Source organism: Cyanistes caeruleus, chromosome 20 (genome assembly GCF_971803275.1).
Source record: "Cyanistes caeruleus chromosome 20, bCyaCae1.hap1.1, whole genome shotgun sequence".
Taxonomy (NCBI): domain Eukaryota; kingdom Metazoa; phylum Chordata; class Aves; order Passeriformes; family Paridae; genus Cyanistes; species Cyanistes caeruleus.
The window spans coordinates 5848826-6078670 of NC_141720.1; the positions used below are offsets into that span (position 1 = coordinate 5848826).

At 47.7% G+C, this 229845-nt stretch overlaps 7 protein-coding genes, 2 long non-coding RNA genes and 1 other non-coding gene across 42 annotated transcripts; 6 read left to right on the top strand and 4 right to left on the bottom strand.

The window, feature by feature from the left end:
• Nucleotides 1-5713: 5713 nt before the first annotated feature.
• On the bottom strand, nucleotides 5714-18589 carry FAM78A (family with sequence similarity 78 member A). The gene is made up of 2 exons (XM_023938213.2): nucleotides 17461-18589; nucleotides 5714-10174 (listed from the first exon to the last, which is right to left on the bottom strand). Exons 1-2 carry the CDS (start codon nucleotides 17721-17723, stop codon nucleotides 9646-9648), a joined length of 792 nt encoding a protein of 263 aa, XP_023793981.1. The 5' UTR covers nucleotides 17724-18589; the 3' UTR covers nucleotides 5714-9645.
• Nucleotides 18590-24325: 5736 nt separating this feature from the next.
• On the top strand, nucleotides 24326-37699 carry PLPP7 (phospholipid phosphatase 7 (inactive)). The gene is made up of 2 exons (XM_023938214.2): nucleotides 24326-24997; nucleotides 36862-37699. The coding sequence occupies exons 1-2, from the start codon at nucleotides 24547-24549 to the stop codon at nucleotides 37224-37226; spliced, it is 816 nt and encodes a 271-aa protein (XP_023793982.1). The 5' UTR covers nucleotides 24326-24546; the 3' UTR covers nucleotides 37227-37699.
• Nucleotides 25950-52913, bottom strand: LOC147649706 (uncharacterized). Of its 2 annotated transcripts, none has more exons than XR_015278115.1 (3): nucleotides 52755-52913; nucleotides 50589-50765; nucleotides 25950-29144 (listed from the first exon to the last, which is right to left on the bottom strand). It is a non-coding gene; the product is annotated as an uncharacterized LOC147649706 (long non-coding RNA). The 2 variants fall into 2 exon arrangements; XR_015278116.1 differs by lacking the exon at nucleotides 52755-52913 and adding an exon at nucleotides 52229-52503.
• PRRC2B (proline rich coiled-coil 2B) lies at nucleotides 52353-98885 on the top strand. Of its 20 annotated transcripts, none has more exons than XM_086857838.1 (33): nucleotides 52364-52559; nucleotides 53767-53878; nucleotides 65884-66051; nucleotides 66965-67142; nucleotides 67364-67466; nucleotides 68109-68181; nucleotides 70849-70992; nucleotides 71631-71872; nucleotides 72225-72346; nucleotides 72819-72961; nucleotides 73552-73642; nucleotides 74028-74220; nucleotides 74596-74911; nucleotides 75522-75712; nucleotides 78100-78304; nucleotides 79025-79244; nucleotides 79881-81932; nucleotides 82062-82261; nucleotides 82929-83074; nucleotides 83507-83648; nucleotides 84250-84329; nucleotides 85031-85219; nucleotides 85359-85553; nucleotides 85977-86063; nucleotides 86983-87087; nucleotides 87671-87863; nucleotides 89045-89142; nucleotides 89788-89915; nucleotides 90521-90758; nucleotides 92154-92330; nucleotides 93004-93095; nucleotides 93616-93736; nucleotides 94139-98885. In XM_086857838.1, the coding sequence occupies exons 3-33, from the start codon at nucleotides 65937-65939 to the stop codon at nucleotides 94277-94279; spliced, it is 6720 nt and encodes a 2239-aa protein (XP_086713964.1). In that variant the 5' UTR covers nucleotides 52364-52559; nucleotides 53767-53878; nucleotides 65884-65936; the 3' UTR covers nucleotides 94280-98885. The 20 variants fall into 20 exon arrangements, with proteins under 20 accessions (XP_086713956.1, XP_086713966.1, XP_086713961.1 ...); XM_086857848.1 differs by having other exon boundaries at nucleotides 93655-93736; XM_086857833.1 differs by having other exon boundaries at nucleotides 52394-52559; nucleotides 85028-85219.
• LOC111937169 (small nucleolar RNA SNORD62) lies at nucleotides 88099-88179 on the top strand. The gene has a single exon (XR_002868473.1). It is a non-coding gene; the product is annotated as a small nucleolar RNA SNORD62 (small nucleolar RNA).
• Nucleotides 98886-99225: 340 nt separating the features above from the next.
• POMT1 (protein O-mannosyltransferase 1) lies at nucleotides 99226-111697 on the top strand. 5 transcript variants are annotated; one of them, XM_086857857.1, is made up of 20 exons: nucleotides 99226-99258; nucleotides 99904-100020; nucleotides 100608-100751; nucleotides 101409-101515; nucleotides 102097-102147; nucleotides 102485-102631; nucleotides 103589-103700; nucleotides 104148-104213; nucleotides 104341-104434; nucleotides 104868-105023; nucleotides 105547-105677; nucleotides 105895-105990; nucleotides 107330-107422; nucleotides 108414-108510; nucleotides 108591-108683; nucleotides 109184-109304; nucleotides 109538-109635; nucleotides 110159-110272; nucleotides 110755-110881; nucleotides 110966-111697. In XM_086857857.1, the coding sequence occupies exons 3-20, from the start codon at nucleotides 100630-100632 to the stop codon at nucleotides 111163-111165; spliced, it is 2025 nt and encodes a 674-aa protein (XP_086713983.1). In that variant the 5' UTR covers nucleotides 99226-99258; nucleotides 99904-100020; nucleotides 100608-100629; the 3' UTR covers nucleotides 111166-111697. The 5 variants fall into 5 exon arrangements, with proteins under 5 accessions (XP_086713983.1, XP_086713984.1, XP_086713985.1 ...); XM_086857858.1 differs by lacking the exon at nucleotides 99226-99258 and adding an exon at nucleotides 99268-99518; XM_086857859.1 differs by lacking the exon at nucleotides 99226-99258 and adding an exon at nucleotides 99371-99419.
• On the bottom strand, nucleotides 111572-118900 carry UCK1 (uridine-cytidine kinase 1). Of its 2 annotated transcripts, XM_086857861.1 has the most exons (8): nucleotides 118324-118900; nucleotides 117936-118103; nucleotides 117517-117676; nucleotides 116662-116758; nucleotides 116397-116539; nucleotides 116223-116317; nucleotides 115095-115143; nucleotides 111572-114767 (listed from the first exon to the last, which is right to left on the bottom strand). In XM_086857861.1, exons 1-8 carry the CDS (start codon nucleotides 118618-118620, stop codon nucleotides 114580-114582), a joined length of 1197 nt encoding a protein of 398 aa, XP_086713987.1. In that variant the 5' UTR covers nucleotides 118621-118900; the 3' UTR covers nucleotides 111572-114579. The 2 variants fall into 2 exon arrangements, with proteins under 2 accessions (XP_086713987.1, XP_086713988.1); XM_086857862.1 differs by lacking the exon at nucleotides 118324-118900 and having other exon boundaries at nucleotides 117936-118097.
• Nucleotides 118901-119083: 183 nt separating this feature from the next.
• On the top strand, nucleotides 119084-120622 carry PRRT1B (proline rich transmembrane protein 1B). Of its 2 annotated transcripts, none has more exons than XM_086857863.1 (3): nucleotides 119084-119582; nucleotides 119729-119848; nucleotides 120014-120622. In XM_086857863.1, the coding sequence occupies exons 1-3, from the start codon at nucleotides 119196-119198 to the stop codon at nucleotides 120491-120493; spliced, it is 987 nt and encodes a 328-aa protein (XP_086713989.1). In that variant the 5' UTR covers nucleotides 119084-119195; the 3' UTR covers nucleotides 120494-120622. The 2 variants fall into 2 exon arrangements, with proteins under 2 accessions (XP_086713989.1, XP_023793995.2); XM_023938227.2 differs by having other exon boundaries at nucleotides 119107-119582; nucleotides 119934-120622.
• Nucleotides 120623-121308: 686 nt separating this feature from the next.
• Nucleotides 121309-205456, bottom strand: RAPGEF1 (Rap guanine nucleotide exchange factor 1). Of its 7 annotated transcripts, XM_086857850.1 has the most exons (26): nucleotides 205254-205427; nucleotides 173746-173885; nucleotides 169313-169491; nucleotides 166483-166639; nucleotides 162104-162192; nucleotides 161568-161720; nucleotides 160066-160189; nucleotides 158599-158782; nucleotides 157519-158034; nucleotides 151023-151225; nucleotides 148402-148557; nucleotides 139081-139359; nucleotides 137751-137843; nucleotides 136074-136162; nucleotides 134723-134834; nucleotides 133060-133135; nucleotides 130017-130101; nucleotides 128534-128626; nucleotides 127959-128144; nucleotides 127732-127816; nucleotides 127420-127514; nucleotides 126893-126971; nucleotides 126676-126777; nucleotides 126136-126233; nucleotides 125623-125751; nucleotides 121309-125119 (listed from the first exon to the last, which is right to left on the bottom strand). In XM_086857850.1, the coding sequence occupies exons 1-26, from the start codon at nucleotides 205276-205278 to the stop codon at nucleotides 124969-124971; spliced, it is 3678 nt and encodes a 1225-aa protein (XP_086713976.1). In that variant the 5' UTR covers nucleotides 205279-205427; the 3' UTR covers nucleotides 121309-124968. The 7 variants fall into 7 exon arrangements, 6 of the variants coding, with proteins under 6 accessions (XP_086713976.1, XP_086713979.1, XP_086713978.1 ...); XR_015278112.1 differs by lacking the exons at nucleotides 137751-137843; nucleotides 139081-139359; nucleotides 148402-148557 and having other exon boundaries at nucleotides 121309-121895; nucleotides 121999-125119; nucleotides 205254-205456; XM_086857853.1 differs by lacking the exons at nucleotides 139081-139359; nucleotides 148402-148557 and having other exon boundaries at nucleotides 205254-205451.
• Nucleotides 173288-173718, top strand: LOC111937014 (uncharacterized). The gene is made up of 2 exons (XR_002868386.2): nucleotides 173288-173454; nucleotides 173613-173718. It is a non-coding gene; the product is annotated as an uncharacterized LOC111937014 (long non-coding RNA).
• Nucleotides 205457-229845: the final 24389 nt, after the last annotated feature.

Genomic DNA, 229845 nt, shown 5'->3' on the forward strand with positions numbered 1-229845 from the left:
CCAGAGGCTTAGTGGAGAAATAGGAAATTATCTGGGAAGAAGCTGGCAGTGTGCAGAGCACGTTCCCATGGCAGTAACATTCAGCAAAGAGGTGGGAAGTAAAAGCTCTCCTATTTTTACCTTTCTGTACATCTTACAGAACGCAGAAAATGGAACTCAGGTTCTGGGGAAAACTTCTGGCCCTGCAAGCCAGACATGTGACCTCCATCCAGAGGCATTAGTGATTTTGCTTTTTTTGGCTTTGGCTGTTGGATTCTACTGTTGGATCCTTTTTTTTTTTTTCAAACAGGGATGAGAGTGTGCTTTTTCCCTGTAGCTTTTGGCTTTAGTTGATGTCATTTGTAAAATTTTCGTGTTTATACTTGAACATACTAAACAAATGTTTTAAATAATGCCACAAAGGCTTCTGGCCAAACACTTTTGGTGTTTGATGTATCTGACCTCCATGAAACCTCCAAATGATGCAATCAGGTTTTGTTGCTCTGTGGATAACACATTTGAAATAGTAGCTCCTGTGTTAGCTGAGTCCATGCAGATTGGATGGGGTTCTCCTCTTTTTCTGTTTCCAGCAGAAACATTCTAATGTTCCTTTTTCTCTTGTTTTTTTACTATCACATGATACAATGATAGGTGACATTTTCTGCTTTGGTCAGCATGTGATCATTTTTGGGAATTGTAAATAATTGATAACTTCTTGTTTTCATATCCATTATAAACTACTTATATTTGTCAACAGTTCCTGAAGGAATTGCTTTTTTCAAATCAGCCTAAAAATGTTTTCCTAATTCCTGTCCTTGCTGAGCCAGGAGTCCTTCCTGCACCTGGGATTAATGTTAGGCAGGTTTCCTTTAAAAATTGAGAAATGTGGGACATTCAGTGTACAAGGAGGGTTTGTTTTAAGTTGTGGAGAGGCTTTGCAAAGCCATGGGCTCCAAAGCTTTTCCATCTGCCCCAGATTTCTGCATCCTGGTGTGCCATGGGTCACATTAGAGGCAGCACTTTGGGGATTTGGGTGTAACCTCACAGTCCCTTTGGGGGAAGAGGGAGAGTTCTGGCAATCCAGGGACCACAGCACTGGGACAGAGAGAACACTCCCAAACTGGCTGGTCTGCAGGTGAAGAAAAGCTGAAGATGGATTGAAGCGTGCCCCTCCCAGTGTGTTCTCCTTGACAAGACAACATTTCTTATGGCCTAGAGGTGACACTGCTGTTGTGCTTTCCTTCCTCTTTCCTATATAAATAGCAGCTGGCCCAAACCACTGACCCTAAATTCTTTGCATTAATCTCCCCTCACTGTGGCATGTGACACCTCCTCAGAGGCCATATCAACTGTGCTCCCCCAGATAGCTCAGAAGCCTCTTACTGTGGAGAAGATTGGCTTGGTAAGAACGTGGCATGCTGAGCCATTTAAAGTTTCTCTTTTGGAATGATGGGAGCAGTTGGGAGTGTCCCTGCTCTGCTGCTTGCTACCTGCTTAACTCCTGGTGAGTGAAGTGCCTTTAGAATTACCCCAGACCTTGACTGAACGTGTATTTTCTTGCAATTGTTCCCAAATCCTGTCTGAAACAGCCCAACCCCCTGAACTATCTGCCCTTGACAAACAGGTGCTGCTCCCTGTTTCCATAGTAGCTGCTGGAGGAGCTGAGCAGCTCAGAGAGGCTGATCGTGACCACAAGCCCACAGGAATATGCACAAAACCCAGCAGAGTCGGCTTGGGAAAATCTGCATTTTCATTAGATGACTCAAGGAGCTGGCAAGTGCGTGTGGAGTGGCTTGGTGGCTGCCACAGGCTGCCATGGGCTGTGTCACCTGTGCCAAGTGGCTTTGGATCATGAGGCCTCTGTCCAGTGCTCTGTGGGTGGACATCCACCACAGAGTAAAGCTGCTAATGCTAAAAAAAACCCAGTCTTGGTAGTCCTGGGGGAAGGATTTAAGGACTAACCAGGCTTGGAGTCTCCTTCAGTAGTTTGTCCGTGCTGGTTTATCCTTGGATAACCAACAGCCCTCACTCCACTGTTCTGGAGGAGCTTTGCCCTCTGTGCCTCTTTTTTCCTGCTCTTTCAGTAGGAGCAGAAATCTTCCAAGGCTTTTATCAAAGACAAAGTCTTAATTATTTCTAATGAAAGCACACACTCATTTTCCCCTCCCCTGAGACCATGCTGTGGCCTCAAGGCAGTGGGAAGCCAAGTGCTGGAAGTGCTCTGCTGTGACAGAGCACAGGGATGGTGTCACTGTGCTGGGCAAGGGGGAGCCTCAGGCACAAAAAGGATCTCCCCAAACCTGTAGGGAGACCAAAATAGGGATTTATGCTTCCTTGAAGACTTAAAGAGCAATAAAGAAAAGAGCTTTTTTCTGGAAAAATAAAGCAAAACCATAGCTTTGTCACAGAGGTAGAAAAATAATTACTTAAATCTCATATTCAAAAGGCTTTTGCTGTTTAATGCTTGGTATTTCAAAATGGCCATATCCCTGTGGCTGGTTCTATCTCCTGGGAAGGGAAGGACATCATTCCTTCTGTGCCACAGCATGGAGGTGACCAGAGGACACATGCCAGTGGCATTCTTCTGATGGCAGGGCTGGAGTGCATCCCTCGGCTCGCCTGTCCCTCACGGCCACCCTGCTGCCAGGGGCAGAGCTGACATGTGCCTGGTCAAAATCCTGGCAGTGCTCTGGGGAAGAAACCAGACCATGCTCCTGACACAACTGTCCTGGGCAGGAAGGGCTGCTCAGCCCCAACAGGGAGCTGTCAGCTCTGTTCAGGTGTGGGCTGAGTCTCACAGGGATCCCTGTGAGATGGTGGAGGTAGGAAAAGTGCTGCAGAACGTTCCCTTGCTCCAGACACTGGGAGCAGGGGCTGAGGAAAGGTGAAGGCAGGTGCTTGGCACTACCTCTCCTGCCACCCCTTTGCCCAGGAATCAGGGCACTGCTCTCTGTCCCTGCCAGCATTCTGGAGCAGAGCTCCCTTCTCCCCTCAGCCGTGTACATATCCAGGCTTGGAGGCTGAAATGGCATTTTATTTATCCCTTCTTAGTTTTCATGCGTCCCTCGTGCCTTGCTTCCAGCATTGCTTACAAGGAAAAACAATCCTGCATGAGGCTTTGGCATGAGTGAGTCTGGGAGTGCCAGGGAAGGTTTTGTTCCTACATAAATGTCGTGTGGAGCCCCAGGGGCTGGGAAGAGGTGGCTGTGGCTCACAGGAATGAGCAGCCCTGGATCAGCAGTGAGTCCATCCCTGTCATTCCTCTCACAGCCATGAGGCTCTGGGGTCTGGAGAACAGGCACTCAGTGCTCTGGTTTAATTGACATGAGTGTGTTTGGTCAAACTCTGTGACTTTGGGGGTGTTTTCCAACCTTTGGGACTCCTCTCCCAGGGATGGGCTTGGATGTGTCAACACATCTTCCAGCTGCACACACCTACATGAGTCTGTGGGCTCAACTCCCCAGGGGCTCTGTGGTCACACTCAGCGTGTTCCTCACCTCTCCTCATCCCCACCTCCTCTGCCTGCAGCTCCCAGTAGGTCACAAAGCTCCTCTGCCAGTGTGTGTCTGCCCCACTGCAGAGCTGCCCTTGTCTCCTGCAGGCTCCGTGCTGCCAGCGCCTGTGTTGGGACTCGTGTGTTCCCTGCTCTGGGATAAACTCAACTGCTGGGGCTCCACAGCTGCTGCTCCAGCCTGGGCTGCAGTTCTGCCTCCTTGCAGACCCATCCCAGCATGGACAGAGGCAGTGAGCCCCCCTACACCACCGTCTCTCCAAGCAGGGTGCTGCAGTCACTGCCACTCAGGGCTCCTCACAGAACCTCTCTGCAGATGCAGAGGTGAAAGGGAAGTGTGGGACAACCCCAAATTTATGAATCATGGAGAGTCACACCTGACTCTCCAGTGTTGCTCTCCTGTATTTGGGTTCTTCAGAATCATGGAATGGTTTGGGAGGGAAGGGATCTTAAAGCCCATCTGATTCCATCTCCTTCCACACCTCCCACTATCCCAGGCTGCTCCAAGCCCCATCCAATGTGGCCTTGGGCACTTCCAGGGATGGGGCAGCCACAGCTTCTCTGGGCACCCTGTGCCAGGGCCTCACCATCCTCTCAGGGAAATCCTTTTTTTCCAGGACTCTACAATCAAAAGTTTTGTGGGAACCAATTTACAGAAGTTACTAAAGGTAGCCCTGAGAATCTCAGTGCAGGTTGTTTCAGGAGCTGTTACAATCAGGTGTCAATTCACGGCACTGTATTTTTATTTTATTTCTAATAGGTGCTTCAAGGTTCCTCAGGGCATTGTTAAAAATATTTTGCTTTAAAATTTGAAAACATAAAGAAATGAAAGGAGTATTTGCAGCTGCTGCATGCGAAGAGTTTAAGGAGATTTGAGAGAAGAAATAGGGAACGAAACCTGATTAGCATCAGCAGAGGAAAGTCCCGGCAGAGTTTCAAGCAGGAACTGTGGGGGTCAGAAGTCATTCTTCAAATGAAGGAACCGTTGCCTCAGTCTGCTTAAAACTGAGACTAGAAAACCACAAAGGCAAGGGACAAAACCTGTGCACCGGTGAACTTTGAGATGTGCGGCAGTCAGGGATTGGTGTTACCTGAAGCACCAGAACGGGGCTCCAGCATCACCCGGACTGTGCTGGGCTCATCACCTTCCCTCTGCCCTCCTCATCCCTCACTGGGGCTTTTCCAGTGTCCCTGGGCAGGGAGAAGTGACCGGCTGGCTCTGTCTTTTCCAGGATCTCACCAAAGCAGCTGTGAATTGGCTGGTGTCCCCTCCCCACCCCTCCCTCCCTCCCTCCAAAACTGGGACATCTAAATTTAACCTGCTATCAACAGATGAGGCTGGAGTGTTTCCACTGTAGAAAGGAATCCCACTCAAAATCTGTCCTCTCCCCTGCTCGAGCTCCATCCCTGCACATTCCTCTTCTCAAGCTGGGAGTTTCCTTCCTCCTCTTCCCCTCCTGCACTTGTTTGTGTCACTGCCACAGCACTGATACCACAGCAGACCGAGCAGGGCTTTGCTCTGGTGCTTTTTAGAGAAGCTTTGATGCTGCTTTGCCAGCTGGATCAGAGACCAGCAAAACTTCTCAAAAAACCGAAAAAAATGTAAAAAAAAAAAAAAGAGGAACCTGTATCTTGCTTGGGCAGAGCCGGTGGGAAGGGAGCCTGCAGTGGGGTCAGGCTGTGGCAGCAGGAGCTGGAGCACAGAGCTGGAAGGTGCCAGTGGGACCCCGAGGATTTAAGGGATCGGCAGTGGAGCTCTGCTTGGCCAGGTACTCCCTCTCTCCAGAAGTCAGCACTTTCCTTCACTGGAAAGCAAACAAAACCTGAACGTGGAAGTTTTTGGGAGCAGGCAGGGAATAATGGAATGAATACAGGTGGTGTTTGAAAATCACGGACTGCAGCAGCTTCCACCCTCTCCTGTGCCCAGATGTGGTGATTACAGAGAACATCTGCCCGGTTTTTGCTAAATAAGCTCGTGGTGTCAGGAAATCAAAGTTCAGCCACCGCCTGCTCCGGCCGGGCCGGGATGCGCTGCAGCCTGGTGATGAAAAATGCAGGATGTTGGCTGGTGCTTTTCACCAGAAACCTCCCGGCTGTGTCTGCTGCAGTCCCAGAGCTGACACGGAGAGAGAACTGGTGGTAAATAGGGCTCTTATCGCTGCCTCGAAACGTGAGCCATTTGTTTAAAAACAGCCACCGCCCAAACGACTCCAGGCAGACGCGTTTGAAAATTTCACTTTATTTCTCTGTCTCTTATAAAAGCAGGGTTTTGTTTTTTTACATCTCTGTAAGTGTCCAGACTCGGTACATCTTGGTTTTGTTTTCACAGTATCTCTGCTAGACCAAGGATGATTCTTATTGCTGCGCCGGGAGCCAGGGCAGGAGGGACGGCGGTGCCTCCCCTTCCCTCCCCCGGGCTGGAGCCAGCCTGGCACCGGTTCCGCAGGTCTCCAGCCCTCCCAAAGGTGCTGAGGGGCTGCCCTGACTCCCCGAGGGGCTGCCCCTCTCTTCCCACGCTCATCTCGGTGTCAAGGGTAAAAAAGGAGAAGCACGAGGTCTGTGACCCACTCGGCGCCTTGGCTGTGCTGGGCAGCCCCTGGCCGGCCCTGGCTGTAGGTGAGGGTCTGGGTCAGGGCTGCTGCCCACCCTGGGAGCTGTGACAGGGATGGCCAGGCTGCACTCTGAGCCCCTGTGGGGATTTGGGTCTATAAGGAGCTGAGAGCATCACTGTTGGGAAGGGTGAGGCAGAGACAGGCTCACGTTCATCCCGTGTCGGTGCCCCAACACCTCCCCAGTGTATCCTTTGTGTATTCCTGGTTCTGCAAAAAGCTGCCAGAGAATGAGCTTGATTCACCTCTGCTCATTTACCACTCTGCCCTGGGTCCCCAGAGATTTAAGTCCCCACTGGAACCCTGTCGATCAATCCCTGTTCTAACCACATGGCCATTGACCAGCTATAGCAACAGTGATGTCTTAGAGCCCCTGTTACTTCCATCCATCCATCCATCCATCCATCCATCCATCCATCCATCCATCCATCCATCCATCCTTCCTGTTGTAGACAATCTGTCCCCATCAGTTTTGTAATGAACCAGCATTGGAAAAACATCACTTTTAATCACAATGCATGAAATCTCAAAAGAGGCAGCATCTCTCTCTGTGCCATGTCTGGTGATGCAGATGGAGGTGAAGGGGCACGTTTTGACCTAGGCACGGGATAAAGGCATTCTTTGGGAAGGGAGAAGTCCATGCAAAGCTGACCCCAACATGAAATTTGAATTTTGTATTTACTGCTTAGCTGGGTCCGTTCAGTGCAACAGGACAAATTAGCCAGGAGGTTACTCTCAGATTGCATGGATGTATCCAGTCCACCAGGTAGAGGGAATAGGAGGAACCAGATTTACTTAATGCACTGGGAGACTAAGTCCAACACAAAGCTAAGTGGAAAAGGACATAGGTGTTCCCTGAATGTGGTTTTTGGTGACTGAGAAGAAATCTTTCCTTGGAATTCCTTCATGCAGCTAATTAAGACAACTGGGTCCAATTCCTTCAACCCAGACTGACATCAGTGAGAACTGTAAGTACTCAGCACCTGGAGACAAAGTGAATACCAGACACAAATACCCCTTCTGCTCCCACCCGTGGGACTCAGCAGCAGCCAGGATGCGTGAGAGCTTGATCAGCTATTCACCCACAGCTCAGAGTTCGTCCTCTTCTGCGTGTATTGCCTTGGAGAAAATACAGACAAGTCCCAAAGGGCTGTGCCAGTGGAGCTATAGTTGGATCTGAATTCAGGAAAGAAAACAGAGTTTAATACAGAGAGTGACTGTGCAAGTCCAAGTCTCCCTATCTTCATCCTTTATAGTCCCAAAGCCGAGATTTAGGCACCCTTTGGCTTGTGGATTTGGGTTTGATCCAGTCCAGTCGTTTACAAGCCAGACTTCCCACCTCGGAGCTCTGCCCATGGAAAGGAGCAGCTCGGTGGCTGAGCATCTCTGAAAGCCAGTGGTGGAGGAGGGTGGGCTCCCCTGGAGACAGGGGAATGGCTGCAGGGCCCCAGGATCCTTGTTTGCTGGTTTGAGGCTGTCTTGGTGGAGGACACAACTTCTGGCCGTGCGTTCCCTGGGCAGGAGGTGTTCTTGAACCTGTTGCCAAAGGAGGTGGTGTGGCTGTGGAGAAGTGAGGAAGGAGAATTTCTGGCTGGTAACGTCCCATGTGGAAGATGAGGGCAGGAATAGCAGCTAATTGGTGCCTCTCTGAGGAGAGAGCCTTTTGAGCAGCGTGTGTGGGGTTGTGAGACCAGTTCAGACCAGCTCAGCAGGGCCAGGCTTGTACCTGGCATGCAGAACTCTCCTTAGTCCCAGCTCTTGAGGCAAGTTATAAATAGGAGGAAGAAATATTTTCTAGGGGAAGGAGCTGAAGAAGGAAGTGATCTGCCTCAGGCCATGTGCTGGAGCAGGGCAGATCCTCCACTCCCCATCCTGTGCCCTGGCCTCCAGGTGCCACCTCTACCACAGAACTTCCTCTGCCTTCAAACCCATCCCTCCCATTCAAAAGGTTCTTCTGCCTCATCTGCTTTGCAGAAGCGCATCTGGTTATCTCAGCAGCCATCTAGTTCTTATTAAAACCAACAGGTTTCACCTCCTCCTCCAAATGCTCCTCCCTCACTGAGGATCCACACACAAGGCTCAGGTATTGCCCTGCCTGCACCTTCTCCTGCATTACCCTTTGCTACAATGGATGTTTGGGCCATGACAGACAGGGACAGTGTCATGGTCCTGTCTGTACCTCGTTCCTGAAGGTCAGGAACGATCATGAGGTCATTGGGAATGATCTACTTAACCCAATGTGATTTGTTACCACAAGAGGAAGAGTTTTCCTCGGCTGTTGCTGCTGTGATTACTGGGAGCGGGTCCCTGTTATTTTCAGATGTGGCTGCTCCTGAACTCCAGCTCTTAGTTCTGTAAGAACTGGGTAGTTGAGTGGGTAAGATCTGTCCTCGCTGACACCTGTGTGTCTCCAGTGACTTCAGAAGGATCCTTTTGATATCCTGCTCCTTGTACAGCACCGCCATTGGGATTTCACCAGCCAACGGGGCGACAGAGCTCCACCCGGCAACAGCAGAGCCTTGGCTCTTATCCATGAGAAGGTGAGGCTGTGGGCTAGCTGGGAAAACATCTGTGTGTCCTAAAGACAAACCCAGTGGGACATCCCCCCCCCCGCCTTGATTGGTGTTGACTTCCAGGGCCACAATTCCAGCTGTGAGGTTATTCCATATTAAACTGCTAACGGGAGGCTGAGGTCACCACTGGTGAGCAGCACGAGGAGCTCCCAACCCCTCCTGCAAAGCAGGGAGGTGGCCTGGGAGCTTCCCCTTGAGAGCCATCCAACAGCAGGTTTGTTATTTGCATTGCTTTGAAACTGAGATTATTTCCGTGCTTCCTTGTTCCAGGTTTTAAAAATAGGAAGATTTTTCTTGCTTCTTCCAGTTTCGTGCTGTTTTCGTCCATCAGCTCGTGCCATGCTGACAATCTATTCCTTGTTCCAAAACTTTTTCTCCAGAATTCTGTAGAAAGGACATTCTGCCTGGTGGCATTTTTGTTGGTTTTTTTGTCAAACATAGCTTTAAGGCAAAAGTTTGGCAATGCAAAGCAAAGTCTACATAAGGCCGCATGACTTGGATTTGCAACTCAGAACCTTACAGCTTAAAAAAAAATACCTTATCTTAAATAGTCAACTTTTTGCTCCAGGAACTTGTTTCGTTCTCAACCAAAAAGAAAAAAAAAAAAAAAAATTCTTAAAATCCCAAATAAAATGTTCTTATTGTTTTGGGCAGTTCTGGACAAGCTAATGAGACTGAAGTTCAAACGGGAACTAAAGTAGGGAAGAAAAAAAAAGCTATAGGGTAGACATCAGTGTTAGTTTCTTCCCTTAGGAATCCAGTGATGAGACAGACCCAGTCCAAGGTCTCCTCTTTAGCTTTAGCACAGTGAAATCCGTCCCAATGGGAGAAGGTAGAATGGTTGCATTTGTTGAATGAATAAAAAGTGCATTTTGATTTTGCTCAGATTATACGTGTGTATCCTAATACCTAAGTGATTGTTTTGCTTCGGGTTTAGTTTTCTCCCTTTCGGTGCCGGGACGCCAGGTGTGTATTATCGATGTTTCGGGGGTATCACCACGAGTGGTGGTCCATCCTTTGGCCTCCACATGAGTACCTGAGCATCATTGGCATTGGGTTTGACAAGGGCACTGGGTGGTATTGGCTCATTCTTGCTGAGGACCTGGGGCTGCTCTTGGGCAGAGGGCTCCTGCAGCTTGGCACGCTGCCCCAGGGGCCTGCTGGGGTTCACCTCGATGCCCAGCCTCATGCGCCATTTGATAGTCTGCAAGGTCACCATCTCGTTGGTGGCCGTGTTGGTTGCCACCAGCCAGGTGGTGAAGCTCTGATCCCGGTGGATGCTTGTGAGCTTGGCCACGTTGCTGTCGCTGACGGGCACCGCCCACGTCACGCTCGGGTAGAAGTTGTCGTTCATGCTGATGTTGAACTTGGACTCCTTCTTGGTGGGACCCACGATGGTGCAGGTTTCTGTGGTGTTCCCGTACCAGGGATAGTTCACTCCGTCTGAGTCACTGATGGCCTGGATTTTACCGTCCAGTAGATCTGGAAGCTCCCAACTCGACCTGCCATAATCAATAGCAAATTATGGACAATGCATTAATTAATTAGTTTAGAAACATGCTGGACTTTAGAAAGGAGAGGGAAGAGCTGTGGATGCATTCCCTCTCCAGCTTTTACTGCAATTTGTGTCCTTCATGCCATCCTGCCACGAAAAGCATCCTTCTCATCAGGCCTGCTCTCAATCTGCTCATCCCCTAAATTTCTCTCTGGATGAGCCACTGTTCCTCCCCGCTCTCTGCCTGGTGCTGGCAGTGTAACCCATCCTCCTCCAGCCTTTGGAAGGACCCAGCCTGAGGGCTGCAGAGCGGGCTCTGGGCTGGGGATGGTGTTACAGTAATCAGAGAGCCCGAGGCCGAGCTGCTTGTAAAACTGCCTGCACCTCTCACCTGCGAGAGGGACAGAAAGGTCACTGTTTCTAGCAGGAATATAAGTGAAAACAGTCCCCTGTCGCCTGGTACTGCTGATGCACAACTTGAAGTGGGATTTTTCATTAACTTCCAGTTTATTTTTTATGATTATATTTGCCAATAGAAGCAAACTGCTGTAAATGTCTCAGAAGAAGTGTTGGATGTTTGCTCTGAGACAGCAGAACCACAGATCACTTGCTCAGTGCACACCAGCTGTTTTAAGGACAGTCTTTTACAAACCAGGCTGGCAGACGTGGCTCTCATGTACCTTCTCCCTCTTGCTCATGAATCAGCACTCCCCACCACCAGTGGGGATGATGATGGTGGCAGAAGGGACTGGGTGGCAGCAGCGGTGGCGTTTGCACCTGACCCTGCCATAGGACTGGCTGTGCTCCAGTCCCCCAAGCCTTGTGGCTCCCTGCTGCAGGCTGGGAAATGATTTATCTTGGAGAGACACAGAGGGGACGCCCTGAGGCTCGTCAGGGTCAGGGTGACTGTCCAAGCCTTTCATAAGTCTGGTGCTGCAGTTTAAAATAGCCCCTTGATTGCAGAGGAGGCTGTGGCTGGGGGTACTCGTCGGCCTGGCTGGCTCTTACACAGCTCTGGGATGAGCTGCTCTGGCCAGGACTGATGTGACCGTCTGGTAAGGTTGTTTTGACTGTTAATTAGTTAATGACCGTGAAGTGCCTCCATGTTTGTACCCGCTGGATCGTTCAGCACTTAGCTGTGTCTGGCTCTGGCTAGAGGATACCGTGGGGGATTTAAAGGTCTCATTTATCTTTTTTTCATGCGAGCAGGGGGTCCCGGCAAACACCTCCCCAGCGGGAGATGAAGTGTGAGACAGGAGGTGGGGTGCCCCGGGGGCTGCAGGGATGCTGGGAGCAGCAGGAGCAGGGGATGCTCTGAGCATCAGGACCGGGGGATGCAGGGATGCTCTGAGCATCAGGACCAGGGGTTATGCAAGCACATCATCTCCCTGCACAGATTTGCAGGCTGCTGTCAGCTCCAGCACCGCAGCTGCAGCAATCCCTTCCTCCCGAGCTCATTGCCAGCAGGCAGAGGGAGTCCTTTCCCTGGAAGAAAATTTTTAGTGAAGGCAGCCAAAAGGAGATCCCTGAGCAGTTCTGCCAGGACCCTTGTGCACTGCAGAGCTCTTCATACGCTCTGCTCTGCAAACTGGAGTCATCCTGGCTCAGCAGCCCTCACGCCCACCAGGCAGAGCTGAGCAGGGGAAGGCTCTGGGAAGGCTCTGGGAAGGCTCTGGGAAGGCTCTGGGAAGGCTCTGGGAAGGCTCTGGAGATGCTGGGTGACCCAGCCCTTGCCGATGGATGAGTGGAGGTCGAGCTCTGCTTCACAGCCCAGCTCCGAAACCCCATCTGGGGGCTCTTCTCTCCCTTTCAGCCACTGGTTTAGGATTACTTTCCATACCATGACCAGCACTCAGCTTGGCTGTCAGCCAGGGATGAGGGGTGACAGTGTCCCTGAGGTTGACTCTGAGGTGACAGGCGTGGTGCAGCCACAGCATCTCTGCAGGTACAGGGGTGCCAAACCAGGAGCTGAGATATCAGTGAGGGTGATCACCCTCCTGGGCTGCTCCAGCCTACTGAGATCAGAGCTGGTGAGAGAATGGCAGGAGAACCTGGTAGAGTATGCTCAGTAAATGCAGGTCCTCTAAGATCTGCTTGTCACTGTCTTCATTCCCAGTGCCCCAGCTCAGTTTGGAATTGCGGGAGCTTCTCAGGATTTGCCCAGGATTTAAACAAGAGCCCAAATGTGGAGCTGTGTCGGGGCCCAAGCAGGATGGTGCCTGCAGAGCCTGCAGCATCCCAGGACAAGGCTGAGCGTGGCTGGGCTGAGGGTGGCCCAGGAGGGCACCCAGCTTGAGGGAAGGCGTGGGCCAGAATGGGGAAGGAGAAACCGGCCTGTGTTTCTTCACAGAGCAGGCTGTGCCTAATTCTAGCCAGTGTGGTTAACCCCAGGGTTTCAAAACCATCATGCTTCATCTGCACAGCTTGGAATGAGCAGGAAAACGATGCCTCATGATGATCCCATGACTGGAGCAGAGCAGAGGCTGCATGGTGGTTGCTGCTGGTGGCTGCCCCTCACCAGGCGCTACAGCAAAGCCTCTGTGCCAGCCAGGCTGGCAGCCTCTGCTTGCAGAGTGTGTCCATGCTAAATAATGTGCCAACAACTGGATGATTTTGGAAAGAATGCTGTGGAATGATCTTTGGCTGCATCAGCATCTTTCTCTGGTAGTGTCGAGCCAAGGAGAGACCAGAAAGTGCCCAGTAAACACTTTGCTGACAATAGCAGGAAGGAGGCATGAAAAGAAACGAAGCTATCTGGTTTCATGGGTTCACTGATCAGCTCCAAGATCAGTAGGTTCTGGCTTATAACACTGACAAGCCTGTTTCTGCCTCTTCTGAAACCTTCAGAATCAGTGTGGGCATCGCCAGAGACTGGAGCTGCCAAGAAACCTCTCTCAGCAAATGTCTTCTTGCTACCAGAAGGAACTTTGAGCTATTTCTTGTGGCACAACCAGAGCCCTGCTGCTGACAGCCAAGGAGCTTTATGTAGGTTTTAGCTTCCCAGCCCTCATTCAGACACATTTTTTCCTATTCTGTCACACGGAATGAATCTCCCAGCTCATCCTGAGCTCCCAGGTACCTGTCCCACAGCACCCACCAGGGCAGTGACAGCAAACCCAGCACAGCAGCCTCCAGCCCTGGGCATCCAGCAGTCTGGATACATCCAGGTGACCTTTCCAGACAGGCACCAGGCACTATTGCATCCTCAGCTCTAATTGCTTAAAGCCAGCTCCTAATTAGTCACAGGCCAGATGGACTTGCACAACCTTGTGCTTTCCAACACCTTCCTCTTCCACGCTCCCTAAATAAGAGCAGCCCCTCTGGGACACAGCCCCTGCCTGGTGCATGGACCAGGGCCATGTGTGGGTGCAGTGAAACTCTGTCTCAGGCATTTCACATCCCTGCTCTTGCCTCCATCCACACTGGCCTGCACTGGGGACTCACAGAGAGAGAGAAAACCTGATAGCCAGAGCTGCTTAATTTTAAATTCTCCTTTACAGTGCCCCTCTCACCTACTCCAGCATGTCAGGCAAGTCAAGGCAGGGTTAGAGTGAAGAACAGGAAGGAAATTTAAGATGTTGTTCCTCAGCTGACAGAGCTGTGCTGCTGTGGTCCCTCTTCCTCCCACCCTCCAGCTGTGTGTTCCTGCCTCATCTCGTGAACCAGCAGCTGTGGCTGATGGCTGGGTCAGGGAGTAAAGCTAGCACAAAACTGGCATTAGGAAAAAGGGAACAATTTCTGCTGGTTTAGGGGAGCAGACTCAAGTCCAACAGGACAAAGCATGTAGCTAGGCTAAGGTGGGTGCTCACAGCACAAGTGAGATCCAGGGGCCATTGCAGGGCAGCAAAGCCTTTTCCTCAAAATCCCCGGAGGGGTAAATTCCCACAGTGAACTGACCTCCCTTCACTTTCTTTGGAAAAGATACCCTTGTGATTTTTTGATTGTGTCCTCCATCCTGGGGACTGGGGGTTTATTCTCTTGACAAGTTGAGTTCATTATGTCCCTGCTGCAGGGCATGGAAGATTTAATCTCACCAGGGAGAGATGCCTGGGAAGATGGAGTGATGATGTAAGGATGCAAGTGCCCCATCAGGTCTTTCAGGGGGAGAAACATGCACACAAAACTCCAGATTCTTAGCTGATCATATTCCAACTCCAATTTATTTATCTCTCTCTTCTGCATATCTCCATCTGCACGGCTTCTTGCACATCTCCATGGAGATGAAGAAGGCTGGATAATGCCATTCCAGCATGGCCCAGCTGCTGACACAGGTTCCACCAAGTGCAGAAACAGTCCCCACCCCAGGAGATGCCAGCAGGGACCTGGTCCAGCTGCTCCTGCCCAGGTCACAGCTCTGGCCTGATCCTGATGCCTCTCTCTGCACAGCAGCATCCTGCCCTAAGGACAAGGGTAAAATCCTGCATGGGAGGAACAGCAATACCAGCCGTGGGGTGAACAGGAGTTTGCCCCAGTCCTGCACAGAGAAGGGTCAGAGAACACATCCACATCCTCATGCTGGGGGTTTTCATGTTCCCTGCAGCCTCTACTGACTCACATGTAAAGTAATGCCAGCACTTATGTATTATCTGAGCTTTAATTCTCACCCTTTCAATTTAAAAATACTGCATTTAGCCCCCAAATTGTCAGTGCCACTTTAAATGTGCGTGTCTAAATTATCCCCTCTGTAGCTCCCATCCCTATAGCAGCATTATGCACAACTCCATCTGCTCCAGTATTTCTCAGCTGTTTCCATCCTCAATGTAATGGCCAGCTTATGCACAGCTAACAACTTCCCAGCAGAGAAGTGAAAAATTAATCCAAAGCCTGCTGTAAGTATTGGTGCTTCAGTTGGATGACTGATTTTTGATTATTTCGGGTTTTTTGTTTACTGGTCACCACAGGGGTTAAAAACATGGATGTGGCAGTAGCCTCTCCCTATCATGGAAAGTTGGGGACTCTGTTGGCATCAATTGATGCAGCTCTGTGGAGGTCAGTGGGATTACATGGAGTTACACCAGCTAAAGCTTGGCCCATCCTTTCTCTTAGGTTTGAGTCCTGTCTCTCTCTCTCTCTCTCTCTGTAAAGGTCTTCCAAGCCCATGTTTCAATGGCATTGAAGAGGCCTTTCCTCCTAAATGCTTTTATTTATAGCCTTCAGATGGCAATGAGTCTATAGAAAGAGAGTGCAGGAACAGACTAATTCCTGCTTGTGTTCGGGTAACATTTTTTTTATTATTATTGGTATCAGTTAAATGTCAATGAACCTCCTAGGGAAAAATCTTTGTTTCCACGATTTTCTAGCTAAAAGCTCTCACACATAGCTGCAGTGTTTAATTCTACCTGTTTACAGCAGCAGCTACTACTCCTTTTTTTTTTTTTTTTTCTGTCCCAAAACATTCCAGCAAGGGCAGGCTGAACCAAATCCTTGTTTTAAACACAGGGCAACTCAGGTGCAGGGAAATAAAAGGCCATACTGCCCAGAGCAGCACTGGCAGCATCACTCTACCCAGTCCTCTCTATTTCAGTGCATCTGAGCTGTATTTGTATAAAGTGGACTTTCCTATTTTCCTTTGCAGCTGGTCGCTAAAGACAGGATTCCTAAATGAGCTGGAGAATTACACATGCAAATCCCAAAGGCCTGGAATTGGGAACATCTGAGCAACAAACTGTCCTTGCTAAAGACGCTGTTGGAGCCAAAAAGCCTACAGATTTCAGGCCCGCTGTAAACACTTTTAAAATCCAAGATCAGCCTGTCTGCACTGCTGGTGTTTGCCAGGTGCCAGTTCGCTTCTCGAGGAAGTTTCTGCTTGAGCAGAGAGGGGACACGGGGACAGGAGAGGGGCAGCCTGTGGCTTCGGGCTGCTCCTCCCGTGCCCTTCCCTGGGGCCGCATCTCGCAGCCCGTCCGTGCGATGCCGAGATGCTGAGCCCGTGTCCTGAGAGGCAGGCAGGCAGGCAGGGAGGGAGGGAGGGCCGGGCTGTGCGTGCAGATGTTCAGGAAAGCGCTGCATTCAGCCAGTCCTGCTCTCCAGCCCGCCTGTCCCCCTCCTCCCGCAGCGCTCCTCATCCAGCTTTAGCTGACCCCAGGGACCCAGCCGGCATCTCCCTGACTCCGGGGCACTCGGGATGAGCAGGGAGAGGATTGCTCACACCTGACCTTCCCGTCCTTCCTCCCTCACCCCCAGAGACTGGGCAGCATCAGCACCTCCAGGCACTGACCCATCTGCCAGCGCTGGCTCTGCAGCCAGCTTCTGTCCAGCCAGACACATTTCTGCTGCACCAGGAGGCTGCACCTGGTGCTGCCCAGCACTGTGAGCTGCAGAATTGCTCTTCTGTGCAGGCATTTGGGGATCAGGTGCTGGTTTAGCTGTGGGCCAAAGCCTGCAGCGTTTGGAGAACAAGCTGGTGGGGGACTGGGGAGAGATGACTTTTCAGGGCAGGGAGGTGACATTCTGATTGACTCATTCCTATCTCACTATGACTATCTGACCAGTAACAGGGGATTCTTGGTGTGCAAACAGCCCCTGGACTCTCCCCACCTCACACACATACCTATCTATTCCCTTTCACATTACCCAGAAAGGAGGGTAACGTGAAATTTGCACCCTGCTCCAAGGTGATGCAGACAGTTTAACTACCAACGGGTTAAATGCAGCTTGTGCTTTCCCGTGGGCTGCCTGCTACTGTGGGCAAAGCAAGCAGGATTCCTCCAGTGACGTTAAATGTGCTCCCAAAGCTGGTGGGCTACCGAGCTCCCAGCCACGGCTCACTGCAGCAGCAGCAGCACAGCACAGCAGGGACGGCTCCGTGCCACAAGTGTCAGCCCTCAGCTCTCCCCGGGGCTGCTCAAGGCACAGTTTGGGGATGGGGAGGGAGGGATGCAGGCAAGAGGAGCTGGAGGTCAGGAGAAGCACTCCTGTCAAACATGTGTCAAAGCAGGGGTGCCTGTAGTGGCAGAGCTGCTCCCGGGGTTTTAGGGCTTGTGTGCAGCCCAAAAGCTGCTGTGAAATAATGCTGCTTTGGGGTTCCTACCAGAACAAGTGGGGTTTGGCTGGGGCAAATTATGGCAAATCCCCATTCGAAGAGAAGAACACCCACTGCTTTAAAAGGACAGGGACAATCTTGCCTGTATTTTAAACACATGGGGAAGTCCTGTTAAGTTTAAGAGGGGCTGGGTTTTTAAATATGGATTATAATTTTTGGCTTCACCCACTATTTCCCAACCAGGCCAAGGTCCCCTCGCTCCCTCTTCCCGCGAGGCAAACGCACCTGCACGCGCTCTTGAAAATACTTACATTCCCTGTTCCCCGTAGTGATTGTAAAATTCCATGTGGCTGCAAGCCTGGATCCAGCCCACGATCCAGGTCTCCTTCTTGGGAAGAGGGGGCACCAACACTTGCGCAGAGGCTCGGAAGTGAGGGGTCCGGTAGCGCAGGACCACGCTGGAGGACTCGTCGATGCTGGTGGGAATGGGATCAATGGAGGCTTTGACTTCAATCACTGAAATACTTTCCCGGAAAACTTTGGATTTGCAGCTAATACTCTGAATACAGCCCATGGCATACCCCGAGTACAGTCCAACGCAGCTCCTGGGGTACTCCAGCAATCCTGGGGAATATTAGGCATTGAAATTATCTGGTGCTAGATCAATTACAGATCTTCTTGGTTTTGTACTTTCAAAACTGATATCCATAGGATAGAAAATTCGTCATGTAAAGCCTTAATTTGAATATCTATCTTACAAGTACTGCTTCTATTTTTGAGGTTAGCTGCGCTTCAGAAGCAAAAGGGCCTTTAAAATTTCTTTCCCCTTTTAATGACCCATTAAATCTCTTGCTCCAACACTCTTTGGGTTAAAAAAAAAGTCTCTTGAGTTCAATAAATAAAGGTGGTGTTCTTAGCTGATATATTTAGTCCTTCCTTTGCTCAGATGCGGTCTGTCATTCACCATCAAACATAGGACTAGCCGGTATTTCCCTTTATTCTTTGGATGAAAAGCAGAATGTTGATAGACAAATCTATATAAATAATGAAATAGTTTTTAGCCCCAGCTTGTCACAACCGGTGTGGATTTCCACTTCCTGACTTGCAGTTGTTCATAACTTCCTTTCGCACAAAATTACAATAATAACAGAAAGAAACGACGGCTGGAAAATGCAAAAAGTCGCCAAATCTCCGATTCTGGAGGCTCCTCCGCCAGCGATGTCTGGGCTTTGGGGATTAATTTATTTATTTTTTTTTTTTTCCTTCTCCTTGGAAATAGCCGGTGTCAGAGGGAAGCGGCCGCGGTGCCGGTGGCGGCTCCGGGAGCGCAGCGGGGCAGGCGGCGATGGAGCCTCCCCCGCGGCCGCCGGGGCCGCGCCGCTCCGCGCCCGCTCAGCGCCGCCGAACCGCCGCCCGTGACATCCCCCGCCACGCACCGGCCCCGGGGCGCCGCTCCCCTTCCTCCTCCTCCTCCTCCTCCTCCTCCTCCTCTCGGCGAGCGGCTCTCCGCAGGGGTGTCCGACCTTCCTCCTCCTCCTCCTCCTGCCGCCGCTGCTGCCGCCGCTCCCGGGCGAGCCGGCTGTGGCTCAGCCTGCGGGGCTCATGGGCGGCCGGCGGGGCTGCCCCGCACACGCGTGGGCCCCGCAGGGCGTCAGAGCATCCCGGGGAGCCGCGGCGAGCCCCGGCCGCGCCGCCGAGCCCCGGCTCCTGCGCTGCGGGGGCGAGCAGCGGCGCGGGGCGGGGGGGAGGCTCCTTCTCTCGCTGGGTTTTTTTCCCCCTTCGCCTCTTTGCTGGCTGCCCGGGGAGGTGAGCGGAGCAGGATCGGTGCCTCCGCCTCCCGGCTGCCGCAGGCTTCCTCTCCCGCAATACATTCATGCACCCGGGGACGGCGCCGGCCCCGGCTCTGAGCCTCGCCGGGGGAGCGGGGGGGCGCGGGGGGGCTCCGGCTCCGCTCGCCGCCGCAGCATCAAAAAGGCAGCGGGGTCAAACTTTGCAGAAACTCGCTCGCAGCCCCTCGGTGCCCCCGGGCGTGCCCCGCCGGCCGGCCGGGCAGGGAGCGCCGCATGCCCGCGGCTCCGCGGCCCCAGCGGCACCGGCTGCGGCTCCCCCCGCCGCCCCGTCCTCCCTCCTTCGCCCAGTCCCATCCCTCCCCCTGTATTTCGCTTTTAAACTGCAGCTGTTGAAGCTAAACCTCCTTTGCAAAAAAACCCAGCATTTCCTCCCACATGTCCGTGAATTGTGGGTAATGTAGTTTTTTATTTTAGAAACGCCTTTTTTTTGTTAATCTTCCCCCCCCCCCCCCATCTTTTAATTTCACTGCAACGTCCTTTTTCTTGGGTTTTCGGATTAAGATCTTCTTCTCCTGGCTGGAGTCTGCCAGGTAGATTTGGTACCAACCAAAGGGCACCAGAGGGGATGATCTCCTTATCTGCAGAACCTGTAGCCCTAGGTCGAATGGGCTGTGATTCCAGCAAGGAATAATGTAAAGCTCTCCTCGGGAGCAGCTGGAACAGGCAGTGAGAAGCGTCTGAGGTAGCAGTGGCCTGTGGGAAAGTTGTAAACTTCTATCACAGGCAGTTTTAGGAGTGATGCTGCCAGCAGGTCCTGCTGGCCATCAGCTGGCCAAGGATCTGAGCACAGGGAAGGTGAAACAGTCTGGCTTTTCAGCAATAGCTAATGGACATCAGGCCTTGAGAGTGTGTCCTCTGTCACTTGTTTCTAAATAGGAAACCTGGGGAAATGAGGGGTAAAAATCTCTTTGCTGGTGCTGCTCGTGGTGTGGCACCACAACGCCTTTTAGTCCTTCCCACCCTGCGCTCTCAGCAGGCTGGATTAGCCCTTAGCAGGTAGTAGAGACAGGGAGCTACCAAGTGATCCTAACAAGTGAATGTCACAGAATGAGGGGAGGCAGATTTGCTCCTTTCCACCCACAGCAAGTGGAAAAAACACAGTTTATTGTCATGTTTTCCCTCCTCACGTGTTTCTCAAAGCATTGAGAAGTATTTATTTTAAACTTCCCAGTTGCTGTGAAAGGCACAATTTAGTCACTAGTCCTGTGACAGAAAGAAACACTAAGAACCCACTCAAGTTACAAGCCACTTACTATCATGTAGTACAAGGAAGAATGAAATTAGCATCTTCCGAATGAAATATCCAGCAGCCTCCAGAAGGTGCTGAAATCCTTTGACATTTCCAAGACTCTTTCACACTTTTCAAACAAGCTTGTCACAGTTTCCCAGAGCATCATAAGTCTGGTGAAACTGCATATTCTGCAACTCTAGTTTTACTAAAGCTTCAGCCAGGTCTTGCTTCAACTTGGCTGTCTCTGGTGCTCTGGTCAACTAGGAAATTGCATTATCTCATTCTAATTGAATCAGCTCTTCAGATGGAGTTTTTGTTGGGTTTTGGTTGTGCCTGTCTGCATCGAGCTGCTGTGAGGCATCAGCACATCACAACCCAGAGCAGCTGCTTTAAGCCACGTGCAGAAGGGCTCCTGTGCCTGAGCTCCTGCTTTTCTCTGATGGCATTGCTGGAGATGCCAGGCCAGGCTGTGACAAGTCTCAGGAGTGGCTGGTGATGCTATGAGTTGTTTCCTTCTGCTGTTCATCTGATGTACCTGATGTCTCCTCACAGCCTGGCCAAGCTCCGTTCCTGCGGCCGCTCCCCGCGGCCTGCACGGTGCCTCCGTGGCTTTCCAGCATTTTTTTCCAGGTTTATAAAGGACAGGGTCTCCTCTCACCAGCCCACCAGAGGCTGCATGCTGTAAATACTGCAGGATATTTTATTTTGCCCAAGCTTTTTAGTCCCTAGAAGAATCCCACCCAGCAACACTTGCTGGATGCACTTTGGTTTCAAGTGCTGCTTCTTTGGCCAGCTGCTGACAGAGGTTGGGATGCACCAACACTGCCAGTGAACTGCAGAGACAGGGGATGGGGCTGTCACTCCTGTCCCACCCACATTCCAGCACGGTTTGCTTGGCCATGCTGGCCGCTGACACCACATGTGGCCGTGGCTGTGCAGGGAATTGTGGCCAGCAGCCCTGGAGCCAGCAGCCCTGCCGGCAGGGTGAGTGAGACAGCAGGAGCACAGGCAGGGCTGGGCAGACTGGGCACAGGGAGAGTGCTGGATTTGTCCGTCTGGGCGTTCTCCCAGGTGCTGGATGACTCCTGTGGATCATGTGTCAGGACTGGAATAGCCCTGCTGGAGCAGGGAGCCTGTCTACAGGGATATTTATAAACCCCTGGGTTAGTGGCTGTTTTGTGGGATGGGGCTTGTCATGGCCTCAGTGGGATCAGGGATTTTCCTCTCCCAAGCTCAGTTTCTGCAGCTGGGACTGTCAGTGACAGCCCACCCGGCTGCAGGAGAGACCAGGCAGTTTTCCTTTCCCACTCCACCAGTGACAGGGGTTTTGCTGGCACTGCATCCCTCCCACGCTGCCCTTCCTGCTCAGGACTGGTGCTGGACTGCACGGCTGGAGTCTCACAAGGAGGCTGGGGCAGAGATATTCCCTCACATCAGTGTCAGCAGAAGAGACAGGCACCAGATTAAATTCAGTCCCAGGGTTTTCAAGGTATTTTTTAACCCGTGCCAGCTCCTGAGGAACACATTAAGCTGTAGCTCAGCATCCCTAGCACCAGACTGGGGAGGAGTCCCCCTGTTTCTGCAGAGTCCTGGCCACCAGAGCCTTTATCCCTGTGCCCACTGATATTTGCAGAGGCCCACAGAGCAGCAGCCTTGCACAGAGTGGGGAAATCTAGGAGGCCATGGCCTGGATGGAGGTGATGGCTGCAGCCAGGGGGAAGCAGTGCTGATGGTTCTGTGCCTGGCCAATGTCAGGTAGGCTGAGATTTTCCACATGCTGGGCAGTGGGATGAGGGCAGGCAGGTAGGGATGAGGTGCTGACTGTCCTGGAAGTGGCAGCATAGCCAGGGATTAGGCAGGAGCTGGTGAGTGTTGGTGATGTGGCAGCTCCTGTGTGATTTAAGGGCTGCCACAGCCCCACGAGGTACCTGAGCAGGAGAGGTTGTGTTTTATGGGCTGGGTAAGGGTGCCTGAGAAGGGAATGAGCTCTTCCTCCAGCTGGGATCACTGAATCACATGGTTTGGGTTGGAAGGCACCTTTAAAGGTCATTTAGTCCAACCCCCCCAGGCACTGGCAGAGACACCTTCCACGATCCCAGGCTGTTCCAAGCTTTGTCCAACCTTGCCCTTGATAACTTCCAGGGATGGGGCAGCCACAGCTTCACTCAGCAATCTGTGCCAGGGCCTCACCCTCCTCACTGTACAAAATGTCTTCCCAATATCCCATCTATCCCTGCTCTCTGGCAGTGTGAAGCCAGTCCTGTCCTCCCTTTCCAGCTCTCTTGGAGCCCCTTCAGGCCCTGGAAGGGGCTCTAGGGTCTCCCTGCTGCCTTTTCTCCTCCAGGCTGAACACCCCCAGCTCTCCCAGCCTGGCTCAAGAGCAGACTTGCTTCAGCTCCTGAAGCATCTCCATGGCCTCCTGTTGACACATTCCAACAGGTCCATGTCCTTTCTATGCTGGGGACCCCAGAGCTGGTCCAGTGCTCCAGGTGGGGTCTCACCAGAGCAGAGCAGAGAGGCAGAATCACCTCCCTTGACCAGGGATCAGTTCTGGGAGGGTATGAATCAGAAACAAATTGATGTATATTTATTTTCCCTTGAGGGGAGGAAAATACGAACAAAGCCCAGGATCTGAGACTCTTGCTTGTCCGAGCACTGCTGCCACCTGGATGTTCTATCAGCCAGGTACGGATGCACAGTTCACTGAGGGAATTTTGAGAGCTATGTATAAAAGTGCAAAGAAAATGTAAAATTTGTGTTATTATCTTTGGAAGCCAAAAAAATTGAGCTTTCATTTTAGCACTTAAACTCCCCAGTGCAGTTTGGACAAGACCTTTAAAGACACCTCGGTGCCCAATTCCCAGGGTTACCTGTGCAGCCACTGACCTCTGTAACTGGACAGTCGTGTAGGCAAATGTCACTGGCACCAAGAGATGTGGCTGCTCTGCTCCTCAATGAAATATCCATCTTCTCCAACTCTCCATCCACAGGGGATTTCCAGCCTATTTGCATAGGAATAATCCTGTTCCTGGAGCTCCTGTGGAGATCCCGTTGTCCAGGGAAGGTGATGGCAGTGCAGGTGACCTGGCTCAGCGTGTGCTGCAGCTGGGCTGTCACCCTGCAGGCAGGAGGAGGAGAGATGGATGGTGTCTCCCAGAGGTGCTGGAGGCTCAGATCCACTCAGCTGCTGTTCGGGGATGTAGCATGATCGTTCAGACCTGTGAACCGGAGCTGCAGGCTCTGGTGGGACGCTCCCAGGGGCTGCTCAGCAACGGGAGATGTCTCAGGGCCCCAGCTGCAGCGGGGAGGTGACAGCGATGGAGCACAGCGTGCGTGGCAGGAGGGACAGCAGGCATTCCCTGTCCTCCCTGGGGCCTGGCAGAGCCTTCCTCCTCCCCGTGCCGCGATGGCCATGCTGCTGGGGACACGGGCAGCGGCTGTCACCTGCGCTCAGCACGGGCTGGGTGACACCGCAGGGACACGTGCGGTATCGAGGCCACGCACGGCACCAGGGACAGGAGGATGGGAATTCATCAGCTGCTCCTTCCTGGGGAACCAGGAGGCAGGAGATGCTGCTCCTTCGTCCAGGAACGGGGTGAGTGATGGAAGGCGCTGCAGGGCGCACCCTGAGCGGGCAGGGAGGATGGGGTTTTAGTGGTGCTTGAAAGGTGTCCGTGCCAGGGGGAGGAGGGGGTATTTAGGGTGCCCAGGCAGGGGGGGGAGAAGTTGAAGAACAGATTAATCAGGAAGATTTGGGGGAGAGCTCCTTGACGGGAAGTGCCTGAGCAACACCCGGTCTTGGTGCTGCAAAGCCAGGTAGCACAGCCCCCCGGAGCCCCCCTGAGGAGGGGGATGCCATCATCTCCAGCTCTGACTCTGGTGCTGAAATGTGAATTGCAGCACAAAAAGAACTACGTTTCCCAGTTTCCCTTGCAGCCCAGGGGAATAAGCAATTGGAAGATTTAAATAGAGCAGGCCAGAAGCAACCAACCTTTGGCACAATGTTTTTCCCTCCTCTTCTTCATATCTATTGGCTGTCTAACCTTCTTCCCTGGCACTGGAGTGGCTGCCAAGCCTGGCATTAATTTTCCTTGCAAGCTTGCTAGGCCCATGAAGTAAACAGCCATGTGCATTCCTTACTCTATATTTAACAGCTGCAGTCTGTGCTGGGGGCAACGGCAACAGAGGGGAACCTTTGTAGCTTCCCAAATTCACAGCTTGTGAGGGTGGGAGTGGGGGAAGCTTTCTGCAGGGAGAAGAGGGATTTCTCTCCTTCCCAGTATTTGCAAAGCAGATTGCGTTAAAGAGAGACTGCAATGCCAGCATCCCAGCCACGGTCCAGGGCCAGAGACAGGAACAATGTCCTCAACAGGGCTGAGTTCCTCTCCCTGAATCAGCCCTTGAAGGGGAACCAGGAGAGCAGGAGCTCCAGCAGGAAGCAGAGCAGCCAGGCCGGGGCAGCCGGTGCCCAGAACACCAACCCCAAGGAGCGGAGGCAGTCGCAGCAGCTGCCCGAGGAGGACTGCATGCAGCTCAACCCCTCCTTCAAGGGAATTGCCTTCAACTCACTGCTGGCCATCGATATCTGCATGTCCAAGAGGCTGGGAGTGTGTGCCAACAGAGCCTCCTCCTGGGGAGGTGCCCGCTCCATGATCAACCTCCTGGGGATAACGGGGCACGGGATCCCCTGGATTGCAGGTACGCTCATCTGCCTGGTGAAGAGCAGCACGCTGGCAGGCCAAGAGGTCCTCATGAACCTGCTGCTAGGTGAGTGGCAAACCTCCCTCCCTGCCGGGAAAGCCCAGCCCTCCTCACAAGGGACAGCAGCACTGGGACTCCTCCTCTGGCTGCTCCCAGCAGCAGAAGTGGTTGGGAAGCGGGGAGTGACCTTTAGGGTAAATGCTGCGCTTTGGCCTCTGAGCCCCAGGCACTGTGGGTGATGGATGTCACAAGAAGGTGTCTAAGAGGGATGGATTAACTGTGGTAGCTGGGGACAGCCATGGAGCAGGGACAGGCCCCTGGTCCTGCATGGTGCAGGGCTGTCCAGTCAGACCGAGGGAGTGTCCATGCTGGGAGGAAGCAGTGATGTCTTTTATTTAATCTGTGGTTATCTGCCTTGGTGTTTGATAGGTGGGAAAGACATAAAGATATTAATCTTTAATATCTGGACCAGTTCCTGAGGATGTTATTTCCATCCCCTTGCCGCCCTCTTGACCAGACTCCACGTGATGGAGTCCTGTCACCTTCCCTGCTGCAGTTTGCTCTCACATCCTCCTTCCCTTGGGTACCTTTCTTGCTGCTGTCCCCGTTTCCATGTGCTAATTTGACCCAGAGGCTGTGTAGGCAGGCTGGAATGCCTCTGGCTCTCCTGCAAGTCTTTCCTTGAATGGTGGTGGTCAGTGTCCCTGTTTATGGAGATTGGGATGTGTTGAAGGGTTTGGCTTCTCCACTGTGCAGGGCCCATCCCACCCCAATGTCCCACCAATGACCAGGATGAGCTCTAGCTGTGATTTGCCTTAAATCCTGGCCCCAACCTGCCCAGGCCATGTATACCTGAGGACCTTCCTCTTCTTGCTCTTCTGCCTTTGGCACAGGGTCCCATTATCCTATTTTACCCTCTCCTCTGGCTGTGACATACCCTGGTGTTTCACCCTCCCTACAAACTCGGCAATCCCACTTTTGATTGATAGGAGAAATTGAAAACATTGGATTTAGACACTTTCTTCTCAGGGAGCATTTTGAGGTGCCGTAGGGACACTTTATTTCACAGGAAAAGGACTTCCTGTCTGCAGGGGCTGACTGTGACGTGATACAGCTCAGCAACATGGCCCCAGGTTTTGGGGTTATTTTCACAAGTTCATCCTTCAGAGAGGGTGAAGACTGAGCTGGACTGGCTTGAAAAGCACAGTGGTAGCTGCCTTCTCTTCCCTGTGCCTTTGGAGGAGGCTGTCCTCGTGCTGTGACATCTCATGGGGGGAGGCAGTGGCGGGGAAGGAGCCAGAATAGCACCAGCGTGATGCAGAGCCCGCCAACGTCAGCAGTTCTCGCAGGGGCTCCTCGGTGCGCGGGGTCAGCCCCTCACTGGGAAGAGAGGATCCATTCAAAAGGGCACGAGGATGAAACAGTCGGTGACTAACAGTGAGTGGCACAGTTTCCAGATGTCTCTTGACCTGAGAGCCTCTGATGGGAGCCTGGAAACTGCTGCTTTGTCTCCAAAAATTTGAGGTCTTTGCAAAGAGCTAATGCCCCCTTTGGCTTAAAAACAAGGAAGGTTTTTTCACCCTTCCATTGCCATATGAGGAGGCCAAATGCAAAACCACCTTGGGGCCATGTTCTAACTTCATGGACTGGCGGCTGGGAGAGCTCATCCCTGCATCATTACTCACATCTCCGGGTCTTCTGAGCTCCAGTGGGGTGCCCAGGGACAAGTTGGGGGTTCTGGAGTCTTGCATCCTTGCCTAGACACACTACTCCCACCCCTCCTCTTCCCCTTCCAAGAGAGGAAATAGTTAACTGGTGTTCCAGTTCCATAGGTCTGGCAGCCTCCAAAGAGCTCCACTACTCTCTCTGAAAAGACAGCACTGACTGGTGGCACTGGCCAAGGTGCCCTCAGCCTCTCTTGTCAGCTTCTGCAGCAGGACTAGTGTCACCCCACAGAGCAGATCTCTGCTGTGAGAGTGGCCTTGGGCTGATATTTAAGATTGCAGTCAGAAACTCTGAGTACCCGAGTAGCTGCTGCCATGATATCTGCACTGCTGGTGGAGAAGGAGCGTGGCTGGACCTCGACAGGTCCCAGGAACAGTGGGATTGTGTGTACACAGGAAGGTCATGGCACCACTGCTGCATCTGGCATCCTTGGTCCCTCTTGCTGCTGCTTTCCTGTGGTTCAAATCCACCAGGATGTGGTGAAAAGCCCTCCTAGATAGGCACAGGTCAAAGGGAAGGGAACCTCCTGGTGCTTCCCTGCTGGAAGAGGGAAGCTGGGAAGTTGGGGTTGCCTATAGCACCCCTTCCATACCTCCCTGGGCTCTCCTCCCTTCCCCCGGCTCACTGAGGGTTTGATACATCAAGCAGAATTTCTGATGCAGTCTCTGGGCAGGGAGCCAGCCCATCATAGAGCACTTGTTTAGGATTTGCAATCAGGCTTCCAAGGCGAGGAGACTGCTGAAATGGGACTGGGAACCTGGCAGAGCACCACTGCAGATGGAAGAGGAGCTCTCGCCAGTGGCTTTGCCAACACATGTGGGAGCATTCCGGGTGAGGGGGCTGACCCTGGGATGCTCCATCCATCCCCACTGCAGATGCTGATTAGCAACCCCAAGCAATGTTTTCCCTCCATATTTGTCATCTGTGATGGAATTTATTGATTTCCCCTTCTCACAGTAATCTTTTCCAGCAAATGCCGAACAGCCAGAGAAGCATACACAGGCTGTTACTGAAAAGATGGAAGAAACCAGATATCTGTGCCCACTGTAAAAATCTTTCTGCCAGGACACGTTTTCAGGAAGATTGTCTCAGCATCACCAGCCCTGGCTGAGCAAAAGTCAGGGAGAAGGTTCACAGTCCCTTGGCTAAATCAAGGAAAGCTTAACTCAGGAAATCCTCCAGTTGTAAAGTTCATTTAATTTGTCTGCCACTGTTGGTACTTTTAGGACCATTCAAGCTTTCCTGTGCAGTCACAAGGGTTTCATGAAAACTAAGGTGCTTAGAAAGTCATTTGAACCTTGCAATCAGACTTGCAGGGGGAAAGCAGTTACAAAACCTTCAGTAAAATGCCCAGATCTGCTTCAGAACCAGACACAAATTCCATTAAACCCTGGGGGCAGCGGTACCTCGGTTTCTGGTTCTGATCCATCTGGTGAGGATGTGGATCCAAATTTAATGATTCATTGACTGCAAAGCCAGCAAAGAACATTTGGATCATCGATCTAACCCACGGCAAAATACAGGCTGTAGCACATCCCTTAATTTATTCCTGTTCAATTTGTTAAGGGAAAAAAAACTCCAAACACTCAATCTGATGTACAGTTACAAGTGAGGGTGAACTTGTCAGAGCCATTTCTGTATTACTGCAGTGGTAGGGATTCTCACAAGTGCTTTTAGTTGGACTCTTCCCTTCATTGCGTCTCCATACCCTTCTCTCTCCAGCTGAACAGCTCTTTCAGCCAACATCTCTTCTGCCTTTCAGTGTTTTGGATAGTGCTCAAATAATTTCTTCACCTCCTATTTATTAAGCTAAACAGATTGATCTTGTTAAACTGATGGTCTTTGCAGATCGAGGCGCCTTCTCACTGCAGTGGGGATGGAATGTGGTCACTGGGGATGGGATGTGATCGCCCACCCAAAGTGGTCACTCCAGTGAGGCCCCTCTTTTGTGTTTACAGCCAAACCATCGCTGTGTTCAGCTATTTGCCATCCAAGCTGGGTGTCTTTGCTGTTGGGAGGTACCTGCCTGGGTCATCCTTGCACATAAAATTGTGTTTGTTATTGGTTTGATGTAGCAGTAACTGGTTCTGCTGTGCTCATGGCTCTCTGGAACAGATATCCAGACGAGGAGAAGAGAAAGCTTTGCTTGCTGTCTCGGTGCCACCGGTGCCAGTGCTCAGCCATCTCCAGCTGGCTCTGCATCCTGCTGGGAGGGGCAGGATGGCTCTTTGGTGCTGTCACTAAGCATTTATCCCATTAAGTACAGCACTGCCTCAGGGCGTGGATGTATCACTGAGCATGTCAGGCTGGGGGTGGGTGAATGCCACAGGAGGAGGAAAGGAGGGACCCAGGGCCACTTCTTCACTCCTGGAGGCCAGCAAGGAGGAAGTTCTTGCTCTGTCCAGCCTTCTTCCTGAGTACTGACATAGCTTTACTCTGAGCAGGAACCAAGCCATGATATTCTGAAGTGTAGTCCCTGCAGACCCCCCTAAGAAAGAAAATTATAAATACATATATATGATCAGAACTCTGTGGTCCCATCCTGGCAGCTTCCAAGCAAGACCAGATTTGTAAGAAATTCATGGATTAGGAAGGTAAGAGAGCAAGAAATGCCTTCACCAAGCCCCTCGAGACCCCAGTGACCCTGTTCTAACAATACAGACATGCTTCAGATATTGTTGTGCTTCTTTTTGGAGACTGTGTGATGAAAACCCAGACAGTACAGCCCGTTGCTGGTAGAGGTCAGAGGGTAGATGAAATGCCCAGGCAGAGCTGCTCATGTCAAGCCTCAGGGCAGCCCAGACCCAGCAGAGAGGCCAGGGGGCTGCACAGCAGGTGGATCAGTCTGTATGTGGCAGAACCTGCTCAGCCCAGAGCCCCAGAGATGGTTTGGGGCCAGATGTATCTATTTTTTCTCCTTTCATTCTTCCACTGTGGGAACAGGGATTTTCTGAGCCAGGGAGGGCAGAGGACGTTCCATCAGGGATGGGTAGAGCAGCTTGGGAGGTGGTGCCCTGTGGATCCATCCCTCCTTGGACAGCCTGGCACATGCAGGGGCTCAGCTGCTGTCCCACTCCCCTCCCTGCCCTGCCAGTGCCCACCAAGGTCTCACTGAGCCAGCAGCATGCCTGCCCACTGAGGTGGAAACATTTAAATGCCGAGTAACCCAACATGAGTGACCCACAGAAGGTGCCAGTCAGAGGGAACAATGCAGATGCCCACTCGCTGCATCCAGCATTTAGACACAGGGCCAGCCTGGCATTAAACCTTCCTCTTCATCACTCCAGGCTGATAATCTGCCTCTGTTCTGCCCAGACACAGCAGCTGAACTCCATGGTCCTTTGGTGGGGGCCGTGCTCAGCCTTCATCCCTTCACAGCTGATGAGCTCAGGCATCACTGAACAGCCAGCAATGCCCAGCTCCCCCGGCTTCCCTGCCCCCCTTCCTGCCTGCTTCCTCTACAGAAATGTGTCCTGCTCACTGCAGGGCAGCCTGGTGAGCCTGCAGTGTCCCCTGGGATAAAGGACAGTCAGTGACAGGCTGGGGCTCATCTGACTGTGGCTGGAGCAGGCACGGGGGTATTTCCAGGGACCTGCACAGTGTCTCCATCAGACCCATGGTCTGATCAGCCCCTCGGTAGCAGGCAGCACTGATTTGCTCAGGTCGTGGCCGGCTGCTGGGGATGCTGTGAGCCCTGCAGGCATCAGTGTGCAGCCCTTGGGGAATGTGCAGCGAGCTGGAATCCAACCCTTGCAGAGCAAACAGCAAAACGTTCCCCAGCCTGAATGCAGAGCAAAAGAGAAAAGAAGTGCGAGGGTTGTTGAATGGGAAGAGGGGGAATAAACATGGGAAATGAGTCATCCTTCTGTCTGTCACTCCGGGAGCAACTTCCCATTGCCCCAGCCTGCAGCTCAGAGGGGACAGTGGCTGTTTCACTCAGGCAGAGCCGGAGAGGCAGAGCCGGGCTCTGGCCTGAAGGGAGATCCCAGATCCACGGGTGAGTGTGTTTGCCTCTAACACGCCCTGACAGGAGCAGTGGTTGGGAAGAGGAAGGTGAGGGATGAGGTGAGCTGTTGGGAGGAGCAGCAGGCAGGGAGAGCCAGTTGCTCCGGGTCAGGATTGGTGGAGGATGGGGTAGGAAGGAGGGGGATCAGATGAACTCTCCTTTTTTCTTCCGCTTCGAGGAAACCTCCGTGTTTTAGCCTGGAACAGAGAACCATTTCAATCTGATGGCAGATGTACCTGGGTCCACACTGTGAGGTGTGATGGTTGGAGACCCTCTGAGCATCACACAATCAGACTTTTTTTTTTTTTCCTTGCCAGTTTGCCTCTTTGAAGAGCAGTGAGATGTAACTCCAAGCCCAGACAGCACTGAGGCTGAGCAAGGAGCCAGCATGGGCTGGGCCATGCTGCTGGTCCTCAGCCCAAGGCACTTTTCTTCCTCTGGCTCATCCCATACAGCGCTGTTGGTGCTGGTGCAAGTGGTTCTGAGATGTGCTGATGGTACCTGCACTGCTGCCGTGGGGTACAGGAACATTTCAAGCTGTCAGAGCCCTTCTGGGAGGCAGATGAGCCATCCTCGGGGCTGCTCAGCTCCTTTCACCCAGCAGCACGAGCCCTTTTCACTGTGCTCCCCCTCTTGCCTGCATCTCACCCCAGCCTGTGCAGACCCACAGTGAAGGAGCCCCACTCAGTGTCTGATGCTGAGTACAAATTTCCCAGCTCCCAGGGCGCAGTGTTTCCAAGGGGAGAACTCCAGGCAGCCTGTGTTTGCACTCAGGGCTGCTTCTAATCATCTAGAATATAGCAAATCTATTTTTAGTTGTTGTGGGTTTTTATTTTAATTAATTGCACAATTCTGCTTTCCACCATTTTTTCACCTCCCCATGACCACTTACCCCACACTGATGCTTGTTCAGCCAAAAAAATACCCCCCCTTGAACACCAGAATGCCTGATTCATTGGCTCTTCAATGTGTCATGCCATCTGTGCTTTTTGTCAGCTCTGACACCCAATAGTGCCACATTTGGGGAACAAAATGGAATGGAGGGGTTCATTTCCAGAGTGCACCTCTTCCAGCTGCCACTGACTCCGCTGGAGAGAGGGTGAAGATTCTTTTGAAACTTGCATCTTTCATTAATGTCAATGAGATAAGGCTGCAAACAGCTCATTTTCCAGGTCAGGGACCCTAATGCCTGCTGGAGATTTGGGAAGTTCAGAAGGAGTAGGAAGGGGCACAAAAGTGAAAAGAAAAATGGTGACAAAACTATGAGTTCTAATTATGGAGTTAAAGAAACTATTTCCTGGGACTGGTGGTATTTGTCCAGAGTTCAGTACTGAGTGAGGGTGGGTAATCTGGGCAATACAGGACCATCAAAGGCCCTACACATGCCCTCAGCAGCTGCAGTGGGGAGCTCATGCCACCTCCAGCATGGTGGGTTTGAAGCCCAGGCAGTGAGGCTTGGCTCTGCTCTGTGCACATCTTGCCTGAGGCACATCTGCTTCACATTGGGAGCCTCCTGAGCTCATGAAATGGGCTCACTCTTTATTCCTGGCCATTTACCTCCCTGTTTTCCCGTGTGCTCAGCCATGGTTCTTGGAGGCTGAGTCCAGCTTTTGACTGTTTCTGATCCCAACCTCACAGGCTGGGCTCTGCAGAGTAGCCTTGTTTCATCCAAGCACAGCCCCATGTGTGTGAAGTCACGTGGATCTCGGCTGCTGGAGCAGATGAGGCCACGGGCTTTTTTGGCTTTCTCCTCTTTTCCTCCCCCCCTTCCCCTAGAACTGCACCCAGGTTGTTTTTCAGCTGTGGTTTTGATAACATGTTTATATAAACATCCCAGTTGGAATCTTCCTCCATCCCTGGAGACACTGCCTAGCTCCAACCTGGAGCAGACCATGTTCTCGGGGCTGCTCACACCATCCTCAGCCTCTTCCAGCCATAAGGGATGGCAGCAGAGGTGGCACCTCAGGGACAGAAAAGGCCTTATGGTGGCAGGGGATATCCAACTGTTTCAATTCCTCTTAAATACAAGCTGTGGAGTTTGGTTGTGCTGATAATGGTTCAGGTTTGTCCTTGTGCCTGGCCTGCACAGGGCTCCTCTGCTCACCACTGCGCTCCTGATGGGCTCCTAACACTTGGTGCTAGGAGCAAGGCAGATAATTGTTTTCCTTTCCTTATTAATAGATATAAAATGCCTGCCCAGGGGCCTCACTTTCAGCTCATTTACTGTGCATCTGATGCCAGATGTTGGGTTTTTACAGTACCATGGTGATCTCTGATGCTAAAATTGTCACAGGCAAGACAAGACTTGCTCTTTGGTTTCGTGTTTTAAGGAAGTTTTAGATGTTAATGTAGGATTTGGGGATTTTGCATTGGAAATCTGAAGGATTGTTTCCCTTAACACCAGGTCAACAGGGAAATTCCTGATCTCTGACAGAAAAATGTGAAAAGAACAGGAACAGGCAAGAGCTAATCCTTCCTTCACTTTTAAATACAGCACTACCTGGGTTTTACATCCAGTGATGCCTCTGGTTTAAATCCAGTGCTACCTGGCTCTAGAGGGGAAAACATGATGAAAAAAAAGCTTCATATTAAAATTTCTTGATCCTCTCATCTCAGCCTTAGTCAGGTGGCACTCTGCCATCCCTGCTGTGCTTTTGACAGCCCCAAGGGTCTCCAGAGAGCAGCCAGAGCAGGCTGGTACATCAGCTGCAGGCTCCTTTCCGTGGGCTCTCCTGGGGCTGTGTTTGCTCCAGCCTGCAGTCAGGTCACCCTGAAGGATTTGCAGGGCTCTGTGAGGGACCAGGGAAGGACAGAGCCAAGGTGGTGGTGCTGATTTGCAGGTGGCAGGTGCAAGGCTCAGGGGCTTGGGGCTCAGCAGCAGGAACAGTCCCCAGCACAGAGACACCCACCTGCAGCCGGAGGTGATAAAGTTAACCCCTTACCTGCCTAAAGCTGTGCCCACACGAGGAGCGAGGATTTGATGTGCATTAGGGGCAGGAAGGAAGCGAGTCAAGGTCCAAGCGGGTATGTAGGTCATGGGATTGCAAAGGAATAGGGCCTGGGAGGGGGCTGCTGGGCAACAGCACTGTCTGTATCTGTTCCTGAAGGATGGGCCCTTGGCAGCACCGCTGGCAGCAGTGCTGATTCACCCTGCCAGCGCCGGCGGCAGCAGCAGCAGCAGGAGACGGAAGGAGAACAGCAGAGACCCAGCACTGGGAGAGGGCAGTGGGACCCCCCACGCCTCAGGGGTGGCTGCTGGGGCTGTTTCATAAAGAAATCTCCATGAAATGAACAGAAAGTGCAAGGGGAAGTGACAGAAAAAGCACCAGATGGAGGGATCTTTGGTGTTTTTTTTTCTTTTAATGGCAAATTAACCCCCGGTTTTAATGCTGTCATGCCTTCCGATCTTGAAATGTGGGCAAACGAGGCTTTTTGCTTTCTGTGCATCATTTGACGAAAATCAAAGCTAACAGTACTGAAGGCCCATTTTGTTCATCTTCTGAATGAAAGGATTATTAGAAGTGCTCTTTGGCTTGTTCTCCATGCCCTGAACACCTCCATGCACACATGCCTGCATCCCTCGAGTTGCCCTGACATCACCTTTGACTATAAAAATACACTGCCAGTGCAAAATACTGACAGGCAGTGCTGAACACCACACACTGTGAAAGCACATGGCACTTCTGCTACTGATCCCTGGGCAGGTTTGGTGGGGAATGGTCTCTAGGGAATCTACTGAACACTGTGGAGGAGACACTGGGATCTGTTGGGGTGCCCAGACTCATGCTGGAGCCCTGCCTGGGCTTCTCAGCAATGCAATAGGTGCTGACTTCAGCAGAGCAGCTTGGGCCAGAGTCTTCTCTTGGCAGCACTGGTGCATCATCTCTCTGATGCTTCTGGGTTCCCAAGAATTTGATGAGTCTGGGTTCCCGAGAGAGCATCGTGGAGTTTCAGTTTCACACAGCTCTCATCCAGGGTGAGAAGGGATTGGTGGGAAATGCAGTCAATGAGCTCTGAAAATAATTTCCTGAAGCCTTTTGCTGGATCAGGGCTGGAGGGGGGGGTCACTTAGTGGGGTGAGGAGTTGGGCTGGGGGTGATTTAGGAAGCCCAGCATGAGCAGAGCACTGTGTAGCAGGGCAGCCCCGTACTGGTCAGCCAGGCCTGGGCTGACAGCATTTGACCTTAACACAGAGCCAGGGTGAGTGGCTACTCCAGGGCTCCACAGACTGAGTCTGAAATCCCTCCCTCCCCTTCTCCCTCACAACCAGCCTGTCAAAAAAAAAGTCAGCACATTGCAGACAAGCACTCTGCTGAGTGTGGGGGTCCTGCTGGGCTGCAGACCTCCCCCTGCTCTCTCCCTGCCTGCCAGTCACGTCCAGCAGGAGCTGGGCAGTCCCTGGTTGTCCTTGTCCTCCTAAACCCATAGCTACTGCTACAGGCCCAGTGGTGTGACTGGCCTCCTTGCAGCCCCTTGCCACCTGCAGCCTCAACAACTTTGTTCAGGTTCCACTCATGAATCTTTGCTCTCTGTCAATCTCCTGCTTTTTGTGTCTAGCCTGGATTCCTGCTACTGTCCATGCCAGGGAGGAGCTGGTACCCAGACCTTTTCCTCTGCTCCATCTGCCCTGCACAGCTCTGAGACCCCAGGGCATGCATGACCTGTTGGGCAGAAGGTCCAGGGAGGTCCTGCTGTCCATGCAAGATGCCCTGCAGATGAGGGAGAAAAGCAGTCTTCCATAAGGAGAGGGTTTGGCCAGGGTAAATACCAGCCCCTTCCCAAAGCAGTGCTGGGGACCGGGGGTGGCACACGGGGAAGGTGGGTGAGCAGAGCTGCCGTGACAGCTCCTCACTTCCCAGCTCCTGCCAGGTGCTGAGCGGGCAGGTGGAGCTGCCTCCCTTGTGCCATCTCATTTCCCATCCCCACCACCGCTGCATTCATATCCATGCTCCTGAAACCTTGTCAGCTGTCAAGGAATGGTCTTTACCAGGGCCTGGGAACCAAACAACTGGGCCCTGGCATTCCTGCTGATGGAGCAGGCTGTGCTCATGGTGTCAGGTATGTCCTTGTCATTTCTGCGGGGAGCTGAAATTTTTCAGCTGCAGTGAAAACTCTGACTAATTAGGAGGGTTGTAAAAAGCAGATGATGGAATTAAAGAGAAATAAAATTGATGCTAGGAAATAGAAATGACAATACCTGTCGGCTGGGACTAAGCAGGTGGGCTGAAGAGGAGGGTGATATAGAGAAATGCTGATGGGTTTCACTTCTGAAGCTTTTAAGGAAGAAAGGAGGTTTGGTTTAGAGAGCTGCAGGTGCCTGTGCCATGACAGGCCTGTGTTTGCTGGGGCTGGGAGGTGTGGTACCCCCAGTGCATTTGCACAGGGAAGGGGCTGCGTGGGGTGACTTGCAGGGAGAAAGTCACAGGGAGCAAGAGGTAAGCAGAAACAAGAAATGGCTCGTGGGTGTTTGATGCTTTGGCAAAGGAAGAAGGATGGGTGGGGGACTTCTAGGAGGATGCTGCCCACCCTCCAACACACCATGGTGCTGTTTCTAACACAGGAGCACCTTTTACTTTATTGTGTGCCTTTCCCCTTGGCTCACTGGTTCCTAATACTCTTTTCTTAGTGAAATCTGTCAGCATGGTAGAAAATCTGCAAGCATGGTGTGATCCCCTGGCTGCTCTGGGCAGGAGGAGGCGGTGGGCTTGGGACAGGCCAAGGGACAACACTAGAAAGTGCTGTGGGCACCTTTCCTCCAGCAGACTGCTCACTGCAGCCTGGGCACCCTGGCACAGAGCCCCAGGCAGGAATCTTGCTGAATGAGGTTTCTAAAGCATGAGGTGGAGGCAGCAAAAGGAACATCCAGAGTGGTGGTTTGAGGGTCAAAAGAGTTTCAGTTTTAGCTTCACCAGTTGCTCTCTTCCTCCCCAGGTGGGTTGCTCGCCTCTGCAGTTTGGGGTTCTCTGTCAGAGGAAACAGTGGTGACAGTGGTATTTGCCTCCTCTGTGGGCAAACTGGGAGGGTTAATCATTTGGGTGGTGACCTGAGTTGTGTGCAGCTGCACCGTGGACATCTGGTCGGAACCAAAACCAAATTTTTATTTAAAGACAATGACAACCCTTTAACGTTACGCCTTGAAAATTGCCCTCAACTAACTCTTCTGTCTCTCACTGTTCTCTTTGTGTCTCCTGTTTTGTAGCCCTGCTCCTGGATATCATGATTGTGGCAGGATTGCAGAAGCTGGCCAAGCGGAAGGGCCCGTACGACATCAATCCTGGCCTGTTGGACTACCTGACCATGGACACCTACGCGTTTCCCGCGGGCCATGCCAGCCGGGTGGCCATGCTCTCCAAGTTCTTCCTCAACCACCTGGTCCTGGCCATCCCTCTCCGCATCCTGCTGGTCCTCTGGGCCCTCTGCGTGGGCTTGTCCCGTGTCATGATCGGACGGCACCACATCACAGATGTTCTCTCTGGCTTTGTTTTCGGCTACTTGCAGTTCAGGCTGGTGGAGTTGATATGGATGTCTTCCAACACGTGTCAGATGTTGATATCCATCTGGTGAACGCGGAGGACTTGGAAACTAGAAGATACTTTGAAAGTTCCCCTCCCAATATTTTCTACGTGTTGTTTGTTGGAAGCAGTTGTAACTTCCATGAGCAGTGGTGTTTTTTAATGTCGCTTCCCCACCTTTAAAAAAAAAGTGTCTTGTAATGGATTGGGTTTTAGCAATCGAGGGCCATACCTGTTGTTTGGCCAGATTCTCAAGCTGTGTTTGGACAGCAGCCTAATTAAGCTTTACAAGTGAGAGAAGTGAGCTCCATGTCCACCTTCTTTAGGTGGTTCACATTGGCACCTTGGTATGTCCTCAGTATGGGCAGTGCTGAGAGCTTCCTGAGAAGACATTCGTGAACTTTTCAGAGGATAAATTATTTTGGCCACAGTGCTTTTTTTCTTTTTGTAAGCCCAGCAGTTGTGTCTTGTATGGAGTCAGGACATTGCTGGTGCTTTACAGATAATAAATAATCGTAAAAATCCTGCCCTGTTTGGTTCTTATCATGAGGGAGGGGAGAAAATGAGCCCAGTGTGGCTTTGAGATATACATTCAGCATGGAGCAGGTCCTTCAGTCTTGCTGCCCAAGGGGATGCAAACTTTTGCTTTGGGTGGGGTGGGCCTAGATGGGTGCTCAGGACACTGAAGGAAAATTGTTCTGTGAGGGTGTGTGAGGAGTTTTTGGTCTGGTAAGGGACAGCAATGCCCTGATGTGGTGCTGTTTCTTCCTGCTAGTGACAAGTGGCCTCCTTGAAGCCTGGTGGATCCTTATCCAGGTGATGGCCATGTTCAATATGCTGTCTCTGAAATGGATCCCCCCTCACAACTGCCATAAGAAAATCCCACATTTTGAACAGAATGTGCCAGTTCTCTGTGGTTTAGCTGTCTCTACAAGACAAGTGGGTGATGGATACTATCAGACATAGCGCCTGTCCTGACTGGATGAATCCTGCAGAATGGAGGGATCCTGTCATCCCTGTCCTCCTGTGGATCCCAAGTGAGCAAAATACACCTGGCTTGCAAGGCCAGGGAGGAGTCAGCTGGGTCCTGTGCTGTCATCTCTCCCTGCATGTTGGGTAGCCTCTTCCTACAGGGGCTGGTGAGAAGAAGACATTCAGCTAATGACTGTTGCAAGCTGCTGACATTTGTTGCTCTTTGATGATTAATATGAAAAGAAGCTAAACAGAAAATCTATCCCTGGCATGCGTCTCCAGCTGGGATGTCAGCGCAGAGCCCTGGGAGCTGCTGGCTTCCCGCGCTGCGGCTCCGACGCTGGAGCGGGAGCGTGGTGAGGAGGGCGTCCATGTCCTTCAAACACAAGCCTCCCACAGAGCTCACAGATGAGCTGTCCTCTGGGAAGGGCTGTCACTGAGCATGTTGAGGAAAGAGGAGAGCTCAGGGTTGTCCCTGGAGGCTGGTGCAGCAGCAGGCAGAGCAGCGGGGGTGGCGGGTGCTGTCCTGCTTCTCTCCTGCTGCTGCGTGTGAGAGCAGGGATGTGCTACCCTCCCATCAGGGTTTTCCTTTGCCAGCCTCCTTCTCCTGCAAAGATTTCTGTGAAGAAGTGAGCTGTGGTGCCTTTTGTTCCTTCCAGGCATTGTTACACGTGGCAGAGTTTGTCCTCATCCCTAGCAAGGATGACAGCACGTTCCAAGCTCTGACTGTGGGTGATGCACCAATGTGTAGCTGGAGATGACAGGTTCCTGAAGGGGCAGGGGGCAGGGGATGCCTTTCCTCCCATGGCTTTGTGGGAAACTCTCACTTTGTAGCTCCAGAATTTACTGAACCTTTGCAAATAGGTTGGATGATTCTACAGCCGTGTCACCAAGTCCAGGTTTTCTTGCACTTGTGTTGTCTTCTCCTGGTATATCCAGGGTGGCAGAATGGCTTTGTAGGAGTTGCTTCTGATCTTTGCTGGTGTAATCAGGAGAGCATGGCCTGGAGAAGCTGCCACAGTGGGTTAGATCAGCTGAGCTGATCTGAACTAGAACATAGTTGCAAAGCAAGGCAGGAGAGCACAGGGGGAGGTGAGCCAGGGCGATTCCCAGTGGTAAGTTTGGATTCACAGGCTGAGACTTTCTCCCACATAGCATTTCTCCAGGGTGTCTTCCTCCTCAGCGCCCCCAGCAGTCTATGGCCCTTCTCTTCCACAGAACTTCAGTGCCCAGAGCAACAGGAGGAAGGTTTTGTGAGACCCCCCACAAGATGAGTGTGGATTTGGACACAGAGGCACCAGGAGAGGCCTGGCAGAGCCTTGCCTCACCCGTGTCTGCCTTCCCAGCAAGCCAAGACATTCTTGATCTCTCTCTCCCTGCCTGCCACACCGAAGGTACCGCTCAGAGACAACCAGCATCGCTGCGGAGAAAAGCAGCTTCTGTCTCTATAGCAACAGCAAGGGATGGTGGGTGCCCTGTCCCCTGTCCCTGTGACCTGGAGCAGGACACAGGCTGCTCAGTGCAGATCCTCACCGTGGCAATGTGGGGAGACAAAAGGCCAAGTGGTTTGAAGTCCTTCAGGATTGTCCAGGAATGTTTTGCCTGAACCTTCAGATCCCCAAATTCTGTAAGGCTTGGGAGGAGGAGTGGTCCTTCCAAGCCAAGACCTGTCCAGCCAGAAGGAATGAACAAGTACTGACCATGGCATCTTCTGCCTTTCAGTTCATCTAACACATTAATTAAGAAAATGGCCAGGAGGAGGCAGATACAGTGTGTGGGTTGGGGACTGCTGCTATCAGCACTCCATAGTGCCACTGGGAGAGTCCCAGGCTGCTGTAATGATGATTTCCTGTGTGATCCTGCAGGGGACAGTGAAGGGCCCCTCCTTCCCTCCCCCTAATGCTGATTATGCTCAGCAGCAAAAAGAGATTTTAATTTATTAAATTTAAAAAAAAAAAAAAAAAAAAAAAGGGACCAGGGCCAGGGCAACTGGCAAATCTGGATTATATCTTTGGGCATATGTGGCAATCACGCCTGGGGTGTTTAGTTCTTCTCTCCTCAGTCTAAACTGATGTTTTTTTCCTGACAAACTGTTTTGTATATTTGTGGCTGGGGCTGTGCTGAAATGAAGATGGGATAAATCCTTTCCCACATCAGGGTTATGCTGCCCTCCCTGCCATGATGGGGCTCTCTCTGTCCCCTAGGAAGGGGTGACTCGTTGTCCTTCCCAGGATGAGGCAGCTCAGTGGGAGGGACCTGTGGGAGATGGTGGAGGATGGGTTGGCAGATTTTGGGATTGAGGGGAGAATTAGAAAGGCTGTCAAGGTCTCCCAGCAGTAGCACAGGTGTGGCTCTACCCCAGGCTGGGTTTTCTTGGGCAAACACACTCCTTTTATTCAGTCAGGGTGTTTCTGAGGGGGGTGAAGGGACCCATGGCTTTATCTTGCTCCCAGGAGCTCTGTGCAGTAGCCCCAGCTCCTGTCACAGCCCTGACACTGCAGCACCAAGCCACACGGGATGTCCCTGGCAGCCACAAACTCACTGTAGAAGATCTAAGGTTTCATTCCAATTAGGAATTAGGAAAATCTGCATGGTTTTCAGTTAGGATTTTTAATTAAAGTGATAATTAACCATGTAATTTCCTGGCTAAAAGTTTAATATATTGGGCAAAGCCTAAGGAGCTGGGACGATGTCTCCCATTCACATGCATATATTCCAGAGGGTGCTGTAACACAAAAGATTGATGAACACAGATGATGCCTTTTATGTGTTTTTGGTCACCTAAACTAGAGATGAGGCCCTTGCCTCAGCACACTTCAGGCAGAGACCTGGACATAGAGGCTGCAGGGTGGGAGCAGGTGACCAGAGATGTTTTTCTCTGGTGTTGACCCAAGTGCCTGGCTGATGTTCCTATGTCTGCACACAGTGCTTGATTTAGGGGTGATGCTGGGGCTCTGCCCCCCAAGACAGGCAGGGATGGGGTTGTTTCCTTCCATGCCTCGCTGGGACTTGGAGCAGCAAAGATCTCTGTGCTCGTTCATTCCCCAGGACACAGGAGTCAAAGCGGATTAAAGGTCCCTCAGCTGATCACATTTATTTCATTATTTGAGTGAAATCCCTTGTAAATACCACCTCCCTCCCTTTTCTTTTATAAAAATAGAAGGCACGAAAGAATTGGAGATTTAGGAAAAGTTAATCACAGGAGTCACTTGAAATCCATTAACCTCACACAGCCTGAGCGAGGCTGATCCGTGCCTGAACCCTGCTCCAGAGAGGAGATGCTGAATGGCCTGGGGGGGCCCAACCTTGCCAAAGAAGAGTTTTCCCTGGAAAATACCTGGTTCTTAGCAGGCTGGGTGGTATTACAGCCTTTGTTCACAGTCTGGCCATGATGAAATGCTAATTGCAGTGTTGGAGCAAATTGGCTGAAGCTCCCAGGAGGCTCCAGAGCTCTGGGCAAGTGGGATCACTTATGGGAGCCCTGCAGCTATGGGCTCAGGGCCATTGGAAACGCCAGTGCTCTTCCCTTTACCCTCTGCTTCCTCTGATCCTCTCTGGAGGATGGGACTTGGGCTTTGCACAGAGATCTATCCCAGTTTTTCTAACAGATTTCAAACAGGTGCAGATGGTTTTCCATTCCCCAGAAACTTCCCTGAGTCCCCATCCTTCCAATATCCCTGTGCCCTTGGGACTCTCTCTGACTTCCTCTCTTCTCCCAGGACTAGCAGTTTTGTGCAAGACCATCAGTGCTGGTAAGCCAGACCCGTAGAAATTAATTAAATGAAAAGCAACGGGAACAGAAGCTGAAGGCTAAAATGATGGATGTTCATGAAACACTTGCCCAGAGCCCAAAGTGCTCTGGGCATTTAGTGATGTTTGCTTCCAGCCAAGGAACTATGCAATAGTTAAACACACTCAATGCAGTAGTGATGAAGGAATCAGCCTCTGGTATCTGGGTGTGGGTCCAGAGTTGATACCCTCTCTCCACTGGGATTTGCACCTTGGAGCTGCCAGCACTGGTTTGTCATGGATTGCTTCCCCTGGCTGTGGGGAGGTTTATTTGCTTTAAATCCTAAACCTTGAGTTGTGTATTAATAGCACAGTAATGCATCGTTTTTGTGTCCAGCACAGGGGTTATATAAAACACAGATTAATGGGAATCAGCAAAATACAGGAGCATGTGGAGGGATGCCTTGGAAGGGGAGGCAGGAGGGAGGTGGCAGGTCCAGAGGGTAGAAAGGGTGGCTGAGTGGGTTCAGAGCACTTCCTGGCAGGATTTGCTCCAGTAATTGTTCTGCAGCCCATGATTCAGGCCATTTCCTGAACCAGCATGTCTGCGATCAGGGGTCTTTTGTCCTTGGGTGATAACAAGAAGGCAGAAAGGGGATCTGGGAATTTGAGTGGAAATAGCTGCTTTTTGCCTTTTTTTTTTTTCTTCCCTAGCTGATATGCATCGTTTCTACAACTTCAAAAAAGCAAACATAGTACAGGCAGGAAGATGAATGAACATGCAGTCGTCCAAAGGAAAGGCACATCTTTCACTAGGGGTAAATGAACCTCCATTCCCAACATGGCTCATTTCTCCTCTCCCATCACAAAAAGCAAGGTGATACTTGGGCTAAGAAAGGCTGAGAATTCTCAGAAGCTCCTTTCCACTCTTGCAGTGATCAGTGGGAGATCAGTGCTGGTTTCTATGCACAACCCAGAACAGCAGTTCCTCAGTTCTGAGCAGAAAAGCTCCCCCTTGCAGAAACTCCTCAGCCCAGAAACATTCAAGATGTGCTCAAGGGGCAGCAGAGATGCTGATCCAAACCCCTCCTGATGCTATTCCTCAGAGCAGGGGCAGGGCAGGAGAGAGAAAACAACAGGTTTCTGGGCACCTGTCTCTGATACGACCTTCCCTGGGAGAGCATGACCTCGCCAGCTCTGCCCTCCCCGACGGGAAGATGCCTCCCACCCCGGGAGGAAGGCACAGCTGGACTCCAACCATCAATCACGTTCCACCGGGAAGGGCTTGTGTGGGTTGTGGGATGCCTGGTGGGGTGACTTTTTTCAAAGCCTCCTGCAATAACAGCAACCGTTGCTCAGCTTCCTTTCTAGATAACCTTTTTCCTGCTGCCCAACATGCTTATCTGCTGCAGACAGGCTGGCAAGATGAACCGGAAAGCTGATACCTTATCTCTCCCCCTCAAGGAGCCCATTTAAGCGCTGGAATGTGTTGAGATGGTTAATGATTGTTAAAATCCAAGTGAGGAACATGGACCTAAGGACAGGTCCTGCTGGGAGGGAGCACTTAGTCAAAAAGGACTTTCCAGGCTCTTCTATCTTTTATCTGCCAAAAGATGCATCACCTAAAATGTAAAATATTTATTTAAAACTAAAAAGTATAGACTGGGTTTCTGGCTAATCTGGGGGTTACCACTGCAGGCTGTTTTCAGCTCTCAATGAGGTTTGCTGTGTCCCTTGCATATGTTTTTATCTGTGTCTCAGTTTACTCACTGCAGGAAATACACTGCTGTGGGTCTGCCCTGCAAGGGATGCAGCGTGTGATTCCTTGCTCACCCTTTAATCTGGCTGCTGTGGGAAGCAACACATTCATAAAGGTAAATAGGATTGGAGTGCTATCGGGCTAATTGAACTGAACGGGGCTCAGCGGCTCAGCCAGCCTGATACAATGAAATGAGACCTCTCTGGGGACACAGGAGTCAAGCATAGCTTCAGCACTTCACTTGTTTCAGCCACTGCAAGTGGCAGCTACAGCAACAGCAATTGCAGGCGCCGGGATTTGAGCACTGTGACAGGAGAGGGGCCAGGGAACACCGGCAGGGCCAGGGTGATGTCTGTAACAGCTGCTGGGGAGGGGTGAGACAGGCTTATTTTGGTCCTGACCTGGGTGAAAAAATAGCTGTTGGAGATGTTGCCAGCCTGAAACACTCTGCCAGCAAGAGCCAGAGTGCTCTCCTTCCTGATAGATAACTGTGTTCCAGCACACCTGGGGGTTAGGGTGGAGAAAGGGGAGCAGGGCCAGGCAAACCCTCACACCAGTGGGTTGTGTGGCCCTGAGGAGCTCTGAGAGTGCCCAGCACACAGAGCACTGAGGGATGGGAGCAAGGGGTCCCTGCATCCCCTGCCCTAACAGCACCCCTGAGGGCCAGGCTCAGACCTGGGCATGGTTCTCTGCCACTCCATCTGCTCCTGGACTATGTTTGCGAGAGAAACTGTTCAGCTGCAATGCTACCATGGGCTGCTGCATCTGAAAGTTAATCTGTTCCACATCACTGATTACTTTTCCATAGTGATGCATAAGGAATCACCCCAGAGCAGAGCTCAGCCTGTCTCAGCCAAGAGCTTCAACAGAAACACAGGTGATCTTGTGCCAGCCAGGCTGGGACAATGTTCTTTCTGGGAGGTCTGATCCCATCCCAAGCTTGCTAGAGCTGCCCTATCCCCTGAGGCTTTTCATCCCCTGCAAAACTCTTGAAGTTAAACTCTGCAAAGTGCATGTTTGCAAGATCCTCCAAATGCTCTTTGCATCTTATGATGTCCTTGACACCATCCTATTGGGTAGGAGCGGGTTGCCAACCTCTGCCACAACCTTTTTGGGGTTGCAGAGAGGACCCTGCAGGGAAGCAGGAGACCTGTGGTACTCATTTTTCTCTCCATGATGTGATTTGATTACATTGAGGAGGAGCAGGGCTGTAATGGCTGCTGTGTCCTGACATAGCTGATCAATCCTGTGTGTCTTTGCTCCTGCCCCCCCTTGTTTAATTCCTTTAGGACAGCACTTGTGTTTTTGGGGTCATTGCAGCTCTAATCTTCACTGCACTGCTGGGTGCAGTGACTGTCAGGATGGGGCTGAGCTGTCCTGCAAATAGAACAAGGCCATCTTAGCAGTTGTCCCTGTCAATGTAAAAAGTAGGAATGAGGGAGATCCATCTGAGCTGCTCGGCGCCTGTCTTGTGATCCTGAAACCCAAGAGCCCCCCCTGACTCAGCAGGTTATTAATAACCCCCTGGCTGTGCTCCCACCGTAGCGCCTGCCAGCCCTGGCACCACCTGGATCTCCTCCGTTTGGAAGTGAAATGCACATCCCAGGCAAGGGCAGGAGCTCCTTCCTGCCCACCCCCACACCCCATTGCTCACCCACAGGGCTGGGCAGGAATGCTGTGAGGCTCATGGAGGGGTCTGGAGAGACCCAAGGTCTCTGCACTCCTGCAGCACAGTAGAGGCTCCTGCTGAAATCAGCCTCATTGGATCCTTGTGCCACATCCTGGTTTTTTATGTCTAAAATCAGTCCTGGTCCAGGCTGCAGGACAGGTGAGTTTGGCCTCCTGGAGTGTGGTGTCAGCAGTGCCACCTACCCCCTCCCCAGGCTGGGACACACTGGATGTCCCCAGGCTGCTGCAAACCCTGGTGGCACTTGGCCCCTGTGTCTATTTGGACAGAATGGGATCTGCCAGCCTCTGAGTTCCCATCTGTCTCTGCTGAACCTTTGCCTTTGCCTTTGCCTATGCTCCCCTTCCCAGTCTTGTGAGGGCAAAGCAGATGAGCCACAGATCCCTTGGAGATGAGCTGAGGGGAAAGAATGGCACATTCAACAAAACTGTGGTGATGATGCAATCTGACTTTGGTCTATTCCAAAGGGAGCACCCGGGCCACAGGCAGTGTCCTGAGGGTCCCTGCCAGCCCTGGTGAGCACAGACCAGAGCTGCCCAGCTCTCCTCGTGCCCAGGGTGGGCTGTAGCACATCCACATCCCCACCACATAACACAAACACCCCTGGCCCCAGGGGCTCAGCAAAGCTGTAGGGTGATTTGGTGTGGGAGTGAGTCCGGCTGTGTTCACCAGGGCTGCTACTCGCTAGCCAGGTTCATTACAACTCCCTGTGTTCTAAACAGCAAAGTGGAGGTGCCCACAGCATCAAGAAAAACCCACTCGCACATGGCAAAGCATCTACTCGACACCTCGGTCACCTCTTTGAGCACCAGCGGGGGTGTGAGCCCAGCGTACCCCGGGGACCCTGGGCAGTCCGCCCGGCACAGAGGGTGGAGATGGGGGAGCCCTTCGAGCCCCCCGACCAGCGGGGCGCGCAGCAGCCAGGACCGGGGACACCGGGGAGAGCCGGCGGCTCTAGGCTGGGTTTGTCGCTCCATCTAGTGGGGACACGGCGGGATGTCGCCGCCGCCCCGGATTGCGGCCCTGGGAGGGCAGCCCCGAGCAGCCTCGGGCACCGCGATGGCCCCGGCCCTGCGACCCCCCCGAGTCCCGGGAGCTGCGCCTTGTGCCCCCAGCACAAACCAAAGTCCCGTGGGAAGTTACACCCCGAGCCATGTGGCCCTTCTCGAAGGGAGCAGGGACACAGGGACAGAGAGGCAGGATGGAATTTTTTGGGGCTGATGCTGTGTTTTCCCTGAGCAGAGGTAGTTTTAGCATCCACTGAAATTAGGAATTGTGCTAATAATTAAAGAAGCTGAACTCAAAAGGGACCACGTGTGATCTCCTGAGACAGAAGGGACAAATCTAGTCATGAGAAAAAAACACTAGAGAGTTATTTCATTAATTCCCAAAGGAAATGCTGTAGCTGTAGAAGTGTTCCAAACAACGGTGGTGGCTTTGGGGCTGTGGAAGTTCTTCCTGCAGCCTGTTAATTGCAGTTACCATTTCTGTCTCTGCACGTGTGCAGGATTCACATACTGGCTGGGCTGTGATCATCCTGTCACTGATCAGAGCCACGCTCAGCAGGGACAGCTGGCTGTTTACAGCAGGGGCTGAAGCTCTACCAAAATCCACCCATTCTCATCAGCTCCAGCGCATCCAGAAGCAGCTGATAGTTCCCTTTGTCAGAGTGAAGCAAGATATTTTTGAACCGTGGAACAGCCGCTGTCTTGCCTTGGATGGAGGGGAGGAATCAGATTGTTGTGATGGAAGGTTGAAACTATGAACCCATTGTGTCCTTGAACTCACATCCTGATCACAACTATAGTCATTATGAGAGTTTCAAGGCAGGAAACAAAATTATTTTGTAGTTTAAATCTGGACTGATCTTCAGATTTAGAGTGAAAGAAGTTTGATATATTCATATTATGAATTGTCATAAGAGTCAGGTTGATCTAATAAAGGAATGTTTTGCCTTCCTCAGAAATATTCCTTGTGTTTTGAGATACACCTTCTAGGACCCTATGTTGAATAACTGGATCCCCTTATTTGTCTTGGATGGTTTTTTTTCAACCTCTTTGATGAAGGGGGCTTTGATAAAGCAAACAGAGGTGCTAACTGAAAAAACCCCAGGTGCTTCTATAAGTGTTTTTCTGCGTGTTTTGGAAGTGTGTTGTATTGACAAGACACCCAAATCTTTGCTTGACAAAACTTTAGTGCTTGCACTTCCATCTCCCCATTTCCCCTCTTTTCTGAATGTGCTGAAAACTCATCATGTCACCAACAATCTTTGGACTCATTTGAAGAACACAAGCTGTCACATTGTAAGAAAGGTGTGTGCTGTTTCTTGATTTTTTTTTTCTTGAACCTCCTTTTATTTAAGTAACCAAGGTTGTGTGAGGGTTTCCAAGTGGGTATAGCAAGGCTGGGCTTTAAAATCTGCCTAAAGGATAGCCTTGCTGTCTTCTGAACAGCCCAGCCAAAGGAAAAAATCACCAAGCCAGGATGAGCAGGAGCAGTAGACTTGTTTTGCAGTCATGCACAAGGAAAAACTGAAGTCATGGTCAATGAAGTGCCTCCAAAATACTTGCACTATCAGGCAACTGGTATTTGTTTTTTGTTGCAAGCAAAGCTCAGTGCTCAGGCCAGCTGAAAGCAATTCATTTCTCTTCTCATTGGAAGAATAGTTTCTTCCTTTTAATCAGCTCTGTTTTAAATGATTTCCATTTTTAGTGCCTTAAATAGTAAGTTTGGTTTGTCCTTCAGGCAGACAGCATTTTCTCATGAAGAATGGAGTGGGTCTGCAGCCTTTAAAAGGACAAACAATAGCCTGGCAAACAAACATTTCCATGGCCTCTTGTTTTCATACAGAGTCTGCAATTCCCATGGGCTGCAAAGGAATAAAAATCAACAGCCTCTACCTGATCCAGCAGCTAGTAAGTAACACAATTATTACAAGTAACCCAGTTTGGAATAAAGGCCAGGATTCCTGAGTTGTCATATTATTTTCCCATTCCCAGTATTTCATACTCTATTTCAGCTTAGACAGGTGAGAGACTCCAGCTTCCTCTCTCATCAGAATACCTCTTTCTTCTTAAAAAGCATCTCTATTGATATTAGGTCTTATTTAAGAGGGGGAAAAATCTTTTATATGTGAGACCCAATGTCCCTTTGTTCTACTTGAGGTCTGGCTTTCAAAACATTTCCTTATATTTGGATAACACAGCCTCATACGTGGGATTAGAGAGAGCTGTCAGAACTACTCATGTCTTCTCTCCCACCTCTCAAATATGACAGCTCAACTCTATTGATGTTCTTGCTGACTGGGTTTTGGGTCCTAAGGCCCTGCTCACTTAGTTGTAGGTTTCAATTTCCCAGTAGCTGTCTCAGATGAGTTAATGAAGTCAGTGCAGGCACGAGGCATTCTTGATTTAGACACAACTGAATTTGAAATGATTTTCATGCTTCAGGGCATAAACAGGTCCTACCTCATGGAATAATAAAGCATATTCTCCTGTGGACAGGTTATTCCACAACTGACCATTGAGTGTTTCTCCTGCAACAGCTGATGTTGGCTGCTGCCTGAGACAGATGGAAAACTGGAAGGACTGTGACCTGACCCTCTAAGATAAATGTGTACTTTGTGGTGCCAAATGGCCTCTGGATGTGGAACAGAGAAGGATCACTTTGCTTTTTCCAAGTGTGTTGTGGAGGTTTTGTGAATGACTGTGAGGGCAGTAAGGCCCTGTCCTGTGGAGCAGGCTGCCGTTTACAGCTGAACAAAGTGATAGCAAAATGGCACAGGAGCATTGAGCCTGTAAATCACCCTGCTCAGTGCAAGACAGGGGCAGGGATTGATGGATTCAGAGCAAATTTTTGTAGAAGCTGTAGAATATAATAGAAATTCTATTATTTCTAGGAGGCCTTATATCAGAAGACATTTTTGTAGATGTATATCCTATACTAGGGCTGTAAGTCCTCTGTAATGGGTATTTTGTGTTTGGCAGATTTCTCACTAGTGGAAGGATGAAGCACACAGCAGAATTTCTGCTCTCTCTTGTAATTAGTCCTGAAAGGAAGAAGCAGAACACTCCTGAGCTTGACTCTCATGTCCAGGGGAAAATTTGTTAAGGACTCTGAACAGGTGAAAAATCAGAGTGGGTGAGTTGTTTTTCCAGAATAGATCATGCATAGAGCTATGCACTGAATTTCATCCAGATGAAACCTGTTCTTCAGTCTCTGCCCAAACCACTTCTCATTGTTGATGCTCCTCTCTCTATGTTGTGGGTCTAATCCTACCAGCTCTCACAGCTCTCAAACCAGTTGTTTTGATTTATACATATGCTGGTGAGAGGTGGTGCAGGTCTTTTAAAGAGCACCAGAAGAAATTCCTCACTTTATGCTAAGGTCTGATCCATGGGTGTCCCCATGGACCACATGTAGTTAACCAGGATGTAAAGGAGCCACACTCTCTCCTGTGGTGGTAGAGACAAGAAATGTCCTCTGACTATCCAGATGGTGCCCAGCTTTGAACAGCGAGGGGGTGGAAAATCCAGCCCTGATGCAGTCCTGAGCCAGACTCGCAGAATTCCAGAGCTGGCTCTGGCACACTGCTGGGGACAGGTGGAAAAGCCAGGAGCTCATGGGCACTGCAGTGTACACACCCGGTAATGAATGTACAATTGTTTTTCATTTGTTTACTTTGGCCTTTTGATCGCCACAACAGTTTACATTAATTTTTTCATTAATTGCTGCGTCTATTCCCTTGGCCTTGGATCATTGCCTTGGAGATGCATGGGAGACCTTCAGAGAACTGCTTATTACAGCAGCAGGTGTGGATAGTGCTGACCTGGACAAACCTGTGTGAGTCACCTGCTGATGGTGGGGGTTGTCAGTGTCTGCATGAGTCACTGAAAGTGAGGGGATCCCACATTCCTGATCTCCCTAAGGGAAATGGTAATGCCTTTGGGTGGCTTCCTGTGACTGTGCACCTGTAGCTGCTCCCGTGGAGGACAGTGAGGTTTGCATGGGCAGAAAGCAGGTTAGAAGAGCTGCTTGTATGTGTGTGTACTTCTCTGACCAATGGAGAAAGAAAAAATTAAGTGGACCAGACTAATGTCCCAGCTGCCAGCGAGTTGGTGAGAGCAGGAGTTTGGGAATGTTGGGAAGGAGGGTGGGGTCCAGTAGGGAAAGAAGTGGAGGGCATTGGCCTCCTGTCTCTGGACAAGCAAAAAAACTCTTCTAGAAAGATGAAATGGGACACCAAGGGGGCAGGAGTGGTGTAATACCTTGATACGCAGAAAAGGACATCTGACAACCAGACGATGGCTTTCAGCAGCACTGGTGCATCTCTTGGTAGCTCAGTGCCTGGCAACTTCAATAGCAGTGTAGATCAACTGTAGGAACATCCCATATGGTCCAGAAAGCTGTTCATGCATTTCTTCCCTCTGCATTACTCTTGATGGCTGTTTGAGATCAGACATATCTCTCATGAGCAGTGATCTGGGTGCCTGGCCTTATGCTGTTCCTGTAATGTGGAGAGAGATGGGAACTGTTCCTGCTGAGGCATTGCCTGCACTGAGGAAATGTGCTGCAAAATTCCTCTAAAGCCACCTTCCCTTCATGGGCAAGGGCATGTGGGATGACAGCATATGACTGGTGACCCATGAATAAGCTAAAGAGTGCATTTGCATGACACCAGCAATTGCCCAGGTGCTTGTCCCATATATAAATATATATATATATATGTGTGTGTGAGTGAACAATTTTTCTGAACTGCTGGACAGCCCCTAAGAAATAAATGCATGTGTGTACCTCCCCTCTGGCCTTCTGTCACCAAATGTCACACTGATGGACACCTGTGTGTCTTACAGGACAGGGAAGGAGAATTAAAGGGAGGCTGCTCTGTCCTTAGATGCAAGGAGACTACATCTCCAAAACTAAAAAAGATCCACTGGGCAGAGGAACTGCAATTTGCAGTAACTTCTACAACACTATCTTTAGTACAAATTTCTTGCCAGTGCTGCTGCTCAGTTTGTGTTGACCTGAAGCTCTTTTTGTCTAAGCAGGGACTGTGTTTGCCGATGAGGCAATTGGCATTTTATGGCTCTGTTGAGTGTTTCGGGAGAGGAACGATTGCCTCACTCTACTGCATTCATTTCCATCATCCTTAGTGAGAGAACAAATTAAAAGATATTTCTGGACTGAAGTCCTTCCAAGGGGCAGCTCCTCCAGGTTGCCTTTGAACCTGCTGCCCATGGAACCACGGGGCAACAGCAGGAAGCCTTCAGTGGTGTTTTCTGGACCCCTCAGGCTGGACAGGAATCCTCATGGGCCTGTCATCACCCCATGTTCCTGTCATTGCCCTTTGGCTCTGGGGTCATAAAAATGTGAGGGAAAAAACTTCCAGTACCCCCTTGGAGACATCGTCCCTGGCACAGGGGGTTCAAGCTTGGGGTGGTTGTAGCTGTGCACCATGCAGTGACCACCCCTGCTTTATAAAATAGATGCTCCAGTGCTGCAATCATCCTTGTTGCCCTTGCCCTGGACCCACTCCAGCAGCTCCGTGTCCCTCTGAGGGGAGCTCACAGAATCACAGATTAACTGAGGTTGGAAGGGACCTCTGGAGATCAATGCAGGATCACCTGGAGCAGGTGACAAAGGAAGGTGCCCAGGTGGGTTTGGAATGTCTCCAGAGTGGGAGACTCCACGCCCTCCCTGGGCACCTGTTCCAGAGCTCTGCCACCCTCAACCTAAAGAAGTTCTTCCTCATGTTGAGGGGGAACTTTCTGTCTTTTAGTTTATGGCCATTGCTCCTCATCCTGTCACCGGGCACTGAAGAGAGTCTGACACCATCCTCAGACTCAGCGGGGAGATATTTCCATGGATTGCTGAGATCCCCCCTCAGCCTCCCCTTCTCCAGACATACCCGGCCCAGCTCCCGCAGTGTCTCCTCATCAGAGAGGTGCTGCAGCCCCCAGATCCTCCCTGTGGCCTCCGCAGGACCCTCTCCAGCAGCCCCTGTCCCTCTGAGGGAGCTCCCCCTCAGCGCCGCCCCCGCGGTGCCGGCGGCGCCCTGCAGGTGGCGCTGCGCGGCGGGGCCGGGCCGGCACGGGAGGAGGAGGAGGCAGCGAGTGCCCGGATCGGCTGCAGCTGCCGCCGCCGCCCCGCGCAATCCGCCGCCATCCGCCGCGCCCCGCGCCCATCGGTCCTCCGCACCCGGCTCCGCAGGCACCCCCGGCTCCCCACCACCACCACAGGTGGGTATCGGGGGCCGGCGGCGGCGGCGGCCGCGGATATTCGGGGCGGTGAGTGGGGCCGGGGGGGAGGAGGAAGGGGAAGGAGAGGGAAGGTGGGACGAGGCAGCGCTAAAATGGAGCCGGAGCCAGCGGCTGCGGCACCCCGCGGCCTCCCGGCTCGGGCGGGTCCCCCGGGCGGGTTGGGGGGAGACTCACCCCGATTTCGCGCTGCTGTAGCCTCCGGTGTTTATTGTGTGAACCGCCCCCCTTCTCCTTGCGGGGACGGGGCCGCCGCGGGGCCTGGCCGGGCCCATTCCCGGTGGCGCTGGCGGGGCCGCCCGGGCTCGGGGCCCCTTGTCCGGGCTCCGGCCCCTCGGGCCGAACCGCCCCCGCCCCGCTGCGCTCCCCGGCGGGTGCAGCTGGGGCGGGGGGCTCCTCGCCGCAAAGGCAGGTTGTTTTTTTTTCGTCGTCTGGAGTGTGACATAAAGATATTTTTGTCGCGCCGTGTGTGTGTGTGTCTCAGCAAAACAAGGGAGGGGGGGTGGCATCCAGAAGGCTCGGCCGGTTTGTTATTGTGCGGGAGCTACAAAAGGGCCGCTGAGGCCGAAATGCAGCTGGGGCGGGGGGGGAGCGAGGATGGAGTTTGTGCGCTGGGCGAGCTCGTTTGGTAGGTTTGGAAAGATGTTTTAAGGCTTTTTTTTTTTTTTTCTTTTTCTTTTTTTTTCTTTTTTTTTTTTCTCCGAGAAGGAGTTTCTCATTTTTGTGTGGGAGCAGCTGTGCTGCAAGCTGGGGAAACCCTAATGCGGGTCCTGGGACACGTGCTGAGCATCTTCTCCGGGGGGTGGTTTTGGTCGTGTTGGTTGTGAATTTGGAGGGTTTTATCTTTACAAAAAAACCCCTCATTTCCAAAGTGAAAGTTCCCTTAAGGGGTTTGAATGAACTCGGAATTGTGGGGTTTGTTAGGAAAGTTGTTTTGTTTGGTTTCTGTCTTCTGGGTGTGTAAAGGGTGAGATACGCACTGAATCATCTATATTGATGTTACTGGTATTTGGGGTTATAAGGTACAATAAACAGCAACGTTTAGTAATTCAGTAGTTTTCTTTCTTTCTAGGAACAGGTATAAAGTGTAAGCACGTTGCAGTGTCTGCATCATCTCCTAGGGGGGAAGGCATCCCACTCCTTCTAGCACTGAATCCAGGTTTACAGTGGAGGTTTTGGTTTTGTTAAGTCTTGTCTTACAGATTCACTTGAGACCTCCACTGGAATGAGCTCTTCCATGATGGATAAATAGCTGGTCCCTGTCTTGGAGAGCCCAAGTTTGGAGAATCAACTCCTGCTGAGTAGGTTTCTCAGATATAAACTGGCCAGGATGTTACTTTTGTACTTGCCTTTTCCATGTTCAGTGCTCACTTGGGTAGTGAAACCCCAGTGTTCCAAAAACTAGTGCTCTGAGCTAGAGACTGGGGAGTAAAGCCACCTGAAAGAGGTAGGGAGGCTAAGACCATATTCTGAAAATGGAATTTAAAGAGAGGATGGAAAGTGATTTTTCCAGGCTGATTTCTGACTGAAAATATGTGATAGTTACATGCATTTTTCACTCTCAGTGAAGCATTGTAAATGAGCCTAGGTTTTATCAGAAGCTTATCTGGTCCATGAGATCTTTGTGGGTTCATCATGGTTTCTTTTGGGTCTCTGGCTTAAGAAGTTTTTCCTAGTTAGCAGAATATTTTGAGGTTACAATAACCAACACCTCTCCCAGGATGTTTTTCTTGTTAAAATTTTAAAGTTCAGATAAAAATCATACTCAGAAAAATTGCAGATACTGTTTAGTGTTGCTGCTTTGTTGTTTTCACAAGCCAGTGTGAGTACATCTGCTGTTAGCTGTATTTTTTGAATGCCTTGAGTACAAGTTGATTCCCTTTTTTTTTTTTGTTCATTAGTCTGGTCTGCTTTTCTGCATGGTTGAGTAAACTAGGTATCACACATTTGAGAATGCTTTCAGCAGTCTCCACTGTTAAGAAAACAAATTTTTGCATGATTTGATAGATGCCTTCCTTTAAAAAAGGAGAAATTAAACCACTTATTTGGTGTGGGTTTCCAAATTTGTCACTGTGTAGCGCCTTGGTGCATTGTTTTTTCTAAATTCGGACTATTTTTTTCTTTGGTCTTACAGTGCATTTTTGGGATGCACTCTGAGATTTCTTTTTTCTGTGTGTGCATGAGAGCTTAAAAGGGCAGCTCAGCCAGCTGGCTGGAACTGGAAAAGCGAGTAAATAGTCCTTAAAGATGCTGGAAGGGACATGCAGGGTTTGAAAGTATTTTTGTTTCAATAAGTGAGTAATATTCCTAAATACTTTGTATTAGAGTTATTTCACTTTATAGTGACATCTTAATAAAACATTTTAATAAAGCTTTGAGTAAAGCCTGACTTCAAAGGCTAATTCATTTGAACAACCTCCTAAAGGTAGTGGTGGCATTAAAGGCTGTGTTTGTGTGACGCAGCTCCCCGTGGTACCTGAGTGATGGTACAGGACAGACAACCCTCAATGCTGTGTGTGTGTGGCCTCCTCTCCTGCTGGGATCACACCTGAGGTGTGGCTGAGGAAAACAAGGACCCTGAGATGTGCAGTGCAGCCTGTGAGCTGGTCCAGTACAGAATTACCTGCCTGTTCAAGAGTGCTTCCTGCTCAAGGCCTTCACTATGCTTACCTGAGTAATTGAAAGTATTTAGGGGTAAGCTGGGCTAGGTTTAAATGCTGCTGGAAGTAATAGTAAACATTTTGTATTAATTTTTTTCATTTATGATGGTAATCTACAAAGAGATTTTGATCAAGTGGCATTTCCACTTAGAATTGTGTATTTTCATTTTGGAGTAATAGAAGCAGTATGAGCAGGAGGAACTTAGTGATACAGGATGGTAACTTTAGAAGAGGGAGAGGGTTTATTCCAAGGGCTGGACATTTTGGTTCCCTATTTATTTTCACTACATTCCTCAGTTATTCTGCAGCTTGGCACTGTGTTGTTGTCTCAGTATCAGACCTTGCTCTTAAGCTCATCCTGCCTTGTTAAGTGGGTTTTGCTTTTCGAATGTCACTGATTCATTCTCCTAATAGGTCGATAATTTCACAGCTCCTTATCACTAATTTCTCATTTGGAGCAGAAGAAATACGGCCATGGTTCTGTCAGGTATCAGACAATGAGGTGAGAGCACAGAAAACAGGTAAAGGCTGGGAGCTGCAGCCTTCCCCATCACAGCCTTTTCACGGAACAGCCTTTTCTAACTTTTGAAATTAAGTTACTTCGTTACTGAAGGGAAAACACCCTCTGAGGGTGGGTTTTGCACACATCTGTGTTGGTAAGGAGTTTTTTCTTCCCCTGCAAGGATAAAATGGGGCTAAAGCAGGACATTGCATTATATTCAGCCTCACTGAAACGCAGTTTTGGCTCATGTTCTGTTAGTAACTTTTAACTAGAATTCAGGATGTTCCCTGCATGCACACTTAATTCTTGTGCAAAAGTAACAAAAGAACTGCAAAAGCAGTTGAAGCTTGGAAGCTGTTTATTTCAGAGCAAAGCTGTTCAGATACTGATCTGTATAGCTGTTAAATCCTGATCTGTTTTTTATCTGGGAGCATTTGGACAATAACTAAAGTGGACTGGAGGCTGCTTGAGTAACCCTGTGTTGTTCTGGAATTCCCTGTGGCATTGGTTGTGAAGCTGCTTGTCCTGCAGTGCTGTGGGGTGTGTGGGGACAGAAGGTGTATGTGCAGTTCTGCAGGGAGCTATTTAACTTGCAGCCAAAATACAATGCCTGTGTTTTGATTCCAGCACTTAAATTTTCAGGAGAGTGTTAGTATGCTGGAAAGGGTGAAAAGGTGAGAAGTGATGGAATTGGGGGATGAGCTCACTCTTCCTTCTTTAGGAGACTGCAGGTATTAATTTGTGGGGGACTGATGAAAAGTCATACCTTGGGTGAAAGGGAAGAGATAATGATCAGGTTTGAAATGGGCAGCTGAGCCAGGTTTTAGTGTGAAGAAATACTGGGTAAAATAACCAGGAAGAAAGTAATGACTTGCTAACAACCATCCAGGATCTGGCTAAGAGGCCCACTCTGTTGGATTGTGGTATCTCAGATGTCTGCCAGGCTTCAGTTAGCTGTTGGGAGCATCCTAAATAGCCCTTGGATTTCAGGTTCATAGCACTTAAGAGGAGTAAACTACTGAGTATTGGTGCAGTTAGCAACCTTATTCAAGAGGTTTGGTGTAGGAATCCTGCCCTGGTAGCCATTGAGACATTTAAATGGGAATTGTAGTGAGGTGCTCCACAGAATGAATAGAGACAGATTTGAAGAGCTTGCGCTGGAACTTTGCCTCCCCCAGGCACTTATTGTGTGGGAATATAGTGATTTTTTGGGAAGAGTTCTGCTGGAGGGTGAGTTCTTCAGTTCTTCCTACCTGTATGTGGGCTGGGAGACTGTACAAAAGCCTCGAGTGATCTTGTTCAGAATTGGGAGTGGGCTGTGAAGCAGGCAGGGGAGTAGGGACATGTTCAAGAGGTGCTCCTTCTTTGGCTACAATAATAACTATGGTTTTATCTTTTATTGAAATAACCAAGCTTTAAAAACTGTCATTCAGAACCAGATTCATATGATCTTGAGTGTTATTCTGGTGTTAGTGTTCTGCATCTGAGCTAAGTGTTGCCTCTAATGAGGCCTGTGATCCTACTGCAGTGAAAGCAGTGTATGGGGGGGGTTCATTTAGGAGGTGTTTGTGGCATTCCCCATCCCAGCATGCAAGGACCTGCTCCTCCCAGAGCTCCTCTGGAGCAGGGCTTCATGCTGCTGCTGGCCTCACAGCGTCAGGCAGGCATTGTGATTCAGAGGGCGGTTTTTAGCCCCAGAAAATGGGAGAGGAAGGTTCTGTTTCTTGCTCTGCCACTTAGCATAGCTGCAGAGTTCTGCGGTGTCGTTTTCCTATCTGGAAAATAGAAGTGATGATGCTTACACACCTTGTCAGTTATGCACTGCAAATATCTATGTAAATTAAAGCATCTGTGATATGTTTTCCCTTCTTGTGTGGCTCAGCCTAGTCCAGATGTCCTGGGCATAGTCCGAGTTGCTTAGTTCTCCAGAAAAGCTAAAGCTTCCTAAAGCTGTCTAAAGCTTGTTTCTTCAGAGTACTGAATCACAACACATGTAAGGTGCTTTCTTATCTCTTTGTACCTGTGTCCCTTTCCCATCACATTTCTCTTAACATCCTTGGCACTCATTTGTCCTGCAAATGGCTCCCATGAATAGGCTTCCTGTAAGGAGAGTTGCTGTGCAATGCTGCATTGCCCTAGTGCTGTTCAGATTGGGGAACCTGGAGGAAGACTTCCTTGGAAGCTTCAGCCTTTGCAGTGTTTATGAGCTGGAGGCTTGTCTGGACTGTTTGTTGTCTTATTAATGTCTTGAACCAGCTGCATCAGTCTTGATGTGGCTGTGGGAATTGGGAGGAATCTGATAAAGGGCTATTCAGCTCTTGCCAGGCCAGCTTTGTACCCTGCAGCATGTACCTGCCAGGGGAGCTCCCAGCAGTGCCTTGGGGAGGAACAAGGCCAGAGGGATCTGCTCAGCAGGGATGTAAAGGAACCTCTCCCTTGTTTGTGCAGCAAGGGATTGACATTTGCTGCCTGATGATCAATAGCATTGGGTTTTACCTCTTCATAAAGAAAACCTTCTGTGCATAACCTGAGTGGGAGCTGAGGGCCCCAAAGTCAGCAAACAACCTGAGAGAGTGGAGAGGTGTTACCAGAGTCGAGATTTTGTTGTGAGGCTCATCTGGCACAGATGACATCCACATCTCTATTCCAGTGTGATCCTTCTTGAGACTGCAGAGAAAACAGAGCAGCTTACTCAACAGCTGATGGCATTTGTGTGGAAAGAGCTGTTTCTGTTCCTGAAAAAAGGACTGTTAACCCAAAGGACTGCCAGCTTTGCTCTGATTTCATCTCTTGGAACTGTGACATCTCTGCTTTTCTCTCTGATTGTTTGCAATGAAATTTATGTTCATTTCTGAGAGATAGAGTAAGTTGCTGAGCTTGGGACCTGGTGAATGATTTGTGAAATGTTTGACAGAGAAGCATTCTCCAGTGGCCAGTGATGGCCTTGGATGGGTAGTGCTCTCCAAGATAAACTACAGCTAATGATTTGGAGCCTTATGTTTGGGTTCTGGCACTGGCAGCACAGGTATTTCACCTATGCTGGTCTTGCTGTGTCTCACCTGGTTATATGGGTATCATGGCTGTGATGACTTTTAAAAGTCTGTGTTGGTGGAAGTGTCAGGACTAAGGGACTTTCAGATGCAGTGGTGTTTATTTTTAGTGATGGAAGAGTCTTTACTTTCACCTGTCAGACCTAAGGTGTGGTGCAGTGCGTGAGAACAGTTTGTGCTTGTGTGGGTGTGTCCTGCCCTTGTGGGCTCCTCAGGAGCAGTAGGCAGGATTAGGTGCACTTTCTGTACCAGTGGACAGTCTTTTCCACTGGAAGGGAGTGTTCTGAATGTGGCAGGTGCTGCTGCAATGCATTTCCTCCTCATTTGATTCTTCTTTGCAAATTACTTCTTTTTGATGAAGAGCTGCATTTTCTCTGAGGGTCTTGGCACACAGGTTTGGGTGGCTGAAGCAGACATCTGAGTTCTGGGACTTCTTGATGTCTGCAGTCTTAGTTGATCAAACCATTCCTCTGACTTGGACTGATAGTGCCAGTCCTGTTACCCATCAGGAAATCCCCACCAGCTACTCACAGTCTGTTATTGTTGCTCAGTTACCTAAATGCCCAATTTACCTTAGAGATCAGCTGAATGTTGCCAGGAGCTTTCTGAACAAGTTTTGCCAACAGAGCAGTATGCCAGGCATTTATTTTGTATTTGGATTTATATTGCTTGCTTGTGCTCAGCCTCCTTGTTTCAGTGTTGAGGGAACAGGATGCTGTATCTGTGTGTTCCTCCTGTGAGATCTCAGAGGAACCTCAGCAGGGCAGAGTGGAAGGCAAGAATCTATGGTGGAGGCAGAGAGTCGTGTGCTTCAACTCTGACCCTTGTTGTAGGGGAGCCAGAGTGAAAGTACAACTCTTAAGGGTAAAGATTTGCACTTCAGTATGAGCCTTGTTGGGCAGGCATTTTGTGGACATCACGAGGTCACTTCCCTTTCCTCTTGTACCAGAGAGGTTGGGATTGGGATCTGTTGAGGCCACAGGTGATGCTTGTTGAACTGAGCTGCAATCTTCTCCCTGGGTTTTGCCTCTGAAATGTGTAACAGCAAAGAAATGGGCTCTTTTACTTCAATCTGTGCTGAGCCTTGTCTCCTTTAATATCTTCCAGGCCTGGATGAGAGGGTAAGGAGTGTAATGTTGGTAGCTGATGCCTCCAGATTGTTCCACATGAGACACCTTCCTGCTTCTCTGCAGGTTACGAAAGCCCTGCAGCACTTCCTCTTAGGTTGCTTATATATAAGGTTATACTTTCCTGACAAGCTGGCACCAGTGGGCCAGTTTCTTCTCTACAGCATGGTGGAGCAGAAACTGGCTGTTTCTCTCTCTGGTGGGCTGTTGTAAACAGATGCTCCTTTCTAGGAAAGAATTACCTGCACACCTTGGGTTTTCTCTTGCTTGAAAAAGAGGGCGAGTTTCATGAGCACAGGATCTCATAAGTACTTTCTGTGGGCTGTGGACCAGCCTTCTGAGTGGATTTTTTTGCTCTGTGCCATAGTCTTGCATACTCAGGATGAACTGTTTCTTTGTCTGCATCCTCAATTACTGGAGGTCAGGGCTCCTTTCCAGGGTGTGGTAATGTCCATCCAGCCTGCACAGAAAGGACCACAGAACTCATTAATGTTTTTGTGTAAATACAATTGAGCTATTCTCCAGACTCCAGTCTGCTTTATCAGTTCTACAGTAAGTTACGGTTCCAGTCTCTCTGGCTGCCTTTGCCTTGCCTGCCTTCCTAGCACTGGAAAAACTGTTTAGCAGAGAGGTGAAGCCTTCTGTATTTTAAGGCCAAACCTGACATTATGAAGACTCTAGAATTTGCAGTGATTCACTGACAGTAGTTGTGGTTCCCAGCCCATCGGTACATTCAGAAGAGGGGGGCAGCAGGTGAGCTTGGTGAAGGCCGAACTGAGAAAATGAAGTCAGGTCATGAGACAGGATATGCCCTTTCTGTTCCCTTTCCCTGCTGTAATATTTTACTGCTGTCTGTAGAGCTCCACGCTGTGGAGTTAATGATAGAAGACTGTCCAGAAGACTGCCTCTCTCTTCATAGTCCTGCTCTATGTTTCAAATCCCAGGAGGCTTGATTAGAGGTCTCAGGATGGGGCTGGACAAGCAGGCAAGGCTCCTGGGAGACAACTTCCAACGGTATTGCTTGGCTTGGCTAACAGCATACCTCTGCAACAAATCATGGCAGATATGATCCTGGTCTCCCATTCCCTGAGCCAAGGTTCATGGGAGATGGAGAGAAGCTGGAATTGTGCAGGATTAAAAGAACTGGTACCACCAAATATGCCTACTGAGCTAAGCAAGGAGGGTCCCTCTTGTGAATCAGGAGCTTGGTGATGAGGTGTGTTATCTCTTCTCTGAACTGCAGACTCCTGACTTGCTTCTCCCTGTCTGGCAGGATTTGGTGCAATTTTCTGGCACTACGTTTGATGTTACATCCAGATCCTGGCAGGGCCTTTTTCGGGTGTACCAGCAAATCTTGGCATCTCCCTCTGGAAGTAATGCAGTAGAATGACAGCAAGTTCGGTTTTCGGGTTTTTTTTTTTGTGGCTTAGACTCTTGCTACAGCCTTTTCCTGCTGCTCAGCTCTTCTGCATTAATCCCATTGACTTTGTACTTGGATGCTGATATTCTCCTGTTGCTCCCTGCCTTACTAAGCAATCTCTGCTGGGAACTGAGTGCTCATCTGTTCCCTTCCTTGCTAGGCTCGTGATCCCTGCATGGCCCAAACAGGGCTTCTGCAGGACATAAGTGCATCTGACAGCAAGTCCTGGGCAGGTGATGACATGTCTCACCAAAGCCCTCCCAAGGGCAGCCAGTGGCATCTTTCATCACTGAGGCAGGTGGTGAGTGTTTCACAAATAGGTGGTTCTTGGAGGGATGTGTTACAGAAGTAGTGGTATCTCCATGTTGACAGAAAATAAATGTTCAGCTATGGAAGTACGAGTGAAATTGACCAGTGTGTGTATTTAAAGAAGAGTGAGCATAGTTAATGTCCTGTAAAACTATAGTATGCTTTTTAAAAGGTTTCACATTGCTGGTACCATTAGGAACAACAGTGTATTTCAGTTTAACATAACTTCAGACATTTTTCTCTTCTGAAAGTACTGTTTAGCTTTCCCAACCTGTGAATTTCTGAACAACTTGTATAAAATTACATGTCAGAAATTTTTTGTGCTTTTCCCTGTTAAAAAGGGGAAAATGGAGATTCTTCCAGTTGCTTTGTTTTGTGTTAATGACTTTTGCTGTGAAATGAGCAAGGAGTGAAGATCTGCAGTAGTCAGGACTGTGCTCGCTATAGAGCTCAGTGGTGTGTGAGTAGCTGAAGTGATTCTTTCTAGTACGTGTGTTACCTTTCATAAATCTGTTTGCCCTGCTCAGCTAAGGCTGGCTGACTTCCAGATACTCAAGCTCCATTGAAGTCTTGTGAATAAAACACCAGCAGCCCAGCCTCCTTCATACATAGATTTGCAAAGAGCTTTGCAGACAATCCTGTTTATCAGGAGTCCCTCCATGTGGCTGTGTTTTCAGCTCAGGGGTTTCCAGTTGTTACCAGTGCCAGTAACTCAAGGTTTTCACGTGAGTAAATTCCTGCTGTAGCTCCAAGACTTGCATGCTTGTAAGTCTAATATCTTAAAGACATTAAAATGTCACTTTCACATTTAAAATGTTGCTTTCTAGGTTAGAGTTTACCCCTTTAAAAGGCAGTTAGTCAGGGTCAATACCCCAAAATTGGATCCAGGTGGATCCAGTATAGATAGTGTGATGTGGACATGAGTATGCCTGGACAGTGGAGCTCTCTGCTCAAGTGCTGTTGGTGCAGTTATTTGTATCCTGGGATCTCTAATGGAACTGGTCATACTGCAGTATTTTGTGATTGCTCAGATGCTCGCTACTTTGCTGTCTGGTGCTGTCCCTGAATATAGTAGGAGACATTGCAAGTCCTGAGAATGAGAAGAGCTGCCCTCCATGCTGAAGCTGATAGCAAGCCTTTCCCTGCCAGACCTCTATAAACCCAAAAATGAACCTTGCAGTAATGCTGGTGATTGATTTTTTTATGATTTCTCTGTAACAGGGGATATTGCTTTCTTCAGGGTCAGCTGTCGGGTGCAGGGACCCTGAGCACAGGTCAGAGGCTCTGCCGAGGCTGTCAGTTTTCACTTGTCAGCATCAGCATGTGCCTTCTAGTTCCAGCTATGCTAATAATGAGCATGCAGGCTGGCAGTTCAGTTCTAAATGAACCACGATTTTTATCGGAAGTGGCTTTGCTCTTCAAGACTAGAAGGCCTTTGTGATCCCTACCTGGATTTCCTGCTTAACTGTATGATGGGAAGATACTGCAGTGTTGTGCCAGCCTTGGGAGGCTCTGTGGCCTCTTTGAAGTGCTGTGGGTGAACTGGGTGCTGAGTGATTTCTCTGGCTGATACACCCTTGGAGTAGCTGGGATCTGCATCTGGCAGGAGGGATAGGCAGCAAGGTCCTGCCAGTCCAACAGCTCTGACCTGGCTTAGTGCTGCTGCAGCCTTTTTGCACAATGACTGTGGAAATTGCTTCACCTCTCCGTGGTCTTGTTTTCTCCTTTGCAGCACACACCTAACACATGAACAAAGCTGTGTTTCACATCTTCAGAGCATTGAAGGAGTTGAAAGTAAATTTCATTTATCTAAACAGCAGTTTTGTCTGTCCCAGAAAGTTTGACAAGGGGCTTTATCCCAACATATCCCCAGCTCCTCTGCTGTGGTCATTTATTCTTCCCAAATCCTTTTAATGATAGAAGATGTAATCAAGAGACAGCTGAGACCCGGTTACATAACTGTTGTCAGGGTTTTTCTTTGGTAGCACTGCCCTGTGTGCTGTTTGCACACTGGCTTTTAGGAACTCAGGGCTTTTCTGTTAACCAGATAACCCAACAACAACAAGCCACCCACCCAGATCAGGTTCAGGAGTTACTTTTAAACACCTTCTAATTTTGGCTGGTTTGAGCTTTCTAAACTTCAAAGTAGATTTTGCTGCTTTTATTGTGAGGTGGGTACAGGGTTGACATGATGTGGATAGTTAGGCCCTGAACCAGGCTCCCTCTGCAAGGCTCAGTAGACCTGTAAAAGCAGGTGGTTGTGCTCTTGCCAGCAGAGCATCCTCTACTCTTTGTTCTGCTCTGGGGCTTCCCACAACTCTGCCCCTTCAAACAGCTCATTGTTCTCAGTCCAACTTGTGCTTTCCTGCCAAGTTTATGCTAATCAGTGCGTTTTCTCCCTCTCTCTTTTATGTCTGTCCTACTAATAAAATACAGTGCAAATGGGTAAGTGAGGGAGGAGTTACTGTTTTCTTTGGCACATGGTGGCCATCTGAGCAAAGATGAGCTAGACTGGAGCCAAAGATCTGTTTGTTACTCTGCAGGAGGAGGTGCCTCAAGACTGCCAGCCAGCCCTGTTGCCTCCACAGGGCTTCTTGGGGAGCCCAGTGTTTTTCCTGATCATCTTGTGGATGCTGTTGTTGAGTGACAGAAAAAGCTTTTCTTTCTCTCTACTTGACCACCTGGCATAGAGTCCATGGCTTCTTGCTCCTGACAGGCTTGGTTTAAATCCTGCAGTGCAAGATCAAATGCTCTTGAGTGCCAGGCTTATAGGTTAGACACCTGCCCCCAGCAGCAGTCTTCAGATGGGCTTCACTGGGCCAGTTGTAGTTGGCACTGCATTCCCCATCTGGCTCTATCCAGCATGTTCACAGTCTGTGCTTTAATTTGTACATAATGTGTGGTGGACTAATCCTCTTACCTGCAAATTGTGTTTGATAAAGCATTGTTGATGGGAATTGTAGCCTTTGGTCAGATACTGTTTCTTTCAGAAAGAGTGGTTGCTGTCTCTGTTGGTAAAAGGCTTTCAGCTGGGTGAGTTTCAAAAAGTGTAAGGTGTGGGAAGATCAGAGATATGTGTATGTGTGTGTGTATATATATATACACGCACATGTATGTAGTGTTTTGTTACTCCCAACACTGAGTTGGAACCCTAGAATGGGACCTAGCAGATGGTAAAATGAAACTGCCAGCAGTTTTGGGCTTGAAGTAGAGGCTTTACAACAAGAAATCTGGAAATCTAAATTATGTGCGAAAAGGTTAGATGAAGCTCCTAGATATGAGAAAATTTAGAACACAGTGATGCTTAAAAAAAATGAAAGGTCCATTGAAAGTAAACAGAGTGTATTTTCTGACATAAAAGTTTAAGTACAGTGTGAGCATTGCTTGTTTCAACTTTATCCAAGGCTCCAAGAGCCAAAAAGTCAAAGTAAGGAGACTGGCTGCTTGATGGGTGTTACTGCATGTTGTGCCTGCAAAGATCAGGTTGAAAAATTAACAAATCACATCCATTGCAGAAAGTATATTTCAAGCTAAAAATTATGTTCAAGATGCAAGCAACAGAGGAATGTAATTTTTTGGTAATGTGTTTGGAGAATTCATAGTAGAACAGCTGAACTCACAGACTCAAGAATCTGAATCTGGTACAGTTGAACAGATTTTTTCTGATTCCTTATATCTCTTTCATGGCCAGCTGATGGGAAAAGGGGATTTGGAGAAATAGTTATGTTGGCTTCCAGCGATGCTGTCAAAGCATTAATTGCTGGTATAACTGTGGCCAGTGTGGAACCATAATCTGAACATTACAAACCCAGTGCTTCAGGGGAAATGCAGTGATAAATTCCAGTGTGGTGTAAGATACAAAGATACAGTGTTTTTCTGGCATTTATGTTTAGGAATACTTGTGTTTAGCTGTTTAATATCAGCCTTACTCTTCTAAATCAAGGACTTGTTGACCCCCCTCTCTTAGTAGTGTTCTCCTACTTAAAGAATCTCACTTCTTTCAGCACTGGATTGACAGAAAAAAAGATGCAATGAAAAATGTGTTCCTGCAGTTCTTTTCATTCAGTTTGTGATTCTTAAAGCCTAAAAGTTTCTTGTGACTAAAGAGGAGGGAGCTAAAACTTGGTGTGTGTGCTCACTGAGTATGTTCAGTTCTTGCTGTTGTGTGTGTCCTACGTTTTGCATGTCTGTAGCTGAACAATCCATTTGATGGGGTTTTCCTGGTCTTCTCTTAAAAGGCAGATCGGGAGCGGCGCAGAGAAATTTCCTTACTAGATGACATTTCATCGCAATGTCCGATCGTTTGGGGCAAATAACCAAGGGAAAGGATGGGAAAAGCAAGTACTCGACTCTCAGCCTGTTTGATAAGTATAAAGGAAAGTCAATAGAAGCTATCAGAACTACAGGTAAGAAACACCTCCAGAAAGCTCCTTTTGATGTCTTCCAACAGTACTGTTGCAGAGCTCATTCAGGTTGTTGACCCTGTGGGACACAGCTGCGCTGCAGTGTTGCTGCAGGTGTCAAAAGTCTGTGTTTCATTAAGACCTAGAGGAAAATGTCCATGGTTCTTTGTGCTGCTGTTATGGTGGAGACATAGAGGAATTACACAGGACAGCTGTGGGCACTTGGCCCTTTCATTTAGCTTATGTCCTTGCTGCAGAGTGGGCAGGTAGCAAACTTGAGTGGAAACCTTACCAGGGCCTTAGGCTGTGCCAGATCAGGGCACCTGAGCTGACTGAAGTGCCTTAAGCTGGTTAGACCTTTGTGTGATGAGAGTCAAGGACTGAAGACCACTGAGAAAGAACCTGAGTTGGTTTTGCAATGGAAATATGACCAAAAGTAGGTTCAAGAAAATGACCTTGCCTGGACTGGCTCTGGATTTGGTGTATGAATAGAAAACAAAACATTAAATACTTCCTTAATAAATGTGATCTTGATGGATAGAGCTGGAAAATTGAGATCTTGGGATTCCCAGGTTAGGTCACTTGTTTGTCTGCTACGAGGTGGTCTTGGTGGCCATTTCCTCAAGCTGTAACAGGTGGTGTTGCTTCTCCTTGGCAAAAGAGCTACCTGTGCAAATCCTCCTAAAAGACTGTGAGCACTTTGTTAGGGAGAATGATTTTTCTCTGTCCTGCTGTAGGAGCTGTTTGCCAGCTGCTGCAACAGACGGCTCCGTCTGTGGCCCTGTGGGAAACAACCTGTGTGTTGACATAGCAGCAGCACTTCTGTTGGGGCTGCACCCAGCCACAGCTTCCTAATTAAGGTTACTTATCTAGCAGGATACAGCCCTCTGACCTGCTGCTGTTGCTTTCTTGCCAGTTATTCCTAGACATGGCTTACAGAGTCTTGGGAAAGTTGCTGCTGCCCGGCGCATGCCACCTCCTGCAAATTTGCCTAGCTTGAAGTCTGAGAACAAAGGAAACGACCCCAACATCATTATAGTACCCAAGGACGGTACAGGATGGGCAAACAAGCAGGATCAGCCAGACCAAAAGAGGTGGGTAGAATCTTTGATAAGTTTTGTCAGGCAGGCAGCAGTGGTTGTGCACTGCTGTGCTTGATGTCAGACATTACAGGGATCAGTTCTCTGTTCTCTGTGCCAACTTAGAGCCAATTGGCTTGATCTTTTAGCAAGATTGCTAATATTCTGCCACATTGCCAGAAGTTGTTTGCCTGTCTTCCTTCCCTTTTGGTCTCACCTCTGCTGTCTGTTCTCAGTTCCAGTGCGACGGCTGCACAGCTGCAGGAGTCGCTGCCGCAGCAGGGTTTGCAGAAATCTGTCTCAAATTTACAGAAGCCGACACAGTCAATCAGTCAGGAGGTAGGTGCCAGCAGTATCTGACTGCCTGCTTCCCCTGTCCCCAGGCAGCTTGAGGGCTTTAATTGCCTATGTTGCCTTGCACTTTAAGGAAAAGCTCCTGTATAATCAGTTATTGTGGAAGTAACTCTCTTGAGTCCTAGCTGCTGTGCACCAGGAATGTTGTGCTGCAGTTACAGAAGTAACATACACAGTCTAGTTGCAGTCTAGGAAAAAGTGGCTGGAATGTGGGATGCCTGGTTAGCACTTCTAAACTATTCTACTTCGGTTGTAATTAATGCATGAGAAAGTAGGGTAGCCTTCAAGCTGAGGTGTAGCATGGAACAAATCTGGAAGATTAAGTAGACCATTTGGGAAAATGCAGCAGAACAAAAGGAAAGCTTGATGAGAGTATAAGTCAAGGAAATAGTTGGTGAAAATGGGGAGAAAAGACATTAGGGCAGAGCAGAGGATTTTTACTGTACCATTATAGTACACTGGAGTGGGGAACACTGACTGTAGCCCCAGCTTGAAGCTGTGGAGATGTGTGGTATCTGGGTGATCCAGAGGCCTGAACCATAGCAGGTGCCAGCCAGGAAATGAGAAACAGTCATGAATCTTTACTGATCCATGTTGGGGTTTCTTTTTGCTTTATTTTGTTTTCAGAGTACAAATTCAGTGCCAGGTGGACCAAAGTCATGGGCACAGCTGAATGGAAAGCCAGCAGGACAAGAAGGTGGTGAGTATGATAAACAGAACTGGTATGTGCCTGCTTTTCCCAGACAGGCATGAGATGGGGTGGACTCTATTTCTTCCTGCCCTCTCTGTCAGCCTGGTGCAGAATGTGAGTGAGGCCTTCTGAATCCTGTTTCCAGTCTCTGTGGTGTGTTGGCTGGAATGATGCGGCTGAATCAGTTCAGGGCTGCCAGGACAAGACATGGCTTGAACAGAATGTGTTGCATGGCCACATTGAACCAGAGCAAATCATGCTCTTGGGATGCAGCAGGGGGTTCTGGGAGGGGAAGGCTCTGAAGGAGAAAGGAAACATTTTGCCCCCATGATGAGCATCTTCAGTCAGCAGTGACTGAAGTAACAAAGGTGCAGTAAACACTGTGAGATACAGGAGGGATTGGTTTAGAAGAGAAGAATAAATGAGAAGGGACATTGGGGAGGGGAAATGTAGGCATCTCCATGGGCAGTAGCAAGGGGATCCTTACTTAACTTGGTAGCCAGAAGTGAGGCTGGAATGTTCTTGTACAGTATTGGTGATCCAAGGGAATTGTGGCAGTGGAGCTGCTGCAGGATGCACTCGCCTACACATTGGCTGAGGCCTTGCTATTAAGTCTGCCTCAGTAACTGTGCTGCTAATGGCTTCTGCTTGACTGAGAATCCTGGAGCAGTGTTAGCATGAATTGTGAGTTTAGTTGTCTTCAGATGCATCCATTTCCACACAGGAGGTGGTTTCCAGCTGCACTAAGAAGTGCCATTAAAACCATACTGAGAATAACAACTCTGTTCCACTGTTTTAATGTGAAAAGACCTGGAACCATTCAGTTGTCAAGTGAAATTGCAGAGATATGAAAGAACTGAGACAGCTGCTGATTGCAGAAACAGAGGGGACAAGTTTACCCTAAATTAAATGAGGGCCTTAATGAGAGGGTGTTTCTCAAAGGCTAAATGTTAAAGCAGAAGCTTGTACTTGCCTGAGGCTGGTGGCCAGTGCAAGGACTGTCTTGTTCCGTTAGCTGATACTTTCTTTAGTCTTGCTATATAGACCTCCTGTACAGTCATTCTGAAATCTGGTCATCTAACAATGTTCTTAATGTATTTTTTGAAAACTCATTCTAGGTCACACTTAACAGTATAGAGTTCTCAACCCAAGAAAACAGTTGTCTGTGTGGCTAAAAGCAGCTTAATTAGGTGGTAATTGAATCACAGAAGCATCAGAAATCTGTCTGAAAGGATTTATTGGGCTATCCCATGCTTGCACCTTTTCTTTAGTGGCACTGAACAATGGCTTTTCCTTCTAAGCTAATTCAGGTATTACAGACAAAGAGGAGAGTCTCTTTGCTATTTGCTCTTTTAAAGTCTTAGAGCTGTAAAATCTCTTCTGGAGGGTGTATCCTGAAGAAATGTGGTCTAATAATTATGGACTTCTCCTTGCCTGGGTTTTTGCATAAAGGACATTTGGAGGAAAAAAAGGGGCACCAAACTTTTTTTTCATTGTGATGCTACTTAGAATACAAACTGTTAATGGCTGCACATAAATAGTCCTTACATGGTGCAAGCTTGCCTGGGGGCAGATGTCTCCCATGAAAGACATCTGTGCCATTCTAGTTCGGTAAAAATCAGAATTCTTCAGCAAATCTTAGCTACTTTGCAATATATTTAGGCAATGTCCTTCTCAAGTATTTTCATCTGTCTAAAACTGAAAATGTTTCTTGTAGCTGTTGCAGTCTTTCCTGGAAATTTCACATGGGAGGTCTTGTGCAGTGTGCAAGTTCCAGAAAGTAGAAGTTACTTAAGCCAGTCTGTCTTGGCTCTTCAGGGCAAGGAAGGAGAAAGATGAGACTCTTGTCAAGTCTTCAGTACTCATTGCTGATACTTGTAATGTAATTCTTAAATGCCCCTTCTAAGAGAGCTTTAGCCAAGTAGCACTGAGAAACAGTTCTCAAAAAAAAGCAATTCTTTTAATGTGTAATAGTACAGTAATGGTTGTAATTTCCTTTTATTCAGTGTTATCTTGCCAACAGATTTAAGAGAATTGCTGTGTTTCGTGTTCCAGTCACTAGCAGATCTTTAGAATTGACAGAGAACTGTTGTTCTGGGGTGACTGATGACTCAGCAAGACAATTTACTGGTGACTAGAAATGAACCTTGCCTCATCTGGCCAGTGATCTGCATCTTGAAAATGCTGCAGCAGGAAGGAGAGCATAGATCTGTTCTTACCCGTGGTGTTTTACTGATGCATCGACAGAAATTTTAACAATAGGCTGCTCTGGCAGAGTGAGGTCTGAGCAAAAAGAGTCTGAGTAGAAGTGTCAAATACTTGATAGCAGGGTATCATTTATGAGTGATCTTGCAGAATTTATATCTCTGCCTCTGTCTGAATTCTCTACTTCACAAAAATAATTGGAAGCTGAGAAAGTTCACTGACTTTGTTGAATGTGAGAATTTAAATTAAGATCCTGAGTGTGGGAGTGCTGGGTGAGGACATGTGTTGTTGTGCTGGTGACAGTGTCTGAGAGTGTTGGGGTTGTGAAGTGAGGTGCTGGTATGATAGTAATCTGGGTTTTAATATGCCAGAGGCCCAGATTCCCAGGAAACACATTTCCAGGCTGATCTCCTAAGGGAGTTGAAACAGTGGAAATACCTTCTCTGAGTCCCACACTTATTTGTCTGACAGGTTCAAGGGCCTCAAGCCGACTGTTATCCTTCTCTCCCGAGGAATTTCCGACGCTGAAAGCAGCTGGCGAGCAGGACAAGGTTGGCAAAGAAAAGGGCGCCTTAGATCCGTCGTATGGGCCAGGACCAAGCCTCCGCCCCCAGAGTGAGTGAAGGATTGTGTCTTCCTGCCTTATCCCAGCTCAGTAACCCCATTGACTCTGTTTTGTTCAGGGGGTGCCAGTAGTTCACAGTAGTACCAAGATCTGCATCCTTACATTTCCTTTTATCTTTTGCTAGCTTACATGTGTCAGGCTGCTTAGCAGATGATCACAGATTGGCATGTGGTGCTGATGTTCTGTGGTCCAGACAGCCAAGTATGGACTATCATCTACTACACTGTTAAATAAAAATTGCTTTGTGATGTTGGAAAGCAGCCCCTTACCGAGCTGGGGGAGCCACAGTGATTAGTGTGTGGTGTAATGTGGCTTCTCTTTGAGTGTTTTTGCATCTAATTGGCCTTAATTCAGCAGAGTAAGGACTGTGGACATGGGGAGCACTCTGGTAGGAGTTCAGGTTTATTGGCAAATTAGGACACAGCTGGTGCAGCAATTACATAGTAACAGCTGATGCTGCTCCTCTCCTAAGAAAATAAACACAGTTGGAAATTTTTCTTGGTCCTTGATATTTTGCTACAACCCTGATGTAATTAGGGCTTGACCAGATAGTTGAGGTTTTGAGACTTTGTGGAAGAGTGGCTGCCGGCATTTACAAATATTTACATAATTATTACCCCTTTTGCAGATGTCACCAGTTGGAGGGAGGGCGGTGGGAGGAACGTCACCTCTGCCACATCTCTGACCGCCTCCCCTGCTGAGCTGGGCAGCAAGACCTCCAGCACTGGAGACGGGGCCCCCTCCTCAGCGAGCGCCAGCGATCCCAAGGAGCCGTCTCTCCGCCCAGCTCAGCCCGTCCGCAAAGGGGCTTCACAGTTCATGGGAAACGTCTACCAGCCACCCACGTACCATGACATGTTACCTGCTTTTGTAAGTGACCCTTTCTCCACACCTTTGTGATGCCCTTCATTCTTAATATAAGGCTGGGGTTGAAGTTAGCCGAGATGTGTTTTCTGGGATCTCTGTTGGCTGCCAGGGCTTGTTCAGGGATCCTTCTCTTGACATGTTTTTAGTTTGTGTAGTGCAGCCTTGCTGAGCCCAAGGAGAAGTTGTCCCTTTCCCTCTGGAGCTGGAGAGGGAGCCATTAGCATGTGGCCTGTTGTGAAATGTTTGCTTCCCCTTTGTGTGGGTGCAGCTACCGTGCACATGTTGAAACCTAATCTGGGTAAACCTTCCTGTGGCGAGGAGAAAAACCAGGCTGCTCTGCTTCGCCTCATTCCAGATGTGTCCACAACAGCCATCCGAGACCCCTGCATCACTGGACCGAGGGTCTTTCCCTGTTCCTCAGCTTCGGCTTGAGCCCCGGGTACCTTTCAGACAATTCCAGATGAATGACCAGGATGGGTAAGGCTGCCATCACTTTCCCACTTGAGACACATGTTCAGGATGTGACATGAACTTTAAACTGGGCAAGAATTTGGGCCAAGGATGCAGTTGCGTGTGTGAAGGGCAGGCACCAAAGGGGAAACCTGTTTTTTAGCCAAAGCAGCTTTTCTCCAGCTACAACAGCAGCTGAAATGCTGCAAGGCTTGTGAGCATTGTGTGTCTGAAGAACAGGTAGACACGGGAATTGGTGTGTGATCCTGGACTGGAGGGGTTGCAGCTCTGATCTGTAAGTTCTAGGAAGTGGTACCAGGTAGTCAAGGGGAAGAAACTGCTGGACAGGGAGAGAAAGTCTCGCAATGTATTGCAATGTATCTTGATGCATTGTATGTAAGTGCGTAGTAGAAAAGGACTGATTCAGTGTTACAAACTGAGGTCTGCATTCTTTGATTTTCTTTTTGCTGTTTCTGACTAATTCTGTGGTTAACTGCAGAAAAGAGAACAGGCTCAGCCTGTCTCGCCCAACACGGCCAGTTCGGCAGCAGATGGAGCGAGTGCCTCGGCCCACCATCATCAATGCAGAGAACCTGAAGGGGCTGGATGAGCTGGACAATGATGCAGATGATGGATGGGCAGGTAAAGTTCCTTCATGCTCGAGCTTTGTGTAGTTGTGAAGTTCCTGTTGGTGTAAATGATGACACAATGGATCCTTCTGATCCTTCCATCACATTGTGCTCAAGGAACTGGATCTGAAGACTCCTAAAATCTGAAAACACCAAGCACAGCAGGAGGGGATAGCACTGTGGGTGCCGGGAAGGAGAGTTAGTCCTGCCTTTTCAGTCACGGCATTCAGTATCCAAATGCACACAGTCTGGCTTGGTGACTGTCTCCTCATTTGCAGCCCCCACTCCCAGGCTGTTCACTGCTCCTGCTCTGGGACCAGCCCAGCTGTTCAATAGTGTGTGTCCACACTGCTCCCATCATTTCTTGAAGTTTCCCTGCTCATTGAGGGAGGTTGGTAGATGACATTTAAGATCTCTTCCAACCCAGGCTATTCTGTGATTTCCAGGACCAGTGCTGGACATTTGGCTTTGCAAGTAGTTCATGCCAAGCCTGTGTGTCCTGTAGTTTAGTGCTAAAGGGGGGGTATAAGCTTTATCGGGACAAGGGACCTGTTTCTTTCCTCTCATAAGTCCATTCTCCCTTCTACAATGCTGCATTTGTAGGCATTCACGATGAAGTGGATTACTCTGAGAAACTAAAGTTCAGTGAAGATGAAGAAGAGGAAGAAACTCTTAAAGATGGACGACAGAAGTGGTAAGAAGTTACTCTATTTGCGCCTGCAGTTGTTTCAGTAAAAGTGAGCAATACCTTTAAAAACTTGTTCTAAATGTGGAGTCTTGATCCCTCTCATTTATTCTTGTGACTTTATTGATTTTACTGGGCAGTGTTTGAGTGGTTGTAGGTCTAGCAGCTGACTGCCAGTTTGCCAGGCTTTTTTCCTCATCTTTTCTCACCTTTACCCTTCTGCACAATAATGGAGTTGTTCCTTATGCACCTTAAGAGAAGCACTTCACTTGTTCTGTTGGTTATTTGTGATCTTTCGTTTTTATTAGAATCTGTTGCCTTTGCCACTTGATGAGGCTGCAAGTGCTTTTTGAGGCAAGTAGCAAATGCAATAATGAAGCTGTTTATGTGACAGGAACAGCTGGGATCCCAGAAGGCAGCGACAGTTGTCCCTGAGCTCGGCAGACAGTGCAGATGTCAAGCACACCTTGGAGGAAGGAAAGAATTGGAATGATTCAGTTGGCTTGTCCCGACCAGTCCGGAAAGTGCAGGATTCACAGCAGCCTCCGAGGAAGCTGAATGGCTGGAGCTCTTCCTCAGAATACCAGGTAGGTTTAACTCATGTGGGTGAGCTGGAAGCCCATCACTATCCTTAAGAGTCCAATTTGACATTTTTTTGGGAGTGTGATGCTGATGAATTTTCCTGTTCTTAGTTTATATCCACCTGGAGAGAAATCTATCTGCGTAGCACTTCCACTAGGGAAAAGAAATTGAAGTTGGTCCAGAACAGTGGGGTTGTCAGTGAGAAAATGGAGTTACTGAACCAAATAGCAATAACACTTGCAAGTAACAGGGGGATTTGTGCTTGAGGATAGAGGAGAGGGAGTCAGAAGGGGTTATGATATCATCAGTACGGGATGCAAATCTCAAGATAAAGGAGCTAATTTGGTCATGCTTACGGAGAAATCTTTTTTCTCTGGCAGAAGCCTGCTCTGGGAAGTGGTCTCAGACAGCAGTCCCTTGAGGATAAAGAAGAAAAGGTGCCTGTGAGACAGAAGTTTGTGCACTCTGAGATCTCTGAGGCCGTGGAGAGAGCCAGGAGGCGACGGGAGGAAGAGGAGCGGCGAGCCAGGGAGGAGCGCCTGGCAGCCTGTGCTGCAAAGCTCAAGCAACTCGATCAGAAGTGCAAACTGGCTCAGAAGAGTGGGGAGACACAGAAGCACACAGAGAATGAAGATGTGCGACCTCCCAGCACAGAGAAAAACACTGCACAAGAGAATGGCCATGCTTTCCGTAAAGGTACAGAAACATTGCCTGCCTCACCCTGTAAAAACTGCTTTTTTTGCCATTGCGCTGATCTCTTACCTGGAGTGGGGGAGTTCCTGGGAGGGAGCATTCAGGTGCCCTTGAGAGATGAGCTGGTGCTTGTATTCTGCAGAGTATTTTGTGTTGTTGACAAAGGTTGATTACGTAAAAAAAGTTCTTAAAATAAATGCAAACTTATTTAGTTGCCTTTATCTGTGCTCAGTGAGCTGTGCTAGTAGAGGCCTTGTTGGAATGGGCCTCGTGGGCTTCTCATGATTGGATGATAATATTAAATGCTTGTGGCCACAGATCAGGAAACCAGTAAGTGCTGGCAGGTTTAAGGGCCAACAGGGGATAAGGACTTTCTCCCCAGTGCTTAAGCAGAAGGCTGATAGCAAAGGAGGATCTCAGAATTTATCATTAAAATGAGTTGGACAAAACTCTCTATAGGGCTGTCAAGATAAAGGATGTGCTGTGTATGATTGTAGTAAGGTTCAGCCATGTATTGCAGTCAGGACATGCTCACACCTGTGTATGTTGTGTGGTGGTGCTGCACTCCCAGCTCTGTCATGAACATGATCATGGCTTGTTTTCTTCTCTGCAGCAACGCCTGAGTTTCACATGCAGGATACCTCTGCTGGCTATCTGGAAGAGGAGAGTCCTGCTCCAGCATCAGCAGCTCAAAGCAGCAGTGAGGAGGAGCTCAGAGAAGCTCCCTCACCAGCACAAGAATTCAACAAATACCAGAAGTCTCTTCCCCCACGGTTCCAGAGGCAGCAGCAGCAACAGCAGCAGGTAAATGGCTCACAACCCATTTTCTGGACCCCCACTAAAACTACTGTGTTTGCTCAGTTCTCAACACCATCAGTCTTTGGACTGGGAGGAGATAAATGGGGTTTTACTCTGGCCTTTTTCAGTACTTCTGATCGTGGAACTATCCTGTGTGATTGGGTAAAAAGGCTCTGTGTGGGCTACATGAGTTTTCCTTGCAGCATGTGATGCTGGAGCTCTTGTGGATAGGGCTCAACCAGGTTTGTCACTTGCCTGGGAGAAAAATACAGTGCTGTCAGAAATGTTGACTTGTCTTGCATGGTTGTCCGAGCATCTCCTGACAATGGGAACTCTTAGGACTGTGTGGTTTGTGGCAGAACTCCAGCTTGCAAATAAGTAGGAGAAGCTGGGGATATTCCCACGTCCAAAACCGTGAGCACATCAGTGGGTGTCTTGGTGCTTTTGTAGGCCTGGCCCAGAGAAGCTTCTGTTCCTTGGGCTAGCATAGAACCTGATGAACATGTCTTGTTACTCTCTGGCACAAGATGAGCTGCTGTTCCTCAGCACTGCTGCAGTGCCTGAATACACAGGACAAGGGAAAACCCTTGGGGTTCAGCTGCTTCCATTTCACTCAGCACTTGCTGTGTCTTTACTGCTGTAGCTACGGGCAGCCATTTGCTTGCCAGGGGTTGGCAAAGTTACTGGTTGGCAAGTTGCTGGACTGCTTCTGGACTAGGAGAGAGTTCTGGAGTGGCACACTTCTTTTTCCATCTCCTGCCTTTGGAGAGGGCTGGTCCTTTGCTATCATCGAATACCTACTTGGGTTTTTTCTGCGAGGCTCTTTCAGAAGATTTTCTTTGCTCCATAAACATACTTGGTCTTAAATGTTTAATTTTTGTTGCATTGAAAACTCTTCTGGGGCACTGAGACATCAGCTGAACTGCTTTGTGCATCTTGGCTCTTGCCTGACCTTTCAGTGCTGTATGTGCCATACGTGCTGTGCAGTTCTGCCGCCAGATGCACTGAGCCTCTCTTGGGCAGCAGAGCCAAACCAGGGGACAAAGTATTAAGGCTTCAGATAATGTAAAGTTAATTGCCATTCTTCATAAAATAACCACTTGAAATGGGATATAATCAACGCTGCTGCAGATCTTAGTGAAGAGCTCACAAATTGGCTTTTGCTCAGTAATTGCTCTTTTATGGATGTTCCTTGTGCTCGTTGCTCAGCAGTTGACATTTTCATGATTCAGATGTACAGCAGCAAACGCTGCTTAATGTTACTCTTGAAAAGAGATGCTCTTAAACTAAAAAGAATTGGATGTCTTTGCTGTCACACTAATAATACCACAGGTCATTGCTGCTGGAAGAACGTGAAATTTTATTTTCTCTTATCCTCTATGATGCTAGAATGCATGAGGCAGTACATGTTTTGGCTGGCTTGTATTTGGTAGCCCCATGAAAAGAATAAAAAGGAAAAGTGTTGGTATTGTGCAGGAAATACCAAGGTATCACAGGAGTAGGTAATGTAGATATAGTTTGCATTTATCAGAGCCTTTCTTGCTGTCATGATGTGTCATATTCAGATTTAAAGGTGTCTCTTTTACTCTGCAGTTGGGGATTGGCTTTTTTAATAAACAGTTACAGTATCTGACACTGTTGTAAGCTTAGCTTAGCAAAAAATACAGTGGCACATTTGACAAGTAAGCAGAAGCATTTCATATTAATTGGAGATGTTTAGTGTTTGAAAGCTTTCTTTGGTACACAGAACTCCCTTCAAATATATATTCTTTTTGGACCATCAGCAAAAGTTAAATGTCAAATCAAATTAACATCATGACAGTCCTCAGCTACGGGAAGGTGGACTGGTCATGTGGGAGTTGAGGAAACAACCTGCAAGTGCCAGCCTGTCTCTGAAGGATGCCCAGGAAACACTAAAATATTAATATCTCTCTTAATGTGGTTTAAGGTTGTTTTTATCTATTTCGTTAAGCTAAGGGGTGGAACTCATATATATGTGTACAAACACTAAATAAATTAGAGATGTATTTCCTGAAAAATGCAGCATCTTCTAAAGTACTTGGTTCCAGTTACGAAGTGGCATTTGACAGGAAGCTGTCCTGTATTGATAGGAGTGTTGAGAAGATGCAAATTGTGGTCTTAAAGCTGATCCCACGTGTTTGGCCGCATAGCCTGGTCCACAGTGGTGTGATAGTCTGGCTGCTCTGGTATTTACAGAATAACAGCTGCCACATTCCCAGCTGGTAGTGAATTACCCCTCTCTGCTGCACCCTCCCATCTGATTAGGGATTGAGCCTTTGATGGATGACATGTGTTTCCCTTTGGCTGACCAGTGCGTCAGCATGATTCCTGGCACCACAACTATGTCCAATGGCCCATCCTCTTCCCTGCAGGAGCAGCTGTACAAGATGCAGCACTGGCAGCAGCAGGTCTATCCTCCCCCATCCCACTCCCATCCCCAGCGGACATTCTACCCACCGCACCCGCAGATGCTCGGCTTTGATCCCCGCTGGATGATGATGCCCTCCTACATGGACCCTCGCATGGCCCAGAGTCGCACCCCAGTGGATTTCTACCCTTCAGCCCTTCACCCTTCAGGTGAGATGTTGTCAGTGTTTATCTTGGCTGTTGAGTTGGTTCATATCTAGAAATTTGCTGTGTTTCTTAATCTCTGTCCAGGCTTTGCATTCTGGCTGGCATGCCTTCTCTAGGGATGAGAAAGCTGGTTGCAGTAGGAAGTGGTAGGAGTCTGGGAGGGAAGACCTGTGGACATGTCTGTCCATTCTCTACACTGCAGTGGGAGACCTTCCCTGACTGCTTTGTGACCTTAGTGACTGATCTTGCCCCTTGGAGGAAAGGGAAGAAAGGGATCTTGCCTGTTGGAGGAGAAGGATGAGTTTTGGAGTCACTGTAATCATGTGAAATCTTAATAGACCCCGTTTAGGAAATGTGATTGAGAAACCCTGTTGTTACTGAACTGTGTGCACTTTGTACTTTCCTATCTTGTTACTAATCTTCAGAGGTGTGAATGTAAACATCAGGATGCATAAATCATTCCCTGGAGTTTGTGGATTGCTTGATCCCAAGCCATTGATGCTGTATAGTGTCTGTGTGGGCTGGGCTCTGAGAACTGTGTCATCTTCTGTATCACTCCAGGTGTATTTCCCAGCTGTGCATTTTCCAAGCATAGGCTTCCCTTTACAAGGGAGATTTCCATGGCTGCAGTTGCCTGCTTCCTGAGAAGGAAGGGAAGTCAAGCTAGGAGATTGTCTGTCTGTGAAATCCTAGTGCTAACAGTATGAACTCTGTCATGAGCAGGAATTATGAAGCCCATGATTCAGCAGGACCCCATCGGTGGCAGCAGCTGTCGGTCCGAAGATCAGAACTGTCAGGCAGGGCAGGTGGAGAGGAAAACAGCTCCCTTAGATCCTGTGCCAGTGTGGGGCCAGGACAGCTACACATCCCTGCAGAACAAAGGATACTCCCTGTCACATCAAAAACAGACTGACAACATGAACATGGAGGGGCTACATGCCAGGTGAGTGCAGAATTCCTCTGTCCTCATGCATGCTGGGATGGGAGATGCTGCTGTAAGCCATCTACTGAAAAGCAGTTGTAGAGCTGGCCTAAAAGATGTCTGTGAACAAGCCCAGGTACTGATCTGGGAGCAGCACCCTTACACCCCTGAGTGTTTTAGCTGTGGAGGTGTTTACAGACTGAGCTATTCAGAAGTTTTCTGTCTGACCAGCTTGGAGCCTGTTTGGAGGGAGAGGGGGACTTGTCAGCTACATAGGAAGGTATAAAAAACAATGAGTCAAAAATTCTGATGCTTGCTAGTTTGTCTCCTACTTTCTTTGGACATTCTAAAATCAATTTCTTTGTTTTCATGTCTCCGCATCATTGGAGGTTAAATCTCCCTTCATTTCTTAGGTTTGCTGCCCATCATAGGAACTGTTTTATTCATCATGTATTGATTTAACAAACCATGCAGTACAGCCTGGGACCATAGCAGTTCTGCCCAACATTTTGGTATTTACAGGTTCATTGTCTCATGATTTAGCATAAACTTCAGTTTTCTTCTTTTCACCTCTTGTATCCAGGCTGGGCCCTTGGAGATGTGCTGTGCTCTGCATTACCTGACTTTCCTTTGTTTATTTCCTTTGTTAACTTTCAGGAATGAAAATTACTCTGCTTCTGGAAGGCCAGAGAGTCTGAGCACTCAGCGAGATCTCTTTGAGGAGAGAGGGGAGGAGTATTTGAATGCTTTTGACAAAAAGGCCCAAGCAGACTTTGACAGCTGCCTGCCTTCTCAGAGGATAGGCCAGGATCTCTTGTTCCAGCATCAGGAGAGTGTGCAGGAAGCCTGTCCTGCTGGCAGCCGCCATGCAAACCTGAGGTGTTCACCCCTTGAGCCCGATTTTATCCAAGCGGAGAAGAAGCCTGAATATAATGGTTGGGATATCAGCCACCATCAGAAACCTGTGGAGACAGCAGCAGAAGTTGCTGAAGAAGCACCCCGGGATGAGGAATCATTCAGTGCTGACCCATGGAAGAAAGAAGGAGCCAGTACCAAACAGGCCACTGAAGAGACAGCAGAGTGGGCTCCTGAGAGCCGCAACACCAGCGGGCAGCACCAGGAGCAAATGGGGAGGACACGCCGGTCGGGCCCCATTAAAAAACCAGTCCTGAAAGCCCTCAAGGTGGAAGAGAAGGAGAAGGAGATGGAGAAGGTTAAATTGGAGGGAGAGGACAGCTCACGCCCACTGAAAGAGAAGGTAGAAAATGAGTCAGATGACTCTGCTGCCTTGCTGAACTCCACGCATTACTTGCTGGATGACAAGGGTTCTTCCCAAACCAGCCTTGCAAGAGAGGCTGAGAAATCCCAAGAGGAAGAAGAGGAGGAAGACGAGGAAGAGGAGAAACCAGAAAGAACCTGGGAGAACAAACTATCCAGAGAGAGCAGCGATCTCCCTCCCACAAAAAGAAACAACTGGATCTTCATTGATGAGGAGCAAGCTTTCGGTGGGAGAGGTCAAGGGCGTGGGCGAGGGAGAGGCTTCAGAGAGTTCACTTTCAGAGGCCGAGGCACAGTTGTGAGCAGCAGGGGAGTCTACAACAACAACCAGAGGAGCAGCCGGGGCCGAGGGCTCCGGGAGTTCAATCAACCAGAGGACTTCCCCAGAGGCAAACCAAGGCGCCGGATTGCCAGTGAGACACACAGTGAAGGGTCAGAGTACGAGGAACTCCCCAAGCGTCGCCGGCAGAGGGGCTCGGAGAACAGCAATGAAGGCTCTGTGCTAGACAGGGAGGACAGTGATTTGAAAAAGGGAGACTTCAAAGAGTCTTGGAGGTCCAACAAAATCTATTCAGATGATCACAATAGCTTGGATCCTAAGATGAGGGCTCCAAGAGCCTTTGGGAGATCACTGCCGCCAAGACTGAGCAACTCTGGCTATGGGCGAAGGGGGTTCATGGGTAAGGAGCCCACCCAGTGGCAAGGCAGGAGTGGGGGAGGAGGGTGGCAGGAATACAGCCACACATCTCCATCAGACGCTTTTGGGAGCAGGCAGCAGTCTGACAGGGACTACGTTCAGGATTCTTACAAACACACGGATTCCTTCTCCAGCCGGGTTTTTGATGAGAGTCATCTGGATGACAAAAGGCACTTTTTCCAGGAGGATTACTCAGCGGATCAGGAGAACATAGAGAACAGGCCCTTCAGGAGGCGGCGTCCTCCCCGCCAGGACAAGCCCCCACGCTTCAGGCGCCTCAGGCAGGAGAGGGAATCGGTCGGGCAGTGGAACCCTGAGGAGGGAGGCCCTAATCTGCTGCCCAGCCAGTGGCCAGGCAGACCCAAGCTGAGCACTGCAGAGAAGAGCAGCATCTCGGGCAGACGCTCTCCTGAGCTCTCCTACCAGAACTCTTCGGACCATGCCAATGAGGAGTGGGAGACAGCATCTGAGAGCAGCGACTTCAGCGAGCGGCGGGAGAGGAGAGATGGAGTTCCAGAGAGTGAGGGCCAGCTGGAGGGTGGCCTCGGCACTGGGAGCATGGGAGAGAAGAGGGAACTGGCAAAGAGGAGCTTTTCAAGCCAGAGGCCACTGGTGGACAGGCAGAGCCGCAAGGCTGAGCTGGCAGGGTTTGCAGAGCAGTCTGTCAGGACTGGTGTGGGAGCAGCTTCCAGATATGAGAGCCAGCAGAATGGGACTCTGATAAAGAGCAAAAGGTAAAGTTGTTTTCTGTTCTGTGATGTATGCAGATGTTGAAAGTGTGTATGTGTACACCCTATGCATTCTTGTGACTTCTATTGGCATTCTACTGACAAAACTAAATCTTTTCCCTTCTTTCTGCATAGGTCTCCAGAAGAAGGAGGAGGTCTTGGCAACACCAGTGGTGGGAGCAGCCACTCCATTTATAGCTTGGATAGGGCATCCCACGTGAACTCAGAGAGTGCTGAGGGGCCAGGTAAAAAGCCAGAGAAGGAGCACAAATCCACTGCACAAAGAGCAAGTGAGAAAGGAGATGCCTTGTCACAGTTTGAACTGAGTTATGGAAGTGAGTGTCTTGATTCATTTGTTTCTTTAAGAGGATAAAATATTGTGGCTGACTTCAAGCCAGACTGATTCAATCCAGTGTAATTTTCAAATCAGGGGCTTTTTTCCGTTTATTTACAGAAGCAAGAAAATTCTTGTGTATCTAAATAGAAAAACATGGAAGGTAAAATTGTTGTTAAATTTTAAACACAAAATTTTCAGCCAGGTCTGACAGTGTCTCTAATGTTTCTTCTATAGAAAATTTGTGTTCAGGGAGAATATTTCTATATTTCTCACTAAGAGGCTAATGTATTTTTAGGCTTGAAATTTGTTGTGTGAAGGAAGTTGAGAGAGCATCCAGAGTGGGGAATTTGATGCCGAACTAATGTCAGGGAGGCAAGAAATGAGTATCTCTGAAAAGAAGGTTACCCGAGTTATCACACAGCTGCCATTCCCAAGCTCTCCAGCTGAAGTGTGCTCATCCTAAAACAGGAGACAGCAAAGTTCTGAAAGATAAAGTGGCTGGTAGATGTCAGATGATTTTGTTTTCATAATGTAGCTGTGACGTTGCTAGGTGAATTTATTGTGGCATAGGTCCTTTTTGGAGCACACTGTTCAAATTATTGCAGTTATAAAGCTTTATATGCACACACATGTGCACTGTATTCTCCCCTGTGTGCTTTGTTCAGGTACCATCATTGATAATCGGGTGTCAAACACAGCAGAAGAGAATGAAGTTGGTTCTGTGGCAGGGGAAGGCTTCATTGAAGTTCTTACTAAAAAGCAGCGTCGTTTGCTGGAAGAGGAGCGAAGGAAGAAGGAGCAGGCTGCTCAGGTGAGGAATGGGAGGCAGAAAAGTTGGACCTGTTACATAGTTACAGTCAGAGAAACAGGGCTCCAGAAAGTGTTTGTATGAACAGAAAAACATACACTTGACAGTGCCAAAGTGGTACAGATCCTGTTTTGGGCCCCAGAAATATATTTAGAGTTTCTGGTCTAAAAGGGAGATTTCTGACTCTCCTTGGCTTGCAGCAGAATTGTCAATTGGGAGCTAAGTTTCTAGGGTGGTCTTCATCCAAAGCAGCTTGACTCTCTAAGCCAGCTGTTGTCTGTAGTGGGTGGGATATTGGGGAGCAGGAGCAGTGGAGGACTTTGCACTCACACTGTGTTGTTGCCAGAAGATCTCACACTGCAAAAGGCAGCTCTTTCCAGTCCTGTTAGACTGAAGGAGCCTCCCAGTCTGACACCTGCGCCTTTCCTATCACAGGCACCAGCCAAGGCCCGCGTCCTTCAGTCACGCATTCCACCGCGATTTGCTAAGAAGCAGAACAGCCTGTGCTTGGAGCAGAGCGATGTAACAGTGTCTGGAAACAGCCTGGGCACAGAGATCTGGGAGAGCAACAGTCCAGGTAGGCTTGGATCCCTTTGTTCCAAAGGGTTTCACAGAGCTGGAGGCCTCTGGGGTGTGCAGCAAGGATGGGGTCCATGGTTCAGAGGAGACAGCCCTCTCCTGTCTGATGCTGGGAGTGGGAGGGGAGCTGGCAGACACGTGGAGTAGCCTCTTCTGAGCTCTACTATTCAGCCATCCTCCTCCTGTTGCTGGCCGTGTCAGTCTCCTAATCTATTTCTTGGGTCTTTGTTTCACATCAGGATCCTACTATACAGCATTTTATAGCTGGTTGGGCTGGATCTACTTCAGACTTTTTCTTATTTTGCTTTCCTACATTTTCTCATCTCTAGCCCTGAACAGCTAGTGCCTCCCTTGTTTCTTTCTGACCTTTCTTTCTCCTGTTGTTCTGTTCCCAAAGAAACCTCCTCCTTGTTCTCTACTCTCAACCCTGTGTTCTCTGCTGCATCACATCTCAGATGTCTGGGCCACACTTAACTTTTTGAAGTGATGAAAATACCCTTTCTCATGTCTAGAAATGGAAGGTTGATGGTGTAATGTGTACAGGGTGTGCTCATAGCTGTGTTTCAAGCAGCTGAACCCTGCCCTCCATTCTCTTCCAGCACTTTCTGTTCAGTCTCCTGGCAGCGATTCCTGGAGCAAGCCTGTAAATACCTTTAATGGTACTGAGTCTAGCACCGAGGTAAGTGGCACCTAAGGTGCCCTTCAGGTATTGTGTGTATAAAGTATTAATGCAAGTGGCTTTTATGCTTCTCATTGCTCCATCTGTGCTTAGTGACTCTTCAGCTCTGCTTGTGCCATTTTAAACTGTCTCTGCAGTTTTAATTTGAGCTCGACGCTGTTTAGATCTTGACCTAGAGAACCAAGCACAGCTTGGTGTTGTGTGGGTATAAATCTGGAGTAACTGTGTGATAGAGCTGTTCCAGGGTAAAGCTCATCACTGGGTGCAGACTGTGGTCAAGGAGGATGGAATGCCATAGGTCCTCTTTGTGCCTTGTGCCTGTGAGCAGCGTGTAGCTGTAGCCTTAACGCAGGGAGGGCAGAGGAGTTCCTGAATGCTTCACCTCTGGAGACCAAGAGTTCAAATTTGGTTTGGGTTATATGTGGAGTGAGTTTGGCTGTCTCAGCCTGGTTGTTCTGTGGGACACATTTCCTTACTCTGGAGCCATGGTCTGGTTGGTGTATCAGTTCACCTGTCTCACGGCTTTGTAGAGCTGAAGGAGCAGCAGAGGGGTGCTGCAGGTCAGGCCCAACTCCTTTGCAGTTAACCAGGACAGTGATTTGAAAAAGGGACATGGTCTTGCTGTTTTCTGGGATGTTTTTTCCTTGGTGGCGCTGGGTTGGAGTCCGGGGCTTTAACACATTTCGTGCTTTGCATAGCAGGGATTTAAAGGCAGCCAGGGGGATAGTGGCATTGACTTGAGCGCGGAGTCTCGGGAATCCTCCGCAACCTCCTCTCAGCGCAGTTCTCCATATGGCACCCTCAAACCAGAGGAGATGAATGGGGCTGGCCTGGTGGACCCAAAGCCTGACTGCCAGAAGGAGCAAGTGCAGAAGCAAACTGATAAAAAGGTAATCTGGATTCGCAGCCAAGCCAGAGCACAGAGTGAGAGACCTTGTGAAGTGGTTGTGTTGTTCTTGATAGCATTTTTAAGGTTTGAGATTGGATTATTTGGTCTTTGTGTCTCAGCCTCTCTGCTTTCCTGTTAAGGATTCAGATCAAGGCTCAGGACAGAACAAGGAACACAAGCCTGGACCAATCGGCAACGAACGCTCCCTGAAAAACAGAAAGGGTTCGGAGGGAACGGAACGGCTGGAAGGGAATATTCCCCCTGTTAATGGGGTGGAAATTCACGTGGATTCTGTACTTCCTGTGCCACCCATTGAATTTGGAGTAAATCCTAAAGTGAGGACTGAATTTAATTTTATCTTGGTGATTTGATCTTTTTGAGACACAAAAAGTGGTTTGAGGCAGAAGGATTATTTAGAGGAAGCTTCCACCTGTAGTTTTGCCTTAGATTTCATTACTGACACACACCGGGCACTCAGGATGTCCTGGTAACATGTAGTACCCACTTGGAAATTCTGTCCCAAGGACCATCTGTGGGTGGTAACAGAGGTGAGGGACAAAATCATGGCCAAGCTTTTCTATGCCTCTGGGGGTTGCCTGCTGCTGAATGCTGAGAAATGTTTGCTGTTTCCAGCGAGGCTTACTGGAGATCAGTCTTTAGTTTGTAGCGTCATAATTCAGGCTAGAGTCATTAACCATGAAAAGCGGAGGGGGTTGGCGCATGGACCTGGATTTAAATTTTGTGTTTTGCTTTTTCAGGACTCTGACTTCAGCTTGCCACCTGGTTCTGCCTCTGGCACTGCAGCTAACCCCGTCACCAAATTGCAGGATGCCTTGGCCAGTAATGTAAGTATTTTTTTACTTTTGAGATTGATTCATTGGAGATACTCCTTAGGTAAACCTCAGGTGCTTCCAAAGAGAGCAAGCATGTTTGCATCTGATTTCATATTTCATGGTTAGGCAGCACATGTCACTGAAATCCAAAATGGAAATCTCAAGATACCTTGGTAAAATGAGTGTCACAAACTCAAAAGTAATGTAGAGAGCAACTTCATTATCATGGTGACCTGTGTAAAGCCATCTCTGAGATGAGCAGTCTCTTCCCCCAGGACACACACGTGTTGGACATGGTCATGATGCAGATAGTGACATGTTTAGACCTTGACTGCCCAGCTTCCTCAGAAGGTTTCATCTACCACAGCAAGGCAGAGAACTGTAACATGGTGGTCAGGCCTTTTTGAAGATTTCCCAACTTATTCTATCCATCTGGGTATTTCATTATTCTGTGTGAAAGTGAGCATACTGAAAGCTCAGCTGGTAGCTTAGCTGTAGACAGCAGTGTTAGACACACACAAAGCTGCTTTTGAAATGTCTTAAGTTAGTAGGCTGTTTGGTTTTGATTTTGGAGATCAGTCTTAAAGGGTGTTTCTTTTCAGAAACAGGTTTTATCTAACACTCAGGTAGTTTTTAAGTATGGAACAGGAAGGAGAACTCTTCTACAAGTGGAAGTTACTGGATCAAACTGATAAGTTTAAGTGAAAACTGGTATAGTTCACTGTAGAGGGGTGTCTTTGCACATAACCAAAGCTTCCTTTATTGCAAGAGTAGAATGGGTTGAACACTTGGCTCCTGCAGTATGACTGGGGACTGAATTCTTTGACATGCAGTTACTGGAGCTGCCTAGCTGAACTTCTATTAGCCTTGGTGGCTCATAACATTCTCCTAAGAGTTCACAGATATTCTCCTTTTATGACTCTCCCCTCAGGCAGGGTTAACACAGTCTATTCCCATCCTGCGAAGGGATCATCACCTCCAGCGCTGCATCGGCCTGAACCCCATGTCCTTCCCCACTGCAGACCTTACTCTTAAGGTAAGGAAGCTGAAGGTGTGTGGATACCATGTCTCTGTGGGCAGAGTAATGAAGGTGGGAAGATCTTTCCCACAGTATTTTGTTAGGTATTGCTAAACTTCAGTTAGCTTTTGTGAAAGTTGTGCATATGTGCTATTTGACATGAGTGCTAGGGTGTGTGTTTTAAGTCGTGAATGCAGGAAGTCCTTGCCAATTGTAGAACCAGTGCAACAGAGCTTTCCTATTTCAGTACTGGCTAAGGTGGCTGTTCAGAGATTCTGGGAAGTCTGGTGGTGTAAAGAGAGGGGGAAACCAAACAAAACCCACTCAAGCATACAAACAACAAAACCAAATAAACCAAAACAAAAAACACCTCCAGCCCAAACCCGAGAAGCTCAGCAAATACCAAGGAGTTTGAATATTTGTGAAGCATTCTTGTCCATTACAAATTGTTGTAGAACCCCCTGACCTCAGACCTGCTGGTTTTCCACTGTGCCTAGAGTACAGTGAATTTGAGCTCATAGGACACAGAAGGGCAGCTGTAGGCTTTGGTAGTGTCCTCCCTGTTTGAACTGTGTGTAGTTATTGTTCTTTGTTTCCGTAGATGGAGTCTGCTCGTAAAGCTTGGGAAAACTCTCCAAGTTTACCAGAACAGAACTCCCCAGGAGGTGCAGGCTCAGGCATCCAGCCTCCTTCCAGTGTTGGAGCTTCCAATGGTGTCAGCTACAGCTCTTTTGGTGGAGTTTCTATGCCTCCTATGCCTGTGGCATCCGTAGCACCCTCTGCATCTATCCCAGGTACCTACAAACTGCAGCAGCATTTTCATTGTCTGATTGTTATCTGCAAGTCATCCTCTGATTCTGGTAGATGAGAGCATGGTGAGAAGAGTTTATGTGTAGAGTGATTGCTGTCTGGTGTTTGACAGATTCTTAGCAAGTCAGGCAAGACAGAACGAGGGACTGTCTCCCCACTTTGAAGAATGTGGCTGGTGAAAGCTTAATACAAGGACAGCTTTCTTTGTGTAGTGGCAAGTCTCTGATGTCTCAATAGATCTTGCTTACTCTTTACTGTGTGCCCAGTAGAATAGAAGGGAAGAGACCTATGGCTAAGAGGCTTCAGCAGTCCCAATATCACTGTAAGCCATTCCTCTGTTGTTTTGCCATTGAAGTCATAGGTTCTGAGCACTTTTTACTTAGAGCAAAACAACAACTGCCTTGCAGTGCACAGAACTCTGGGAACGGGGAGGGTGTTGCTGTCTTTTAGTTAAAGGAAAAGCTTAACTCAGTCATGTTAGTGTGTGTAATTAGGGGAGAGCATCTGGAAAGAGGAAATGTATTGAGGTTCTCTCCATGGGATGACTTCTGGGTCCCAAAGGGTTTCTCGTGTATACACTGTCTTTCTCATGTCTCAGTTCAAGAACAGAGTGAAATGTGTAGTGAGTCTGTTATTAGCTTCCACTTGGTAAACAGGTCATTCCAAGTCAGGTGGTTTCCTTCCTTACCCATCCTAAACTTGCTGTTTAATCCTTTGGTTCAGATCTGCACGAAAGCACAGGAGTGGCACAGCATTTAATAATTGGTGCCAGCCTTGGGGTGAATATGGCTTTTAGATCTCATGTGTAAAGGCCTTAAACGCCGTGTTTGCTCTTTCTGTCCCTGCAAACATGAGATGATTGCAGAGCAGATTTCTGGCATTTAGTTTTGAGTACAGGTTACCAACTTCTGAACTGCTAGTGTCTGACTCTTGTGGAGGTGGGAAACCTAGGTTTACATCTAGCCTCTTACAGAAAGGTATGATTATTTCTCCTCCTGCTACTGCAGATGTTGCTATGTGGATTTAGGAGCTTTACAGCGTCTTCTGAATGGGGTACTATGTTTATGCTAACTTGCTGAGAGATAGGAAATAGTCTTGATCTGCAGATACAGTGCCTGTATCTCCCCTGAACCTTGAATTTACACCTGCCTTTTCTGATGTCCAGGTAACCATATTCCACCCCTGTACCTGGATGGCCATGTGTTTGCAAGTCAGCCCCGCCTGGTCCCTCAGACGATACCTCAGCAGCAAAGCTACCAACAGGTAAGGGAGCAGTACAGCTTGCAAGTGGTATTTCAAGGATTCTTCAGGGTGGCATTTGAGAAACAAGGAGTAATTTTTCACTTTCATAGCCCAAAGGAACTAGATGTGGCTCCACTTAGGTTCCTTGAATGCTACTCCCCAGTGGGTGTCAGAGGTTAGTGAAACTGAAGGAAGGAAGTTGAGGAGTTCTTTCCCTTCTGTACCAGTGCCCTTGGACTGGTTTTAACTGAAGCAGATGCTGAGGCCTGTGTGAGATGAAGTGACTTACAGTAAATTCCCCAGCCAGTCAATAGTAATGAGTAACTTCAGTAGTAAAATAGTGTGTTGATAGGGCTGGGGAGAGCTCTTTCAAGGTAGAGTACAGGCAGGTGAGAGCTGGATTGTCACTGCCTTCTCTGTGTGAGGAGCATATTGGTTCCCTCATGTCTATCAAATGCCTCTTGCAGGCATCAACCTCTGGGTGCCTGTGCAGTGTCTTCCTTGGCAGTGCTGCTGTGCTGGGGAATGATGCAGGACTGGGTAAAGGCCCAGTGTAGGTAACTGTCACTGCAGATTGTCTCATGCAGGAAGCTGATGGGTTTTTAACAGCCTTGGAGAGTTTCTGGCTTCTCTTGTACTTCTCAGTTATATTAATTTCTTCTGCAGGCTGCTGCTGCTCAACAGATTCCCATTTCCCTCCACACATCCTTACAGGCCCAAGCTCAGCTTGGACTGAGGGGTGGTCTGCCTGTTTCCCAGTCCCAGGAGATGTACAGCTCCATACAGCCCTTCAGGTAACTGCTTCCTGTTTTTCTTTCCTTGGGGCTTTCTCTTTTATGTTCCTGATCTTTGTGTACATCGATCAGATACCCACACTCATCTCCCCTTTCCCCTTTGTTCAAATGCTGTTTCCTTCCCCTAATAACAGTGCCAGTGTAGGGAGCATGAGCATGAAAAATCTGAATTAATGCCTCAAAAGCCTGAACACTGAGGTTTTAAAAAAAACAAAACAACTTCTTTATTTGCTAGAGCTGTTGGAATCTTTAACTTCTGATTTTTTCCTGCTTTGCAAAACTGCTGCAGACTTTAGGTAACCTGAATCCTCCCTTAATTGTTAATCCACAGGTGGTTGTGTGGGATATTGGAACATAAACATTAGATACTACACAATGTTATGTTGAATATTCTGGCAACACAAGGACATGGTTGTAAAAGCTTTTAAGAGTGGAAGTAAAAAATCCTGGTGCCTGAAATGGAAAATGGCATCACAGCTTCTTTCTAAGCTGTCAGTTTAGTTGTCTGAGAACTGATGGCAGGCCAGATACTGTTTGGCAGGGTGTGTTTGTACAGTCTCCAAAGGTTTTGTGCATAATGACTGAAGCATGTTTTTTTCCTGCAGGTCTCAGGTGTACATGCACCCCAGTCTGTCCCAGCCCAGCACCATGGTCCTGACAGGAGGCACTGCTCTGAAGCCTCCATATTCCGCCTTCCCAGGCATGCAGCCCTTGGAGGTGGTGAAAACCCAGTCTGGGTCCCCCTATCAGCCCATGAATGGAAGCCAGGCACTGGTTTATGAGGGGCAGATAAACCAGGCTGGTATGGGAGCCTCCCAGATGATGGACTCTCAGCTCACACAGGTTAGGAGCAGGACTGGCGAGCCACTCCTTTGGTCCAGGCTAATTCACAGCCACTTGTTTCTGAGAATGGGTTGTAACATGTCTGTCTGAACTAAACTCTTTGTAAAGAGGCGGAAGATTTCCCCAAGACACTGTTCTGTGAACCATGGTTTCACATATGCAGCACCTTATTTAAAGAGATGATTGCTAATATCTTGACTGTCCCTGCTGAGATGTAATTTTGTCACTTGGAAGTCAGACCTTCCAGTGCTGCATGCATAGGAGGCCATGATGCAATGGTTGTCCTAAAAGCACCACTTCTGAGAGCCAAATCCCAGTCATCTCTCCCGTCACCTCAGCTTCCAGGGCAACTAGGAACTTGTATTAAAGGCTCATCCGTCTTCTCAGTTCATTTGTCGTCCAAGTCTCATTTACAACTTCAGCTGATCTGTTTGATAGAATCCTAACAGGAATTTCAATGTGTGAAAATGTTTTAATAAAGCATGGTTCACATAAAAACATTGAATTCTGCTGTGAGCATAGCTGTGTTTGTGGGCATGTGCTCTGATTCTCTGGAGAAATTTGATAATTTTATTAAACTCATCTTACTTTTATCTTGTGCAACTTGTTAAGGTTTATTTTTTGTTTCAGAGGGATTTTTATGTTGTGACTGACATAAAGAGTTAATCCTGAAAGTAACTTAGGTGAGGAAAATACAGAAAAAACTGGCAAACTAAATATTTGAAGAAATACTTTATCCATCATAAGCGAGTAACTTGGTTTCTTTTGCCAGCCTTAGATTGGTTTATTTATTTGTTCTAAAGTGTTGATAGAACCTCCCAAATCCAGCAATTGTGAGAAAATCAGAGGGAACAGGAGGTACGTCAGCCCCGAGCTACAATATTTTTCATAATTGCTCTTAATTATGTCCATCATTGGTTTGAAGCTCACTGTGAAACATGGAACTGAGGTCTCCATCGCTTTCTCTGGATGTCCAATCCTCAAAATGTTTTGGTATAAGAGTGTAGGAGTTTTTCAAAGGTAAAAACAAGGCACCTGACGCTGCACTGTCTGACACTGCCATTGTATGAAGGGAATGCAGACTCATGAAGTGACCGTGAGGAAGACTGGGAAACTGGGCTCTAGGAATGGAGGAAAGCCCTCATCCACGGGCAGTTAGGTTAACTTGGTGGCATGTTAAAAACACAGCTGATAAAGGGTGCTGGCAGCACTGCCAGAATATCCATTTCAGTGTCAAAGTCCCTCTGTTACAGTCATTTGCGTTTATTCCGTGCCGGACCGCACTGTTTGGGAGCTTCCTTTTGGCAAGGCTGTGCTTTCAGGGTATTGGGAGGCAGCATGTCAAGCACGAGACTGTTACTGCCATTAAGGTAACTACATGTCCTTGTCACACAGCTGACAATGCCTGTGCCTGGCTCCCAGCTGCCTCTGCCCCGCTACGGCTCTGGCCAGCAGCCCCTGCTTCTGCCACAGTCCATCCAGCTTCCTCAGGGGCAAAACCTGCCTGTAGGAGCTCCCCGAAGAATCCTCCCTCCTGGATCCCAGCCTTCTGTTCTTGCTGCCAGCAGGGAGGTAAGGATTAACTCCTGGTGCTGCTTATGGCATTCAGTAACCCCTCCTGCATTGAAGTTTTACTCCTTGCTTGTTAAAGGGGAGAATAGCTTGTTCGGGATCCTTAAATATCCAAGCCAAGGATTGCTGTTAAAATGAAGGAACCCTTTTCCCCTCATCTCCAAAGCACAAGCCAGCACTTTTCAGGTTTTGCTGCTGGTCATCATTCTGTTTCCAGGGAGCCACATCCTGCCTTGATCAGTTTGGAGTCTCCAGTTTTATTACATGTTTACACAGGTTTCCCCAGAGTGCTTGAGGGGTGGTGAGCTCCAGACACAGTTGGAATACTGCCCAGATATTTCACTCTGTTGTGAAGCTTGTCCATTTGAGTAGGTACATTAATGTCATGTCTGGTTTGATGGATTCATATCATAAGTTTGTCGTCTTATAGGGGAGAGAGAGCACAGCAGTTAACTTTCAGGTTCTGTATTTGCTTGTGCTGCTGGCTTGGTGCTTTAATAGAAACAGATTATTTCACTTACAAGCCTCACTTTCTTCACCTAAAAAATACTGCTTCTTTTAATGGGCATGATGGGGAGAAGGGCAAAGATTTGGCTTTAGTGTTTATATGAAGTAATGAGTGATTTGTGAATGCAAAGATGCTACTCTCTCTCTCACTCATTTTCCTCTGTAGTCTTCCCAGATGGAAATGAAAGGGTTTCATTTCTCCGATGGTAAACAGAGCATGTCCTCCGGAGGGTCTGTACCGTCCCCACACACGTACAGGTGAGACGTTCACAGAGCCTGGGCTCCTTAGGATGGGAGAGAAACATGTGATACATCCATCATCACTGTACAAGATACACCTGGGTTTTCATGTCTAGAACGTGCTCACTTCAGTCCAGATACTAGTATCTAAATGCATGGTCGTCATGGCTTTCATTTTGGGTGTGGGTCAGTGTGTGTATCTGACCCGGTGCTTTTTGGGAAGTGCATGAAGTTACTTGTTCACTGAATCTCAAAGACAGGTTGGAATTGGTGTGTGTTTTTGTTCCTTGTGAAGGTGGGAAATCTGAGGAACACTGAATAAATGTTTATGGTCTGACAATGGGAGTGCTCATGTCTAGACACATCAGGTCATTGAGGCTTTTGGGACACTAATTTATTTTTTTTTCTCCCAACCCATGTGCTGCCGTTTGGACTGTGGAGCTTACTGATCTGCACAGCGCAGATTTGTGCCCTGTCTATTGCTACTTTGCTGTCTTTTTTTCTTTCACACATGAATAAGGCTGTCATTCCATTGTAGAATTTACTCCATGAATGTTGTCGACTCTTCGATTTCCAGGCCTAGCTCTGCCAGCCCCAGCGGGAAGCCGTCGGGACCAGCAGTGAGCATGGGCTCTGTGCAAGGACACTATGTACAGCAGGTAGTGTACCTGAGTTCTTCATACAGCCCAAAAACACCTGCTCTTCCACACTGTTGTGCTTGTGCCTTGGGCTGCAAAGGAGAGGCAGCAAGGCAGAAAGGTCTGTGTAACTGAAGCTCCATATGGGATTTGGTATTCTTCCCCTGGGTAGGTGGGTGTTTTACTGAGTCCAGGAGTAATGCTGTGTGATTTGGAAGTCAGGAGAGATTAGTTCTACTAAGTTATACTGTGGAATTTTTATAAGTTACTCGCATTGCCAAATATGTGAGACACTGAGATTCTTTAATGTGAGGTGCTACAGGAGCAAATTTGATGTGTTTCATGAATGATGGTCACAGTTTGCTTGTTCTGCCTGCCTAGAGGTGTCTGTCCTAGCTAATGCTTTGGTTTTTGTGTCAAAAGGCAAAGCAGCGGGTGGATGATAACAAAGCCAGTCTGGGAGCAGTGAAGCTGCAAGAAACAGCCTCCACAAACCAGATGAAGCCAGTGCGCACAGGAGCGATCAAACCTCAGGCAGTCAAAGTGGAGGAGAGCAAGGCCTAGGAGCCCCTCTGATGCTGGCCCTGCTGCCTGAGAGGCACCACAGCTTAGACTGGACCCCACTGGATCTTCTGAAAGTCTCACCAGATCTATCCCCACCCCACAATGACTGACAGCAACATCATTCAAGCCCCTCTCCCAACAAAGCAGTTTGAAACAGTGGATATGACATTGACCTGCTTGCTTTAAAACAAACCAATCATGTGACTTTTAAGTGGCTTCAGCCATTTTTTTTTATTTCCCCCCTCCCCATGCCCCATTCACAGGTAGTTGTGATCGCTCACTTGGCAAAGCCCATCCTTCTCCTTCCCTCCTTCTGTCTCAGCAGAGTGGCAACTGGGGGAGAGGGGTTTAGTTTGAGATTTTTCATTTTAAAGGCAGCTGAGGTTTTTACAAAAAAAAGCTGTATCTTTGTTTATAGCAGAACTTTTATATGTTCTCTCATTCCCCTCCCCTACTTCTTTCTGCTTTCCTCATTCCTTTCAGGAAAGAATTCCCTTCAGCTAAAATGATGTTCTGACAAAACTCTGCTTAGTTTTGTATATGGTTCTGTGCTATGTTGAGAGTTGGAGTTTGTTTGGGTGTATTTCCCCAGGTGATTTAGCCTTTCAGACTGTTTGATTAAAAAAACAGGACAGTTAATGACATTTGTTACTTTTTCAGTATTTTTGTTTTAAGCTAGAAGCAGTGCTTGCATTAGCAGGAAATGTATACTAAAGACACATAGGACATCAGTGCATAAATCCTGAAACTTGCACCACTTCAACACAGCTTTGGGGTTCTTTGTGCACAACAAAATTTGGCATTTGCATTATAAGGAAAAAAAACAGATTTCTGTTCCAAGCAGATGTAGGTGTTTAATTTTTCCTTTTTATGGGTTTCAGATTTTTTTAGTGACTGCAAAACACACGCCAAAATGTAAATCATAGATTTACAAAATGTAACATTTGTTAGGAAGAAAAAAATTCTCACAGCACATGGGTCAGAAGAGTTGGCTAGAGCCAACGGGTCTGTACGGACTACTTTTTGTAGTTGTGATGCTTTCTCATGCTCCCTGCCTTGGCTGCTTGAACTCTTGTCTCCTGAGACTTGTCCTATATTGTGTTCATCCCTCGAGGCTGCTCTCCTAAGCTTTGCTCTTTTCCCTTAGTCTTGCTTTTTGTTCCTCTATTCCATTGCCTTTTGTAAAATTTGCATAGAAATGCGTTGGTAAGGGAGCCCCTCTGCAAGGCACACTTGGAACCTTCTGTTTCGGGTTGGAGGCGCGTGGTTACAGAGGCAGTTTGGAATCATCCTTCTCCTCTCCTTCCCCAGGTGAACAGCAAAAGGTTCTTTACTCTGATGCAGTTGCATATAGTGTGTGTACAGCATCGTCACCTCACCACTCCTCTCCAGTATTTGATGAGCTACACAAGGAAGATCCCAGTGGGAGAGGTTGGGTTTTATTTCTTTGGCTGTTTGGTTTTGGTTTATGTGAGTGTGCGTGTGTGTGTGCGTGTGTGTATGTAGATTTTTTAGGACAGACTTAAAAGTTTCCTGAAAGGGCTTTGAGTCCTTCACCTGATGGTAGTCTAAAGTAAAAACTACTTTCAGCTAACTTGGTTTGTGTTGTTTAGATCTTTCAAAATGTAAAGTAGGCTGGTCACTCAGAAGTGAGGGACAGAACCATTTTTGGAGATGGTAGCTTGCTCACAGGCTGTGTTGGCCTCTGCTGGGTGGCAGAAAGTCATTTGGTAGTGGTTCCAAAGAAGATATTTTGAACAAAGAATGTATTGGGGAAGGGATCTGAAAGGTGTTATTGTTTCTTCATTTGCAGTTTTTGGTTTTTTTCCCCCCCCTCCTCCCCTTTCTGGAAAAAGATCCTTTGTAACTTTGTAAGGATGCATTTGAAGTTTTAAGCTAGGCATAAATATGATTTTTATACAGTAGCTTTAAAGAGCTTAGAAACCTAAACTAACTTAGGCATAGTAATGTCCCCTCTCCACAGGTGTCCCCATGGATCATGGCAGAGAACCCGAAGGGAAAGGGATAGGATGGTACTTTAAGAAAAATAAGAGCTCTTTTTTTCTTAGGTTTTATGGATTCTAATTTCAGAGCAGAGTGTGCCAGCATCTCTCTAGCATCCTCCTTAAAGTACAGGGTTTGAGATTTAGTGACAAATATTTCCCCAACCTTCAGACATCTCCCAGATCTGCATCCTCATTTGCTAGTCCTGCTCCCAGTGTTTTCCAAAGATTGCACCTCCAGTAAGTCATCCCACCCTCATTTCTATTTTCTCCCTTGAAATACCATTAACAGCAGAATTGTCTGTTTGGGATTTTTTTATTATCCTGCCCAGCTGGCCCTAGCTAATACAAGCCTAGAATCTAACTAATGGCTAAAGAGACTTATCTGAGCCCTCTTCTCATCTCTTTCGTACTCAAGACACACTACTTCAGCTTTACAAAGACACTAACCTCCTTCCTCCCACCTGGGTGACTTCAAAACGGTCAAACATGTTGGAGAAACTGGGTTATTGCAAGATCCAAGCTACTGCAGTTCCTCTGGTGTAAATGCCATCAAAATACAAAACTTCCTGTTGAAAAAGGTCACCCTTCTTTCTCTTTTAATCCCTCCATTCCTTCCCCCAACAGAATAAAACACTAGAATTTATTTATACGTATTTGATGTTGTAGGTCTAGGTGAAAAAGTAATTGTTTCACTGCTCTATTTATATATTATGTCTGAATTATTCTGTGCAGGAAAGGCCAAGAAATGCATGTGAGCTTCATTCCATTTCTCAACTTTGCGTGACTGTCAGCTGCAGTTGGCAAGACTCTCTCTCTCTTTGTGGAGTTTTGTGTGATGGAAAGGAGTTTTAGAGCCCAAATTTCTATGGTGCAATATCCTTCTCTGGCATATATTTTTGTTTGTTTGTTTGCTTGTTTGTTTGTTTGTTTGTTTAAAGCTAGTCCAAGGTTAGTGCAGTTTTTGGTGCTCTGGAGTCAAAAGGAAAAGCCTCTGATCCTCAAAGGAGCAGAAACACCAAGGGAGCTGGAATGCTGATAAAAATCCAGAGTGGAGAGGAGGATGGAGATATACAGAACGTATCAGAGAGTCCTTCTCCTTGCTGTCTGCACTGCTGAAGGATTGATTTATTGATTAATTCCTTTGCAAGTTGCTTTTGCTTTGACTGGAAGGCAGCTACCAAATTGTAGGCTCCTTCTGCTGGGAAAGGTGCAGGGTGCAGTGGGAGAGAAAGGTGGAGCCCATCTTTCCAGCAACAGTGGGTGAAGCAGGAATGTTCAGAGGCTGACTCTGCTGCTTGTGTTGAGCAGAGGATCTCAAGCACCTGTGTGATCATTTCCCTGTCACACAGTGAGTCATGGCCAGCAGCTCCAGTCAGTGCTGCTTTCCTCACCACTTCTGCTGTTAGCTCTTAATTTAAAAACAAATCAACATTGAAGTCTGGGAAAAAAAAAAAAAAGCTAAAAAAAAGGCACTCCAGTATATTTTAAATGACAAGCAGAAGCAGCACAGTCACCAGTGACACAGGTATTACTGTTGATGTTCCATAGCTTGCTCCTGGCTGTGCCAGCTGTGCAGTGTCAGCACCTCTGGATGTGTTTGCTGCCCGTTGCACTCCTGTGTGTGTGGTGTTCATGCAGAGGCCCTCATGCCATCACCACCTTCCTTGCAGGAATGCTGCAAAGCCCCCAGCTGCCCTGTGGTTCCTGTGTATTTATAGATAGGTGTTCAAAATGAGCCGAGTGTCTTCGCTGTGTCTCACCTCCTGGCTCCTCCAGTCACCTTGCAGCCAGCACCCCTTCTGTTGCATTTTCTTAACCCTCCCTTTTGCTCCAGACTGGTTATAAGCACAGGTTAATTCCTTGTAGCACTTGTTATTTTTTATTCAGCAACCTAGTTTCTTCATAAGAAAGTTGCTTTCGTGAATAAAATGGAATTTACGACAGCCACCGGCATGCTTAGTTGTGGCCCATGGACAGAAAAAGTGCATTTTGCTGAAACAAAAGAGACAGGAGAGTCCAGTTATTTTTGTTGTTTATTTTAGTCCAAAGACCACCAGGTCTTCCAGTGGCTGTAGACACTCCCTTGGGTTTAGTGGCTTGTTCTGGCTGCTCCAATGTCCTTGAGTGTTTCCCCAGGAATCACAGCTGCAGCAGTGAGGCGCTCACCCTTTAGCATGTCTTGAGGCATTGTCCTTAGCTGGAATCCTCCCTCTGGTTCTGTATAAATTGCATTTGTTGTTTCTCAAGGGGATATTGTCCTCCTTAAAGCTTTTAACTTCATGACCTGTATAGTAAATTTTTTTTGGCCTTTCCTCTTTGTCTTTTCATGTAGACCAGATATTTGAAAGGGCAGACGATGGATAATTGTGTAATGTGCAACCTGTTTATACTTTTTGGAAACTTTTACTTGGACCGGAATTCGAATCACGGAATCAACCAGGCCAGTTGCGGCACACTCTTTATTGCCCTTCTCCTTGTTTCAGTACCTATTGTTTCTCCTTTCAAATATGTGATTGTATTAGCTCTTTCCATATGAAAGAATTCTCCTTATTTAAATAAAAAAAAAATTAAAAAAATAAAGCAGATTATGCTTTTCTCAATTTCCCAGTGCTTTGTCTGGTTATTTTAGTTAATAATAATAAAAAACCAATAAACCAACAACACTCCAAAACAAAACAAAAAAAGAAATACACAACCCAAACACACAACAGAAAAACCCCAGGTTTTTAAAGTTTGTGTGAACGTCCCAGAGTAGGGAGGGGGGAGGACACAGTGTTTGTGGTGCCCTGGCACCCTCGCTCGGGTCGGTGGTTGTGACAGTGAGCTCAGGTGGAGAGGGCTCCCTCACAGCCGCCATGGCGGCCGGGCCGGGCCCGCTCGCCACACGCGGGGTTGCCACGGTAACAAACCCGTGTTTCCTGGTTCCGCTCCCGTGTCGACGGCTGCGTCTGACGTCACATCCGGCGTCGCCAGGTAGGGGGCGGGTGGAGTGCGGCGCGCGGAGCTGCCACGCCCCCCGCCGGCGCGCGGGGGCTGTGTGGGGCGGGGGGTCCCGGTGCTCGGTCCCGGTCCCGGCTTTTGTACTGATCCTGGTCGCGATTCCCGGCTTGCTCTCGATCCAAGTCCTACTCGTGGTCCTGGTCCCGATCCTTATTCCAGTCCTAGTGCTGGTCCCGATGCTTGCCTCGGTCCCGGCTCCGCGGTGCCGCTGGTCACGGGCCGCCGTCAACCCCGTACAGCTATTGGGATGGGGGGGGCCGCGAGGCTTCGGGCGGGCTGTGGTTGATGCTTCTATGCCTCCCAAAAACACTCAAGGGGAGCTGGGTACAGGGTGGGTGGCGGGTCTTAGTGACCTTCTGATGGCGACGAGCGGGGTCAGTGGTCCTACTGCCCCCCGAGAGCTTAAATGGGGGGAGCAAGGCAGGGTGGCCCTGCTCCCTCCTCATAAAGGGTGCAGAGCCCGGCAGAGGTTTGAGGATGCCCTGAGGAGGAGCCCGAGGTGGTGTTACCCTGGGCCCAGCTGTACCGCAGGGGGTGATAGAGCTCAGGTGGGAGCTCATATCTGCCAGGGGCACCTGAAAGCCTCTGCTCCACACAGATCTGGTTTTTTGTACGCAGAGAGAAAGCAGGCCAGTGGCACCGCTCTGGATGGTGATGTGCTCACATCTCGCTTTGTTCTCCCCTGATCAAAGCCACGCAGATGGATTTGCTCTGGTAACTTTCCGTTCTCTTGAGGTGAGGAGGCACGGCACTGATGTTCTGCTATTTTCTGACCTAGGTTTTGGCACTTCTGCTTGAACAGCGCCTATACATGTGCTCCAGCTTTCTAGTGCAGAAGGTGTTTCGGGGATTTGTCCCTCCCTTCTTCACTCCCAAAGAAATACCTCAGTTTGTAAGGAAGTAACTTGTTTGAGGGTTTACCTGAGTTCCAAATAGCTCAGTTAGTGAGGTCATCTGGTGCCTGAGCCCATGGGTTGTGCATCAGTAGCATCAGAATTTGGGCTGTGAGATTTGCTTTGCACGAAAGCAAACAGGCTGGAGAATTAAGCTGCTGTGTTTCTGCAGAACCAGTGTAAAAATAAACAAGGTTCCTAGCTTACTACTGCAGGCAGAAGCAGGGCAGATGAAAAGTGTGTCAGTTCAGTAACTTTGTTTTTACAATTAGTCCTATAGAACAGAAAAACAGAAACATAAAAAGCAAGAGAATTTTTGGAAATTAATTACCATGAGCTCCTTGTTCCAGAAATTAGTCCTTATGCTTTCTGTGAAATGTTCAGCTCTGTGAACCAAAGGGTGACTGCTGTTCTCTTCTGCTCTTGAAGGTTCAGACAAACTTTTGACAGGATGTTGGGATTTCTGAAGGAGCCAGTTGTGGTCACTGCAAAGATCAATGTGAACCTTGTGGCACTGACCATGATGGGATTAATAAGTCGTCTCTGGGGACTTTGCTATCCACGGGCTGTGGTGTGAGTAATGAGTTTCTTTTCTTCCTGAAGGATACAGACTTGTTTTTCAAGCATTTGTGAGTGAGAATGCAGGAGCAGAAGAGCACAGCTTGACTGATGTCAGCCTCTGTAAATCGTAGAATCACAAAATCCCAAACTGGTTTGGATTGGAAGGGATCTTAAATCCTACCTTATTCTGCCCCCTTCCATGGGCAGGGACACCTTCCACTATCCCAGGTGCTCCAGCCCTGTTCAGCCTGGCTTTGGGCACTTCCAGGGATCCAGGGGCAGCCACAGCTTCTCTGGGCACCCTGTGCCAGGGCCTCACCACCCTCACAGGGAGGAATTTTTTCCTAAAACTTCATCTCAACCCGCTCTGTCAGTGTGAAGCCATTCCCCCTTGTCCTGTCACTCCAGGTTCTAACAGTGTCATCCCACCTTTCCTGTGGGCTCTCTACAGGTACCAGGAGGCCACAATTAGGCCACCCCTGTGAGCCTTTTCTTTGCCAGGCTGAACAATCCCAATACAGTGATAGTCCTTCCCTGAGGAGAAGGGACAAAGTCTCAGTGCTTCACTGCATTCTTAGCTTTCTGCCAACAAATCAGTGCTTGCTTTCTGAGTATCACTGCAGTATAATTACCATTAGATTTGACATATTTCTGCCTCTTGTGTTTCAGTTTTGATGAAGTTTATTATGGCCAATTTGTTTCACTCTACATGAAGAGGATCTTCTTTGTGGATGACAGTGGCCCACCCTTTGGCCACATGCTGCTGGCTTTGGGAGGTAGGATCTCCTGGAATTGGGAAGTGCCTGTTGCATTTTGCTGTGGAAGAGAGAGGTGCTGGTTAGAAAGGAATCATCAAATCCACTTGTGGGGGGAAAGCACAAGGCAGATGAGAGACTCTGATGTAGAGAGAATTGAGTTTTCTTTTATTTAGGACTGTTAGGGGGCTGTTGTGTGAGTAGTGGGGGGATGATAAAGCCATGTATCCATCACTTCACTGTTATTCAATCCTTTGGGTAAAGAGAAAGGTGAGATGAGAACTGGTAGTGACAAGAAATAGGCAGCAAGACTCAGTTCCTTTATGTAGCTGAGATACCACAACATGAAAGTGCCTGTATGGGAGGGAGGGATTAAATATACATCTGACTTTGTCACTGAGAATCTCCCATTCCTAATTGATATTCTTTGTGCCTCTGCACATTCTCAAGCATTGCTGCAGACAGAACAGGATCAAAGAGGACCCTTTTGGGAAGGAGGGCCTTCATGCAAGGAAAATCTGTGTGTTTGGGAAATGGTTCCCAATTTAGCACCAGGTTTTATACATGCTTTGAGACTGGAAAGTCTCTTGTTTATGTTGTAGGTTACTTAGGAGGATTTGATGGAAACTTCCTATGGAACAGGATTGGAGCTGGTAAGAACTGTTTTTAACTGTGTTACTCCTTAGAGAAAATAAGCTGAATTTCAGCAAGTGACAGATTCCTTTTGCCTGTCTAGTGGAAATAACACTTTAACCAACACCTTCACTTCTCTTTTAAAGTAAGTCTTCTGCAGGTCTCTAGCACAAGTTAAAAGCACTATGAATTCATAGCACAGGCTTTCTAAATCAGCTGAACAGTTTAAGCAATATAAGATGGACAAATTAGTGCAAGTAGGAGTATTCTAACAATTAAGAAATTCTGTATTGGTCTGCTCTCTCTGCAGTTAAGTCTCCAAACTGGTGGATCACTGTTTCCTGTTTTCTGTTTCAGAATACAGCATGAATGTTCCTGTGTGGTCCCTGAGACTCCTGCCAGCCCTGGCTGGTGCTCTCTGTGTGCCTTTAGCCTACCAGATTTTGGTTGAACTGCACTTGTCCCACTGTGCTGCACTTGGAGCTGCTCTTCTGATTCTCTTAGGTAGGATTGTTCAACTGAGCCCATTCTTCATACATGGAGAGAAGAGTCCCTTTTTCCCCTTAGGAATGTCTAGGGTGGAGTAGCATCTCCCCAGAAAACATTAATACCACATCAGCCCTGAGTCTGTGCTGGGCCTCCCTGGATGCCTTTATCCTTACAGCTCTGCATCCGGAGACCCTTCTGGGCTTTATAAAAGTTCATTTAAATACTAAGCAAAGTAGGCAGCCTTAACAGCCTCAGAGGAAACAATATTTCTTGTATCCAAGAAAGGCCTGTACTCCCTTCCTCAGAGATTTACAGGATGAGTTACAACATACTGGTTTCTAACAGCAGGACAACTCAACTTGCAGTCAGAGCTCATCAAATTTCTTCATCTCCAAACAGCAGCAAACCAGCTTGTGTCCGTAGCACTGTGATTTGACACTGGTCTGGTGTGTACAACTCAGCTGGTTTTGTTTTCTCTGAGGGAGTGCTGGCAGCTGCCTGAAAGGGGAAGAGCCTCTCAGGAGCTTTTTAGCAGCCTGATAAGAGAATCCTTTCCTGACTACCAGCTGCTCTGATTCTAGCTCATTGCAGCTCCCTTTCCTGCAGATCTGTTGCAGTGCTCATTGCTTGCTGTGCTCGCTGCCTGGACTCTTTGCTTTGAGAAGCACCTCTCTGGATTTCCTAGGACTGATTTGCTTTGCCTTTGCAGGAAGTACAGCAGCTTTATCTGACTCTTGATAGACTTTGCTGCTTGCCCACCTCTTTGTCTTGGAAACAGTTATGGCCATGTAATTTGCTCCTGCTGGAAGGTTTTTGTCCCTCTAAACCCAGCACTTGCCCGTTACAGCCAGTAGGAACTGTGTGTCCCTAAAAGAGCAGGTCTTTCTGCTGGATAACAATGTGATTGTCTGAGGTAGCACTTGCCTATAGGAAAGTTTCTCTAATTTTCTGTCTGTTTCTCTTTTCCAACAGAGAACTCTCTGATCACTCAATCAAGGTTCATGCTTCTGGAATCAATACTGATTTTTTTTATCCTGCTTGCAGTTTTGTCCTACCTGAAGTTCTACAATTTGCAAAAGCACAGGTAAAGCTGGATCGTCTCTTACCCTTTTGGATATTCTCATGGTGACTTTTTTTTTTGTCACAGACTGTGTTTTTCTATGCCTCTTAACCATTCTGTAACTCACTTCACCTGTCTGTAAATGCTTCAACCTCTCATACGGCTGCCCCAGAATTTTTCTCCTGAGCAGTGTTAAAGACTGTTTTTCCTGTTAGCAGGGTTGTCTTTTTTAATTTTAAAATAGAAATAAAATCCCTTGGGAGCGCTTTTTTGCCCACACAGATTTTTTACTGGAAGGATTCCTTTCTGTGCACAGAAACACATACAGGTCACTTAAAGCTCCTTTGTAACTGTCTACAGGCACTGAATTTTTTTGTTCTCTCATCCTTGCAGAGGATGAAGTAATCCTTAGTAAAGTAAAATTATCTTTAAACTGAGCCTAGCAAGTGATTTAATACATTTATCTTTAAGTGCCTTCACTGGAAGCTGGTGGTTTTGGCTCCTGCTGACTGGAGTAGCCTGTTCTTGTGCAGTTGGGTAAGTAATAATGTCTTACCTGGACTTTAATGCCTACTGTTCAAGAGAATGTTGGCATATTTATATCTTGTGTTAGGTAATTGTGTAGTTTTTAACCATGTTCATTTTTTATGCACTTTCTTCTCAGAGTGAAATATATGGGCCTGTTTACCTATATGCTGCTCTTGGCCACTGCAGGACTCCACTTCTGGCACATGATAGGAGACCAGAACTTGTCAAATGTATGTAGCACAGCATGCAGAACGTATTATTTGTCACTTTTCATTGCAGCCTTTCAAGCCCACAGATAACAATGCAGTCTGTAGCTGGCTTTTGTACTGAAATTCCTTGTCTGGAAAGCCTCCTGTCATAGCACAGTTCCCAGCTGAGTTGCTGGGGAAGATGGAATTAAGTTTAAGAAAAATATGTGTGTGTGACTGTCTATCCTGCTGTTATCCATGTCTTAGTAATGTGTGACTCAGAACATGCCCTTGTCTCACACACTCCTGCCAGCTCCACTTCAAATCCTTGCTGGAAGTTACCCAGTTGTCCCCAGAGTTACAGCTGAATGAGAGTGTTGGGGAAAACTTAGAAAAGACAAACAAAACAAGCTAAGTGCTCTGGAAATCTTAATATCTAGAACATGAAACGAGTGAGTTTTCTCTATTCTTCCAGGTTTCCTTGCTGTGCCATTTTCTAGCTCGGGGTCTGGCCCTCATCATCATCCCCATGGGGCTGTACCTCTCCTTCTTCTATGTTCATTTGGCTTTACTGTATCGCTCTGGGCCTCATGACCAGATCATGACAAGTGCTTTCCAAGCCAGCTTAGAGGTAAAGGAAATGTCATCTTGGAAGTCATTTATTAGAGAGAAGAGGGGGCATATTTTTTTCCCTTTTATGTCATTTAACTGTTTTGCTGCTGTAGTACTGCTTTAAGGTGAAGCAGTAGTGACTGAAATCCTAATAACAGATGAAAAGCTTTTCCCAGTGAACCAAGAACAGTATGTTCACTCTTCTGCTGAAGCTTTCTCCCTTCCTACAGGAAACTCCACAGAAGTTACATGAACTCTTACATGGTGACATGGTATACTATAGGAGTACTTAGCATGTCTTTTAGAACATGGCTTTAGGGATATTTCCTGAGACCCTGTAGTCTTTTAGTTTTTTAAGTCTTGGTGCATGTACTGTCTCTTGAGTATGGTGCTGCAAGACTTGATTTTGGTAGATAAAACCAAATGAGAAGGTGCTGTGTGAAGATACTGCTGTGTTGAAGTGGCATGTGACTGTCTAGAATTTCAACAGCCTCGGGGTTGTTTCTTCTTCTTTGTACTTACCCTGTCCTTACCCCTCTCAGGGTGGGCTGGCTCGAATCACTCAGGGTCAGCCCTTAGAGGTGGCCTATGGCTCTCAGATCACCCTGCGGAACGTGCTGGGCAAGCCCATGCAGTGCTGGCTCCACTCTCACACCAATACTTACCCCATCAGGTGAGGAATCTGCCTGGGTGGAAGTCAGCTCTGCTTCTTTAACTGCCAGTCCACGTGTAGCAGTTTGGGTCCTGGCAATGTCTTCATCAGTCCTTCAGAGTCCCTGTGCTCTGTAGGAATGATCAGTGATGTGGTGCTGATTTGTACTGCTGGGACTGGTGAGCACAGAGATGTACCTTTACACCTCCTCTGTGGGGTTTTGTATCTTCCTCTGCAGGTATGAAAATGGCCGAGGGAGTTCTCATCAACAGCAGGTGACCTGCTATCCCTTCAAGGATGTGAACAACTGGTGGATTGTCAAAGATCCTGGAATGTGAGTATACAAGAGATTTAAATTCAACCTATATGCTTCCAAAACCCAACCAGGGCTTGGATTGGATTGGACATAACTCTTCTCTGCTTATGGGTGCAGAAGCCTGGTGTGATCTGAGCAAGTGATTGCAGCTCTTTGCACAATCCTTCTCATATGGTAAAAGCATTACTGAGGACTCTGAAATCCTGTCTGAATTGCTCCTGCCAGAACGTGGGCTGTGCTGTGCACAAGGGGAACTTGAAAGACTCACAAGACCAGTGGAGATTCTTCAGGTGTTTTGCATGAAAGGGAAGTGCTGCTTTTTGAAGTGTGAGCCATGGTGTTAGAGTGTCTTGAAGAGTTTTATCAAAATTGAATGAGTCTCAGAAAAAGAGTAGAAAACACTTTTGAAAAATCAGTAGTTCTTTGTATTAGAAGCATGCAGTGAGCTGTAAGATCTGACATAGGCAAGGATTCCAAGTGGTGCCTGTACCTGAGAGGCCTGGTTTGTGCTGATGTGTTTTGCCATTGTCACTGTCACCGCAGAGCAGGACTCTCTGTCCTTGTTTTGCCAGTAAAAGCCTTTGAGTGACATAATTCCATACTGATCAAAAAGTTGCTTTTGTAGGTTTCTGACATTGTTCTGGGAACTGTATAAAGAGTCCTATCAGAAGGACTGTGTGCCATTACAAGTCATATCCACGTTGGGAAAGTTTGTCCATGGTGCAGGCCTTTCAAGTAGGGACTCTTAACAGAACCACGGACCTCAAATATACTCTTAAAATTCTTCAAACTCAAAAGACTCCTATAAGCATTGGAGGATATGAAGTCCTTCTATGGAACAGTGATACACGGGCATCAGTTCAGCGAACTGCAGTGTTCCCCCTTGCCATGGCCTTGTCCAGAAGCAAGGTGAGGGTTTACTCTATTTGGTGTAAAAGCCATTGATCTCTCCTATAATTCTGCCAAAGGACACCAGCTGTAGTACAGCACCCATCAGACACAGTGAAGCACTCAGTGTTTCACACAAGCCACCAAACAGCTGTGTGACGGGAATAACCTTAATTCACTCCTGACCTGGATTCAGACCACTGACCTAATGCCTGGAGTGTCAGTATCCCATTACTGATCATCTGACTCATTCTGCCCTTAACTTACCTTTGCCTTGATGAGCTTTGTTTCCATTCTGGTATAAACTATATATTGCTTTAATTTCTCATTTTCTTGCCTAAATGTCTGTCCCTGCCTGCAGCTTCTTGACCTAACAACTTGGTCATAACAAGGTTGTGTTCTATATAAAGATGCCTATAATTTAACCATTTCAAATGTAACCATTTCTTCTTGGGTGTCCCTTCACCAGGCAGCAGCTGGTGGTGAGTAACCCACCACGGCCCGTCAGGCATGGGCACATTGTGCAGCTGGTCCACGGCATCACAACTCGCTACCTCAACACGTAAGTCCTTTCCTTGTGCTCTGCTCTGCTAAGCCTGCTGGCTCATTCTGCTGGGTTGGCTCCCAGAATAACCACTTAGTGAGCTTGTATTCAGATATGCCATAAACTGCCTGTTACTTGTGGATTTTTACACCAATGAGCCTTGGAGGGGCCCTGTGTGGTTAGTTCCATATGCCATCCCTGTGGCCCAGAAGAAGGATGCTGTATGCTTATTTATATTGTCTGATTGATCTGGCAGTGTAATTTGATCTTAGTCACAAACTTCTTAATGGTTGCTTATTGCTTCCGTTCTTCCCTACTAGTGGCCTTTAGAGGATTTCACATTTGTTCACATTTCATGGTAGTTCTGCAGATTCCTAAATACAGAGTTCCCTCTGTGAGTCTTCACCTTCCCTCCTTCATTGCCCCCACTCTGGACAGGTGCAGGTATTTAGTATTTTGTGTAATTTAACCCAAATCCAACTCCACTGACTTTGATGGCATGCTCCTACCTGAAGGATGTGCTCTGGAAGTTAGGAAGATGTGCTGCAGAATCCGGTGTGCTGTGGCTCATTGCCAGAGATTCTTGCCTGTTCTGAAAGGCTGCAGTATGAAGTTGTCTCCTGACTGCTTCCCAAAGGGCATCTGCATGTACTTGAATATCACTCAGATTAGGAAGGGGCTTGTTCTGAGCTTGGGTTTTTGCTATGTCCCTTCCAAATCTAATTTGTTCATTATTGGAAACTCCAGTGAACAGCGTCTCTGTTTGTCACAATCAGTGCTTGTTCTTCAGCCTGGCATCGCAGGCATCTGCATTGGCTTCCTCTGAGCCTGTTCCTGGCAGCTCTTGATAGTGGGGAATGCTCTCTCTCAGAGTAAACAGTGCAATCTCTATAAGTGAGTTACTTTTTGCTTTATAACTGAATCCAGTCCAAGCCAATTCCATATGGGTTTGTTTTTTATATGTATTTGGGAAATGGTGGTGGAGGATATTCCTTCATTTTTCTTCTAGGCATGATGTTGCTGCTCCTCTTAGCCCCCACTCCCAAGAAGTTTCCTGCTATATTGATTATAACATCTCCATGCCAGCACAGAACCTCTGGAGAGTGGTGAGTTGTCAGAGGGAGGGGAGGAGCTGATCATGCTCCAGCAGAAACAGCATGGATCAAAAGTCATCTTTCTGTTGTAGGAAATTGTAAATCGCGAGTCTGACACTGATGTGTGGAAGACAATTCTGTCAGAAGTGAGGTTTGTTCACGTGAACACCTCTGCAGTGCTAAAGGCAAGTGGGGTTATGTTTATTTGCCTGTAGCTGTTGCTTCATGCAGTTCTTGTAATCTCAAAAACTCTGCTCCAAAATAGCTACACCACTATAATGAATAACCAAGTAAATTAAAGGAAACAATAAACTTGCTCAATGTGACAAAAGAGCAGCATGTCTTTTAGGTAGTCACACTAGTACTTCATCCCTTTCAAAGCTCCTGCTTCTCAAGAGGTTATGACCACTCTGCACAACTGGGGCTTAGAAACTGCTGCTGAATCTATGTGTCTGTGAGAGCAGCTGGAATAATTAAGGCTCTTTTTCTTTACAAAGTTTGCCAAAATCACTGATTTTATGGCTGTCTCATTTATTGAGATAGTTTTGTCTCATTTTTCACACATTTTCTGGCAGTCCCTTGCTGTCATCCAGTGCTCAGGCATAGCCTGGGAACTTCTTCCATTCTGAAGTTCAGATTGGTAGAACTTTCAGTTTAAAAGTTCACAATTGTCTTTCTCTTTTAGCTCAGTGGAGCATCTCTGCCTGAGTGGGGATACCGGCAGCTGGAGGTGGTTGGAGAGAAGCTGTCCAAAGGCTACCACCAGAGCATGGTGTGGAATGTGGAAGAGCACAGATATGGCAAAAGTATGTCTTGGCCATGTTCCTGAGGCAGGTTTCATTTCATGGTGATAGGAAGGTGGTACTGTGTGTGCAGTTGGCTCTACCATGGTGTCAGAATCCTAACAAAGTCCCTTCAAGTGCTGTTGCAGTTGGATTGGGAAGGGCTACTTGGGAGGGTGAGGAGCCTGTGTGCTCTCTCCCCTTTCTAGCTTTCTGCCTGTTATGTGGTATTTCTGAGCTTGGCTGTTTTCTTCCAGGCCAAGAGCAAAAAGAGAGGGAAGTGGAACTCCACTCTCCCACACAGATGGACATCAGTAAAAACCTCAGCTTCATGGCAAAGTTCACAGAATTGCAGGTGAGTGTCTTGTTATTCCCTTCATTTTTCCTTCTGCTGCAGAGGAGGAACCTGAGCATTTCTGCAGACTCTGAGCCTGAGGATTGCACTGTTTAATCCTTGCTGATTGATAGTTTAGCTTCCTCACTGTAAAAAAATGTTTCTGAATGCACTTATAAGGGCATTATAGACCTGGGCTTTCCAGTAATGAATACCCAAGTGATTGTGTAACAGAAAAGGGGGAGGAAAATTGGTTGGGCACCCAGAAGCTGCCTGAAACAGAACTGTAATGTGTGGAATATGCAGTGAGTGGTGTTGATGCCCCTTACTATCTTTGTAGAAATTCATTAAGGAAAGTACATTATTTAATAACAAAATAAAACCATTGTATTGATTAGTATCCACATGAGATATGTAAAGTATTTCTCCATTCCCAGCTTAGGAACTTAACATCTTATAGCTGGAGCTGTTCACCCATGCCTGCTGCCTCACCTGTTGTTCCAATTCTGAAAGCCTTCTGCTTACCTTTATTTTTTTTTTCTAGTGGAAAATACTCACATTAAAAAATGAAGACACAGAACATAAGTACAGTTCCTCTGCCCTGGACTGGATCACAATGGACACCAATATTGCCTACTGGCTCCACCCTACCTCAGGGGTAAGTACAAGAGACAGAAGCAGCTGTGAAGCTGCAGAGAAAGTAAAGAGCTTAGATGTGAGCTCCAGGAGTGGGAGTCAGAGCAGGGCTGCAGCTTCCAGCCAAGGACTTTTCCTGTATTAATGTGTTTTCCACAAGGGTGATGTATTTATTTTAGCATGAGATACAGCTTTGACAGCAGTTGCTTCTAATTAAATCATGTTTGCTTGTGCTTTTTTTTTTTTAGGGTAAATTGCAGTTTAATAGTTTCCATTATTGATTTCATTTAGAAGATGAGTTCATCTCCAATAGCATCCTTTAAATGCCTTCCATTACACAAGAGTCTTAAAGCAGCAAAGTTTATCAACCAGCTTTGCTCCAGGTTACTAGGCAGGAGCATTCTGGAGCTTAATTTAGCAAGTTTGTGTAGGTAATATTTAAACTTACTTAAAAGAACCACAACATCTTCCTGCTTCTGGCTTAGACCATCATCTATCCTGCAGGCCCAGATCCACCTCCTTGGGAATGTTGCCACCTGGGCTTCAGCTAATGCTGCTGCTCTGGTCTATCTGTGTCTGTCCCTGTGGTACTTGCTACGGCGAAGGAGGGAGATTTACGACATCCCTGAAGGTCAGACTGCACACATATGTGTGTTTTGTCCAGGTGGAGGCTTGTGGCTTGCTCTTCTGAGATGCCATCTCCTGTCTCTTGCAGATGCCTGGCAGCTCTGGATGTCAGCAGGAGGCATCTGTGGTGGAGGCTGGGCTGTGAATTACCTGCCCTTCTTCCTGATGGAGAAAACACTTTTCCTGTACCACTACCTGCCCGCTGTCACATTCCAGATTCTCCTGATTCCTGTGGTACTGCAGCATCTCAGTGATCATCTCTGCAGGTATTTGGCTTCAGCAGAATAGTTCTCTTGAGCAGGAGGACTAGCACAGTTCTTTCTCCAGGGCTGTCACCTGGTCAGCTGCTGCAGGGAAAGCAGTGTTTTTTCCAGCAGTGGCCAAACTCTGTAATTTGCCTTTAGGGAAAGCAGGCCAGGCACAGGTCTTTTGGATGAAGTGTTTGGCCAGCCTTGATGTAACTTGAGTGCTCTTTCCCTTTCTCTCTCTGTGCTGCTCAAGAGCATGTTCAGTGCCCTGATTGTAGCCTGGTTCTCCTCAGTGTTCTTTGTGTACTGCACCTTCAGCCCTGTGACCTACGGGCAGCCCGCCCTGTCCCTCACAGAACTCAAGGCCTTGCGCTGGAAGGACACCTGGAACATCCTGATGCGAAAGCAGTGACCACTCCAGCCTTGGGACAGCAAAAGGAAACACCTTTTGTGCAAAGCCAAGAGTTTATTGTTAGTATCATAGAAATCTTAACAGTCAGTTCAGGTATTTTGTAGTAGTCCAGATCTAATGGTTACAGGAGAAGAAAATAAAGGAACACTGTTACAGAAAAGGTCTCAACAGTAATATAGCCATTATGAGCACAGTTCCCAGTTTCTGCCCCTGTTACTGCCCCTCAGGGTGTGAAGGTTGCTGACTGCAGTCAACAGGATCTCAGCTCCTTTGCTGGGAAGAGCTGCAACAATTTCTTCTCTTTCCTGGGAGTACAATGGTGGTTTCTTCCTTTTGGCACTGCGTTGCACTTAGGGCTATTTCATGTGTTTCCTATCAATGTGGTCTGCAATCCCATGATATGTTTACTATAAATGGACTCTCTCCAACCCATTAGATATATTTTTCCATTTTCTTTGTTATGCCTGAAACCCAGGTTTTCCCTCTCTAAATCTTGCCCATCTTTAACAATCAGTAACTGGCCCTGCAGTCCTACAGCATCATTCCACAACTCTACTCCTTAACAATGCATTATTTGCCCCAACTTCCAATGCTCTGCTATCATTTCTATTTATGTAAATAGAGCATTAAGCTACATTTATAAATAGTTTGTTCTGCATAGAATAATGACTTGTTACTATTATCTATTTATAATCATCTGCCATAAGCATCATTTGTAAGAAGATAACCAAAATAAAAAGATACTAAAAATTGCTGTTACAGCTAAAGAAGGCTTCAGGCAGTCCAGGACTTCAGCCAAAGCCAGAAGAATCCTTTGGCCATGTGGCACTGTTGTAAAGCCTGGGGCCTGTTACCAGCAGTGGCAGTACTGCCATTCCACCTCAGATCCCATGGAAAAGGAACAATGGGCAAAGTAGGACTGGTCCTGCTAACAAGGAAACCTGCTCCAACTTGTGCATATGGGTTCAGGGTGAAAACACTGAAACCCAACCCCTGGCCTGGCCTGCACCAGCAGAGAATTCACAGAGAAGAAGACAAAGGTGAAGGACTGCAGGAATTTGTAATGGCTCTGTCCAGGTGTCCGAGCAGGCCTGTAGTACCTGGGCCACATTCCATTTCTGTATCTCCACATGGCTGCAGCAGCAGGTCCTGCAGGGCAGCACAAAGCTGCCACAGCTGCATTCCCACACCCCAGGGGCCCTTGGCTGTGCAGTTCCTCACTGCTCTAACAAATTCTATTCAAGGCTTCCCCCCACCTCCCCGAGGAAGGTATGATCCAGCACCACAGTCACTGAAAGTAGGTTTTAGTGACTATTTTGCTCCTACTGCAATCAGCCGTGAAAGCAAATGCTTCAGTGCAGCAGCTCATACTCTTGAGTCTGTCACCTTGAACTAAACAGCAGCCAGCAGCAGTCAGGAAATGCTCTGCCTTCTCCTGGGCACTGCAGAAGTACCACTGAACTATCACTGAGACACCAAACCTTCACCCCTTTCCAGAGTTGAAAAGACTATAGGGATGGAAGTGTAGACTGCATTTCTTAACTCTGGGTTTTTTTCTCTAAATTTTCACCCATGACAAAACCAATTCTGAGTTAAGGGGAGAAAGAACTGTTGAGTGTAAGAGCCCCTCCAACAGTGTTCCTTTCTGTGCCTTTCTGCTGGCATAGTGAAAGTACCAGAAATACCTTTAAAAAAAATGGTCATTTCTGATCACTGTTCATTTATTTATTTGCCAAAGTAATACACCCACAACCACCACAGCCAAACCCTGCTTTTAGAAAATTAGCAAATATGAAAAAGTTCCTCTTGGTAACATTTCCCTCCCACCCTCATTCTCAAAATTACACCTAAGTCCAGACTCAAGAACAGTATCACAGGAACATTTTCAAAGGTCCAACCAACACTTCATTGCAGATTTTCCTTTTCCAGACAGATACTTCATACTGCTGCAGTATCACTTATCTGGGGTAAACTACAGAAACTGGGATATCACTGTTTGTACTTCTTGTCTACTCTTTTTAGAAAACCAGACATTCTTGAGTTGAAGCTGCTGGAGTGCAAGGCAAGCGCTCTGATGCTGTCTGAGGGTAGAACATGTCCAGGCAGCTGCTTGTGCCAGCAGCAGGAGGGTCCTGCAATTCCCAGTTTCCCCCCTTGCTGACCTCACCAGCCATCTCTGGAAGTGGACGGATTCTGCCCAGCAGAATTTGCAACCAGCAGTAGAGAAATGCACAAAAGACACTAATACTGACAAGGTCAGGTTTCTGTTTCTATGAGCAACTCAATCCAGTTGGAGCTCACACATTGAGTAACTATGGTAAAGCACACTGGGTACAAAATATAATCATACTGTGTAGCAAGATTCAGGAACTTAGAAAGGAATAAATTAGGAATTACTAATTAGGAATTAGAACCACTAAACTTCTTGGGCCTGTCCCCTGGTGAACTGCAAGTTCCCATTTGTTGCAGAGAGTCTCTGTCTCACCCCTGTCTCAAAGGGAGAGGTGCCTCTACAGGTCAGTCCCTCTGACCCCACCAGCTAGAAGGAGGCCGGCCAGCAGCAGAGCATGGCCATAACTCAAGGTGCCAACAAGGTGGAGAAGAGTAAGAGCTTGTTAAAATTAACAACATGTGAGCTAGTCTTGGATAGAGAGAAAAACACCCAAGAGGCAGATGATTTTCCTGCTACAGATGACCATCATCAGGGAAATGAGATATCTTGCTAGTCACCTGATAGTGCTTAATTTTCAGGGGAATCTTCAGCATTAGATCTCATTTTGAAAATTAAAAAAAGGCAAGTAGCACTGCCTTTAACCAGTTCATCAAGTAACAACTCCACACATCTCAGAGAGAATAGGGAGGGGTTTGGAGGGAAGGGGGATGGACGGCCAACCCCTTCCTCTCTGTGAGATTCCCACCAGGATCCCCTCCGCTGCTAGAACGACTTAAGGGGCACTTCACCAACCATTCCGTGGCAGTCCTTTCCCAAAGTTGTCTTCGGTGTTGGCGTGGACCAGAGGCAAAGCCTGTGGCCGTGCTGGGTTAGTGTGGGCGGCTGCTGGACTCGAGGTGGGAGCGCTTCCCGGCCGCCAGGACAGCTCCGCTCTCCGCCTGCTCCGGGAACGGCCGCTTGTACGTCCGGCTGTGCCCGTTCAGAGCCCCCCGCTGCCACTTGCAGATGTCTCCGTTCAGGATGTCCTGAATGTGCTGCACAATCAGGTTTATGGCAACTGCAGAGAGGAACGGGGAATACAGGACATGAAGGCTCTCCTGGCTGAGTTATCTAGAAAATGTGGAGCATCCAGACCTGCTCAACTCAAGTTTTAACAAGCCCTTAAATGAAACTCTGCCTGCTGTCTGCAGTGAGGTCAGGCCTAACAGGTCACTTTTCCAGGCCTCCACAGGCTGAGCAGCTGGTCCTTTTGATCAGCTCCCTCCCCTCCAGCAAAAATCCCTTCCTCAGGAGCAGATGCTCAAGGCAGCAGTGTGCCTCCTGCTCTCTTCCCAGCCCCAAACGTGTCTCCCCAGGGAACTCAGGGAACCCAACTCCCTTTTACCCATGTTGTCAACTCCACGGGGGATGATCACATCTGCATACTTCTTTGTCTGCAAAACAGAAACAGTGGTGGAGGAGGCTGTTAATGGGAAAGTCAGCTTCATTCCAGGAAGAAGCAACCAAAGGCAAAAAAGCTGGGCAAAGATAGAAGGTCCTGCTGTTCCAGGGTTGTAAATTAAAGTTCTCTCTCATGGTAACAACCTAAATGAATTACAATTCAAATGGCAATGGCAAATGTGCATTGGATTTAAGCTCATGGATTCTCCTTACTGTCCCTTTGCAGAGGTAGAAGCAGAAGGTCAAATGTGGAGTCCTTTGCTTTTACTCATCTGAGCTGCTTTCAACCATTGCCCACTTCAGTCAAGGTCTGTTTGCCAAGAGCTGGTTTTAATCAGCATTTCGCAAGCCATTGCTAAATCTCTGCTGAGAGCCAAGGTATCCAATGTGCATGTGAAATTCCTGCCTGCCTCTGATAACATTTTATTGATCTTTACTACCATAGCACTCCTGCTTTTTCTTTCCCCCCACAGCTGGAAAAAAGCTGGCAAATTCAGCACTTCTAAGGAATAGTTTTTGAATCCCAGAATTCCTTTGATCTAGAGCAAGAGGTGCCTGAGTTAACCTTTTCCAACTTATTTAATCCACATACTGGATTTTGTTCTCATAGGGTTTTTTACAAATTAATTTGATTATGTGAGCACCTAAACTGGTCTCACACTACATGGTGTAGCAAGCAGAGCTAGAATGGTCTGCACAAGGTTTTCACCAGTGATCCCCCTCTGAGAAAGGCTGCTGGAAACCGAGCTCTTCTTTCTTCCTACAAGACTTAAGAATAAACTGAGAGTGGGAGTGTTTCATTCAGAGGGACCCATGCTTAAATAGCCCCAGCAGTGAGAAAATGTGCTTGAGGCATTTCCATGGTGCTTCGCCAGCAGAAGGGATCATTTCAGTTCCTTAACAACCAGCTTGAAATGACTGAAGACATGAGGCAGAGGGGAAGAGCGTGGGATTTGTGAAATACAAATACCAAAAGCCACCACTGCTGCACTTAGAGCAGCTAATTCCCAGACAACCCTGCTCCTCAGAAAAAGAAGACCCCCACAAACAAAATCAGTGAAAAGCTTCATACCGGTAAGCAGAACTCCTCAAAGGCAGGCTTGACAAACGTGGTGTACTGGGTGAGGATCTGCTCCAGGTCCCTCCCACGTTTCATATCTCGCAGAACTGGGATGGGCAGATAAAAGCCCTGAGGGCTGTCTCATGGTGGGGATGGATAAGGAGCAGGGGCACGGCGGGGCTTTACCTCTGCGGGACAGCCGGACGTCAGAGTCTGTGTCCACAAAGAGACGGAGGTGGAACATGTCCCGAATGTCTTGATTGTAGAAAACCAGGATCCCCTCAAAGAGGACGACATCAGCAGGATACACCACCGTCGTTTCTGCCAGCCTGCCAGGAGAGAACACCCAGAGCACACCGGTAAACAGGCCTCACGTCAGCACCGAGTGATCTGTCCCCAGGCCGGGGACACCCCCACACAACCCAGGACTTCAGACAAAGCCAGAGCCTACCTAGAATGTGTCACAAAGTCATATGTTGGTACCTCAACTGTTTTGCCCTCAACAATGTTTTTCAGGGTTGAATGCATCAAATCGTTATCGAAGGCATCTGCAAGAGGAAAGTTTAAAGAGAAGGACTTTGAGATGCTGTTTTATCAAATGTTCTGCTCAGATAAGGAAAAACCCTCTGCCCAATATTTCACCAGGAAAAAAAGGAACTTGCAGCTTATTCATTCCTACCAGTAGCAACACAACGCTCTGCCCAAGTGACAATGGCTGTGTTTGGTTTCAGAGATAAGGAAGAGACAGTTTGCTGTTTATAAGCAACTACATCACAATGAAATTAAGAGCTCAAAGGTGAAGCTGGTCATTGTAAAATTTTATCAACCCAATTAGTAATTGTGTAATTTTGTGCAACTGTTCATCTATTAGTCAAGAGCCAACTGGAAAACCCCAGGCATCTTTCATGGTTTCCATTACCCACCCAACAGGCACCACACTTCAGCCAAGGGCAGCTCCCCGTCCCGCCTACAATCCACAGCACTGCCCCAGGCAAGGGGAGCAGCTGTTTATGTGGACAAGAAGCAACAGGAAAGGATTTAGAGAATGATGTGGTTCTCTAAGGAGCCTCTCGAGAGCCGGGAAGGGGAGCACGGAGCAGGCTGGGATGCTCTGCACCTCTCCCTGCCTCCAGAAGGGCCGTCAGTATCACCGGGCACACGGGAAGGACAAATGGACGTTTTGGTGGGGGAAAGCACATTTCTGTTCTCCAACACTTCCCATTTCCTACCGGAGCTTTCCCTAAGACCCAGCTGCGCTCCACGCACCGACCGAACCCCGCTGGGGCCGGGACAGTGAGGGGCTCACCCGGGTGGTCGAAGTTGTACTGTCCCTTCAGCGCCTTGGCCTGCTGCTCGGCCGTCAGCACCTTGTAGAAGCTGTCCTGGCTGAGGATCAGCACCTTGCGCTGCCGCTGCTCCACCTCGTTCTGCCCCAGCAGCTCCATGATCTTCTCGCACACTGTGGACTGAGCGGGACGGGGGCTCAGGCGCGCCGGGGGGACCCCGACCCTTCCCGCGGCGCCCGGCCCGGCCCGGCCCGGCCCCCGGCCCGAGCTGTCCCCGGTGCCGGGGCGCGGGGGGCGGCCCGGGCCGGCACCGGCGATGCTCCCGCGCCGCGCGGGCTGCCGGGGGCGGGGGTGAGCCCCGGCACGGCCCGCACAGCCCCCGGCACGGCCCGCACAGCCCCCGGCACGGCCCGCACAGCCCCCGGCACGGCGGGCTCACCTTGCCGCTGGCGGTGCCGCCGCTGACGCCGATGAGGAAGGGCTTGGGGTGCGGCCGCTCCGCGTCCGGGCCGCCCGCGGACGCCATGGCGGGAGGGACGGGGGGGGGGCGTGACCGGAGGCGGAGCCTGACGAGGGGCGTGGCCTGATGGGGGCGTGGCCACGCGCGCTGAGCGCGTCCGGTGTCAGCCCCGGGGCCAGAGCATCGGCACGGACAGAGGGACGGACGGACAGACGGATGCACGGACACACCGAGGGACGGACAGACGGATGCACGGACACACCGAGGGACGGACAGACGGATGCACGGACAGAGAGATGGACAGATGGGTGGAGGGACAGACGGACAGCCGGACGGCTCTGCCTTATTACAGACAACGCTGCCTTACCCAGGCACTTGTATGAGCGTGTGTGAGTGCACGCCTGCTCCCAGGTGGGTGTTTGACACCTCTTCCCGTGTGTCTGACACCGGTGCCCATGTGCCTGCTCACAGCTGTTCCCGTCTGTGTTTTAACCCGTTCCTGAGTGCACACGGAGCGCCGTGCACGGGAACTGCGGAGAAACACCTGAAGGTACAACCCAGAGACACCAGGACACACAAATACACATCTGGGTAAGACACGTACAAACTGTGTGTGCGCACATCCTGTGCGTGGGGTGCGATCGAGGTATCTACACACACACATTAAATATTAATAGCTACAGCTACGGTATGCAGGATTTTATATACATTTTGTGTATAAATAGAGCCGGAACACACACCACATTCTACACGGAAATACAATTTTCTAAAATAAAACCAAATCACATGTTTAAATATGAACAAATTGCTGGGGAGCTCCTTGACTGCCCTGCTCCCAGCACCGGTTCCATCGGCCGCAATGGACCCCGGACCCACCGCCCGACGCCGTTTGTCTCCCCGGAGCCCCGCGGGGCCGGGGGCCGGTCCGGGGCGGCCCCGCCCGCAGGGCCTGGGCAAACAGCGGGTCAATGATTAACCGGGCCCGGCCGCGCTCCCGCCGCCCGCGCGGGGCCACGCGGGGCTCGGGGAGCGCGGCGGGGCCGGAGCGGGGCCGGAGCGGGGCCGGGCCCCGAGCGGCGGCAGTTGGGACCCCGCGGGCACCGGCGTGAGTGGGGCCGGGGATGGGGCGCTGGGGCGGGCAGGGGACCGGGCGTTGGGGGCTCGGGACGGCCGCGGCCCCGAGGGGAGCACAAGGACAGCCCCATCCCAGCCCGAACCGGTTGGGAGGCTGTGCCGGGAATGTTCCGTCCCATCAGAACCTCCCTGTCCCCGCAGGCGTCTCCGCGGATGGACGGTGAGCCGGCAGGCGGGCCGCAGGGCCCCGCAGGCCGGGGAGCGGAGCGGGGCGATGGCAGCGGGGCGGCCGGGGGGCTGCCCACCCCCGGCACCCGCAGCGATCCCCCCGCGGGCCGCGGGGACAGGGCCGTGGCGGTGGCGGTGGTCGCCAACTCAGCCTTCGAGGGGGCCCCTCCGCCCTACTCGCCCCCGGATCCCAAGAGCTTTCACCTCTATCCGCCGTTCCCAGCCGGCTTCTCCCAGCAAGGGCCCGTCCTTTACCAGCCGGGACCGGGGCCGCGGCCCTTCCCAGCCCCGGGCTTCCCTCCCGGGCCCCTGCCCTACACCACGGTACGTATCCCGCACCCCGCCGTGTTCCTGCCCCGCTCTGCAGCGGGACTCAGCCCTTATCTCCCCTGCCGGGTTTGTGGAGCTCCGTGTGTCGCCCGGCCCGGGAGGGGAGCGCTCCGGCAGCTCTAACCAGCCCTGTGCCTCAGTACACCGCGCAGCCGGGCCGCGGGCAGCAGCTGCCCAAGGACTACATGGTGGAGTCGGTGCTGGTGACCCTCTTCTGCTGCCTGCTGACCGGGGTCATGGCCCTCGTCTACTCCCATGAGGTAAGGAAGGAGTCAGCCGGCAGCCCCGAGACCCCTCCCGGTGCTGCGGGTCTCCTCTGAGCCCTCCCCTTCTCCCCCGCGCCAGACCCGGGCTGCGCTCGCCCGTGGGGACGTGGCCCAGGCGCACGTGGCATCCAGAAAGGCTCAGTCACTGGTCCTCTTCAGCCTCCTCTTCGGCTTGTTCGCCTCCATCACCTGGATCATCTACGTCCTGGTGTCCCTGTACTTGTGACAAGGACCCTGAGCCCCAGGGACGCGGCGTGTGCCAAGAATTCCTTGTGGCTCCCGCCTGGGGCCGGGGGGGACACGGGCAGCTGGAGTTGCCACAGCCTTGTGACAAGGGTGACAAATAAGTGTTACTGGGGCTGCGGGGCGAGGAGCTGCCCCGGAGCCTTCAGCCATCTGCTCGGGCCTGCGAGCCCCGGCCAGGGCAGGAGGAGCCCGGAGCAGGGAGATGCCGCATCCAGCTCTGGGCAGGGAGCTGTGGGATCCATGGGCAGGACCAGGCTCTGCTGCAGGATGCTGAATCCCACTGCTGCGGGCCGGCACCTGGAGCTGCCAGTCTGGTGCAGAGGGAGCATCTTGCAGGATTGGGGCTGGAGATGGAGCAGAAGTAACAGAAGGTGTGTGGGAAGCCCTCGCTGATTATTAACAATGTGAGAAGATACAAACCCAGGTATGCTGTCCTACAGTAATTCTGCACACACACACACACACACACCTTGCCACCTTCTTGCTGCTTCCAGACTGAAATAAAATGCAGCTGTAGCCCAAGCTTCTGTTTTCTCTGCACACCAAGGGCCTGTATCTCCCCTTGCCATGGGCTTTGTCCACCACAAAATTCAGGGTAAGTTCTCCTTCAGCAACTGCTGAAATCAGGGTTTTCCCAGAGCAGGTGGGCACCAGGCTTCCAGCCTGTGTAGGACCCCGGGGAAGGGGAATCTCCTCATGTCCCCAGGCCTGGGGGTGTCACTGGCCGAGCTGCTTGGGGGGACACTGAGCTGTGCACAGACCCCTCCTGCTGTGCTGGGCCCCTGGCATGCAGCCCCACATTCCAGCCCTGGTGCGGGGGACATGTGCTCAGTCACTGTCTGGGCACTCTCCTCCCGAGCTGGCCCATGACAATTATTTCCAGAGGAATTTTGAACCCTGTCCAGGACTGAAATAGCACCGTGGAGCAGCTCAGCCACTGCAGAGGTTATTTATAGCCCTGGGCTGCCGGCACACGGCCACTGCACGGGCTGGGCACACGCCGGGGGCCGGGCAGCCAGAACCCCTGACGGGGACACCGGAGCCCAGACAAGGTGACAGGAGTAGATTTCCCCTCCCAGGTGTATGGCTTGTACTGGGGAAAAGCCATCTTGGCAGAGAGAGGGAAGAAATTTGTAGTGAAAATGGAAAAAGAGGCATGGGCAGAGGAAAACCACATGAGAAAACACGAAGCCACACCAGTGCCAGAGGCGGATTCGATTGTCACTTTAATCCACAGACTGTGCATGCACTGTAAACAGGATCATCAGGCAGGTTCACTATTGGTGTTTTATTTGTCTTTAATATAAAAGTTACAGGTCTGAAATGTTTGCAGGAAGATGCCACCATGGGGGTTAGTGGTAAATCTATAATACAGTGGAACTGCTCGGGGGGAGAGGCCTGGGAGTGGGGCAGGGGGCTGGTGACGGGGGGCATCGCTTCTCCCCACTCCCTGCCCCGTGTGGAGAGGGGACTCAGACTCTTCCCTCTCCCCAAAAAAGGTGATGGCCTTAAGGATGCTGCCTGCAAGATGGGAACACACTCGTGGCCAGTCTTGCACGAGGATGTTCTGGGTTTCTGCTCCCCAGGGACTGCTCCTGGAGGGGGGGAGTGGGGTTTCTCTGTTCAGCAAACCTGAAGCTGCTCCAGGCAAGGGGACCCTCCTCTAGGGTCCCTCCAGCCCTGCGAGCCTGGTCTGAGGGTGGGACATGAGCCAGGAGCTGCAGCTGGGACCCTGCTCAGCTGGGGATGGCAGCAGAGGAAGGGGTGAAGGGGGAGGAAAGCTGGGGGAGGAAATCTGGGAGGCCCCATCCCACTGGACAAGGTGCTGTGGCTTCCAACCTCCCATCCCCATGCCATGGGCTGAGCTGCTGGCTCTGGGGGTTGGCAGAGGGTGAGACCTCCTTTGGGAGAGGGTTCAGCTCGTGGGTTCAGGTGCAGGAAGAACCTGGAAATGGCTTCTGCTGGTGGGGATCACAACCACAGAATATGCTGACCTGAAAGGGACCCACCAGGGTCACTGAGTCCAACTCCTTGCCCTGCACAGGACAACCCAAAAATCCCATGTGGGAGCGCTGCCCAAACACCTCTTGATCTGACAGGCTTGGTGCTGTGACCACTGCCCTGGGGAGCCAGTTAACAGTGCCCCACCACCCTCTAGAGGAAGAACTTTTCCCTGATTTCCAACCTAAACCTCCCCTGACACAGCTCCAGCCTTTCCCTCGGGTCCTGTCACAAGTGAAGAGATCTGCACCTGCTCCTTGTGAGGCTGCTGAATACCACAATGTCTCCCCTCAGTCTCCTCCAGGCTGAACAAACCAAGTGTCCTCAGCTGCTCATCACAAGGCCCCTCCAGACCCTTCCCCATCCTTATGGCCTCCTTTGGACACTCTCTAATAGCTTAATATCTTTTTTATATTGTGGTGCCCAAATTTAGTGTTGTCAGCAAAGTTCCTTAGTATCCCTTCCAGTCCTGTGTCCAGGTTGTTAATTAAAATGTTGAAGAGCACAAGGGCCAAGGGTGGAGCCCTGTGGAACCCCAGTCACTGCCATTTTTGGGGTGTCCTGTGTGCCCAACCCATGAGCCACTTGCTCATCCCTCATGTAACACGGTCACACAGCTGGATGAAGACAAGCTGCTCCCTCCTGTGCCTCTGAACCCCCAGGGCTGTGATTCCAGAGCTACCACCACACTCAGCCCTCCTAGGACAGCCTTCCACTGCACCCAAGGGCTGCTCAGAGCCTCCAGGGTGAGGCCAACACCACATCCTGGTGTTTTCATAGCCCTTTTCACCACCTCGCCATGCTGGGCTTTTGAAAGATCTTATTTGCAAAGGAAGCATGGACATTACTTCCTGGGAAGCCTCTGGGGATTGCAAAGCCTTGGCTGGACAGAACACACAGCTCCAATGCCCTCAGTGCCATGAAAATCACTTTTGAAGTGTTCTGGCTCAGACACTGAAGTTCAGCACAAAAGATTCCTGCTGCTCCTGCTCTGGGGCTGCACAGAGCTGTGTTGCACCCCACACTCCCCTCACAGGCAGGGGGGTCTCTTTGTGCTTGGCCACTGTGTGAGTCTCATGCCTGAGTCTTCAGGAAAAAAAACCCAAGCTGGGTAAAACCCCAGGCTTGGGTAAAAACCCAGGCTGTCACTCCCTCCTGAGAGTCAGGCAGAGCTGGCCAAGGCTTTGCAATCTGTTTGTAGAAGGAAAGGAGTGCAGCTCTGATTAACCCAGAACAAACAGAGGCTTTTGCAGGCACAGAGCTGCCATTGAGATATAAGGATGCTCTGTGAAACTCCAAGTCTGTGTTCCTTGGGAGCTGCTGCCCTAAACCTGCAGGATATTTTGTCAGAACCCTGTAAAAACCTGTGACCACATGACAGGGAGCTGAGGAGGGTCTTGCAAGGTTGCTGAAACCTGCAGGGCACACTCACACCCACGATCCAACTGCAAGGCATTGGAGCAGGACAGAGAGGAGGGATGTGAAATGGCCTGGCTGGGGCTGTGCTGGGTGGGACTCAGAGGGGGAACAGAGGGGCTGAATAAGGCACACTGAACAGATTGGGGTTAACACTGTGTGTGTGTGAAATGACACCCCAGCCTCATCCTTCCATGCTGGGCTGTCCCTGCCCTGCTGGCACCAGCACAGCGGGACTGGGGACAGGGACCTGCCGGGTCCTGCCAGAGCACGGCTCTCAAAGCACAGCACAGAGGGTCCCAACAGGGACCCCCAGAGAAAAACATTTGGCAACAGAGAGAGAGGAGTGGGTGGGAGGACAGGGTGGCTCAGCCGGGCACAGGGCTCCTTCCTGGTTCTCACTTCCAACCCAGAAATGGATCTGCTGGCTCCTTCACGAGGCTCCTGCCCCTGCTCTGCAGCCAGTGCCCACCCGGCTGCCCCGAGCCTCCTTTATCCAGCACTTGGAACAACACTGTCACTGGTTGTGGATTTTATACAGACTGGTTTGCACTTTTCTTCTGGTTTTTTTCCTATAAACTCATCGGTATTCAGACATGCATCAAAAATCCCCAGGGGGTTCTAAACACTAGGTATGTACAGTCTGTATCCTACAGCATTTCCTGTGCAAAAGCTAAGTACCATCGCTAAGAGACACAGGGTCACAGGCAGGTGACCCCCAGTACCTGGGCAGTCCTTGTTTCCAGGTTCAAAGGGATTTACTGTTGCTTAAATAACGAGATCTGAGAGGAGGAGGGGGTGTGATGACTGGAGATGGCGGGTCCCTGCCCACATTTTCAGTGCCTCTTCTGTATCGACGACCAGAGCCTTCCTCCCATGAAGAAGGCGCCAGAGATCTGGGGTGAGCCGAGACCCCTGTAAACACAAGCAGCTCTCTGGAAGCAGAGCTCCTCTGGCAGGCAGCAGGAGATGCTTCCATCCTCATGAACACGTTGGGAAGGTGGCATTGCAGGGGAGACTCCAACCCTTGGCTTCCACAGCTGCTGCTGCCCGACACTGCTCCGGAGATGAGTCAGTGTGTGCTGAGCTCCTGCTGCCCCTGCTCTGCCGATGGAAACAACAGCCAGGGTACATCTGGATGCAAGGGGCCAGCAAACCAGCAACACGCTTGTGTGGGACACTCCTTCCACACAGCTCTGTCCCCGGGGTTAAAGCTGGTTCATGGCACAGAGGGATGGGAGAAGGAGGAGGGCAAGTGCAGCGAGCACCGGCCGATCTCTGCCCTTGGCGGCTGCGCTGGCGGCTCCGCGCCCAGCATTGCCACCCCCAGGGATGGCTGCCAGCTGGGAGGGAGGGTGTGTCATCCAGTGACAGGTACAAACATTGAACTCCAGTCTCATAGCTGCCCTCGGCGCCTCTGCGGAGCAATTCTCCTCGCACAACCTCTCCTCCTAGGTTTTCTCTTCCCGATCTGTTTTCCGCCTTGTGATGTTCCGAGGTTTGATTTTCAGGGACAGTTCCCACAGGGCCTCCTCAGCCAGGTGGTCGCTGAAGTCGTTGAAGAATGACACTATGTCGTCGTTCCTTTTGATATCATAGTGTCTGAAAACCACAGAGGAGCTGCAGTTAAACAAGGGCTACCTGGGTCCTCTCCTTTGGGCCACCCCTGTCCTGCTCAGGACATCCAGCACTGTGTGTGGGCTGTGCCCAGTACGCATGACAGTGGTGGACACCACAAAGGGGAAAAACCTGCCACTGATTTGAGGGGAAAAAGGCACCTATCACACAGAAATGAGCAGCTAGACCTGCTGCTTCTGCTGCAGGACAGCACTGAAGAAAACCCTGAATATCCTAGAGAACATGGGAACCAGCAATGGCAAAACCTGAAGGCAAAACTTGTCTGGATCTCAGAACAAGTATCAGGGAAAATGTCCTCACAATGTTTATCTAACCTAGAGAGGGAAGGAGACTGACTGGAGCCCTTGGCTGGTTGCTCCCAGCTCTCCTCCCACCTCCCTTCCCCTTTAGACTCCCTTCTTGCACAGGGGCTCCCATGTCCAAGCCCCTGCCCCAAAGCCACCTCCCAATCCCACTGCTGCACTTACACTTGCTGGAAGCACCTCATGCTGTCCAGGATGTTAAACTGCTGCCAGCGCTTGGAAAAGTTCACTTTGCTGTCAATGTAATCAGGGTTTCCCAGATGGACAAAGGTCAGGTCCTGCAGAATTAGGCCTCTGAAAGAAGGAAAGGGGCAGCAGGCCAAGAGAGTAGGCAAACAGACACAGAGGTTAGTCACACAGGGCAGGGTGACCAGCCAAAAGGCAGCCCAACAAAATCCAGCAGCCTCCCACTGCCACCAGAATGGCAACCTTATCCAGAGGGAAACAATCCCCAGCAGCACATCCAAAGGTTTTCAGATGCAAACACCCCCAGCTGGCCACCCCGCCTCAGAAAAATTGCTCCAGAGAGGGCCCGTGGGCTGATGTGGCACGGTGCTGCCTTACCCCAATTGCTGGGCAAAAGGCAAAGGCTGAGCTCAGCAGCAGCTGCTGAGAAATCCTTGAAGGAGCCATTTTAATGTGCAGAAGCAGAGGCAGAGGAAGGAACTGGCCACTCACAGGTAGGGGATGCAGGGGGGCTCTACGTCGGCCAGGGCCGCTCGGTAGGCGCGGAAGGACGAGGAGCTGTCGATCAGGGTGCAGTACTCAGCCAGGCCCTGCAGCACACAAATCCCGTGGTGACACCCCTACTGCAAACCCATTTTTCTTGTCACCTCCCCACAGACAGCCACACAGAGCAGGGGGTTAATGCCGTCCTGCAAACACCTCCAGCTGATTTACTCAGGCCAACCCTGGGGTGCTCAAGTGGAGCATTGCTGCCTTCAGCCTCCCCAAGCTTTGGGCTGCAGGAGGAGGAGGGGGAGGAGGAGGAGGAAGAGGAGGCTCTTTCTCCTCTGTGACTGTGCTGGCACTCCTGCAGCTGTCAGAATGCCCAGTCACACTGAAGGCCTCCAGCACTGTGGCATTTTACCCACTGGAGAGGAGTCATCCACCATCCCTCCACCCTGGGACACTGCTGAGACGTAAAACCACTCAGCTGTTTCATACATAAGCACACTTATCCTTCCCTCAAAGATCACAGGCCCCACTGCTCCTCACCTCTGAGGTTTGCTTCTGCCACTCCAGCCTTCGGATGGGTGCAGAATCCAGTGCAGAAAGAATGGCCAGATAGGAATTAAAATTATTCAGCTTTCTTAAGTGCTGTGAAGAGGGAGAATATTCCAGTTAAACAGCTCTACCAAGCAGAGCTCTACCCCACTCCCCTGTTCCTTAAAGCAGCAATGTGTGTGATTCACAGAAAAAATCAAGCTGGTACCTTCATAATCTTTATAAATTTAAGGAGCAGCCTCTCTCGGTCCTGGGCTTTCTCTTGTAGCATAATTATTGAACGGACCCTGGAAGAACAGACAGAATAAAAGGTAAACCTATTTAAGCAGAGATCAGGTTTCCTCTTGTTTCATTAAGAAAACTGATCACTAATTGGGATGGGCCAATATTGAAAAGTTCACAATACCTCCAACTTAAATGGAGCACTCTAATCCACAGCAAAGACAGGATAATTTCACAGAGTGCATTTATTTGCAAGGGGAATGCTTGTTTGAAGAGCTCAGTGATACTGATAATTAATTCCTCTGGATTACAAGGCCTTCCCTAACCCTCCTGATTCAATTTCTGTTGTGCTCTGGCGTCTTAGATGAGTGCTCTGCATTTACTTCCTAGCCAAAAATATACATTATCCCATTTGTAACAAAGGAACCCAAGTCTAAGAGGAATACTTGGAAGATCTGCAAGGCATTGGAGGTTAGGCACAGTTCAGTGCCATGGCTGTTCTGAGCTCCTTACCAGTAGGACATGTTATTAAAGTGCTCTGTGAACTGCGTCAGGTTGGGACTCTTCTCTTCATTTTGTTCCTTTGCCCAAAGCAGAACTTCTGGGATCTGCCAAGGAAGGAGGGGGGTGGGAAAATACCACACATTAAAATGGGATTTGTACCCCAAGATTCCCAGTTGCAGCCTTTGCTCACAGCCACTTGCTGGCACAAGATCAGTTGTGTCCTACAGTCCAGCAGGTGTCTGGGAGAGCTGGCAGGGAATACCAGACATTGCAGAAGGTCCAAACCCTCCCCCTGCCCTCAGCCCATCCTCATCTCTGTACCTCGATTTTATAGAAGAGTTCAGCATCCAGCAGGGTCAGCTGCTCAGCTATTTCATGACTGTGGAAATCATGCAGTGTCCCTGGCCTGTGGAAAACAACGAGGAAGTACAAAGCCTCAGAACACGTGATCTGTTTTCTTATCTTGTATTTTGAACTCCTGTGTTCCCAGGGAAGGGATGTCCTGGCTCTCAGAGGACCCAGATATTGTTATGTGCACCTCTCCTCACCTGGCTGCCACCCCTCTGGCCGCCAGAGGTTTGATGGAGTTGGCGTAGCTCAGCATTTTCTTCTGATCCACTTTATCCAGGATGTTCTTGCGCAGCACTCTGGCCAGGCTCAGCTCCCCGCTGCAGACCAGCCGGAACACCAGGTCCATCAGCAGCTTGAGGATTTCCTCTGTCAATTCCACCAAGCTGAGAAGAAGATGGAAAATGCAGGGAAAGCATCAGAGCTAAGACACTGAGCAATGGGGTTTGTATCTGTACCGAGTCTCATTGCTCTTTCCTAAAAGCAGAACTGGCTGACTGAAATTCCTCTTCTTCACAGCTCTTCCTATCCCAGAGATTCCCCTTTTACTTGTTATTTTAAAACCACTGACCCAGTGAGGACACACAGGAAGAATCTGTTCTTCCAACACGAGAGTTCAGCACTACAGGTGTCTTGCTGGTCAGGGTCAGGTGATTTCAGCTCTCATTATAGATGGGGTTAAAAAAATACATTTTCTCTAAAACCCACGTTTTCCCAGCTGCCAGATTTCTGTGAGTTACTGACCTTGCATCCCAAAATGAAGAAGGCAACTCACCACAGCTCATCCACCACTCGCACCAGCACGAAGAAGGTGTTCTTACTGACTCGCTTCTTGAACGTGTCTGGGAAGTGGCAAAACTTCTCATATGTTGGTTGCAAATTAAGGAATCAACTCAGTGTAGTCAGACCAGCATCAGTACAATTCTCAACTGCCTCTAGGAATCATAAAATCATTGAATGATTTGGGATGGAAGGGACCTTAATAATTATCCACTCCCTACCATGGGCAGAACACCTTCCACTGTCCCAGGTTGCTCAGAGCTCCATCCAGCCTTGCCTTGGACACTTCCAGGGATGGGGCAGCCACATTAGAACACCACACTGTTCTGTCCTGATGGAAACTGGTGTTCAGTTTCCAGGAGATTAGAGACAATGATATGGCATTAAACCGACACCAGCTGCTAGTAGCAGGAGGTGTGAGAAGGTACTTACACCTCAGAGAATTGAGAGCAGGTGTACCCTGAAATTGTTCTCTCTAAGGTGGAATTTAATGAGCAGCATTTCCCTACAGTGATCTCCTCCACTGGTCTGTGACATCTGGTCTCAACAGATCTCAGATGTCACCTCCACCTTCCTGGCTGCCCAATCTGCTGCAAGGAGGACAGGGGCAAGAGCACAGGTTGAAAAACCTTCTGCCGGGTGGGCAAAGGGACAGAGAACAAGGTTATCAGTAAGGCAGCACTGGCAGGGGCCTGCAGGTGTACCCCAGCCAGGATTGTCACCTGGCCTGAGCCGTGCTGTGTCCTTGGCTGCCGATCCCAGCTGGAGCAGTGGCTCTGCTGCAGATGGCACTGATGAGCTGCAGCAGGACATGGTGACGTCAGGCTCCCTCTGATGTGGGTGCACAGCACCAGAGCCAGGGGCCTCAGCACTGCCAGGATGGTGATGGGGCCACAGAGCCTGCCCTGCTGGCAGAGAATGGAGCCAAGGGCAGGCAGTGGCAGCAGGGTGCTCAGGGAGAGGCCTTCTCCATCCTCTGCCAGGAATGCTCACCCTGCACATCAGCTACAAGCTCAGCTCAGGACTGGGAGGCCAAGAGCACAGCATCTCTAGGTCTGAGTGTACTGCAGTAAGAGAGAGAAAGTCTTGATGGTTTAATCATCTCTAATAAACTACACAGGCAATGCCCATGGCACCTCTGGAAGGCAGAAGGTTCTCTGGTCCCCACTCTACAAAGGAAATGTCCCAAATGAAAGGCCAGTTCCCCAGTGACATACAAAAATCCTGAATTGCTCCTCTGCACTGCCAGGACCCTCTGGAAACAATTCCCAAGTCGAGTATCCAGACCTGCCCTGCAGGAATTCCCACTGGAGAGAGTGGAGGTGAAGGAATGCCTGCCTGGGACACCATCAGGGCCAGCACATCACTGACCATGCTGCTGAAGACTTTTGACCAAAAACCTTGCCACCAGCTCCCTCCACGATGACGGTGCAGCTCTGATTCCTGGTGGGAGTGAACTGCCAGTCATAAAAGGATATCTGTACTGCAGCTTCTTGATGAGCTCTTCAGGGGTAATGAATGTCCTGTATGTAGTCAGAAAGGCTTCACAGTACAGTACCAGATCTAGGCAAAAAAGCAAGACAGCCTCAGTCAACCCTGCTTTCAGAAAAATAAGCTTTTTGTAAGGTTGAATCCAGATGTACAGAGGAGGACATGGACACATTTTGGATGAGTGAACTTCCCAGAAATGCTGCACTGTTGTCCTCACCAGCAGATGGACCCTTTGGCACAAGAGCAGCAGTGACACTGCCCTTTCCCCACCAGCTTGGCCCTGGCTCCCTTGCAGCACTTGGGCTTGTGCCTCATAACAGGGTCAGTGAAAAACACCTGCTTGTGAGACAGGAGCTATCAATAATGTGTCAAGGAAAAACGTAGTTTAGACCTTGGGGATCCTTTAGAAAGATCTGATGGCAGGAGGTGATGCCTGCTCTGTCTTTGGTGCTCAGGCAGGTCACTCTGCCCTCCCAATAAGGAACACACATTGTTTAAACACATGCTGTGGTGCTGCAGACCCCCTGCCCTTGCTGAGTTCCAGGTAGTCCAGCCCAGGACAGTGTAAATAGAAGATTATTTCCAGCCAAAAGAAAAGCAAACTGCACTGCAAAAACTGATGCTGCCCCACCAGAAACGTGGTGGACAGTCAGCCTGGGCTAATTCATCTGCAGGACAAGGTGCTGTAGTGCCTGGAACTGCAAAGGCTTTGGGCATTACCATGGGCACAGAGGATGGAATTTGAAGAAGCACGGATTGCAAACAGGAATGCAGATGTCAGGTCAAGACTGCAGAACACCTGCAGTCCCAATGCCTGCCCACTGTGGCCAGCAATGCCAAATTGCCAATGCAAATGGGAGCATTGGGCATCAGTCCTGGACAGAGCAGGGGCAGGGCAGCAGGGTGTGGTGGCACTGCACCAAGGACACACAGGGAGGAACAGCTCCTGCTGTGTCTGCCCAGGCTGGGCTACACATCAGAGCTTGTTCCAGCCAGGACAGGCATCACCCCACACCCACGTGCTCTAACACCCAGCCACTGCTGGGAGCTGGGAAGGAGCAGGGCACAGAGCTGTGCCTCTCCACCTGCAGTGTTTCTCTTGGCAGGAACCTCACCTTCCTCCTGCTCTTAAATCTGGGAGTGCTGCTGCCTCCAACAACAGAGGCTGGGTGCTCACATCAGGGGTGAGCTCCAGGCCTTATCCAGCTCTAATCCTGCACTCACAGCAAGTGCTGTGAGCACTTAACTGACCATGGATTTTATTGCTTATGCCATTTAGCTTTTTCAGAAAACTCAAATGGACAAGAAGCATCATGCAACAGGGCGTGGAGTTACATTTATTCTGGGTTCCCATCTGCCCAAAAGGCAACGTGAGGTAATACAGCTGGTCTGCTCTGGCACTTGAAGCTGCCAAGAAATTCATCTTTAAAGGAAAGCCTCTTAACTCTACCCCTCTGTGCTGTTTGGCTGATTGATTTACAAGCCCCGAATTCTTCTCATTGTAAGCTTAATTCATTAACCCTCTCAGTCACCCAAACAGTGGGTTAGCATAGCACAAATTCCTCTGTGCTCCATTCAGCTCCTTGGCTTGGCAGCGCCTGTAAGCCTGAGCTCAGGCACTGGGAACTGTTGCCTGCCTGAGCTCCCTCCACCCAGGTCTCCACAGCTGTGGGCACATAAAATCCTGCTCTCCCAGCTCTGAAAGGTTCTCCACAGCTCTCACCCCACTGCTTGCAGAACTCTCAGAGCCCCCTGTTCATGAACTGAAGGACCGGCACTCACCTCTGCATCTGTCCTTCAACAGGAACAGTAGGGAAGTTCTTTGTTGTGATGCTTGTTCCAGAGAACACAGCAGAGCTTCCCTATCTCACTTTCAGCATGTTTATAAGGGGCATTTCCACCATCTCATTTAGACTATTTTCTTTAATATACATTCCCAGCCTTGGCACAATCAACTGCCTTCTCCTCTCTGGTGTGTTCCTAACTTTGGTCCTTCCTGCCTGGACTCAATGCCCAGTGCAGACTGGGAAACACAGCTGTCAGGGGAAGGACTTTCTTGCTAGCTGAATGGTGCTGGTAAGTAATTGCAAACATCTTATGCTACTGTAAAACCCCTGTCATTTAAAAACGTACATGAAAGATATTTCCCCTTTGACTATCAACCTCTAAACTACGAGGGCTGAGTGATTCAGAAGGTTAGAGCTTTGCCTCCCAGGAGATAAGGAGATCAATCCTGGTTAAGGCCATCAGCACAGATGTGTTTGGCAGGTTCAAATTATTCTCTGGAAACACTGCAAAGGCTGTCTTTGCCACAGGTCTTGGAAAGGAGCTGCTCTGTGTGAGTGGTGACTGGGTTTGGACAGATGAAGAGAGGTTTTAACAAATCTAGAGCTAAGGGCTGCTAATGTCCCTTCTCCTCCCCCACATCTCTTTTTTTGTACTGCGAATTCCCTCTCTGAACTGGTCTGGGTGGCTGCCAGGACACAAGTAGTACAGAGTGGGACAGGAGGTGGCACAGTAAATTGAAAATTATGGGTGTCAGCAGAGCAGTACCTGAACAGCCTCCCAGTGTCCACAGGTACTGCATTAGAGCCAAACCAACATCCCTTTTTTTCCTCCTTTGAATCAACAATCATTCCAGTAACTCCTACATCACCACTGCCCTGAAATTCACAGGACAAGGAGCACCACTGAATACAGGATCCATGCACAACAGGCTGGTCACACCTGCTCTCACAGAAGGCAGTGGCCCAGCTCAGCAGGTACAGGGACACAACACAGCACTGTCACCGGTGTGCCTCATCTTCCAGATCCAGGCAAGGGCTGGGAGGAGTTAATCCCATCCCTGCTGCTAAATGGAACCACCAGGGGCTTATCCAGCTTACCTCCATCTCACACAGATAAACACAGCCCTCCAAGCTCAGAGGATCCCTGCAGACTCTCCCCCAGCCCAGCTGTCCTTGGGGCAAAGGACAGGCAGCCAAAGCCGTGCCAGGCTGTGCCCCCAGCTCTGCCCCCTGCTCCACGCACCTTTCCTGTCAGTCTCCGTGGCGTGCACCAACAGAATGTCTCCAGATCCACCCCGGACATCTGGCCCATCATCCCCCTGCAATGGGAACACAACCACGTTAGGCACAGCCCAAGCTCCCTTAGGCCTGGTTTAACATTGCTGGGGTTCCAACTCAGCAACAACTGGCAGTGCCCACAACGCTCCTGGCACTGCTCACAGCACAAGCTGGGACATGGATTTCAGTGCTGGGATAGTCCTGGAATGTGAACCAAACATTTGGTGCCCCAGATGAGGAGCTGGGCTGATCCTTGCTCGGAGTCTCTGACTCCCTAAGGCCAGGTTGTGAAGCTCAGTGAAAGCTGAACCTTCTGCCCACAGAATGAGCAGGAATGCCACAGATACTCCCAGAAGACCATTAACAGGGCAGCAGCATTGTGTGAGCTGTCTCAAAGTGCAGGATCACGTACCACAGTGGCTGTGGGGTGGGAGGTCATGCATTCAACTTGCATGTTCCTGGAACATCAAAACCTAGTGAGTTCATTCCCTAATCTGGAGTCATTTGGCCAGAGGTCACCTGAAACCATACAATAACTGGCAGAAGGAAACAGCCCTGCTAATTGCTTGACCCCTGCATTACCACTCTCTAAAGCACATCTCTCTTCTAGCTACTGCATTTCACAACTTAAAATATGCAAAAACGATCCAGCACTTAGCCAGCAGTTCCCACACTGCAGGAAGCAGCTCACAGTGACAGTTCTATACTGCTTCAAACATGTAGATCATAAAGAAAAGAAAGAAAAAAGACACTAAGAGACAGATCTGCAAGTCCCAAATGTTCAGAAATCACTGTTTTTAAAATGTTTTTTAAAGGTAACAATCCATCAGAGGAGGCTGGAGTTGTGTCTGGCTTCCTTCCCATAGGAATGTCTTTATCATTTCAACATGCAGAACAGTGAAAGAATCATGGATTACAGCCATGGAGCAGCTCTAAGATGTTAATTTTTCAGGTGACCCTCTGGCAAGACTCATGAAATACTACTCAGAGAAAAAGCAAAAGCTTCTCACTCTCTCCTGTACATCTCAGCTGACCAAAGAACACTCCTAAAGTGCCAGTAAATGATCCATTCTCTCTGTTTTTCAGCCAAGCCCCCTGACAGTCTGAAAGCTTCCAAAGCCTGCATGTCCCCTCCAGCTGCATGTCAAAGACAGCGTGGCTCCAGAGCCCAGTGAGCAAAGCTGGCTGGGAGTGCACCCAAGGCTAGACACAAAGCTGTTTCTCAAACACAGAAAAGTTCCTTTGGCTGCTTTTCCACATCAGTAACATCATGTCCTGCTCATTCACCTGCTGAACCTGCTGTCAGAGAGAAAGGCCAGCACCGTCCCCCACACCTGGATTTATTGTGCTCCCAGGTGATTCATTTCAGACTGTCAGAGGCTGGGAAAAGGGCACAGGATGTGCTGGTTTTTAGGGACACATTTTGTTAAACCCTCACTCATTGCTGGTACTCCCTGCCTGTACCAGCATCTCATACTTTAACAGCAGCTTTTACACACACCCCACTTCTGCTGCAACATAATTTTTCTTATCAAATAAAAGGTGATGCCTTGTTTGTGCACACAGAGAATCAGATTTCAATTCAGAGTAAAGCAAAGAATATGAAAACAAACCCTGAATGCACCTACCTCTTGCTTCAGTGTTAATCTAGACATGATTTCACTGTGGTCAATAAGGGACAGCTCATCTACCTCTTCCTCCAGATGTGATGACTCCAAAGTATCTGGTGACTGTGGCTGCCTGTGAAAAAAATAAGGGAAATAACCTTCATCAAATGACAGTAAGTACACAGACACTCTGGAGGTAAATCTTTTGCAAACAAGCCCGAATGTCTGTCTCTAACTCTGTTGCTTTGTGCATCTCTTGAAAAAGAGAAAGATAAACCTTTAAGACCTGAACACTTGTCTGTCTGCATTTCTGGCAGACAGGATTTCACTATAAGTACACACTTCCATGTCTCCTTAATCCACCAAATTTTTAGTGCACACAAATCTAAGCCCTTCCTCAAGTGTATAGAGGCTGAGCACACTGCACATACACATCTTAGTCAGTTCATGACCCGTTGTGCTGATACAAGGGGAGATGACAGGCTCTTGTTCTGCAGGAAAATAGAGCAGAAAATCATGACCACTTGTTTGGTGGTACATCCCCCTCTAGAATTCCTACCCCCAAAGGCTGGTACTCTTGTGCCAGGACATGTCCTTTCTGTGCCTGTATTTCTAAAAAGAAAAATAAAGTACTTATGTTCCTCACAGCTTTCCCCAGGCACAGGCCAAAATCCCGTGCACCAGTTGGTACTTTGGGCAGATAGTGAGCTTTGCAGAGGACTCTGGTGTTGTGTCCTTCACTGCAGGGATTAAAACCCTCAAACCAACTGCAGGAAAATGGGGGAGGAAAGTTGACTGTCACACACAAATCACTGCTGTTCTCTATTTTTGCTTTAGAAATGCAACTGCAGAGCAATCTTGAGCAGCAGGGAAGCACTCACTCCGCTCCTTCTGAAGCCCATCTGTTACAGCTTGCACCTCTTCATTTACATAGGCAAATGACAGCTAAGAGCATTAGAAGGGATATAAAGCTTCCTACTCCAAGGCCTCAGCCAGCCTCTAACTAGCAAGGTTAGGAAGAAATTTCCCTCTGGAAGACTGTTCCAAACAGCAACACAGACTCTTTTCACACATTTCCCCAGAAGCAGGAGGGAACAGCCAGTGTCAGTGACAGCATTGCCACTGAGATGGACTGAGGATGGCTGACACAGGCTGCATTAACCCCCACGGGCTCCTTGATTTCAGCAAGGATATCTTCCAGGATTCTCCTCATTCAGCAGGATCCCACCATGCACTGGCAGTGCATAAAAAGTGGGCTTAGAAGCTTAGACCACATGGAGGAGTTTTAGGGCAACCATGGTTTGGCAGAGGGGATGTTGGGGCTCTGTACCCTTCAAACCTGGCAGGAGGACAGCAGGGGGTCCAGGCTCACCTTTCAGCACCATCTTTGCCCTCCTTCCCCATGGCACTGCTGCTCAAAGCGGAGTCTTTGGAGTGGCTGTCTTTGACAGGGGGAGATTCCTGCCAAGAGAAAGAAGTTTTTCATCATTACACAGGGTCCTTGAGCCCAGACAGCCTTGCATTTACAGTCTGCCTGCCTTCCAATGGCCCTTTACTGTAAATTCTTGCAGAGTTAAAGATTGATGCAAGTTAATGCCAAATGCCAGGAAAACACAGAAGTTAATCAGACAGGAAATTTGGGACCATCTCTGGAGGCTAGTGTAATTAGTACTGTTTGCTTTTAACATTGTGAAATGATGCTGAAAGTTACAACACAAGTCAGCTGTTGTCTTGGATTTTAACCCTCTCATGACCTTTTATTTTTCCTCCAGCCCTTCCTGTTGAAATACACTCTGCTTTAATCCAAACAGACACAATCAGCTCTAAGCTCTCCAGTTTCAGTTCCCCTCCTGACCACAGCCCCCCCTGCCTCAGGGGGGGATGCTCACTGCTTCCTACCTCCCTTCTCTCCCATCAGAAGAGGTTTTGCAATGATGCAACGTTTGCACTCCACAACTCAGGGCTGTGGAAATGAGGCTAATGCAAAAAAGCAGAACCAGCTGAACCCGCGGCATGGAACAGCAGGTAGAGAGCTCAGAGCAAAGATACAGCATTTAAAATTAGCCATTTATTAAGGAGACAAATGGCCATGAACAGCAAGTGGGACTATTAATCCAACAGTGTCGGAGTTCAGAATTATTTAACATCATGCAGAGTGAAACTTGGATATGCAACCTAGTGAACAGACAGGACTGAAACCACCTCAGCATGGAAATACCCTGCTGAGCCTGGGTTTCTTGGTGCCTGCAGGATTTTTCCAGACTCTATCTGTAAAGCCCTTCACTTCAAAGTTGAGAACCTGCTCACAGCTGCCCAGAAGGATGGGCCTGCCCAGATGTGCCTCCTGACGGGAAGTGATGGGAGAACTATCTCTTGGTGTAGTTAACACCACCATGGATAAAGGTCTTGGGGACTTCCTGGAGGAGATGTGCCTTCCAAGAGGGGGGCAGGCAAAAGGATCACCACGGACTTCTGCCAGTTTCCTATGACCCAACAGGAAGGTGGAACCTCCCTGGAATGGAAAACGCCCTGGCTCCTCTAGGAAATATCTGACACAAGGCTTGAGTACTGTGTGAGTACAATGCTAAATCAATAATTTACTTTGCAACCAAACAGTGAAGGAGAAAATAAATATTTAGTGCAGAAGGCTTTCTGTATTAAAATAGGGAAGGCAAAGCAGTTACAAGAAAAGATGTGGCCCCAGGAAGGCACAGGGTGCAACTCTCTGGAAGGGAACTTCACGCAAGCAGCTCCAAACAGCCAGCGAAGCGCAAAGGAAACAGCGTGGCAGGAGAAGCCATCCCTGACTCCTGCCAGGGCTCAGCGTGACCCCAAAAGCATCTCCTGCTCTGCATCTGCACCAAGAGGACCCCCCAAACCTGCAGCCAGGAGTGGGCAAGCAGAGGGATGGCCGGGGAGCTGGGGCAGCAGGAGGGACAGGGAGCTGCAGTGTGCAGAAGAGGCCGGTGCCAAGCGCGTGAGCCGCGGTGTGAACTCGGCATGCACCAGCAGCCCCTCTGGGCTCCGGCCTCTCTGGGCTGTTACTTACTCCTTCAGAGCGAGGGAGTTCCCCGTTGCTCTGGCCAGAGGAATACAGATTGACATATTCACCCTCACCAGTCTCCTCACTGGCGTTTTCACTCTAAGGAGACAGGATGAAAGGAAATACGTGATGGTGCCACCCACCAGCAGTTCATGGCAGAGAGAACCCAGGAGCAGAACTGCCCTCGGCAGCTGCTGTCGCCTCCCTCGGAGCTGTTCTGTGGCCAACACCGGCCACTGAGGCTGCTCCATCCTGGGGCTCATTATTCCTGGCTCTGGGGGACTGTCCCGAGGGCCCTGGGCAGCAGCAGGCAGAGTTCAAGGTGCTGGAAGCAGAATGTTCAGAGCTGGACACAGAGCTCCTGTCCTACCCAGGGCAGTCCTGCGGAGTGCAGACCAGCCCTGCAGCTCTGCAGGCATCAAAGGTGTCCCCCAAACTAGGCTACAAGCATGGACTAGACCCATCAGACCAGAATAAACCAAACTCGAGGCCTTCTGGGATATAACAAGGACGCAGGGCAAGGAAGATGCAAAGCAAGGTCACGTCCAAAGCATGAAAAGCTGCACATTTCCTCTGTAATCAGTGACCCTCTCCCAAACCTGGCAGAGAGGCAGCACTAGCATGGCCTGTGCTGACAGCTCTAATCCCATCAACTCTTGGCTTCGCAGCACACGAAAGAGGAACTGTCTTGAAAATGAGGTGCTCAAAAAAGTGTCTGTAATGGACAGACCTGCTCAGTGATGTGCAAAGTGATCCAGGACCTCAAACTAGCAGAGTGGGGACAGTGTTAGCCTAACTTCACCAACATGTGATGACCTGCCACCAAGCACACAGCTGGGGCAGATGGGAACTGGGAAGAGCAGGAACCTGGAGAGAACAATAGGTTTTATGCACTGGAGAGACAGAGCTGGACTGTACCCACTGCTCCTGGTGACTTAGGAGGGAGCAGGTGGCAACTGCAGGAAGCAAACTGCTGTTAGGAGCCCACGTTTAGTAACTATCAACCTCACAAAACACTTCTTTACCTCCCTCAGCTTTGTCTTACAATTGCAGGAAGTTACAGCCAAATCTCCCCTTCACCAGCATTTGACATTTTGTGTTTCCTACATAAACCTAACATTTTCTAAAACCTGCTGAGGTTGTCCATTTTTTCCTAGCCATATTTATATGAAATTTCCTCTCTGCAATTCACACACATTTGGAAACCAGACCAAACCACAATTCAGCATGTATTAATACGAGAGACATTTTCTTTAAAAAAAAAACAACAACAAAACCCAACAAATAAAGGCAGCCTTGCTTTAAGGTGCGTTATCATCTCTTTGGATAGTCTCACCGAAGGCGTCTGGAGAGAATCAGTGAAAGAGGATTCAGAAGGAAGGCAGACAGGAGCATTCCCATTAAAGCTGCTCTCCTGAGAAGAGGAGTTTGGCACATCCACAGTGCTGGGTGACTGGCTGGCTGCAGCGGGCACCGCTAGGTCAGGGCTCTGGGATGGATGGATGGGTGGAAAAGGCGGGGTGGAGCAGGAGGAGGTAGAAGAGAGGAAAGGAGGTATGGAGACTTGGTTGTGAGGCACAAAGTCCTGGGAGTAGGACCTAAACACAGATTTGTACTGCAGGACACAGAGACACAACACAAAAAACAAGGAAGATGGGGAAAGGAAAGAGACAGACAAAAGAAAAAGTAATTAGATTGGCAGCAGCGTAGCAGTGGCAGCACACGGCATTTCTAACACAGGCAGCACTATTTTATCACCCACATGCTAGAGCAGGGGTTGCTACCTGGGATACATCAGCCAGGCTTTTCCTGGAGAGGCATGTTCTTGCACCAGCAGCAGCCTGGCTGCTCATCTCACAGAGGGAAAGTGAGCAGCAAGGTGTGACCTGCAGGTATCCAGCCTTTCCTGGCAGGGGAAAACCTGCATATCTCAGAACTGCTAATGCAGTGACCCTGAAAATCACCTGAGTGGAGGAAAGGATGTGATGGCACACAGCGCAGCTCTGAGCATGCTGGAAGTATCTACATAGAGAAAACTACTTCAAGTGCTTATTGCTTTTCTGGGATTTTCCACAGGATCCAAATTTAAGATGCTTTTTGCTCCAGCCCTGTAATTTAACAGCTACTGTATCAAGTCTGTTCCAGAACACACAGCTCCCAGGGAGGAGTGGCTGGATACTGCCTTCAAAGTTACACTGAAGGATAAAGGAGATTATGTTGCTACTCCTTCCCATCCCTGAAAAACAGGGAGCAAAAATGGTAATTGCCCTCCGGAGTGATGAATTCCTTATCAAACCGATCCTTTAATGCAGTGCCTTGAAGAGTCAGCTGAAGAGATGAAAAGAGATCATCTGCGTAAAGCTTTATTTCACTATCTCTCCTAATCATCAGATTACTCTTCAGATAATATTAAACAGGGTGCAGTGGGAATATATTGTGCCAAGAAAAACAAGAGCAACCTTCTGTCTTTTAACATCTGGTGCTAGTAAGATTTGCCATCGGGGTAAGTCCAAAACAAAGCTGAGAACCATTTAAAAAAAAAAAAAAGGACAATAATGCTAAATCTCCTAGACAAGAGAGATTTTAAAATCTACAAAGCTGGTCATAGTCAAGTGGACTGAAAGAAGAATCACATCATCCAAAAAACCCAGGCTGGAAACGCTGTTGTGGCGCTGTTCCATTGAGGGATCTACTGCAGAAGGACAGTGCAGTACAGAGCTCTCAAGAAGCACAACTTGCTGAAACCAGACTGAAAAGTGATACTACTGTGATGTAAAAAGAAAGGGAATCAAAAGGCAGGAATTGGAGAGTTCAGTCTACATTTTCTCAGGAGAGTTGAGCGGGTAAGAAAAAGCAAAGTTTAGTCCATCACCTAAGCCCCAGCAGCAGCACTCAGCTCAGCAGTGGTATTTTTGTTTCTACCTAGGAAAGATGTGGGCTTAAAAATCTAAACTGAGAACAGCCTCAGACCAGAAGCCTGGTCAAAAAAGCTTTTCCACTACAAAGGAAAGGAAATGTAAAGGTCAATGACTAGACTTTACCTTCTATCGCCTTAATCCTCGAGTAGCTGTGCCTTGTGCCTTTCACAGAGTCCAGCAGTGCTCTGGGTGTATTCTCAGGGCCCAAAACAAATTGCAGGCCATAATACAGAGGAGAGGAGGGGGATTCTTTGGAAAGAGAGCTTAGAAGACTACTGAAAAAGAATTAAAATGCAAATCCCCACCATGTGCCTGTGGCTAAAAGGAGACTGGCTCTAGGACAGGCTCCTCTCTCTTCCTGCCCGTTTCTTTCTGGATGAGCAGCGCTGGCTCCAGGGACACTGTCAGCTTTTGGAGCTGCCTCAGTAACAATGACAAGTCTAATCTCTGTATTTACTTTCTGCCTGGATAAATGCTCTACACTTATTCATTTTCACTTGCATGGCACAAACCACTAAATCCCTCCTAAGACGCCAGCCTCATGACATCATCTTGGCTTCGGCAGATTCATTCTGCCTGCCTGCTATTGTATGATCTCACTGGCACTAATACACCAACCATCACCCCAAGTCCCAGCCTAGACCCCAAAACGCTGCTCAACAGCTCAAGAAGGCACACAACAAACTGCTGTGCTGATAACAAGATCCTTTGCTCCTGTAGGGGAAATAATTAGCTCCAGCAGAAGCTCTGTGCCAGCTCCCCCATTGCTGGATTTCCTGCACCCACATGACACAGACGGCACACGCTGTCCTTCACTTTGTAGTTGATGGACATCTTCCACCCAGGAGGTCCAAGGGGTTTTGTCCTTGACCTGCTGAACCCAGAGGAAAAGCCAGGCTTTTGCAAAGCAGCGGTGGAGCTCACGCAGGGCAGGAGTGAAAGGAAACGATTGTGCTCAGCCAAGTCACTCTGGGACAAGCAGAGCCCTGCGTGAGGCGCTGGCAGGGTTAGCTCAGGGCAGACTCTGCTTCCCTGCCTGCAGCCTGGACCAGCAGCTCCAGGAGATGAGTTACTGCTTCTGGGACAGGAACATTTGCACAGCTCCTGCCTCGAGGAGTTTCATATACATTAATCCTAATTTGAAGGCAATTTAGACCTAAATATAACATAACATTGCAAAAATTTTAGAAGTTTGAATGCAGATAAGTCAGTATTGACAATCACAGTACATTTCTCTCTCCACGGTCTCATAATACACATTCAGAACTATCTCTTGGTATGAGGTATGTTGAAAATGTGAGTTTAAGGCCCAGGTACACATGAAAATGCATTAATCTTCATTATGTGATCTGTGAATAATTATTTAAGGATGCAGACAAGCTCTCAGCATGCTGTTCACAAAGGGAACAGTGCAGAGAAGCCTTTGGCATGCTGGCATTAATTAGTCAGCCTGCTCTCAACTTCCAATCTTGTTGTAAAGTTGCATCTTGTAGAAAGGGAGCCAGGGAGCCCCCTCCTTCCTCCGGAGCCTGCAAGCAGCTCTGGAATTCCAGTTATGCAGCTGTGCTGGGACAAGAGCCAAGGGTGAAACATACTTTTCAAAGGAAAAAAACCCACCCTGCAGTGGAGATGATGTCCATATGGCACCCATTCCTGCTGCTCCCCAGCCTGACCCAGCCCAGCCAGCAGCTGCCTCAGGAATTGCAGCAATGGCTTCCATGGGATCTGGGTGTTGTTCATCTCCTCGAAGCCTTGTCATCCTCTAAAATAAATACTTTTCTGGGGAGGGGACAGTTCATTCAACACAACTATTACAAGGAAACTAAGCCATTCTTTAGTGCTGACCCCAAGAGGCAACAGTTTATCTTGGAAACAAATCAGTGCTTGTTTTAATCAGCTTCTCAGAGGTTTCCTGCAGGGTCAGCAAGGGCCTTGGTTATGGCTTCATGGACACAACTTCCTACTTCATGGCCTTGCTTTAAGTGAGGCATTTCCAAATAATTTCTGTGAAAGCCAGAAAACAGGGTGCAACAGGGATCTTTGGGACAGGATGCCCTCCTGTATCCAAATTCTGGCCATACTGCCAGCTCCCACCCAGGGATGGATGGGCTCCCAGTAAGAAGGACCCTGACCTGTGACAGCAAACGGCTGAGACAGGGAGAAGAGAGAGCTCCCTCTCCTCTCACTAGTGCAGAGGTTTTTAAAAAGACTTCTGTGCCACTTGGGAAGTGCTTGCACAAAGCAAGCTTTGAGCTGGGAGCAGTCTTGTCTCCTGGGAACAGCAGGAAGCAAACATGCCTGGCCCTGAACATTTACCACACACTGTGACACACAGAGGTCTCCCAGAGACAGCATCTTTCAACCTTTTCAATTTGCTGCCTTTGATTTTTTGCAACAGTGAATATTTCAGAACAGCTTTCCATCATTAGAAGCCGTGTTCCAGGATGTCCCAAAGGTCAGTAACATTCTGGCTGTTTATTTGGATTAGATGGCAGGAGATAAGCACTCTAATAGAAAACTTATTTCAGGAGTGATGCTTCTTCACACTCACTAGGCATGGCTGACCACTGCTAACAGGGAGACAGGGATATATATGCAGAGAGTCAGTGGTTGCAAGTTACAGCAGTCTCCAGCCCAAATCCAAAGTTGAATTCAATTATATGGCTGAGAGAGCATCTGCAGCATCAGCAGACACAGTCTTTACCTTTTAAGCACAGCCTTCTCAGTTACCCTATGGACTTCTGCCAAATTAATCTGCTATCCTGCCAGACACTCCCTGATCAGGTAGAGCATCAGACTCCCAAAGTACGAAGCTATCAGAGGAAAGAATCAATCTTTCAGATCTCCTATGCTAATGTTATTAAGGGAACAACATGGGCAACATGCCAGAACCGGGTGCCCAAATTCTAACAGTACAGAATTATGTTCACAAAATACTGGGTGTTGCAAAGTCATTAGACCCTAAAAATACAATTGCACAGACAGCTATTGGAAAAGACTTCCTATCTCATGACACAATGCTGGGCTTCCAGGTACTTTTGCTAATGAGGAAGGAAATGCTCCTGCAATGAATGGCTGGAAACACAAGCTGCCAACAGAATGGCTTCAAGCACTGCCACAGGAAAGGCAGCAACTCCTCAGGCTGGAATGTTTCTCAGCAAGGCCTCTGACCTGGCTACAGAGTCTGACTTCCCTGGTTTTAATTGATGGCTAGCACAGTATAGGGATGGATGGGGCTTGTTGTGTCTCCTGGTTTCTGCACAATAAAACACAAAATTCAAACTTTTCCTTGTGGAGGAGAGATTCCTGCACATCTTTGCAACAAAACAAATAAGGGGGTAGCAGGGGAAGTAAACATTTGTAAGATTTATTAACCTGTTTATTATGCTGTCATGCATCCCTCTTTGGAAAATATCAGAATTCAGTTGCACCTACACATCAATTCTTTAGCTTGTGGACAAAGTGTCCAGGCCAAGATGGCAACTCTGGAAAAGACGGAGGCTGGAGACCAAGACAAGGCTTCTAAAAAATCAGTCACATGAAAAACAAGGGGTGTGTGGACTATGAAGCCAATATGGACTGGTTAGAGAGACCTACAGAGACCTGCAGTGCTCTGACTGCAAGGAAAATGTATAAACCCCCAGAGGAAGTGGTTTTCAGCATCAGGATCCAGTGATGCCAGCCGGCAACAGCACTATTAATACCAGTGTCCAGGCCTGCCATGGGTAATGGAAATGAACATAAACACAGAAGGAATGCTAAACAGGAAAGGCAAAACAATACCTAAGTCAGACCAGCTGGTTAAAGGGATGCAAATCTTTTCAATCCCCTTCCCCTCTGCTCCAAATTAAGGAGCCAAAACCTTAGGACAGAAACGAACAAACACATTATGACTTCCCAGCCGTGGTTTGACTGAGGCTCCCAGCATATGAATGGAAACAGCTCTGTCTCTGCTGAGGGCCAGAGCCTGGTGTGTGCTGCAGGCTGGAAGCAAGCTACAGGAATGGGAACAAGGCAGGGAAAACATGGGAAGCACATGTCTGCGTTGTGCACGCCTTTAATCACTTATCTGACCCCCCTTTTCCTGAACATACGTTAGCATGCACAGAAGAAAGAAAAACAGTTGCTGTGAATTTTCTGTGCACTTGCTCAATTTGCTCAAGAATGGTGAGAACAAGTGAGAACAGAAGCGCTGAACTGGAGCTTTCATAAGGAAATCACTTGCGCCTTCTGCTGGAATCTGACAGCCAATTGGTTCCTGGAAAATTACTGGAAATGTTTCTTAATTAAAAAGAAAACGTAAGGAAAAAAACCAACATTTTGAGAAAGGCAACTTATTTCTTCACAGTGAAGGATGCAGCCAAATTTCCACTAATGGCATGTACATGCCTTGGAGATACAACTGTTCCTCGTTTCAGGGAGGAAAAGCTTCCACAAGACTTTCTGCAGCCCTTGGTGGAAAATGTGTGGATGGGCAGCAGTGGAGCTCGTCACCAGATGATTTCCTCTATCAGTGCAGAGTTCTTCAGCTGCCAGGAAGTAATGAGATTTCAAGATCTGATTATTCCTGCTGCTCGGATACCTGCCCACCCATTTCCAGGCAAACAGCACAAGGATTGATTAAACCAAGGGACAGTAGCTCTGTGCTCACAAGAAGGGAGGGAGATCATCAGCTGGAGAGAAACTACTGCTAACCATAACCAACAACAATACCTTCTTGTTGCAAATCTCCTTTCCCACTGCTGAGAACTTTCAAAAGAGGTGGGAATCCCATGAATTATTCTTGACAGTACAGTCCAGTTGTCCCTCAGTGTAGGATTTAATGGCTCAGCTATCCATGGGATGGGCAATAATGCAATTCCTTAAAACACCAGCCCACACTACCAACACAACCCCTGCTGGCACAGAGGCCAGACACGAGTCAGACTCTGTTAAAAAACAGCTCAACTTGCCAAACCTATGAGGTCTGATCCAGTTGCTCAAGATCTGCCTCTCTCCAGTAAAAGCTATTACCTCTGACACAATTTCCTGCAAAGGAGGGAAAAGCACAATTAGTGGGCTGACAGAGCAGTGGTGGCAGCTGGGCTGCAACAGCCCCTACAGTGCTGATTGGAGGGAAAGGAGTCAGGGCTCCAGAATAATTCATCCATTAAAAATTAAAAGATGCTCTGAACAACTTCACCTCCTTTCTGCTGTCTGAAAACAGTCTTGTTAAGCTGTGTAAATCAGGAGTAAGGCACTAATCCTTCACCTGGAGCACAGAGTTGAGGGGATAACAAGCAGAATATGGTGCAAGCTCAGCCTCCCTGCTGCTGGCACGTGAACAGATGGTGACAGGGACATGTCCAGAGGGACTCCTGTGTCCTCTCTAGGCCAGTCTCCAGGGAAGGAAAAAAAGCATGGAGCACTTTCTGAAAATTGGCTACGCTTGCAGAGCCTTGCTGACACTGGGTGAGTGGACACAGCCATCGAGTTCAGCAGCTCGGACTTCCTGGTACTGATTCAAGGAGGCTTTTCCTTCCTGTGCAGAATGAATAACAATTTATGTAGGAGACATATAATTTAAGATCTGATATCCACTGCTGCAATCTGGGCACACAAGAGGACAACTGTTCAGCTAGCATGTCTGAAAGGTGTGCTCTCCCTGGGGCTGGTGGCAGCTGACACTGATTTTTGCCAGGTTTATTGTTCACCAGCGCTCACTTGAGTGGCCTTTCTCTAGGGAGAGAGGAGAAATGAAGACAAGAGAACATGAGGAGCAGAGCAGCATCCTAAAGTGCTACTGGTGCAGCTCGTGGCATCCCTTGAGTGAAACCTCACAGAGTGGACTGAACAAGGGTGTCACCCTGGGAAGGATCCAAACCTCCACAGCTGTTTCACATCTCTGTTTTATTAGGGATAGGGGAAATGGGATAAACTATGGTTACAGTATTACATGGGTCAGCTATGATGCATGTAAGGACATTGGTATTTTGCAGCTCAAAGAGACAGTTTCATAGTGAAAATCTCATTTTGGCTGTGAAAAAATAGACCAGATAGAGTAATGAGAAACTATGAAATTATCCTAATTTAAAGGCCTAATGGAAAAATCACCATTTTTAATTCAGCTTATTTCCTTTATGCATTTGACAGTGCACTGTCTCATTATTCCTCATGCTCCAGCCATTTATTTTACCCCTCACCAAATCCTTGCAAAAATGAGTAAGGATTTTTTAATGAAGTTATTTCTTAAAATAATATATTCACAGTAATCTAGTCCAAAGTAAGATGAGAACGGGTCAGAGCAATTTAATAGGTGGTAACTATTTAATCCAACAAGGACGCTTTTTTAAATCAAAGTGCCCACGTATTTTTAGAACCTTATAGAATCATATTTATAGCCTCTCAATTAAATCAAAAATAGTCAAGTACTTTTATCTGGTCCTACAGTTCCATGTTTTGCTTGCAAGGACCACTACCAAGTAAGAGAGCTGTACAATTCAGGACTTTTACTTCAAATATTAGAACGGTTTACCACAAATTTCTGCCAACACTAACCTTGCCACCCCTCAGCCTTTTCATCTGTGCAGCAAAGCTGTGAAACTGCTCTCTCTCACACAAGTGGAAGCCAAAAGCTTTTCATTCGTGGCTTGTGAAGTAGCTCTACTTGTAAAGCACTTGAATACTTTCCTCTTCTTTGGACCAGTGATTATCACTAATTTTTAAAGAATGAGTAAGTGCTGAAATGGGAAGATAGCAGTGGCACAGTGGGAGGATACTGTTTTCAAACATTTAATATTAAACTAATTGAACACTTCTGAATCTTCTCAAGTCTCATCTGATAATTTCTTCTCCAGAAGAAGCCTAATTTACTAAACATCCAGGTCACTGTCAAAAAATAGTGTATTCTCAGTTGTCATCACATGGCAATCAGAGCATAACCACATAGTTTTACATGCAAACGAGCCCCACACTGATGAGCTGGTGGAATCCCATGGTTGAGTTTAATTTCATTATATTAACACTTTGTTATTACTAACATTTAAATTAAGCAGCTGATCAGAGATTTAAGCAGTGCTCTAATACTATTTTTAATTAAATGATTTTCAGCTCCTCCTGCCATTGTCTCTTCACAAGTGCTGTAGGAGAGAAAGCCCTGCTCACCCATCAGCAAATCATACAAGCAAACTAGCTTGTTTGGGACCATGGAGATGTGAAGTAAAGCAGACAGGCAAAAATGAGATGGAAGATCTAGTAGAGGCCATTTTCTAGAAAAAAAATTAAAGAGCTGCAGCCCCTGTTCTACGTGTTTGACTAAATCCATGTATTTTGGGGATGGCATCTTGTTATTTCTCCCAAGGCCAGGCTCATACAGCAGCCTTTAATTGACTCATCCACATCATTGGCATTATGCAATGGGACAAAAAGACTTTGCAGCTCCAGTGTGCAGCCTGGGGCACACAGAGGTCACGGGAGTGTGCCTGGGCACACAGGCCAGCTCTCCTTCCTCAGTCCCCTGCCAGAAATCCCAACATGGGCACGTAAAATAAAGCAAACTTCACCTCCCCTGGCTTCACTTACTGAGATTTACACCTGGTGAGATTTACACACCGTTTCTCCCACCTGGCTGGTGACTACAGGAATTCAAAATCCCCCCCAAAGGATCTTCCACCTTCACCTGAGAGGGCAAGCACAGAATTTGCACACAAGTGATCAGCAGTAAGACAATACCCACGTGTTGCAGAGCAGAGAGAACTCACCGAGTGCACAGGAAAGGAGCTGTGCCGGCTGAGAAAGGAGTTAGAGACTGACATAGTGAGGCCCTGAGTGGCACCGCAGTCCTCGGGGGTGAAGGGCACTTTAGGTTGCTGGACACAGTAGGAGACAGAGGAGAAAGAAGAAGCAGCATAGGAGGCCTGCTGAGGATGGGGGAGAAAGCAGGAGACACAAGACACAGAGAAAGAGAGCACAGAAAAGGTGATGAATAAAGGGCAAGAAATGCTAACTGTAAAACAATGCATATAATGGCTGGCTAAACAAACAGCTATTCACAGAGCCCATCAGAGCCAGACACACCAATATGCCTTTCTTGATCTCAAGAGGCAGGACAAAAATCACAATTCAAATCTTCTTTGTTTCACAAATCCCTTAAAAAATGAAGTCCTGCCTCCCCCTCCCCGCTCACCCGCAGACAGCTGCTACTGGCACAGACAAGCTGCTCCTCGCTGCCCTTTTCTCCCTGGGGCGTGGGGGGCAGATACCCAAAGGGAAAACTGGCTCTAAGCACACAATTCTTGCACACTGCTATTTTTTTCTGGCAACCCGCAGATTGGGAATTTGGCCTCTGGTGTGTGAGCTGTGGATCCTCACTGGTACTGCTGTGAGACTGGGTGACAGTGACATCCTGCCATTTCTCTGTCCAATCCAAGATTATAATCATTTGCACAGGATGCAGCTATTACACAGTAAGAGACAAATCCTGGCAAGGAATTTCTCCTGAATTCCCCTATGGTAAGGAGACTGAGAGAGGGTAAGGTATATTCAGGCTTTCTCAGACTTGGTGAATAAAACATACAACGTAAACATACTTTAAACAATCTTATTTTTGATTAAGATCTGAAGCTGACAAGAAAGAACTTCCTCATTATTATATTATAGAGGAGTCCATCCAGCAAAACTTGCTGCTGCTAGAGCAGCTGGTGCCCAGCTGATTTGCCAAATCAAAAACTCCCAGGGCAGCAGGAGCAGAGGAACAAGAGTCTGGTAGCTTTTACAGGGATTGCTGAATAAGCCATCACCTGCTTGCACCTCTTTCCCAAAAGAGGGATGAAGGGTGAGAGGCTGCACTTGAACAAACTTTTGCTTCAGGGGAACTGCAAGCAATACCTTGATGGTATCAGCTTGTAAAATGACAAGAATGGCCAGCAGGCAAAGCAGTGCAATCTTGGCTGCCCAGATGATGATTAAAGGGGAGAAAAAAAATGCTTTGCTTCAGCCAACAAATTCAGGACAGGAGCAGAATTTCCCTTCTGCACAGTGGCTCCAGAAAATCTGTGCTTTGCTGATCATGACTGTGCAGCCCAAGTCACCTCAGGAAACATCACTGAAGTGCAGCCCCCTCCAGGAAGGGAAAGCAGGCAAAGGACTGCAAAGGTTCTAGGTCCTACTGATGGGGACCACAGACCCTGTCTGATCCTCCAGAAATGAGTCCTGTAGACTCTCTAGTGTCCCTGCAAAGGAAATGGGATGCCAGCATTTAAGGTCTTGTCCCCACAAAGAATTAATGCATAACATTCAGTTCAGCTTAGCCAAAAAATGTCACTTTATCTTTTTAGGACTTCCTATTTGCATCACAGGAATGTTTTTATGGAAATCCCAAAATCAGAGTTAAAAAGTAACACCCTGGGACAGTCAAACTTTAGCACATACTACATGAAGAGATATTGGAAGAGTCATCCTCACAATCCTAAGACCACGACTCTGTTCTCACATTTCCTCCCATTTTGTTAATCCCATGACCAATTTAAGTAAGCTACATCAGAACAAAAGAGGTTTTTTTTAAACAGAACAAATAAGATAATTAATATAAACAAAATACCTTAGGTTGGAGTTGGGAGAGAAAAAAAGAGAGAGAAAAGAACTGAAAGGAAAACCCTTAAAAGGAAATGGGACACAATCCCACCCTCCACTGAGGTCAGAAACAGAACTGCTGCTGCCATCACTGAGGTCAGGATTTCATCCCCAACATGGAAAATGGCCTGTTCTGTGCTGTTGAACCCACCACCCACAGGTGGATGTGCCTTTCCATGCTGGCAGCCTGGGGGGGCCAGCAGAACACTGAAACAGGTAAAATCCTGAATCACTCAAGGGAACCAACATGAAGGAAACATGCACAAGTAGTGGCTATACCAAAGATACCAAAGGTCTGTGCATAATAACATAAAAGTAGTTATTATGTTTAAACAGGTATTATTAGTGGCATCTCTGACAACAGTTTCAAAACAACAGTGGGAACAACAGTGCAGCAATCTCTTGAAAGCAGTGTTGCTCAGTGCATTAAAATCTTCCAAGCAGTTGTCATTACACAAGCCTGGCACAGATTCAGCCCTGCCATGCAGAAGATGAACATTTAATTTTCAGGGCATTTCAGGACTTTCAAAGCTTATGGGGAACGGTCTGAACATGGGGTTAGAAAGCAGCCAAAACGTACATGATGCAAAATGCCTAAAACCATGTTCACAAGCTGCCAAGGAGCACGGTGTGGTAACTCCAGTGAGACATCCTCCCACCACCTCTGCCTGTCAGAAAGCAGGAGTAGGAAGAGCAGAGCTGTTCCTGGCAGCTTGGTGGCCCTGCCAGGTGTCCCTGGGATATCACTCACCAGCTGCCGCTGCTTTGGTGGGAGAGCAGGAGGAGGTGCCAGGTCTTGAGAGGGGTCTAAGCTGATAAAGGAGTCATTGATCCCATAGACTTCCCTGAGGTACTTGTTCTTCTTCTGGTAGATGTGCTCGTTCTGAGGGGTCTGGTAGAACATGGACGGCTGTGGCTCTGAGTAGTCTTCCACAAACTGCATGTAGGCCATCACTGCAAGGCAAAGAGAGGTCACACTCACTGCCCTGCTCTGCAAACCTCAGCTGAGGGGCAGCAGGCAGCTGCTGGTTCTCAGAACGGCATCCACGCTCCCAGGCAGCTCACACAGTTGCCAACCACCTTGCAAACCCAAATACCCATCCTGAGGAGAGCCAGCACACAACAAACACCATCACAGCCCACAAACACAGCTGATAACACTCTGGAACCAGTGAGGTCTCCAAACAGCAACTTGAGAAGTCTCATTTACTGATGCTTAGCCCATATCCCCACGTAATCCATGGTAATTCTGAGAATATTCCTCAACAGCTAATGTCCAAAGTCACAAAAAAACCCCCCAGAATAGTGTCAGTCTGCTATTTAGGAGTGTACCTTGACAATAAATCTGTAACAATTCTTGTGTCTGTAGTAAGTCACATATCTGCAGTCAGCAAGATTTCTAGAACCAGGATTTCTTGAACATGTTTCTCCTTTCTAGCACGCTGATAAAACTGTTATCAGAGAACCTGTGAGACTGGATGTGCCTCTCCCTTAGCTCTTTAAATGCCACTGCCAATCCAGGTACAAAATACTTACAAAATACTTCCAAGAGTGCCACTGACCACATCTTCCTACCTCCTTAGCTCAGACCCAACACCCTTTGTTCCCATCCCTTTTTACCACCTCTGATTTGCAAATTCAACTGATTCACAAGCTTTTGTGAGATGTGGCTCAATAGAAATGTTAAATGGGATCAAACCTTGTCTAGAGAACCTTTCCATCTGTACAATATTCCTTCCAAAATCTATGAAGAAACCCATACAGGTGAGCCTAGGCAGCCCTGACAGAGAATTAGTTACTGCTACAATATTTTAGTGTTGGAGGGGGAGGATCTCATCCAGTGCCACAGAAAGACTGCTACAAACCCACCCCCATTATTAAGGATCAGAAGTGTGCTGAATAATGTAAAACAGAGAAAGAATCCCCTTCTGTACACCTGAGAGCAGGAGAAACTGATGTATTTAAGTGTCATGGGAAGGACTAACCAAGGCCTTCTTGTAAACATGCTGTCATGCACAAGGCACTGTGATCATCCCTCCCTTCCTCCTGATAAACAAGCAGTTGTCACTTTTTGTAAATCTGGTCATTTTGCAGCAATTATTCAGCTTCTGCTGGCATTTCAGCTGTACAACTGAAAGGAGTGGTTGACTTCAGTGAAAGCTATAAGTACAAGAAGCACAATGCAGGATTTGCACATCATGAAGCTGGTTCCCACACTGTCTGCAAGGCAAAGTCCTGTGTTCACCTGCCAAGGCAGACCCCTGGGCCAGCCTTTAAACAGGATGCAGCTCTGAAAATGTGTCAGCAGGAAGGAGTTGCTTTGCACCTGTCTTGGGCACCTTTTTTCAGATTTCCTCTACTATTTAAAACTCCATTTAGAAACAGAGCTAACGCAGCTGCCTTTCCCCAAAAGAATTATAACTCTCTTCCAAAAAGTAGAATAAAGAAAAAAAGAAATAATGAAACAAAAACAGGTCGAGGCAATGGGAGCACAGGAAATGGAGCTGATGGATTTCAATCCTGACCGGTAACACCTGCTGTCCCCATCCTGTGACCCCACAGTCCTGCCAGTGGACAACCTGTTCTTGTCCTGCAGTACAGCCACTCCTGCACAGCACTGCCAAAGCTGCTGGAATTCCAACCTCCAGCTCTCCCTGCCACCTGAGCTTGCTCCTCTTCCTCCCTCAGACTCCCTGCTCCTTCCCAGCACCACCTCACAGTGAAAAGAAGCATGTCCTGGAAATACTGTCTTATATGGAATCATGGTGAAGGTGTAGGAAACAGAAAATTACTAAAATAGTCTTTTCAAATATCAGTGATTCATCTGGCTAAGGTGCTCCTGTGCCCTGGAAAATGCCCTGGTACCATACAACAACTTCAGGGGACAAGATCTAAAGAAGGCTTTTGAAAGATATTTCTCTAGCAGCAAAACTGAACTAAGAATTAGGAGTCCTTGCAGAAGTGTAGAGGACAAGAGCTTGAGGGAAAGACCACATTTTGAGAGCTCATCAACTGAGCAGGACAAAAGCCAAGAAGGCAGGCCTGGCAGTGCAATTCTGCATTATGCTGGCATAATGCAGTAGACATTGCAGAATCCAGATCAACCTTTCATGTTGAGTCACCTACAAAAGCAGTGCTCCACTGAACACCCAGATCTGCAGACACCGCTGGGGATTGATAGCTGTGAGCTCCTGGCACAGCACCAAACACTGGAATGACACCACAACTCAGAAGTGTTGGTGGAAAGGGCATCACATTAGACACTTGTGTAAAATTAAATCACTGTAACTCAGGCCAGTGAGCCTGAATGCTGTCGGAAGCCTTAACTCAATCTGCAAGGGAATAATGAAGAGCTCTTTTATCTCAGCTCTTTATGGGGCTAATGCATCCCATCCTCATGGCAGCTCCCCTGCCTGGCTTGTTACAATTAGTCCTGGGCAGGTGAGCATGTCTCTGCCTCTCCTTTGTCATCTTTGTTTCTAGGCAAAGTGTAAAACAGTCGGGATGGTGAAATACAAACCTGGCGCTGCAGAGCACATATCAAAATAGGCATCATTAAAATCCTGCCAATCTAGAGCAGGAGAGTAAGAGAGTAAGAGACCAGGAGTGCTCCTATGACCCCTGTTTGCAAAGGGGCTTCTCTGCCCCTCTCCACTGTGGTTTTAAACAAGGCAGAAATTGAATAGCAGATGGGAAATTACATCAGCAGCTCAGTCTGCACGCCCTGCAGCAACTGCAGAGGGAGGGATGGGGGCTGCAACTCCCCAGTGAGCAGCTGGGGTGGAGTGACAGTCTCAAAGCAGCCCCCCGGGAGAGAAGGGAGGTGTGAGAGAGAAACCTCTCCCACCACATGCCCAGTTTATGTCAGTTCTTAACCCAGACAGAAAATATGTCAAATTTAAAAAACCATGAAATCTCAAACTAAGGCTAGGAACACCTTCCAGGCAATCTGCTTGCAGTGCCTTGGCTGTCATTTCTGAGGGAGCTAAAGCTGCTCAGGGATTTCCAGCACACACCAGTTCTGCCCATATGGTAAAAGTCACAGGTACTTCTCGCCCAGGAGCCAGCTCTCCTGGAAGCAATGTGCAGCTGCTGGAGAGGACCAGTGGTTGTTGGAGTCTAAAGGGGTTATTAGGAGATGATCAGCACCCTAAGGCACACCTGCAATAAGATGAAGCACACCAGCATCCCCCCAAAGGGCTCAGTGACAGCCCAGCCTGACCCTGGTGCTGCTGGCAGTTGGGCCCTGCACAGGCACAACAGATTTGTGTGTGTGGGCAAGAGCCAAAATAATGGACATTCTTAAGCTATACCACACAGAACTCACTGGAGAAGTCAAGGTCAGTGAGCCAGTCATTGCTGTCACCTCTGGGAGGAGGGCTGCTCCTCACAGAGCTCGAATTATCTGCTGGCCAAGCCTAGCCTGCCCTCAGCGTGGCTCCTGCAGTTAAATACCAGCTGCTCACTGGGCACCAGGCTGTGTTTTGTTCCCACTGACAGGGAGGGAAACATGAATAAGTGCCTCACCAGTAGGTTCCAAGCTGTTTGGGGAAAGGATCTTGTTATTTGTGACTCTGAGCTCTTAATGGCAGAAGCTGTTCCGTGTCTGTGTCTTGTTCAGCGGGAGCACAATGCTGGTGCTCAAGCAGAAGTCTGGAGTAATTTCCCCTTAGCACAGTAACTTGTGCTCTTACAGCAGAGTAAAATAACCATAACTCATGCCAGACTAAAAGCCCTATCACTCCTCTGTTTAAATTATACAGAAGTCAACTCTTGGAGGTCCCTCTGAGCACAGCTCACAGCAATACACAAGGTTAACTCAAGCAGATCTTCTGTATATTACCAATAAAAAGACCAACAGTGTCTCTGCTGCAACACTTAACTAACTGCCAGCTACTCAAAAGATGACCCACAACAAAGGCACTACAACCAAGTCCCATCTGTGTGAGCTCTGGATCTTTTTAACAAATCCATGCATCTCCTCCAGATCCCAGGAGCTTGTTGAAGTTGTGGAAGCAGCCCTGTGTGATTACACAAGAATATTGACATGCATTAGCCTCTGGGCAAAAAATATCCTGGGTGTCACCACAGAGCCTAAGTAATGTTTGATTGGCCTTTTAAATGCTGAAAATAAAAGTAAAATTAGCAACCACAAATCTGTGGAGTAAAAACAATCTAAAACAAGTTCTCAGTGTCACATGAATGCAATTAAAAAATTTGCAGTGGTCAAGTATCAGCTCCAGGACTACCAAAAAGTTTTGCAGCAAGGATGCTTTATCAAATCATCAGAGTGGACAATGTATTAGGTAACAGCTCCTACCTCTCCTAACAATGCACTCTGATCAATACTCCCAAAATTTCTGATAGTGCCAGATTACAATTAACTCTAATCCAACATCAAAGAAAATTCACACAAGGCCTTGGTACTGAGGTTAAAGTTGTGCTCAGGTGATAATGTTGATTGCTTTTAAACTTGTTTTCAAGTAATTCTTTGGCAACTTGTGTGATACTAGAAAACAACATGGGGCTTAAAGACACAAGCAAACAGCTCAGATCTCTCTTTCAAATGTCAAATTGCCTCTACCCCAAGATTCACCCAGGAATCTCCCCTCCACTGAAGCTGCCTATGTGCACAGAGGTGCATTTCCCTACATCCATCCCAGCATGAGGTGTAACAGCCATCCCTCATTAGTAACAGCAGATCCACAGGGTCTGATCCTGCAGAAATGTGCTCTGTATCACAGCCCCTGGCAGCTCATATGCAGGTGAGGATTTTGAACAGCACAAGCTGTAACAACCACCTTTGGCTGTGCCCCTTGACTTCCTTTCTGTTGTCCACAAATAACCATCTCAGCCTCTTTTTTAGCTGAATTTAGTGTCTTTAACTGCTTGATAACCAAAGAGGAACAAAAGATATTTCCTGCATATGAAGACACTTGGATTGACCTTCATCAGGTGGGTTGAGCCTTGTGCTCTGAGTAAAATCCCTAAGGGCTACTCATGTGAACTGGTCACTTAGGGATAATGGAAATGCTTTTAGATAAGGCATATTTTTAAAGAAGTGACTGACAGAGTGCACTACATAGGAACGGAAAGAATACACCCTGACACTACACACCCTTCTTACTCCCACTTTATCCATAGAACTGCAGCATCTTAGACTGGTTTGGGTTGGAAGGGACATTAAAGAATCCAGTTTCAACTCCCCTGCCATGGATAGGGACACCTTCCACTAGGCCAGGTTGCTCAGAGTTCCATCCAGCCTGCCCTGGAACATCTCCAGGGACAGGGAGTCCACAACCTCTCTGGCAAAAATTATTCTCAGTGAGAAGTCTGTAAAGTGCAGAAAGGAGCCAGAAGGCCAACTCAGCACTTTGAAATCAGTTCCTCTCTTGGGCTGCCAGCCATGCAGTGTAATGCTCTTCCATCTTGCATACATTACCTCCTCATGCAACACACAGCTGCAAAGCCAGCCAGTGACCAGCAATCCAGTATCTGTGGATAGTCCACAGCTCTCCCTGGCAGGGCACTGTGGCTCCCTGTTTGGCAAAAGGTTTCACATTTTTCAGCCACGAACATTAAGGAAATCAGAGGAAGGTTGTGAGCTTGAGATGTGGTCAGCCCTGGTGTGCCAGGGGACAGGAGCCTTTGCTTTTAGAGGCTGCTTATTTTAATGATGTGGGAAATTCTCAGGCATCCAAAGGAAATGAGATCCTCTAGCAAAACAGCAGTACTGGACTCCAGTTAATAGTGCTGTCTTGCACAGCTATGTGGGTGACTGTGCTCCTATTGCCAAGTAACCGCTCTGGCAAGGCTGGGTTTTGGACACAAAAGCAGTCCTTTCTCTGAGCTCTTGGAGGGGACCCAACTGTTCTCTGCAGTGGGAAAACAGAATTGGGGAAGGGGGGAAGAAATGGACTTAAAAAGGGAGAATAAACCAGAAAGATCTGCAAGGCAGAGTGCCTCAAAGAGTCACATTCAGGTAAACAGAGAAGTAACATGGTCTCCCTACAATAATGAAGATGCTGTGTGACTCCAAATCCTGTGGGCCTGGATTGATCTTGGCCCCAGGAATCACTCCCTGTCCACCACAGCACTGACATTTCCCCTCCATGTCTCTGATATTGACTGACTGCTTTTGAAACTCAGACTCAAACAAGAGCATTACCATGATCACCACTATTTAGTGATGATCAGAAGCACAACTGCAAGGTAAAAGTAAAACATGAACACAGGAATTTGCTTACTGTGTTTGTTTTTCTTCTCTGGCAGAGGTGGCGGCTTTTCTGGGTCACTGTTCAAATCTGGAGCAACAAAATCAGCAATGAATTCCACTGGTGCTGAAGAGTTTCCCTGCTGGAAAGGCAGAACAGCAGCAAAGGGCGTGAAGGGCATTGACGGGACAACCACAGCATTCTGCAGGTCATCCTCGGAGATGTTGTCGTACTGGGAAGGGTGCCTCTCGTAGGACACCCTGCAGCCAGAGTTATCCAAAGTCTGTGAGGCTGCACTCCTCCTCTTCTTCTCTGGTAGAGCTGGGGGAGTCTCTGTTGGCTGTGCTGCTCCTGAGAGGCTGCAGAATTCTGGTGGAGGAGAGCTGCCCTGCGGGAGCTGGAAAGTGTGTCCGTGGAAAGGGGAGCCAGACTCACCCAAGGACTCTGGCAATGGGCTGAGGACACCTGGCCCCTGCTGAGGTATCTGATCAGCGTTGGAGAGGTCCTGCTGCAGGAATTCATAGTCTGGATCATAGTGATCTGATTGATCTGGGTAAACAGAAGACGACCTATTAGTTTCTGTCTTTTATTGTCTAGCCCTTCTCAGTTCTGTCCCTCACATTCTATCAGTTAATTAATCAGCTCATTTTAATCAGAGTGGAACTTCCTTGCAGCTGGGACCATCTTTTTTACACCTTCTGTAACACCCAGACTTCTTTTTTGTAAAGAAATTAATTCTTCACACTAGCAAACAAGTAACAAAAATTCAATAGGTAGATGACTGCAGGCATAATTTGTGTCACATTTATATTTTTATTTTCTTTCCTCACATGTAGAAACAACACTGCTTTGGTCTACCAGGATAGTCATTTCTGCAGACAGGGCTGAAATGAAGAAAACATTCCACCTGAGTGCTGAACTGAGTTTGAGAACATCACCTACAGCAAGGGAAACACATTCCCCTGAGCTTTTTCCTCTGTGACAGAACAGCTCTGCACTGAACCGCCTGCAGCCACTCCCAGACAGCAGCTGCAAGTGCAGTGCATTTACTACATCAGCTCCTACACCTCAGCTCCCAAATGAGAAGGACAGGGTCCCAGCAGCCCCTCTTACCCAGGGTTTCACAGCTTGTGTTGCGGGAGCACTGCCCGCTGTCGCGGTCCAGAGATGAGAGCTGCTCGTCGGACTTGCTCAGTTTGCCGATGCTGCTGCATGGAGAGAGGCGAGGAGACTCCCCCCCATAGGAGTGGCTTCCACCTGACAACCTCCTCTGAGCATAGCAGTCAACATCAAAATCCTTCAAGACAAATAAAAAGTCAAAAAAGAATCAAATCACCATCACTCTTGGCAGCTCGCTAGTGAGGAAGATGCAGCTCAAGGAGCAAAGACCTCAAGGGAGGGGAGAGGATAAGTGCTGCTGGCCCTCTCTGAACTCATGGAGAACACAGAAACCCTCTGAACTGGTAAAGAGCCCATGCCAGGGAGCTCTATGTGTTCTTGACCTCGAGCAGGAGTTGCTGTGGCCACACTGGACTTTACAGATGCTGAGAAGATGACCAAGCTCTTCACAGCTACGTGTGTCTGATGACTGCTTGTCACAACACTGAGACAACGGAATGACACTGCAAGATTTCCATGACATACCTGGGGCTTTAGCAAATACTTGGTTACCTCAGGTGCATGCAAAAAAAAATTAACTACAGAGAGATACAACTTTCTGTGCCTATGGCTATGGTCCCACTTCAGGAATTACCTCAAGCTTATTAACCTGTGAGTGAACTCCTCTGCTATTCTCACTCTGTCAGAACAACCTCAGTGTGACTGTAGTGTGGCCACAGCTTTATCTGAGTCAGCCAAATGACTGTAGAGGCTTCCTAAGTCAGAGCTGAGGCCTTGGGGACGAGGACAAGATTTAATTTTTGTGCAATTTCATATGATTCAGGTCCTCACTGCTGAGCTAGTAAGTTCCTGAATGGGTAAAGCAAACCTAGCCATTTACAACCTCAGAAATCTCAGACAAGCACAAGAAATGGAATGTGATGAACTCATACAACTTTCCCATTTTTCTAACAGAAAATGTACAAATTTCCCCAAAGCACCAGCAGCAGTCAGAGCAGTAGCTCAAACTACTGCTTGAGTTAAAAGATGTTTTAAATTGTATCTGGATGAAGACAGACTTCTGATCTCACTCAGCCACATGCTCCCCTGGCCTGTGAATAAACCCTGATGAGATCTCAGGGAGCTCAGCCAGCTGCTGTCCCCTAATCTATTGGACATGGCAACACTCAGGCACTGCCATCCTCACACTCTGCTACCCCTCAGGGCAACAAAGTTTGTAGCAAGTTGTTAATTAAACACAACAACACTGAAAAAAAAATATATATAAAAAGTTAAGCTGTTCACATTATTTATGGCAATGCTGTTCCTGCCAGTGCCACTCCCACTGCAGGCTGCCTTGTGCTGGTCTGTTCAGGATGAGCAGGGACATGCAGGGATCTGTGTGGCTGCAGGTCACAGCATCTCCCTGAGCTTTTCCTCCAGCTCACAGCACGTTTCTCTTGGCTTTCACAAAGACATTACCTGTCTGTTGATCCCAACAGGCAAACTGGACCCACTGGTAGCTCGGCTCATGGGGGCCACAACAGCCACTCTGGTTGGGGAGGGTGCTGACTGACGTTTTTTAGGGGGCAGTGCTGGTGGAGGGCTGCAAGACACAACAGGAATTGATGCTTCCATCACTCTTCCAGAAAAAATATTTTCTGAGGCTTCACAAAGTTGTTTTCCAGAAAGCTTTTGTCAGCCAGGAGCTATTCAGCAAAATGTATCCACTAAAAATACCGATTTCAGAATACTCTCACAGGTAAGGTCCTGTTGAATGATTTGTTTTTCAAAGTTGGTATTTCCCAAACAAAAACAAATGCTGTTCTAAAAAGTATTTTTAATGGAGCTAATTAGCATGGTAGTTATTTCTTAATAAAAGCAGTGAAAATCCAAATTAAATGTTTTGGTTGACCCAAATATTGCTTCCATTCACAGATGTCCCTCCTCCTCAAACCTGCCAGGTCTGAAAAACGCTCAAAGTTTCACAAATTCACAGGACAGGAAAATTCTCTTTTTTGGCCTTTCCTTTCTTGGTGAACTTTGGGGAACAAAAGGGTCAGAGCTGTTCTCACCACATGCACTGTGAGGCCCCCCCCCAGTATTTTGGCATAAATCTCTGTCAGACCCACACATTTGCAGTAACTTGTGAGAGTTTAACCTTTTGACTTATAGTTTTTCCTAATAATGACACATAATTCTGGTAGTCATCAAGCCTGAGAAGTCCCCAAGAGCACGCAGTCTGTTCTTGGAACATACCAGGAAATTTTTATATAATCTTTGAGAATTCATAAAATACACAGAAACATGATTCTTTTTGTCAGCCACAGCCCTTGATGCTGCGTTTTCAAATTAACACAACACGTATTTTTCACACCAGCCATTAGCACCAGTACTAGAGAAGGAAAAACAAAACACATGCACAAAAAACTTGCAAATTGGGGGTTTTCTCTTCTTTCTCAAAATAGCACACAGAAACTTTCATGTGGTTACTCGTAGAACAGGGTAAGAACAACCAAGCACAAGGTTTTTTTCCCACACTCATGGCTTTCACTCTTAAGCTGTTAGGCAAAGCTGAACAAACTGCCTGTGTAGGACAGATTGGCAACTGCCCCCCGAGGTTAAAAGAACATTTCCCACTGGATACAGAGACCCAAGACACTTGTACAGTGTGGAATTCACATAGTTTTACATATTTTTATGTTTTTGTATTTCATTACAGATTTATGTGATGCCTCTCATGTGTGGATGTCAGGGCATGGCACTATCCTCACATAAAAAGTAGGAAAGGAAAAGACAAAAAAAATAATAGGAGAGACAGAACACAAAGCAGTGTCCAGGAGCAGGGAAGAATTACTCTGGAGGGCTGGAAATTCAAAAGTAACACCAACTCTTCTGTCTGGTGCACATTTTGCAATGTTGTTTAAAAACCAGGCTGGTAAAAGGCACTGGTGTTCTTCAGTCAGCTGACTGGTCAGCATTACCTGTTCTCTGCCACACGAATGCTGGGCAGAGGGGGTTTAGGAGGTGCAACTTCTTCATCCATGGAGTCAGTCAGCAGCTCGTTGGATTGAGTCAAATTAGTTGTTTTGTTGAGAATCTCCATTTCTCGGTCGGTAAGGGGAAGTTCTGATGGGCTGCAACATGCAAAACACAGATTGTAGATCGTAAACCACAGCTGGAACGTAGCCCTGACAGATTCAAACCTATTTTAAATCATGTGCTCTCAGACAGACACCTAGAGCAGAAGGCAGAATTTGCATCTGCAGGTGGAATTCCATGTATATGCAGAGCTCAGTGTGCATGTGACACAAAGGGATGTTGCACTGCCAGATTTTGGTGTCTTTCCTATCATAGCATATTCTTTCTTCAGTGATCCTACTGAAATGGATGGGGGACCACATGAAGAACACTACATCACCCTCTGTGAAGAACAGCTGAATGATTTAACTCAACTGTCAGCAGTCAGAAATTATCCCTTATATATCAGTCCTGCCCACAGAAGAAATCAGTGACCCACCTGTCAGATTTACATGCTGGTAAACTGGGTTTAACTGGGCTTGTGGGAGAGGGATGCTCCTGCTTTTCAATCGTGAGTCTGACCAGCTCCTGATGGATGGAGAGAAGAAAAAGAGAATAATCACAATTTGCTGAATGCTGCACTTAAACATCCCAGAACACAAAGGGATGCTACAGCAGTAAAGTCTTGGTTATGGTTTAATGATGGTATGGATACAGAGAGAGCTGAGCTAGGTTTAAGTCTGGTACAGAGCCACACAAATGATGCAGAACAGCTACTAAGGAGCAGCCTGCACCCAGAGGAAGTTCTGGCAGTATTTGAGTGAAGTTCATTACCCCTGACTGTTTGGTGATTCTGCACAAAACCCACATGTGTGTCTTTTTGCTGTGCTTTCTCTTTATCTCACAAATGTGTTCCAGTCCACACAAAACCCTAGATAAATGGCAAATTTGCTTTACACACAGAGATGTAAGTACAAAACAGTCTTACCCAGTGGAATACTTCATCTAGCCAGAAACAACATTAAATAATTGCTTTGTATTTTTTATATTTTATAAATAAGAATTTATTTGTTCCAAAAAGCAAGTTTTCTGTAAAATGCCCAACCAAAAATTAAACAGTAAACATCTTTGTTAAAAGGCCTGCTTCCCCTGAAGCCACCTTTTAACACATTAGCAATAGGAGACTTAATCATTCAAGGAGCTACTGTGGTGTATCTGTTATAGGCAGATAAGGCTCTGGATAAAGAGATAAGGGCATGATAATCCTGAACTCTAAGCCTGCCAGCAGTCAAAGCAACAATCATTCACGCCAGAAAGATGGAGAGAACATTTTATGGATGTCTGAGGCTGACAAATAGATCTCCTCCTCACAGATACAACAAACACATGCCCCTCTTACAGGCAGGCTGGAAAACTGGCAGTGCTTCCTGTCACTGTTGGCTTCCTAGCATATTACACAAAGGAAACTATAAAGGATCAATTTTAATTTAATTTTTTTTTAAAGTAGCCTGAAGTACAGTGTCATCATTCCAGTATAATCCTTGTGTCCTTGTCTGTGAAGCTTGGAAACAACTGGCATTGTTCTCTCAGTGCTGTAGCTGCAACTGGAATGTCACTGCCATCATCCCTCTGAGGAAGGAAAATACTCCAGTTCTGGTAGTTTTACATAAGGTTCTACTGCAAGCTGAAATTCCATGGGGTAACACACACACAATGAGAGGAATAAGCAGCAAACACCATCCAAGTGTCCACCAGAGCTGACTTTGGTCTCTGTACTCTACTCACACTCCTGGTGTGAGCTGGTGCTCCAACAGAATGTACACTGTGTTATCCAAAACCAGGACAAACTCAGCTTTCCTGGAACATCCCACACAGAGGGAAAGAAGAGGGAGCACAAACAGATGTCCACGGGGACTAAAACTGTGAAGATGTCCCTGCTGGGACAGAGAGCCCTGGTGAGGAACAGTGTGTTCTGAGGAATGACCTGATGAGTAACATCACTTGACTCTTTTGGCATCAGGGGGCTGAGTGATGACACAATGGATTGCCACCTTTCTGTCCTCTGGACAAAATCCCACTGCTGAAAAGGTTTTTGGACACCCTCATGCACTTTAACAGACTCAGGGTTAGACCCTGTGGGCCAGGGAGGACTGCAAGGGAGCACAGAAAGGGAAATAAAGTATATGGACATTCAAACCAAAAGCCAAAATACTCCTTAAACATCTCCCTGAAAAGGCTATGGAAGGGAAAGTGTAAAGTCTCCTTTTCCTGACCTTTCTTCACCACCTTAAAGCAAAGCCAGGCCAACACTGCAGACTGTGGTGGAGGCTGTGCCACAGCAGCGCTGAGGAGCCCCAGATACTCAGGGCTGAAGTGCTCAGTTTTCCCCTTTTGCCAGTCATGATGGACACACAGTTGTCTACCACATGGGAATGTAGGTTAAAACAGGAGAAAACCAATCCAGTTTGGCTCAGAATTATTCAAACAATTGGGACTGGAGGGAAAAAACCTAAAGCACCTTCCAGCAGAGGTACCAAAGAAACGCATGATTGCAATTACCTGAGAGGATCGCTTTCCTTTCCAACTTTGACAAATATCACCAGACCCTGAATGTTCCTCCTCTCTGCTGTCCCAAAAAGGAGAACTAGCATTTGGAAATCAAGCCAAAATCTTTAGCATACACACAGAGGTAATCAGCACGCAACTGAGCCAGATGCACATTATGCTATTCCTTATCAGCAAGGAAAGAGATTCCTGCAGCAGTAATTAGAGGTAATTAAAGCCCCTCTACAAACTGTGCTACTTCAGCAAGCTGAAAATCCCACAATGAGATGGATTTTTGAGAAGTTATGTAATCAAACCAAGGATTTTTTTTCTCCTGCCTGGCAAAGCTCTAAAACCTGAGATCAAAATATCAAGTAACAGAGGTGAACAAGAGTCTCCTTTATGCTTAATTCTGAAAATAAAGAAGTAAGCACTGAAATACGGAAGCAGATCTTGTGTGATCTGCCAGAAAAACAAAATAGGCTCTGCTTCGGAGAGAAGTGTCCATCTTCTCAGTTCTGCAATGTGGCTTGGCCTTCCTAAAATAAACCTTGTTCCTTGCTGTGCAGGAGGTGAAAGCACACTGCTTCCAAATGCTGACCTCTTGATGGGCAAATACTCTCCCATCTCCCCAGACAGCCACACATCTGCTCTAAGGCTGACCAGACATGAGCCAGCTCCAACTGGAAGGCCAAAATAACTTTCAGTCTAAAAACAAAGCAGAGATTGGTACAGCCATGCTGCTGAGCAGGGCTCCACAGCTCAGACCCAGCACTGCATGGACATGCCCATGGTGCAGGACACAGCTCTGGCTGAAAGGCAACAGCTACCAAGGGCTGAAATATTGCTTGAAGTCACAGAACAAGGAATGTCCAAGTCTCCTGCAATGAGATCACACAACTCTGTTCCAGATCTGGGGATAACACATTTCTTCCTGGGATTGTGCAGATTCAGCCAGTGATAACTCACCATTTGGTAGGGAATTACAGATCAGATACCACAGCACAGATATTCACATCCTGAAAATTGCTGCTGAATTCCAGTGCTAACAGCAGCTGAGATTTTAGGCTAAACTCTTTTCCTCTTTCCTGCTGTGCAAATTTAAGACCAGCTTTATTTTTAAAATGTGTAGCTTAAAGTTAAAGAGCATATTGTGCAAAATAATCCTAGAAAATCCATCTTCTTTAGGTGATAGAAATGATTTGTTTAAAAGATATTTATTTAAAAGGCTCATAAAGTAGATAGTAGTATCTTAGTATCTGTATTTGAGTAACATTAAAGAGATATCCAAATGATGCAGACATCAAACCAAGAGGCCTGAAAATGAGACAGTCAAAGCTTGGGAGATCCACTTCATTTTTGCATTTGCCTCCATTTTAGAAAACTGAGAACAGTGAAAGATACTTGGTTCTGATACATAATTCCAGGTGAAACATCTGCTGCAGTTCTTAAAACTCTATCCAAACTTTTCCTTGTGTAGTTGATTTAAACATTCCTCTTTAGATTCAGCCCTGCTCTTAAAAGAGATTTAACTTCCTCTACAGTTTCCAAAATAAGGTTCCTAGGAGATATGACAGTCTGTCCACTGGTGCCCTGAGCCCAGGTCAACCAAACTTTCACCAGCAGTGCTAGGACAGGTTAGTGATCACCCCAGAGACAAGCCTGGGACACAGAAATAATGGGCACAAGAACCTTACCACAGGCAGAAGAAAAGCCAACAGCTTTTCCAGGGTGGAACAGGGAGGGAGTGCTACAAGCAGATCTGACAATGGATACAAAGGTTTCTGTTGAACATGTCCATTAGCAATGCAAAACTAATCTCCAGAAAACTGAGTTTAGCTCATCACCTGTTCCACACCCTAATCCAGCTGCTTAAAGTGGTGATGTATCACTGACAAATCCATTGAAATTTCTCTTAAAAGATGGAGTCTTTCATTCTCTGTGGGCATTGACAGGGAGCATTTTCATTTTATTTTGCTGAGACAGAAAATGTGCAAACCACGTCTTGTAATCTGCATGGGAGACTGGGAATGACTTGCTGAAAATTTAATACAATGCTGAATAAAGATCCATTGCTTCTTCCAATTCATCCAAATGCCAGGGTGAGCATGCCAGAAGTTCACATTCAGAGCCAAACTATGCTAGTCTTTAACCAGCACTCCAAGAAGGAACATTTAATTTATGGAACAGTTGATTTAAGGGGTAGTTTACTGAAGGCAGAAATAGGATCTTCATATTTTACCTGCACTCAAAAACACAGTTTACACAGATCTCTTCTAAAATACATTATTATATGTTCTTTATAATAAAATTTACAGCATTTGTCTCATGTACCTTGACTCCATCCAGAACAGCTTTTATGACATCCTTCACTGTTGTCACCATCTCCTTGTCCTCTGAATTCACCCCCTCCAGCATCACCTGATCAGACCAGCGGATGAGGTTGGCCAGGCTCTGGTACACTCGGCTGTAGCAGGATGAGATGGCAGAACTGCACAGCAGGACAGGGAGCAGTTGAGAAAAAAAGAACAAAAAGAAATTTTGGCGATATTATCAAATGTTAAAAGAGTGAGTTTCACACTGTGCATTTCACTGCTTTGCTCTCTGACACTCGGAATTTGTGTTGAGCAGGTGACAAAGTTCAGGCTTCTCCTCCAGTGCAGCTGCTCCCCTGTTCTCTAGCACCAAACTATGACAATTTGAAGGTACAAACCACCAACAGCTCATTCCCAGATATCAGAAGGAATTATCTGAGATGCAGGTTAACACAGCAATGCTAAAAATAACATTATTTACATCTTAATTTACAGCTCCTTCCTATGCCTTAACTTTAAAGATAAGTATTTAAGCTCTACAATTAAGTTATGTTATTTCAGTATTATCCTTCTTCCTTATTAGCTCTCCCCAAACCACCTTGGATCACTGAGAGCTGACTCTACTCATTCCTTTACAAATCACTGCCTCACTGTTTACAATGCCTGAAAACATGTAATTAAAATTACTTCTTTAGAGAAACTGAACTGAATGAATTTCAGGTTTGAAAGAGGAAGGGTGTTGCTTTGTTTTGTTTTTAATGAGAAACAGAATTGAAGCTATTGTTCTGAAGGGAAGAAAAAAAAAAAGAGTTTTGGAAGGATGACAACTTTAAATAAAAGTTAACTGTAACAACAGTGCTCCCAGGCATTTTCCTGGCCATTCTGAAAACACTGACTTCATTACTAAACAAGGTGTGTTAACAGTACTGCTGATGGCAACGCTTCAGCAACTCTTTGTCACGTTAAATCAATTTCAAACTGCATCAAAACCATAAACAGATAAGAGAAGGTGTAATCTTGCAATCATTACTGATACAAGTTGTTCCAAATCTTCCCATTTCTCTCTGGTATCCATTTTACATTGGCTTAACTCCAGTAACTTCATTATCTGTGAGAAAAGAATCAAGCCCAGGAGCTCCAATGAGTTTATTTAGGTGAATGAGGTTTGCAGGACTGGGGAAAGAACTACTGTCAAGTTACAACCAGAGGATACAAACAAGGGCAAGGACTAGATTGTTTGGTTGTTGTTTGGGTTGGTTTTTTCTTTTTAAGGTTTGCTGCTTGCCATTTGTTCTCATATCAAATGAAATTAGCTTGATAGGAGATATTTCCTAAACAGGGCCCTCCCCCATCTCTTTCTAAGGCTTTGATTTCATTGCCATTAATCTTCAGTCTGCTTCCTTCTAAGAAGGCAGTAATTGAAAGCCCATTTTGTACAAGATTTAATTACTTTTTTCCTTGATGCAAATGCTTCCCCTAAAGTAAAAAGAACTCCAACAATAATTGTAGGGCTTTCTTTGTCACTGACACAAGTCTTGATCACTTTTCTTGCCATCAGAATCACCCCTTTGTGTCCTGCACAGGTAGGGAGAGAAGAACGTGGCTTTTTGATAAAGCCACATCCCCTTTTGGGATTTTTGGGAGGCTAAGTGAGGCAGGGCATGGACATGGGATTTGTGCTTTAATGCACTCTGTTTCCAGAGAGACTTATCACTGTGTAGAGGACATTCCCACTTTAACAGATTTGCTCACTATGGTTCAACAGATCCAACCTCAACTGGATCTTACCTGTCCCAGCCACAGGTGTGATACTCACCCATTTCCTCCTTCCTTTTGCCAGAAGCAGCCCTGGCCTCAGCACTGGGGCCAAACACAACTGAGCATCTCTGTTTGCAAAGTATTTGGCACCACAGTGCTACTTCAACTACATGATAAACCTTCCCTGTGCCAACACTAAAATAAGCCTCTTGGAAGGAAAAAATTTGGAGATATTTAATGGGAAAACAAATAGGAACAGCACAAAAACTGGCAGGATTTCAGGAACCAAACATCTGCATTTTTCTGCTTAGTTCTGTGCTTTTCTCTATGTTAACTTTGCTCTTTCAGTGTTGTTCAACTATGTTTGTTTGTTTTCTGTAAATCAATTGCTCCAGCATCCATGGGATGAACACCAACAATATCTCTATGGCTTGGCAACACCACAAATTCCTATAATCCATGCTGAGCTTGGCTTTGGCAAATTTCTACTTCTTTCCTGGCTTCAAACCCACTGCCTAACCGGTAAAAACATAATACACATAATCTGTTAAAACATAAAACAATAATCTGTTGAGTGCAGCAGGAATGAACTTGGACTGGTTAATCTGCTGAAGTACATCTATTTACTTCTGTATCTGATCCAGTAAAATCCAAAAAAGCAGTTAAGAGTGCAGGCTCAGACTTCTATAATATCAGGGTGGATAAATTAAGCACAAAAAAGGATTACTCAGAAGATAAACTCCTTTTTCAGGTGAACTTATTGGATTTGTTAGCTTTTAGGATACCACCACGGACTGCAGAAACAGGAATACCATCTGAAGAGAATCTCCCTCTAGAAAATGATGAATTTCCAAGTTTATGCTAAGAACCGTCCCTTCCTCCACTCTGAAAGCTGCCTGATTTGCTTTATCTTTCCACGACATGTGCTTCTTCACAGCAGGGAATCTGCTTTTAAATGGTGTCTGAAAATCACCACAAAATTAATAAAAACAGCAGTCACTTCATCAGCATCTTCTGCACGAGGCGGTTCTTCAGATAAAGAAGGAGCCTGTTGATCTGCCATGATCCCAAAATGCAAGAAGGAAACTCACCTTTGCTGGATGCGTGGGTCAGTTTGCACCAAGGGCAGGATGGCTTCCAGCACTTTACTTGCTGATCCTGGCAGCATCTCTAATACTTTGTTATCAATTGCCATTTTGTCCACAATAGTCTTAAAGTAGCGCAATGCACTAACAACCTCCTTCTCCTTTTCCTCTAGCCATGATACATTCTAAAGAGGAGGGAAGAAAAGGAGAGATAAGTTAAAACTTGAGTATTTTTAAGGGCAGGATTTCTTTAAACAACCCAAAATAGGTGACACTGAGGTGTATTCCAGGAGGACTGGAAAAAACCTCTTCTACCACAAACACTTTTAAATTGAATTACTGCTCTTTCAAAGGAAAAGTCAGTGCAAGGTTACACCCACACTTTAACCTTCAGAATTACCTGCATTCCAAACTGAAGGCTGATCTTGATCAGTTTTAGGCTAAGATTAGCACCACTGGTGACATCAAGAACACTGCTTTGAAACCCACACCTTAAACTGGGACAGTGAAAGAAAAAACATTTCATGGAAAGGTTTGGGTTGGAAGGGACCTAAAGCCCATCTCCACCCCCTGCCATGGCAGGAACACCTTCCACTATATCCCAGGTTGCCCAAGCCCCATCCAACCTGGCCTTGGACACTTCCAGGGATGGGGCAGCCAAAGTTGCTCTGGGCAAGCTGTGCCAAGGCCTTACCACCCTTATCGGGAAGAATTTCTTCCTAATATCTAACCTAAACCTGCCCTCTGTCAATTTAAAGGCAATACCCCTTGTCCAATTGCTATATAAATACATGAAAACATCCAAATAAACTCTACTCTGATGAGCCTCCAGCCTAAATCATTTTGTGATGCTGCTGGAACAAGAGAACTCCCACAATTTCCATGAGGCCCAACTGTAAAAGCGAAGTTTTGGCACTGGTGAATGAATGTTGCAGAAGGGAACAATTCATTGGAATAAAGCTGAGTTGTGGTCACCAATTTTTGTGCCACCACTAACACCAGAGGAGGAAATTCAGAAGTGATACATGATACCTCAGGGCATTCTGGACAGGGATATTTTTTAAAAGTTTACAACAATATGCCTGGTGGACTTTTAATGCCACAAGTAGTTCCTAAGGGAGATTTAAATTAACTACTGAACACTGCTAGAAAAGGAGCAGAGAGCTTAGCAGAGTCTGATTTCATCCATTATCTCCTCAGTAAATTCAGCTTCAAGCATTAATGACCTATGGGTATTGTGTGCTCCCCATATTCTTGTCAGCTGTTAAACTGCTTGCTTTTCTGCAAAATCAGGCCAGCAGCACAAAGGTTTTAGGAAGAACAATTTACAGACAACACTGGTTAGTAATTTGGGGCCAGTTGCATAAAAGGATTAGAATCCCAAGTTCCATCTATCTCCAACTTCAGAAGTCTAAGTCCCAATCCAAGAACTGCAAACCACCCTGTCATTTCCTGTCTCATCTGGGCAGTGCCCAAAATCTGCTGATGGTTGCCCTCTGGGCAACATTCTTGCCAGGAACCTCAAGTTATGATCTACAACCCCACAGTGCCCTGAACTCCCTTGCTGAAGAGCATCCTGGCAACTCACTGGGATAAAAAATGACATTTCCCATTCTGCAGGGATGCAGCCCTCACCACTGCAGTTTATTCCAGGATATAAAAACATTAAAACATTTAGGCTGGAAACAACCTCTAGGATCACCAAGTCCACCCATTAACCTATGGAGAGCCTTGGCCTCTCCCAAGAAGATTTTGCACTTCATATGAAATGATCACACATTTTAGGGATCAGAGAGTCTGTAAATTCCCTGGGTGAGTACAACCATGGCCCAGCAAAGCTCTCAAACAGAAGTGAAAAAATGTGGACTGCAGTTCCTGCTCCAATGGCTGTTTATGGGTTTCATTCAACAACTGTTTCCTGTAGAAAGGCTTGTGACTTAATAGCTTAAACACTCTCCTGGTGCACAGGAGGGATGGGCCTGACAGAGTTCAGGCCTGAGAATGACAACTGGAAACAAAAATCCTTCCACTGAGCACATCAAGGGATGTGACTCCAGCCACCGGACACTGTCTGTGACACAGCCCTTTTCTTTTTCCTTTTCATTTTTTTTCCCCTGCTAGTTCTTTGGGTAACACTCCCCAGGAGCACTTTTTAATGAATCCTCCTCCAAGGTCTCAATGTATCATATGCAGGTGTGTGTAGGTGTGCACAGAGCCATGGAATGGTTTGGGTTGGAAGGGACCTTAAATCTCATCTCATCTCATTCCACCCCCTGCCACAGCTTCCACTAGACCAGACTGCCCCAAGCCCTGCCCAACCTGCCCTGGAACACTTCCAGATTCGAGGGAGCCACCCTTTTGGGCATTAAACAAGAAAAAGTTACAACACAGGCAAAACAGCATCTCCTCTCCACTCCCTGCCTAACACATATAGGTATTTTTAGATGATTTCTGAAATTTTCCCTTAATAATCAAATTGCAAATGCATCATGTGTGAGCCACAGCTGACCCAGAAAAGGTCAGAATGAGCTGTACAGAATACACCCAATTACAAAAGCTGGAATCATCCTTTTTTTCCTTACATTTTGGCAGTGTAAAACCTCTCAAAAGTCTGTATATAGCACTGAAGGACGCTCCTGTTCCTACAATAGGATAAGAATCACAGACAGGGTTCAGGGCACAAAAGGAGGTTCTGAAAAGAACTCCCCCAGTGTTGCCCCTGTCTGGATATAAAAGACAACAGGAGATGATGATGTTTGCATGACCTGAGCACATCCTTCAGCTTACACATTGTGATTTTACATTAACTTTTAGTATTGCTATTTCTGCTCTGCAGTGATTATCTACTTCAAGAGCACAAAAATAGCATCTTAAGAGGGAGAAAAGGATGGTATTTGGTTTATCAAGTGAGTCTTCTGACAGAAAATCGCCCATTTGTCAACTGATGTCTACATTCCAGTGAGAAAACCTGGCGACAATCCAGGCACATCCTCTTCCCATCTCCCTCCACACAAAGCTAATGAGTTGACTACATCCAACTAATTGATTAGTTGGATGTAGCTATTAAAATAGGTAAGGAATGAGCCAGAAATCAACAATATTTCACAGTACAGAAATGAATGCAGTTTAAATAATCATATACAGTAATAAAAAACAGTGTTTTGTTTTTCAATTAAAAAAAATCCCAATCTGTACATAAAAAATGATTTTAATGTCCATCATGGCTTATTAGTAAATCCTCTTGCACTGTTTTTAGGGGAAAAATAGAAAAGCAAAATCTTCATCTATTATTAACATGCATTTGCTATAGACCACATTTTGAAAAGGGCACTTCATTTTCTAATATATTTAATGTGGTCACATATAAATTTAAAGTAAGGCCTATAAATTATTTCGAGATACCATCCTGAAACATCATTGGAATTAAAAGCCATCAAGGAGTACTCTCACTGTTGCTTTAGTTTTGTTTTTGTTTTTTTTTAATTTTATTTTTAAATAGCACTCAGTAATGCAAGGTGTTTGGCTCCCTAGAAAGCATTTCCACAGCCTCCTGGGGAAAAAACCTACAGCCTGTGGGAAAAACCCTCATCATCTTCCACCTGATGGTGCAGAAAAGGGTGAGGAAGCACTGCAGAAACCAAAGAAGGAGTCAAGCAAGTCACATAGCCCAAGAAAACTTTATCTTGCTGGCTGCTCTCAGTAACTCTGCCACAACTCTCAGCAGAGATAATCTGAAAAATTCTGCATGTCTGGAGGTGCACACTGGATGAGACTTTTAACAGCTGAGAATGATGTTTAGTTATTCTAAACAACCTCAACTGTTCTTAATTTCTGGCTTTGATTTGTACTTGAAAACGGATTGCAACAGTGCTGTCACAGAGACAGTCTCCAGCTACATAATCAGGACACAATGGGAGAGGAGATAACACAGATCAGTTTGTGACCTCATTTCTTAGAGGGCCTGGAGTACATTTGGTCTGAGGAACATTGTGCTGGATCAGCAGCTGCTCAAACTCTTCTGTGTGACTCTCCCAGCTTGTGTCATCAGAGATCCAGCACATCTTTGGATCAGCTTCAAGGATGTTCCTGCCTGGGACTGGGGTTCTTAAAAGGCTCACACCCCAAAACCAGGCAGCTATTTGGAGGCTGTAAGCATAACCCACAGGGTGTGCATGTGGGGAGGATGTGTCAGGCCATACACCACGTTCCACAATGAGCTGTTTAAATGCCTGTGGAAGGAGGTCTCATCATGCTCTCCAAAAGGAATCACATGTCTTGATTTAATACTACATAATGCTGTTTATAGGAAACCATGAAGTGACCCTGAGGATCCCTGAGCTACAGAATTATGCACAGGACAAGTTCACACAGCAGATTATGATAAACTGAGTACCAGGAAGCAAGAAAGCTGAGGATAACAGAACATGGCCTTTGCTTACTTTGTTCACTGACTTCTCTGGTGTTTTCACTGTCAGGTCAGCTTGCTTTCCTTTCTTTGAGGGTGTTCTCTTTATTTTTGGTGAATGAAACTTGCCCTTCAACTTCATCGTGAATGAGGAGAGATGGGAACGCTCAGAATCTAGAAAGACACAGAAAAGCATTACTGGATTAGGGCAAATATATTGAAACCAGAGACATGTAATAGTATTATCTGGAAGACACTTGTACCACGTAAATTTATTGAGTGGAACATGATAAAGAAAATTAATAAACTGTGGCTCTATATTATGTTTCAAACCACAATTCCACCATAATTTCCTGCTTTCCTCAACCACAACATCACCATCATTTCCTGCCTTCCTTGGAGACAGGAATGCTGCAAAGTGGAGGCAGGAACAGTGGGATTGCTACTGCTCTGTGCCTTGGAGGGAAGAGGAAAAACACCTCTCTTCAAAGCACTTATCTCCAACAGGTCCCCAAGTACTTTACAAAGGAGGCAATCATCGTGCCTCTCTGGCAGATGAGCAACTGAGTCAAGGGGATGAAGTGACTCGACCTCTGGCAGAGCAAAGCCCTTGGCTGTGGGTCAGTGCTGGGAGAGCTCTGCCTGGGACTGGGACCTGGCTGCTCCAGAGATGGAGAACACAACCCCAGGTAATGTCCTTCCCAGGATGCTGACCTCTAGCCACTCGACAGCATCAATTTTTAATGTGGCCCCATGGATAACCTGATCAAAAATGCCAGCCCTTGTCCTCTGCAATGGATTTCACTTCCAGTGTGCCAGAAAAAACAGAACTGCTTTGATACCAGGGCATCCTTCAAGATGCTAAACTGCAGAAGTGCTCAGCCCTTTTAAAAATTGTATTTCCATTGTTTTTTGAATACCTAAAAGTAGAAGTCTCAAAGGTTTGTAATCATGCCATATGCAGACTTACTGTGGAAATACATTTTTATCTCTTTAACTATGAAGCTAAATAAAACTAAGCTGCCTTGTAGAGAGCAATTTAGAAAGTATTTTGAGCAAAGAGCACTTTAATAAATGAAGGTCTGAGATGCTCTCTAGTGACCCAGATAATTCAGCAGAAGTTACCCCATTTGTCTATAACTACATTATCAAGAAAAGTACACAGTTTTGCTGTATGTTTAATTTTTCTTTTAGATTATTTGAGCATTAACTGCACTGGCTGTAATGAGTCCAGAGGACAGCCCAGTGCATGCAGCACTGCAGCACCTCGTTAGCATGCAGACTGCAAACAGCAAAGGCTGCTGAGTCAAATCTAGCACCCAGCAGCTAAATACCACATAGCAGTGCTGCTCCTCCTACTCAGAAACCACCTAACCACAGTTCAAGGAAAGGAACCTGACTCCCTTTAAACCTGGTTTCCTGCATGTTATGACCCTCTACGAGCACACTCACCAGTACTCTGGTTAGGGATGTCCTCTAGACCAAGATTTTGCAGGCATCCTATGAATGGAAGCTGTGTGAGCAATGATCCTAATCTAGTCTGCCTGCAGACCTGCTCTCCACTTACAGAACTAAATGTTTCCCAGGTTTTCCCTGTATCCTAAAGTCCTGTTTAGTGCACTGAGGGAGGCACTAAAAACCTTGGCCACTGCAGATAAATCCAGGCGTATCAGTTGGCCTCTGAAGAATCACTTACAGCAGCTGGCACCCCAACTTAGCAACAATTTACGTCAGTGTTTTACATCCACAAGAGGATCTCCAAACCTTTAAAACCTCTCTGTCTCCACAGGGTGCTGAAGGTCACCACTGAAGAGAGTTCCTGGCTGCTGTGATAACACTCTTGAACTCCTCCCCAGAAAATCATTTGTATTTATTCCATACACCATATGAGAATTTCCATATTTGCACGCATATGTACGCTTGCCATGAAATGTCATGGCTCTGAATTAATTTTTCAAGAACTGGCAAACAATTACAATAATTAATCTACAGGGAAGTAATGTGACAGCAACAAATTGTGTCTGGCTCCAGCACTGGCTGCAGTGAGATCCAAACTGCCGGTCTCAGTAAGAAAACACTCAATGCCTGCAAAACCCTTGGTCACCTATGGTGATAATTTTGGATTGTAGGGACAAGATATTTGGAAGGGAGAATGATTTCAAAAGATTACCATTTCCTTTTCTCATTGCCACCAGACATCTCCACCCATCTTGATGGGACAGGCCCATGAATGGCTGAACCAACACATCTGCATGGTCAGGCACCTCCAAAAGATGTCATCAGAAAAAGTTCTTTTTCTGCTGACAGCAGATCCTCTTCACCACCAGCAGCAGCCAACCACTGCCCCTCTACTCTTTTTACCTTTTGGGCACACCAAACACCAAATCACTTGTGTGTCACACTCTGAGGGGAGAGACACACAGAGCAAGGACAGAAGCAAGTGGCTGGAGCAGAATAGAAACTGCTTAAAATAGTACTGGTGAAGTGAACCAGCTGACATTTGCAAAAATAATAAATGTTATTGTTTGAACAGCCCTGCTAAGTCCTGCTTTGAAGATCACAAATTAATGCAGCTTTTTACTGCCATGGCTTTCTGTCTACACCAAGCACTTTCCAGCTCTCATTTGCACACAAGTTTCTGATGCATTTGCAGTTAAACAAATGAGTCACAAACCAATATTCCCTCACACTCAATTACACTTAGCACTTAAAATAGCACTTTTCTTGTTCCAAGCACATTACAAACACATCGTCCTCATCCTTAAACAGCCAGGCCTTAACCTTACTCTATAGATGGGTAGCAGGCACTGATGAAGCAAATTGTTTAAACAGAGCAGAGGGTGAGTCAGTGACTCTGGTACAGCATCTCCATCACTCTGCAGGCCCTCAGCCCTCTCCCTCCCCCTGCTCATGGATCAAGCTGTGGAGCTCCTGTGATTATGCTCAGTGAATGCCAGCAGAATTATCTGGCACACTGGGCTTTACAGTTTGCAAGCTGATACATCATTCAAGCACTATAAACAGAATTTGCTTTGTAATGAATCTGGATGAAGTGGTATAAAAGAGAAGTGACACTTGAGCAGGAAAGGAATCTAGCTCACAGGTGTAAGGAACCTAAGCTTTTACAGATGAAGCCTGAAACTCTCCTCTGAAGAGTACAGCTGAGCAAGACTTCCTCAACTGGTTACAGCAGCACTGGTCTGCTTTGAAAAAGTAACTTTTTTTATACTATATCCTAATTTAAATACCTTACATGTCCTGTGTGTCTGTCCAGTTAAAAAGTTCAAATAGCACAGCATGCCTTCACAGATTAAATAATGAGACAGAGGCAGAAAACAAAGCTCAAACCACTTCTGTCCCTCTGCTCCTTCCTGCCTATCTACAGTAACCAAACCCCTTAATGCAGCATTGAGATTGCTCTGAGCTTGGGCGTTTGCCCACTGGAAATTATTCTATCATATTACCCTCGCCTCTTGTTGATGAATAGCCAGCAGTGTTTAGCTGGAGCCTCAGCACTGGATTTCTCCTCTCTGGTGTGCAGGCAGAGGGTACCCTGCACTTACTTCTATGAAGAGTCAAAATATTTGTGAGATGAATGGGGAAAGTCAGGGTAATAAACTCAATGAAGTGATTTCAGCTGGAAGGAGGGAGAAGAAAAAAGTTGTATCAAAGTGTTTCTGTCTCAAAGGAACCACTGACTTTCCATGCCCTCGTATTTCATCCGTCTGGATGCTCTCTGTTGCTGCACACGACTGGAAAAAAAGCCCTTCAAAATGACTTTATTACAGATCTGGGTTTCTTGATTTCTGACTGGAAGCTTCACTACATCACTCGTTTCACAGCCAATTCCATCCCCTGTCAGTGAGGCTCCCGCTCCGCCGTGCTTGAACGTGCTCCAGCTGTTGAGTCACGGCCCTGCTCAGCTCCCAGGCTCGTCTCCTCCGGCACGTGTCTGGGCCCTGACCACACACACAACACCACAGAGCTCGCCTGACATGCCTGCTCCAACCAGCCCCGCTGTCAGGTGTGGCCACAGGGGTTTTTCAGTATCCCTCAAGCCCCCAGAGCAGACAGAGCATGGCTAAGGAGAACACGGCCAAGCAGGAGCCGCCTGATTCCCCACCAAGCTCCAGCAACTGGTGCTGCTGCTGCTGCCAGTTTCCTCTGGTGAGGAAAGACCTGCAGGTTTAAAACAACAGTGGATTAAAAGGGAAGGCAGATAAATCAGCTTATGAGCTTGTGGGCAAAGAAACAAAGGCTGCTTAGGAGAAAGCCAGAGAGCCCAACATCCACCTATGCCACAGTCAAATGGTCACTCTCCACTTGGGGTCAAATGAAGGCCAGAGTAAAAACACACACAAGCTGGTGAATTCCACCGAGCTAAGCCAGAAGCAAATTACTTGCTTTGAAGTCAAAGTGAAAGTTCAGCCTTTTACAGAGCTCAGTCACAGCAGAGTTTCCATCTGCTGGGTCCCACTCGCCAGCCTTGTGTAACCAGCACATGGGAGCCTTCAGAAATGGGAGATAATGCCCTGCCTGCTTCTGCATCTCCTGGTCCTGTTTTTGTCACTATTGCTCCATGGCAGGGAGGCTCCAGCAGCTGGGACAGGTCACTCAACTTGTCTAATGATTGGATCATATAAAACTAATTGAAAATATACTTATTTTTAATTAAAACCCCACAGATTTTAGAATACAGTGCTTTTTCTTTCCTTCATCTGAAAAACTAAACCCTCCATCTTCTCTTACTCTCTGTGTGTTCAGACACCAAAACCCTGCAGCTTTAGTGGAGATGCAACCTTAAAAAAGGGTTATAGTTCATTTTCCAGCTCGTCCTGACTTTTGCAGCTTGTTAGAAAGAACGAAGCGGAGCCTAAAAATCTTATTGCACAAATGGTTCCTTTTTCAAAGGCCATTTAGGTCTCTGCTGGATGCACATATTTAAAAGCTATCAGATTAAAAATAACAGCACACATCTCTCCCCATGTCGTAATGAAGCTATTGTGCACATTTTTAATCAACTGCTCCTGCCACTTTTGCCACGAGTCCTTTGAAGGCAGCAGTGACTTATGTAATGAGTTACACAACGATGCCCATTAAAATGGCATTTGTTCCCTTGGGCTCAGCTCCATCATTTGAGAAGACAAAAGGCAAGTTGCAAGGCTTCAGCTAAACCCTAGCTGACAGGGACTTTAAGGGTTCTGAAGCAAAAGGCAAAAATAACGAGCCAGAGTTCAAAACGACCTTTCTGCTGAGGATGTCTGTGCTGTGATGCAGCACCCAGCGAGAGGCTCTAGGGCTGGGGCGACTCCAGATGCAATTCTGCTCTCAGAAACACAGGAGAACAGGTGATTCAGGATGGACAGAGAGGCACAAGAGCTTACCACGACAATCAAGGAACATTCTGCAAAGCAAACGTCTTCCTAGATTTTATATGAATATCACTAGAATTCCCAACATCTCCCTCCTTCCCTTAAGGCAAGGGCTGTATCTGTTACATACCTGTAAGCACAAAAATCTGGGAGACTGTGCCCTGGCTAAAGCTTTTAGGTTCTCTTGTAATGTAAATATTAAAATCAGTGACTGACAGAAAATCTAAGCCTTTGAGCTTTGCAGGGAACAGCTGAGCTCCTCTGCAGAAGAGCTGGCACAGAAGGCACAGTGTGATGCTCACAAGTGAGCTGTGGGCAACAGAAAACTACTGCAGGGGCACTTGTAAAAATAAATTTTAATAATCCCCTCCTGTGACAAAATGTTCAAGCCTGCCAAAGTGTAGCTATGAAGGTGGAGAGAAAGCACGAGGTTTCAAGGAGAGTTGAAGAAAGAGATGAAGAGGACCCCAGATAAATTCCCCACCCTTTCACACCTGCAGTGGGTCTCTAGTTCTCCCATTATACTGCAAACAGCCTTCAGCTACTTTTCACACCCTCTTTTTCCAGAAGTCTTGAGGATGTTTAGAAGCCTAAAAATGCTGATATGCAGCACTTGTGCAAGGCTGCATGTTCCTAAAAGGATGAACTTGGATCCTGAGTACAGAAAAGACAGAATGCAACAGAACAGAATCAAAATATCCCTTTTAAATGTATAAATATCCCTTTTAAATACAGCATATCACTGCTGCATCACAGGTGCTCAAAAGCCTTAGAGACTGAAGCAAAGAGAACTGATGCAGAAACAAAAAAAGACCTGGTAGGGGTCCTGGAAATAAAGAAAAAAAGGGGAGGGTCCAGTGTCAATCAGGAAGTTTGCCCACCCTAACCTTTGTACCTTAGGTGGAGTTGTTTGTAAGCTGCTCCAAGTCCCTCTCCAGGGAATCCAATTGCTAGGAAAGCCACCAGGTTTCAGGGGAAAAGGATGGAGGAAGGGCAGCTGAGAACCAAACAATCATTCTTGAGTGCTAAAGAAACTTTAACATCACGTCACCTTGGAAGCAGCCAGCTTTTGGGAGCGGAAAGACCAACTGCCCTTTTTCTTTTCTGGCAGCATTACAGTGAATGAGCATAAACCAGTGAGCATTAATGATGTGCAATGACAGCACACAAACTTCTCTGGAAAAGGGAGGCTCAGTTCCCTCTCAGCTGGCCAGGCAATGCTCACTGACTCACAGGCTTCATTATTTTTATGCCGCCCTCTGGGGCCTCCAGAGGAAGCAAAACATTTTTATTTGTCAGAGAGCACATTTTTATTTTGATTTTTTTTTTTTTTCCTTCTAAGCAGCCATGAATGAGGCATCTCCAGCTGCAGCAATCTCATGTGGAAAGAGCTTGCAGTGTTTGCAAGGGAACTGGAAGGGAGAGAAGGTAACTTATCAATTCAGCCACGTCTCCCAACTGCAGTGAAAAGGACTGGGTTAGTCAACAACATTAATTTTATGGTGCATTAACACTACAGCTCTTCTTCCTTACAGTATCACACTTGGAGGCAAATCTTCAGGTTGCAAGTAGAAAAGATGCACACAATCAAGCAGCAAGTTCAGAGCAGCTGATCAGATTCCTTTCTACTCCTCTTTTTGCCTAGTATTTCAGCACAGAGGAATCTCCTTGTATGCAGATAAACCAGGAATCCTTCACCTGCTGAAAACTGAAGCAGTATTGCTCAACTGATGTACAGGAGAAAAATAAAAGAAAAAAGCAAAAAGCTAAAATAAATCAAACAAGGAGGGATTTAAGGATGTAAAACTGCTACCCAAGTTCAGTTTACTGCAGCACACCAAAGCCTCGAGATTTCTTTTTGAACAAGATACTGTAATTTATTGATAAGCAGCAGACAGGACTTTTGCTGTGGTTTATCGAAAGCTGCTCCAGCAGACTGGTACCATGTCGACCCCCAAGCAGAAACACCAGCAAACCTTTGTGCAGCATCTGGCAGGTCTCTGGTAATTTCCCATCTAAGAACTGATTTTGCACAGCCCTGCAAGCCCCAGAGAACCAACGGGATTACAACAGTGGTAACATGACTTGTAATTCCCCCAGTGCAAACAGCACTAGAACAGGAGACTCCAGTGGCCTCCAACACCAGTATGAACAATCATCCTTGTTCACCGTGTTCTACCCATGAAAGCCACCAAGGATGTCAACTAAACATTTCATTTTAACTGGAAAAAAAATAATCCAGCTACCAGGCATAATATCTGCATTACTTCAGCAACCAGCTCCTAACACAGAAATTGCTCCTAACACAGCTGAGAGAGAATCTGCAGAATTTCCCTGTTCACCAAACATGACTTAATATGGGGTCCGTGGGCATCCCCACTTGTCTAGCAGCTTTTGGAGGATATGGTCATGACAGTGATTCAGACATCTAAAAATAAAGCCCTGTAGGCACAAGTGTGTGTGTGCAGCACCTGAGTCACTCCAGGCTATGCAGAGCCCTGGAGCCAGAGCTCACCCGTTTCACTGACCCACTGCCATGGCCAAGCAAAAAGCCTCCTCACCGGGCTCTGCTTCAACTCCTTCTCCCCTCCTCTCATTTTCTCAAGCATGTTTAAGTTCTTCCTGAAAAACCTTCGTTGGGCTTGGGTTTCAGTTCTACAGCAGTCAGCTTTGAAACTCAGAGCTGAAAGATTATAACCCAATGTTGCTGAAGCTGTTTATCCATCTCCAAGGTGACAGGATGTCGTCACAGCACTCAGCAGGACACCAAGCAGAAAGGCATTATTTCAGATGCTTTAGGGAAAAGCCTAATTGCTCACAACCTGGCCATAGGTTCAACAGCTAACAAACAAGGCTGTAAATGGAGCTTTGGCTTCTTGTCTGCCCCACAGCACTGGCTCTGAATGGGAAAAACTCAGCCCTCTTTCATTCTTGGAGAGTAAACCTCCACTCTCATTCATTAGGCAATGGAAAAAAAAAAAAATAAAAAGAGAAGCTGGCTCAGATTTGCCTGACACAATTTCCAGTTGCTTTGGACATTACTAATTATAGTCATCTTTATTTCTGACCTCTGATTACAGACTCTTTGCACATTCAGTCTGAATGGCAAAGATAACCCCTCTTTTCTAGTAGGCTTGGGAGGAACCTTATACCCTGCCCAAAAGCCACCGCCCACACTTCTCCGAGCTGAGCACAAGAAATAAGATGAAAACATGGAAAGCATTTGCTTAAACATGCTCTGTTTTACTTCCCTCTTTAGCAAGTGCCATAGATCAAGGGCAGCAGTCCAGGTGAGAGTGTGATGTAAGCTCTTTTCCATGCATGTTCTGAGATGAGCTAACTGCTCCTCATTTCTCACTGTTCTGACTAGCACTGTATCCTCGGGGCTCAGATGCTGAAAAGCAGATATTCAGTTCAGTAAGATTAAACAAGTCTTCACAACTCCAGTGCACCATGCTGGGGGCTCACATCTCTGCATGAGAGAGAAAAATGAATTTCAGGAGCCAGACCAGCACTATCTCCTAGAGGCACTGCAATACCAGTGTAAACTTCCCCAATACTGCTTACTCAATAAAACAAGGCATCGCAGGAGGGCTATGCAAATCCCTCAACTTTGAAGTACTGCTCTCCTGTTGCCCCAAAGCACCAGCTCTATCTCCACACACCCAGACAAGTGTGTGTGTGTGAAGCAATACAGTGGCACCGCAGGTGTGCAATTTCTGATGTAATCAGGTCAGAAGCTGCTTTGACATTATTGTTGTGCTGCTCCGTAAAGGGTTAAGAAGCTGCAGGCCATATCCTCAGTTCCATACTCTGTTCTATACTTGATAGGATCTGCAACCAAACCACCAGCTTTATTGTCTGCCTAAGGCAGGAGAAAATATTTGTCTTCTATAAGCATGATTTGAAACATCAGTGCCTCCAGCAAGGGGAAACCAAGATGGTAATTGAACTGAACAGCCCAGGAGGGAGCTCCCTCTTCCCTTCCTCAGCTGTAGAATTAGCACATCCCTACACCACCAAGACAGGAAACATGAAGTACCTTAGGGAGTCTAAGTGGGATGCCTATCTTTCACGCTGCTGCACATAAACATTAAAGTTCCTTTAGCACTAAACAATTATTTGTGACAACTTTCTATTTTATGCCATCTCCTCATGCCGGAATTAAAATCTCCTGGTTGTACCGGTCTACAGACAACAGGTTTCAAGGTAAAGGCATAATGACACCAACACCTGCAGTTCTCCCCACTCTTTTTGGCAAATCCTGACTTTGAAAGATCCAGAAGACTGAACTTCTGCAGCAGCAACCACAGCAGATTTGTACAAACATCCACAATAACATGAAGGGAGCCTGAAGGAATCCATCCCATCTCTAACTCATCTGAGCCTACTGAAGATTTGAGGTTTCAGTAGCAGGAAACAGCCACTAGAATTTTACTGGTTAATTTAATTTTGTAGAAAAAGCAGCTATTCCCCAGCTCCTTCAGAATATTACTCAGCCTAATGCAGTGACAAGTCTGAAAACCCACTTAACAAGGGGATATCTGAGCCTGAATTCTTTGGTATATCATTGTTGACATACAACATTATATATTAATATATATTATACTGTATCACCCTATCTGTATTTAACAGTTACTGTCATCTTTAATGAAAATTCCCAAATGGGGGAATCAGTTTCAATTTTTCAGTGAACTTTCAGTTTGCTCACACAGAAAGCTGGCCTGAATTTCAAGAAGAAATACCTTCAACACTCATACACAACAACCCAACAGCCAAAGGGAACCCAGCTCAGGCCAGGCTGGATTTCACCAAAACCAAAGCAGAACCTTATCTCAGCATCTCTCTACAATCTTGCTGAAACTATTCCCTTATCACAGAATAAATCTTGGTGAATTAATAGCTACTTGAGTGATGTTTTTACCAACAGCTCATTTCCTGATCATATCCCATTCAGGGCATGGCATCAGGTTTCAAAAGTGAGATCTTGCCCACAAGCCAGCCATACCTGCCAGGAAAACACACGATTGCATTCAAAGACCATGACCCACGCTAAGAAAAAAAGCATGTTTTAAAAGCCAGCGCCCAGATTCTGTGGTAGAGAGACCTTAGGCTTCTATAAATAAGAAATAATTTTGTACAGTGTTTCTGTTTAATTTGGTTTTGACAAAACAGCAAACCCACAACTGCCAAAGCTATTTAGGTCTGTGCAACACAACGCGCAACTGTGTGGCGATCCTGCCATCAACCCTGAAAGGTGAATCAATACTAATTTCAGTTTGTGGTCTGTTGAGCAATACTTTGGAGCTTTAGGAGGTCTGTTTGGAAAACAGCAGCCAGTTTGTAAGAGGAAACTTCAGCTCCATGGGGCCTGGAGCCATGTGGTGCAGGGTCAGGCCAGGCTCTGCTCCATGGCCTCCGGAGAGCACGGCCCTTTGGTCAGGCTGAGCCTGGTGCCTTGGCAAAGCTTCACTGTGATTAACTTCATGCTCCTTCACTGTGAAAAACAGGCAATAACCCACTGATTTCTGCAGTGCATTCAGTATGTCACACAGCTGGGGGTCAGAAAGACATCAGGCCATGTTTATAACAATACCTGTGGCGCTGGTACCAGAAGGGTAAACACCTCTCAAATCTTCAATCTCAGTATGATCAATTGGTAATGCACAACCCCCCCACAAAAGCTTCATCCCAACTAGATTTTGAGTCTTCACTTGCATCCAGCCAAAAATTATACAGCACTGAAGCAACAAGAAACACTATAAACCATCTTTCAACTAAAACAACCACTTCAAATGTTGCAAAGCACAGAACTTTGTATACATGATCCATGTTTATTAATATCACTTTGCAGTATAAGAATCTAGTAATAAGCTTTGTGTCAGAGTAGTAAAAAAAAATCACTTTTTTTTCCTGCTCAGCAGAAAAACCTTTTGTTGTGGAGAAAGGGCTTAGGGGAATCAAACACGGCAGTCATTGACTGCAGGACCTCCACAAACATCTCCACATGAGGATCCCTCTCCCACAACACCCTGCACAGCTTCACAAGATTTGCAATCTGAGCTGGGACTTCATTTATTTCAGGACATGTTTTCAGGAAACTTCCCTTTCCTTTCTACCCTGTTTACAAATTTACACAGCAAGCTCACTTTTCCTCCCTCCCCAAACAAACACATAAATTTTGCCTTTTTTCTCCTCTGTGTACTCATGAACTCTGAAGCTCAGTGAATAAACTCCCAGCTACATCCACTTCTAAACTGCTGCTTTCTGTAGAGGAATGACAGATGGAAGAGAGCTCTCCTACTTCATTTTTGGCAACTCTGCAGCCAGAAGTCTGAATACTCTCAATGTGCCCTCATCCCTCATTAACCTGAGAGCCACTTGTGTATCTACTGCAAAGAGTGCAGAACTGGAAGATGGCTCAAACAAATCTTGAAAAAGGCAGTTGGTTTGGGAAAAGCTGCTTCATTAAAATGTACTGAAAGTCCTAAAGTTTCATTTAGGAGCAAAAGGCTCCTACATCTTTATATGATTTTAACCATTTCCATGCCTATCCTGATATGACACACCAGCCAAAGGTATAAAACATCCCTCAAGGCTTGATTGCTGCTATTTGATAAAAAAATCAACACTATATATAGCAATCATAATTATGAAACTGAACCCACATGGAAACTTTAAAGGATGGCCCTCACAGAAAATACTTTCAATAGGGATTCAAATCACTTATAAAAATAGAGAATTAAAAAATATATAGAAAATACTTCTTCGAGAACCATCAAGTAAATTTGCTATTTGTTGGCAGAAAACAGAGCAGGTAAAGAGCTAAGCTGGTTTTCTGGCAATTGTACAAATCTACTTTTAGAGAAATCAAACTATAACATACCAGAATTTATCAGGTATAAAACAGGCAACATTCAAAACTACAAGAACCGTGTAGCTCAGACTTTATAATGAGAGGGCTTCTCCATCCTGGAAACTTAACTTAAATCAAGGTGAAAGTTGGAAACTCACACATATTAACTCCCTACATAGTTTTACTTTGGAATATGATTGTCCAATTGCAGAATGGATTTAGCTAATTAGAAGGCAAAAGGGCAATATTTAGAAATATTTCTTATATATATGGGAAGTTGGTTCTCAAAGATAAAGTCTAGCTTTGTTGAACAGAAGTAGATAACAAACCTAAAAGGAAGAGATTTTTCTTGTTTGAATTGTCATTTTTTTTTTATTTTATTTAAAGGACACTCCTATGCTATGAGAAATCAGGACAACATAACCTCAACATTTTCCATTGTAAAGCAGAAATTCCTGTTTTGTACTCCTGTTAAGAACTGGGTCTGCATTTGCAAAAATACCCAACAAAGAAGTGTCAGCTCCACTGAAATACTTTGTCATTCAGGAACTCAGGGGAGGGAAAAGTCAGCTCCAGACCTAGTAGCAAAGCTCTAGGCTTACATTTGATCAATAGTCTAAACAAAGCCTGACCTAGCACCAAACAGGCAGCTGGTCTGCACACAGAAATTTGTAGAATGATACTTTTGTCCCTTTAATGAGGGAGGAGGCCACCTCTGTGCCTCCAAAATGACTGTGTGATGGTTTTTCATTTTACAAGCCAGAAATTCATGGCACAAATTGATGAGGTGCAGATTCAGAGCAGGTGACACCATCAGTCACACGAAAACTCATGCAGAATAGATGCAAAAACACATCACCATTGGCAGATGACATACCTGGGTGATGGCAGCTCAACTCCTGAAGTCACCAGGAGTGGCTTTAAAGGACAAATGGAATAACCATGATCCTGAAGCTACATAATATTCCTAAGATGGGCTGGAAACATGCTGCCAGTCACAGGCAGCACACAGTAAACAGTTTGGCAAAGCTGCCCAAGCAATAAGCAGGCTGCTGTGAAAGAAATGACCAATCCTCACAGCAAATGACCCAGCAGAACCATCTCACCACCCCTAATAAGCTCTCCAGACATACATAACAATATGAATGCTTACAGTCATTTTCAATATTTCAAACCAAGAAAGCGCTCCCTCATATTCTTAATTACCTCCCACAGCAAGACAGACAGGGATTTGAAGCTTCCATAAATTCTCAGTAGTAGAGAATCAACAAATTCATTTTCTAACATTAAGGCTATGAGGTTTATTTTATGAAATTACTAGCCAAACCAGAGTCCAATAATGAGACGACCTATTTGGAAATAATATTTTGCTTGGAGGAAAGAAAGAAACACTGTTTTCATCTCTAATACCCATAAATCACTGTATTTACAGACTACAGCTTGGGGACTCAGGGCCAATCTACTGATAGGATTTCTCTTCTGTTTGCACCGTGTCAGCATCTGCTGTCTTCACATGAAAACAAAAAGCTGCCCAAAGAGATTATGGCACTTTCACACCCTGCATCACCCGGGTCCCAAAGAGTCTGCCTAGTTCAGCTCATTAGAAGCACACCACACTTAACATTTCCTACTATTTTAATATTATATGTATTTAGTGAATAGAGGATAACACTGGTAAAGCAGCTCTTGTTCAACTTCAAACAAATACAAGACACTTATTTATTACAAAAGCTGAAGTCACATGCTCCAAGGCTCCTTTCACAAAGTGATCATGGGCATAACAAGGTGAACACCAGTAAGTACAATCAAACATACATCCTCCTCTCCCTAGACATGTTCCTACTGTTCAATTACATTGTGGTAGACGTGGCTTATTAAAGGATTTTCACACACCTAAGGAGCCATGTCTGGCAGTGATTTTTTATTTATTTAAATAAACATTTTACACCTATATTTACATAGTGCTTTTAAAGAGAACTTCCATAAAACATCAAAAACCATTCAACTCCAGCGTAAAAGGCAACAGACAAACATGAGAAAAATCACAAGCAAGAAGAGAAATTAAATTCCAGAAAAAAGAGAAAATTACATGGATTTGAAAGCATGCTAGGGGCTATGCAGGGCTATACAGAGTCCACTTATCACAGGTAAGAATTCAGATTGAATTTTGGATGTCTAATGTGAAATACAGAGAGTCATAATATTCCTGGGGATTAACAGCTCCAGAGAGCATCAGCATTACAGGAGGCTGCTTCTGCCAAATTACCACCACTCTGACTTGAATTCACACCTCCTGGTTGTGTATTAACACAGCAATCTTGTATTATATTAACCTCAGTCAATCATTTTACCTCCACAGAGGCACAGGCCAGGAAGGGAATTTCAGAGCTCAAGCCCATTCTCTTGATGGATCTTAAAAATCCCAGCAATAATGTATCACACAAAAGATCTCCTACTGGGGCTTGATGCAAAACAAGGAAAACAAAAACAAGGAAAACAAAACAAACAAGAAAAAATCCTTAAACGGAGAAAGAAAATCTTTGAAATCATTGGCCTATCCACTTAAGTGCTGTTAATTCACAGTGATCTTAATTCCTATAGCTAGTTCGAAATTTTCAATGTAGCATGTGTCACTTTATTTAAAAAACACGACCTACATTTGAATTTCTGAGGAAGAGCACAGAGGTACACAACACTTTGCATGCTCAAGACGTGGCTTTATAGCGGCTCAGATTTCACACGTGCCCATCTTTGAACGGCAAAATCTGTTGTGACGCTACCCATTGTTACGGGATCTAAAAAATCCAGAGACACAGAGAGCACCTGACCTGGGAGTTCTGATAAAAACCAGGCTATTGCAGAGACACAGCAGGAAAAAAGAGGCCACTCAGTCATCAGTCAGACGCTCTTTAATCAGGTTGAAACGCTTGGCTGTGGAGAGGGGGGTTCAATCTCTCCAATCCACATTCCCATCCCTCACGCTGCTTTCTTAATTAGCAGCAAGTGGACAACAGCTGTCAGTAGCCTGGAGGCCAGAAAGTTATCAGCAAAAAAGGGGAACATGTTAAGAGAGAGACACAGAACGGGGCTGTTAAATGCACCAGGGGTCAATACAGGCAAGAGATCCATCCACAGCTGACATGGAGTGCTTTGGGTTGGAAGGGACCTTAAAGACCATCTCATTCCAACCCCCTGCCATGGGCAGGGACACGGCCTCATCCACTGACACTGAGAGAATGCTCTTCCTGCTGGCTTTAGTCTGGTTATTTTAACATATGACTAACTGTAATTTATTTTTTTATTTTTTTATTTTTTTTTTTAGTATTCCCGTAACAGGAAAATTTAAACTGAGAATAGAAGGAAATGGGAAGGCCATCCTAATGTCTTGATGAAAATACATGGGGGTCAATTTAAAGGCACAGCAGAATAAAGGCTTCAAGATTGTTCCAGAGATTTAAGCATAAAAATTGAAGCACAGGAGAGAGGTGGGAGAAAGAATGTTTTACTTAAACAGAAGAGAAACTTTAGCAGAAGATAAAAACCTCATCTAGAAGCCCTAACCTTAAACAGCACAAAAGAAAAACATTCAGTCATTATTGTCTGTGTATTAAATCCTGTGAGCCCAAGTCATTGGTCTTGACCTTCCTGTACCACATATTAGACTAAAATGGGTCAAAAAGAAAATTCATTCCCGAAGAGGTGACACCCTCTGGTCAAACCATGTGCTTATCTCGTAACACAACTCGCTGACTGTCTGGATGATCAAGAAATAAAGTAATTGCTTCCCTGTTGGATGTCCTGATTACTGTCATTTGTGGCAATAGGGAACTTGATGCAATTGCAAGCAATAAAAATGTATTATTAAAATTCCCTACTGTCCATTTGTTACTGATAAATTGTTATCACCCCAGCTTCTTCAGAAAGGCCAGGCTTCTTTTGAATTTGGCTTTAACCTACCCAGGAAGCAGAGATTTGGAGCAATTTTCTGAGGCCTGGCTGGCAGTTCTGCTAGTTCTAAACACATCCCAGCTTTCTGAGCTTGAACCTATGGAGGGGAAGCTGGGAGGAAGATGGAAGTATTTCCCCAAGCTGCCAATAGACTAGCAAGACATCTAAAAACCCTCATCAAATTAAGTGCTTAATTACAATTCAGATTTTGAGACTCCGGAAATTAGGATAATCTTCTGGGAAATTTAACAGTCTCCCACAAAAGAAATTGCAACATAAAAGCCAAAAAAGCAGAGAGCTTGGAGAATGTTATCCCATCAAATCACACCTTGGACTAGATTCCTCACCCTAATTCCTGGAGAATACGAAGTGAGATCCACAACTTAATTTCAGGTTCTCGAGCCATTGGGAAAGATGAGGATCAACATTTAGGAGGCTAAATCAGGAAAAGTGGTCTCATGTAAAAGGCTGAGAAATGTTTGTTGAGTTGATGGAGAGCTGCCTGTGAAGTCTCACACCTGACTTCATTCCAGACTGTGAGGCAAGGCCACAAAGGTGCTTGGCTTGGAGAAGATCTCTGGAGCAACCACCAAAATTTTGGCAGCAGAGCAATGGCCACAGGCTTGCCAGCTCCATTCCTCTAGGTGGCATGATCTGTGCACGCTTCACCTGGAACATCCCACACACAGAGATGTCACCACTACACAGCACTATGTCTGCCACTCTCACTACCTAACATCCCTGAAAGCATGAAGGAACAACCCACACACAGGCTACACAGCTCCAGTGATGACTGAAAAGCCCACAGAAGCTCATGGAGAAGTAGAGATCATCTGACCACAGCAGTAGATGAAAGGACAGCAGAAGTTGTACTCACTGTCGCTACCTGACTACAGACAGCACTTTCCATCACCACTCATCATGAAGTCAGAAGTACAGAAGAAATGTTTGCACAATGCTCTAAAACTGTAAAGCTCTAGGTCAACACTAAGCATTATACATTTTCCATTTTGATTCATGAAATTATTGCAAAGGAAATGAAATCTTGGTCTCAAAATAAGCCAGAACTTCCCACACTTCCCATTGTTCCCACTCTCATGAGCCATGACCCCAGGATCACATTTAGCAGCAAGAGGAGGAGCTCTGCTGCTTGGGCAAAATGTATAAAGATGTCCTTTTGCTATGACACATGTACCACTGCTTGCTGGAACATCCCTGGACATCTCCAGGACAATGCTGCTGAGTCAAAACCTTGTGACACAGAGGATGCACCACAAGCAACACCAGTGTCACCATCCCAAAAAACTGCAAACTAAGAGAAATGAAGGGCAGGGAGAACTGACAGAGAAGAAATCATATCCTGGTATCACAGACAACAAGACACAACACAAAATAAAAAGCAATTCAAACCCAGAGCTCAAATAGAGAACGAAGGAAGTGACTGAACTTGGGCTGGAGGCATCTGAGAAGCTGAGCTATGACACAGGGTTCACTTGGATAATGCAGAAGCTGTGGCTGAGAGGGTGTTTCCCATCAGCAGCTTATCTCTGCACACTAAGCTTCCAGACAGGTTCACATCTGGAGCACTGTACTCCTTGCTCATTGTTTTTTCCGTGAGCCAAAGGTCAGCAGTGCTGCTACAACCTCCCATTCCCTGGATGGGCCCAGTGGGGCCTGCTGCTCACACCTGGCACTGAGCAAAGGGGTCTGGACCAAAATCATCATTTATTTTTCCAGAACATGTGAACTAGAGAAATTCACAAAAATGTTCATTAATTCAAAACAAATCCTTTGGCAGAAAGCTATGGAAATCTATATATAATCTCATCAGAAGTCAGCTCTGTGACTAAAAACAGAGAATACAATAAAAAAAGCCCCAACATACTCATTAGGAAGCCCAGGACAGGGAGTTGACTGCATTTCCAGTGTATGCCTGGCCTAACACAGGTCCTGGTGGAAACCCAGGTTAGGTCACAGGCTGCTACAATGCCACAGGATGCTCAAAGCCATGCAGCAGCAGAGATGTCTACCTTCAGAAACAAACTGCTGCATTAACTCAACATGGAAAAAAATCAATTAAATTTGTACCCTGGAGCAAGAGTCTGGGGAGTGTCCAGACAAGCCTTAACAAATATTAACTAGCCTGAAGTTAAATACCTCTCTGTAAACTATCCTACAGACTTTGATACCCTAAGAACCAGATTTTTTTCCCCAATATAAAATTCCAGGCAAGTGAAAATAAGAAAGCAGTTCTTCATACAGCTTAACTAGACTGATCATTTAAGCTCGAGCTGCTTCCTAGAGATATTAGGGCTTTCACAAGAATTTTTCTGTGGCTTACTCATAATGAACAGCTGCTCTGGTAACTGCTGGAGTCAGCAGGTACTTCCTGCCCTGAAAAATAGTCATCAATATATCTCAATACAGAAAATCATACTCTCTTTAAAACAATTCATGATAGGGTTTAGATATCAACTGGCTCCATGCCATGGACACTCCCTTAAACAATGGTTACACCCTCTATACAGCTAAAAATAAAATAGCTGAAAAGGAAGACATGTTATACAAGTTCCCAGGGTAAAACACATCTGAGAAGCACTGGCCTGGGACTGACATTGTTCTACTGAAAGAATAAATATCTGAGTCCAAATTGTATTTCCTTCACCACCTGCCCAGACTTGCACAAGGAGAAAATCCCTCTGAGCTTTCCTTTTATACTTCTGGGGCTCTCCACCAGAATGAAAACCCAGCATTTTATAATACTGTAAATAAATTAGAAGTGCAGCAGATTATGATTTGCCCTTTTGTTAACATTGCTGGTAGCACCAGTGAGCCTGTTTGCCAGCTTAGGAGAGGTCTGAAACTCTTTCAGTGTTGACTTTAAGCTGAATACAAATATTGAGTGATCTGCCTGTACACGAAGTCCTCAACCACAGCAATCTCCTCGCATAGCAATGCTGCTTACAATGCTGCCAGTGAGCCAGGGTGTCAAAACAAACATCTTTGTATTAATTGCATCTGTTGATGAACCAGCCCAAGAACAGCCTTGCTTCAATCACTGCTTTATAAGACAGTACTGAAATGCTACTGTGAGTGTTGAGATGGATGAGTCAACAGACAAAATACAAAAGCATTTGTAAAGAGAGTCTCGACGGAGTAATTTGAAAAGCTGCACAGCTACACAAAATGATGGCTTTTATTGACACAGCTTGCTCATAATAGTGCTTAACCTAGTTTTAAGTTTCAGTTTTGTTTTCTGCAGCCTCTCCAGTCAAGGACACGCAAACACACAAGTACTGTTACCTTTGCAAAGGTGAAAGATCAGTAGATGCATAATCAATCTGAAAATAGTTCAAGAAGTCATGTCACATACTAATCCTCACTTGGGGAGTTCCAAATGGCTCTTCCCTGTATTTTGGAAGCTTTCCTTACCTTGTGCAGTGAAAGACCTCTCAAACTGTGAGGTAAATATAACACTGGGGCTCAGGGTCAGCCCAAGGCATGAAGCACTGGCCACACATCCCCAGCCAGCCTCTCCTCCTGGTCTTACTCGGCTGAAATCATCTCTGCAGTGTCACATAAGGTCAGGAGATTCAGGTTACTGAAAGAATGACATTTTAAACCTGATCTCTCTCCCTCTCTCATCCAAAACCATCTGCAACTCATCTTTTAAGGCAGAGATTATTCATTCCGAGGGAATTATCCACTAATCAGTTTTTATCTCCAAGCTAGGTCTGGCAGAGGTTTTGGTTCCTTCCACTCTCAGAGCAGTCTCCCACTGGACAGACTTTAAAATGCATTTGATGGCAGCTCCATGTGCTAAAGAAACCAGCCCAAATTTACCAGCCAACACATCATGTGCCAAGGTAGGTACAGAGGTACAAAGCAAGGCTCCAGCTATGAATCACCTTTACTGGGCTGGGGTTAGTTCTTTACACCTCCATGCCCAGGGAACCGCTGTGTGAGGTTTCACACCACCCTGATTTTCTGAAGTAGGATAAAAGTAAGCAAAACCACACTGCACAACAGGAAAAGGAGACAAGGACTCCGGTATTTCCCCCCAAAGCACGTGCACAGAGAGAGGTCAGCACAGACCTCTGCCTCTCAGCACACTTGCTCAGTAGCCTGGCTGCTATTCCATTTGGTATTTGTCACAGCCAAGTGTGAAACTCAAGAGAAGCACGTGGTAAATCGAGTCAGACCCCTGCATTCTACAAGTGCTTCTCCCCTTCTTATTATAGCTCATCCTTTAGCTCTGCCCTGTGACACCAAAGCATTTTCTATCCACTGCTCAACCACCACAGCAGTTCTTCCAGTTCCTTCCACTCACCATCACAAAATTCATGTCCATCACCTCACAGAGGTGACACCCCTGCTCTGTAAGGGCCTTCCAAATAAGATGTGCTCTTCATCTGCAATTATCATGCAAAATACCTGCACAAAAAGCCAGGCAGATAAACTACCTCCTGCATTTCACCCAGAGGCCAAGGCAATTACTGCAGAACTTGGAGTTTGCATCAGTAAACACAGCAATGTAATAGCTTTGGGTTATCTGATTTTCTGTTTTAAGGACAATGTTAAAGCAAAACCAAACCAAAACCAAACCAAACTCACCCAGATTTCTTCTGACCAGAAAATTGTTAAACTGGGCCAAAATCGTATTTTACCAACTGCAAAAGGGAAATTCTGGAGGTTCTTCAGCTGGTATGAATCAGGATAAAAGGCATTTCACAGCTGTAGAAGTGAGAATATTTGGGGAAAAAAAGAGCTGTTTTTAATTCCTTCTAGTTCATTTAATAAATTCTAGACATCATAGCTTAAAATAATCCTGACAGACAAAGCAGGCCAGACCTTCCTATCCAATAGAGTACAACTATGCACTCACTGCATCAAAAATATTCTCTACCCTCTCCTTGGGTAAAATAGTGGGGATGGAAGGAAAGAAACTATTCAGACTGAAGAGCAGAAACCTCTACTCAGACCCATTTGTTTTACTCTGCAAGTATTGACAGATGAGTAATGAAAACTTTGCTGCAGACACAGGCTGCTTTTCAAGGCAGCATCAGTTAATAAACCACAACCACAGCTGCAAAAATATTAAGGAATTTAACTAAATGACTCCTTCAAGGGCAAAGGATTGCAAGACGAGCCAGTTTTGTGCTTTGTTGTCATCCCAAAGGTTAAGATCAGAGCATGCAGCATCAACACAAACCAGTGTTACTGTTTTGGACATAAAAGCTTTGAATAACAATTTCATTAAATGTGTACAACTGGGTACTAATATTTCTTGCATGACTCTTTTCCATTATGATAATATTTGAAACTTAATATACAATGTTGCCAAAGCTTTTAGATGTGAATTATCTCATCTGAAAAAAATTAAATGGTAAAAACAAATTAATAGTAATAATAAAACTTACAGCCTGCTAGCTCTCAGAACCACAGAATCATCAAGGCTGGAAGAGACCTTCAAGATGATCTGGTCCAACTGTCAGCCATAATCACCCAAAACCATATTCCCAAGAGACACATCCAGACATCTCTTGAACACTGCCAGAGACAGTGACTCCACCACTTCTCTGGGCATCTTATTCCAAGGCCTGACCTCTCTTTCAGTGAAAAATCTGAGCCTTCTCACAGGACAAGCCTGGCAGCATGGCTGAGAAGGCTGTTTTGCAGGCATTACAGACTTGGATCAGGATGCTGATCCACGCTAACAGCTCATGCACACTGGGAATGATTTCAGAAGCAGCTATGCCCACAGCTTATGGGGGAAGTTTTTGGTGACATTACCAGTGAAGCTCCAACAGAGTGGATAACCAATGGCTCTAACCTTAGGTACAATTACTTCTACCAGTCCCAAGTCCTTACAGAACTTGAGAAGTATCCAAACAATGACATGGGCAATCCATAACCTTCCAACATCCTTTTTGTTGTTTCTAACACTCTTCCACACCTTGTTGCCAAAAGACCCTCAGGATTTATAGATAAATTCCTCTGCCCAGGGTAAAAGAGGGTTTGGATCCCTTGGAACTTGGATTCACCAGGCTGCCAGCCAAATGGGAGCTCAGGGAAATTCTGGGTATCACTGATGTCTCCAGGGAGCCCTCCGAGTGTCACAGTGAAACACACACCTCACATTTGAGGTCTAATGAAGCAGGTTGTATTTCAGGATAAAATCTAAGAATAAGAGCTGCCAATGAATATTTAGGGAATTTATACAGTGCTTTCAGCCCAGACATTCGGGAACAAAAACATCTCTGTTTAAAGCCTACCTGGAAATAGGCACAGAGAGTAACAAGAACCAAATTCTTTTTTGGCATGGTTTTTAAATGTTTCTTTGCCCTGCAATTGTTACCAGGCTTTTATTGGCCACCCACCCTTCACTGCCCTCAGCTGGCTTCTCTGAAATGTCTCCAAAATAGACATACTTGCTTTTTTCCCCAAAGATTTTGCTTTTCCTTGGCATTCCCCATTCCAGGCCGCTCACAAGTCATATTTGCCAAATGGCTACAAAGAGGGGACAGCTACATTTTCAATTTGCCATAATGAAAGCCCTATTTGCAGCCTGTCTGATCCCCTCAGCCTTCTTCAGAAAATGTGCAGAAATTTAAATAAATTTTAATATCCATTCCTCCACAAAATTTGACAAAAATTGACAGGTAAGTCCAAGAGCTGTAACAGAGGATGGATGAGCTATCACCACTGCTTTATGTAAGGATGTTACAGATTAAGGAAGAGAGGTGCAGACAAGGAGCAAACTTATCTCCTAGAGATGTGCCAAGTTATGCATGAAGACTCGCTGGTTCTTCTTTAAAGGGATTTTGTGCACCTGAATATCACAAAACTGGCCAGAGTTGAGAGTGCCAGCTCACAACACCATTCCTTAAATTCTCTCCATCATTTTAACAGGGTGGTTCTACAATGTTCCAAAGTGTTTCTCCTGTAAAACAACACACCAGAATAGAGCAGGGGACAGAAGTGCCACTGATTCCAGTGACAAAGAGCAAACAGCTACACACATAAAAAGAACAGAAAAACTAAGCTGAAAAACAGAGAAACTCCCCACCTCAGTTTTTCAGTTATGTTCTAGGTATTGCTCATAAAGATACAAGATTATGGGTTTTTTTAAAGCCATGTGACTTTCTGATGCACAATGTTTCTGGGTACTGCAATTTTTTTCCCACACAGCAGCCCTGGAGAAGTAATTCCAAGCAGAAAAACTTAAACTCAACCCCTGCACTGCTGTTACCATTCTCTGTCAAAATCTGGCATCAGCCTTAACATCTGATTCCACATGACCTTCCAAGGGTATTTAGACAGATAAACCACCTCCTGCACAAACCAGTGCTCTACATTTTCTGCAAATCCCTGTAAATTCATAGATGAGTTCTAACTAAACGTTTTGGCAGAATTCCCTAGTTCCTCACATGTATTACTCTTATATATAATTCTCCTAAAAAGGTAGAAAATGTAGACTTAAAAAAAATTAAGATGGAAAATATATATCCAAAGAGGGATATTTTATTTTCTTGCATATGAAAGCTGCAGCACACATCACTCTACACTGTGAAATGCAAGGCTGCATTAAACATTCAAAAAAAGAAGGGAAAATGCTGAAATTGATGAAGTTAATATAGTTAGAGCACAACTGAAAGGATCATAAAACACCCAAGAAAAACTGTTTAAACAGTATTGTCCTGTTAACTGCACCATTGTCAGAGGGATCCACAGAGCTCCGCTCTCCAGAATTGATTGGAATGTACTCTACAACCAGAACTACAATATTGATCTCCCTGGGTGCCCTTTGTGACGTTTGGCTTATAAAGGAAACTTTCTAAATATGGAATTAATTCCTGAGGCTACTTTAGCACCTCTTGGGCAGCACAGACAGGACAGCTTGCTACACAGGAACCAAACAAACCCATCAAAAGGTAAGGGATAAAACAATGTGTGCTATATATTTGGAACACACTTGTTTTGGTTTCCATTTTAATTATTAAAGACTGTCTGCAAACTACAGCTGAATAGATACAGAACTATTTATTCAGTCTCCTAGTAAAATTCCATCAAGGTTTAATCAACCAAGCTGCAGTATCTGTTTCCTCCAATCCTACCAGCTGTGAGTAACTATTCCTTGATTTTAACCTCCACTGATTTTTCTTTTTCTTTCTTTCAAGAAGCCTAAAAAAAAAAGTTCTCTTGAATTTTCTTTCAAACCCCAAGATTTTGTACACGTCAGGGATGAAATTAAAGATCTTGTTTAGAATATAAATGGGACTGGTTCAGTGAATATGTTAAGTATTCAACAAAGGGCATACCCCCATGAAGCCTTCGGAGAGAAAGAATGAGAGCATGAGAGTGCAAGCAAGCTTTAACCTCTCTCCCTGGGCAGAATAATGGATTAGGATTTCCTCAGAGGCACTGATGGCCACGCCAAGATGTTAACTCACATCACAAAATGCACAGGATTCTCATGGCACCAGAAAAACTCTACCCAATGCATCAGACACTGTCACCCAGGTAAAGTAAGATAATGCAAAACATGGGGTTTTTTTTTCAATTCAATTCATTTCTTTCAATTCAAAAAGCTCAGTGATTTATAATTAAGAATTATTATTATAATTCTCAGACTTCTATAATTAAGAAATCTCTTCTTCAGTGCCACCCATATTCATTTGACCCTCAGAACTGTTATAAAATGGGAACCAATCAGTTATTTAGAATATAGCGCTTCTCAATTCTCAGATCTTTCAGATACTTTCCTAAATATGATACAATAGAAAGGAGGTGTAGGAGAACCAGTCCTCCCAAATACTGTTCAATACTGTACCTCCCACAACACCAAGTGAACACTGATACAGCCTGTCTTTTAATAGTGTTTCTATTTGTTTCTCCCTTGCTCTTACAAGGAAACATTATCTTACAAACTCCACAGAAGGTGAGCTGTGCTAGCAGCTCAAACAGTAAAGAGATTTAACGTGACTGCTTCAAAGCTGGAGAGCTTTCACTGAAATATGCAACCCAAATAAAAGCAGATCAATAATGTGATCCATCAGCCTTCTCAGGCTGCTTCACAGAACATGTGAGGACATCATTTCTCTCTCACACAGATGAAACTGTCTGCTCTGTCACTGCCAATGCCAGACACCTCAAGAAGAGGCTGGAAATGTATTTTTAAGAGTGGATGCTGTGGGTCAGGGAATAAAGCCGTAATTTGTCAGGCTGAAGTAAAACATGAACAGCACAACTGCAGAACATTCCTTTGGCAGCACGTCCCAACCTGCAGGATTCCTGCAGCTTTTCCGGATTGCTGAAATTCATCTTCTGTCTCTTTGCCTTGGAACAAAGACTCCCATGAAAGCCATGGGGAACATCCCCCTTGCCTGATTGCCCTTTGCCATCCGTCTTGTCCTCTCCTCTCTGCTCTCCTCACACGCAACTCAGCCTCCCTCTTCCCCCATCATGGTGGGTTGGGTATCCTCTCACTTCATCTTCTCATCTTTCAACCCATTCCATCAACATGTGATGCCCCTTTTTCCTTCTCTGGCCACCTTTTTATACACCTTGCAGTCCTGGGGCTGCAAATTCCAATTTGCAAAGACAGTAAATCTAGTTTTCCTTCAATCTGATCTCCCTTTTCCTCTGATTTCAAACCCTGACAGTAACACACTGTTCTCCCTTACCATCCTTTCATCCCATTATGCTCTACAGCATTTCTCAACTGCAGCTAAACTTTAGTTATTTAGAAAAAAAAAAACAAACCTACAAGTAACAAAACTAATATCCTTGCAATAGCTACATCATTTTAATATTCTTTCCATGATACTGGCTGAATCCCATAGTCATATGCTAATAAATAAAAAGGAAAAGCAAAATTTTCCAAGTATTCAGGTACTTAGAGCATAATAAATTTTCAATTCTTTTCAGAGAGAAAAGCCTATTCTGTCACAAATCTGAGAAGCTGAAGGACCCCTCTCCATGCATAGGATTTTTCTCCACATAATGTAACATCTCTACAGGCAGAATACAAGCTGAAGGATTCATTTAATACTAAGCAACAGAGGACAAAGAGCTTCCCAAACTAGCAAAGGTCCCCAAATCCTGAGTTCCAACAGAAAAATGTTGTGACTATATGTGTAGGAAAACTGAACAAGTTATATCCACTACATGTATTCAAACTATGCAAAATGATGGGTGTGGTGAGGAGGGGGAGAGAGGAAGGAGGCTATTAAATCACCTTACCTGTAGTTCTGACATGTAATTTGTTATTTTTAATATAAAACATAGTTTTGGGTGTTTTATCTGGCACAAAGACAGAAAATGTTCTTTATCATCTTACCTTTGCTGGGCTAGAAGGGATCTTCCAAACTGAACAAACAACTCCAGCTCCCACTAGCTCAACTGAGAGCTACCCATAATACACATAAATGACTGAGTGATTGAATTAAACCTGATTAGCCATCAAATGCCTCTGCCAAGGAAGGTACAACATCTCTCCAGCTTCTTTAAAATGAAGTCTAGAAAGTTAACTCCTCATGTTCCTCCACTTGTAGTTCAAATGCTGTTAAAATTCTGGATGGAATGCTCTCCTTCCAAAGGATTTGTAAGTCAACAGCAAAGCTCATTTTGCCAATTCTACTCTCAGGCTTTCCACTTTGGAATAAATAAGGCCTTAATGTATATTTCTTTTTAAAAAAAGATCACACCTTTGCATTAGAATCTATCTGCACCTACAGAAGAGTTACTAGAGCATCAGCTGCAATTCAAACTTCCAAAAACATGAAGAAAACCCCAAGAAAACCTGGAAGAGGAGCTACAGATCGACTCCCTTCCCTAGAAACAAACACCCAGGTTTCTTCCACTCAGGCAATACTTTGCAGCAAGCAAAGCCACAAAGGGAATCAAGAGATCTGAATGAGGGATATTTGTTTTACAGTCTTGACTGACAGTGAACTTCCACTCCTCTCTCTGCCTGCCAGGAGGTTAGCAAGAGCCAGCGAGTCACCACCACATAAAAATCACAACCAAGAGATACATTTAGGCACTGTGGTTCAAGGAAAACGATTGCTTACACTGAAAATAAATTTAGCAATTGTTTCCAGTTTCTGATTTTCACTGACTAAGGCACAACCCAGCTGCTTCACATTCCAGTAGCCTTCAGCTGTCTTTTTCTCCACTCCTTGCCCACTTCCTTCTTACAAGTGCTGAGACCATCTCAATCCTGCAGCAGTTACCCCACACTTACACACCACCTGTCAACCTACAGTGGCTTACAAAAGATGCCAAATTCTGCTCCTTGTGCTGTTTTGTAGAAATCAGGGATCGTCTTGTACCTGTATTTTACCTCTACACAAAACCAGCCTGAATGGTTGAATGGTTGATGCTGTTTAAACAAGTTACAGTAAAACACATGTGGGATGTCACTATGGGAGCAGAGCAGGTGCTAAAAGCCTGACTAAGGAAGAATTGGAACTGAATTTCCTTTGGGGTTGAGAGGTAAGTTTTTTGAGGGGTCTAATTTTCAGATTTGCAGATAACTCCTATTTTGCTTGAAAACCACCAGCAGTGAAGCACTTAAGATGGTGAACTGCAAATTTTTCTAACCTGAAATCCCTCACTTAATATTGAGGACCATGAGGACCATGGTACAGCAGTAAATGCTCAACAGAACTGAGAGAGTCTTGCCTAGTAACCCACCTAAGCATGACAAAGAGAAACTGCATAAAACTCTACAGGTATATAAAACAGGCAGGCTAATTTCCATAAAATGATCTAAGACATGATGACATTTCAAAACATACCCTCTGCAAAAACAGAATCTTCAGGAAACTTCACGTTAGTACAAAAACATTCACAGATGAACAATTCAGGATCACATAAATTGGCATGAATGACTCCAGACAGAACATTAAATTTCTACAAAGATGGGAATAATGTGACCTCCTGAATTGTTTTTTCAATTTTGACATTTTCTTAAGAACAGAGTTCTCCTGGGATTACCCCCAGATGTTTATCCCACCAATACTCAAGGATGAGAATTTGAGGTGAATTTGCTTATCAGGCAAGTGCTTATGAGCAAAAGGTAAAGCCAGTAGCGTTTTTGGTTTACTGGGAATAAACACATCCCATTGAGTCCTGGGCAGATTAGAGATGACTGCCTGCACTCCAGGTAGCTAACACCTGAAACAGCTCTCTCAAACAACCTTCAGCAGGCAGCTGTTGGGAAAGTTTACAAGGGAAATGAAAACCATGGAAGAAATAACAAGACTAAGAATTAAAAACCTTCAAAATATGGCACCCATGTGTTGTTTGGTTTTACTAAAAGGGCAATTTTGAATGGACTTGTTTCACAACAAGTTTTTGGTTCAGAGCTGATGGTGTCTAATTCCTCCCTTACTCTCCCTGAATGATGCATTACCATCAGGTAAATAAAAACAGGAATTTGTGCATCGCCATGGTAACAGGAAGCCCAAGCAGAATCTGTGGCCTTCTCTGCTCTTTCTTGGCATTCCTATTTTGGATTTCACATCAAAAAAGGGAGAGAGCAAATATTTTCTAAAAGTGAAGACACAAAGTCACAGTTCTGGAGTAAAGAGAAGTCAATGGTCGTTCCTTCTCTTCAAGCCAAGGAGGGTTCTGCTTTGGAAAAGTGTCTGGAAGTCTCCTGGTGGGAGCCTAACAAAGTAGGGGCTCTAACACTAGCAAACCCCAAATATACCATCATCTTCTACATCACCAGATGGCTGCTCTTCACTCCAAAGCAGAGCTCTAAATTGTTCTACAGTGACCCTTCTGTTGATGAAATAGCAGCACTGAGAGGCTCCAGAGGGAGCCTTGTCTGCTCTTCCTTCATGGACAGGACAGAAGCTGTTATCTCTAATCATTTATTGTTGTTTTTTATTGAGTGCCAATAAGGTGTTTCAGTTAAGAACCCAGGGAGCAAATGTATGAGGGTGTCTGGGGGTCTAACACTGGAAGGGGTAATACATTTTTTTCCAGCAGCCTGTCTAGACAGACACACAAGTAAAACCAAAGGCCACACCAAAGTTTGTCACCACGGCTTGTGACCAGGCAGTAATCAATTTTATTTACAACATAATGCAGGGATTTCTGTCCCCATAAGAAAAATAAATTCAAATGTATACAAATGCACAGATCTTGGACCTCAGAGCATTTGTTTCATGAGTCTGTACCCTTTGTTCTGCTACTGTGCACGTTTTGACAAACATTACTCCCGAATGGCTGTGGTATTACAGGCTGTGTTTATTCGGTGACGCTATTAACCAAACTGCTTGTGTCAATCAGAAGTTCAAACACTCAGAAACAGCGATGGAGACGGTCCTGCTCTGGAACAGCTGGCTCCCGGCCCTCCTTCCCTGCCCCTTCTCCTCCCGTTTATATTTGGACTGGATTTTTTTTTTTATTTTTTTAATATCCTTCCTAAAGAAATTAAAGTACAAGCAGTTGAAAGAGGACAGATTCCCAGATTTACAGTTTCTCTTGTTCAGCAAATCACCACTGTGATAGACTTCCACTAGAACAAATGTCTCTGCATCTCCCACTGCCTCTGTGAGCTGCACATTCACAGCACCGACCTGGGGATGGATCTTGATCTTCGAGCTCAGTGTGGCTGGTCTCTAGGTTGTGCAGGGGATGATTTTTATATGGTATTTTATTGCCATTATATGGTATTTTATATGGCACATTATATGGCATTTATATTTATATGGTATTTCTTGGCCTCTGTTGTATTGTTTATGGAGCTGTGCTGAGTTTGTGTGTGTCTCCAGAGTCATCTTCTCGTGCTTGAACTCCTCACACTGCCTCTCTGGTGTGGAACTCTATTTACTACTCTCCCAGGGTTATTTACAGCACACGAATAAACAAAACGTGATCACTTATTTATACGTCTGTAATTACTGTCTACAGTTACTAAATCCCAAGCCAAATTCACCTCCAGCATAAACAAGTGGCAATTATTCCAGAGCTGGCCCGAGGTGTGTGTACTCCGCTAACACCCTCCTTGCCCGCTGGAGTAAGGGACGAGCGTGGAAAAGCTGAGCAGGAGCAAAGCCAGGCTGTGATACGTGAAAGGGATGGCGCACCGGATTAACCCGTGATATTTCTGGAGTAACATTTGTCCCCTGATGCAGCACACACTTGTCAGACAGTAACTCAGGGCAAAGAGCTGGGAGCACGCCGAGGTGCTGCATGGAGAAGCCGGCGGGCAGGCTGCTCGTGCCCCAGGGACGCTCCAGAAGCCGAAGCACAGGAGGAGAACACCAGGGTGGGATGACCACAACCAGAACACGATGCTGCCGACTTCACTCCTTGGAATCGGGGATCCTTCCTGCATCCCTGGCTGCTGTCCTGGGAAGCCTGGATGCTCCACACAGCCCCACTCGAGCTGCTGCCCTGCCTTCCCCAGAAGGAGACAGCCTAGCTATTCCCCACAATGGAATATACGAAACAGCATTGATTTTTCTCTGCTAATTAAATGCATCATAATTAAACTACGTAACTTCGCTGCTTGATTTGCACAACACTAATTGAATCTTTAAGCGTACTACTCCCACTACAGAGAAAAACAGGGTCATTCAACCATCTAAAGTGACAACTGAGAAGCAGGCACGACTCCAGAAGCGCAGACAGACAATATGATCCGTGCTTGAGCGTTTCCTTGTGAGAGCAGGAGGAGCGTCAGCAGCCTCCCCTGGCTCTGGCTCTCATGAGCACGCCGGGCAGAGGAGAAGGAAGAAAAACCTGCAAGTTCCCTCTGACATTTGCTCATCTTTTCTCATCCTGCACAAACACCAGGAGAGGAAAGTTGAGAGAAGTTGAAATTAATCACAGCGCGTAGGCCCAAAGCGCTGCAGAGCCCGGCTGCGCTGATGCTCTCCTGCACGGCAAGGACGGAACGGGTGCAAGAAAATAAAAATTAAAATAAAGGAACCGGGAGGGAAAAAGAGGAAAACAGCGAGGAAAAAGGAAAAGGCGGAGGAGACACAATGCCCGAGAGAAGCAGCGCCAGGGCAGCGCAGGACCGGCCCCCGGAGGGGACGGGCAGAGCATCTCCTGCGGCCCCCGGGCCCGGCCCCGGCCCGGGCCCCGCTCGCCGCCCGCGCTGTCAGGAGCCCCCACAGGGAGCGAGCCGGGCGCGGGGGGCCCGGCCCGGCTCACCCCGCCCCGCCGGGCCGCGCCAGGCCCGCGGCACCGCCGGCGCCTCCCGCAGCTCCCGCAGCCCCGGCGGCTCCGGCTCCTCCGGCGGCTCCGCGGCCCGCGGCGGCTCCGCGGGGCGGGCGGCGAGCGCGGCCGGCCCGGCGCGTCCCCTCCCGCGCTGCCCGCGGGCCTCCCGGCGCTCACCTGCTCTCTCGATCTTGCCGGACATGTCGGTAGCCGGCGCTCGGCGCTCAGGCCCGGCGGCGCACGGAGCCGGCGCTCGGGGCTGCCGGGCTCCCGCTGCTGCCGGGCGCGATGCGGGAGCGGCTCCAGCGGCGGCCGTGGAGCAGCGCCCGCCCCCTGCCCGCTCCGCGGGGCCGCGACGGGAAGGGGCGGCCCGGGGCTCCCGCCGCGCACGCCCAGCGCCCGGCGCCGCCTCCCGGCCACGAAGGGAACTGCGGGGCGGGGCTGGCGGCGGGGCGGGCACGGAACCCCCGCGGGCTCCAGGGATCCAGGGATGGGCGTGGGGATACCGGGGATGGGCATGGGGATCCAGGGATGGGCGTGGGGAGCCGGGGATGGGCATGGGGATCCAGGGATGGGTATGGGGATCCAGGGATGGGCATGGGGATCCGGGGATGGGCATCGGGATCCGGGGATGGGCGTGGGGATCCGGGGATGGGCATGGGGATCCAGGGATGGGGATCCAGGGATGGGCGTGGGGATCCAGGGATGGGCATGGGGATCCAGGGATGGGCATGGGGATCCCGGGATGGGCATCGGGATCCAGGGATGGGCATGGGGATCCAGGGATGGGCGTGGGGATCCAGGGATGGGCATGGGGAGCCGGGGATGGGCATGGGGATCCAGGGATCGGGTCCGGGATCCCGGGATGGGCATGGGGATCCAGGGATCGGGTCCGGGATCCCGGGATGGGCATGGGATTCAGGGATGGGCATGGGGATCCCGGGATGGGCATCGGGATCCAGGGATGAGGATCAGAATGCTGAGATGGGCATCAGGATCCAGGTGTGGCTGGGAGGGACTGCAGCAGGTCAGCTGCTCCGACCTCCTGCTCAAGGAGGGTCATCTCAGAGGGCACAGCATAGGGCTGTGACCAGATGAGTCTGGAATATCTCTGTTGAGGGACACTCCACACCCTTTTTTTCCTGTTTCAGTGTGTGGTCATTGCACGGGAAAGAAGTTCTTCCTTGTGTCCAGGTGGAACTTGATGTGCATCAGTTTCTGCCCATTTCCCTGTGTCCGAGCGGCTGGCACCACTGGGAAGAGCCTGGCTGTATCTTCTTGCCATCCCCCTTCAAATACTCATGAATGTGGTCTATTCTCGAGGCTGAACAGCCCCAAGTCCCTCAGTCTTTTTCTAGGAACCCAGGTGGTTTTCCCCCTAAAATGCAATCCTCAGGATGTGGGGTTGGAAGGAGCAGGGACCCCACCCCCCCATCCTGAGCTGCCCAGAGATGCCCTGCTGATGCTTCTGACCCTTCAGAATCTCCTCAGGCCTCACAGGTTCTGCCTTTTTCCAAATTCACTGTCATGGCAGAATATTTCTTTTGGAGAAGTCAGCAGCAACATTTAATCAATTACAATTTACTCTCTACAACTGTCTGAAAGAAGGTTGTGGCAAGGTGAGGGTCAGCCTCTTCTCCCAGGCAACCAGCAACAGGACAAAGGGAAACAACTTCAAGTTCTGCTAGAAGGTTCAGATTGGATATTAGCAAAAAATTATTCATGGAAAGAATGGTTAAGCATTAGAACAGGCTGCTCAGGGCGGTGATGGGGTCACTGTCCCTGGAAGTGTTCACAAAATGAATGGAAATGCTTCAGTGGGCGTAGTGGTACTCACTAGAAGGTTGGACTTGATGGTAATGGAGGTCCTCTCCAACCTTAATGATTCTGTGATTCTGTGAAAAGGGAGCAAAGTTGGGATTTGTGCAAAGCTGACTACAACAGGACACCAGTGCGGCTGCCTCAGAGCATCCTCACAGCATCTACAGACACCCCAAATCCACGCTCGGGGCAGCGTGGTGACCCCAGGTTGCCCAGCAGGGCTGCTGGAAGCCCCACAGCAGCCACAGACAAGGGCTGTGATCCTGCTCCTGCTCCCTGACACCCTCAGCTCCGTGTCTGCCATCCCAACCTACACACCCGCTTTAATTTGAGCCCAGGGAGCAGTGGCACCACCCTGGGGACAAGCGGCTTCAATCCACAGGGAAGTGACAGCAGAGCCTCCAGAGGGCTCCAGGCAATAATAAAATAAATAATTAAATAAATAATAAAATAAAATAATTATGGACCTATTTGAAAATTAACTCATTTTTACAACTTAATCTGGGACAAATATCACAACAATGACTTGGAGGTAGCCCTGTGCTACGGGCCAATAAATCTGAAGCCTGGAGAGCTGTCAGAGACTGTTTATTTCCCTTATCAAATAAATCATTCACGAGGTTGCTATTTCTGTAAGCTTTCCACACAACTTTGAAAGTGACTTCATGAGCCTGTTTAAATATGTCACACACCCGGGGCTCGGCAGAAGGTATAGGAGGAAATGTCTAAGAGGCAGAGCATGCATTTTTCTTTCAATAATTTTTATGTTGAGAGGCTTGTGGAGAGTTCCTGAGCACATTTGCTTAATAAATCTAACAAAAAAAAAAAAAAAAAGGAAAAAAAAAAAAAAAAGAAAAAAAAAAGGGTGGATTTAGGTAGAGGTTTTCCTCTGTCTCACACAGATGTAAATGGTGGCTGTTGTAGCCACGCTGAGCTGTGCTGACTCACTCCTATTAGTGAGCAGTAGTAACGAGGAGCTGCAGCGGGTGATGCTAATGAGAGCAGACCCGACTGGGAGTACACACAGGAAGCAGACAGATGAAGTAACAAGCTGCTATTCTTACACCCTCCCGTTTTCAGACTTGGGCAAGGGGAGAAGGAGAATGTGTGCAATAATGTGAGACATGAACAGAACAGCTACTAAATTGGAAGGTCTTTTCATAGTCTCTGATATAAAAAGCCCCGTTTTGCCCAGGATGTGTTGCCTTCCGGGGGATGCTGGAGTTTCTCTTGTGGTTTCTGCATTAAGATGTAACTCACAACACTGGGAAAGCCTAATGCTTCTAAATATCCCCTGGAGTCAGCTGGGGAAAAACACCTCGGAGCTGATTTTGTCCATCGGAGTGTGTTGTTAAGGGCAGAACTGTGGCCAGGAGAGCAGGAGGAGATCTGTGAGATGTCACTTTTCAGGCTGTTACAGAGCAGTGTGGGATCCCACAGGGATGGTTCCTGCAGCACATTTGGACAGAGGGAAAGGGATGGCAGTAGCTGGTTACCTTCAAGAGGGTGCAATGCTGGAACACCCTACAATGAGCCAATTTTTCAGGCACTGATGCTACATCAGGAAGAAGAAGAAAAAATGAAGAATATTTCGGATACCTGCTTTGTTATCTGATGAGAGCACACTGCTAAAGTTCACCTTAAAGCCAGAGACGTGCCAGATGTGGCAGCAACATCTGGAGCCTCCTTCCAGAAATATTTCTTTGCTGGGAGAAGCTCCCTGGCAGCAAAACCTGCCAGGAACACTCAGCAGATGGTGGAACCCCTGGCTGGAGGCTGCCCCAGACGGGCTGGCAGCACCTAGGGAAGGCCAGCAGACACCAAGAGCAGCCCCACAGGGTCATTTCCTGCCCTGAGTCACTGAACTGTACAACTGACCCACTGAACGGGGGAAATTGTGCAAGAAATGCCAGCGAGACTTGAACTGCGCAGTTAAAGAGCGCTCCTGCCCTCTAGTGAGGGCTCAGCCCAAATCCCTGCTCCCATCCCAGCCCTGCTCTCCTGCTCCCCGCTACACTTTGTGGGATCAGGGCTCAGGTCCTGCCGCGTCTGTCCCTGCAGAAATCCCAGGAGGATTCACCCCATCCACCCCAAAAAAGCTGTCCGAGTGGGATTTAGCAGCAGGGAATAACTGGGATTATTTAGGGAAATGCAGTTTAGCCAACTGCTCTCTTGTACAATGCCTTCTGCACCAGCACTGGCATCGATAATATCACTGCTCAGGATAGCTGCAGTTGGATTAAGACTCCAAAAGCTCACTGAAAAACCTTATGGAATGTGCAGAAGACCCCCAAGTGACAAACACATCACAGTGACCCGATGTGCCCCACCCCTGCTCAGCCCGTGGGGCAGAAAGTTTTGCCACTGGGAAGAGTGGATTTATTGGAACATTTATTGGAAAATTATTCCAAAAATCTATTTGAAGCAGCAAAAGCTGAAGGGAAAGATTATCATCTCCTGTTAATGGCTGCAACTCCTCTGAGGTCTTGAGGGGTGGAAAAAACAGGAGTGGGATGCCAGTATGTGATGGAGGAGAGGAATGGTCTGGGGAAGAAGACAATCATGGGGGACACGCTCTGGCTGAGACTCAGAAGAGCAATGCAGAAAAGGACAGAGCTCTGTGTCAGTCCCCTGGAGAACATTTGTGATGCAATCTGCATAAGAGTTCATACGAGCAAAAAAAAAATGCAAATGGGAGACACTGATTTTGGGCAAATCCCCACTTTAACCTCCTCGAGGAAGGGTCAGTGTTCAGGTTTTTGATGATACCTGGCTGGTGGTCCCAAGTCCCAGCTGTGTGACAGACCCCTGTGCTCTGTGTGCTGGAGTGAGAGACAGGCTGTTATTATTATTAGGCGAGTTATTATTATTAGGCGAGTTATTATTATTAGGCGAGCTGATGGTCTGGGCAGAATGTCCAGGTTCCCCTGTGCATCGTCCGTGGCTGTAGGGCTGGTCCGAGCCCCGGGGGGAGTTTCCACTGGTTCTCTCATTCTGACACATGATTGTCAGGACTTGCTTTCTCCCAGCTTTTTCCTTTAAAAAAGGCGAGATTTGGGTGCTGGCTCTAGAGGGCAGCATATGCCGGCACATGGGGCTGGGGGCTCCCCCCGACCCGCGCCCTGCAGAATCCCGGCAGGACAGGGACAGAAACACGGCACTGGTTATCCAGAGAGGAAGAGGAGAGGAGAGAATCCCGGCAGGAGAAGGAGAGAGTCCCGGCAGTGGTTATCCAGAGAGGATGCTCCCCAAAGGTGCACACTGTCCTGTGTCTGCAGGTGGGACAAGGAGTGATGGATCATGGAATGGTCAGGGTTGGAAGGAACCCCTAGAGGTCATTTAGTTCCAAACCCCCTGCCATGGGCAGGGACACCTTCCACTATCCCAGGTACCCCATCCAACCTGGCCTTAGACACTTCCAGGGATCCAGGGGCAGCCACAGCTTCCCTGGGCACGCTGTGCCAGGGCCTGCCCACCCTCATTGTAAAGAATTCCTTCCTTATATGTAATCTAAATTTACCCTCTTTCAGTTTAAAGCCATTAGCCCTTGTCCTGTTGCAACATCCCAACCTTGAAACACCTTGGTCCCCTCCCTTCTCGCCCACAGACCTTTGTTTTGTTTTGTTTTGTTCCCCAGACAAATCTTCAGTCCAAGACCAACAAACCCGTTGGATGTTGGGGTGGATCACTTCATATTTCAGGGCTCCCTATCTCTAAACACCAACAGCCAGGTGGGCAGGAGGGCAGAGACTCAGGTCACTGGGACCAGGGGATTAATCAAAAAATAAATAAATTGCACTTTCATGTATATCTGTTAAAGTGGCAGCTTAAGTTAAAGCTTTTTGATGTCTTTTTCCTAGACTTTTGTGAAAAGAAGTAAATAGGGGAAAAAATTGTTGGCCTCACGCTGCCACAGGAGGATGAGGTGGGACGATGAGAAGAGCCCCAGGCCCTGGGATTACTAAAAAAAAAAACTGAAAGAGAGATTAAACAGTTTATGACAAACTCTTTGTACCTTTAAAATAATTAGGAAGGAGAAAAGGCTGTAAAGGTTCTTTCTCTGGTTTAATCTTTCCCCTGGGGAAATCTTTCCTACTGGGGACTACATTTTGCAGTGAAAACATAAGCATGTGAATCACCAGCACAATATATAGTGGCTAACGAGGTGTCTGGCACTCCAAGGTGTTTCTGTCAGCACCTCCTCAGTGGTCAGACGTCTGGCTGTCCTTTCACCTCCCCACACCTGGAGGTTCACATTGATGGCTCATCCTCTGGGGGTTTAATTGGGATCATGGCAGGTAATTGAATAAAGATCTTTGCTGTGCATGGCTGGAGCTTGGCTGCTGACTTTGCTAACCACAGCATGGTCCATCTGTGCTGTCCCTGAAGAGTAAAAGCAGCTCTGAGCTCTGAAGCCTGCCCTGACCCTTCTGGCTCTGTTTTTTGTGATGCTGAGGACAGAATTGGTGGGAAGACCCTCTTCCTTTCACAGGAAGGGGACAGGATAGCTTGGACAGTCCTTTCCAGCTGCAGATAATGTGGATGTTTTCCCAGAGATACAGATGGTCCCAAGCCCATCCCCTTTGGATGGCTTGAACATCCCCTGGTGCCACACTGCATCACAGGCCTTGGCCAGCCTCTGGGCACTGAGCAAGCAGGAGAGGAACGTTTGTTGTCTCGTGGCACAGGCTGCTGGATACACCAGGACTGTGGGAAATGTACCTTGGACTCTGCCGGCTGCAAATGAATTCTTCCTTCTCCTGAAGCGTCATTGGAGATGAAAATGGAACACAAGGAGATGGACACATTTCTGTGGCAAACTCCCTTTCAATCAGAAGATGCTCCTGCTGCTCCTGCTGCCAGCAAAGACTGGAGGAGCTCCACATCCAGACCTGCCTCACTGCAATGCAGTTCCCATCCACCTCTGGATGAGGGAGACAACTCACCATAAAGCCAAGGGGTATTCAGGAAGGACACGATGGAGGGGCCCAGTTTAGAGCACCAGAAGCAAGCCCAGCTCATACACAAGCCCTCTTTAAAACTTTGCTTTTCTTCCAGGTCATTTTCCATGGACAGGTGACCCTTCCTGCCTCACACCACAGAGCAAGCAGATGCTGAAGGTGAACCAAGTCACTCCCTGCAGGAAAGAGTGAAACAAAAATGAATCAAAAAAAGGAAATCAAAATCAATATTACAAAGTCAAATAATAAAAATTGTGTTTTGAAAACAAAGGTCACCCAGGGAAAAATGTAATTGGACATGACAACCTAGATTTCCCCTCCCTGCCAACCCCAGGTGGGGAGACCTTGTGCCCAAGCCAAAGTGTCACCTGGCCATGTTGCTGAAGCTCCACACGTTCTGTACAGCTGACAGCAGCTGCAGGAAGGATGGGGGAGAGAAACCTGGGGGAGCTGCAGGCAGCAGTGGTCTGAAATAGCAGAGGTCTTGCAGGGCAGGAGTGAGCTGTGTTGGCAAATCCACCTGGGGAGCCCAGCACAGAATAAACGAGGCTGTGGCAGGGCAGGAGTGGGATGTGCTGAATCCTGAAGATTCAGATGCAGGAGATCCAGGCTTGGGAAAGGCACTGCTGCCCCTGAGCAGAGGTGGCACCAGCACGGAGGATGTGCAAGGCATAGGGAATGTGTTTGCTTTCAGTGCAAAAAGGCAACTTGGGGCAGGCTGGCCTCTCTGTGCCTCAGTTTCCCCTTTTATAAAATGGCCCTTTCGCCTTTGCAATCAGACAGGAAAGGCACAGACACCTCTGGACCTCATTAGTGAGCACAGCAACCACCCTGGCAGCTGGTAGGAACATGAACCAGGGATTCTCACCCAGCCCCTCCAAGGTCCCTCTCATGCAGCATGACACTGCAATGTCTCATGCAAGTCTTCATTTTGGCCCTCCTGGCCCTGGAGGGGGACTGACCGACCCTCATGTTGCTCCCATTATGCTGCACAAGCCCTGACACTGTTCAGAGAGCATTGTAAATGTGGGGCACGTCCCTCTGATAACGATGCAAACCTCAAACCATTATTCCTCAGCCCACAGCACTTCTCTTCATCATCAAGCTGGTGCTGATGGATGTTTTGGTGTAGTTTTTTATTTCCTTCCTTTATTTTATTTTATTTTTAAACTTGACCTCGATTCCTCCTGGGAATTTCTGTTGGATTCTTTTTATTATTACTTTTCTTTCTTTCTTTTTTCCTTTTTTTTTGTTTTGTTTTGCACAAAGTCAGCAGCAGGGAGGTAAACTTCCCACAATGTCCATTTGCCAACAGAGCTTTCTTTAGCATAACAGACAATAGGGAAGCAAAACTAATGCTCTGGCTGGATGTGACATTTCCAGCACCATGGTGACCGTGGTGGCTGCTCTCTGTCCCCCCACAGCTGGCCCAAGGGTGACCTGCAGCTCCATGAAATGTTGATTTCCATGTCAGCTGAGAGCCTGCCTACCTGGGCAGGGGGAGGTCCCACTGCAGGAGCTTCTCCATTCTTTGGCAGCCCCATCTCTGCAATCTCCTCTCCAGCTGTGCTTACCAGCTTTGTTACCTTGTTTTGGCCTTCAGTGCTTTCCTGCAGGCTGTGGGGTTTGGGGGATGTTTCCTGCATGCTTAGAGGGGCAGCTGGATTTAACCAAGGAATAAAGAGAGAGTAAAAAAGTCACTTAGCCTTCAGTACAATTAGCATGGGACCAAGTCCTGTGTTCTCCCCAGCTTAAAGGTGGACAGGGTTTAGCTCAGTTTCTGATAAAATTGACACTGCTGTGGTTGGGATGGCAGAAAGACCTGCATGCAGCACATTTCAGATGGACATCAAGACTCATTTCCTTGTGGCTGAAACAAGAGTAAAATAACCCCTCAGCAAACTGGAAAAGCAGTAAAAGCCAAAGTTGAAGGAAACCCAAGAGAACATCAGAGAATCAGCCTGGTTGCCTTCCAATAACAAAAAAACAAAATAAATAAAGAACTGGTTCAACTAATAATAATATTGGACTAACAAGTATCTTGAGCTGGATGAATGGGCAGAACCCTTTGGCAAAGGGGCTTTTCCCCCCAAGAGCAAGACACAAAGAGAAGGCAGTAGGGAGCCCTGCCTGCCACCCCTTGGGATTACAAGATCTCCTGAGGACACAAATAATTTTGTATAAATTGGGCCACCTCCCCAGTTAAATGGGAGCCTGTGCACTGCCTGCATCACCCCCTGGTAGGTTTGGATTTGCAATCAGGAGTTGCTGAGGCTGTGGATGTGCTGGGAGAGAGCTGGAGCGAGTCAAGGAAGGGGAACACGACTGCTCCCCGTTACACAGGGATGCTGCTAAGGGACCATGGGGAGCAGCAGCAGCACCTCTGGGGCTGGGGGTACAGAGGGGCTCTGGACTGTGCAGTAACAAGGCCTGGAGGGACTCAAAACAGCTCTGTGAGTCCCAACAGGGCTGAGCAGTCAAGAACTCCAAAAGGAGCAGGGGCTGGGAAATGCTACTGCGGATCTCAACTACTGCAACAAAACACACGGAGAAAACCATGGATCCTTCTGCTGGTGGGTGGGGGCTGTTCCTGAGGGACAAAACCACAGGGAAGCAGCCTGGCACTGCTGCAGGGAGGTCCAGGAACAGGGAATGTGATGGGCAGGAGCTGCCCCTTCCCAAGGTGAGCGGGTTTGGACAGAGCAGGGAGAGGCTGCAGAGTCTGCTCATCACCCCATCATCTCAGCCAGGATAGAGCAGAAATGGAAAAGATCCAAAGAATTGCAACAAATAGTATCAATAATCCATGAGAAGAGATTAAAAAGACTTAGGGCTATTTAGTTTTAGAAGAAGAGGGGATGGGATAGAGGTGAAGACAAGGAAGGCATGGCAGAGGCATACAAAGCACTGTCTGAGGAAGAGGAGGTGGCTGGGAGCACAAATTTACCCCTGCAGCACCAAGACAGGAGACATTCAATGCAGTTAGAGGAGAGTATCTTTCAAACCAAGAACAGGCAGAGCTGCAGGGTGCCCTGCCATGAAGATTCCCAGGAATGTGGAATTCAGCAGGATCTACAACGCCAGTGGGCATAAACTGGAACAGGAGCAGTGTTTGTCAGGATTAAATTTAATAAGCTACAAACTACCTTGCCCAGGATTTTGCACCTCTGGGGTCTCTGGCATGGACTCCGCTGAAGACAGGACTGTGGGGTGGGGTTATAAAGCTCTGGTGGTAATTCCTGTACCTTCCATGTTAAATAGCCTGAGGACAGGCCTAGAGCTACTGATGGGGAAACAGGAGCTGGACTTCAGCATCTGCCTAGAATAGATCCCGTAAGCGTCCTTGAGGGACTGGCCTGTGAGATGAGAGAAATTCTTTTGAGGCCCTATAAAAAAAGCAACAGTGAATAGAAACTGTCATCTACAAGGTGTCCTTCATCTTGGACCTCAAAGTGAGAGCCTGTGCCTGGAGAAACTGAGGCACGATGACACAGCTGGGAGCCCACAGCTCCACATTGCAGCAGCTCTTCCTCCCCAGAGCTGCACATCTCCTTGGCCTGGATGGGGATGTCAGTAGGGACACAGCAGGTTATAAATTCAGGCCGAGGTGGGTGCTCAGGGAGGGTCAGGGGGATGGAGGGAAGGATGCTGGGGGGCTCCTGTAGCATCAGCTGTGTCGGTTTGTCCCCTTGCCCTGACAGCATCCCCAGGGCTGGGTGGGACAGGGGGGTCTGCAGCCAGCACAGCCCAGCTGCCCCTGCATGGCAGCAGCAGGAGCAGGGACAGGTCACCCCTGGCTCGGGGTGATGGGACAGGAGGAGCAGCTGAGGTCACTGGCTCCTCATGGCTTATTTGGAGGGTTTTGCTGGTTTGCTGTAAGAGGCCAAAGGCAGAGGAGCTGTCAGGAGGCCGGTGACATTTATTAAGTATTAATCCCTGCAGTGTGTCACTTGCCAGCCTGTTTGATAGTGCCTCTGTGCTGGCTGCCGTGGCTTCTCGCCTCTCTGCTGCTCAGGACAGGGTTTGATATGCTTCAGGGACTTGCTAGATATTTTTTCCTCCTAGTCATTTTTTCTACCTTCTTCTCCTCCTCCTGTCCCACAGCTGCTCTCTCCTCCCAGATTTTTACCACATGGTTTGCTTCGATCATCTTCTCCCTCCTTCTTACCCCAAACCCCCAACTTCTCCCCAGACACAATCCCCAGTGCCGGCTCTGCCAGCTCAGCCCTATTTCATCTTCAAACGAGGCTTAAAAGACTCTTTACAGGGGAAGAAACAAATATTCCTCCTTCATATGCACCCCATGGATTCCCTGCCAGCCCAGCCCAGCCCCGAGGCTCCAGGCTGGGGCTCAGGGAGCATCAGGACACGGTGACACCACGGTGACAACTTCTGTTGCTCAGCCGCCCTCGGGGAAGAGAAAATGAGCAACTGTAGCTTTAAAACAAAGATTAGGTGCAATTTTTTTTCCCCTCTCTCCCTCCCATTCCCTCTCCTTTTTTAAAGGGAGCTTGTCAAGGTTTCCATCAATAATAGATAATGGTGCATCACTCTGGCAGGTTACACCCTCCGGCTGTTTTGATATTTTCCAGAGAATTTGTCAGCAATCTTACAGCAAAGGAGGGCTGGGGGAAGGGTGCAGGGGGTGGGGGGAAAGAGGCCTCATTAATTTTTTGTCATTTGCATTCCTGCTGCTAAATAATGTATTGATTGCTCTTTCTCTCTCTGTCTTTAATTCTCTCTCTTGTGCAGTGTCTCGCAGCCCATGGCCCTCACTCAGTGACAGATGAGTTTGTCAGAGGCACCAGACAGCTCGTGTTCCCCAGGACCGGGCTGGGAGAGCTCAAAGTGACCCTGGCACCAGCTCCAGCCACACAAGTCACAGGCCTGGTGGCACCAGCTCCTCGCAGGGGGATGCTGAGGTCTCTCCCAAAGCAGATGCTGAGACACCCCAGTCTGTGATTCACCTCCACACCCAGCTCCTGCAGCTCAGGAGCTCCAGGACAGCAGCACACGGCTCCCAGCACTCTTGGATGTCACCAGAGGAGGGATTGCCAAAAAGCTGGAGGAATGGTAGCAATGCACAAGCAGGGAAAGCATCGCCCTGCTCTCACCCCGCTGCCAGCCCAGCTCCACAGGCAGCTGTGGGGATCTGAGAGAAGGAGCCAACATGGGCAGCTCGTACCTTGGGAGAGCAGGAAATTGGAAATGCTGAGGGGATTTTGGCCACCAGGAATCTGCTTCCCTGTCCCTTCCACACACCTGAGCCCAAGGCCCTGGCAAATGCAATCGAGGTCCATTGAGTTGGCAGCTGAGCTAAACAAGAACTTGCACATGATTTGGGCCTTGCTCAGCTTAATGTGGCTTGGCTTCTCTTCTAATTAATAAATACTTAATTACATATTTAATATTTTAATATTTCCTTTTAAAAAACATCTGATTTAATGGAATTACTGCCAGCTATTTGTTTTGTATGACTTTTATGTTTATTTTCCTCTTTCATTTCTCATTTCCCCCTCCAACCCACTGCTCTAATCCCTGAAGCTCCCACTTGATCTCTGCTCCTGGAAATTAGGGGGAACTTTGCTAGAAATTGCTACTGGAAATTTCCAGGCTTTCAGCTGAAATGCAGTCTGGCCCTTGGTGCTGACATCCACCAGCCCAAGGTGTTAATGTGGGTTATTAGACACCTCAGTAAATGTCCCCATCCCTGGGGAGGGAAGGTGGGACAATGGGATGACCCCCAAGGCCACCCCCAAAGATGGGAAGAACCCTGAGCCTGTGTTTGCCTTTCAAACCTTGCCTGGCTGCACAGCTCAGCTGCACCCAGGCCAGACTGGAGAAGGGCTCCAGCTGTGGGATGGCAGGAGGATGTGACCTGCAGCAGGGACAGCTCCTCTCTTCCTCCCCTCAGCCCCTGGCTCCTTGCTGCAGCTCCTCTTGCTCCACTGCCCACGCCCAGCCCTGCACAGGGTGGGTGGATGCACTGAGAGTCACTGAATTAAAGCAGCTATTGCTACTGCATCCCCTTCCTCTTTTCATTCTCTTTTCTTCCTTCTTTCCTCTTTTCCTCCCTCCCTGCCCAGGCAGCCCCTACCTCACAGCCAGCACACCTGATCCCCCAAGCCCAGCTCCAAAGCAACATTCCCCCAGCACAGGTGATCTGTGCCTTACACAGATCTCTCCTCCAGCCTCTCTCGGGGAGCCCATAGTGGGGAAAGTGGGTGTTATCCCACTTTATCACTTTATCCCATGTTGGGATAATAAAACAAATAAACAGAAGAGTTATAGCCAAAGCAATTGGGGCACCATAAAACAGACTAAAGGCAAATACAGTGTCATTAATCCATCATAAAATAGCAGCCTCTTACAGTCCTGAATGCATCAGAAATGAACCAGAGAGAGGCAGGGTGACGATTCACCCAGGGCTGTGTGGAATGTGAGGCAGGGCTGGAAGCAGTGGGTCAGAAACAAACCCCAGCCTGCTGGGTAGTGGCTGAATCAGAACTCCAGGAACTGTGACCTTCCTGCCCAGGTGTGTTTAAACCCAGTAAGAGCAGTCCAGGGCTGGAAGAGAGGTGTGCTGATGAGAGATGTGCACATGCTCCTGCTGCTGGTGAAGCTGGAGGTGGCTGGGCAGTGTTGTCAGGAAAGAAGGAGATGAAACAAATCTGGATGGAAACTTACCGGGACTCTTTAGTGCTCCATCTTCCCACTAATGAGGGTTCTGCATGTGAGGGCAAGAGAAAAAACCCACCATGCACTAATAAAGCCCCGTGACTTTGCTGACTGGAGGCACTGGTGCTAATGAAGTCACCAGAGAGATGGGATTCCTCTGGCAGCTCTGACATTGTTCTGTAGAACTGTTATTTTAATTCAGTCTGAGGAAACAACAATAGAAACAGCAAAAAGCCACAGAGTGCTGTGGCATGCCCAGGCAGCAGCTGATGGCTGTGGTTTGCCCAGTGGCTGTGGAGCCTGGGTGGGAGGCAGGTTTGGGAATGGGGGTGTTACGAGCTCATGGAGGGATGGGATGCTCAGGTGGCCCGTGGGGCTCAGCTCTGCTCAGAGCTGGCCTGTGAGCACCCCCTGGGTGATCCAGGTCTGTGCCAGGAGCCCTGGGGCACACAGGCAGCGTGAGATCAAAGCTTGGAGAGGAAGGCAGGGACAGAGAGATGGACACTTACCACACTGGATTCCAAAGCATTCCATAAATGCCACGTGCACACTCCAGAGCCATCCCTGGAGCAAACACCCAGCAAGGGCCAGTCAATAGCCCTGGAGGTAGAAGATTGTTTCCTGAAAGCGATGGCTTTATACATACAGACATATATTTAAATAGATCTTTACATATTAATATATTAACATGTTTATATCTAACATACTATATTAAGTATTTATATAATATATAAAGATATATTAATATATAGGTAAATATATTATATTTATATATAATATAAATATATAATTTAATATTACTATAATATTAATATATTATATCTAATTATATTAAATATTCTATATCTATAAATGTAATATTATTATATTAAATAATATCCCTAAATGTTCCCCCCATATACATGTGTGTGCATATACATGTAAAAGCTCAGGGCTGTAGTTTGGCACTGACAAGATTTAACAGAAGCTGCTTTTGGAAGCCTCACAATGTCCCCTGAACTCCCCATTTCAGCAGCTTTTATTTGAGCTTTACTGAAGTTAAGAAGGAGCCGACAGTGCCCGGTGTCCTCATTGTCACCTCGTGGAGCAGGGAGGAGCAGACAGATACCCTCCAGGGTTCTTCAATGCCTCTTTTTAATTAGAAACCTCGTCTCTGAGTCTTACATGCCCTTCCACAGGGTTAGTTGCTCTCACCTGCTTAATCCTGGGAGATTATTTTTTGGTCTCCTTTAAAAAATAACCCAACCACCCCAAAGTCTTCGGTCTCTTTCAATTCTTTTCATTTCACCTCATTTAATTCCTTGCCAGCTTAATGACTTGGTAGTAATGAATAAGATGAAAATTAGGGCTTAATAAGTGTTAGGAAAAGACAGTTTTCTTGCTGATGAAGGGAGCCTGGTGGTGGGAAAGTGGAGCCTGGGGAGAGCACAGAGATAACCCCAAAGCTCCTCCTGACCTTCAGAGGGGCAATACCAACTCTGGCTGTAACTGGTGACAATGACAAGCTGCAGTGAGATCAGGGACATGCCAGTCCCAGGAGAATGCTGGAGGGAAGAACGAGGGGATGGACGTGAGGAGGGGCTGGCACAGGGAGTGCTGGAGTGGAGATGCCCAGCTCAGCATCCCAAACACCCCATTGCTTTCTGGCCAAGGCAGGGGCTGCTCTGTGCAAAGCTCAGTGGCTGCAGTGACCCCCATGTCTGGGGAGCCCAGTGCCCCACCTTGGGGTGGCTTTGTCCTGAAGAGCCCTGCAGCTTCTGCTGGGGTGGCACCCACTCAGTCTGTGGGTGGAGAACTCAGAACCCAGCACAGTAAATCCAGTCCTGGGGTGATCGTGGGACCAAAACTGCTGTAACCTCACCTGTAACATCACCTGCCACTGAGTGCCAAATTCTTGTTTGGTCCCCTCTGTGCTGACCAGAAATGGCATTGGACTGATAGAAACATCTCATCTCTCCCACTGCCTCATTTCCCAGAGCTCGTTTGAGGCTGTTGCCCCTGGGATGCAGCGCCCGCTTTCCCAAGGGCACAGCCCGGCACCGATGGCGCTTTTGCTGACTCAGCTGGAGCGAGGATCCTGCTGACTCAGCAGAGCTGGCAGCAGCTGCTGTGTCACACGGACAGGATTGGGAGCAGCCCGTGGCTACCCCAGCACCGCAGGCAGGAGTGTGCCCCACCGGGGTGTGCAGCCAGACCAGCCCAGGATGGCACAGCTCACACTGCATTAGCTGACTCCGGACGTGTGTTCTAATTAATGGTAATATTGGAACTGACAGGTTCATCAGAGGAAAAAAGGTGCAGAATTAATTGACCCGCCAGAAGAATCTTGTGTGCAACAAGATTCACCTCCCCATAACACAGGTATCTCCCTGCCCATCCTCCCCCAGAAAGGGCAAACGCTGCTGGTGAGCCCCACGCTGGCACCCTGCCCAATCCTGTGCCTTCCCAGTGCACCCCGAGAGCTGCCTCCATCTCTGTCACGTTATTCAAGTGAGCAGCTCCTCCATCATCTTTGCAGGTCCTCTGGCCATCCCCTCCTCCCAAGCTCTGTTTGGTGGTGCCAGCATTTTTCCCTCCCAGGGATAGGTTTGTTCCCTCTGCTCCCACGTGCTCTCACTTCAGAGGCACTGGTCAGTTTTGAAGTGCATTTTTTGCTGTTTGGCTCTTTATTTCATTTCCCTGGGACTAACTGGGCACGACTGAGGGAGAACACAGCACCTGAGCCCAGGTGAAGGTGTCTTTGTGCACCCATGGAGGGCTCTGGGTGTCACCTAGCTTAATTCAGGGCAGGGCTGTTTTGGAGAGAGGGTTTTGCCCCTGCAAAAACATAAATCCCAACACCTCTGATTAACGCAGTGAGCCTGCTGGGTGGCAAAGCTGCAGCTCCTGCTGGGGACAAGGGACAGGTCTAGCCCTGGTGCCATCCTGGTGCCATCCTGGCTGAACGGGGCTGTGCCAGGAGCTGAACATCACCACCAGTCCAGGGAGGAGCTGTGTGGGTTCAGTGGGAGTGTTTCCCATTAAATCCACGTGCTGGAGGCCTGGGGTGGATGCACATCCCTACTCCCATACTTCGACTGTGTGACATTATGCACGTGCAACTTTAATTCCAACCTTTCCAGTTGCAATGAGACACTGAAACCCAAGGAGTGGGAAGCATCTGCAGGCTTTGCAGAGTCGCCTTCCCCAGCACCTCCTCCTTCTGCAGGTGCACAGGTGACTACTCAGGTGACACCAGGGGATTTTAGTTCCCCTTTCCTAGTGCAAGGACTGGAGGTTGTTAAATGGGTTTCCCCATATCATCTGAGCTGCTGAAATTCTTATCTTAATAAGATATTAATTCTTATCTTAAGGGTGGAAAAAACCTGAAGGGGAGAGTGAATGAGGAGCTCAATGAGATGGAGCAAACACCAGGCTCAGGAAATTCCCTGAGCTAAAAATAGTTGACATTTAAATCTATTAGAGGGCTCAGACATATTACAGGGGATCAAAAATCCTGTTCCTGCTCACTCCTGGGCATCTGTTGTGGCTACTACAGCATTCAGGAGACCAAAAAACAATAAAATCCCACTATTTTGTAGCAGACACCTCCAGCAAAACAGTTCTTGGATTCAAAAGGATGCTCCAATCCTCAAACCTTCTTTTTAATTTTTTTGAATTCTTTTTTTATTATAAGCCTTGTAGGTCTCTTCCAAGTCAGTTTCTGCTGTGACAAATGGCTTGAAAGGACCCTTCAATAATAAAATCGAATGCTGCTCCTGCACAGCCCAAGATCAGATGCACCTGCAGTGGGGATCAATTGCCTGATTAGGGGGAATTGATTGCCCCAGCCTCATTAGCATATCGTTAGTACTGACCCCATGGCTGGCCCCACTCAAGCAGGCCATGAACTGGATGGATTAAAAAGGTGCACTTGGGAAGGATGGGAAATCAGTACACAGGAGAGGGGGAGGTGAAGATCCTGGTCGATAACATCCACATCATTACCCTGCTGAGGCCTCCAGTGCTCAGCACCTGCTGCCCCTGGAGCAGCCCAGGGGGATGCAGCTCCAGGGAACAGTGCCCTGCCCATCTCAGTCCCAGTGGAGCATCCCCCTGAGGACCATGGAGGGTTTCTTCAGGAGCTCTGGCCCTTTTGAACATTGACTAACAGGTTTTTTTTAGTGCCATGAGTCAGTAGCCCCAGATAGGATTTCCATCTGCTCCGTGCAGGGCCTCGCCAGACTGTGCTTTGGGCCTCCATCCAAATGGAGCTGAAGAACTGGTTTGGTTTGATTTGGTGTTATAGTTGGGGTTTGTTTCTTTTTTTTCTTTATCAGTCTTGCACACAAAAGAAAGGGAGAGGAGCCTGGGCTGTTCCAGAGGCCCTGTCCAGCCTGAATTTCTCTGGGACCCACCCTGTGAGTGACTTTAGCTGAGGTCAGGGGACAGCCTGCAGCAGGGAGCATGGTCCAGGCTGGTATCCCATGGGGATGGAGAGCCCCAGCACCCAGCTCTGCAGAGTGACCTGAGTTTGTCCTGAACACCTGGACTATGGCACTCCACAGCACTGCTGTCTGTGTAGGGGCACAGGTTTCTCACTGTTTGATCAAACTGATCAAAGGAACAAGGATGAGCCTCTGGGGGTGGGTGGAAGGAGCAGCTTCTCCTGCAGAGCTGGGATAACTGCTGCCCATTGCCCCAAGGTGACATTCACCCCAAACCAAGCTCCAGTCCTATCCCTGGAAGCACCCAGGTCCCTTTCTCTGGACTGATTCACACAGGAGCCCCTGAACATCCTCTGCTTTTGGGTGGAGAAGCAATTCCCAGGCCCTGGGAGGGCAGCAGCACTACAAATGCAATCAGACATGCAGCACCAGCCCATGGTAGGACTGTGAGCTAATGAGATTCTGGCTCCAGGCAGAAGCAGACTGGGCACTTGTCCAAGGCCCTGAGCCATTCAGGGGAGTCAGAGCCAGCAGCCAGCCCAGCCCCAGCCAGGACAGGAGCCCCAGAGAGGTCATGGCCAGGCAGGCAAGTGCAGTTTGTCTGTTCCCCGACATCCTTCAGGCATCCAGAATCAGTTCTCTCCTGTTTGTTTTATTTGTTTTCAATATCTGATGTGACAGCTGAGAGGAGCCAGGATGCTGGAGGGCCATGGGTGCAGAGCAGGTGACCTTGCACAGGACAGGTGACATTCAGGCCTGGACACCCTGTGTCCATCTCTGCTGACCACATCACAAACCAGAATGACCTGGACAACATCGAGAGGACACAGGGTCCCCCACAGGCTCCTGTCCTTGTTGTGTGGTGGGATGTGGGGATCCCACCTCCACCATCCCTCCTTCCCTCCTGCAGGGTGGAGGTGTCTGTGTCTGACTGGGAGCTGTGCTGGGGGTGCTGTCCAGGCTTATCAGGCATTTTTAAAATAAAAGGTGCTAACAGCAAACAAATTCTGGTTTCCCAAATAATCAGCAGAGATTTGGCTAAAACGAAAGGTGTTTCCTTCCTTGCACTCTGGTGTCTGGCACAGTGGGAGTCCTCAGGAGCGCGGTGCTATTCCCGCATGGGATGAAGTCCTGCCTGTTGAAGCTGTCCATCAGCTCTCATTACGGTTCATTTTCTCTCTTGGGTGAATTATTGCAGGAGACTCGGTGCCGGCAGCCCTTTGCCAGATCCCGTAACACAGCGAATTAATTAGCAGCGAATCTCATCACCGTGATTGCACCGCGCGGCCCGGCCGGCAGCATTTGATCTCCTGTGGATGCACGGAACTGGCTCTCCCTCCACACCAGGCCTCCTTTCCCGTGGACTTTTGTGCCACCATTTCTGGAGAGACAGAATTTCTGAAGGTTCTGAAGAGCTTGTCCCAGGAGGAGCCGGAGCATGGGAATGGCAGTGGGATGGATGCGGCATCCTGATGGGGACAGGAGAACATCCAGGGACAGTGTGCGTCCTGCAGCAGCCCTCAGCTCCCTCAGGAACCCTGGGAATGTGGGACAGAGCCTTCTCCCTCCTGCTTTTTGGCTGCTGAGCCTCTCTGAGGTGTCCCGGTCGCAGGCAGTGTGGATGTGTGGGGGTGATGCTGCAGCTCCCTCAAGGACACAGCTCCAGGAGCAGCTGCTCTCTCCACCCCTCTGCTCTGGGCTCTGCTCTTCAACACCAACCACGTTTCAAGCAGTGTCCGCCAAGAAAAAACCCCTCCTGAGCTTTCCCTGTGTTTCATTCAGAGAAATGTGAATGTTCCACCAGCCCAGCCCGGAGCAGTGTGAGCAGGATCCACCCCAGCCACAGGGACCCTCCCCAGCTCCTCACAGGATGATTACACATTATTCCGTAATTAAATAATGTCTCGCTGCAGATCTCCACCTGCTCCTGGCGTCTCCCTGTGATCTCTGTGCCTTTCAGGGGGGGAGCTGGGAGCACAAAGCTATTTTGCAGGCAGCAGAGATGTTTGAAGCCTCCTTCATCCCACGTTTCAAGTGTTTATCTGCTCTGCCTGGCACAGCTGTGCCTCCCCCGTGGCAGCCGGCTGGGAATGGGCAGATCAAGCTCTTGATGTCAAGTTTTCTCTGCTGTGGGTCCATCTCCTGGCCCGAAGGAAAAGGTGTTGTGAGCATCATCAAGCCACCAAAGAGAAACAAAACCCAGTACACTGCGTTGGCAACTGGATCACAGAGACTGATTAATAATTAAAAATAAATTTTAAATAAATATTTTATATTATATTTTATTTATATTCTACTTGTATTTATATAATAATAAATATAAATAATAGAAATATAGAATATTTATATATTACACACATTATATATTATATAAGTAATAGAAATATATAATAAATAGAAAATTATATTTTAAAAACATTAATATAAAATAATTAAAAATAAATAATAGATTAGCCATCTATGTGTCCAACCCAAGGGGCTCCTCTGTTGCTTTTCTCACCAGTGAAGGGAGCCTGGGTCTGCAGGAAGGTGCTGGGGTGGCAGATGGGCTCACTGAGGTGCAGAGAGCAAGGAAATCAGCCTCTGTGTGCCTGGCATGTTGGAGATAACTTATTGTTGCTGAAGTATCTTCCTCCTCCTCTCTGTAACTGGCCAAGAATTAAATAACAAATATTGCTTTACTGTTCCCGAGCACCTCCACCCACCCCACGAAAGGCAGGGATATAAAAACTGCTGTAGCCTTCAGGAAAAAAAACAAACCTCAAACCAAATCCCCCCTCAAGCTTCTTCTTTCCTTCCCTTTTCAAAATAAGCAAATGGAAAAAAATACAGAGAATGTTTTGCCACCAAACCTAATGCTTCACACTGTGTAGGTGTTCTCCTTCTTTATGAAATTAGCGTTGGCCAAATTTAGTTATTTTCACATCATTTCAAAACAAAGAGTAAAGACACTCCATCTTTTAAGGATTATGAAGAAACATTTTGACACAAAACCCAACCCCCCCATTCATCAAGTCCTCATCTAATTCAGCACAAGTTCATGAATAATTTTCATCAGCCTGAAACCGCTTGTGGCTGATGAGACTGGGCCCAAAGTGCCCATCAGGGTGGCATCCTCTCCCCTCTCAGCAGGGAGGTGTTCAGCAGCTGCAGGACCTCTGGGAATGGTGACCCCAACGTCCCTGAAGATTTCCTCAGGTCCAAAGCAAACAAATGAAATCCTGGGAGAGTCAGGTGCGTGGTGAGACCCCTCCAACACACCTTCCTCCCCTCCCTGGGACGTGGCCACATCCCCACAAACATCTTGCACCACTTTTGCTGCTCTGGCCAACAAGAGCTGTTTGGAAGGGAAAAGAAAAGCCCATGCTGGAGTGAAAGCCACAAAATCAGGGCTGTGGAGCCACCGAGGGCTCAGCCCCAGCCCCAGCCCCAGCCCCAGCCCCAGCCCCAGCCCCAGCCCCAGCCCTTCCCAGGGCAGGGTGAGGGTCTGTCCCTGCGCCCCTGGAGAAGATCTCAGCCGTGCAGAGAGTGAAACACACGTCCATTCTCAGCTCTTCTCTCTCCAAGCTCTGCAGAAGTCCCCCCAACAGCTCAGCTGCAGTTCTGGAAGGGCTTTCTGGGCTCAGACAGCAGCACTTGGGCTGGTTTGGGGGGCAAGTAGGCAAAGAGCTCCCACTTCACCTCCCTTCTCCCCTCCGTGGCAGGCTGATGGCAGCAGCAGTGCCTGCTGCTCTCAGGGGCTCCCAGGCAGCTTCACAGACCTCTCAGCACTGCAGAGGCTGCCTCTTGCTCTTGTTTTCCTAAATAAACTTCTCTACAGAAAAGATTTTTCCACACTGACTTGCATTGGCATTAGCAGATGCCCCCAGATGTGGCTGCAGCTGCCTCCCTGCACTGCCTGCCTCTGCTGGGAACCTAGCTATAAAACTTCTGGCTGGCTTGCAAGAGAATATTTTTATCATTAATTTTGCCTCATGAAATCTTTTGAACCTCTTTTTCCTTTCCTAGGATCTCCTGGAGTCAGCCCTTGGGTATTCATGGAAATCAGGGGGTTAAGCTGGAAATTCTCCTTCCAACGTTCGCATCTTTGCACATTTGATTTGAAACTGATGGTAAAGATTTAGGAGGGTTCTCACCTAACAAATGCTACCAGATAAGCTGGAGAACATTAAATACCATTTAATCACCTGTCTGTTGTCCAGGGCTGGGGGCAGTTTTGGTAGCCCAGGCTGGGCAGATGCTGTTTTGTCAGCCAGAGAAAGTTCTTCAGCCCCTCTCCCCTCCATGCTCTGCTCCCACTCTCATTTTCCTCGGGGATCCCTGATGGTGAGACAGGGATCCAGGCATTGTCCAACCCTCCTGAACTTCAGGGCTGGGAGCAGCCCAGAGATGGATCCACAGAGGTGGATGTGGGGTGCACCTGCGAGCAGGGAACACCCTCGGGCAGCCCCTCCCTGCAGGCAGAGGTTCCAGATCCACCCAGTGCCTTCTGCTGCTGAAGCCTCACGCTGCCTCTGCCACATCCACCTGCTGAGAGCCTCAGGAACAAACCAGCCTTGTGTGTGTGGGAAGAAAACAATGAAGAAAAAAACAAAACCAAAAAATAAAGGAGAAAAAGAGAAAGGAGATTAAAAATTATAAACGGCAACAGACAACAGGAGCAACAACAAAAATATACAGATTTCTCCTCAAACTGTTCTTTTAGTTCCAACAGCGTCTGGTGTGCAGAGCTCACGTCTCAGAATTCACAGCTGCTCAAAAAAAAAACCCAAAAAAGCTCATGAATTATTTATCCCTGCTCAGATCAATCCTTCAGCACGCTGTCAGTGAGGAATCAAACCCCAACAAGGCAGGCAGGTGAGGAAGCAGCTCCCAAACTCTCCGAGTGACCAGCAGGTCCCTCAGCTCGTGTGCTGCCCCTCACCCTCCTCACCCCTGTCCCCCTGTGCCTGTGGTGCCCATCACACACAAACCCCCAGTTTCTGAGCTCCTTCCACCATCCTGCAATAACCCATGGCAAAGGCCAAAAAAGTCACCTTGTTCTTGGTGGGGCTTCTCTCCCTCGCCCCCAAATCCAGCCATTCCTCACTGCACCTCAGGGGTGCTCCATCCCCAGCTCTGCCTTCCCCAGGGGACTCCACCTGCACCCTCTGCAACTCTTCAAATCCTGGATGTCTCCCCCACAGCCTCTTTCCTCCTGTAAACTGGCATGGAGGTTAAAAAAGAGCAATTTTGGCAGCTGAGGGAAGGAACCACCTGTGTCCCTGTCCCATCTCTCCAGGGTCTGTCAGGGAGCTGCAAATGCAGAGGGGAGCAAAGTATAGGGACACATGGAGCTGGAAAAACTCCTTGTCCTGCTATGGAACAGCAGAGAGGGTGGGTTGGAAACAGAGGAAATGTTTCAGCTTCTTTTCCTCTTCTCAGGTGAAAAATGCAGCCCTGCAAGGAGAGGCTGGCCCAGCACCTGGGGATGCTGCAGGCTTTGGGCTGTACCTGGGGATGCTGCAGGCTTTGGGCTGTACCTGGGGATGCTGCAGGCTTTGGGCTGTACCTGGGGATGCTGCCAGGCTCTTCCCCCATCACAGCACCGAGAGAGAGCAGCTCCTGCAGGAGGTGGCCCCTGGGGCACCCGAAACTCTGCCCCGTTCAGGGTGAGCATCTCTCACCGGGTTCAGTCTCTCTTTTTTCCACACCTCGAGTTTTGTGCTGCCAGCTCCGGCTTCAGCTCCTGTACCACTGCTCCTCCTGGAGCATCTCCATTTCCCTGGGTGCATGCAAGGGTTAATCAGTGTCTGTGCTGGCTCTGTCATTATTAACCCACAGGCTGCTTCTGCTGCTCAGCCCAAGCCCGGCTCAGGACACAGGGACACCCAGATCCCAATCCCTGCCATGCCCAGGGTCCTGCACAGCTTTGCCTTTGCACGGGCAAAGGTGGGCAAATCCCTGTACCCCCGGGCAGTGGGTGGTGGGCACAGGGGGCTCAGCTCTCCAGGCTGTCCCCATCCAACCCCCCCGTGATGCTCAGGGAGAGGCTCCTGCAGCCCTGAATTCCCGCAGCACCTTCCCTGGTGCAAAGCCATTCATCAAGGCACACAAACAGCTCGGCTGCTAAAGGCCACGCCGTGACAAAATGCCAATAGCTGTATTTATATTCAATATGTCCTGCTAATCTCGCCTTCAGGAAGCGTCTGCTGAACCTGCCTGTTCCTTCCTGGGCATCACCTCTTTAATCAGTCTCTTGTTACTGATCACAGATTGATTTCAGTTCCAGTAGCCAATAGGTTTTCCTTTTAATTTTCAGCATCATGTTTAATTAAAGCAGGGTGGGTCCGACCCCATCAAATCATATCAAAGTCTGTCAAAGCCCCAGGTGAGTGAAAACACCAGCATAAATTATTGATCAATCTTTGTTCAGATTAATCTATCACTGCCTCTCCCTGGGCAGTGTGAGGACAGGGCTTGTGGGGTGTTTGTCTTGTGGCAGCTGCTCTGTGGCAGCTCAGGACACCGTGCTGGCCCAGCCAGAGAGATCAAAACTTGCTCCTCAAAAGCATCTAATCTCCTCACCCTTTCCTCCTAGAAAATCCCAGTCCAGGGCTACAGCAGGTGCTGGGAGATGGAGCTAAACTTCCAGAGCTCATTATCCACTGGGAGAAGGATATAAACCACAGCAAGAAGCCAAGATTAAAGAAATCCCCATTTCTGTACAGATGCCAGCCTAAAAGCCCTGGAAGAACAAGTGTTTTTCCCCAGTCTTGGGGGCCCTGGAGCTACAGGGTCAGTGGGAGCGATGTTCAGGGCAGGAAAACCTTTCTCCCCTGCCCTGCTGCAGAATTCCAAGCGATCAATGGAAACCCAGCGTACCTGGAGGCAGCGTGCAGA

Excerpts from the sequence above, each read along its gene's own strand:
- PRRC2B (XM_086857830.1), top strand. The coding sequence starts at position 65,937 with ATGTCCGATCGTTTGGGGCAAATAACCAAGGGAAAGGATGGGAAAAGC. Across the intron at positions 71,873-72,224 it reads ATGACATGTTACCTGCTTTT|ATGTGTCCACAACAGCCATC; the intron begins GTAAGTGACCCT and ends GCCTCATTCCAG. Across the intron at positions 92,331-93,003 it reads TTCTTGCTGCCAGCAGGGAG|TCTTCCCAGATGGAAATGAA; the intron begins GTAAGGATTAAC and ends TTTCCTCTGTAG.
- UCK1 (XM_086857861.1), bottom strand. The coding sequence starts at position 118,620 with ATGTGTGTGTGTAGATACCTCGATCGCACCCCACGCACAGGATGTGCG. Across the intron at positions 118,104-118,323 it reads ACGCTCATACAAGTGCCTGG|CGCGCGTGGCCACGCCCCCA; the intron begins GTAAGGCAGCGT and ends GGACGCGCTCAG. Across the intron at positions 116,318-116,396 it reads CGTCCGGCTGTCCCGCAGAG|TTCTGCGAGATATGAAACGT; the intron begins GTAAAGCCCCGC and ends TGCCCATCCCAG.
- PRRT1B (XM_086857863.1), top strand. The coding sequence starts at position 119,196 with ATGTTCCGTCCCATCAGAACCTCCCTGTCCCCGCAGGCGTCTCCGCGG. Across the intron at positions 119,583-119,728 it reads GGCCCCTGCCCTACACCACG|TACACCGCGCAGCCGGGCCG; the intron begins GTACGTATCCCG and ends CCTGTGCCTCAG. Across the intron at positions 119,849-120,013 it reads CCCTCGTCTACTCCCATGAG|CCTCCTCTTCGGCTTGTTCG; the intron begins GTAAGGAAGGAG and ends GGTCCTCTTCAG.
- FAM78A (XM_023938213.2), bottom strand. The coding sequence starts at position 17,723 with ATGGGCTGTATTCAGAGTATTAGCTGCAAATCCAAAGTTTTCCGGGAA. Across the intron at positions 10,175-17,460 it reads CACTACGGGGAACAGGGAAT|GTCGAGTTGGGAGCTTCCAG; the intron begins GTAAGTATTTTC and ends TGATTATGGCAG.
- POMT1 (XM_086857857.1), top strand. The coding sequence starts at position 100,630 with ATGTTGGGATTTCTGAAGGAGCCAGTTGTGGTCACTGCAAAGATCAAT. Across the intron at positions 101,516-102,096 it reads CATGCTGCTGGCTTTGGGAG|GTTACTTAGGAGGATTTGAT; the intron begins GTAGGATCTCCT and ends TTTATGTTGTAG. Across the intron at positions 102,148-102,484 it reads ATGGAACAGGATTGGAGCTG|AATACAGCATGAATGTTCCT; the intron begins GTAAGAACTGTT and ends TTTCTGTTTCAG.
- RAPGEF1 (XM_086857850.1), bottom strand. The coding sequence starts at position 205,278 with ATGTCCGGCAAGATCGAGAGAGCAG. Across the intron at positions 130,102-133,059 it reads CACGGAGACTGACAGGAAAG|ATCTGGTACTGTACTGTGAA; the intron begins GTGCGTGGAGCA and ends TTTTTTGCCTAG. Across the intron at positions 128,145-128,533 it reads CGAGTGGTGGATGAGCTGTG|CTTGGTGGAATTGACAGAGG; the intron begins GTGAGTTGCCTT and ends TCTTCTTCTCAG.
- PLPP7 (XM_023938214.2), top strand. The coding sequence starts at position 24,547 with ATGCCAGCATCCCAGCCACGGTCCAGGGCCAGAGACAGGAACAATGTC. Across the intron at positions 24,998-36,861 it reads CCTCATGAACCTGCTGCTAG|CCCTGCTCCTGGATATCATG; the intron begins GTGAGTGGCAAA and ends CCTGTTTTGTAG.